Source organism: Pinus tabuliformis, chromosome 7 (genome assembly GCF_031772625.1).
Source record: "Pinus tabuliformis cultivar Carrire ecotype Pingquan chromosome 7, CPIR1, whole genome shotgun sequence".
NCBI lineage: Eukaryota > Viridiplantae > Streptophyta > Pinopsida > Pinales > Pinaceae > Pinus > Pinus tabuliformis.
Window position 1 is genome coordinate 843178952 of NC_142293.1, and position 246891 is coordinate 843425842.

The 246891-nt window shown below is 39.3% G+C and overlaps 2 protein-coding genes across 2 annotated transcripts; one reads left to right on the forward strand and one right to left on the reverse strand.

The window, feature by feature from the left end:
• Nucleotides 1–67157: 67157 nt before the first annotated feature.
• Nucleotides 67158–241362, forward strand: LOC149250251 (uncharacterized). The gene is made up of 7 exons (XM_089453585.1): nucleotides 67158–67605; nucleotides 90389–90507; nucleotides 147982–148027; nucleotides 175754–175826; nucleotides 176028–176082; nucleotides 203981–204076; nucleotides 241239–241362. Exons 1-7 carry the CDS (start codon nucleotides 67507–67509, stop codon nucleotides 241360–241362), a joined length of 612 nt encoding a protein of 203 aa, XP_089309711.1. The 5' UTR covers nucleotides 67158–67506.
• Nucleotides 209395–210824, reverse strand: LOC149250252 (uncharacterized). The gene is made up of 2 exons (XM_089457555.1): nucleotides 209636–210824; nucleotides 209395–209489 (listed from the first exon to the last, which is right to left on the reverse strand). The coding sequence occupies exons 1-2, from the start codon at nucleotides 210339–210341 to the stop codon at nucleotides 209395–209397; spliced, it is 801 nt and encodes a 266-aa protein (XP_089313681.1). The 5' UTR covers nucleotides 210342–210824.
• Nucleotides 241363–246891: the final 5529 nt, after the last annotated feature.

The window sequence follows — 246891 nt, forward strand, 5'->3', positions numbered from 1 at the left end:
TTTGATGAATTCCATGGAGATCACTTCCCACTTCCATTCCAGAATGGGAATGTGCTATAATAAACTTGCTAATGTTTACATTCGGCCTTCACCTTCTTGCATTATAACCACTATATTTTTCAAACTAAGCCAATAATAATAATAATAATAAATGATGGTGGTGAGTCTTTTGGTATCCTAGGTGGACAGGATATGGTTTTCCATGGAATTCTCTCATTATAAGCCTCTTCAAATCATTACTATTTGGTACATAAATTTTGTAATGAAATGTAATTAGACCCTCATTTGTGAGATGATATTCCCCTTCCTCATCATCTTGTTGTAGCTTTTCATTCACTTGTTGATATTTATCTTCATGTTGCCATACATGCTTGATCCATTCTACTAGGTCTATTTCATAACACCCTATGGTTTCCATGTGATTCACTTGAATTCTTTTTTTGAGTGCATCAGCAACTTGTTCTCCTTACCTTTTATGTACTTAATCTTAAAGTCAAATTCGTTAAGTATAGTTAGCCACCTAGCTTATCTTCCATTCAACTTTGGTTGATCAAACAATATTTGAGTCCACCATGATCTGTCATGAGCATGAATTTTCTATTGAGGAGGAAAGGCCTCCACATATTCAATGCATGAAGAATGGCATCTAATTATAGGTCATGAATCACATAGTTTTTCTCATGCTCATTTAATTTTCATGACTCAAGAAAACTACCTATCCTTCCTGCATCAAGACTCCATCAAGCCCTTCTTTTCAATCATATGTAAAAGACATAAAATATTTTCCCAGATCTCCAATCCTCAACACAGGTGCATTGGTGAGCAATTGTTTCAACTCCTCAAAGCTTGCTACACATTCAATTGTCCATTCAAACTTATTTCCTTTCTTCTACAAGGATGTGATAAGATGGCCTATCTTGTAGAATTTTTTTATGAACCTCCTATAGTAGTCTTCCAATCCCATGAATGATCTAATATCATTCACATTTTTGGTGTTTTCCATTCCATGATGGCCTTGACCTTTTCCAAATCAACTAATATCCCCACCGTGGTGAAAATGTACCCCAAATATTATATCTGGGACTAGAATACATCACACTTGTTGAACTTTACATAAAGCTTGCATTCCCTGAGTAGTTGTAAAACTGTAGCTAAATGTTTCTCATGTTCTTCTTCAGTCTTCAAGTACACCAATATGTCATCAACAATATAATCACAAACTTGTCCAAATAAGGATGCAACACATTGTTCATTAAACACATGAAAGTGGCAGGGGAATTAGTAAGCCCAAAGGGTACCACTACAAATTCATAGTGCCCATATCTTGTCTGGAATGTAGTTTTATGGATATCTTCCTCTTTGATGTGCACTTGATGATACCCATACCTCAAATCTATCTTATATAATACTGCCATTTCCCTCAACTAGTCAAATAGATCATCAATTTGTGGCAACAGATACTGATTCTTTATTGTCACTTTGTTTAATTGTTTGTAATAAATACAAAGTCTAAGTGTCCCATCCTTTTTCTTCACAAATAATATTGGAGCTCCCCATGGTGATACACTTGGTTGTATGTAACCTTTATCAAACATATATTTCAATTGTACTTTTAACTCACCAACTCATGCATACGCATCTGGAATGGTGCCTTGGACGTTGGTGTTGCTCCAAGTACTAATTCGATAGAGAAATCAACTTCTCTATTAGGAGCTAGTCCCGAAATATCAGCTGGAAAGACGTCTCTAAATTTTTGCAACACGAGATACTTCTCCAACACTTCTATTTCCTCTTGCCCAATGCTATCATTGGCTTTTCCATCGCTAAAAATTTGCATAGAAAATCATTTGCAGCCTTTTCGACAACTACACTTAGCTTGCATGGTAGTGATCAGCCTCACTAAAGTTGGCTTATGCTTTCCCTGTAAATCTTTTCTTTCTCTAGCATCATTCGGGCATTCAATTACCTTTTCAAAATGGTCAACTTTAGTTTTGTGTATGTACAACCAATCCATTCCCAATAACATGTTGTACGCACCCAATGGCAGCAAATTTAAATGTCTTGTTGTTGGCATGTCATTGAGCTCAAATGTACATGATTTCACCCAATATTTGATTTTTCTTTTTGTTCCTATTTCCAATTGAACTAACCATGGTTTTGCATGCAATTCTTCAGCCAATTTGCATTTTTCCACAAGCTCTAGACTAATGTAATTGTATTTAGAATAGGGATAAATTAAAATAGAAATAATTTGATTACATAGCTTACCTTCCATCTCAATTATGGAAGCCTGGTGGTCTGCTTGGAAATTATTCACAATTGTGTAGATTTTCATCAAACTTTGTGCCACATCCCCCACAGTCTAAGCTTCCTGAGCATTGTAAATTTTTAGATATACAATTTTTTGATGTGGGCAGTTCCTCTTTCGGTGATTGTCCCCATAATTCTGGTATGTCAACAACTCTTTATTGTCAGATATGTGTTGCTCTTCTTCTTAATGATGTGCATGGATTTTAGCAACTGGACTAAATTTTTGCTAATATCGATTTGTATAGGGTGTGTTCATTCCTTCCTTATTTTCCACATTTTTCTTGGGCCAATTTTTCTTATCCTTATCTCTTCTTCTTACTTTCCAATCACTTTTAAATTCAGGTTTACACTTTGCTTTTTCATAAAAGTGTTTGAATTTCTTTATGGCATCCTCCAAAGTTTGAGTTTTGTAAAACTCAATGTGATCTTTAAATGACATGGGCAATCCACTAATAAATCACTGAACTTTTCCCTTCTCCTCCTTGCTAAATGGCACATATCTCAGCAATTCCAAAATTCTGGTAATGTATTCCTCATTTGACATTTGTACCATTTTCAACGCATAAAATTTGTTTGTCTTGCTATCATAATATCTTTAAGATAAATATTTTTCCATGAAGAAGCCCTCAAACTTGATCCATGTCATTTTTTCTTCATTTTTTCCTTTGGAATTCTTCAAATCTTCCCACCATGTTGATTTTCCTTTCAAAATATAGGTGCCCACTTTTGCTTTCATGTTCTTAGAATAATTGTGGATTCTGAAAATTTTCATCATGTCAAGTAACCATGCTTATGCATCTTCATATTTCTTCATGTCTCTATCAAATGTGGGTGGTTTTTCCTTCTTTAATTCCTTATGCATATGGTCCCCTTCTCTTTTTCTCTGATGATGAGAATGGTGATGATACCTCCTGGTACCAAAGCTAAAATGTCTACCAAAGTGATGCCCATGAGTGCTAGTTTTTCTTTCTGGGTTTCTCAATGGTGCATCTCCTCTCATAGTGTCCTGACTTTCCCATCTATGTATCTTCTTGGATCTTCCACCATCGTCCCCATTTGTTTTCTCTTCTAACCCCAAAGAGTTTTGCATGTCTCTATGTCTAGTTCCCAGGTCATGTTTCCCTTGTCTCTGCAATTTTGAGAGGCTTTGCAATATGATTACATTCACCTCAGCTTTCCTCTCATGATCCTTTATCAACCTTTCATTATCTTCTTTGAAGCTTCGGATATTAGCCTTCAGGATTCTCAAGGTATCCATCCAATTAGTGGAGTTTTCCCCTCCCCCTTGGCCAACTAATTTTTCTTCTTCATCTACCCTTACTTCTTCATACCCATGTTGTGACTGATCAAAGTTGTATTGTACCATTACTATACTCATTTCCTTGTATTTCTCTACGATTTGTTGCTTGTTATGTGTTTCCATTCACATGCAATTGTTAGATACATGATAAAGTAAATAAATGATGATAAATAATGCCATGAACTTGCTTTTGCATAGCTATTATAATAAGGCTAAATGTAACAATAATTCATGTGAGCACCATAATATTAATCAACTATCAAATAAATAGCATCAATTTACATGTCTGCATCATCATCGTATTATATCTATCAACACAAATTGTTAGTTCCTCAATAATAGTGAAAGCATGTCAATCATGCATGCATTCAATCATTCACACAATCAATCAAACATGTTGCGCTTTTTTTTTCTAATGGTAGAGCCCATCTAGTCAGACTTATAAACCTAGATGCTCTGATACTACCTATAAACACACCCCTCCTAACCCCAAAACCCAACTAGAGTTAGAAGGAGACAATTACTCTACTAAACCAACTCCTAAAGGATAGTTATGGGAATAGGATTTAAAATTTTTGAGTTATTTTTCAACTTTTCCATCATTTCATGGATAACATCATTACATTCGCCTTGTCAATATGACTCCAATGATATAAATTTCTTCTCAATCTGAATTATGGATCAAAAGTTATGGCCCTCTGAAGATAGACCATCACTAGCCCAACATGTCATCATGACCTCCACATGGCAGCCTCACAGAGGTCCACTTCATAGATGATGAGTCCCCACGTGGCACCTGACACATGACCACTATGGACAAGTCCACATGATATTCTCACATCCCAAGGGAAGTCGAGGTTGATCCTTTCCCCACCTAATCTAGGTGGATATTGAATACTTTTGTAATCTTTCCATAATTTTTTTGATAGGGAAAATATTACTTTTGCACTCCTTAAAACCACCCCCCATGTCAAGGACTAGTGGGAAGCATACTGTGAGCAGAGGGATGCGGAGGAACCCTATCTACTTTTAGTTGCACATTCTTGGAATTATTTATTAGATGTTGTCAAGGAACAATATTACCATTTTGGGAGCTATGAAGATAAATACATAAAATGGACCTCATTATGGCTCGAAAGGGACCAAGACATGTCAAACTTCATGAATATTTTTCATACCCTACTCACGAAGTTAGGTATCAAGGATTCTTAGTTGCATCTGATACTCAAGTGTCTTAGTTGTCTACACAAATACATCCATGTTGAAATGGATTTCCTAGACATCTACTCACTTGGTGTAACGTACTGATATGTTGTCAAGATCAAGCAAAATTTTAAATGGAAGATGCAAGACTTTTGATCTGTAAATACGAAGTAGGGAAAAGGCACCCCTAGACTGTAGAAAAAATGATAGAGCCAAGGTGGAGTGACCCAGAAAAACCAATCAAATTTACAAGCAAATAATAGCACCACAAAGGTGAATAAGGACACAAGGAAATGGTGTGAGTTCTGAAAATCCCCACCTACAACACAAATGAGTGTCACGCCAAGCAGTGACTAGTGCATGAGCTAAAAGCTTCAAATTTATATGCATGTTCCAACTCTAAGCCATAAACCAACAAGGGGAAACATATTATTATTTTAGAACCTAGTGCCACTGTTGCCACCACCAAGGTTTAGAAGATTGAGCCCAAAAATATAGAGAAAGGGGGGGCACCTCTTCCACTCAAAGATGTGGGATAAGGGTTCTCTGTTGCATTTCATTGTCGACATTGGGAACCAAACAAACCTCATCTTAGTAGAGGTTGATAAGTAGTTGGGCCTGCCAACCACACCAGACCTGCAGCCATACACCATCAAGTGGCTCCACCAAGGGTGATATCTTCATGTCAGCCAACAATGTCACCTTCCATACAACATCAAGTGCTTCACGGATGGGGTACTATGTGATGTTGCTCCCCTTGAAGTTTATGATGTTTTATTAGGCCAACCATACTTGTGGAAGCTTCATGTTGTGTATGAGACCAGACCTCGTACCCTTGTTATTACTTTGGGAAAAAAATTATACAAGATGTCGAAGGTAGCCCCGCCTACCGCCATTTCTTTAATCATTTCTATACAATTCAATAAGATATTGTCCCAAAATGAGGAATTTATTTTCTTTACGATTCACTCTCAAAGCAAAGGGAAGATTGTGGCCACATCCATGGCCCTCAGAAAGGGTTCCTTCATGCGGACAAAGAAAATTGATAAGGTCATGGAAGAGTACAAGGACATCTTCTCTACACCCATAGAGGTACCCTCAAACTGTCAGGTCAGTGATTTGATTGATATAACTCTCAGAAAACCTCTACCAAATGGGCCAATATATTGCTACTCTCTTCTGGAAAATGGGGAAATCAAGAAACATATCTAGGAATTGCTAAAAAAAGGTGCATCCAACTAAGTTCCTCACCTTCTGGGAAACCCAATTGTATTCATACAAAAGAAATATGGGGCATGGAGACTCTGCATTGATTATCGGGTGATGAATAAAATCACTGTCAGGAACAGATACCAGATCCCATGGGTTCGTGACCTTCTTGACAGCTCAGAGGGGCCATGTACATTTGCAAGGTTGATTTGAAGTCTGGTTATCTCCAAGTTCCAATAGAACACACATATGTATGGAAGATAGCTTGCAAATCCAAGGAGGGCCTCTTTAAGTGGTTGGTCATACCCTTCAGGTTGAAAAATGCCCCTACAACGTTTATGAGATTGATGGATGACATATTGCATCCTTTCACCAACTTTTTTGTGGTTGTATATCTGGACAACATCCTCATCTTCAACAATAGTTGGGAAGAGCACTTGCAACATATTCAATAGGTCCTTCAAGCCCTGCAGTTGCACAATCTATGTGTCAATGATCTGAATTGGATCATTACATTTTTTTTCATCCATCTCGATGCATTTGGAGTGGAAAAAGTGGACGAATCAACGCAAGGGACCATTTTTACTAGCGGGACCCAGTTTGGTGAAACGACATCTGAAACCTTCCGGGAGCATTTTTAGGCATCAAATGATGTTTCTAGGGGTAAAATTTTGTTTCTAAAGTGTAGCACCTTTTCATTCTATTCTACACACAGAGAGCTTTACAATGACACAAGAATCGCGTCAATTAGAGTCTATATGCAAAAGTTATGCCACTCAGAAGTTGATCGTCCTGTTTTCACACCTATAGTTCGGGAGGATGCCACATTAGACCCCATTATTCATGTAAAAGGGGCTATCCATGTGTTTGTGATGTAAAAGACTCTAGAAGAGTCTATTTTGTAACTCTATTTAAGAGATGATGTAGTCAAACTTAACCACTAGTAGGCTATCAGGCTGTGTTATAACCGGGCCACCCGGAGGAAGAGGCACTCGATAGCCAAGAGAGATAGGAGGTAGAGAACACAGAGAGGATTTGTGCATTGTAGCAGTACATGGGCCATGAGCATTACTTCTTGGTATCTTTAGCCATATTTCCAGATAGAGCAAGAGAGTGAAACGACCTCACCTTCCAGTTGGCTTTTCTCCCGAAAGGGTTTCCCAGAGAGCATATCTTGTGTATTATGTGTGTGTGAGATTATTTTTTCATTCTCTACTTTTCTTCTTGATTTTTTTACATGCATGCACTAATTACAGTTAATTTTAAAGCTATAGAAATTAAATAAAATTGTAATCGTGTAGAATCTCATATTTTTAATATAATATTATCATATCTCGTGTGACGAATTGTCCAGTGGAATATCCACAACATTTTACAAATAATTTGGTAACAGAGCAGGTTTCTTTAGGTATTTTGTGGAGATTTCATAGATCTATATTGGCGAGGCTGAAAATCATAAAACCCTAATCATGGGCAACGAATCTATAAACGAACCTCGTGATCCTGCAGAGGTGAGGTTTTCACAGCTCAAAGAATAAGTCACGAAAAAAAACCGCAATGTAAACCTCCTCATGGCGGATCTAAGAAATAAGTTGGGGACATTTGGAGAAGAAGGGGGATTGAATGCAGAGGAAAAATCAGAAGGGGGATCAAGAGATCAAGAAGATTCAGATAACCAGACGAAGAAAGAACCTCGAAAAGATCAACCTAGTTCGAGTGTCGTGAACCAATCCCTATTTAAAGTGGAATCAAAAGTTGATATAACGCCATACCACGGTGAGATTGATGCTCTGAAGCTGAACCACTGGTTACAACAACTGGAAGTTTATTTTAGTTTCCATCATATCAAGGAAGGGCAAAAGATCTCATTCGCGTGGCTGAAATTAGAGGGCCACGCACTGACTTGGTGGGAGAGCCACATGGAAACGCAGAGCTTGGAGGGAGAACCTCCAATGACTAAGTGGGAGGATTTTAAAAACCCTCATTAAGTCACAGTTTTATCCCATTGGATACGTGGAAGACCAGTGGATCCGGTGGCATTACTTCAGGCAAAAGTCAGGCCAAAGTGTGCAAGAGTACACCAAAGAATATAGAAAGATGGTTATAATGTTGAGTATCTCTCCAAAGAACTTAGATGTACTCCTCAAGTATTTGGGGGGTCTACACCACCATCTGCATGAGGAAGTGATGTAGTTCAAGCCCAAAACAGTGGATAAGGATTGTGTACAGGCACAATACCTGGAGAACATAGGCCTAAAAAGAGCACAATCAAGTGGATCGAAGCAAAAGGAGCAACAAGGTGCTTCTAAGGATGGGAAGAAGAAGCAAAAGGGGGGGAAATAAAAATACAGCAGCCACAGCACACCAGTGCAAAGATCCTAGCAACCACTGCAACATTGATGTCCATACAGAGGATAAGTGTTGGAAGTTGCATCCAGAGCTAAACCCAAAGAACAAGAAGAAAGATAATAAGAAGAAGAATCTCAGGGCCACTGATTCGAGCAACCAAGTTGAACGCAGCTCAGATGTGGATGATAAGATCGTCCATACATCAGTGTAGAAGGAGGTAAATCTGAGTAGTCTTCAGTAACAAGAAGAGAAAGAAATGACCAAACTCTTCCATGTAAAGATACAGGTCAAGAAGATGAAGATTGATGTTATGTTTGACTTGGGATCGCAAGAAAATCTCATTGCAGTAGATCTAGTCAAGAAGTTGGGGCTGGAAGTTTGTGATAATCCAAACCCATGGTCATTGGGGTGGGTACATAAGGATGCAGAGCTGAAGGTAACAATACCGTGTAAAATTAGATTTTCTACCAGTGCTGATTTTATTGATGAAGTAGATCTGAATGTGGTTCCCCTTGATGTATGTGGAGTCGTGTTTGGGAGTCCATACATGTACATGTGTGATGCAATATTCATGAGGAGAGCTAACTAGTACCGGCTCATCAAGGATGGAAAATAATTCATCATCAACGCGCACAAAGGCAAGTCAAAAATTTCACTGGTAAGTGCCAACCAAGCCAAGAAATTGATCAGTTCCAACAAGAAGTATGTTTTATTGTTTTTAAGAGAAAATTAGTATATAAAGGAGTCAATAAGAGGCAAAGCATCCCTAGAGGGGTGTACTAATAAACAAAAACAGCAATTGGAGGAGTTGTTACAAGCATACAAGGATGTGTTCTGAGAGCCTAAAGGGCTACCCCCTAAGAGAGAAGTGGAGCACAAGATCCAATTATTTCCAGACTCCCCATTGCCAAATATTGGGTTGTACATGCAGTTTGTTATAGAAGCAAGTGAGGTGAAGAAACAGTTGCAGCAACTACTGGAACAGGGTGTCATTCAACCGAGTACATCACCATGTGGGTCACCCATCATCATTGTGCCAAAGAAGGATGGGACTTGGCGGATGTGTATATACTACAGGTCATTGAATAAAATCATGCTCAATAACAAATATCCCCTGCCCAGTATAGATGATCTTCTAGATCAGTTTTAACAAGAAAAATATTTCACCAAGATGGACTTGAAGTCTGGATATCGCCAGGTTCGAGTCAAAGATGAATATATATGGAAGACTAGCTTCAAAGCCAAGCAAGGTTTGTATGAGTGGTTAGTTATGTCATTTGGCCTATGTAATGCACCAACTATATTTATGAGATTAATGAATGATGTACTGCGCATTTTTATAGATTCATGTGCTATTGTCTATTTGGATGATATACTAGTATATAGTGCTACCTAGGAGGAGCATGTTTCACATTTGACGTAGGTGCTGGAAACATTGAAGAAGCACCAATTGCTAGAAAATCTCAAAAAGTGTGAGTTTGCGCAACAGTCCTTGGTGTATTTGGGATATGTGATTGGTGGAGGAGAATTGAAGATAGATCCTTCCAAGATGGAGGCCATCATGAAATGGTTGGTGCCTACTAATGTTACTGAAGTTCGGAGTTTCATTGGAGAAGCACAGTACCTGAGGAAATTCATAGCCTCGTTTTTAGTGGTAGTAGTACCGCTCCATGCCATAACAGCAAGTGGCAAGAGTTTCTAGTGGGGAAAAGGGTAGCAGAAGGCTTTCGATGAGTTAAAGAAGAATATCAGTGAAGCACCAGTTCTAGCATTACCAAACTTGCAATGACCCTTTGAAGTGGAGATAGATGTGAGTGGGTATGCTATGGGAGTTGTCTTGATGCAAGGAGGAAGGCTCGTTTGCTACCATTCTAAAGTATTTCATGGGGCAATTCTTAAATACCCTACCTACGATAAGGAGCTCTATGCCATGGTGCAAGCTGTGAAGAAGTGGAAGCACTATCTAATGGGAAAGGAGACAATAATCCACACAAATCATCAACCATTATAGTACTTGCGACCCAAAATAAGCTACAGCAGACCAGGCACTACAAGTGGATGGGGTTTTTATAGCAGTTTCATTTGGTGATCAAGTATAAGAAGGGCAGCACAAACAAGTTGATCGATATGCTTTCAAGGCCACCCACATCAAATATTATAGCTTTGGGGACTCTTATGCACATGGAAACATTCACCCATGATGCATACATAGAATCATATTTAGAAGATGAGGACTTCAAGGAGGTGTATCAGTAGTTCTAGAGTCAGAGTCATGTGCATGATGGTGACAACACTGTTGACTACCATCTCCAGGATGGGTTACTCTACATGTTGGATAAGCTATGTGTTCCTAAAGGTGAGCATTTGCAGTTGATTAGAGAGGCTCACACCTCCAAGGTTACAGGGCACTTTGGTGTAGAAAAGATCGTGGCTAACTTGCAGAGGTATGTGTATTGGCCCAAGATGCAAGAACAGGTAGCTAAGTTCATAAGAGGATGTATGCTTTGTTGTACAAGCAATTCTAGCAATAGGAAACAAGATATGTGTCATCCCTTACCTGCACCTACTCATCCTTGGGAAAGCATTTCCATGGACTTTGTGGGAGGTTCACCGACAACCAGGAAGGGACATGACTACTTGTTCATGGTAGTTGACAGGTTTAGTAAGATGTGTGTCCTAACACCCTGTAAGAAGACTATCAGTGGACAAGAAGCAACAAGCTTGTTCTTTGGACAGGTTTGGGTACACTTTGGGATACCAAGGAGCATCATTTCAGACAGGGATACAATATTTCTCAGTGGATTTTGGACTACATTGTGGGAGAAGATGGACATGAAGTTGAAGATATCTACAACATTCCATGCACAGATAGAAGTAGTCAACAAGACTTTGGTGCAGCTTCTGAGGGGTTACAACCAGAAGCATCTAAAGACCTGGGATGAAAATCTGGTATATATACAACATTCTTATAATAGAGTAATCCACACTTCTACAAGAAATCCCCATTTAAAACTTGTTTTGGATATTTTCCACCTTCACCTTTGGATATTGCATATGGGCAACAAGGAGGAGTGAAGGAAGACATTAAAGGAGATAATTTAAGGTCTGGAAAATTTAAAGAAAATATTAGTCAGACCCATCTACAGGTACAAGAAACACTGTAGAAGTCACAGGTGAAGTATAAGGCCAGGCATGATCAGCACAGAACAAAGAAACCATTCAAGGTGGGAGACAGAGTATGGCTACAATTGAACAAGGAGAGGTTGCAGGGGCCTGGTAAGAAAATCAAGGATCTAAGGTATGGTCCCTTTGAGATACTGTAAAAGGTGGATGATAATGCATATCAACTTAGTTTACCACCATATATGCGCATTTACTCAGTTGTAAATGTATAGAATTTGAAACTCTATGGGCCTTCCATGTTAGATCAGGAAGATGAACAAATCCTACCTTCTATGGAGGATTTGGAACCAGATTCTTAGCCAGGGTTGAAAAAATATACAGGTTTGTAGAAGAGGTCAAAAACTACAAGACGAGGGCAACAAGACCTTTGGTAGATTGGGTTGAAGGGACAACTTCCAGGCAAATCTAAATGGTACACCAGGAGAAGGTGGACGAAAAATTTCCTCACCCAATTCAGTAAAATATTTTTGCGACCAAAACCCTACCAAAATGGGTAGGTTTGATCTGAATTGGATCATTATATTGTTTGTCATCCATCTCAATGAATTTGAAGTGGAAAAAGTGGAGGAATCATCTCACGGGACCGTTTTTACTAGCGGGACCTAGTTTGGCGAAACAGGGTCCAAAACCTTCCGGGAACATTTTGAGCATCAAACAGAATTTTTTTTGGGGGTAAAACTTTATTGCTACAGTGTAGCACCTTTTCATGCTATTCTACACAAAGAGCTTTCCAATAGTGCAAGAATCGTGTCAATCGGAGTCCATATGTAAAAGTTATGCCACACAAAAGTTGACCTTCCTGTTTTCACACCTATAGTTCGGGAGGATGTCGCGTCAGCCCCCATTATTCATGGAAAAGGGGATAGACATGTGTTTGTGATGTAAAATACTCTAGAATAATCTATTTTGTAACTCTAGTTAAGAGTTTATGTAGTCAAACTTAACCACCAGTAGGCTATTGGGTTGTGTTATAATCGGGCCACTAGGAGGAAGAGGCATTCCATTCTTTCGAGAGCATTTTGTTCCATAGCTGAGAAAATATATCTAGGAGAGATAGGAGGTAGAGAACACAAAGAGGATCCATGCACTATAGCAGCCCACGGGCCACGGGCATTACTTCTTTGTATCTCCAGCCATATTTCTAGACAGAGAAATAGAGCGAAGCAGCCTCACCTTCCAGCTGGGTTTTCTCCTGAAAGGGTTTCCCAAATAGAATATCTTGTTTATTATGTGTGTGTGAGCTTATTTTGTTGTTCTCTACTTTTCTGCATGATTTACTTTTACATGCATGCACTAATTACAGTTAATTTTACAGATCTAGAAATTAAATAAAATTGTAATAGTGTAGAATCTCATATTTTTAATATAATATTATCATATATGTTGTGATGAGCTGTCCAATGGAATATCTACGGCAGTTTACGGGTCAGCCAACTTGGAGAAATTATCCTTTGGCATGAGCTAGGTCCAATATATGGGCTACATAGTTGATGAGAAAGGCGTGCATGTGGATCCAGCTAAGATCCAACTCATTCGAGATTGGCCAGCCTCAACAACTCTAATAGAGATTCGGATCTTTTTGGGCCTTGCCAATTTCTATCAAAGGTTCGTGTTGGGGTTCTCTCATGTCACTTGGCTTATGAGTCAAGTTACCAAGCACGGAGCTAAAGAAAAAAATTGGTTCTAGTCACAACAGAATGAATTCATTGGGCTGAAACATCGCCTTTGCTCTGCGCCAATACAAAAATTGCTAGACCTGCAACATCCATTTGAAATTGAGACAGATGCCTCTGACTATGCTATTGGTGCAGTTATCACCTAGCAAGGGAATCTAGTGGCCTATCACAGTGAGATACTCTTTGATACTATTTGAAAATACCCCACCTATGATAAGGAGATGTATTTTATTGTGCAGGCTTGCCACCAATGGAAACATTACATTCTAGGGAAGGAGACGATCACCCACATAGATCATCAACCTCTTTAGTTTATACAGACATAAGGGAAGTTGTAGAAATATCTCCATCAAAAATGGTCCACATATCTACAACAATTCCATTTTAACATTAAATATAAAAATGGAAGCTCAACAATAATGTTGTAGATTGCCTCAGTCGGCCCCCGGGTGTGGCACTGACCACTGCTCTCAATTCTTGTGTGCACAAGACTTTTGGAGGGTTGCAGCTATATAAAAATGATCCAGAATTCACCACCACATACCAGATGTTGGTGGATGGAAAAAAAAGTACCATACTTCCACCTCCAGGATGCTTTTTTCTATTACTTGGGGCACCTGTATGTTCCTTCAAGTGATCATGCCAAGTTAATTTGGGAGACGCATTATAGTTTGGTCACAAGGCAATTTAGTTTGGAGAAAATAGTGTCAATATTGTATAAATTATTTTATTGGCCAAAACTTTGACATGATGTTGGAAAATATATCAGATACTGCACTGTCTGTGTCATCACCAAGCCAACCATTCAGAAGCTATACCTTTACACTCCTTTGCCTACTCCTATCTAGCCTTGGGAATCGATCTCCATGGACTAATTATTTTTCCTTCCTTATACCAAGCATGGTAACGACTGTGTATTTGTGGTCGTTGATAGGTTTTCTAAGATGGAAATATTGGTTGTCTGCAAGAAGGGTATCAGAGCATAAGACACTGGCAAACTCTTCTTCAAATAAGTGTGGGTTCATTTTGGGATCCCACGAGACATTATATCAAATTAGAATAGCAGGTTCCTAAACACATTCTAGTCAAACCTTCGGTCATTGTTTGACACCAAGCTCACCATGTTGACTGCATTCTGATGGCTAGACAGAGGTCGTCAACAGGATGATAGTGCACATACTACACATGTACAACTCCAAGCATCCACAAACATGGGATTAGAGTCTTGCCCATGTGTAACACAATTATAACATAGCTCTCCATAGCTCGACTGGCCACAACCCGTTTCAAGTGGGACTGGGATTTCAACCATTGTGACCCATTGATGTTGCAATGCCTTTTGAAGCTACATAGGCAAAATATGCACATGTTCAGTCCGAATCTGATAAATCCACCAGGTTTATTGAACAAATTTAGCAAATCCACCAGTAGGTTCATGATATCCTGGATAAATCTAATTCCAAGTATAAACATCATCATGATCAACATCAAGTGTCACATAAGTTTCAAGTGAGCGACAAGGCATGGTTGCATTTGTAGAAGGAACGCCTTATTGTAGCCCATCAAAAGCTTCAACCACTTTGATACGAGCCTTACACCATCACCAAGGTTATGGATGATAATTATTTCAAGCTAAGTATCCCCTCATTCCTTGGCATGCACCTAGTATTCAATGTGGAGCACCTTCATCCATACTTTCCACCATTGTTGGGCACATCACACATTTTTTAGTAGCTAACACCAGCAAAGCTCAATCCACATTACATTGAACGGGACACAATTGATTAAATCATGGATACAAAGAATAATAACACTCACCAGTAGAAGATCCATCTATATCACATTGTAAAAGTTGGCTAGCTCCTGCACCAAGGCAAGTGGTTCACTAGAGACCAAGTTAAGCATAAATTTTCCTATCTAGTGGAGGAACTCAACACAATGGCAACCATTGCTTCCTAAGGGGGGAGGACTGTTATAGGTAAATATTGGTGGCCACTTGCCTATTCCACTTGGACCCAAAACATTGTTTCCTTTAAATTTCCTAATTTCCAACACTATTTCCTATTCTAGCAATTTTCTATTTTTGGCATCTTTTCAAGTCATGAACTTCTGGAGTCATTTTAAGGCCCTAAAGGGCATTTTTAACCAGCAAATGTATTCTGGTTTAAATTTAAATTTGTTTTCCTTTGTTAAAACTTCTTAACAGGCTCTAACACGCACCAAATAGAGATCGTATGCCAAAGTTACAACTCTGGGAATTTGATATTCCAACTAACCCCAGCGGGGCCCAGAAGCTTTTGGTACTTCATCTCCTAGGGTTAGTTTTTTGGATGTCTAAGGTTTCCCATTGTTTCTTCTTGATAAAAAGGCTTGGGAGACTCATCGTAACTCATTTCAATGCATGTAACCATCATATCTCTTTTGAGATATAAGATACCATCACCCGAGCTAGTTTGCTTCCTTTTTGCATGTAAACAGTTTTCAACAGTTGTTATTTATTAATTTAATTTTTGTTTAATTGTATCTCTAATTTTTTGTTTAAATCTTTATTTAATTTCGTTCCTTCATAAATATGGATCACCACTAGTGATGCGTTTATAAATTTTAAATGGTCCAGCCTAACCCTTGACCTTTGACCTAGGTCGAGATCAACTTGGCTCTGCTTGGCACCGAAATACCATGGGTCGGGGTCAACCTAACCCCTGAGCTGGATGACCTCCCAACCCCAGACAACCTCCAACCCCGACCGGACTCCAACTTGTGGGTCACAGAGAGCCAAGTCGAGGCAAAGGTCGTCGAAGGTCCAGCCTTTTGATTGACATCCCGACCACTGACCTGGCTAACCTACTAAACAAAAAATAAAATTTAACTTGAATTTTCAGCAATTTATAGTGCTTCAACAGACGTATCTTTTTTCTAGCTTAGTAGGTTTTCAATCATTGCTTCCAACACATAATGGCCATTAAGCTCATAAGAAATTTATGCACAAACTTGAGAAACAATAAATCATAAGCATGATGACAAATTAAAGGCAATTTCAAGTGCATTTCTTCATAAAATTACAGAGTTGTAGCATCTCATGAACGGGGTAGAATTGCCTATTCTCTTCGGCTAAACAACTCTATCAATTGAGCAATTAAGTAAACAAGACTCGGCTTCTCATGCATGTCAAATCATGAATTAAACTACAAGGGATGGCAACAAGGTCTCCTTCCCTTTAATCAAGAATGTACCAATTAGTATGCAACAAGTCTACCACTACTTATACAACAATTTAAACATGCAATTCACACAAGGTTACCAATCTTTCCACAATGTCCATTGACACTATTGAGCAATCATTTCTACTAGTGTAACCCAGCAACATCATAGTGAATTATTCCCTGGATCCAAGTTGTTAGTGTATAACCATGCATCTTATGCAATCCTGATTTTACATCTTTAAGTAGCTTGTGTTAAGAAATTTACACACAATAAACATGGATAGTCCTATAATTAGACAAAGTCATATCACTGCCATAAGAAAATATTTCCTTGTTGGTTATTACATGAACATAATAATCACAACCACATGTTGTTCCAGTACCTTTAAAACAATGACAACAAAACATTGGTTAATCATGTAGACTATGAAATCATAAACCATGCCATCAATAATAGCATTTTCAAAACAACAATGTATATATGTATTCCTTGTTTCTTGAAAACATGAGAGGTACTTATCTCAAAAACTAGTGGGCAACTGATTCTGGGACTATGACTTTCTACCAAACCATAGACAACTGCAGCCAAGGCTTATATATATATATATATATATATATATATATATATATATATATATATTCCTTGTTTCTTGAAAACATGAGAGGTACTTATCTCAAAAACTAATGGGCAACTGAGTCTGGGACTATGACTCTCTACCAAACCATAGACAACTGCAGCCAAGGCTCACTAACAGTTCTTACCCCCAAACCGGATTCCAAAGGCTAAGAGATATTTTGCTTCAAGGATTAAACACATACATCGATTAAACTGGGGACTATAGAGATTCATCCACCTCCACCCACCAACTGAGTAGAGATCAACAAAATTCATAGGGATTCTAGAGACTAGTTGTCTCCACCGTTCAAAACTCAACATTGTGGTTCCATCCAAATCAAGGGTTCTATAACTCATAATAAAATCAAAATACAAGGAAACATCCACAAATCCTCCAATAATTTCCTAGGACTAATTCCTCCACCCCAACCCTTAGGTATTTCCTCAAAAACACCATCTCCAACCACCTAGCCAATGGGGATTCGAGAGACAATTGATTTCTCACCTGGTGATTTCTTCCTACTCCGTTGCCAACTGAAAAACTTCATTCCTTTTTTTGTTCAGTGTTTTCTTGGCAATCAATTTTCTCTCTCCTCTATTGTTTCCTACTCTCTCCTCTTTCTCCTTTAGATCTCTCCTCTTTTCCTTTGCATTTTTCTTCCTCCTACTACCCCCATTTCCCCAGGAATTTGACTTCCTCTTCTTGCTTCTACATTGTCCTCTTGGTTGTTGAAATTTTATGCTTAGCTACCCTTTATCCAGCAATTTGATGTTTGTTTCTCTTTCCTTCTCTTAGCAGTAACTCCTACCAACAACATATTGTCTACAAATGCAGATTTTCCACTTGTCCAATTATTCCCCAGGTTGTTTAAATGCAGTAAGTGGCCAGCATTTCTTTCCAACTAGTAGCTTTACATTCTTCATTTTAAATTTTATGTACCTTAATATTATTTCCAACAAGAAATCACCCCAACCCTATAGAATTTGTGTCCCATTACTCAACCCATTTTCTTTTATTAAAACATTTACATTACATACAGAAATCTAACTAATTGGGGGCTCTCATAATAATTTTGATGACTTCAATTTGAATTCACCATACTCTGTTCATGGTGTTCTTACTTGCATAATAAAACACATAAACGTATTTGAGACTAAAACTTGTGCAATGTAAAATTTGAGCTTGTGATGTCACAGATCTATGTAATATGACCAATTAGTATTATGAACATATATGTTGCTCCTTTTACCCTTTTCTTTACTATCATTGAAACAATATCAATAGCCAAATTACAAATTCTTCATGCCAACTATATCTTGATTATTATTAGTGATTTCAATGTTGACATGCATTCAAATAAGCAAAGAACAAAGCAACTAATTGAATATATGCAATCGATTAAGTTGCATGAATTGACATACAATTATACTCCAAACCCAAAATTTCAAACAGACCATATTTGGAGAAGTCTTGACTCTAGTTGTTTCAATTCAGTTTGTTCAATGCATAATGGAGTGATCATGATGTAATTCATGATAGTTTGTGCCTAAATTGAGCTTTGCAACAAATAGTTGCAATCTTATACCTATTTTTTTTCTTCTTTAAACAAGAAAAAGAAAACTAAAAGTAGCAACAATAAATCACTCCACTTCTTCTAGGTATTGTTTTTTCCCGTTAGTATTTGTTTTCTTGTTTGGGACTTGATAATTTATCGTATGCAACAGTACCAACCTTAACCGTTATAACATAAATTCAAATATTTGTTATAGCAACTTTGTAAGACATATGTTGACTTGAACAATGTTTACACTTTAAAACTTGTATAGTTATAGTTATTGCATCGTACACCTATTGTTGTCAATAATTTGTGATCTTCTTCAACTAGTTCATCTCTATGCCTTAGTCTTCTTTAACAATTGCAACAGTTGAAGCCCTTAATTATTTTATTTCAATTTAGGAAATGTTAAAGAAATAAACTATTTGCATAGAATTTGAACTAATTGTTAATCAAACATTGGGGTTAAGTAATTTGAATTACAAATTTTAGTCTTTCAATGTGTAATTTGAAAGAAAGCATTCACAAAAGTTGTGTTCTAATAATTCCTTTTCTTAATGCAAATGACTAAATTTGAACAAGTATTCCTTTTTTATATGCATATAAATAGAATTACAACATGTTTTTAACACTGCATATGCGTTACTTAGATAGATTGTTGAGATATGTTTAAGTTACATGATAAATGTTTAAAACATCTAGGTTTTTGTATATATTTTGCGATAGTTATTATACAATGTATTTATTTCATGATTCCATTCCTACAGGTGTAACAATGAGAAAAATGTTAGCTCCCAAAGGAGATAGTCGAATAGGTGACAATAAATCCGTTCATATGAACAAATGGTTCGGTCTTCTCGTTTCCACGATCAAGAACAAAACACAATCTTTGCATTTTCACACTAATTAATTTTTTCATTTTTTTGTTATTTTTGTGTTTTTAAAATAGAAAAAAGATACAAAGCACTAAGAGAAATGTCTTTTCTTTTCATAACCAAGGAAAAAAAATATATAGTCCCATCATCTATAATTGACATTTGCATGGGAAGCTCAACAAATATTTTTGAAGGGGATGTGGACGTACATGGACAACTTACAATAACTATCAACATAAGTAATAAGCTAATTTCTCAATACTTGTCATATTTCTCTATTAGGAACAGTGTTTGTAGAACATAGCCAACATCGTAATATATATATATATATATATATATATATATATATATATATATATATATATATATATATATATATATATATATATATATATATAATATAATATATATGAAAGGGGTTATGCTAGTCACTGTGTTTCATTGACTCGAATGGTTGTTGTTGAAACAATAGCAATTCTTTGTTCTAAACGTTGTCTTACTCCATATACTACAATTGTTGCACTTTTAGAAACAAATACAAATTAATCAATTGGAAGCATTACAACACTTATTACAATATGCCAAGAAAATAATCTTTAGTTTGAAATATATGTCAAAGAGAGTGAAAGACTAGTGTTTGTGTCTTATTATTCTTTGTTTATGTTTGTAGTGCTTGTGTCTTATTATTCTTTGTTTATGTTTGTAGTGCTTGTGTCTTATTATTCTTTGTTTTTTTCTTGTATGTTCTTCCCTTCTTCTTTTTATTTCTTGCGCTTGTTGCTAAAATAAACCATATTTTCGTGCTCTTTTTGTTACAACTAATTGAATTTTTAACTTTAACTTTTATCATAAACAAAAATTTATTGAACTAAAGAAATATATAGCAAGCAGAAAGACAATCATACTACTTTTTAAAAACATAGTTCAAAGTGGCCCAAAAGGATCACATAGCATACGTACATGTCCATCGAGCTTCTTTGATCAACTTAATGATGAATCAACAAAATATTATTTATGGACTTTCACAAAAACAAATGTCTAGGCAAGTTCTCAATTTCATCTTAACTTTTTATAAGTTTAAATCTTATTTACAAAGTCTCACAAAAACAAATGTGCAAGCAAGTTTCCAATTGCATCTTAACTTTTTATAAGATTTCTTCTATTCCTTTTTTTGAAATTATTTGATGCTTCCCTTGCTCTTTTTTCTTTTTATTACATTTTATATACCACAAATTTTGAAGGTTTTAACCCTATACATAAATTACCTGCAAACGAATACCTAATATATATATATAGGGCAAGAACAAAAAATATACACAGACATTTTTCTCTTGGAACCCAAAATCAGGAAAACCAAATTGTTTTTTCATTATATTCCTTTCAATGTTACAATACATTATCTACATCTCGAAGCATACATAAAAACCCCGACCCATTAACCCTGGATTAGAACATAATCATAGTTCATGTTGGGCCCTACTATTATTACCCCTTTTCACACCCTATCCTATTATTTTTTCCATAACCTATCCTACTTTACCCTTTTGGACACCATAACATCACTCTACACTAGCTAAACTGTGTTATTTTACAATGGAGGTAAGAATCACTAATAAGGATTGCTTTTATGTATCTTTGCTTATGTTTAAGTAGGTGTTAAATGAATTTATATTTCTTGACTTAATTGATTGATCTATAAATGTGAAATCTTAAATATATGGAAGACACTTAAGTACGTGGACAGATCATCAAAGTTCCAGCACCTAGTTCAACGAATACATCAAGCAACCAATTTGTACTTAGTTTGGTACTCAATTCGGTCCCCTATTTCAGGTACGGTACTAGGCAACCAATCAACTGTCGACATCCCGAAGATAGCTTCTCTTGTTCGTGAGCATGGTGTTAGTTTCCTTAATCCAAAGATAATGTCACAAATGGAATAGTTCAATTATGATACGGGTGAAGTGATCTTAAGGATTTATCTTAGCTTAAATCAATCAAGATCACAAATGTATTTGCTTTCCTCGATCATTTTGTTGTAACCATTTTTTAGGCCTGAATTCTTTAAAAAGGCCCAATGTTTGTATGGAAGGTTACACGCATAGAATGAACCAGTGACGAGGATATTGTGATTAAACATCATTTGACTTTGTTTTGTTTAATATTGAAACTCTTAGACTTATGTTCTATTGAAGGCTTTTAATATAATCGTTTCGGCTTCTATATATATTTGTGGATTTATGTCTTCTTGATCTGTAATTTATTGAGTTAAGTTAGACTTGTTCCAGGTTGTGGAAAGGGCCCACCACACAACTTGACAAAGTTTTGTAACAATTTTCGTTAAGTAGAAGGTGTGTTTTGAATTCATTTAGCAGAACCGTACTTGAATAATCATTTATTTTGTTGGTGATTTCCAAAATATCCGTACTTAGAATCGTACTTAAATTTGATTTGAAAGCTCTCGTAGATCTGAAAGTTGTGATAACTAGTGAAATGTTTATTGATTTTTTGTGAGCTTGAGGATCATTTTCATAGGTATACTCTACATCTATTGACTTCTTTGATTTCTGTCATGATTTTTTAAAGAAGAAGGCTTCACATTGGGACATATTTCTGAGGAACAAGTTCTTGCAATTTTAGGTTGAACCCTCTGTTTGGAATGAAGTGACTCGTTCATATGTGGATCTATATACTTTTGGTAAGAAATTCCTGTAGCTTGTGTTCAGTCTGAATTCTTGTGAAGATTGATTAGGAATAGTGTGACATTCATTTTTGAAACAATGTGTGTTAACATTTGGAGAATAGCGTACCATTTACAGTGTGTTGATTATTTGATTTACAGTGTGATGATTATTTGATTTGCAGTGTATTAGTTATTTGATGAGTGGTATGTCATTCATTTGATTTCGTAGTAATCCTGAGTTAGATCTATCGATTTAGAATTTGTGAGTCTTTTGTTTACTTGCCCAGATAATTAGAAAATCGTGTGTTATTCAATTACTCAGTTAATTTCAAGTTAGAAAGCCATATGTTATTTGTTTAGATGCTTAGTTAATTTTGAATGGATTGTTAAATAGGAAACAATATGAATTATTTTTCAGGACATTGTTGAGTTCACTTTCGATTTTTAGCACCCTAGGGATTAGTTTTGTATAATGGTTTCTGAATAGAATGAATTGTTAGATTGATTTAAGAACATGGTTTGTGATGATTGATGGGAGATTTTTTAGTTAGTTGCACCATAATTGAGGGTAAAATAGTAATTTGGATCGTGTAAGTGTAATAGGTTTCTTAATTAGTAATTTAGATTGTGTAGTGAAATAGGTTTCTTCACTTCAGCAAATTCTGGTGTGATTATTAGGAATAGAGTTTGGTTATTCTGCACTTAAATTTGTACTAAGTCTGCATAGGGTAAGTCTAGATTTGAACCGTAATGCCTTGTAACTCAAATCTTATGAACTTTGGTTGACAATTTTAAATTAGGGAATTCGACGACATATAAAAACCCTAACATTTTTGGCGTCGTTTCCGAGGAGTTACAAATAGTCGAGGTAATATTTTTCTAAAATTTATGTGTGTGGTAAGGATTTTGCAGGGAAATCAAAGGGCAGAGAGTGTATGGTAAGACATGAGTGAAGAACCACACATCCACTATAGTGGGGTTGCTCTAAAGTCTAGTTTTCTTTAGTAAATTTTTGTAGCATTTTATTTTTCTCTCTCTTATGCACAAAAGTAGAGGTAAACCTAGATATAGTAAGGGGATATTTATTCAAAGTACGAAATCACTTTCAGAATTATTTGGTCCTACAAAAACACCCCCAACTAACCATGATAATCGTTACGCAGGTATCAGAGAGGAGGGAGAAAGCTCTACCACAAAGCTAGCCTTAGAAAAAGAAATATTACATCAAGAGGAGGCAACACAGCTTCAAGGTATACCACAGCAAGAACAAACTATCTTAGCAGTTGTTGTAGGTATGGAACGTGTGGTAGTCTCACAAGTAGAGTTAGCAGTAAGAGGACCTCGAAGGGATTTGGTACATGGGTACATTAGGCCCAATCCAGTTGAATCTTCTTCTAGCTGGAATATTATACCTGGGCTTACTTCTGAACCTATAACAAAGATGGCTAACAGAGGAGGAGGTGAGGAGAATAGAAATGGTGACCGAAACAATGACAAAAATAATGGTGGGGCCAACGTTGGTGATAATGATAGAATCAATATTTTACTTAATGGGAATAATAACCGAAGAGATGGGCCAAGAGGGGGGCCTGAGGAAATGAGGAGGATTCAGAGACTACCTTCAGATTTCCAATTTTGGATATCACCAGAAACATTAATATGAAGAATATACCTCTAGCATCTCTTCCCCTTTTCCACCGTACGTCCTCTGAAGACCCTAAGTCTTTTCTATTCGAATTTGATATTCTTTGCAGAAGTTACAATTAATATGACGATGCACATAAACTTAAGTTATTCCCTACTACCTTAAAATATTCAGACCTAAGATGGTTTATGAGCTTGGGATAACAGATTATTTATGCATGGGATGATATGAAGTCTATTTTTCTTAACAAATATCAGGATTATTGTAAAAGAAGAGATGTTAATGATATTTTTATAATGCAACAGATGGAAGCTGAGAGTTTGGAAGAATACCTTGAAAGGTTTCTTTATAACTATCGCAAATTCTGAATAGGTAATCTAGATGAGAGAACCTTTAGGACTTCTAAAAGGGTTAAGGGAAGAATGCATTTAAACACTAAATCTCTTGAGTTCTGGTGATATCTATAAGAAGCCCTTTGCTGAAATAGTCGAACTATACAAAACTTATTCTAGAAGTCAAGCTAAGGTGGGCAAGAGGATTCGAGACAATCCAAGGGATTATGTGTCTAGGAATTCTAAACCAGTGCAGGATGGTGTCACTCGAGTTGAACTAGGGAACCTCTTGGAAAATTTTAAAACAGACATCCTAAATACCATTAGTGATCAGTTAGATACTCTAAAAATTAAGAGAAAACAAGAGGAAGAGAAGGTTGCTTTGGTTATTTTATGTCCTAAATGCAGACGAAACCATGATGAGAGGGAATGCCCCATTGATGTGATAGAAGTTTGCAGAATCTGCACACATGAGCACCCCACTAAACAGTGCCCATCCCTTCCAGGATTACAAGTTATTTATAATGGGGGATGAAATGAGTGAGCCTCCCCAATCATCTAGGAAACCAACATGGAGGGTGCCAAATAATTATACTTATCAAGACCCTAACATGCAGGGTTTTCCTCAATATCAACCATGGAACTCTCAGCCATCTTATTCTTCATGGCCTACACAACCACCCCAAAGGTCACCATGGAACCAAGGATGGAGAGGGAATCCTTATGGAAGTACCTTTCAGCTTCAAAACCAGACACCTTTGTACCCTCAGTATCAATATCCACCCTACATGCCTTATGCATCGAATATGCCTCAATTCTAGCAAGGGTATAACCCACCTTATCCCTAACAACCTTCATTACCATTACCACCTCTTGTACAGTAGCCCTTGCCCCTACCTCAAAACACCAATCCATCTTCACAGCAGATGTAGCAATCATTTTACCCTCCTCGACCAACACATATGCCTGCACAACTGATCTCTAACCTCAATAATATACCTCCTAAACCTGTACAGAACATTCAATTGCAACCTTTTCCCACTTATGGTATCACTTCCTTTCCCTTCAACTAAGGTTTGGGAAAACTATTAACAAAAATTAATCAGTAGTAGTTATCCAAGAGGAGGATCCTCGTGTAGAATATGAAGATAAGCCCATTGAACAAATAGAAAATGAAAAAAATAGTGAAGTAAAAGAACCACAAGAGCTCTTCGAACCCAAGGAGCCTCCTTTTCCAGAAATATTACTTGTAAAGAAAACTAAAATCCCCATAGAATATGACTTGGATTTTGAGTTGGGGAATGTTTGTATAAAGATCCCTTTCTTACAAGTCGTTAAATACATTCCTATTTACACCAAGATTATTAGGGATATTTGCATTAAAAAACCAGGAAGGAAGAGGAATAATAATCATACTATCAAAGTAATCAGCCAAATGTCAGAAATGATATCTAGATTACCACAAAAATATGATGACCCAGGGAACCCAGTGGTAACCATAGAAATCAATGGAACTTTTCTGCCTAATACTCTAATAGATTTAGGGGAAGCTATCAATGCAATGACTGTTGATACAATGACATTATTGCAATTAAAAGAAATAAGACCCACACCCATTCTGTTGGAACTAGCAGATAAGTCCATCATTAAACATGTTGGGGTCCTAAAAGACGTGGTGGTAATAGTAGCTTCCTGGGAGTATCTGATTGATTTTATAGACATTTCTCCAAAAACTGCTAAACCTATACACCCAACAGTTCTAGGACGGCCTTGGCTGGCCACTGCTGATGTTGTTATTGGCTACAAAAATGGGGAAATGACTATCTCTAATGGGTCACAAATTCAAAGACTGATTATTTTTCTACCTGCCCAATTAACTATTGAAGTTCCCCTTTGACTGGAAATTCCTTATGGGGAAGAAGATTGTATTCTTCCTTTGTTGACTTTAGAACAATCAAAAGGGCTTCAAGAACAGTCAGAAGAACATGTTTTGCAACAATTCTTATCCAATATAAATTGTATGGATTATCATGTTTCTTTTAGTTAGTGGCTACCATCATGTTTTCAGCAGTGAATTTCAGGAAACATATTTTTTTTTTTTTAACGAGATCGAGTACTTATGTATTATAAAAGACTGCAGAAAGCAGAAAAAGATACATATATGCTGGAAGAAGAGTGATAGAGAAGAGACTGAGGTGGGACGCAGCCCTGGAAGCTTTATAGATTAGCTTGAAGAAGAGAAACTGAAAAAGATGCCTGCTATACTGTTTTACAAAAATGCCATCTAATAGGCAGACTTTACAGGTCATTAGATTAACACCAGAATTGATTGACGGTTTCCTCCATGTGGTCCTCCTTGTGGTCCTCTTGTTGCTGTTCTTTCTGGCTTTCCTTAGTAGAGGCTTCTGCCTGCATACTTGCTGTGATGGACTGAATGTGCTTGAGTGCCTCCTCTAGGTGCTCACATCTGTCTTGGAGGTTCTCGATTTCCTTCTTGCGCTTCTCTAATTTCTTGCGTTTGGACCGGCTGTCTGCGATGAAGTCTTCACGCAGGTCATTATGGTGCTTCATGAAACGGGAGATCAAAAGACAGTGGTCTTTGCACAGTGCGCATGCATCATTTTCCAAGACTCTTTCGAGAGGGTTCTCGCGGGGGCCGTTCCTTCCCTGGGCTTCCGGTTGCCGTCCCTCTGCCATGTCTGCAAAACAGATTAGAAGCGAGTAACCTTGCAAATGACTTTTGATATACCTGTTATCTTCTTGAAGAGTCGGCTTGCTTGTAGTGTCTTGCTGATCTTTTTGATGGCTGCTTTCTGAGTGAGCTGGAGCGGGGCTCCACTTCTTGCTTCCTCGGAGTCGATTGGCCTCAGAGAAAGCTTCACACCTTAAATGCTTCTCGGAATGTTGGTGGAGAGGAGGAATGGGAGGGGGAATATAAGGGCGAAAGGAAGGGTTAATATAATGATGATGCTTCAGATATTTCCGAAGTTTTGCAGAGGGGAAATCGGGTAGCAGGTTTAGGGATCTCCTATCACCGAGATCGAAATGATGTATGCCCAGGAGAAGCGTGGGAGGGGAGGTTTTGAGGTTGAGAGGGGATGGGAACGCCGGCATAATGGTGTGGATTTGATGGTCACGAGAGTGTGGATCGTGTTTCTGACTTTCCCTGATGGGCTCTGCACTGAGATCAGGCTGGCAGCTGCCGTCCTTAAGGAATGGATCTTTCATATGTTCTAGTATTATCTCTGACCTGTCCCTGCTTGCGATTGACCGCATTGTTTGCGAGTTTATCCGCCTCTGCATTATGTTCCCTCAGCACGTGCTTTAAGGTAGTTTTTCCCAAGTGGCTGAGGGTGTCAATTATCCTTGCTTGGATGCGGTTGAGAGAGGCTTTGCCAAAGTCTTTACCTGTGTTTATAGCTGCTATTATTATAGCGGAATCCCCGATGATTAAGGCGTCCTGTAGACCGAGCCTGTGTAGGATTGACGTGCCTAACAGTAAGCTGTAGGCTTCCGCTTCATTGTTGGTTGCTTGCCCGAGACCCCATTCGTAGCAGCTTACTGTGATTCCCTTCTGATCTTTTATTATTCCTCCAGCGCCTGCTTTCCCGGGATTGCTCTTTGATGCTCCATCGAAGAGGAGGATGGGGCGATTCTGGGCTGTGATCCATTTGTTTACTTCCTCTTTGTCTCCCCTGAGTTTCCAATTTTGCCCCTTCTGCTTGAATTTGATCTGAGGAGGAAGATTTTGGGAGTGGCTAAGGTTGAATCTTTTGTACCAATCCATCTCCTCTTTTGTCCATCCCTGCTGATCAGGGAGAGTTATATGATTCGCACTGATTGCCTCAGAGATCCCAGCTATAGTCCTTGCAATTATCTTGTCAATTTTGATCTTCTCGTTGTTAAAAATATAGTGATTTCTTGCCAACCAGATATTCCAGCAGAGAGTTGCTGGGATACAATTCCAAATTCGGAGAAGATTTCTTTTCCCTTTCCTGCTCAGAGGGTAGTCTTTTTTCCAGTTTCGCTGTAGGTTGCTTACCTGGTCATTCCTGCTTCTGGTTTCTAACGGGCTAAGGATCTGGTTCCAGCAGTTTTGAGCGAAATTGCATTGGAGGAAAGTGTGAGGAATGGATTCTTCCTCAGCTTGGCAAAAGCAGCAAATTGAGGGACCTTGTATTCCTCTTTTTCTCAAGTTTTCTGCAGTAAGAATTTTCCCTTTTAGAAGGGCCCAATTAAAGTGCTTTATCTTGGGTATGCACTCATTGTTCCAGGCTGCCTTGTGAAGGTTCCAGCTTGTACTGTGAGTCTTGTCTTGCAATGATTTGTAGCCCTCACGCACTGAGAAGCTGCCCCCACAGGTATCCCATATGTAACTGTCCTCCATCTCCTTATTCATTGGCGCAGCTCCGGCTAGAGAGATTTTTAATTTATGCCATTGATCTCTGAGGTCCATGGGCAGGTTCAAGACCTTCCAATCTGACCATGTGTTTTGGGACCATATAGAAATGTCGTATAAGGAGGATATGTTGTGGTTCTCCATCCAAATTTGAAGGGGTCTTAATTCTTGCAGAGATTCTCTGGGACTTGATCCCATGATTCTGTCCAGCCATATTTTGACATTCTTTCCGCTGCCCGGTTTCTTAGAGACATGCTCTTTAAAGTGAGGGAGAACTTTTTTGACCAATCTCCACATTGGGGTGCACTGCCTATCCGCGATTGGTTCTTGGAGGATGTTCGAGTTTGGGCCATTAAGGTATTTCCTTTTGATGATTTCGACCCACCAAGATCCTTGTCCTGAGATGATCTTCCAAAGTAATTTGAGCCCCATAGCCTGATTGGATAGACTTGGGAGTTTAACTGACAGACCTCCTTTGTCATACGGAAGGGTGACTTGAGCCCAATTAACAAGACTGAACTTCTTTGAGTCCTGCTTTCCTCCTTGCCAGAGGAAGCTTCTCATGATGATTTCCATATGCTTATGAATGCTTGCAGGTGCCATTATTATTGCATACTGGTAGATAGGAAGGCCGGATAGGACCGCTTTGATAAGAATAGTTCTACCTGCCAGATTTAACCAGGAAACACCCCAGCTCTGCAATAAGCCTCTCATCTTCTCAATATGTTTAGACCAAACCTCTGCTTTAATGTGCTCCTTGGCCAGAGGGAGGCCCAAGTAGGAGAAGGAGCTCCAGCTTCTTTGGAGGGGAATATCTAAGATTTGAGAAATCCTTTGTTGAATCAGAAGAGGGACATTCCATGTATAAATTTTGCATTTTCTGTTGTTTAGCTTTCCTCCCGAGGCTAGAAGGAAGGCATCCAAAACTCCTTTAAATCTTCTGGCCATCAGGCTTGATGCGCCTCCAATCAAGAGAGTGTCATCCGCGAAGAGGGAGTGATTGAGCTCTTTTGTTCCCCTTTCAATGCGGATACCCGTTATTTCTTTTTTACTTCGGAGATTTTCTAGATGAGCACTCAGTGTCTCAGCCATTAGGATGTAAAGAAAGGGGGAGAGGGGGCAGCCTTGCCTTAGCCCCCTTGAACTTCTGAAGTAATTACTTGGCCGTCCATTGATCAAAGGTGAGGTCCAAGGATTGCTAATGCATCCTTTAATGATGTTTACAAAAAGGGGGGAGAAGCCAAATTTAAGAAGGACTGCTGTAAGGAAGGAGTGGTCCACTCGATCAAAAGCGTTAGCCATGTCTAATTTAATGATCATTCCCCTTTCTCCTCTATTGAGACTGCTATGAATGGCTTCCTGGACTAGGATGACGTTATCAATGATCTGTCTATTTGGGACAAACCCACCCTGATTCTCTGACACTATTAAAGGAAGAAATTTCTTTATTCTATTGGCAAGGATTTTAGTGATGAGCTTGTAAGAGACATTGCAAAGCGAGATGGGACGAAATCTATCAAAGGTTTTGGGATTTGCCTCCTTAGGGATTAAAGCTATATGGGTGGACTTTGTATTTTCCCCTACTTTTTGATTTCTGAAGGCGTTCTTTACCATTCTTACCAGGTCCTTTTTTATAGTTTCCCAGTGCCGCCTGTAGAATGCAACTGTAAAGCCGTCCGGCCCCGGGGCTTTGTCTTGTTGCATGCTGAAAATGACATCTCTGATTTCCTCTTCTGAGGGTTCTTGTTCCAGCTCCTTATTGTTCTCCTCTGTGATTTTGCCTTTGAGAATGTTGAGGAAGGTCTCGCTGTCATAATGATGATTGTCTGCTGTTAGGAGATCCTTGAAGTAATTGTATGCTGCCCCTTTTATTTCATTTTGACCTTTCAGCTCAACCCCCGCTACTTCGATTTTGTCTATTTGGTTACAAGCTCTTCTGAGCTTGATATTGTTATGAAAAAAGGAGGTGTTTTTATCTCCAGCCCTCAACCAGAGACAGCGAGATTTTATTCTGAGTTCCTCTTCCTCTGCGCGGTTTTGCCGGTAAAGCTCTTTGTAGAGTGTCTTTTCTTTTTCAATATCCTCTGCCTTGTATTGAATTTGTTCCATTTGAATGTGCCAACGCTCCATTTCGTTTATCAGAGCTGTTTTTTCCCTCTTATCTATTATTGCTTGGTCCCGTGCCCATTGTTTGATCGCTGTCCTAAGCTGCTTCAGCTTTGTTTCCCAAACGTAATATGGCGACCCAATCACTTCTCTTGCCCATTGAGTTCGAATAAGTTGACTGAAATCTTTATTAAGATCCCAATTTTTATTGTACTTAAAGGGAAGAGGGCCGAGGTTTGGGCCTTTGTCCATAGAGAGAACCACCGGTTTATGATCCGATGCTGATCCATGGATTAGTTTACTTCTGATTGAGTAGCTTTCGGCTACCCTTTCTTGGATTAGAAACCTGTCAAGCCGTTCCTTAATGTTGTGAGCGCCTATCCTTTTGTTAGACCAGGTATATTTTCCATTTGAGAGAGGGGTGTCAATCAGATTGAAGAGCTGAATTATATTTTCTAGTTTGTCTCTTGAGGGGTCTGAATGATACTTTCCTCCGTATTTTTCCTGCACATTCCTTATTAGGTTCAGATCTCCTCCAAGAATCAATCTGCTGTCTTGTATAGAGGAGATGTCTTCTTCTAAAGAGTTCCAGCAACATGCTTTGTCCCTGTAGTGGTTGGGGGCGTAGATGTTGTAGATATGATAGACTTCCTGTGAGCTTTTGTTCTTAAGATCCGATCTAATCCACCATGTGCATTGATGAGAGTTGTAGATTTCCCACTTTGTTTTATTCCATAGTGTTCCTATCCCTCCTGATGCTCCATCTGAATCATTGGATAGTCCTGAGAAGTTTTTGAATCGCTGTGTTTGTTGATGAAAGTCCTGCTTAGTGAGTTTGGTCTCCTGAATAAGAAGGATATCTGGCTGCTCCTGATTAAGAAGGTCCTTGATGGCTTTTAATTTTGGAGGGGTGCCCATCCCCCTGCAGTTCCAGGAGACCAAATTCATTATTTACCCGCTGAAGGGTGGGATCCTGCTTTCTCCTTTGTTTTCTCGCCGCTGCCTTTTGGCCGTCCCAAATACGAGTCCAGAGGTTGCTGAGTCCCTGTGGCCATTTCTTTTGCTGCCGTCTCATCCCTGAGCTCCTTGTTCGATTTCCTGCCCACTTTCCTTGGTGGATCTGATTGCTGGTTGGTTTCTTTTGCTTTGTTTCTGGTAAGAATTCTTTCAACTGTGTGAGGGGGGGAGGGGGGGGGGGTTTGTGCAAGGAGAGGCAGGGCGAGGGGATTGAGGAGGCGAAGGGGGAGTTTCGGCAGTTAGAGATTCGAAGGGGTTTCAGGTCGAAGGGAAAGTTGAGATGGGAGGGGGATGAGGCGGGGGGGGAATGCCTGAAGCTGGGTGGACGGAGGTATTGGGGCCCTGGTTTTGAGAGGATTTCTTTCGTTTGACTTGTTCCCATGGTCCCTCTGTGTGTTCCTCATTAATATCTATTTCTTTTGCTTTTAACTTACTGCACCTATTTGCAAAATGGCCATACTCATGACATACCTTGCACTTGAAGGGGAGTTGTTCGTAGTCCAGCTGCTGAATGTGCATCCACTTGTCCACCTTGATTTTGATGGCTTCTGGTAGTCCTTTCCCGAGATCAACTTCAACACAGATTCTCGCGCATGCGTGCATATTTTCTCTTGGTTCCGATCTGTCAATGTATTTCCCGAGTGCATTGCCTATAGCTCTTACCGATTCATCCCCCCAGCAGTGAAGTGGGAGATGGGGGAGACGAACCCAAACAGGAACAGCGTTTGGGATATCCATTTCCGGATCAAATTCTGGGGTCCATTTGTTCAGGTATAAGCCTCTTGTGTCCATGAAATAGGGCCCATTACGGAAGATGAGGTTCTTATCCTCCTTTGATTCGAACAAGAAGGTGAAAAAGCCACGTCCACAAAATCTTATGGCGATCTTGCCCTGTATCATTGGACTCCAGTTACGTTCCACCCATTTCTGAACCGTTCTTGGTGATGGCCAAAGCCCAGTAAACTGGCCAACCAGTCCTCTTTCAGCGAGAGCTATTGCTGATTTCCTTGGCAGAGCAGGGGGCAAATCCACCTCAGGAATCTCATCCAGCTTTTTGATAAACTTGGTTTGAGAAGGCCTTGGTCTCGGATCTGCAGATTCAGAGAGCAGAGAGTCAAAAATTTCTTCGTGGGTCTCAGGGCCGGGAGAAGGGGAGGCGGATCCTGCCATGGCAGGCCCGCTGGGAGAGCGGAGGTTCAGGGCAGCGACGACGGAGGGACCCGAGGGGGTCCAAGCAAGGCTCTGCTAGGGCGAGGGCGAGGGGGCCCGACCAGGCTAAGCCTGGGGGGCAGGGCGGAAGCGCGCAGCTTGAGCAGGCAAGGGTTCTCGGCAGCGGTTCTCGGCAGCGGCTCGTCAAATCTCTGTTATTCCGCCAACCTCAAAAGGTAGTGGGCTTGGCCCGGTTCGGTTACTATTCGCACGACGAGCACCGACCTTGCTCGGGATCGAACACAAGACCGGTCCGTCATGACGAGGTCGACCTTACCACTACGCTGCCTCCACGACCTTAAAAGGTAGTGGGCTTGGCCACGGTTCGGTTACCTTTTCGCACGACGAGCACCAACCTTGCTCGGGATCGAACACAAGACCGGTCCGTCATAACGAGGTCGACCTTACCACTACGCCGCCTCCACGACCTCAGGAAACATATTACCCTCCTATGTTTGCATCATTTAATATTGCAGCCTTGGAAGAAAACAGAGAAGTAAGTGCCCAACCTGTTGAAATGAATGTTGGAAAAACATTGTATGTTGGTACATATTTAAGTACATAATAGAGATAGTAGGTAATAGACATGATTCAAAAATAGTCTGGGGAATTTGCTTGGGATTATCTAGATATGAAGGCAATCCACCCTGATACTTGAAAACATCACGTTTATGCTAATGAAGAAATCAGGCTTGTAAGGCAACCACAGAGATGAATGAATCCATCCCTCAAAGAAATTTTCAAAGATGAATTGAAGAAACTTTTGAGTTCAAATTTCATATATCCCATCTCTAACAGTAAATGGATATTTCCTTTGGTCGTGGTTCCCAATAAAAATGGGAAATAGAGAATTTTCATTGACTATAGGGAGATGAACAAAGCCACCTTGAGGGATTACTTTCCCCTGCCTTTTATTGATCAAGTGCTTGATACTCTATCAGGGAAAAGGTATTTATCCCTCTTGGATAGGTACAATGGCTACAATCAAATCCAAATAGCCCCAGAAGACCAAGAGAATACTACTTTTACTTGCCCATGGGGCACCTATGCTTACAGAGTTCTTCCACTTGGCCTGTGCAACGCTCAAACTACATTTCGGAGGGTTGTCTTAGCTATTTTTGTTGTTCTTATACATGATTGTGTGGAAGTCTATATGAATGACTTCACAATGTATGACAATGCCTTTAGCAGTAGGCTCTGGAGAACTTGCAAAAAGTGTTGATTCGTGGTCAAGAAACTCATTTGGCTCTTAGTAACGAAAAATTCAAAATGAGGGGATTCTTTTGGGTAACCATGTGTCACAAACAAGGATAAAATTTGACCCTACAAAAATTTAGGTAATTTCACACATTTCAGTCCTAACGTTGCAAAAGGAGGTAAGAAGCTTTTTGGGACGTGCAGGGTATTATATGAGATTTATTGAAAAAATTACTGAGATTGTTGCACCTATGTTTAAATTTCTCACTAAAGATGTTGATTTTCTATGGGATACTGATTGTCAAAATGTTTTTCAGGTACTGAAAGACAAATTGTAAACTGCTCTAGTATTGAGAGGACCTAATTGGTCTCTCCCTTTTCACATTTGTACCGATGCATTAGATACAACCCTTGGAGTTGTGTTAGGACAAAGGGAGAATCACATTCCTTATGCTATTTATTTCGTTAGCAAAAATCTTTCATATGAAAAATTAAATTACACTGTTATCAAAAAAGAATTACTAGCAGTAGTCCATGCTATCAACAAATTTAGGCACTATATTACTGGTTATGAAAATTTTGTCCATACTGATCACTCCACTATTAGATTCCTTATGAATAAACCAATTACTAATGGAAGAATTACTAGATGGTTACTCTTACTCCAGGAATTTAATATCACTGTGATTGACAGATTTAGACAAGAGAATTTAGTTGCATATTTCTTGTCCCGAATGAATGTTTCACAAGACATTTCTCCAATTCTAGTTCCATACGACTTTCCTAATGAGAACTTGTTTTTTATTTCAGCACATACTCCTTGGTTTGTTGATCTAGGTAATTATTTGGTATTAGGTAAGTTGCCAAAGAATCTGTCCACAAGGGAGAGATGCAACGAAGCGCCAACTATTCTTGGATAGAGGGAGACATGTTTCACACCGGGCCTCATCTAATCATGAGGAGGTGTGTACGGTAAGATGCAATGTATGATGTCTTAAGAGATTGTCACAATGAAACTTGTCGTGGGCACTTTGCAGAAAAAAGAAGAGCTTATAAGGTCCTACATGTAAGTTATTACTAGCCCACTCTTTTTAAGGATGCCAAAAAGTTTGTCTCTAGTTGTGATGCTTTCCAAAGAATGGGGAGGCATGTTCCAAGTGACGAGATGCCTCTTCAAACTCAGATATCAATAGAGCCTTTTGAAAAGTGGGCGTTAGATTTTGTGGGATCTATCTCTCCTATGTCCAGGAAGAAGAGGTACATATTAGTTTGTACTGATTATGTAACAAAGTGGGTGGAAGCTAAGGCTTTATATTCTGCCACTGAGAATTTTGTTGTAGATTTCCTCTTTGAAGACATCTTCACTCGGTTTGGGGTGCCTAGAGAAATTGTCACCAATCAGGGGACACAATTCACTTCCAAACTAGTAAAGGTTATCACTGAACAATACCAAATTAAGCACCGGAAATCTACCCCATACCACCCTCAGGCAAATGGGCAGGTTGAATCTACTAACAAAGTCTTGGAGTCCATTCTCACTAAAACAGTTCAGCTACACCATGGGGATTGGGCTGATAGGTTGTCATAAGCATTATGGGCTTATCGAATAACATGGAGAAATGTGATGAGATATACTCCCTATGAGTTAGTATATGGGAAGCAGGTGTTGCTCCCCATTGAATTTTAATTAAAAAAAATTCAGAATGCTACTCAACTGGGAATGGATCTAAATGAAGCTCAGAAACAAAGAATACTTCAACTGAATGAACTTGACGAAATCAGACAAGATGCCTTCCAAAGAACTATGTTGGTACATGACCAAAGAGCTTGGTGGCATGATAAGTATATCAAGAAGAAATTCTTCCAACCAAGAGACTGGGCACTACTGTATGATAGCAAATTTAAACATTTCAAAGGGAAATTTTCAACCAGATGGTTGGGACCCTATGAAGTGGAGGAAGTTTTCAATAATGGCTTAGTCAAGATTAAAACCATTGATGATGACTAGACTTCATTTGTGGTAAATGGCCACAGACTGAAAATCTACCATCGCTCGCTCTCCCGACAGGAATTTTTGCAAAATGTGATGCAGGATCCAAAAATGGAGTTGGTTCAAAAGGGGAATACAACTCCTGTTGGTTCTTCAAATTAATTTCTTTATTATTATTATTATTATTATTATTATTATTATGTGTGTGTGTGTGTGTACATAGTATAAATAATAGTGGGATGACTTTTGTTTTCCTCCACAACTCACATAGAATAAAGAGGAAATATGTCAAGGTTAGGTTTATTCCTTTATCCAGACTTGATAGATTATTTACGGAAAAGGATATCTTGGAGTTTACTGTGAACATTTTAGACTCCCTAAAATTGAATGTTCTGAGCATTGACTAACCCAGGCTCATTAATATTGATGGGATAGTAGTAGTTAGGGATCTACCAAGTACATAATTATTCTTTTTCGGGCTTGGCAGAATAATTACGGAAAAGAAATTCTCTGGAGTCTACTTTGGGTTTTTCAAACTCTCTAAAATTGAATACCTCGAGCATTAGCTAACTCAAGCTCATTAAAATTATGAGAAGGCAGTAGATAGGGCTCTGCTGAGTACATAATTATTCTTTCTCAGGCTCAAGAGAATAATTACGCGAAAGAAGCCCCTTGAAGTTTTCTTTCACACTCTCAAAAATTTAAATGCCCCAGACAGTGACCATTTCAGGCCTAGTCAAAATCCATGGATTGGTGGCACCAGTGCTGTTTTACATAAAACAACAATCATATTTCAGTCACAATTCCTAAAGTTGGCTCATATTAAGTTTCAAGCTCATCAGGGAAGCCTTCTATTTACTTTCTCAGTACAATCACAATTGATTCACTGGTTTCCATGACTTGATGAAGTAAATTTAGAGATTTTGTACTTAAATTAGTACTTATCACATACTGGAAATTAAGTACTGAATAATCTCTATAGTATGAATGTCAAGTCAAGAAAAATGATAGATGGTATCAACTTCAGCTCAGTAGCATTGGAATCAATGGAGGTAACAAATTACAAGTTCTTGGTTTATTCATGATTAAAATAGCAGTCTTTGGTAATGAATTCAATGAATGACAAAGACACCATTTAAGGATCAAGTTGTCCTCATCGTTATTATTTTTGAACTCCCGGATATCATCATACAGTCAAATCAAGGTATGAATGAATTTTCATTTACTTAGACTAATTCAGAGAATGTGAATAATAGAACTTAATGGTGATCTACCTCCTTTTGTTTCAATGATATACATGTCTTTTCCATATAATATCGAAATCCAATTAATGCTAGACCATCCTATCCAATTACTCATTCCACTCATTCTTATTCATGTGATACATGTGTCGAGTACCTACTCCATCATTACAAGCAACCAATCCATGACATAATTAGGAAACACATAGTTGCCTTTTCGAATAAACTTAAGTCTATTTGAAACCCTAAAAAACAAGGGTTGCATGTCTCATTTGCTAAGTCCAATAGTTAATCGACCTGTGAATCCCTGCATTTTCCTCCTCACCTTCAACATTGTTTCACCTTCGGCATGGGGGTCGACTGCCATGAACCCACATTCACCCAATTTCGCACTAGCCCAGAATATGCAGTCTGTAAGGGGAAATTTGAGGAGAAAGGATGGATGGGCTTCCTTCAAAAGTTTCAGGGTTATAATGATAGGGTTTCCATGGCATTCGCGCAGAGCTTCGATGGAAAAATTGTAGAGGTCAGGAATTTGAGAATTAAGGTTACAGAAAAGCTGATAAGTAAGGCAACATGGTTGCCATTGACTAGTGAAAGATACTTTAAAGGAGGGCTGCTCAAATGGGACAACTGTGCGAAGTTTCTTAAGCCCACATACAAGGCTATCAACTAGTCGAAAGGAGTTCTATGAAGCTGTATAGAGGAGGAATGATGGCCACCTATCACCGCATTGCAAAGGTTTGTCACCTACGAGGGGAGGTATGCGGTTGTTTTTCTTTATCACATTAGGCTCCTCCTACACTTTAAAGATGGGCGTGAGGTCAATTTTTCATTTTTCATTAGTTTCTATAAATTTGCTTGGGGCATACGTCCACTGCTGAAAATGTTGAAACTAGCCTATGCCACCATAGTCTTATCAAAATGTCAGTCGTTTATGAGTTGGGTTAGCATAAAATTCATGGGAAGCGTTTTTTACTGAAATTTTTCCCGGAGAGGAAAATCAGATCAAGGGCATCCATAGGGTTATTAGCCCCCGTTTAAAGAAAATGGATCAAGGGACCGAGGATCCTACTGAATTTGTTTCCAAAAAAGACCAGGGCCCTAATGGAAACCCTGTATCAGCAAAAGAGAAGAGTAGTTTGGAGAAACCCCTAAAGAATCCCGGACTTGTAAACTCCAGTTCTTCCACAAAGTAATGATCCCTAGTCTCAAAGAGAAAGAAATGCAAAGTAGATAGCAAGCAGAAGAAGAAACCTGTAAACAAGGATGTAGTATTCGAAGGGTCCCAACAGAGTAAATGAAAGAAGCCTCGGGCAGAGGTTACAAAGCCAGTTGCCTCACCGACAGTAGAATAGCCTGAAAAAGCTAACGCGGCTCCTAAAAAAAGAAAGAGGAAACTCTTCTGAGAAGAGGAGAAAGTGGCACCAGTGCTGACTTCACCATTACAGAAAACAAAAGCATCTGAGATTTTGTCCGCGTCACAGGGTTGGCAGCACACCAAGAGCATGTCTAGATAGAAACATCCAACTTTTGGTACTCAAACTCTCGAACATGTTGTTGTTTTGTCTTCTCCATAACATGAATTAAAATCCTCTCTTGGCCATCAAAGAAACAAAGAAAGTGGGAGATATTCAGATTGAGGTAGATGGGTCATTTGATAACTTCTAGGATCTTTTAAGTATTTTTCCACACCATGACCAATCTGAAATGGGACCAATCACAAGGAAATAGGCAGCTAAAACTAAGAAAATCCAAACACACAAAAGGTCGACTCAAAAAGGGAACAGTTCACAGTAGCAAACCATGCCTATTGAGGATGCCTCAGCTCGTGATGAAGAAGATTTGCAACTACAAATAGCCGAGCTGCAAAGAAAAAATGAGAAACTTAGAGATAGGTCTCACAAGTATAAAATTTTCTTTCGTTATGTTCGGTCGGTTAATGAGATGTATCGAAACCAGAATATGGCTTTGGTATCCAAGAACGATGCGCTAGTCTTGAGGAATAAGCAGCTCATTAGTTGGAAGGTGAAGCAACTGAATCCTATCAAGAGACTTAGTGCCCATGAACAAGCCCTAAGTTTTTGGCAGCAACCAATGCAGAAGAGCCATGGATTAGAAGTTATAGTTAGTGTGGCGGGAATCTAAAGGACGGGATAGCCCAAATTTTGATGACTAGTCAATTTTGAAGGGGACAGTTGCATGAGGACATGCATTCCCTCTAGCATGGGGGCGATGTTGGGCCCTACTATTGTTACCCCTTTTCACACCCTATCCTACTATTTTTACCATAACCTATCCTACTTTACCCTTTTTGACACCATAAAATCACTCTACACTGGCTAAATTGTGTTATTTTACAATGGAGGTAAGAATCACTAATAAGGATTGTTTTCATATATCTTTGCTTAAGTTTAAGTAGGTGTTAAATGAATTTATATTTCTTGACTTAATTGACTGATCTATAGATGGGACTCTTAAATATAGGGAAGACACTTGAGTACGTGGATAGGTCATCGGAGGTCCAACACCCATTTCAATGAATACATCAAGCAACCATTTTGTAGCAGCCATTTTGTACTTAGTTTGGTACTCAATTCGGTACTCTATTTCAGGTTTGGTACCAAGCAACCAGTGAACTCCCGAAGATAGATTCTCTTGTTCGTGAGCATGGTGTTAGTTTTCTTAATCCAAAGATAGCATCACAAATGGAATAGTTCAATTATGATATGGGTGAAGTGATCTTGAGGATTTAGCTTAGCTTAAATTAGTCCAGATCACATATGTATTTTCTTTCCTCGTTCATTTTGTTGTAGCCATTTTTTAGGCCTGAATTCTTTAAAAAGACCCAGTGTTTGTATGGAAGGTTACACGCATAGAATGAACCAGTGACAAGGAGATTATGACTAAACATCATTTGACTCTATTTTGTTTAAGATTGAAACTCTTGGACTTATGTTATATTGAAGGTTTTTAATATAATCGTTTCAGCTTCTATATATATTCATGGATTTATGTCTTCTTGATCTGTAAGTTATTGAGTTAAGTTAGACTTGTTCCAGGTTGTGGCAAGGGCCCACCACAAACCTTGACCAAGTTTTGTAATAATTTTCGTTAAGTAGAAGGTGTGTTTTGAATTCATTTAGCAGAACTGTACTTGAATATTCATTTCTTTCGTTGGTGATTTCCATAATTTATGTACTTAGAATCATACTTAAATTTCATTTGAAAGCTCTCGTAGATTTGAAAGTTGTGATAGCTAGTGAAATATTTATTGAGTTTTTGCGATCTTGAGGATCATTGTCATAGGTATACTCTGCATCTATTGACTTCTTTAATTTCTCTCACAATTTTGTAAGTATTAAAGAAGAAGGTTTTAGATTGGGACGGATTTGTGAGGAACAATTTCTTGCAATTTTAGGTTGAACCCTCTGTTGGGAATGAAATGACAATCATATTTGGATATATATACTTTTGGCAAGAAATTGTTGTAGCTTTTGTTCAGTCTGAATTCTTGTAAAGATTGATTAGGAATAAGGTGTCATTCATTTTTGAAACAATGTGTGTTAACATTTGGAGAATAGCTTTCCATTTACATCATGTTGATTATTTGATTTTCAATGTGACAACTATTTGATTTGCATTGTATTGGTTATTTGATGAGTGGCATGTCATTTATTTGATTTCGTAGTAATCATGAGTTAGATCTATTGATTCAAAATCTGTGAGTCTTTTGTTTACTTGCCCAGATAATTAGAAAACTGTGTGTTATTCCATTACTCAATTGATTTCAAGTTAGAAAGCCATATGTTATTTGTTTAGATGACTTAGTTAATTTTGAATGGATTTTTTTTCTCGGGGAGAAAATATCGTAATTTCCATTCATTTATTGAAAATTACATGCTGTGAATGCCATAGGCATATGCAAATACTGTGACCGTAGTCAGCTGTTTGAAGTTATGAACTATAAGTTCTACAAAAAAGACCCTGTTGGGTGTGCTATTGTTTGTTGTACATATATAAATAGTTACATGTTCAAAAATTCACCATTGGTGATCATTGATCTGTTGCCAAAGTATGATAATTATATAATAGAAAAACTGTGAAAAAAGACAAATATAGACTGCTGATATTAGGGCCTGTTTGCCCTCCGAAGTTCCTGGTCCATATATGGTCTGTGGAAGAATTGGTAGGTCCGCTCAGGTGTGTACTCTGTGATCATCCATTCTCCTCGAGGACTATGCCTTGCCTCTTTCGATAGCTTGTCCACACCTTCATTACGCTCCCTGTAAATATGAATGCATGAAATGTGATCAAAATCTGTTTTGAGTAAAACAATATCATCCAAAATAGTTTTAAGAGTATCTACATGGCAAGTTGTTGTGTTGTTGGACCAATTTATGACTATTTTGGAATCTCCAAAAATTTGTATGTGTCTGCATTGTTTGAGGATGGAAAAATATAAAAGATGTCGGAGAGTAATCAGCTCTGCATAATTATTTGTACACTCGCCCAACCCCATGTGAATGTGAAAGTAATGAGTGTCTGATAGATGAAGTATAATGCCTCCTCCACATCCCTGTACTTGTGCAGCCCCATCAAAGTATGCCCAGGGGTGGGCTTTGTCAATCTGTTCCTGTGTGATGTTCCGAGTTCTAAAGACTTGTTCCTCAGCTGGGAGATCCCCATAGCTCGAACAGATTTTTGGAGGAATCAGGGACCATATTATATTTTGGCCCCTAAAAATGATGTTATTGCGGCACATCCACATGTGCCAATTGACCAGAAGCGACAGATTCCTAGATCTCGACTTAGTTGCAGCTTCCCACCATCTATCCCAAGCATTTGGGATATCGACCCCACTCTAGGAATGCTTGATATTTAGTGTGTACAGGACTTGAGACTAGAGTAGTTGGGAGGTGGGGAAAGTGAGGAATAAATGATGATTTGATTCCTCCTCGGCATGGCATAAAACACACCAAGTCAGACCTGGGAAAGCCCGTTTTCTGAGATTTTCTCTTGTAGGTGTTTTATCCATTATGATGTTCCACATCAGTAATTTTGTGCACGGAGGGGCTTTTAACTTCCAAAGATGGCTCCACCAGCTCATCAGTCTGTCCGACTTGTGCTCAACATGTATGATATCATACCCTTGCTTGGAGGAGTAGTGCCCATTCTTAGTAAATCCCCATATCAATTCATCCTCCTCTTCTTTTAGGCGCACATGGGATTCTGATAAAGTCTGCAGAAAAAATCTCCACTGTCTTTTCCATTGATCCAGGATATTCCATGCCTCGCCTATGTGCCAAGCTTGCTGGAATATGGTAGAGTTACGAGGGTCTCCAAGATGTGATATGAACAGGACACCAATGTGGTTTAGAAGTGTGATTAGTTCCTGTGGGAGTTGGTAGGCATTCCCACTGCCAATCCATGGGTCAATCCCGATTCGGACTGACTCCCCATTCCCAATCCTCCAGATAAGGCCCCTTTTAATGATGGGAAGGGTGTTGATTATTACCCTCCATATAACTGAAATACCTTTCCTGTTCCATGTAGGTCACCTTACCCAGTCTAGTACAATACTAGGCCAAATGTATTTGTGGATGACCACCTCCGACCAAAGACTCTTGTGCTTCAGGAGGAGCCAGGATAGTTTAGCAACCAGAGCATGTGCGAAGGCCAGGAGGTGACTTAGACCCCAACCGCCCCATTTTTTGGGGATCGTAATCTGGCTCCATTTGACCCACGCAAAAGGCTTTCCTTCTTTTTGTCCCTTCCACAAGAAATGGTTGCAAACTCGTTGGATCCTATGCAAAATCCGCAAGGGGATCCAGGCCAAGGACATCCAAAACACTGGGGTTGCTTCTATTACTGATGATGATGATGATGATGATGATGGTTAACGTCCACTGAGACCAAATTGGTCTATCGGACCTACAATCTTCTTAATTTTTACTTGTCTGGCTCCTCGTCTTTCTTGGCGAGATTGGTGTTGTAGCTTTCTTTCTTTTCTCTACGGTCTTCCAACTTCCTTTGTCTTGCATCTCCTTCATCTCTTCTGGTTTTTGGGACATTGGTGTCTTAGCTTCGCGATCTATAGTCGAATAAGTTTGGTTTAGGAGATCTGCTTTGTTGTTAAATGAAGATTTATTTTCTGCGGTATTCAAATCCTCATAACTGTTGATTTGTTGGGGTGGGCTTTCTCCTTGCTTGCTTTGAGAGTTGTTTCCTTCTTCCTTGATTTCTTGTGACTCAGAGTTTTCTCTAGAATATTCTTCTTTGATGACAGTGTAGTGTTCTTTTTGTGCTCCTTCCCACCATGTAGATCTGTGGTGGTTTTTTCTAGCAAAATTTTTCTCAGAGGCTTTTGGGCAATTTTTGGCTAGATGCCCCGTCTCAAAGCACGATCGACATCTGAAGAGCACACTTTCATAATCAAGCTTCTGGTTCCACACATAGTCTTTATTTGTTAGGTTTATTTCAGCTGGGAATCCGGCGCTGAAATCCATTTCCACACAGATGCGTGCATAGGTGGTTCTGGCATATTCCTCTGTTTCTGGGCACCTGCAGTAAAATTTCCCAATTGCATTTCCGATGGCTTTTAGCGAGGAGAGATTCCAGAGATGCAAGGGTAGGCTTGGCAATCTCACCCAAACTGGTGCTGAGGTTATCACTGCTGTAGAGGGATCGAATGATGGGTTCCATGGCTTCATGAATAGGCCTGATTTTTCCCAAAACCAAGGGCCGGAATCTAGAATACATTGTCTGCTTTCAGGATTTTCAAAATCTACTATAAAGAAACCTCTAGCACAGGGGTAGATATTAATTTCATCAGAAATGATAGGCTTCCATACCTCCGAGATCCAATTGTGGAGTTCTATAAGCCGCGGCCAAAAACCATTGAACCGGCAAATTAGGGCACTTTCGGAGAACTTCAAAGCTTCATCGAGTGAGTCCTGGACCATTTGGATAGTGGGAGCTGGGGCTTCACTCACGATATGGGCAGGAGATTGCCCTCCAGAGGCGGATGAGCCACCAGTTATTTTTGCGAAGCTCGGAGCCATATTTTACGCAGATCTGCACCAGATCGAAAGCCAAATCGCAGATCTAGTCACTGTCGCAGATCAGTGGAGATCAAAAGTTCTTCCTCGCCACAGATCAAACCACGTAAGAATTTACCCTAGTCGCAGATCCGTAAAGATCTGAATTAGAGATAAGAACCGCACGAAGAAGAAAAACCGCAGTAAATACCAAAGCAACCCTGGTATATTAATATGTAAGACTGTCCAGATCTTTACGCTGCAAATGCGACTTTAACACAAGGATATATGCCATAAGGAAGCCGTCGGGCTGGAAAGATGGCTACCGAATTAAATCGTGGGCAACAGAATAGAGGTGGCGAGATCAAATCCTTAGCTGAAATCTTGAGCAGCGGATGGAAATAGTAAAAAAGGGAGCTTCGCGGAAAATTACAGGTTAGCGGCCAAGCCCTTGCTAGGCGATGAAACCGTATCGCATAACCCTAATAACCGCAGATAAGAACCGCACGAAGAACCGCAGATTACAGGAAGAACCGCAGTGAGAACCGCAGTGAGTACCAATCTTCTAGCTCTAGATAGTAGGTGATGACTCCAGATATTTAATCTTTCTTCCACCTTTGAGATCAACCAGGTCCAATCTAGTATCTTGTGGCTATCTGCTTTAATCCTGAATCCCAAATACTTCAGACCATCCTGTAGAGCCAAAATTTGGTAGGGGAAATTTTGAAGGCCTAATTGAGTTTCTTGTTGAGTACAATCAGAGAAGGATATAGTGGATTTTTCCCTATTTATTTCCATTCCTGTAGCAGCACTGAAAAGTTTTAATATCTCTGTGAGAGTGATGATGTCCTGAATACCCCCATTAAGGAAAATGAGTATATCATCAACAAAAAGTAGATGAGTTAAAAGGCATTGGTCAGTAATCTTGAGGCCCTGGATTCTCCCAGCTCACTTCTCAGTAGCAATCAATCTACTCAGGCCTTCTATAACAAAAAGGAGTAGTAGGGGGGATAAGGGGCATCCCTGCCTGATTCCCCGCTCCGCTTGAAAGGAATGGGAAGCTGACCCATTTATAAGGATTGCAAAAGAAATTGATGTTATCAATCCCATAATCCATCTAATGAACTCCAGAGGGAAGCCTAGGTGAGTGAGTATCATCCTTAGATATAACCAGCTCACCTTGTCAAAGGCCTTTGAGAGGTCGATTTTGAGCGCCACCCCTTTTAGATTTTTCAGTTTTATGGAGTGGAGGGCCTCTTGGGCAGAACCTATGGCTTCATGAATATGTCTATTTTGGAGAAAGGCGAATTGTTCCTGAGTAATGTGTTCAAAAAGGATTGGCTTGATGCGATTTGCTATAATCTTGGAAATAATTTTGTAGAGACAGTTGCAGAGGGATATAGGGCGAAAGTCATTGAAGGAGGTAGGGGAGTCAGTCTTGGGAATGAGGGCAATAAACATGGAATTTATGGGGGCATATATGCATCCTAGAGTCTGACTCTCTTCCACCACTCCAAGCAGGTCTGGTCTAATGATATCAAAGAAAGCAATAAAGAATTCCACAGGCCAACCATCCGGCCCCGGACTTTTGTCCTTCTTGAACCACTTGAGAGTGCTTTCTAATTCCCCCATGGATACCGATTTTATAAGATCCTCCATCCCATCCGGTTCCACAAACCCAGGGAAATGGCCAGCAATGTTAATGATTTCAGCAATAGAGGTGGCAAGGGGGGCTTTGAAGAGCTGCTTGAAGTGAGAGATACCAAGAAGGGCGAGTTGAGAGTGAGTGTTGGCTATCTGGTCCTGATCCGAGGGCATCTGCCAAATAGTATTACTAGCTTTTCTTCCATTGGCAAATTTATGGAAGAATTTTGTGTTACCATCCCCCACTTGGAGCCAGATTGCTCTGCTTCTGAGTCTCCACAATTCTTCGCAGTTAAGGAGGATCTTGGATCTCTGAGTCTCCAAATCAACAAGATGTAGCTTTGCTTCGGTGGATAAGTAGCCAGGCCCATTCAATAGTTAATCTCTTGAGCTGTTTCAAGTTGCTGCAAAAATCTGCAGCCTTCCTATGATCCCTGAAAGGTGGCTGGGCTTGCCAGAAATCCGTAACCAGCTTAATAGAAGCAGGGTCCTTTAACCAAGTAGAGTTAAATTTGAAAGTTGCCCTAGGTTTTCTGGAAGAGCCAACCACTTCCAAGAAGATGGGAGAGTGATCCGAAATACCCCCCCGGGCCAACGCATTGCCTATAGATGGTGAGGGTATGGAGTAGGTCTTCCTGAATGAGATATCTGTCCAGCCTTCTACCAAGGGTAGCTTTGCCAGTACATCTATTATGCCATGTTGGCATCTTCTTATTCATGGGCACAGCTATGAGCCCATATTGTTCCAAGCGGGAGCTCAGTTGATCAGAGAGTGGGTCTAGCTACATGTAATGCCCCCATGATTCCTCATGTCCAATGGAGAAATTCAGGTCTCCCCCTAGAATTGTGGCATTGTTGATCAAGGGATTTTCCAAAAAGGATTGCCAAAAAGCAAGTCTGTTTTGGTTTGGGGCATAAATATTAATGATGCGAAGCTATTTGCCTAACTCATTTGAGAAGATGTCCATGCCCAGGAAGCCATGGCCTCCCTAAGAAGATATCATCCTTATTGTTTGAGGATTTATCCCAATGGCTAAACCCCCAAATCTGCCTACTGCATCCAGGGCTTGGAAGTGCCAGCCGAGTAAGATGGCTTGCAGGATCTTAATAATCTGTTCAGAAGGCCCAAGGGTTTCCTGAAGAAGAATCATGTCGCAGGGAGTACAATGCAAGAGTCGCTTGAGGGCCAATTTTTTTGGGGGGTTGGCCAAGCCCCTACAATTGAAAGAGAGCCAAATCATCAGGGAACGGTGTCAAGGGTTTCAGATGCTCTAAGTGCCCTTTTAATGGTGTTATGGCGTCCATGTGCCACATCTGCCCCCACAGATTTGATGGCTTTGGATATCTTTGAAGGCCTGCCTCTGGAGGGTTTTTGCTCGAAGGGGGGGGGGATGCCGAGACCTAGCTGGTTGGGGTTGATCAATTGTCGGGATCAGAGATTGTAGGAGTGTGAGCCCAAGGTAGAGGGGGAGTGGGAGGGGTGAAGGAGAGGGCTCAGATCTTGTATTGTCGGTGGGGTGGTAGAGAAAATGGGGGAGGGGGGCTTCAGCTCACAATTAATGGTGGTATTCATGCATGAGAGGGATGCAGATTGAATTAAATATGCATTTATTTGATTAAAAAATAGAGCTGAGGAAAAAGAAAGAGGAGCAGTACACGTTGTAGGAGCAGCCTCCACAGCAGACCAGGATCGAGTCAGTGCATTTCAAGATATGGTCAGATTCATTTCTTGATGCTCTATGTAATCTTTCACTTCTTGAACATTTTTCTTCTGGTTATGTCCTTCTATCTTGATAGTTTGAGGAGTGACAATTCTGGCCATTGTATTACAAGATATGGTCAGATTCATTTCTTCTTTCTTGATGTGGTCTTTCACTTCTTGAACCTTTTTCTTCTTGATATGTCCTTCTATCTTAAGAGTTTGAGGAGTAGTAATTATTTCCAATGCTTTACAAGATGTGGTCGGATTCATTTCTTCTTTCTCCGGGGTTGGTTCCTGGTGCATATACTCTTCTTTTGACATTTCTTGATCTTTTCCTTCCTCCTCTTCATAATCTATGTAAAATAATTTCTTCTCAGCACACTTATGACCTTTAGTGCATTTGCTATCACAATTGTAACAAAGCCCTTTTTCTATTTTTTCTTCCAATTGTAGGTTGTGGAAGGCTAGGAGAAACAACACTTCCATGTTTATAGTTGGGAGGGGTAGAATTCTTTATTGCCATAATTTTTCTTTCCACTTTGTAACAAAGCCATTTTGCTCTTTTTTCTTCCAATTGTTGTGGTGTTTCTCTAAAGAAGGTGTTGCTCTTCATATCCTCATAATGTGCTATCATTTCCTCCATGAAAATTGACCACGTAACAAGTTGTTTACAAGAACAACGCCATTTATACCATAAAAATTGATCCGGTTCTAAATATGAAGATGCAATACGTACCTTTTGTAATAGTTGCATCTCATGTAGATCAAAATATTGCTCCATCTGTAGTATCCAATTTACCAGATCCTTGCCATCAAACTTCCTCATATCACCTTTTCTTATTTTAGGAGCTTGATCTTGAAACGATTGTAACTCTGTAATTTTGGATCTTCCAGTTCTGAAATTGTGACCTGCAGTAACCCTCTGTATCCTTTTTTCAATGCCACTAGTCTAATCAAAATTGGATTCTCGAGGAAAGAGTTATGCACAATCTCCCAATATGACCTAATTATATACCTTTTCAAAAGAGCGAAGTTGTATGAAGTGCCACATATTGGTATTTTTACCTTCGGATCTAAAAAATATACACATAATACTACAGTCCGTGCTCTTTCTGTTACTTCTTACGAAATTTCAGTCTGATGCTCAGAGAGACAGTTATGACGATTTTCCCCAAGTCACCTGTTTGGGATGTAATTCGGGGGTTTGCAAAAACCCTAACTTCCTCAAATTATATCTCCGTAAATATAGAGAGACAGGATCTAAAATTCAAACTAGAGGTTCAGCGCGATTTCTTCTCAAATGGGTTTTTCTTTTAGCTTATGAAACATCGCAAAACAAAATTTATAGCGAAAATGCCATGATGACCTATTTGGAGCAGCGAAACCCTAGAATCCAAAGCTCTGATACCAAATGTTATGAAACCAGCTCACAAAAAGATAGAAAACATAGATCAACGCCTTGGGAATAAGCCTCTTCGAGGGGCCAACCTCCTCTACATTACACAAATGAACAATTCTTGGATGATACAAATGAAAAGACCTCCTTTCTATATATAGGAGTCTAAGGGGTCATAATATAATCAGAGCTGACATAACAATAATAATGTAAGGGCACAACAATAACTATAATGGGCTTCTATGGGGCACAATAATAACAATATGGGGACTACATGGGCACAACAATATAATAATGGGGTTGTACTAATAACAATAAGGGGTTACACTAGTAGTATAGGGACCTAACATAATGTCCAATGCTCCTTCCCTAGTTTTGACATACACCTCCTCAATACTTCCATTGAATGGGCAATGTCTGATCTAGCATTACATACATTAAAATTCCAACCACACTGGTATATGGAACATGGGACATGTCCTCCTCCTCTTCCTATTCCTTGGGACATTTCCCTATATATATTTTACACCTACAAGAATAAGGAACTTTAACAGTTTACATTCCTTCATATTAAACCTCTACCAAATTTTCTCGAATATTTCCTCTAATTTAAGTAGATTTTCTTATTTTCCCAATCTATTTTAATTTCCATTCCCAAAATGAGATTTGAAACACTAAGATACTTCATGCAAAATTTAGATGACAACTGAGTTTTCACTTCTGTGATGATTTCCATGCTATTTCTAATCAACAACATAACATCCACATACAACAACAAATAAATAAGATGATCACCAATTAATTTAAAATACACGCAATGATCCACTTTGCTCCTTGTGAAGCCAAGTCTCAATATATAAGTATCAAATTTTTTATACCACATCCTTGGTGATTGTTTTAACCCATACAAGGAATTTTTCAACCTGCATGCTAACTCTTTCTTTCCCTTAATAACAAAACCTTCTAGTTGCTTCATGTAGATTTCCTCCTCTAGATAACAATGTAGAAATGTTATATTCACATCCATATGTTCTACTTCAAAATCAAAGGCAACAACAACAAATAAAATAAATATAATAAAAGTTAACTTGGAAACAAGAAAAGAAAAAAATCTCACCAAAGTCAATTCCCTCTGCTTGTGAATAGCATTTTTCTATGAATAGAGCTTTGTATTTCTCCAATCTACCTTCTACATTCAACCTCTTCTTAGAAACCAATGTGTTTCCAATGGAATTTATTCTAGCCAACAACTTCACTAGACCCCAAGTCTCATTTTGTCTATGGATGCCATTTCTTCATCCATGGTATTTTTTCTAGAATTTTCCATCCTCTGAATCCACTACCTTACTATAAGTTCTAGGATCATCACCAATAATAAACAAAGAAAACATATAATGGTTTGGGTATATCATACATTTATGGTTGTCTTCTTTCTCCAACCAATCTCCTCAATACTAGAGTATGTGGTTCTTCTTCTTTTGATTGTCGTTCTTTTGTAGAGCATGATTCATCTTCCTTTAATTCAAACTCGTCCATTTTCTAGTTCTTTCTCCCTTGGTAGGACTCCTTGTTTGACAACATCTTTGATTTCTCTAAACACTACATCTCTACTATACACAACCTTATTATTTTTTGGGTTCCAAATCTTATAACCTTTAAGACCATCTCTATGTTCAATAAAATACACTTTTCAACTATCATATCAATCTTACTCATATTCTCCTTTGGAACCTGTAAATAAGCATCACAACCAATGTTGCACGAAGCGGGGGCGAAGCGGAAGAGTTTTTTGGAAGCGGGGACGCGGAAGCGGCATTTTCCAAAAATCTAAGAAGTGAAGCGTCTGCTATATATATATATATCTATATATATATATATATCTTGCATTTATACTCAAAACAAACACATCCCAAATAGCAAATTAATTATAGAAGACATGAAAACATGCATATTTTTGCATAAATCAAGATAGATATAACATCCATTGTACATTAATGATTAATTATTCGAGCATCAACCATTTAGATGCATCAACCATCTAGAATCTAGATTCTTCTCCTCTTGTCTAGCCTTTGCCTCTACCTCGATTGTCTAGGGATATTAGTCAACATTGCCCAATTTTGATCAAACTACCTAATTCAAGACTTAAAATATGGTAGAAAAAGCTTAACATGCTTGATCGTTGATTTTGACTTGATTGAAAGGTATTTTTTTGCTAAGGGCGTGCCGCGTGACAAAGGAGTTCAACAATTAACACCACCAACACTAGGGTACATATAGGGCTTGGTGCTCTTGATTAAATGCTAATCACATACCTTCATACTTGATATAATCTAATGAAATGCCACAATCCCATTGATCCTAAATTCCTTAAAACTGTTAAGTCTGCTAAATTTTGAATAGGATATGAAATTCTATTTTCTCCATATGAAGTCCAATGAGGCTGGAACCACTCTCAAACATCCTGAGTCATTTCATGGTAATGTTAAAAATTTAAGTAAAAGGAAGTAAAAGGATGAAAATGAAAAATAAGGGAGAATGTCACTTTTACTTTAAGAATTTAACATTACCATGAGGGAGCATCTGCTATATTTATATTTTCTTTTGCCTTCATTCGTCACCCTAACCCAAGGTGGACCCACCCCGAACAATCAAACTCACCTAAGATTAAAAAAAAAAAAATTAAAAAAAAAAAGATTTTCTAAACGCTTTTCCGGAAGCGTACGCTTCCTCCTCCGAAGTGCCACGCTTTCGATGCCTAAAGCGCCGTACAAAGCACGCTTCGGCTCTTCTGTACCACGCTTCTGAATTTCCAAGAAGCGGCAAAAAATTCGGAAGCGGCGCTTCCGTACGGGACGCACTTCGGGGCTTGGAACCGTGGGGGGGGGGTGCTTCGTGCAACATTGATCACAACCAAATACCCTAAGATATCTAAGAGATGGTTTCTTAGTAGTCCATACCTCATGTGGAGTCTCGTCATCTAAGAGACAGAAGAGGGTTTCACTTCTCACTAAGACTACGACATATGCATCTCTAGAGGATGAGAAGGCCTGACGGGTGCAGGGCACAATTACAGTAGACAAGGCAACATGATTGTTCATTGAGAATGTGCCATGTGTTTGGGAGGAGAGCCAGGGCTACAAGGAGGGTTCAGGGCACACTCACAAGGTATAGAGGAAGGCAAAATTTCCCACTAAAAGAGCGTAATGCGCTCAAATGGGAGACAGAGGCAAGGTTGGTGCAGTGAGGGAAGATAAGGAGGGTCTACTGACTAGGAGTGTGTTATGCACTAGAAAGGGGGAGAGAGAGGGCTTAGGCTAGCATAGGGTGTAGTTTTAGTTGATAAGGAGAGTCTCAAGTAGGCCTTAGATGTAACACCCTCCTCCCATATTTACCCAAGAGAACAAGTCCACTAGGGTAAATATGTGATGAAGAGTTACTATGGTATGATTCAACTCCCTAAGTGTATTTAAGGAAGTGGAACTGATGAACCAACACTTTACAAACCTCCTCGAGTGCTATAGGACCGCCAGGAGTTAATCCACCAGTCCAGGTGCCCAACCCTTGAGTTAACCTAGCCTTTCACTGTACTAAACCCCTAGTTGCTCCCATGACAAGGCCTCCATGTGACTGAAACCCTCCAGTCGCTCCCACAAGTCTACAAGGGAGAGACTGCAACCTTTTTCAGTTAGTTTTGTGCCTGCTACTACTAGATTTGAGCCACTTTTTAAGGGTTATTCTCCAAACCACTACTTAGAACTTGATGAGACTTTCCAAGACAATAAATGAAATTGAGACAAATCCTCTAACACAAAACTTGATCAAGGACTTGACCTAACCAAGCCTAACCATGACAGAAATTTCGTCGAACACATTGTGAACATGTAGTCTATAAGCTATAAATGCATATCTAAACATAAATGTTTGATACTTATCTGAAAATCACCAAGAAGGTCTAGTGCCTTCTCATAATAGCTACAATAACATCTATTAGGCCATGCATTCAATAGTCATTCATTTACCAATTAGAACATGTTAAGAGCCATAACTAAAATCTGTCATGAAACCATGTTTATAACCAACATAGAACCAGAATAATGTCAGTGATAGAACATCCATTAAAGCCACATAATAATAAGCACGTGTACACATAAAATACAAGAGAAAAGAGCTCTTATTAACATATGCAAAATTCAACCAAGTCAGGGACTTCCATGTACCACCCGACCATAGATTGGGTTGAACCAAATCTTTCTTTCAGCCAATCACCCCCATGCCATATTCCAATCATGAATGTGGGACTCACAAAAAACCCAACCAGGGCTTCCTCAAGCTTTATCGTGTATCCCGCCATTACTGGTCAAGGGATTCCTAGGCCCAAAACCCTCATCTATACAACCAGACTTTACCGTGTATCCCACCAAGGGATTCCTAGGCCTAAACAATAAACATACACTACAGGCTTTATCGCAATCTGACATATACCGGTCAAGGGATCATGAGGCCCTAACAAGCATGGATGCCTCTAGATCTCTCCACCTAAACTGTGAGGAATTTGTCTGTCTCCACCTCTAGGCTGTACCATCTATCCCGTCATTACCGGTCAAGGGATTCCTAGGCCTAGTGATTTTTCCTGAGACTACCCCACTCAGTTTTGAAACCATCTGGCAATCCAGCTCAACCAAGTCAAAGAACCCCATCACACCATGGTTATCCATAAGTGGCAAGGCAAGGCTGAAATACACACTAGTAAGTAAATCATACATGCAACTTGATACTTGCAAGTAATCCTGTTGTAGTCGCTTGATCCAATTATTCTTTGCTTGATCTTTGCTTCCCTTTGCTTTCTTGTCCTTCCTTTGCCTTATTTTCCTTAATGCTAGAGTACTCCAAGAATGCTCTAAGTGTGTGAGAGAGAGAATGGAGAGAGAGCTCCACCCAAAAGTTGTCAAAAGTCCATGAACTGATCCTCAGAAGCCTTTTTATCATTGAGGCCTCTATTTCTTCATTTTCCTCTATTTTTCCTTCATTTTCCTCCTCACATGCAACTTGTGACCTTTCACCTTCCTTTTCTCCTATTTTTCCTTCATTTTCCTCCTCACATGCAACTTGTGACCTTTCACCTTCCTTTTCTCCTATTTTCCATTATTTTCATAATTAAATGCCAATAAATGCCTCTTGTCTTTTCCAATGCCTTTGTCATCGCCTTTGCCAATTTCCTCTTAACCATAATAACCAAATAAACACCCACTAGGATATTTTTCCCACCATTCAACTTGGAATACATGTTCCATGACCTTGGTCTTATTTTTCCTTTATTAACTTTATTGCATGGATTTTTAACTCGGGGTTGTTACATTAGAAGTGCGTAGTGCGCTCTTCCTAGCCTAGAGGGAAAGCTTGCAAAATCAAAAAAATGTCTGAGTCTAGAAGGGTGAAACATGGAAAAACACACTAAGTTAGGAGCAAGATCAATCATTGTATATATCAACTCATCACTAAAACTTAGACAAGACCCAAGACCAAGAAATATACATCAAAATCTTAGTTTGCAAACATTCTCCACGTGCAACAAGCAAAGTATATGTAGTTGCGACACATAAGTGTCGTTTTGTGACTAGTAAGTGTACTATGACTCCAAACTGTAGTATTGTTACTCTTGATGATCCGATGAAACCTAGGAAGAAACATGGACACTTGAAACATGTGGAAACATAAAACGACACTTGATGACTTAAAACGACACTTCACATAACAAAAGGTAGGCTCCGAAATTCGAATATAATTTTTTTTTTTTGGAGGGTGTTGTAGTGACGACAACACATTCTTATTGTGTTTACTTATTTCTATAAATACTTCCTGTCCTTATTCCCCATTTTAAGTTGGAGATAATTGGCCTTGCTGAGCCTCACATAAGGTTCTTCTTCTAATCAAATTTTGGAGAGAAGGAGAATAATTTCCTTTCCCTATTTGGACAGGTCTTTTATGTATCCCAATTCCTTGATTTAACCCAACCTATTTCCAAGTGGTTGTTAAACTACTCTCCTCTCAAAAGGGTTGTGCACTTCATTTAATCGAAGAATTGATGTCTCTTTTTTGTCTCTGAATCATGTGTTTCCATAGAAACAAGTCAAACTTATAGGGAGTCTATTAGAGTCCCACCATAACTCCCCTAGTTAAACTGATAGGTTGTTACTTAGTCTGTTGTGGCTATTTCTATTGAATAAGGCCCATTAGGTAGTTCAAGTATGAAATCAATAAATGTAAGGTGGCAACATTAAATAAGGTCCAATAGTCAGTTTTGTAGCCTCATTAAGGAAGGCTATTACGTAGTTATTGTTTTGGCCCATTATAAAATATTTATAGTAGTAGACTCTATGTAATGGGGCACATAAACTATTTTAATATCGTATTGTAGTGTTGTTCTATTACAGGTTACCCCCATAAGGAGGCAAGTGAACATCACTTCTTATTTATAATATCAATAAAATTTTTCTTATTGTCATTGTTTCAACACTTTTGTTTCAAGTTATTTGATTTATGTGTTTATATTTATAGTTGTGTTACTCTAAGTATTCCATTTTAGCCATTAAGGAACCCCATAAATGGTATCCCATCACATTATTACGCTAACACACACTTTTTTTTAAGGCTAGAGACATGTTACAACATCTTAAAACACAAAAAACTATCATTTGGTCAGTAAAGTAGTGACTATGAAGCATACATGTGAGGAATACAACTGGGGCAACTTGGTTGGACAACCTTGTACACCAATGTTGGTACATAGACTTTGTTTAAGGATTGAATAATTTCCATACCCTCATGTATGTTAAAATACCCGAAGGGACACCTAAAACCATCCTTACATAACACATGTTAGTTGTCTCATTAAAATACTACACCAAGAATAACACTCGAGGAGATCACTCTCACGTACTAAAGAAATAAGTAATATGGATAAGTGTATGGGCTATCCTCCTTATTATTGTCAAAGACCCTTTGGTATATCAAATAGGTACTAAGGCTGGTCTACAACAGGATCTGGGCAGCTGGACAGTAGAAGAGATCAGACAGGGGCAATCCTACATCACTCATCAGCCCCCTTATGCTCTACCACAATGATCATAGCACTTATATTATTTTTTGACAGCAGTCTTCTCGGCCATTTTTGTTGGTTTTATGTACATAGTCGCTTTACATCATCTCACGGTCTCTATTTCTTTTCTCATTAGCTATATCAACATCAAACAGACTTTCATATATGCAGTTTTGTGCTTTTTTGTATAACTTAGGCTCTTTATATTTTTGTAAGGGGTTGTTTTCCTTCGTCGAAGGAGACCCTAGAGCTTGAATGTCATTACAAGTGAGTTTTTATATGCCTCCAGCCGGGAGGAAGACTGTATATGTTTTTATATAACAGCAGAAACAGCTCTCAATGAAGAACAAACAACAAACAAACGAGTCATTTGATTGGCTCAAGACCATATCAGAATGTAAACTTTTTATAGTTTCATAATAAAAAGTTTTGATTTTTTCTTCGGAAAAAATATCAAATAGGTATAATATATGACACTTTTTTGCTCTTATGACCTTGCAAACCACGCCTTATGCAGTCCTAACAATGAAAACATACATTCTTATGGAATATAAAAAATGTGGGGATTCTATAACAATAATAATACCAAGGCAAGAATAATATTTCCGTTGGAGTAAAATATTACCTTGGGTTAGCTAATACCATTGTTGAAGACCTATCTCAAAATATGTCTTACATCATATTGATTTGATTTAAATAACTCTCACATAACCCTTTTTTGGGGACCTGATAATGCAATTATTGGTGACCTCTCCCAAAAGACTTCTAGAATGACACGGATCATGTTGATATAGCTCTTTAGTAGCCCTCCAAGTGGTTTGTGCAGTACCATGACCCACACTCAAAGCATGGTAAGCATGGAAAAAATAATGTAAGTCATCGGGTTGCTCACTTAGAAAGTGGATCAACTCTATACCCACGTGATGTTTATCAACGAGAAACTCTCACTTTATTTTGATAAATTAATAAGCTCGAGGGTAACCATGATGATGATGAAATTTTCCTCATTGAAGGATCTAACAAGGGTAAGTAGGTTAATGATGAAGGTTTCATGGTGACAAATACCGCAACAACAACCCCTTTCCTCATTGTTCCCATAGTATGCTACATCACTTAATTGAGGTTAATTTAAATGAGTTTGATGGGTCATAATTGACCAAATGGATTCACTAAATGAAACACTACTTTTCCCTCCATGGTATAGAGGATATCCTATTAAAACTAAGAATAGGAGTTCTATATGTAGATTGAGAAATTATGTTGGTAGTGGTGGCAATCACATAAGAAGGCATCTTGGGGATACATTGTGTGGAAGCAGTTTGTGAAATGGCTTTTCGCTTATTTCCATAGATATTAATTTTGTGGGGCATCTTAACAAATTGCATCAAATGGACATAATGGAAGACAATATTGAATCCTTTAAATGCAAAAAAAAAAGAAAAAAAAAAAGAAAAAAAGAAAAAAGAAAAGTAGCAATGTTTTATTAGTGATCTCAAGGAAGAAACAAAATCCCAATTTGAGATGAATCACCCCATTACCTGGCTAGATGTCACCTAATCCACTTGTCATGCACAAGTTCTATCACATGCCTGCTCCAAATGTTAAAACTTTGTTAGACACCCCCCCTAAAACATTGTTCCTCTTGTACAACCCTTACCAATTCCTACCCCATTTTGGACTAACATTTCCATGGATTTCCTTATGGATTTACCTAAAACAAACATCATATTAGGCATCATGGTAGTTCTTGATCATCTTTTTGAATATGCTGACTTGTGTGCCTTAAAACACCCTTTCATGGCCTATATAATAACACAAGTCTTCATGGACAATGTTCTTAAACTACATGGCATGCCTACTTTAATTGTGATCGATCATGATTGTACATTCACTAGTAATGTCTTATATGAATTGTTTCGACTTCTAGGCACCCAATTAAACATCACTGTGGCATATCATCCCCAAAAAACGGATAAACAAAAGTAGTGAACAATCATATGAAAGCATATTTGCATTATTTGCTTAGGAAAGACAATACCATTGGGTTCAATGGCTACCCCTAACATAATAGTAATATAATGCCACCTATCCTCTTTGAAGAAGGGGATAAGGTGTTCCTTCGTTTCCTACCCTATAATCAAACATTGCTCAAGGAGAAGAGTCAGCAAAAGTTAGCACCGATGTTTTATGGACCTATATCATATTCAAACATATTGGCCATGTTGCTTACAACTCAAAAACCACTCATATTGTCATCTGCTAAAACTTTTAATTTTCTTTTTCACTTTTCTCTTGATTGAAACTCAAGAGAATTAATTTTATAACCCTTTAATTGAACCTTGAAAAAAAACAATATGTTTCATAAATAATATTTAACACTGGAAAAAAAATAATAAGTTTGATAAATAATATTTGACCCTCCAAAAAGAAAAATATATTTGATAAATAATATTTCATCATAAAAAATTTGAAAAATAACAATACTTTTCCATACTCTTTTATTTCATAGACACTTTTAAAGACATTTTAAAATTCCTTTTTAACTTTAACATGTACTTTCAAAAATGTTAAGAAAAACCATGCTTTTACTTTACATGCACTTTTTAATCATTCTTGGAAACCCTATGTTGATGTTTTATGTAGAAATTTTGAATAATTTAACACATATTCAATGGAGATTATCCTGATCATGTACTAATGCGGAAAACATACACAATACATAAGCTCCTCTACGTTGATCAAGAATATAGCAGCATCAATAACAATAAAACATCAAGAGCATTCACACATTAACACAGTATGTATCACGGGGAAAGCATCTCGCTAAAAACCCCACACTATCTGTATATTAATGATTGAGTCATGTAACATTACACAGCATAATACTTCTCACAAGTATCTCCACCTCTGTTACACACAATACAGCTCAGATCTGATCTCCAAATCTCTTCCACTGCTTGCCTGCCTCCACTGCTCAATACCTGCTCTGAAAACTGATGAGAATTGCTTCCCAAACTCGATTTTCACCTGCAAAATAGTCACTCACTCTTTGTGGACGTGAGCAAAGGCTAAAATGCGGGCCAAATACGTGAGCAAACTCATTGGCATACTCAATCCTTTGATTGTGCAAGATCTGGTGCACAACTATAGTCACAACTGATAGCAATCTGATTCTCTACCACCTGTCCCTGTTGAACTGAACATGCACTGACATGCAACTGAGTTAACTGATGTATTCTTTAGTTGTATTATGAGTTAATAATTAGTTTAACAACTCATCATTAGTCTATCTGCAGTTAGACTAACTACAACCAGTTTAACTAAGTTAAACTGAACACAACTCCATCAATTGTACCTCCAGTCCACTAAACTCAACTCACTTGAGTTCTAACTGAAGTCATGCATGCAACAACTCAACTGACTCATAAGAAAAACGAATTTCCTTCTGACAGCTGCATGTGCCACTTCCGTAGCTCAAACTGAAGTGCTCCAAGAGAATAAGATTAAGTTTATAGTCCAAATATTATTGTGAGATAATAATATTTGACTTTTCTATTTTTGACAGCCAGTCTAAAAATAGACTTGATCACTCACACTGTGATCACTCACACTTTCATCAAAAATAGAAGTCTATCTATTTTCCCAACTTGATCAATCATCCATAAACATAGACATGATCCATATGTCTAAAAATAGACATAGTCTAAAAATAGACTTGCGCCAAAAATAGCCTGCGGGCCCACTTAGTGAAGGCGACTCTTTTCACTAAGCTCCATCATCTTGTTGCAATCTCAACATTTTACTTACATACATATATGTTATCCCACCTTGCAAATACCATAGGTTAAAAAACCATGGGCTCATATACTACTAATGTAAAGTTACTCATAAACCATTAATGTGGAGCTACTCTTTCTTTTCTTCATGTGCATTTTTGAAAAATATTTAAAAATTCTTTTTACTTACTTTTCTAAATAACACTTAGAAACCTTTTTATTTTATTTTATATATGTCCATGTTTTTGGCCATGGAACATCCCAAATATAGAAACTTTGCACATTTGAAGTAGACCTTCTTGCCTACTTATGAAAATACCATGAATACACAAAGTAATCCATATTAAATGATACATATTTATTATAAAAATATATATATTCAAATCATGAATCATGGAGTACATAGGGCGTATAAATACACCCAATGGGTATTGACAGATGACAGAACTTATTATTATTATACATTGAAGATTACATAAAAATGATATATGGTTATTATTACAATGATTATACCTATACTTATGATAACCTTAGTTGTAATATATCTTATCTATATTACATAAGTCCTATGCCAGGATAAGCTTCTTTAACTTTTTAGTTTATGAAATTCAATTTTATCTTTATTTTTAGAGGACTTCATAGTTAGCACTAGCTTTTTTATGTTTACTGTGTATCATATAAATATAGAAGATCAATTTTTAATGAGTTTAATGTGATAAAAGTAGTCGATAATTATTAATATTTTATTTATTTAAACATATTTTTAAGTATACTATCAGGAGAGAGATGAAAGACCTCTTCAAATATATAATTATTTTTTAATAGATTATTAAAAGGAAGAAATTTTCAAAATTTATAAAGTAAAGGTTTATATTATTAATATGTTCCAACCATGAAAATGACAAAACTATGAAATATCAATCATTGAGTACCTATCATGACTTTAACAATGAAAAACCATGACTTCAACAATGAAAAAATGCATACACATCAGAGATTTGCATTAATTCCAACAACAATATAACATAAAACATTAAAGTAATAAGGTGCATTTATTTCAAATTATTACAATGAAAATGATTTAGAACAATGAATTACATTACTTTCAACAATGACATAATGCAAAATAGTATGATGCATTGATTTTAGTGATGATATAGTAGTATTACTTTTAACAATAATATAACATAAAACAATAGAGTGCATTGATTTTAATAATAATACAATTAAGAGTATAAAAATGATTTAGTGCATTAATTGAAAAAACAATATCATGAAAATTGATTCATTACATTAATTTCAACACCGAGATATGATTTATAAAGTAAAATGACTTTAAAATAAACACAATGCAAACCATTTATTAGTATTTGTATTTATGCGATTCATTTATTAGTGTTTGTCAATTGAAACCATTATAATATTAAGAAATCCGAATATTAAACTATTATAATACATATACAAGATTAAATATATTAAAATTATTATTATATAATAAAAAGTAAATAGAATTACAAGTTGAAAAAATAAACAATTAACATTAGAAAATGCTTACTGTAATATTATATATATCAAGTTAAAGATTGGAACGATTTTTTAAATCAACCTTCTTTCTCGTATGATTGATAAGAAATGATGAGAAAGCTAACACTTTTGGGTAAAATAAAATATGAAAAAGACATATTGAGATTGTTGTAATTTGAATTTTATTTATTACCTGAAACTATTGCTTTTCTATTATTCACTTTATTCATCATTTTTCATAAAAGAAAAAGCCAACAACTTTATATTAATAAAAAGTTGTTTACATATAACATATTGTCTTTATATTCCCCATATCAAAATAGTTGTCATGACCACAAAAAAAAGTTTTCACATCTAAATCTAGTGCCATGAAATGCACTATATCTATCATAGGTCAATATTCACAAACAAAGATGTAAAACACATACCATCTTCTATCTATGTGTACATGTAAATTATCTAAATATCACTTTCTTCATCATTAGCATTGTTACTTTATTATTGTTCACCTTGATCTTTATGTAACTTTCAAAATGTCAATATTGATAGTACTCTCTAAATTAAAAATTACATTTCAAAGGATTAAAAATGATTTAAAACATATACATATACATATTGACGATGATCTAAAGTTTTGATGTGATCCCCTGCAGTTGGAACCGACATATATCCATCTTAACTTTGAATCTATCATGCATTAAGAGAAATGAAATCCCTAAAAGTGCATACCTTCCCTCGAGTTGTACACTTTAAAGAAGGCTTACACCCAAAAGAATTTGATCCCCTTTACATATAATAAATTCAAAGTTAAGATAGATATAAATTGAAGCTTTAAACCAACTACTAGGCCTTAAGAATGACCACCTAAGTCCCAAGAACTTTATTTCTCCTTACTTTTTCCTCACACTAATCCTTGTGAAATCTCCTCTTCATTTTTTAAAGGATTTAACATCTTCAAGAGACCACTAATCTTAGAAAAATTACAAGTTCAAAGATATATAAACTTGGTGGTTAGTTTAAAAGAGTCATGGTCTTTAAATAAAATTTGTAAAGATATTTAAGAGTAATGAAGGAAAACTAGCCTAGAATTTATTATTCACAAGGTTAATATAGAGCTATTTATTTATTACAGGACATTTGAGTATAAATTGTTTTTCATAACTTTCATTTGTTTATTTTTTTATACTTTAATCATGTTATTTTCATTTTTACTTTAGCTCTATCTCATGGCTTTATTTTCATTTTTACTTTAGCTCTATCTCATGGCTTTGAGTTATTTTTTCACTATTAAGTTTATGTCATTTCTTTAACCATACACAACAAGTCTACTTTAGCTCTATCTCATTGCTTTGAGTTATTTTTTCACTATTAAGTTTAGGTCATTTCTTTAACCATACACAACAAGTCTAGTTCTCATCCAATTCAAACATTAAACCATTTAGACAACAAGTCTAGTTCTCATCCAATTCAAACATTAAATTAGATAAAAGAATTACATTGTTATGTTTTAGAAAGTCTTATCCCAAGATGAATTTGTGCTCATTGAATGAAACCACTATAAAATCTAAAACACCACACCATTCCCCAAATTTTCATAACAAACCACTCCTACCACTATCTTCGTTGTGGAGTTCACCATTTTAAATATACATGATGAACGGAAGTAAGCATGAGCTTTGTTTTGTGAACACAACAATGAGTTGGTTAAAAGTAATAATCTTAATTGATAATAATAAACTTATGTTGTTTTTTAAAGTCTATATATATTCAAATGTAATTAAAATAAATAAATAATTTATAAATATTAAATTTTATAAATTTTTATTTTTTATTTTTTAAATACCAATGAGTAAGTATTGTATTAAATATATGTTTGGTCATAATAAATATTTGGGAAATCATTGCAATTTATCGCTTTCAGAGGATTTTTCAGTGAGGAGTTGTTTATTAAAATTAAAAACTACTAACTAGAAAGATTGTGTGCAAATTTGCAGAAGACTCCCATTATAGAAGAAAGAAGGCATCTTCATCAGTATGTTTGTTCAAGGCGAGTTGCAGATTGCCATAGGTCGAGCTTGGAACAAAGCTCGCATAATCCACATTCCCTGTAGCGTTGTCATTTATTTTAAGATCTTCAAGCTATCTTTGAATGACATCGAGCTCACCATATTGACGAGAGGTTTTGAGTTTAAGGGAATGGAGTTTTTTTGTGGTGAAAATTAGAAGGTTATCTTGCTGATGAATTTTCCATCTTAGGTCCAAATTCTCCACTTGAAGAATCTCCAATTACCTGCTACATGCGTTACATGTAGAATTTATGAGGTTAGAAGACATGGCTGGGAGGTCTAAGAGGCAACGATGACTATACACCAGTGGAAACTACATGCGAAAATGACAAGGATTTGAGGAACAATGATGTGGTTGAGGGAGTCTAAGGATAAGGGAGTAACATTGAGGGAGTCGGTTGAGTGCAACTATGTCCCATATAGAGAGTCAAGGTGAATGCAGGGGGTGCCGAAGGTGTTAGAGGGAAAGGGACGTAGTCCACCTTCAAACATCGAGAGAGAGGAAGTGAAGAGGGTGGCCCAAAATAGATCAAAGAGATGAAAGGGATTCCTAAGTGAAGCAAATTGATAAAGGAAATTCAAGACAGAACAACATAACATAATATGATGAGAGGACCAGAAGAAAACACAACATAGGCACTAAGAACAAACCTTATTACACCCAATTTCGTCAAACCCCCATTTGTTAAAGTTGTTCCATGCACAAACTTTGCTACTAAACATTACAAAAGAGGTTCTCGAAAGAGAATTCCGCTAGATGATCAAGATGTAGGGGTGGGGGAGCCAAGGTCTCTTCCCACCAAATATAAGGGCTTTGACAGTCAAATGTGGCTCATTACAAAGCCTCTTGGAGCTAAAAGAAGTAGATGCCACAACACTCTCAAAGGGAAGGAGCTCAAAATTCTAGTGGACGTGAGAAGGGAGAGCGGTCTTTGGCAGAGAAATTGTCCAAATAGAGATGTGGCAGCCGACGAACCAGACTTGATATTTAACAATGTAGAGTCTTCCTTCCCACGCGATGCCCATCATATCACAATCAACACACAAAGTTCTCAACCACTTTAGGTTCATCAAATTGTAGGGTGGTGGAGTAGAACAAGACACCATCTTTAGTACCTTGTAGGGAGAAGCGTGGGGAGTTATTATAACCTCCCACACATGAAACCAACCCTCCTTGAGCGCCACATCATCGACCTTCATGGCATTTGAAAATTTAATTTTAATGATACTTATGATCCTTGGAATGTTCATATGGGGGTGGAAATTAGGGGGAAAACATAAGGCTTGAAATAAACATGGGAGAACTATGGGATTAAGTGCCACTCCTTAAAGCCATTGAATTCTTTTTAACCTTCTTCCAAGAGGCTAGCTAGGTTGGCTTGATAGTCAGCCTCTTAATTTTGATTTTGGATGATGTGTAAGAGAGAAAAAGGGGATATGAGGCCAAGAGCATGATTTATTCTTTTACGAAGGAGATTAAGGAGATTTTCCTTAGGATATGAACCATTGATCAAGTGTTGTATAATGATTATAGAGTCTCCCATGATTGCTAAGTCTGAAATTTTAATGTCATGAGCCAGAGTTAACCCCAATAATAGACCATACATCTCAGCTTGGTTGTTGGTTTTCCTACCCAATCCCCACCCCTATTTGAGAACAAATTTTACTTCAAGATTAAATAGAATTCCTCCCCCTCTTACCACCCTAATTTTATTAATCTTAATTAAAAAAATAAAATTATGTGTAAATCTCTTGAAATTTCTAAAAAATACTTAAATCAATAAAATCATCTGTTAATGCAAAATTCACAAAATACACAAATTAATTGAATAATGAAAACAATGTTAATGTAGATGACACACATTGAGAAAAAATTTAGATTTTTATGAATAAAATCCATGTTCAAACCAAATAAAAACATTGAATTTGAGAAAACCATAATTCATAACCCATAATATTTAATAATGCTATAATTAAGAAAATTCGATAGTAATCATATAGGAAAAAGTGAACCATCCAGTGTGGTTCATCTTTAAGACAAGATGAACCACACTTGATAGTTCAAAACGCGGAAAAAACTTTTTCCTATATGATTACTACCACTAAAACTATGGGATTGCAAGACCACTCAAACTCTTTTTGGGCTTCTAGTGATTCCGTTGATTCTCTATGGTTGTGAACTGTGGGCTAGCTGTACCTCCGACATGCAGTGGAGACAAATCGAGAAAATTCAGAAGCATTTGATTACAAACAAATTTAAGATTAAAAGTGCAGTTCCTTATGATATCTTGTTAAGTGAAACAGGGATTGCTCCTATTGAAGCAATTGCTATGGTGTGAGTCATAAGGTATTTAAAAAAAATTGAGCAAATGGAAGAGGGTAGATGGCCTAAGGTTGTCTTTAATGATAGATTGTGCAAGAGCAAAAAAACTTGGATGCAACAAAATAACAAATGGTTTAGTAAATGGGGTATTTGCTTGAACGCGTGTCCCATAAACAACAAAGAGATAAAAGATTTTGTTATGGAAAAGTTCCACAAATGTACTTGGGATAAGGAGCTAGGAAGAAAGAAAAATTACTATATTGAAGTGTTTAATCCCACTCATAATCATCAACCAAAAGCATACATACAGGCTAATATTTCTTGGAGAGCCAAAATTCTTATTGCTCAGTTAAGGACTAATTCTCATCAACTCCGTTGTGAAACAGGGCGCTGGAAAAGGCCAAAGGAAGTGTGGGAGGAAAGGGTAGGCATTTTTTGTTCTTCCGGAAAAGTGGAAACAGAAAAGCATTTCATTTTAGAATGTGAGTCCTTCAAAGACAACAGGGAAAGTTATGCAGATATGCTGAAAGCTAGCTCTTGGGATAATCTATTTAGCGAGGGGTTTGTCGAGAAGTTGGGAGCATTTATTATGAAGCTTCACAGGAAAAGGGCCGAATACATCAAGCAAATGAAGAAGCAATCTGTCCCATAAGCTATCCTTAGCCTCGTGGATGTTAAAATAATATTTCTTTCTTTCTTTCTACCAAAAATATTTTCTTAATTATTCCACATAAATCACAAAAACTTTGGTTCAAAAAAATGCCATAATTATCATAAATTAAAAACCATAATTCAAAGATACTAGAAATTTCAATCCAATGCTGAAAAGTTACTTCAATGATATTAGAAGTTTCAATACCATGCATCTTCCGAAATTGAAAATTTAATTCAATGCTAACCTCTTTATATTTTATATTACATTTTGATCATTAAATTATATAACATTTTATTCATATAATATTACATATTAATTTATGCTAATAACATGTATCGTTATTTTGGGGAAAACATATATCTTTGTTGAGATTTCTTTTACGATTTAATGTAATATTATATGTTGTACGGAAATAATTTTATATTTTGGATATTGTTAGAAATTACGTGTATTGTCGTAATAATTCTACATATGGAACAATGGCTCTCACACTGAATTTGTCGGTAGGAGCAGAAATCCTAAAGTTGATTATGGCTTTGTGATGCTCGGTGGGCCATCTCGAGTTCGTGGAATTTTTATTTTTATTATTAAAGAGATTGGTAATTCAAAATATTTCGAATTTCATGTCATTTCTGAGTATCTATCGTTGTGATCACCATTCCGGCTGTCTTCCTTTTTCTTAATCCACTTAGGGAATCGTATAGGCGAATCCAACACAGTAATCCGAACAGAGTGTCTATATATATTTTGTATTGACTTTTGGACAGAAGAAGTATCTGCCTCTGACCGCTTATAATGAACTGAACTGCCTTCAATTTAGGGGTAGTTCCTCCATTGATTGATAAGCTGGGTATTCTCCGATAATCAGCGGAGAGGAATTGGGCGGATCAATTGTTTTTTGGGATCTTACAGAGGCTGCTGATCCACTGTAGGCTACTGAATGGTCGGTTTCGAATGATCAGCTGAAGAGAGAAAGAGAAAAATGCGTTCTGGAAATGATGCACCGAAGCTGATAGTGGAGGCATTGCTTCAGAGGTTTCTTCCTCTTGCTCGGAGACGCATCGACACAGCTCAGGCACAGGTATTGTCTTTCCTTAATTTTCCGATCGGCTTCAAATTCAAAGCAAGCATTAATTTTGGTTTGCAACTGCTGAAACGAACAACCATGGTATAGGGTTTTAGAGCATTGTCTTGTGGTACTGTTAAACCAAATTATACATTTTGTTGTGGAAATCAACAGCCCATAGGACGGGGTTTGGTTTTCGGTCTTCATAATTTTATCACGATGGAAACTTTAATATGTCTCTGCAACACCTTCTTACACCTCTAGGGGCATCCTTTTTCGTCAATTCATGGTTCACACGGCATTTTTTGATGGCGATTTTCATAATTTCATCTGGATACGAGTTCATACCCCTTCGTCTTCTGCATCTCATGTCTCTGCATCTGGGAGCCATGACGCAACAACAAAACCTTCAAGAAAACATGACCCACTTGGCGGGGTTTGGCGTTGGTTAGCTTACTTTCAGCAGGACAGGAGCCTGAATGTGTCTTTGTAAGACCTATTTTTATAGGGGCATTATACATTTGGGTGCTTCGGCAAAACAAAGCAAAAGTCATCGGGAGGGCAAGACCCACATCGCAGACTGTGGCGTTGCTGTATGCAATCTCATCAGTGTAGTATCCCGAACATGTCTCGGCAATTGCATCCATCTGCGGACATTATATTTGGTTCTTGCGCTAAACACAGTAAACGTCCTTTATTTATCACAACCTATCTGGCAAGTTTTCGAATTGGCTCTTATAAATTTATCAGGATATAAGCCTTCGAAACAACCACGCTTACAGGGAAATTATATTTGAGTATTTGAAATTATGACCTGCATGGGAGTCTAAATTTAAGCCACAAAATACAGAATTTTATTAAATCCCATATGACCGGTTTTGTTGTTGGTTTTCATATATCAGTAAGATGGGATCCTGAAAATGTTTCTGCAAAATTATTATAGTCAGGCATTTGGGCCAAACATGGCAAAAGGCTCTGCGACATTAAGACGGCGTGACAGGGTCCTTTCATAACTTCATCAGGACAGGAGCTTGTTTTGATGTCCGTAACAACCACTTTTCTTGGAGATTTTGCTCAGGTATCTCAAGCCAACACCACGGAGGACTTCAAAAAACCAAACCTACAATCAGGTTTTGCCCTTGGTTTTCATAATTCCTTGAGGTTGGGAATCTGTACCTGTGATTGCTGATTGCAAAATCTCCTTTCTTCTTGTGCATCAAATTTCAACTAGTTGCTTGGGATGGGGTTAGATGGTCACGCAGTGAGTGAGTTGTATCCCATCTTTGTTTGACTTTTAAGGATAGAGTGGTCCTTCTGAAAAGGCCAAGCAGCGTGTTTGGGAATAGAAGTTTATAACTTTATAGATTATGGGTTGAGACTTGAGAGATATTCTTGAGAGGATCAAGCTCAACTTGATATAGCCAAAACATAGGATATCTGTGGTAGTCGGTGTAGAATGAAGTTAAGTGTTTGGGTTTGTTGATGAATAAGTGTATGGAAAAATTTCCCTTTTCTGAGTTGGCAAATTTTGGAAACCAAACTTTTGAAGCCCTAAAAGGTTCCTTTATAAATTTTTGGATTAATGACTTGTCGATGTATTTTTCCAAGCCTGCACCTGGTGGAGATAGTAGAACTGTAGATTTGCGTATGTTCCTATTGCTGTTCAGATCTATGTTCTTATGTTTTTATTTATTTTTATAGAATAGATTGTTGATTTTTCAAGAATTCCTTAACTGATAAGTACTTCCAATGATTCTTAAATCATTTCATCTTATATCACATCCATCATTAAGTAATTATACAAGAAAATAATCAACAGTAAAACAATAATGACAGCAGAGAAAACCAAACACAAGAGACACAGAATTTATCCTAAGAAAACCCCAAACCAGGGGAAAAACCCAACAACCTTTTCTTAGAGAAATTTGTCCAATTCGACAAGAGATACATACTAATTATTTCAGTCAAAATAAAGTCAAACTGGCCAGTCACCAAACCCAAGTCAATTCTGGTCAACCAGAGACAAAATTCACCCTCCTGAAATTTCAGCATCCTACCTCAGAGAATTCGTCCTTCTTTTCAAGCCCCATATCATGCCACAGATCCGTCCTTCAAGAGCCTCAGATTTGTCCTTCAATAAGCCCCTAAATTCTGAGTCAGATAAGTCGAATTAGACTCAGATGATGATCCAAATTGGATGCTCAAATGGAGAGGACAAATGCCAATAAATAGTGGCTGAATGTGCTGAATTGGTGTGTCCCTTTGCTGGGGTTGACTTGAAGCCGACCTTACATTTTTGGAGGGAAAATTCATAACTTTAAAATTCAAATTTTATTCTTTTAAAGCCGACTTGAGGTACAATTCATATTTGTCATTTCAGAGGGCTAAAAAAAATTATGAAGACCGACCTTAGCTAGGGAGGTATTCATAATGACTTCCACAAATGTTCTCTTGTTGAAAATTTCTCTATTCCAAGAAAAGGTTGAATGAGCTCAACTATGTTGATGAATCCATTCACCACATGTTCAACACTAGAACCATGTGGAAGGCATCCCTGTGTCAGTATCAAAGGAGGAACTAGTCACGCACTAGTCCTAGGTTACCTGTTCAACAAGTCGTCGCTTGGAGACATGTTAGGAACCCCACCTGACCCATGGCGAAACCTGAGCCAATACCTGCCCGATGCTATGAGGCACAAGCTCAACCCACTAGCCACACCCCATGGTAATATGGTCAAAATCCATGACTAGGGGAGCAATCCAAGGCTTGATGCTTATTGAGCCAATCTCTGAGCCAAAATCCATGGCTTCCAGGTCAAATCCCATGACCAAGGGAGCAATCCAGGCTAGAAACTTATAGCGCCAATCTCCCCAACCATAACCATGGTTTCCTAGTCAAACCCCATGACCTAAGGGAGCAATCTAGGTTAATATCCCCAACCATAAACCGTGGTTTCCCGGTCGAACCCCATGATCTAAGGGAGATTCTCCACACATAGATGTTACAACATTAACACTCCCTTCAACCAAGGGAAGCATTCTCAATCACTTTAAGCTTGTCCTAGAAGTACCTTAACTTCATCCAGGGACAGAGGTTTTGTGAGAATGTCAGCAGCCAACTCGATCATAGAAATACACGGGAGGCTCATTGCTCTACATACTTGATCAAACAATCCTGTAGCTACCTTGCTTCACAACTTGTGAAGCACCAAGTACTAAGGGCCCTTGCGGGCTTGTCTTGGGGTTGTAGAGCAAGCTTCTGTGACCTTGAGACCGACGCATGGGGGCTTGTAATAGCCACATTGTGGCTTCTACAACCACATTATGGCTGTTACAGGCCCCCTATCTAGGTAGAGGGCTTGTTGTAGGTCTTTGTGGCCTTGAGACAAACCCACAGAGAACTGTAATAGCCACAATGTGGCTGTTGCAGCCACACTGTGGCTGTTACAGGCCTTTGTGGGGCCTTTATTTGTTGCATTTCCTGTTGCATGCCTCAACGATTAAAAGAATTTACATTTTTTTAATATAATTTTTTTTTTCAAAATTAGATTGTCATCCTGATCCATAAATTCCATGGCTCCTAGATCCAAGTCTAGAAGGCCTCTCGATGAAGCTTGGGAATATGGCTCTCGTGATTCTCCTGGTTTTTACGCGAGAGTCAAATGCAATTTTTGTCCCACTATGTTGTCCGGGGGCATAAACATATTGAAATATTACCTAGCTAGAATAGTATGTAAAGATGTCGTAAATTGTGATCATTGCCCTCTAGAAGTCGTTGCCAAAATGCAAGCTAATTGGATGCCAGTTATGAAGAAAATGCTAAGAGATCAAGAATGAAGCATGAAATTGAAACAATGGGTGGATCTCAGACACAGACACAGGGTCAACACGTTTCTACAGATACTGGCTCATCAAATGTTGTAGGAATTGCATCTTACATAGCCTCTCCTTCCTTCCTTCCTCACACTGGTTCGGGATCTCAACCAAGTTTGGAATGTTTTAATGAAAAACGAAAGGAAGAAGCAGATATGGCAGTGAGGAGGTTTTGGTATCATGATAGCTTCCCATTTAACTATGCAAAGTCACCTTTCTTTCAACCCATGATAGATGCAATTGCATTTGCTGGCCTCGACTACAAAGCACCTCCTTATAAATCACTTAGGGAGAAAGGCCTTAATGAGTAGTTTGAATATGTCAAGGCACAGTTGGAGAGCATTAAAACTCATGGGAGACCCCACTGGGTGCACAATTGTCAGATGGGTGGACACATCAAAGAGGTAGAACATTCATCAACTTTATTGTTGCTTGCTCAAAAGTAACCATGCTCCTAAAGTCCATTGATGCATCTACACATGTAAAGGATGCATATCTAATTTTTTCAATGTTGCAAGAGGTCGTGGAGGAAGTCGGGGTATAAAATGTTGTCCACGTAATCACGAACAATGCTACAAATTATGTGGTAGCTAGAAGAATGCTAACCAAAAAATATTCTACCATTTTTTGGAGCCCATGTGCTGCCCCTTGCATAGACCTGATTTTGGAGGACATCGGGAAGTTGCTATGGGTACAAGATGTTGTTGCAGAGTGCAAATAAATAACTAAGTACACTTATAACCATGCTTGGGTGCTGAGTCTTATGAGAGAATTCATAGAGGGTGAGCATAGTCGGCTCGTTGTCATATTGTTTGCCACTAATTTCCTCTCCCTCCAATGCCTTTTGAATGAGTACCAAGCTTTGAGATGGATGTGTTGTATCCAACAATGGCTATGCTGGAACTTGGAAAGATAACACAAAACTAGATGCCATGGTTGTGAAGGTGTCTCTCTTCAAAGAGGACTTGTGTTCATTGACATTGTTATCTTAACCGAGCCCCTTGTGAAAGTCTTAAGGATCATGGATGGAGACTAGCCTCCAATGGGCTGCATTTATGAGCACATGGACAGGACCAAAGAGGCCATCAAGGCTTTTTATAGGGGAGATTTGTCTAAATATCATTATTGATTTTGGGTGGGATAGGCAACTACATTCACCGTTGCATGCAATAGGAGCATATATAAATCCAAGCATATTCTATAATGAGGGGTCTAATATTCAAAAAGATCTCGAGGTGATGAGAGGTGTCATAATATGCATTGAGAGGATGTTCTCGAGCCAAGAAATTCAAGACAAAATCAGTTTGCAACGAGACATGTACAAGGAAGCATTTGGCATGTTTGGATTTAGCTCAACCATATGGCTCAGGGACAAGAAAATGCCATGTAAGATTCAATTTTTAAATTCTATAAATTCTTTAAGTTTGGCATTGCAATTTGCAACACTCTAAACTTTTTTGTTGTTTTTTACAGCCAATTGGTGGATAGATTGTGGCACTGAGGCACCAAAATTGCAAGAATTTGCAATCAGAGTTCTAAGCCAGCCTTGCAACACTTCAAGATGTGAGCACAATTGGTCAATGTTTGAGCACATCCATAGCAAAAAGCGTAACAGGTTGGAGCATGAGCGATTGTAGAAGCTGGTCTACATCTATTACAACCTTCGACTGCTCACTAAACAAATGTGTCCAAAGGATTTAGATCCAATTGTATTGGATGACATTGATCTAGAGTCTGAATGGGTTGTGGAGGAGTTGCCCACTGATGATTTGAGTTGGCTTGATGAGGAAACACAAGATCCCTTTGGTAGGCCATTTTCATAAATGGAAACTCCAAACACACTTGCCTCACAGTTGTTGTTTGAACCCACTGATGTTGGCACTAGCTCCTTAAGGGCTTATTCTAGGCGTCCTCGTGTTGATGCATGAGACATGACATTGCACATGGAGACATTGTCTATTTTTGGTTTTCTAATTATGTTATGACTCATGGAGAACTTGCAAGTTGCTACCATATGTGATTTTGTTTATGAAATCATTTTTTAGGTTTCTTTTTAAATTTTGAATACAAATATCAATTGTGTTATGTTATATGATCATATTTTATGAGATGATGTTATGAATTCTTGTGTAAACCATGGTTTTATAACTTGTATGTGTTGGAAATGCCATTAATTTATCTTTTATGCAAAAAAATGAGATATTTTTTAGTGTTTTGCTATTTGCCGAGTCTTTCCCGAGTCTTCCCGAGTTGGTGAGTGATATGCCAACTGAGTATTTGCTGAGTACGAGTTGTGCAACATTGTATTTAATTTTTGAAATAAAATATTTGCAGTGGAAAAATAAAATCAGGGAGATGAGTCACATCACAACAGTAATTATACACCCATAACAATTTTCCTTTATTAAAATCCTCGAGAAAATCTGGGCCTAGGCCCACAGAGAAAAATGCATAGAAAAATGCACTGCTGAAACTTGAAACTCGACCCCCATTGGAAAACTCAACCCAAGGAATTCAACCCACCAAAAAATCAGCCTTTTGGAGAATTCAGCCCTAGAGAAACTCAATCTCCACCACCAACAAATCAGCTCTCTCATTTCCTCCTCGTACGACCGTTGCACACACAACAAAATCTGCCCACTAGATAAATTAACCTCTCCACAACTCAACTTCCTATTTGCTTTAGCTACTCGTCCTCTTGGAAATACTCCTGAAATATCCTTGCACTCATCCTTCCTTTTCTTTAGTCTAGTTGAGCTTCTCGCTTTAGAGAGAATCTCTTCCTCCACTTGTGTGTTGTCATCTCAGCCTGGAAAAACCCCCTACAACTCTTGGGGAAAACTAGTTCGAGAGCTCTTTCTTATTTCTGGAAAATGCTTTTTACAGTGAGAAATATTCAGCAAAACTGAGCAAGTAAAAATTTACAACTTATCTCGTTTTTCGTGCCTCACAGCGAACTGGAAAAACTTGCAAACAGCAAAATCTGAACAACAATAAATGCTGTACGTCCTCCTCGATTTCTGTGCCAATTTTTAGCCTTAAATTCTGCTGTACGGCCTGCCTAGAAAATCGTGCAAGCTGCCAGAAATTCTGCTATACAATTTCCTCGATTTTTGTGTCGAAAACTACTGTACGACCTCCTTGAAAATCGTGCCAGCAAACTCAGATTTCTGCTCCTCGATTTCTGTGCAAACTGCTGTATGACCTCCTTGAAAATCGTGCCCAAAAATCTGCCTTTCACTGTATGCTAACTCAGCTGTACGGACTCGCTGGAACGCTGCCTTGGAATGTGTGCCAAGCTGCTGTCTCCTTCTCCTCCCTGTTCAGAAATCTCCCTTGCTCTCTTGCTCTCCTTCTTCCAATCTGCTCATGAAAGAATGAATGACCTTTTCCTCCTTGTCCTCCTTTAAGCTAACCCTAAATGACTTTTGGGTGATCCCTAAATCCAATGGCTGAAATAGATTGAGATCTAGGGCTGAGATTAAATGCTCATTTAAATCTTACTTTCTATTTTTTAATTCACCCCACTTTAATAAAGACCCACTTAGTCATTTATTTCCAAAGTCACTTTTCCTTTCTAATTTTACATTGACTTTAATAAAGTCACTTTAAAATTAGACTTTAGTAACTTTATCACTTAAAGTCACTTTTAATTTACATTTCACTTTATAAAAATTATAAAGTCACTTTAGGAGAAAAATTAAATTCTTTTTGGACACTTTTCCCTAGGCCAAAGATCAAAGCCTTAGGGAACCACCTGTCCTCCGGTACCAAATTTCAACACTAGGGAATAGAATGACTGATCACTTTGGTGTATTCTCCAAGTGACCCTCAAGCCTCCTCTTATACTTTTCTCGTTGACATATCAACAACCGAGATTAAGTCCCTAATCAACGGTTAAGATTAGATCTGGCTTGATCCATGTCTTTTGGACCATTCTAACACAGTTTCATATTAATCCACATTAATATTTTAATTTCCTTAAGTTTAGACTTAGGGACTCCATTAAAAATATTAATCATTTTAATATCTCCTGAATTGTTTAGAATCTGCCCAAACCCTTTCTGGGTATTGGAGATCTCATGTGCCCCAAACTCTCCACCAAATTTCGTGGCTAGAGCACATCCGATGCTACCCCAAATCAACACTCCCTCTTAGCGAGGATTGTGCTCTAGCAATACTCCTCACTGAGTATTACTTTGATCATCCGACATCGGTGCCTGTGCTAATGCTAGGCCTTCCTGCCCAACATCCTCTGCATTGCTGCTTCTTGTACTGCTGCCCATGGTTCTGGCACTGCCACTGCTGCATCTGTACAACAGTGCCCTCTGCATCCGTGCTGCTGCTGGTCCTTTCTCCCAGCAGTGCATCTGCATTGCACCTCCTCTCATCATGTTGCATCGTGCTGCCCACTGTTGCACTACAACTTAGTTACTGAGAAGTAAGTAACTGATCCTCCATCTGACCTATCTGTTGAGCTAGAGACACCCACTGATGCTGAAACTCCCTCTGCCGCTGACAAGTGCTCCCTCTCTGACCTCTGCACTGCTGTAACAACTCTCTGCATCTCGCACTGTTGCACACCTCTCTGTGCCATCCTGCACTGGTGCAACACTCCTATGCCTCTCACACTGCTGCAGCCTGCTAGCCTTGTGCTGTCTCGGGACTACTGCACTGTAGCTCTCTCTGCTGCTCCATCCGCATCCGTCTCTACCCACCTAGCTAGTCCTGCTACTCCTCGTCGGGGCTCCCATAGCAAGGTCTAATCCAAGAGGCTGGGTACCTCAAGGATCCTGTCCCTCATTGCATGTAGTCCTCTTGACTACAGCTCGATGTCTCCCCACTTCCGCTCAAGTGGTGCATGTACACTCATGGCACAATCATCGTCTGTCAAAACTTCCTTCTCTGCTTGTGCTGGCGCTGCCTTAGTCTCAGAAGACTCTCCCTTACTCTTCTTCCTTAGACACTGGGTCACATAATGACCCAACTCCCCACAGTGGAAGCACTTGATCTTGGAGAGATCTTTCTTCTTCCGCTTCCCCTGCTTTCCCTTGGATGCTAGGGCCACATCCTCCTCTTCTTGCTTGACCTTGATCCTTTTGTTGCTGCTACCTGTCTTCAACTGCCATCTGATGTCTTCTTGGCCAAGAGCTGCCCACATCTCGTCCCAAGGTGGGAGAGTCCCTCTACCTAGGATACTCTGGACAAATACTTTCCAATCTTCTGAGACAACATTCAAGGCTGTCCTCACCATAAGCTCCTAATCAGTGTCGCTCCTATAGCAGTCAATTGGTCTCGGATGTCATTCATTCCTCCGAGAAAGGTGTCATTCGATTGACCCTTGTTCATCTGATACGACCTCATCTGGTTCTTAAGCAGCATTCTTCTCTACACAGAAGTATGCTGGTACAACTTTTTGAGAGCCTCCCACATCTCAAATGCCGTTTCCTTCTCGAAGATATGTGGTACCACATGATCCTTGACCCCGTCAAGGATAATGCACTTGGCCCTCGCCGTCGCCTCTTCGTACCTGTCATTATCATTGGGGTCGACTGGGACAGCTATTACCTTCAAGGTGAAGTTCTTGACACGATTCCTGTCAAGCATTGATAAGATTCTGGCCTTCCAGATTGCGAAGTTCGATGCTCTGTCCAGTCTATCCTGGTCTCTCACCCCGTGCAGTGCAATGATGCTCCTCTACTTCCCTCCTATGAGTCTCTACTTCCTGTCTGGAAGTTCTCTTCTGGACTCCCTCTGGGTCCTGATTTCTTTCCTGAAAATCCTTTTGCCGCTTGTCGATATGCCCCCTACTCTGATCGACTTGTGCAGCTGCACTTCTAATCTAGGTTCCTTGGCTAGAAACCCTCGGTAACAACTCCTCTGGCCCTGCTCTGTCAGATACTATTCTGACTACAGTACCTCACCATCTCCACTTTCCAATATTCCTGCAGCCTTATAGACCCCAGCAGCTGCCTCTCTGTGAACTGCGCCCCTCCCTCTCTGCCTCACGCTGGCTCTGCGTCACCCGGGATGGGTCTGTGTCAGCCCTGGGATGCCTTGTGTCAGCACTTTGGCCCTCTGCGTCAGCAACGCTGGCCTCTCTGAGGCTCTACGTAGTTTTCGGCTTCTTCAACGTGGCTCTGGCTGGCTCTACGTCACACTTCCTTGGCTTCTGCGCTGCTAGAAACAACTTGTGTCACCTTGGGACAACTGTTTTCTGCTGCTATTGCTCTGCTCGGCTGATGTCCTTTAGTCCTCTTGTGATTTGCAATCACGCTCCGATACCATGTTGAAGTTTCTAACTCTACTTAGTTAGAAACCCTCCATGCACTTTATCTGATTTATTCCTACCTACTTGTTATTTTCCTTAACAAGTTATTTACAATGTAAATATTGAAAATAAACACTAGTGCATGCTCAACATATTACAGATCAACAAATAAAAGAAACAGAAACAAACACGCCATATGGCACCATTATTTTTGGACTAATGTCCCTCGAAAAACCCAATGCGGGAAAACTGATGCAGCTATCTGAGGGTTTTCTTATTAAGCAATATTAGAGTACAATCTGGGTGCCGAAACTGGCCTACCCAACAAAGAATTTCCTTGGCAGTAATACCTCTCAGTTGCTGACAATTCTACTGGCTGAAACCCCGGATAATCCTTTTGGCAGTTACTCAGCACCAATTTGCCCCATAAACCCCAGCGTTTACCCAATTTGGATTGCGTCAGCCTCTTCTAACCCAACGATGGCATTGCGTTAGCCTATTTTGGCCTGCGTCAGCCTGAGGAGGCCCTGCGTCAGCTCTCTGAGCCTCTGCATCAGCTACGTTGGCCCCTCTAGTGCTCTGCGCAACACTTAGTTGCCTTTGTGTGGCCCTGCATGAGCACTGGCTGCTCCTGCATCTCTCTCTCTGGCTGCTCTACTGCTATCTTGACACTATCTCTGCCTCTCTGTCTCTCTATACTCATTGACCCTCAGTTGGTCTCCCGATCATTGATTCTATCTCTCTTAGCAAACCCCGCTCTAGAGAATAGAATGACTGATCACTCTAGTGTATTCTCCAAGTGACCCTCAAGCCTCCACTTATACTTTTCTCGTTGACATATCAACGACCGAGATTAAGTCCCTAATCAACGGCTAAGATTAAATCTAGCTTGATCCATGTCTTTTGGACCATTCTAACACAATTTCATATTAATCCACATTAATATTTTAATTTCCCTAAGTTTAGACTTAGGGACTCCATTAAAAATATTAATTATTTTAATATCTCCTAAACTGGTTAGAATCTGCCCAAACCCTTTCTGGGTATTGGAGATCTCATGTGCCCCAACCTCTCCACCAAATTTTTTGGCTAAAGCACATCTGGTGCTACTCCAAATCAGCAGATAGTGCAATTTACAAATCTGATAATTTATAACAGTAGCAAAGGAGCCCTAACCAGAAAAGTCAACGCTGGTCAACATGGCAGATTTGACCCTCAACAAACCAGTCAACTTCAGTGATCTTCGGCCTCCAAACAACAAGATAAAATAGCCCTCAAAACAGTCAAATTTAGCCTAGTCAAAGTCTGGTCAAACAGTCCACCTGCAGTTAGCCCTAGCTGCAGTCAATGCTGGTCAACAGTGAACATTTACCCTTGATTTCTGTGCCCAGAAATGCGGCCTGCCCAAACAGAGATAACCCTTACAAAAACGCAGTCAAAGGAGGTCAACGCATGCTGGTCAACGCTTGGTCAAACTGTCCATAAATTCGGTCTCCTGAAATTTCATATGTGTGGAGAGAGAGACCCAAAAATTTGTATCCAATCAATGAGGAGAGAGAAAGAGAAGTGTGAAGATGAGTGTGTCCAAATGAGGCTAAGTCACCTCCTATTTATATGCAACGTTGAGGATGAATAGACGTGACTGTTGGGATTCTGAGCCTACATAAGTTTGCTAGCCGACCTTGACAATTTGAACATAATCAAAATAAATTCATAACTTCATTTGTACATGTCAGAATCGGATGATCTTTAGATCAATCCTACACCTCTTGGAGAGAGGAATCTAAGAAAAATATCAACTATCATAAATAAGATGACCCATGTGGAGTTTGGCCCATAGTTGCCAATTTTAACACTCCCTCTCAACTAGGGAGAAATCCATCTGCTAATTGATTTGCCAATCTGTACTATCTCTGCCATCAATGCACTGCCCTGCACTGCTCTGTTGAACTATGAAGAAGAAGAAGTGATTGAGAATGTATCATACCATTCTCTACAAACCCGAAATCAGTCCCAATCGAAGGAGAGTGTGTCATACCACTCTTACTGACTCGAGGTCAGTTCCAATCAAAAGAGAGTGTCTCATACCACTCTTACTGACCTAAAGTCAGTTTCAATGGATCCTAGATCAATATCGGTCATCCTAGCATAGGGAGTATGGTAGTACACGATGCGTCCATCGGTAGTACTATGGTCCCTATCCTCATTTCCCTACTCATTGGCCAGATGAGAAGTACTTCCCATGCGTCCCAGACTGCATGGGTAGGATGTCTCAGCAGGAGAAGGATGAACCACTCATCCTGCCTACGTGTCGCCAAGGGGTATGGCAGGAGAAGGTTGGACCACTCATCCTGTACACAACAAACCACTAGGGGAAGGCTGAACCACACACCCTATGGTTGCTCATCGCTCCAAGAAGTACCCCAAGCCCCCCGGAGCTCCTAGAACATCTCATACAGGACCCTCATAAGAAGGTCTCTCCACGACTCCAAGTCGTTCTTGGAAGGCCAAGAACTTGACCTTCCCCAGGGGCTTTGTTAGAATATCGATGACCTGCTCATTAGTCCCAATGTGATGGAGCCTTATTGCTCCTCGTTGTACCATATCCCGGATAAAGTGGTACTTGATATCTATATGCTTAGAGTGATCTTGAAACACGAGATTCTCTGATAATCGGATCCCACTCTGGTTGTCGCAGAGGATCACGGTGGTATCCAGCACATGTCCAAACAGCTCACTGAAGAGCTTCCTCAACCAGAAAATTTCACAAGAGGCCATACTAGCAGCTATGTATTCAGCCTCGATAGTGCTCAAGGCAACCGATTTCTGCTTCCTGCTCTTTCAGGATATCGAAGCAGAACCCAAAGAAAAACAACATCCAGAAGTGCTCTTGTGATCGACCACACTGCGAGCCCAATCAACATCAGAATAACCATGCAGCCTCACATCTACGACAATGTATCTCAGTCCATGAGGGATTGTGCCCCGAAGATATCTAAGAAGATTCTTAGCACCAATCCAATATATATGATGAGGCTCAACCATATATTGGCTCAATGTGTTATTTGCAAAACATATGTCCTGACGAGAGTTCACCAAGAACATCAGTGCTCCTATGAGTTGAGGATACTCAGAAGCATTTCCCAATTCAGGTCCAGCAGCTCTACGACATAACTTCTTAAAGTTAAGTTCCATTGGAGTAGTCACATGCTTGCGGTCCACCATCCCAAATCTTTCCAATATGTTCACAACATATTTTCCTTGAGAGAGGAAAATTTCACCTGGCTTTTGCCAGACCTTCAACCCTAGGAAATAGTGCATTGGTCCTAGGTCCTTCATCTCAAATTTAGAAGCCAACTCCCTCTTACATTTGTGAATGAAAGGGTCTGCACCTGTCAGAAAGAGGTTGTCCACATAAAGTACCGGAATGAGAGGTTTATCATTTTCAACCTTAAAGTAAAGGTTCGGATTGATTTCACTTCTAGTGAATCCTAGCTTCATTAGATAGCTATCGATCCTCTCATACCAAGGCCGAGGTGCTTGCTTCAATCCATAGAGAGCTTTCTTCAACCTGCATACATGAGATTCCTGATCATGAACCTCAAACCCCGCAGTTTGTTCCACATAGACTTCCTTTTTGATTGAACCATGCAAGAAAGCGGTCTTGACATCCATCTGATGTAGCTTCCATCCTTGTGAGGCAACAAGGGCTAATGATCGAGCGGATGGTGGTGTATCGGGCAACAGGTGCAAATATTTCATCGTAATCTACACCTTCCTTTTGAGAGAAGCCTCGAGCAACAAAGTGAGCCTTGAACTTTTAGAGCCACTTAGAGGTGACAACCGATTTGTCCTGGGGTCTAGGGACCACATCCCAAACATCATTCTTCATAATTGACTCGTATTCTTCATTCATAGGATCCTTCCATACTTGATGCTTCACGACTTCTTCAAATGATAAAGGCTCATTTTGAATGATAGTGCTCATGGCGGTCAAATATCCTTGATAACTGTTCGGCTTCTTGCTTTCACGAAAAGTCCCCCTTGGTGCAATGTGTCTCTCGGCATCTTCGAGAGTCTTATTAATCCATGAGGGTCTCCTTTTGGAGGAGGAGGGCTCATGAGGAGGAGGATCAATAGGATCCATAGGTTCATCAACATTAGGCATCGTTTCGTCTTCTTTTGCACCTTGATTTCCGGAGGAGGAGGATCAATAGGATCCATAGGTTCATCAACATCAAGCATCGTTTCGTCTTCTTTTGCACCCTGATTTCTAGTGTCAGCTTGTCAGCTTCTTTGTCCTTCCTTAAGATAGGAGATTGTTGATCTTCCTGAGGGCCTTATCTTCGTTGAAGGTGACATCATGACTTATCTCAACTTTCTTTTGACCAACCACATAAATTCTATATCCCTTAGAATTTTCACTATAGCCCACAGAGATTCTTTTCGTCCCAGATGCACCCAATTTGCTTCTTTACTCTTTCGGCACATGAAAATATACGGGACTTACAAAAATTCTAAAATGAGAGACATTGGGTTTCTTACCAATGAATATTTCTTCGGGAGTCTTGGAGTCCAATGCTTGATGAGGGCATTGGTTTTGAACATACACGATGATATTTGCAGCTTCAGCCCATAGGAACTTCGGAAGGCCTTGATCATGAAGCATGGCACAAACTGCTTCTACAATAGAGCGATTCTTCCTTTTAGCCACACCATTTTGCTCAGGAGTGTGTGGCGTTGTAGTCTCCCTCTTAATGCTAGCTTCTTTGCAATAATCTTGGAATTCATTGGATTCGTACTTGGTCCCATTACCAGTCCTCAATATCTTGATTTTCTTCTCGGATTGGTTTTCGATCAAGGCGTTGAAGTGTCGGAACCAGGTGAACACATCATCCTTCTTCTTCAAGAAGTAGATCTAGGTCTTGCGCGGATAATCATCCGTAAAGGCGAGATAATATAAGTATCATCCCAAGGAGTTTACGGGCATCATACCAGATATGTCGGAGTGGATCAATTGCAATATATATGTGGTCTTGCTGTTACCTTTGGGGAATAGGCCCCTTGTAAGTTTTCCTTCGGCACACTAGACATACACCTTCATGCTCTACTTTGAAGTCGGGCATATATTTCACCATCTGTCTCACATCGGGTAGGGCCTTATAATGAAGATGGGAAAACCTCCGGTGCCATAGTTCAGATTGTAGAGATGTGTCGCAAGACATGGCTTCCAGTGGACTTCCTCCAACTTGATACAAAGTGTCAACCCTGAACCCAAGACTAAAAGCATTTTTAAAATTTCTTTTTCAAACATGTACCTTTCCATGATGAATGCCACCTTGAATCCTTTGTCCTCCATGGCTGAAATGGACACCAGGTTCTTCTTGAGATCAGGTACATATAGTACTTCTTGCAAATGAATAGTGTTGCCTTGATTCAATTGAAGGGTAACATTCCCTACTCCTTTCACGGGATAGGTGGCATCGTCTCCAAGGATGATCTCCAAGTTTGTCTCCTTTTCTATCAGATTAGAGAGGGCTTCCTTGTATCTGGTGAACCACTATCAATCAGCCAATTTCCCAAAGTGTCCAGAGGAGAGGCAGTGGAGAGGGCCGATATAAGATAGTACTCTTTTTGCTTATTGTTAACAACATTTGATTCTTCATACCTGGAGTTCCTTGATTTCTTGGAGGGTCGACCATTTCCTTGATGTCCCGCATTCCTTTTTCCTTTGCCATTGGACCTGCCATTCCTTTGATTGTGTTGTTGAAGTTGCCCCTGGAATGATTTTGATCATCATCATGCGATGTGTCTCTTCTATTTGGACACTCCGTTGCATAGTGGCCAAACTTATTGCAAACAAAGCCCTTGCCCTTCTTTCCTCCCCTAGATCCAGGCTTTCCATGGAAATGACCTTTAGACCCTGCATTATTTCTCCTTTCGGCATGAGCGGAGAATGCATTGGGGTTGCTTCTTTTAGAAGGCATTTTTTGCTCCACCATTCTTGTTTCTTCTTGAATGCATCTCAACATCAATTTTTCAAACCCTGGAATTCGATCATTGTTGAGGACGGTGGTTCTAAATGCATACCACTCAGGTGGGAGTCCTCCAAGGGTGGTGAGAGTAAGTTCCCTGTTAGGAATGACTTCTCCAATCGAGAGTAGATCATTCTTGATCTCAGTAATCCTAAAGAAATAGGATTGAATATCCTCATCCTTGCCCTTCTTAATATCCTTCAATTTATTCTTGAGAAATAGAATTTGATTAGCATTACTAACCTTGAACATGCTGACCAACTTGTCATAGATCTCCTTGGAGGTCTTCAATTCGGAGATGTAGGCTACTAGATGCTTGTTAATGGAATCCATGATAATCTTCTTTGCTTTGACTTCAGCCCTATTGTATTTGGTCTTCATAGCAGTCGGTGCATTTGAAGGAGGTTCAGGAATTTTACCTTGCACATAGTCCATCTGTTAAATTTGGACAACTAGGTCCAAACTCCATGTTCTGATGCTCAGATTAAGAGGCTAATATTTTTGTTGGATTCCTCTTTCTGAGAGGTGTAAAATCCATATAAAAATAGTCTTAATCCGATGAGCAGAACTTATATTTTGAATTTATTATTCTTAATAAATTATATGTGCAAGGTCAGCCAGTGTTGTAATGTAGGCTCACATGCCCAACAGATGTGTCACACACCCCTCATTGATGGATATATATACAGGAAAAGTTGGAGAGAATTTAATCATAACTCAACTCACATCTTCCTCTCTCATCTTAGAGAGTACGCTACCTGGAGGACGAATTTCAGCCACACGTGGGAAGGACGAAGAGGACAGACCGTACGGATTTTCTGCTGCTAGGGTTTCTGCTGCTAGGGTTTCGCAGAAAGTTTGACCAGCGTTGACTTTGGTCAACGCTTGGTCCAATCAAGCTGAAAATTGGTGGAAAGTTCGATTTTTGAAGGCCGTACTATCTGGCACAAAAATCGAGGTCAAAGGGTTGACCGTTTTGCTGCTGCATTGACTTTTAGCTTGCTGCCCCTGCGTTGACTTTTCAGGACAGCGTTGACTTTTTGTAGAATTGACTTGGGTTGACTCATCTACTAGTTGGAGGGATCTTGTGACACATCTGGGCTGGCTGACCAAAAGAGACTTTGCTGGTTGAAGTATCCTGTTGACCGCCGAAACGAACATACACATTTTTCCTGTTTCTGATTTGTCTTTTGTAAGATCTGCTTATATGTTCTATCTGCATTTTGCTTATCTACTTGTATGATTGCTGTGAGAAAAGTGAAATTGCTCTTAGCATAGAACATCTACAAAATTTTACATGGTATCAGAGCTGAGGTGAAGACAAACTCTATCTATAGCAATCATCATCGAAGGAAATGGATTCCTCTAAGCTTGAATTCAGGGAGAATGACAAGCTGACTGGAAGTGATGACTTCCATGCCTGGAAGATGTTATTAGATCTCAAATTAGAAGATCATGATCTCCTAGATCATGTGACAGGGAAGATTCAAGAACCTCCATCAAATGCCTCTGCTGCTAAACACAAGTATAAGAAGAGAATCAAAAAGGTTAAGAACACCTCTACGTTTGAAGTGTGGATCTGAGGCAAGGATGAGGAGAGTGCAGCCAAGTTTAGGAGAGGTTCTTCTCTGCGTTTTGGTGCAGATTTCTCTGTGGAGAAAGCCACAGCTAGAAGGTACCTAAAGAGCAGATGTGTGGACAGTTTGTGGCATGTCTCCCTTGCTAAACAAAACCACAGATCAGCGGTAAGGTTAAAGGGTTTTCTGTGCATAGTTACAGTATTTGGGTATTCTGTTTTGGGCCGCAGGTGATGATGTTACAGCAGCATGCGTGGAGGTTTGTTGAGAGGCCGAGAGACCTAGTAAGGGTCCTCTCGCCTAGCCGCAGCTCCTAAGGAGACACCGCAGCCCAAACTAAAGGTGTAAACCCTTGTCTAAATGTCAAACTCCTTGCTGTAGCAGATCCGAGATCTGTAGGGTGCCTTGAGGTGGTTTCTTTGGGACATACAACAGCAGATTGGAAGCCTAGAAGGATAGCAAAGGGTGACAAGGGAACACAGTGGTTGGAGGACTGTTGTGGTAGATTTTTGGAGGGTTTTTGATGCCCTAACCAGAGATAAGAAGCTACAGCAGTAAAGCACAGAAATCATGACAAGGAGGCAACAGCAAGGTGGTTGTAGATGACTCCTTGGTAATGTTTTGATTGATAGGTCAATCAGCTTGGAGGATAGGAGCTTATAAAAGGGAGGCAGCAATAGAAGAAGGCTTTTCTGGGATAGTTATGGCTGGGAATTCTTCTAAATAGGAGACATACCTATGGTGAGCTTGCTGCAGTCCTGTAGCAGTTGTTTAGAGGTCTAATCAAGCTTAAAAAGGGTGCAGGAATAGTCATCTAGGAGAGCGAGTTCCCAGATATGATAAAGGGAAGGAAGCTGCATCAAATTATGTAGTGGGCTGCTGTAGGTTTCAGTTGAAGCCCTAACCTGTAATCAAAGCTCAGTCCATGAACAACAGTGACAGGATGGAAAAGTATCCCAATTGGAGCATGTCTTTATTCGAGGCAGCAAAGTCAGGTTTATGGTTATACCTGATATGCTTAAGAATGCTCCTATGTTCAGGCGTCTAGATGCAAGGAAGGTGTATGTAAGGGCTGTGCTGAAGGAAAACATACAAGGGGACCTTTCCCCTCAAGTGTCACAAAGACATCTGAGATATTGCAACTGGTCCATTCTGATCTTTCTGGTATGTTGCCTGTAACATCCCTGGGGGGATGTTCTTACTATATGACATTTACTGATGACTTCTCTCGCAAAACCTGGATATACTTCTTGAAAAAGAAGGATGAGGCTTTCATGTGGTTCCGTACCTTCAAAGCCTTGGTGGAAAATATGACCGGAAAGAAGATCAAGATTTTGAGGACTGACAATGGCACTGAATATGAGTCAAATGAGTTCAAAGACTTTTGCAGAGAAGCTGGCATTAAGAGGGAGACTACCATTGCACTAATAGATGGAGTTCTCCCTAGTTGAGAGGGAGTGTTAAATTTGGACAACTAGGTCCAAACTCCATGTTCTGATGCTCAGATTAAGAGGCTAATATTTTTGTTGGATTCCTCTTTCTGAGAGGTGTAAAATCCATATAAAAATAGTCTTAATCCGATGAGCAGAACTTATATTTTGAATTTATTATTCTTAATAAATTATATGTGCAAGGTCAGCCAGTGTTGTAATGTAGGCTCACATGCCCAACAGATGTGTCACACACCCCTCATTGATGGATATATATACAGGAAAAGTTGGAGAGAATTTAATCATAACTCAACTCACATCTTCCTCTCTCATCTTAGAGAGTACGCTACCTGGAGGACGAATTTCAGCCACACGTGGGAAGGACGAAGAGGACAGACCGTACGGATTTTCTGCTGCTAGGGTTTCTGCTGCTAGGGTTTCGCAGAAAGTTTGACCAGCGTTGACTTTGGTCAACGCTTGGTCCAATCAAGCTGAAAATTGGTGGAAAGTTCGATTTTTGAAGGCCGTACTATCTGGCACAAAAATCGAGGTCAAAGGGTTGACCGTTTTGCTGCTGCATTGACTTTTAGCTTGCTGCCCCTGCGTTGACTTTTCAGGACAGCGTTGACTTTTTGTAGAATTGACTTGGGTTGACTCATCTACTAGTTGGAGGGATCTTGTGACACATCTGGGCTGGCTGACCAAAAGAGACTTTGCTGGTTGAAGTATCCTGTTGACCGCCGAAACGAACATACACATTTTTCCTGTTTCTGATTTGTCTTTTGTAAGATCTGCTTATATGTTCTATCTGCATTTTGCTTATCTACTTGTATGATTGCTGTGAGGAAAGTGAAATTGCTCTTAGCATAGAACATCTACAAAATTTTACACCATCACTTCTTTTCCTTCCAAGGTCAAATCAAGAGACATCTTCCATCCATGATAGTCAGATTTATCATGGAGCTTGTCTTCAGCCGGGAAGTAGGATGAGGAACCCATTGGACCTTTTGTCCTTGTCCAACTGTCTTTGGTGATTGCTTTTTCACTCTTGCTTGGGCTTTGTCTTCACCTCAACTCTGATTCCATGTTAATTTTAGGTAACAATGGTATGCAATTTTACTTCAATTTCTTTATTAGCCCAATATCAATATTTAGATTAGCAATCAGAACAACATGATAGTAAAATGCAGATAGAACATAAACATAAACAGTGGAAGATAAGAGGACAGAAGATGTGGCACCAGCTATGGACAAATGCCGATGTGGGGAAACCCTTGATCAAATCTTCTTTTAGTCTTCAATAGTTCAACAGAGAGAGCTAGTACAATTTACAAATCTGATAATTTATAATAGCAGCAAAAGAGCCCTAACCAAAAAAGTGAACGCTGGTCAACATGGCAGATTTGACCCTCAGCAAATCGGTCAACTTCAGTCAACTTCAGTTTCCAAACAGCAAGATAAAACAACTCTCAAAACAATCAAGTTCAACCTAGTCAAATTTTGGACAAACAACGCACTTGCAGTCAGCCCTAGCTGCAGTCAACGCTGGTCAACAATCAACATTTAGCCTCGATTTATGTGCTGAGAAATACGACCAGTCCAAACAGAGATAGCCCTTACAAAAATGCAGTCAAAGGAGGTCAACGCATGCTGGTCAACGCTTGGTCAAACTATCCAAAAATTCGGTCTCCTGAAATTTCGGCGTCTTGAAATTTCGGGCGTGTGGAGAGAGAGAGACCTAGAAATCTGTACCCAATCAATGAGGAGAGAGAGAGAGAAGTGTGACGATGAGTGTGTCCAAATGAGGCTAAGTCACCTTCTATTTATATGCAACATTGAGGATGAATAGATGTGACTGTTGGGCTTCTGAGCCTACATAAGTTTGCTGGCCGACCTTGACAATTTGACCGTAATCAAAATAAATTCATAATTTCATTTGTACATGTCAGAATCAGATGATCTTTAGATCAATCCTACATTCTCTCGGAGAGAGGAATCCAAGAAAAATACTAGCTGTCATAAATAAGATGACCCATGTGGAATTTGGCCCTAGTTGCCAATTTTAACATTTTTCCACTCTTTTTCATATGCCTTTTGCCTTAAATTGATTTTTCTTCATAACCGCTTAGGGCTCTAGGGGATGAGAGCATGATGTGTAGGGTATAACTGTGGATACCCCCTTAAGGTGGGGCAGTTCATTGCCCACCAGGGGTTGGGACAATCATGGGTTCCTTAATGATGTAAAGGGGCTAATATGAGAAGCCCTAGGAACCATGTTGATGACCATAATGATAGGGGTAGAGCTCATGCCTAGCTTTTGCCCACATGCTAAATTTGTGTGTCTCGACCATATTTTGCATTTTATGGTACATTTCCTGTTGAGAGTGGCCAAATTATGCTCTTTACTTTTAGCTGCATTGACCTCTGGGGCATTGTTCCAGGCCTGACCCAAGGTGTGGAGAAGGGCAGGGGTAAGCTAACTCCTTCTGGACCCAGTGGACAAATGTGGACTTGGATGGGAAAAGCGATGAATGGGGTTATAATAAGCGGAAGGGAGGTGATTTCTATGGTATCGGGAAGCAAGACTACGCAACCAAAATCAGAGTTTCCCATGTAGTGCCATCCCTAAAGCTAGTAGCCAGTAAAGGAGATCCCACGGGACTAGGATACAAGGTTAACAATCAAATTAGGCATAATAGACAAGAGTACAGACCTAGCCCACTCTTTCTGCCTAATCCCCCCACTAATCCATGCCAAAAGTGTCCATGATAAGTAAACAAAAATACCCAAGTACACAATGAAAGGCCATACCTTCGGGTTTGGAGGGCCCACCTTCAAACATACGATCATAACAGGTGGGCGAGGGACCACATGGCTGGCTTAGGTGGTGGAGATAATGGCACATCGAGCTATCTGGTGGCCGCAAGGGGCTGCTGGCTGCCGAGTGAAGACCATCTAGGAGAAAAATTTTCTCCTATGGATACTACCCACAGGTGGTGGTTAACAAGAACAATGAAAGCATCCCTCCTATTATATATTCTACATATTTAATCATTGCTTCTATTTTGTAGTAGTTCTTTATGGCTTTACATCATGTATATTTCTTGCAGAACTCTACGATTGCCATCAGAGTGCTACTCTTTCTAATATTTTTTGGCAAAATCTCTATGGAAAGCAACCCTGTGTACTCTATATATCATGGACATTTTAGTATCCATTGGTAGATGCTAATCATTGATGTCTATTATTTTCTCCCTTTTTGCTGCATTTGGTGGTGTTGTCCATGTAAGCAATGTTGCAAAGTGCTGGATGGTGGTGTTATCGATATAAGCAATGTTGCAAAGTGCTGGATGAGATGTTGAAAAATAAATTATATTAATTTCCATGATATACTAAAAGCAAAGTTCAAATGGTGTAGAAGTTGATAATTTGGCAGTTGATACATTGTGAACATGAAATGATATTTTGGCATAAAATTGAAGTTGTTAATTTCATTCATTTTCAAATGATACAATATGTGAGAGAAACTGCTCATTTTTTCATTTTAAAAATAGTCACCTTCCATCATGCTTACTTCCCTAGTTTGTAGTGACAATATTGGTGTTTTAAACAGGATGGGCAATACTTACGAGCATCAGACCCAGCTTATGAACAGGTCCTGGATTCACTGGCCATGGTTGCACGTCACACTCCTGTGCAACTATTGGAAGCACTTAGTAAATGGAGAGAGAGGTAATGTACATTCCTTGTTACGAAGAAATACCTTTCGAGTCTTTCCATTCCTTTTGCACATTTTCAGGTCCATCCTATAATTATATGTATCCAAGCTGTGTAAAATAGGTCTTAGTTTAATTAGTAATACATGTCTTATTAAGGTGGATTAACATTATCCTATATTTTGATTTGTCTGTTAAATTGTTCCCTAGTGCTAGATGTGGTTTCATAACTCCTGTACTTATTCTAGTTGTCAAAGAATATAAAAAACAAGGAAATAACAGGCAAGCTGAAATTCAACAATTGAACATATGTTGAGGCAGAGTGCAGTGTGCATAGTTAATTACACACTCATAACTAAAAATCATATAATAAATCTGAAATAGCTATTCAGTAAACAGGTTGATTCAGCAAATGTATCATGCCAGTCATTCATATTTCGGTTTCCTAATTAAAAAATCTCTCATTTTATCTGGATGGTATTTGAGTAATGAGGGTTAATCATCAGATATTAAATATTTAAATGCGTGAATTTATCTTTCTTGATATCAATATACTATCCTGATAGCATGTATATTTTTCCATGTAACTGGTAGTTAAACAGCGTATTATTATAAGCTTAGGCTGCAAAGGATTTTGGTTCTTTTTTGCAAGAGCATTGATTTCTAAGTTTGTTAGTGCATAGCTTTTCTAGACTTTGATTCTAGACACTGTCCTTGCCATATGGTTTGAGCATTAATTTGAGTTTCTCTTACATTATGATATCCATCAATTGTTGAATTTTTGTCGCTATGGTTGGTCTTCATAAATTGATTTAGCCCTCAAAATATGAAAGAAAAGATAAATATAAATGTACACTTCAAGCTGGCTTCAAAAGAGGAAAATTGAATTTTTGAAATTCAAATTATTCTTGCCTCCAAGATCAAGTCGGCCAGCCCCAAAGGTTCAAGTTGGCCTGACCCTTTGACTCACCTATTCAGGCTTATTGATTTACTATATAAAGGCAACTCGTTTTCCTCATTTGTACACCAATTCGGATCACTCATTTCATATACATATTATTCTGCTCATGCGAAGGAAATAGAGAGATAACAGACTGAGTTTATGGGCAGACTGAAGTTCTCTGAGGCAGACAGTTCTCTGAGGCAGACTGAAATCTCTGAGGCACAGCTCATGGAATTTCTAAGGCTATCTCAGTAGGCCGAATCTATCTCTGTTTGATCAGGTTTGACCTGGGTTTGTCTGTGGTTAGTTTGAACTTGTTCTGATTGGAAAGATCAGATTGTATCTCTTGTTGAATAGAATAATTTCAGGTTGATCCGGGTGACCGGTGTTGAAAATATAGCTATGGTAGTCTTCATGAAATATTTATTTTCATTGTAACTTGAAAAATGAATTATTATTTCCTTCTAGCATGTTCTTCATGGTCAAAATAAATTTTGTAAGCCATATTTTACATGGCATTGAAATAAGGAAAATTATTTTGTGATTTACGAAGGGCTCCGCAAGTGCAAGTCAGTCCTTCTAGACAGTCAAGTCGGCTTGCTCTCGTTGGCACCCCTTTGGATCGCCTTGATGACTATATAAAGAGGCTACTCACTCTCCTTGTCATGCATTCACCTCTCAAGCATACCTATTTGTCCTACTCAAGCGAAGGTGTTTTAAGAAGCAATTTAAAGTCTATTCAAGCAAGAAAGTCTCTCTCTCTCTCTCTCTCTCTCTTGCTAAGGTCTAATTCATTGTTTGACACTTGTAGCAGTGATCCGAGAGTTTGATCTGAAGCCCTGTGGCATAGTTCTGACTTCTGGTGGCTTGATCTAAAAGTTTGTGCCACAGATCTGACTTCTGTTGGCAGATCCAAACTCTGTGATATAGATCCAAGCTCTGTGGTGGCAGATCTGAGCTCTGTGGTGGCAAATCCAAATTCTCTGATATAGATCCGAGCTATGTGGTGGCAGATCCAAGCTCTGTGACACAAATCTGAGCACTGTGACATAGATCTGAGCTCTATGGTGGCATATATGAGCTTTGTGACAAGGATCCGAGTTTTGTAGTGGCTGATTCGATCTCTGCGGTGGTAGATCCAAAATGTTTCTCTGTTATCAGTCCGAGATCTATTATTGGTTTGAAGTCCAATCTCAAGGAAGGGCACATTCCAGTCTTGTGAGAAGATCAACCTTTCCTTTGTGATCTTTGTTGGACATTCAGTTGTGGAAACCTTGCACTTGTGGAAGTCTTCTTGGGTCAGTATAGTCCTTGTCTTGATGTATTTGGAAGGATCTCTCTAAGAAGGATTTGGTTGGGTTTTCCCCTTGTGGGGTTTTGCCCTGGTCTTGGACCTAATTTCTGGTGTCCCTTATTGTGCATTGTGATCTCTGCTTTCTCCGTACTATTGTTGGTTAATTTCTGAAGTATAATTATTTGAAGTTCAGAAAATATTGCTTGTACTACACTGTACTTGGATTTTTAACAACCGGAACAATAAGAAACGAGCTGAGAGCCAGAGTATTTCAGATAACAGAGCAGTGAGACATCGGGTTTCATCTCAACTCCCCACTTGGGAGGCCAACTGGTATCCTCGAAATCGTTACAGATGTGCTGAAGAGCACATCAGTTAACTCACGCCCAAAATGTCAGCGGGACTAGTTCCCGACGGGTTCCTCCCTAGCCCTATCGGAGTAGCTAGACACTTATTCATAGCTTTTTTCCTTTGGCCTCGGATGTTAGGAGTATCCCTCGCTCCTACATCCCCCATCGAATGTAGTGGTACTTGATCTCAATGTGCTTTGACCTATCATCACAATCAGCTCCAACACCTGATCAAACAATCCCGTGAAAAGTTTCTGAAGCCATATTGCTTCTCAACTCGCCAGACTAGTTGCAATATAGTCAACCTTTGTAGTGCTGAGTGCGACATATGTCTGCTTCCTACTCATCTAGCATATCATAGCAGAACCCAAATTGAAGCAACATGTTGATGTGCTTTTCTTGTCTTTGACACTTCCTGCCCAATCGAAGTTTGAGTATCCCTGCAACTATACTTCACCATTTGAGACATATTTCAATCCATAACTGACCGTACCATTCAGATATCTCGGTTCTCAACACATGCTTTGTCACAATCCAATGTACATGCCTAGGTTCAACCATGAACTGGCTCAGAGTGTTCATTACAAGGGAAATATAAGGTCTGGTATTAACCAAATACATGAAGTATCCGATCAATTGCCAATACATAGAGGGATCCACCAAATTTGAGTCAGAGTCACTTGGCTTCTTCAGATTGGTCACCATGGGAGTGGCCACACACTTGCAATCCATCATCCCAAATCTCTGAAGGATCGTAATAATATACTTCCCTTGACCAAGGAAGATCTCACTTGGCTTCTGCCACACTTCTAATCCCAAGAAGTAATGCATCAAACCTAGATCCTTCATCTCGAACTCAGAGGTCAACTCCCTCTTACATTGATCAATGAGATTTTCTACTCTTGTCAAAAAACAAGTCATCAACATATAACAACAAGATCACAGGCTCACCTTTAACAACCTTGTAGTAAAGATTGGGATCAACATCACTCTTGGTGAAACCAAGACTCATCAGGTATCCATCAATTCGAGAATACCAAGCCCAAGGTGCCTGCTTGAGTCCATACAAAGCCTTCTTCAGTTTGCAGACATGAGACTCCTCATGTACTTCAAATCCCTGAGGTTGCTCTATGTACACTTCTTCCTCAATCACTCCATTGAGGAAAGCGGTTTTCACATCCATCTGATGCAATTTCCAACCCATAATAGAAGCAATAGAAATAATAGTTCTAATAGAAGTGTATCTGGCGACTAGAGCAAATGTCTCTTCATAGTCCTCTCCCTCTTTTTGGGAGAATCCTCTTGCCATGGATCTCGCTTTGTACTTCTCTATGTTGCCATCTTTCGCATGTTTGATCTTGTAGATCCACCTGGAAGTCACCATTGACTAACCCTCAGGTCTCAGTACAATTTCCCACACATCATTCTTCATGATGGACTAATATTCCTCCACCATGGCATCCTTCCAAACTTGCTGGCCTGTTGCCTCCTTGAGTTGGATGGCTTAGAATGAATGTTGTAACTCATCAATGCTGCATATTCTGAGTACTTCTTTAGACATTTGCTTTCCCTAAAGGTGCCTCCGGGCATTGCATGCCCCTCTCCATCCTTCAATGTAGTTCAAAGTCATGCAAACCTCTTCTTGGATTTTGGAGCAATGACCCTAAGTGGGTCCACTGGTTCAATGGACCCTTTTGGGTCTTCCTGATGATCTAAAGGATGTTCCATAGGTACAAAAGGACCTGAACCCACATCCTTGGGAGCCTCTTGCTCCTCATCATCAATATCCATTTGAGATCCTTTGGATCTCTAGTAGGTTGCATCCTTCCACTCTACATGACTGTTTGCTCCCTCTGAACTAGAAGCTCTTCCGGTCATTTGGCACAATTCTAGATGTTTGTACAATTTCTCCCTGTTGAACACAAATCACTCTTGCTGAGTTATGCTCAATCCTGGGAGAATCCTCTGAGATGCCCTTTAAATCTCCTAGGTTAATTTTTTATGAACACTAGTGGATCTATTTCGCTATTACCTGATACATATTCTCCAACCATTTACTCATATTGGTGATATGAGGTTGAATCTCTCCTCATATTAAAATTTGTATTTTAATCCATTGGAATTAGGCTACAACCCACCCACATAGTGTTTGGCTTTGTTAAATTGTTCATAATTTATGCTATTCTTTGCATAAATTTAGGTAGAAGTAAAAAGTAAATATGCAGTACATTCTTCATATTTAGGTAATTAAACATATTTATCGGGAATTACTTCCCACCATAATTTATGCTCTAATAACATGTTGATTTTGTAGTGCTAATTAGAGAGGCACAATTTTCTCCAATTGATAGTTAATTCCAAAGATATATGATATTAGATTAACACACTCATCACTCACATTTTTCTCTCTCTTTCACACATAGGAAGTAATCCGAGGAAGAGGCCGTAGTTTCCAAGTAGTCAAATTTCCGAGACAATCAATATTTGAATAGTTGAATTTTCCGAGTGTAATTACGTAATGATGTTATTGAGTGTGTTAAAGTAGTATCATATATCATTGGAAGTAATTATTAGTTGCAGAAAAATTGTGCTTCTCAAATTAGCACTAGAAAATCAACACAAGATCTTCTAGAAGGGAGATTAGGGTTAGGCATTTGGGCTTCATGAAGACTATAAAAGATGCCTACCAAAGAGGTGAATATACAAGAACAAAAGAGAGGCAACTACAACATTTTTGGGAAAGCGATTTTCTCAAGGAGCGAGTGAATTCTTTGGAGTGTGAGGCTCAGTTTCGACTGAGGAGAAGGAAGAAGAATACAGGGATAATTTCGGGGTGTTTCCAGGAGGCCAATTTGCTAGAGTTGAGTTGCGAGTGCACAAAGGCCAAGTGAGAGCTAGGTGCAGAGGTTGATTTTCTGGTGAGAGGTGGGCAATTTTCTCCAGGCCTATTTTTTTTGGAGGTTGATTTCCAATTGGTTGATTTTCCTTGGGATGAATTATTCTAGTGGGGCTGAGTTGTTGCTTCCAATCACTATATTTTTATTTGTAAATTCTCTATGGCTTGAAACCTAGATTTTCCAAATTAGTAAATGACAGAGAAGTGTTGTGGGTGAATTATTTCTATTGAAGTGTGTGATTGATCTCTTCGATTTATTTCCGTTGCATATATTTCTAGATGTTAAAATACTCGTGATTTTATCTTTTGGTAATTCAAGATTTATTTTGTTAATTGAATAAATTGTTGGGAATAAATAATTGTTCTGAGAAAATAAATCTAGGCTGGTATTGGGAGATTTAACATGGTATCAAAGCTTTCTAGATAACTTTGAGAGAGAGATCTGAGATCACTAGGGTTTGCTGCAACCAATTTCTCTTGTTTACGACAACAAAATTATTTTAAAATTTTGTAGCTGGGTTTTGTGGTTGTGGTTGATTTGTAAAGATGGCATCACTAAGTAGTTTGAGATATGAAGACAGGTTAGACGAGGCTACTAATTTCAGTCCCTAGGAGTGAATTACCATGATTTTGAAAATGAATGGTTTGTGGGATTTTGTGAACACAGACATTCAAGTTCCTTTAGATCCAAACCTTATAGTGGAGCATAATCCCAAAGATATGAAAGCAAGGTGTATAATTTTAGATGGTGTGAGGGATCACATATTCCTCACATATCAGGAAAGGACACCAGACGTTAGGGGTGGGTAGCTTTGGCCGGGTAGCCTCCTAGATCAACTTATTTGTCCATCTTGCTCTCCTTCTCCCTGTGCTGGGAGTCATTGGCTGAGTGGGCTCTACTCTCTCCTCCAACTGCGTGTTCCCTTCATCCTTATGCTGCTTGGCCTACCAATCAACATGTACAACTGTAGTATGAGGTGTTGGCTAAGCTTCTTGCTTGGGAGCCTGCTTCTTCTCCTGCTGCACTGTAGCGTGCTCTTGCTCTAAGGACTTACTCAAAGCCCGTTCCTCCTCAAACGTATTATCTCTCTTGATGACTATCTTCTTGATTGTTGGTATATATATCTTGTATGCCTTGGATGTCTCTCTGTATTCCACGAAGATGCCCTTCTCTGTTTTGGGCTTTGACCTCTTCCTTTTCTCTCTTGGTACATGGTAGTACACCAGGCTACCAAATATCCAAAAATGTGACACATCTAGTTTCTTCTCGGTAAAAGCGTCCTTTGGTGTAACTTGCCCAATGCTTTGTGTGGGTTCCAGTGCTGCAAGAAAATTGTTGTGTTGCATGCTTCAACCCAAAGAAACTTGGCCAACCTCTAGTCATGCAACATGGCTTTGTTCTTGCGCTTTGCTACCTGTTCTTCTAAGGATTATATGGTGTAGTCAACTCGCTCTTGATGCCCTCCTTGGCACACAACTCCTGGAATGCGTTTGAAGTGTACTCACCGCCATTGATAGATGTCAGCGCATTGATTTTCTTGCGAGCCTGGTTCTCAACCAAGGCCTTGTACTCCAGAAACTTCGAGAAGACCTCATCCTTATTTTTCATGAAAAATATCCAGGTCTTCCTCGAGTGATCATCTATGAAGGTGACACACTGTACCCACTAAGGGATACTGTAGAGAAAGGACCACAAACATCTAAATGAACAAGGTCCAAGATACCCTTAGCCCTGCTATCTTTGCTAGGAAAGGAGGTTTTGGCATACTTGCCAAGTGTGCAACCCTTCCACACCTCATGTTGATCCACACTACATTGTGGCAGTCCTGTCGCTATCTCCTTAAGAATCTTCAACATGCTATGGTGTAGATGCCTTGTGTGCCAATGCTACAACTCCCCAAGCTCGCTGTTTGAGTCACAACTCCCTTTGCTGGTTAATGATGCAGTTGTCTGAAATTGCAATTTGCATAGGCTCTTTTGCCTAACCCAATCTTCTTAGCCACTTTGGAGTTTGAGGGTTTTATAAAAACCCTACCCTATCTGAAGGTCACCTCGTACCCCTTATCCTCCAATGTTGAAACTAAAATGAGGTTCTTCTTGAGCCCAGGTACGTAAAGGACATCTCTAAGATACAAAGGGTTTCTAGACTCCCTCTCAAATTGAATTATACCAGTACCCTCGACTCGGTACTTCCCATCATCTCCCATCTCAATATCGAATTGCATGTCCCTTTCTAATAGTTTGTTGAAATACTTCTTGTTTCCTGTCATATGACAAGACACACCACTGTCCACATACCATAAATTGGTAGCCACTGAGCTTGCCATGCAAGCAATGAGTGAAAACTCCTCCTCAAAATGAGAAGAAAACTCATCTATCTTTGTAGAGGCTGCTACTTGGTCCTTCTTGGACCCTTTCTTCCTGTTAGGGCATTTAGTAGCATAATGCCCAAATTGGTGGCACGAAAAGCACTTGATCTTGTTGAGATCCTTTTTCTTCTTCTCGCCCTTGGAGCTCGGCTCTCCACCACCACTGCTCTTTTTGCCTTTGGATTTGTGCCCTTTGCTGGCTAGGGCAAAGTTTTGTTCATCTTACTTAGTTTGAACATGAGACCTAACTTGTCTGCAAATCTCCTCTTGGACACAGTTACCCCATAATTGCTCCCAATCTAGAAGCTTTTCTTTGGCACAAATCCCATTTGTGAAGGCTTGCCATGACTTGGTGAAACCCAACAGAGCAAAAATCACCAGAGTGCTATCTAGAACTGTCTCTCCTACACCAACCAACTCTTCCTTTACTTGGGAAAACTTGGTGAGGTAAGACACCACAAAATTTGACTTGGTCATTTTAATATTCCTGAGCTTGTCCTTCAATACCAATTTCTTGGCCTCACTCGAACCTTGATAGAGACCAATGATGGCTATCCACATGGATTTGGCTGTCTTCTTTCTATTTAGGTGATGAATAATGTGGTCTTTGACTCCCTCCAAGATGATTCTTCTTGCGTTGGCATCCTTCTTGTTATGTTGAGCCAACTGCTTAGGGTTAGTGGGTGTAGCTAGGACGTTATTAACAAAATCCCATGCCCCTTGCTCCTTGAGACCATTGCTATCCCTTCATGCCACGAACGGAAGTTGGACACATCGTCCAATTTGTCTTCAAATTTGAGATCTTGATATGCTATATTTCCAATTCACAATGCTCAAAGACAATGCAGACTGCCCAAAAACCCTAGCAGCCAAATCAATCCGATACAACATGCTCCCTCTGAATTGTAGAACCTGCTCCTGAAGATAAAAAATGTGTTTGGTCTTCAATCAGAGGCTATGCTCTGATACCATGTTAGATTCCTTAAAACCTAGTAACTGATTCATAATTTTCTAAGTGTAAAACCAGAAATACAAACAACTGCTATACTGGAAACTTAAATTGCAAATACACTGAGTTTTCTAACTTAGAATGCACAATATAAATAATAAATCAGAAGACAAACACATTGAACACAAGATATACCCAGGAAACCCCAACTCTGGGCAAAACCTGCAACTTTATGTGTCTTTTATTATCTTTAGCAAAAGGGTTTTCTTCTGAAAATTACAGCAAGGGAGAACTTCCCTTTCATCCCAAGAAAACAACTAATCAACCTCCAAGATAACTCTATCTACCTTCTACGCACTTGATTTGCTGAAAGACCACGCAAATCTGCTTATCTGTGGATGTGTGCGAGCACAAACCTCTCCTACTCGTGCACACGTGTGAAATGGAGATTGCATAAATGCTATCTGAGCTAAAGCAATTTGGCCCTCACTCGATCTGTTCTTCCTGGATGCGGAACCACTGTAATCTGCTGAACCCTAGCCTTTTCCTCTCGCTGATCTGATGCAATGCTTGTGATCAACTGACTTGCCACTTACTCTTTGTATCTCTTCAACCTCAACACTAACATCTCTCTCAACGATTGAGATTAAATCATGATGAAGGGCTAAGATTAAATCATAAGTTAACTTAGGAGTTAATAACTTTTCCTACGTCCAAATTTAGGAAATAGTTAAATAAATTAATATTCTGCCAAATTCGCTGTCTTGTGGGTCCCTTTGCTAGCCTTAACACTTAGGCAAGCAGAACCCTTACTTCTCTACTCCAATCAAGAAAGTGGCAAAGGAAATTGAAATAAGGGTGATTTGAGAGATGAAAACATGTGTAACATGGGAATAAGAGGATTTTTTATTCTTATTCAACAACACACCAACAAGATGTATTGACAAAGAAAGAAGATGTTGGAGTGATGCCCACAACTTTGCTTGATAAAGGGAAGGAAGGATGGTTAGTGTTACCCACCCAAAGTGGCTAAACCCATAGGATAACTTTTCTCTACTCTTTTGTCTGCTCACCAGCCAGTAGCCCTATGATGGCTCACAAATAGCTTTGCATCAGAGCTCTCCTTCTATGCTTCGGCCAATGCTCTCTCCCATTTGGCATGTTTCTTGAAGGAAGATGGGTCATCTATCAGAAGGTACACTAACCATTTTTGTAATCATGTGCTTTCATTTAATGTTTTGGGGCATACTAATATGGATCACAGGCCAAGCTAGATGATTGACCGCTCTTGATTGTACCCTTGTTCCCATGCTTCACTTGGGAGGTTATCCTTTGCCCCTAGTCTAGTGTGACCTACCCTTAGGCCCTTCCTTTAGAAGTGGCACTGATAGGAGGCATTGATTGAAGTAGCGTGCCAAAGGTAATCCATACTTACCACATTCATTTTTCTTTTATTATCCACGTCCTTTCTTTGGGTTAATTGTCACGACTTATTTGTCATTGGGACTAACACCTTATATCCTCATCTCTAAATTAGGGTCTGAAAATTTGAGCTAAGTGGTTAATACAATTGAAAGAATGATAAAAGCGTATGAAGCCACAACTAAAGAAACAAAAATTGCAAAAGATGGTTGGAACATGGTAAGCACGTGGGAAAAATCCTAGGATGAGCTTGACCCTGCTCTACCCAACACCCAACTCCGAAGCATTTCATGTTCTATCAAAAAGGAAATCTTGAGTATCCCAACCCCAATGAGTGAGAAATTGCTACATCCTTAAGGGGTATTGGAAAAACATAAAACAAACTTGGTCTCCTAAGTTGTGCAAGAAAGAAACATGAATCATTAAAATAAAAAGCAAACTATACGGGTGGAAAAAGCAGGCCGAGGAAAGGGGTAACTCATGCCTCCACGATTGCTCCCTCTTCTCATTATAACACTCAGAGATGTTGGACATCCTTCATATGGTATTGTGACTATTGCCATCTTCTTTGAAGTCTTTCTCACTCCGTTACTGTCATTATCACGTGCACCTTTGTATTCATGGGTTTACCTGTGAAATGTCCTTCCCCTTGGGGGTTGGAAGCACCTAATAGGGATAAAAACATGACCATCCCTAACATGTGTGGTAACTTGCTCACAAATTATGAGCTAGAAAAACATTGGAAGACATGGCTTCTGTGAACTATTTTTGTGCCCCTAACATTGAGTATGGTCCACTATGACACTTCACTGGTTCTTGTCCCTAATGATGTTGAGCTCACTTGATCTTCAGGGTATGTTTCACGTCATTCATTACTCATGCAACACAAATACTTTAAAGGATGACTTGACACTTGTCCTACAACTTTTAGAGGACGTTTTTCCCATTGTTGAGAGTAGATATTACCTTGCAGTCGTAGTGTTTCCCTCTTGAGATGAATGTTAAGTTTTGAGGAACCTCCACATGGTTGTACCACCCTTGCTACACTTCTAGACGTTGAAACGTTGTACCAAGAAGCCAAGGTGTTCGCTTATTTGATGATGTGCCTAGATGGACCTATGACACCCCTAGGTTGGCCTTGACCCTGTTTGATGGACGTCGCCTTGTTCTAGAGCCCAAATGATGATGGAGATTGCCAAGATGACTTGGGAGGGCTAACACATCATGTTTATATGGCAATGCTTGTTAGTTTGTGATGGATATGGTAGCATCATATAAGTGTTCTAGTCTCTAAGGTGTCAGAGAGGCTAAGGAACATGTGATCTCCAAAATCTTGAAAAGGTTTCAAGAGAAAACACTTAGAAAACTTTAAATTAATGTAACTGATCAATAATTAAAAAGTTCCTAAGTCTAACGTAGGAAAATTGATTAATTAATGGGTATTAATTGAGGAAATCAATTTTGCTCTAGAGACTTCCAGAAAAATAACTTGATAAAGTCTAAGATGATCTGAGCCATCGATCACGATTAGATATTGGCTGTTGATGCTCCAATGAGAGATTATATGAGCAAGTCTATAGGGTTGGTGATGTACACTATTAACAATTTATATTGAGTGAGCAAGGCAGTTCAAATTACGCAATTCGCAGTGTTCAACAGGGTGTAGTTTGAGCCAAGGGAGAGAGAGTAGTAGGGGTTTGCAGTAAGGAGAATTTTTTGAGAAATTCTCAGCAGGTTTTCTCATTTTTTAGAGGAGGAAAGGGAGGTCAAATTATCTAGTAGGGAGGCCATATTTTGTAGTGCGAGTTGCCTAGTTTGCCAGTGCAGGTTGGCGGAAGGAGGTTCATTCAGTTGCTGGAGCCTGGATCTAGTCTCGGGAGGCAGAGCGAATTCTTTCCAGAGGCAGAGAGATGCAAGACAACTCATCTAGAGGTGTTCAAGAGGCAGAATGAATTTTCTCCAGCGCACAATGCACATTTCTAGTCCAACAATTCGAATTAGTTGGCAAGTGCAAGTTTGTTGGAGAGGTTAGATCGAGTAGCTATGAGGAAAAAGTATTTTCCCAATATTTTTCAGTGGAGATAAATTGCCGCAGGATTGCTGTATGGGCATTCGGTTGTAATTCCCTATTTTTGCTACATAATAATAAAACCCTCATCTATAGCATTGGTTTTCCTTTTTGGGTTTTTTCTGGGGACAATTGTCGAAAAACAATGGTGTCAATTTTATCGTGTGTATGCATCTATTTCTCAATTTCGCCATTTTATTTCTACAACGTATTTTTTAGTGGTGAAGAATTGCAATGTGGATTATTCACTATTTGCTGTCATAATAAATACAAACGACAAATAAACTGTTAAAGTTAGGAGAATAATTTCCAGTTGCTGTAGTTTAAGGAATTTTCACATGGTATCAGAGCCAAGTTGATCAGATCAAAGGCTCTAGGTGAAGGAAGCAAGATTGTGCAGTTTTAAAGGGGGATGTGAAGCACCGGTTTCCAAATTTGCACAGGCCATCTAGGCAGTGGAATTGCAGAGAGGCAAGAAAATCAATCTCCAGTTCAGGTGAAGGAAAAGTTTGATTTTGCCTCAGATCTGTTGCAGCAAGTAGTAGGATTGCCGATAAAGGTTTCTAGTGAGCAGACCGGTGGATTCATAGAGCAAATCTAGCTCAACGATTTTGCAACAAGGGTTTTATAGTTGCAGATCAGTGCAGGGAGGAAGAGAAAAGCACACTGAGAGGGAATTTCCAAAAATTTCAGAGTTTCTAGTTTTTCTAGTTGCAGGAAAGGATGTTGTGATTGCTAGCAGTAGAAGGCCGTAGCAGACTTACCAGTCTAGCCAGTCCAAATTTCAAGGTTTGTAGTGCGTGTGCCAGATCCGGAGAAGGACATTCAAAAGGTAGAGCGATTAACCCAAAAGAAATAGTAGGCAATGCGAATACCGAGAAGGACACTGAAGGCAAGTGTAGGAGTAGATCTGTGCATTTCGAGTAGGGAGTGCGAGTGCAAAAGGAAGGCCAAGCTAGGTTGCTGGAAGGAGGAGGAGATTTCTAGCATATAGTTTTCCAGTTTATTTGAGTTACTCAAAGATGGCCACAACAAGACCCAGAGATCAGGACAGACTTAACAGAGCCTCAAATTTTGGCGTCTGAAAAGCCAGAATGCAATTCCTATTGGATGAACATGGCTTGAAGGAGTTTGTGACAAATGTCATGGTTGAGCCAACCTATGCACAACAGTTGGCAACCTTTAAGAAGGAGATGGCCAAAGCTAAGAGGATGGTCTTAGATGGTGTTCGGGACCATATCGTCCCACATATTGTAGACAAGACAACAAAAAAAGACGTGGGATGCCGACGTAAATCTGTACTAGGATCCATCTGAGAATCAGAAATGATTGTCAAGGAGAAGCTGAGGACAACTAAGATGCAAAAGGGTCAGCAAAGGCATAGTCAAATCTTGAAGGACAGTGCAAAGCTAGTTGCAGTTAGATACTTGAGAGGCAGCTGTAGAGCCAGTTGGGTGCAGTCAGGTACTCAATAGACAATGCAAAGCTAGTTGCATTCAGAGACTCAAGGGACAGGCGCAAAGCCAATTGCAATGACATAGTAGATCACCATGAGTTTGAGACTCAGAGGGAGCCTAGCTTAAGAGGGAGCAGCCCTATGGAAGCTTGATCTTCAAGTTCTGAGGTGTTTAGTACACACAGTTGCAGTGGTAGCAACAACACAATGACAATAATAGAAACACAGGGGCACCAACAGTGTGGGATCAGAGAATTGATTTAGTTACAGTTGGTAGCAAGTGAATCAGAGTATGCGTAGTAGCATGATGGATGTTGTTTGCCAGATTGACTTCTTCACAATGATTTCTAGTGACAGGGAGTTAGATCAATTTAGATGTGATGAAAGGAGGTACAATAGATGTTAGACATTAGCAGCGCGTGACAGTCCAGCTACACGTTGTTTAGTAGGAGAGATGACCAGAATGGATAGTGGAGTGTGGAGAACACCTTCCTCGCTAAAAGATAGTGTTAGTTTTTGATGGATATGGTAGCATTAGATAAGTGTTCTAGTCTCTAAGGTGTCAGATAGGTTAAGGAACACAAGATCTCCAAAACCAAAAAATGTTTCAAGAGAAAACACTTAGAAACTTCTCAATTAAATTAATTGACCAGTAATTAAAAAGTTCCTAAATCTAACTTAGGAAAATTGATTTATTAATGGGTATTAATTGAGGAAATCAATTTTGCTCTAGAGACTTATAGAAAAGTAATTTGACTGAGTCTACGATGATTAGAGCCATCGATCATGATTAGATCTTGGTCGTTGATGCTCTAACGAGAGATTATAAGTGCAAGTCGATGGGGTTGGAGATGGACATGGTTTACCATTTGTATCAAGTGAGCAAGGCAATTCGTATTACCTAGTTAGTAGTATTCAACAGGGTGCAGTTCGAGAGAAGGGAGAGAGGGTAGCAGGGGTTTGCAGCGAGGAGAATTTCTAGAGAAATTCTCAGGAGGTTTTCTTGTTGTCCAGAGGAGGAAAAGGAGGCCGAATTATCCAGCAGGGAGGCTGTATTCTGCAGTGCGAGTTGCCCAGTTTGCTAGTACGAGTTGCCGGAAGGAGGTTCGATTCAGTTGCTGGAGCTTGGATCTAGTCCCAGGAGGCAAATCAAATTCTTTCCAGAGGCAGAGATAGGCAGGACGACTCATCTGGAGGTGTTTTGGAGGCATAACAAATTTTCTCCAACAAGTAGTGCACATTTCTAGTCTAGCAATTTGAATTGCCTAGGAAGTGCGAGTTTGCCAGAGAGGCCAGATCGAGTAGGATGTGAGGGAAAAGTATTTTCTTAGTATTTTTCTAGTAGAGATAAATTGCCAGAGGATTGCCAGTTGGGCATCCAATTGTAATTCTCTATTTTTGCTGCATCATAATAAAACCGTCATTTGATGTATTGGTTTCCCCTTTGGGGTTTTTCTGGGGACAATTGTCCAAAAACGATGTCAATTTTATTGTGTACATTGTTGGAATTTCCAAGTTTAACCCGTTAGAAATTCTTCCTGTACTATCTCATTTATTTCTTCCTACTTGTTTAATTACTTAACAAGTTATTTACCATGTAAATACTGAAAATAAACACAAGTACAGTATCAACATCTACAGATCATCAACAAAAAGAAAACAAGCACACAAGTGACACTGTTTTTTTTGGACCAATGTCCCGGAAAAACCCAATGTGGGAAAACTGGTGCGGTTATTCAGAGGGTTTTATTATTATGCAATTTTCAGAATACAACTGAGGTTCCAGAAATGGCTCACCCAACAGAGAATGCCCTCGACAGTAGTACCTCTCCTTGAAGACAGATATTCCAGCTAATTAATCACCCGATGAACAACCCCTCAACAACAATTGCAGCTCCTACTGCTCTGCGTCACTCTTATAGAGACTGCGTCACCCTACTCGTCTCACCAGCACCTAGTCTGTCCCACGAAATCCTTTCAGCATTGCCTCTTGGCCATGCGTCAGCTCTGCTAGCCTCTGCGTCAGCTTCTGGAGCTTCTGCATCAACCCCTAGACCCTCTGCGTCTCACACGCTGGCCTCTCCTGGCTCTGCGCAGCTCTTGGTTGCCTCTATGTAGCACCCAACTGCCTCTGCATCAACCTCTTCGGGCTCTGCACTGTCTCTCTGGTACCAACTCTGCCTCTCTGCTATGTATTTACTGCCCGTTGCTGCTGATCACCCATTCTATCTCTCTTAGCAAACCCGACTCTAGAGAATAGAATGACGATCACTCTGGTGTGTTCTCCAACTGACCCTCAAGCCTCCTCTTATACTTTTCTCGTTGGTCCTTCAACGACCGAGATTAAACTCTAATCAACGACTAAGATTATATTTGGCTTGATCCATGACTTTTGGAACTTTCTAACCCAGTTTTATATATTTTTTTTTCTGAGGAAAAAAACGAACCTTTTTATAAGAAATAAAAAAGTTACAAGCACATGAGTTAACATTCCAGCAGCTTCTGTGATCTTTAGACCACCATCAGTCCTCAAGGAGAGAGACATACTCCCCTTTGAATCATCAAAAGCCAAGCATAAAGATAAACCATAAGCAGTTTTTTCCGCTTACTTTCAGCACTGTACCGTTGCCTACTATGGACAACTCTGTCAAAAGATTTTTACCATGACAAAAAATAACGTGGGCCTCCTTTTACAACAGGAAAACAACCCACGGATCTGTTTTTTATAGGAAAGTTTCTAAAGCAAACCGATGAAACAAGAAAAATAATAGCCAGCAAAATTTCTGTGTCCGGAACAGAAGAGAAGAGCTGTAGAAAGACTGCCTATACATCCTGTAACAGCAAAATTAAGTGTAGGGAGGGAGATCCGACACACGGATCTGTTCGTTCGTCTGTTCAGTTATCCTCCACGAGTCCACAGCGAGCTGCAAACCCTCTTTAGAAAGCCTATCTGCATCTTCGTTCCTGTCCCTGTAGATATGTTCAATGGAGAAAATATTAAAATGTAATTTTAAGCTTTGAATCTCTTCCAAAAGCGGTCTCAACATATAATTTTGACATCTGTACTTTCCAATGACCCAGTTAATTACATTCAGAGAATCACCAAAGATCTGAATAGTGAAGATATTTCTGTTTATGAGCCAGCAAAGAAGTTTAAGAGCAAGGAGTTCAGCAAAATTGTTGGTGCCGAGACCCAAACCCACTGCGGCTTTGAGAGAGTGAGAGGGGTTGATATGAATGGTGATTCCAGCACCTGCAGTATTGTTTTGTGCTGCCCCGTCAAAATAGGCCCACAGAAAACCCAGTTTTATATTAATACCCATTAATATTTTATTTTTCCTAAGTTTAGACTTAGGAACTCCATTAAAAATATTAACTATTTTAATATCTCCCAAACCAGTTAGAATTTGTCCAAACCATTTCTGGGTCTTGGAGATCTCATGTGCTTTAGCCTCTCCACCAATTTTCATGGCTAGAGCACATCTGATGCTACCACAAATCAACACTCCCTGTTATTGAGGACTGTGCTCTAGTAATACTCCACCCTGAATATCACCCTAATTATCCGGCACCGGTCCTTGTATTGATGCTAGGCCTCCCTGCCCAACATCCTCTGCACTGCTGCATCCTGTATTGCTGCCCATGGCCCTGCCATTGCCATTGCTGCATCTGTACTGCAACTCCCTTTGCATCCGTGTTGTTGCTGGTCCATCCTCCTAGCACTGCATCCCCTCTCATCATGCTGCCCATAGCATTGCCACTGCTAATTGCTGCACTGATCCACCCAACTCTGACATCCTTGTCAGGCTAGAGACACTCCCGATGTTGAAGCTCCCTTTGCCGCTAACAAGTGCTCCCTCTACTGACCTCTGCGCTGCTGCAACAACTCCCTGCATCTCGCACCGTTGCACACCTCTCTGTGCCATCTTGCACTGGTGCAACACTCTCATGCCTCTCGCACTATTGCAGCCTGCTAGCCTCGCGTTGTCCCGTGACTCCTGCACTGTAGCACTCTTTGCTGCTCCATCTGCATCCATCTCTATCGACATCTGCCAGTCCTGCTACTCCTCTTCGGGGCTCCCGTAGCAAGGTATAATCCAAGAGGTTGGGTACCTCAAGGATCCTGCCCCTTATTGCTTGTAGTCCGCCTGAGTACAGCTCGATGTCTCCTCACTTCTTCTCAAGTGGAACATGAGCACTCGTGGCACAATCTTCATCCTCCTCGACTTATTTTTCGCCCTCGCTGGCACTGCCTTGGTCTCAGGAGCCTCTCCCTTACTCGTCTTCTTAGGACACTGGTTCACAAAATGACCCAATTCCCCACAATGGAATCATTTGACCTTGGAGAGGTCCTTATTCTTCCTCTTTTCCTGCTTCTTCATAGATGCTAGAGCCACATCCTCTTCTTCCTCCTTCTTGATTCTAACCCCTTTGCCGCTATTCCTTGCCCTGGTCACTGTTCTGATCTCTTCTTGACGAAGAGTTGCCCACAGTTCCTCACAATCCGGAAGGCTCGTCCTGCCCAGTATGCTCTAGACAAATACCTCCCAATCCTCTGAGACTGCGTTCAATGCGGTCCTCACCGTCAATTCCTGATCCGGTGTGGCCCCTATGGAAGTTAGCTGGTATCGATCTCCTTCAATCGTCCGAGGAAGACATCTATCTGCTCTCCCTTTTGCATCTGGTATGACCACCACTGATTTTCAAGTAACATCTTCCTCTTCATGGAAGTATGCTGGTACAATTTCTCCAGGGCCTAGGGCCTCCTACATCTCATTTGCCATATCCTTTTTGGCAATATGCAGCACCACATGATCCTTGACCCCATCAAGGATGATGCACTTCGCATTGGCCATTGCCTCCTCGTACTTCTCATTTTTAGCTCGGTCAACTGCGATCACTATTGTTTTCAAGGCGAAGTCCTTGATGCGATATCTGTCTAGAATTGACAAGATCCTGGCTTTCCAGACCACGATGTTGGATGCTCCGTCCAACCTATCCTGATCTCTCAGTCCATTCACGACCATTATGCTGCTCTTCTTTTGACTCCTCCGAGTCTCTCAACTTCCCGCTTGGAAGTTCTAGGGTCGACTCCCTCTGAGTCTCGATTTCCCTTCTGGAAATCCTTTGCCAACGTCAAGTTGCCCCACTCCGGTCATCTGTGCAACTGCACCACTGATCTGGATTCCTTGACTTGAAATCCGCCTCAGTAGCAACTCCCTCCTCCTTGGTCTTGCCCTGTTAGGTATTGTTCTGACCACAGTACCCCACCAGCTTCGCTCCGCAAACTACCCACAACCTCCTATGCCCCAACAACTGAAGGATTGAGCCACTTGGCTCTACGCAATCCCGACACTGACAAATCAGCTCCCTTAGCCAACTGCGTCAGCCCTCCTGGCCTTTGCGTGGCTTTGCATGAGCCTGATTCTGCCTCCCTTAGCCTCTGCGCTGCCTTTCTCTGGCCCAGAATGATGACGCAATCCCTCTGCGTCACTCCTTCCTTTGTCGCCTTCTGCAAGGATCAACTCTGTCACTCGGGACAATTGAATCTGCTGCAAATGCTCTGCTCGGATGATGCCTTCAGATTTCCTGTGATCTGCAATCATGCTCTGATACCATGTTGGAATTTCTAAGTTTAACCTGTTAGAAATTCTTCCTTTACTATCTGGTTTATTTCTTCCTACTTGTTTAATTACTTAACAAGTTATTTACCATGTAAATATTGAAAATAAACACAAGTACAATATCAACATCTATAGATCATCAACTGAAAGAAAACAAGCACACAAGTGACACCATTATTTTTGGACCAATGTCCCCGGAAAAATCCAATGCGGGAAAACCGATGCAGCTATTCAGAGGGTTATATTATTATCCTCTATTTGTCATAATAATAATTACAAAAGAAAAATTAACTGTTAAAGTTAGGAGAATAATTTTCCACTTGTTGCAGTTCAAGGAATTTTCACAACGCTTGCTTCAAGGCTTGCCACGTCATCCCCACTTACCCTAAAAGGGTGACATGATCCTTCTTGGAGATGATGTCATGGTGGAGGAGGTGTTATTTGGAGATGTACCCATGCACTTTAGTGATTTCCTTGGAGTGAGTAGCACTCATGGACCACTTTATCATTTGTTTGATGGAGATTGTCCATTCTAGGAGGATGATGTCATGATGGAGAGCATTTATTCCCCACATGTGTGGGAGATTTTGATGTATTTTTTATGTTTTAAAGCTATCTTAAGGTAGACTTGTGACCTTTAGGTCTAGTTGAACACTCAAGCAATTTATTTGTAAAATTATGAAAAGTGACTTGGTTTGTCCTCATATAAAATTATAAATAGAGGGAAGTCACATTCATTTGCATTATCACACATTCATCACACTTCTTTCTCTCTTAAGAAGTGCACACTAGCTTTCTTATACTTTTTGCTTGGATTCAATGGATATTTAGTGGAGTGAATTGCCTTGGGAGGGAGATTTTTGCATAGAGAGACTTGTCTAGGATTGATGAAGTGATTCTTGTGGAAATTGTGTCAGTTTATTGTTATTATCTTTCATTTTCCATGCTATATTATTGAAATTAGGGCTTTTATTTGTGCCATATTAAAAGGTACAACATCTTTCTTGAAATCTTGATTTTTAATGGTATGTTAAAGTTGTTTTTTAGGAATCCATCAAGGGAACTTGGTCTATGCATCCCTTGACCTTAAATCTTCCATGTAGAGAATGTTGAAAAATGCAACAAGTGTCAGTCTCCATAATGTAATAAAATGAATTTTTTTATCATTGATATATTTTTTATTGTTATTTTTGGTCAAAGCATGTTCTTCGTGCTTATAGAGTCAAAAGAGTAAGATAATTTATTACAAGTCAAAAGAAATGTATTTGAGTCAAGTCCCATTTGGACTTTTTGTAAAGAAAATAAAATAATTTTATTTTTGAGTCAAGTGCCAACACAAGACTGTCAACACAAGACCAAGTCGGTACTCCTTGGACAAGTCAGCCTTGCGGTAGCTATTCAACCCTCATGGATAACTATATATACAAGTCAACTCAACCTCTTGGAAGCTCATTCACCACCAACACATCATACATCGATTTCTGTGCCTAATCACGAAAGAAGAGAGCCAAAGTCGTAGGAGAGAGAAGGAAGTCAGAGAGAAAATCCGAGTTTTTTGCCCTAATTCTTCTCACACGTGTGAAGTGTTTTGCGATTTTTTGATGCTATTACAAGGCCGAAATTTGGCCTCCACTGCAAATCCGAAATTTCTGTGATTTTGATAAGATTTCAGAGAATTTTACTAGCATTGACTTTTGTTGATCTTGACTCATTGGAGGTGACTTGGAGGAGGGTTGATTTGTGATATTTTTGGTAGTCTTGGTCTTGGTCTTGGGTCTTGGATATCTCATTTTGATATGATTCTATAAGAAAATGGTTGTTTGGGTTTTCCCCCTTGTGGGGTTTTGCCCTGGCTTGTGTTGAATGGTGTTGTCATTGATGTCAACCCTGGAGTTTGACTTTGACTAAATCCTTGTAATTGATGTCAAACTGTTAATGAACGCTCTTAATATTTGTCTGAATTACATCAAGTTGGAAACTCCATTGAATGATGGTTGGAAACCCTAGTTTGAGGGTTTGGGTTCCCTGGACTAAGGACATACCCTGCACTTGTTGAGGGTTTTTGAAGATGTAAATCATTGAGTTTTCCTTGGAGATCCTCATCAACATGTTTCCGGTGGTATGTGGCACGCTACGAGAGGCGTCATGGTTTGTGAGATATCATCATTTAAAGATGAAGCCCCCATCATGTGGACAATAACCCCAAAAGTCAAATGGTCAAGTGTGGCGAAGAGTTTGAAGTGCATTGGTTTATTAAAATAATAAAAAAAGGGAAGGAGGTAAAACTCTTACCTCCAAAAGGTTGGACGACTTACTCTTGGGATTTAACTTAAATAAAATTTAATATCAAAAGATTCCTTCCTAAAGATCCTCCAACAGTCATCTCCTTGGAAGCCCTTTAGTCATGTCAAGAGAAACTATATAAAGACCTTGATTAGTTCTCTTCATGATGTACCTCAACGAACTATCTATTATGATTTTGCTCTGAAATTCAGCCCCTGTACAGAACAATGAGACATCTGAAGAGAGGGTTAGGTTTTTCTTTGGTTATTTGGGACTTGTTTGGGTCATCTATTGCAGGGTTCTGTGCGAGTTTTTCTCAGAGTTTTGGCCCTCATTGTTGCAATCATTTCTGTAATTCGGCCCTCAAACTAGGGCTTTCTTTCAGTGCAAGTCCTTCTGTTGAGTGGGACTCATTGAAGGTTATAATCATTGGAATTGAAGAATTTTGAGGCATCCTCCCAAGAACATTTGCGGCTTGGTTACCAGAGGTTTAGAAGACCTAATCCGAGGTCTGAAGGTGAACAAAGACCTGCGGCTAGGGCACTAATATCTGCTGCCTTAATCTCTGTTGAAATCTCTCAAGTGGAAGTCGTTTGGCCTCAATTCTGTGTACTTAAAATCTGTGGTTCCAGGCATCTGTTTGAGGACCATTGTGACCTATTAGCAGTGTTTTGTATGGACATCAAATTAGGGATGAGCTGATCTCAGAAGCATTGAGGTTTCAGGACTTGTAGTGCATCGGATCTCCCTCAAAAGATTGAGGGTACAGCTTGGATCCTACAGAAAGGGTCTTGTTTGAATCAAGGGGCAAATGAGATTCATTGCTTACCTTTTGCAGACCGAGCTTTAAAGTGATAGATTCAAGAGTGGACGATTGATCAAGACTGTATATATATATATACGTACTCAATACTTCTATCTTGAGCCGACATACAAGGTATATCTGAGACATCCAGTGTACAGGAGTCTTGCCTTGTTTACACAAGCAACCAGTCTTCCAGAATTTCGAATATATATTGACAGGAGTGACACCTTGAGTATTTGCAAGAATTTTAAGATTCTAGCCTTAATCTCAAGCTCTGTTTGTGAAACTCGTACTGCACTTTTCTTCTGAAGTATTGGACCCTTACCTACATCATCAGTCTTTACTCCAGCAGTATCTTCAATAGTAGCAGTTAGAAATTGACAGTAGGCACCTTCTGACAGTATAAGATTCAGTGGCTTATATAGCAGCAGTGTTATATCATTCTAAGGCAGTAAGGTTTCTGTGTTGAAAGTATACAGTGACTCTTTGACTACGCAGTGAACCTTGAAGACAGGGATACAGTGAATTTGTTTTACAAGACGAGTGATCTACTTAATGGTGTAAACAATATACAATAACCTTGATGATAGCTTGTACAGTGAGGACATCCATGTGGCTGTCCTGTTGATTGACCTTAGGTAGCTGTAGCAGTGAGACAGAACTTTCTATAAACAAAGTGCAGTGACTTGGACTTGATATGTGACAATATTGCTATAGTAGTGAAACCTTGATGATAGTAAGCTTTGATGTAACTTCAGTGACCTAATTACACAGTGGTGACCTATGACATATGCAGTGACAGTGATTTTCATGTGAATAGTCTTGACAGTGCTATTGGTACTTAATGTTGTTCCCACATAGTAGTAGTATATGCCACCATTAGATGATTTGATATATTGCATAATCAGGGCTTGACAGTGGCACTTTGAGCAGGGTTGTCAGATGTATGGATAATTGATGAACGTGAGAGTTGACAGTGTTTGTTGATGAACAAGCTGGGCAGAGGCAAAATTATTCATGTGACCGCTAGCGTTTCATATGCAAAGGGTTTGATGTACAAATTGAACAAGAGCCGAGGCAGATTGGTGGTAGGGTACCAGGCATAATTGATTACTCAGCCAGATAGCACCAGTAGTGGTAGTGTCAGTACAATAATGTTGTGCAGTGGTCAATGGATATTGAAGCTAGGGTTTGAGATATGTTTGTACAATGATTAGATTGAGCAGAATTGAGTAGGGAGGCTGCCAGGATTTGACAGTGATATACATTATTACATACCGAGCAGAACAACAAAACCTTCATTACAGTTTCTTTATATTGATTTTGAGTGTAGGGGGATCCAGTCTGAAAATTGTGAAATGTGGTTCGCCGGCCGATCAGGGTGGTATGGTGGTGCGAGGCAAGTGATTGGAATCGCCTTCAGGTTAGAGTTTGAGAACACTTTAGGCTGGCAGGGTGGTGCCAGGGCAGGTTGTAGCCTGTGCAGGGTGTTGGAGCATCCCTCTAGTAGCAGCTAGTAAATAGGGTGTTGGAGCATCGGCCAGGTTGGAGTTTGATTAATAGGGCGTTGGAGCGTCCTTCCAGTTGCAGCTGGTAAACAGGGCGTAGGAGCATCCTATAGGTTGGAGTCTGTGAATCTGGGGGTTGGAGCCTTCTTCAGTTGGAGTTGAAAAATTGATGTAATTATTTTTGAAGACAAATATTAAGAAGCATTCGGTGGTTTTTGACCCGGAGGGGGTTTTCCACCTAAAAATCTGTTTCTACTGTCTTGATTAGCGTGCATTGTTGAATGGTGCTGTTTACTATTTACGTTGATGAAATGTTAAAGGTAATTAATGCTCTGAAAGATTAAAAATACTAATTGATAAGAAACACTGATTCGCCCCCCTCTCAGTGTTTCCAACAGCTTGGAGCCTAATTTCTTGTGTTCTTTGTGATCTTTATGTTTTAAAGTTTTGTATATTACTTGATGGATAAGATAATATAAGTAATAAGAAGCCAACAACATTCTAAAGTAGTTATCAAGTTAAGAGAAATCCATCATTATCTTCTAGCAGTTGATTTCTCAACATGGTATCAGAGCTAAGGTGTGAGGAAGGTAGCTTGAAAAATCACAAATTGTTGGCATATTTGAAGACTCTATTGCAGCAGTTATCTTCCTTCTATCAAAGAAAAGAAAGAAGGCTTGAAGATCATATTGTTGAAGACATCCTCATAACAAATATCTCTCTTGTGGACATTATTGAAGGCTGTTAGAAATATCATCAAGTTGCCATTTACTCATCAACGCTCTTAGCATTCTTGAAGATACTCTTATAACAACTTTTCCTTCTTTGACAAGTAAGTACTCTACTATACTCTATGTCTAATCCTCCCAGCCAAATGACATCTATTTGTAAGGAAGGCAACAAACTTGGTGGAGCTTCTAATTTTAAGGGTTGGAAACAGATAATTGATCTAGTTCTCAAAGAAAATAAAGTCCTACAATTTGCTGAAGGAAATTTTCCAGTACCATACAAGAATAATGCTCAAGAAGTAGCTAAGTACAACAAGGGAGAAATAAGGGCTCAGAGAATTCTCTTTGAGTTTATCAAAGATCATATCATCTCTTTTGTTTCAATTCTGTCTACTTCCAAGGAAGTCTTTGATAAGTTGGTCAAACTATATTCTGTCAATACTACTGGTCGAAGGATATCTCTAAGGAACCAACTTTATGGAACAAGAATATCAAAAGATGAAGATTGTGGCTTCATACTTTATTAAAATATAAAAAATGAAGTATCAACTTCAATGACCCAGAGAAACCATATATGATTATGAATTAATCACTTCCGTACTCAATGCCCTGCCTCCAACTTGGAATGGTTTTGCAAGTGGAATCTATGAAAGAAAAGATACTCCATAATTTGAAAAACTTTGTGCTCAATGTGTTATAGCAGAAACAAAGTTGAAGGCTAAAGATGATACTGAACATAACAATGAAAACTCACAGGCTTTTGCTGCTAAATCAAAGAAGAAGTTTGGAAAATTTGGAAGATTTGGATGTCATCTCAAGTACAACAACAACAACAAGCCTCATGGAAACAGGGATATGCCCAAGATTCAATGTTTTGGTTGCCATGAATATAGACACATAAAAAGAGATTGTCCTAAGAACTCCAAGAATAATAAAGCATTAAAAGGAAGGAAATAAATGAAGCAGATATAGCAGAAGGTGAAGAAGCCGAAAAGAAACCCAAGGTTGAAGACAACAAGGACCTCTACTATTGAAGAATATGTCAAGTACTCGGTTAGCAAGCATGTTTGTTTTTCTTTTCTTATTAGAAGATGGCAGTTAGAGTAGCAGTTACCATTATATTTGAAGGATACGAAGACTTTTGGGATTCGCAAATTGTGAAGTCATGAGGATCTAGTTTAAGAAGAAACATATGGTTTTGAAGAGATTGAATCATCGAAGTTATCTACACAATATTCCATAGTCACAATATTCTATAGTCACCATCACAATTAAGATGTTAATTTCATCATGAAGATTTACAAGTAGTCATCATATCTTTTAGCAGCAAGGACTTCAAGTTGACAATAGAAGCATAACAATGGCAGAGACAAGGTCAGTGTGCAGCATAATTGAAATTTCTTCAGCTTGATATTTGTTTCAAGTACCTGTAAATATAAGTTGACTTCAGACATCATAGAATAAGTCTAGCGACACTACTAAGAACCAAGTATTTCAGAAGATCTTGAAAAATTAGATAAAAGAATTAAAGAGATGAAATGGAATTTGTTCCATAGATAGAGCAGGATGCATTGAAGACAATCAGTTGAGAGGCAGAATGGAAGCAAGTTTCAAAACGAAGTTTCTATCAAAGAAGTTCTCTTACTTTAGATAAAGGAAACTACTCCCATCATGGAAAGGAAGTCTCAAATCAAATTCCAAAAGAAGACTCATGGATTAGAGATATTATCTTCAGAGGTAGTTGGAGACAAAACATGACATATGCTGATAAGATATATTACTTCTAAGTTCTAGATGGCTGGGCAGAAAATCAAAAGATTCTTATTATCAAAATTCCTCTAATAAGGTTGATTGACAGTCTACAGGTATATGGCAACATCACTGAAAAGGTTTGATCCAACAACTGATTGGTTCGAATCTTTGATCACATCTTTGACAGAGCAAATGTTTGACACCACTGATGGTTGTTTCTGCTTGGAATTTAATGGAATCTATTGGAAGAATGTGAAGCTAGTATTGACTTTTGATTGACATGAAGGATCTTACAACTTGGGGTTTGAGGTTACGTCTATTGATTTGGCGAGTGCTGATAATAAGGAGAGTTACTACTAATGATTGAGATATGGCATGATATTCTGGAAGAGTATGTAGTAAAATTCTATAGAGGCAGAAGATGTAGCAGTTGTATGATTTCTTGGAATAACATGAAGCAAAAATATGAAGGCTTGTAAAATTAGTTGTGAAAAAGTTTGGCTCCATAAGGTTTTTGATGAACTACTTGATGACATGTTGAATTCAAAATTGCATGAAGATTGTTAGATAACTAGGAAGGTCAAAATGCTTTATGATTCAAAAGTATGATGCAGATAGGAGCCGCAAAAGCTACAACAGATCTCCATGAAAGAACTAGTAACTGATGCATTGATGAAGTTCCCTTTCAAGAATTAGTATTTTTGAGACAAGCTTAGGCTTGTGGTTATTTCCTCTCTATTTGAGAGGGAGTGAGGGTGGACACAATGTTTTCCATGTGTCATGTACTATGGCCAGTGTGAAAATTCCTAGATCTAACAATCTTAGGAATCCTACTGCAACCAACTGAATCTACTTCTCCTAGATTGTAAATTATGTTACAAGCTTATTTTAGATTTCTTCATGAAACATTGAAGTAAATTACTGAAGCAACCTACACCAATTAAATATGATTATGAAACATAGAAATTGAGCAAGGAAAATAGAAACACATAGGACACAATTATTTTTGGACAATAGTCCCCCGGAAAAACCCAATGTGAGAAAACCGATGCAGCAGCTCTGAGGGTTTATTATTATTAAGCAGTAGCAAAATCTGAATACATCACTGAATACCTCACAGGGTTATTCAGTTACAGAGAGAAATACTGGCAGAAGCTTTGTGAGTTTTACCTCACACAATCACTGAGAAATCTTGGCTGATCCAACCCCAAACTGACTGCCCCCCGACTTTTTTGTCTGCCTCTACACTGTCTCTGTGCAGTGTTTGCGTTAGCCCAACATCAAGCTCTCTGGGTGCTGCATCACTTCTCTGGCTGGTTGATCTGCTACCCAGGAGATTCGATTTCTGCCTCTCGGTCTCACACCCCGGCTCCCGGCTTCTGAAAATCGAATTCCTTTGCAAATTTCAGACTCCTCTCTCTCCCTCTGCACTGCTTTTGCATGGCCCTTCTGGCCCTGCGTCAAGGCTTCTAGATCACCTACTACCTCTCTTTGCGGATGTATCTCCTCCGACTGAGAATCTCTATCTCCGGAAGTTGCTATCCTTGCCCCTCAACTGCAAGAGATCTCCTTAATCGATTTTTCTCTTGAGAACTTCTCACTTTAGAAAATCGATTTTCCCAATCTCTTTGTGTCTCTTCCAAATGACCCTCGAGCCCCTTCTTATATCTTCCTGTCGGACAACCAACAACCAAAGTAAAACATAATCAAAGGCTCAAATCGTTTTGGCTTGTTCCGTGGCTTTTTCTAGAAGTTTCACCCCTGATTAGATTAATACCCATTAATAATTTAATTTTCCTAAGTTTAGACTTAGGAACCCCAATAAAATTATTAATTATTTTAATAAAATCACTTCTGGGTGGAATTTCCCAAAACACTTTCTGGGTTCTTTGGAATACCTGTGCCCAAGCCTCCCTGCATAATTTAAGGCTTAGAGCACATCCTATGCTATCCCAAATCAACATTCCCTCTTAGCGAGGAATGTGCTGTGGCAATACACTGCTACTGCATACTGCTCTGACTTTGAAGCATCGTCCTCTGCGCTGCTGATGTCTGACATGTTGTCCACCAACTATTGCGCTGCTGATGTCTGACATGCTGTCCACCAACTACTGCGTTGCTGCTGCTACCTTACTCTTGCCTTTGACACTGCCACTGCTAATGCTACATCTGTATTGCAACTCCCTCTCAAACGCTGCATCTGCTATGCTGCTAGCACTACCACCGCTAACACTACATCCGTACTGCAACTCAATTGCTGAGAGAAGAAACTGAAAACACACAAAACTGGACAAGTATCTAGTGGATACTCCTCGGTGTTGAAATCCTGGCTGCTACTAGTCCCACACTCTCTTCTAAATCCACTGCGCTGCTGAAGCTCTGCACTGTGCCTCCTTGCACTGCTGCCTCTCTGCTCTGCGCTGCTCACATTCTGACGCTACCAACCACTGCATCTGTCGAATCAACACTCCATAGCACCAACTGAAAACTCCACCATCCCGCTACTACTAATCATGTGCTCTCGTGAGAAGGTGATGATCCAAGAGGTGGGCTCCTCAAGGATCCTGCCCAACTGTAGCTCTATTAAAATACAATTCTATATTAGCCCACCTCCCTCCTGGAGGTATCTTGGCTATTATGGCGAACTCCTCTTATTTGATCCTTGCGGCTGCAACCTTAGGATCATGCTTCTCATCCTTGCCCTTTTCTTCAAAGGACACTGAGATGCATAGTGTCCCATCTCGCCACATCTGAAGCACTTCACCTTGGATACGTCCTTCTTTTGTCTCTGTTGCCCCTGCTGTTCCTTCGATGCAAGGGTTGCGTTATCCTCCTCCTCTACTTTGGCCTTTGACCCACTACTGCTGCTGCTCCCATCAAGTTTGACCTTGAGTAGGTCCCTCCTCCTCTTCTTGTTCTAGAGCTGCCCACATCTCGTCCCAATTTGGCAACGCTGCTCTGCCCAAGATACTATGGACAAAGATTTGCCACTCATTCGAGACGAAATTTTGAGCCAGTCTCACTAACTCCGAATCTTGAGGTGTGTGTCCTCCAGCCAACAACTCATCACGGGTCTCCTTCAATTTCGTGAGGAATGGATCCACACGTTCTCCCTTCTGCATCCTAGTAGATATCAGCTTCTGCTCTAAGTACATCTTCTGCTGCTCGGAAGATCCCTGATACAATGTGGCCAAGGCATCCCACATCTCCTTAGCAGTCCCTTTGCTAGCAACGTGGCACACCATGTGATCCTTGACTCCATCCAGGATCATCCTCTTCGCCTTAGCCATCTCAACTCTGTACTTCTTCAGCAGATCTACATCCGCTGGGACAACTACCACATTATCAACATACGTCTTGAGGGCATGCTCATCTAGAAGGAAAGTCATCCTAGCCTTCTAGATGGCATAGTTGGAAGCCCTGTCCAACTTGTCCTGATCCCTCAAGCCACTGGTTGCCATATCCTCCGAAAAATGTCGAACAACTCCCTCTTTCTCCCTACTGCGTAGCTCCTAGGCTGACTTACGCACTCCCTGATGGAGCTGGTAAGCTTCTGCTCCTCTGCTGCTCAACAAATGAGAAATACTGATTTCCTCGGCAAGAAATCACTAAGGAAGTATTCCCTCACTATGCGATTTGTTTCTTCCTTCTGACGATTTTTATGCCCAGCACGCAGTTTGCGGAAACTGCATCCCTCTAGATCTGCGTGGCTCTGTGTAGCTCCCTCTGCCTTGGCAAGTTTTCGATCTGGCAGTGTTACCTTTTTGTTGGCTCACTCAGAGAGAGACATCCACGAAAATATAACCCTCCTGGCTAGGACTGCATTATCCCTTAGGGGATTCGAACTGTTGCTTGCTGCAACAAGTTGGCCCTTGCTTCAGTGCTAGATCTACTCTTCCTTGTTTTACATCAACAACTTCGATACCATGTGAAAATTCCTAGATCTAACAATCTCAGGAATCCTACTGCAACCAACTGAATCTACTTCTCCTAGATTGTAAATTATGTTACAAGCTTATTTTAGATTCCTTCATGGAACATTGAAGTAAATTACTGAAGCAACCTATCCCAATTAAATATGATTTTGAAACATAGAAACTGAGCAAGGAAAATAGAAACACATAGGACATAGTTATTTTTGGACAATAGTCCCTAGAAAAACCCAATGCGGGAAAACCGGTGCAACATCTATGAGGGTTTATTATCATTAAGCAGTAGCAAAATCCAAATACATCACTGAATACCTCATAGGGTTATTTAGTTACAAAGAGAAATACTGGTAGAAGCTTTGTGAGTTTTACCTCACACAATCACTGAGAAATCCTGGTTGATCCAACCCCAAACTGACTGTGCCCCAACTTTTCTGGCTGCCTCTACGCAGTGTCAGCGTCAACCTAGCGTCAAGCTCTCTGGGTGCTGCGTCACTTCTCTGGCTGGTTGATCTGCTGCCTAGGAGATTCGATTTTTGCCTCCTGGTCTCACACCCAGGCTCCCAGCTTCTGAAAGTCAAATTCCTTTGCAAATTTCAAACTCATCTCTCTCCCTTTGTGCGGCTTCTGCGTGGCCCTTCTGGCCCTGTGTCAGCCTCTGTGTCAAGGCTTTTGGATCACTTACTGCCTCTCTCTGCTGATGTATCTCTGGTTGAGAATCTCTCTCTCCAGAATTTGCTATCCCTGCCCCTCAACTGCAAGAGATCTCCTCAATCGATTTTTCCCCCTGAGAACTTCTCACTTCAGAAATTTGATTTTCCTAATCTCTCTGTTTGTCTTCCAAATGACCGCCAAGCCCCTTCTTATATCTTCCCGTTGGACAACCAACGACCTAGATTAAAACACAATCGAAGGCTCAGATCGTTTTGGCTTGATTCGTCACTTTTTCTAGAAGTTTCACCCTTGATTAGATTAATAACCATTAATATTTTAATTTTCCTAAGTTTAGACTTAGGAACCCCAAAAAAATATTAATTATTTTAATAAAATCACTTCTGAGCCGGATTTCCCAAAACGCTTTTTGGGTTCTTTGGAATATCTGTGCCCAAGCCTCCCTGCAAAATTTGAGTCTTAGAGCACATCCGATGCTACCCCAAATCAACAACCAGAACTAATAACCGTAAGCCTAGTAAAAAACACTAGTATGGATAATGGTGGATTGGATAAGCATTAGGGATGTACATTCTTGAGTCATGTATTCTGAGTGACTAGGATTAAAATCCTAACTTGGATACATGAACTTGGTAAAGAATGGTTCGGAGGATGTACTTTTCCTTGGGATTAGGAAATGGTCTTGTGAGGTCATACCTTCCGAACACTCAGGTAGGGTATGTGCCTTAAGAGGTTGTGGTGTCCAAATTTATGCCTCCCAACATTGTGCTCTAATCTAGTGGAGAGATAGAGCATATTAGTTAAGGCCTTGATATTTTTTGACAATGCTGCCTATGATGATGTAAATCATCATTGATGCTTATCAATCCAGATCCTTTTTTATATGAATATTTCAACTTGAGAGTATCCCGTTTTTTCATTATCAATACCTCCCTAGTTAAGAGGGAGTGTTGAAAAATCTAACTAGTGTTGGTCTTCATAATGTAATAAAATGGAATTTTTATCATTGATATTTATTATTATTATTATTATTATTTTGACAAAGCATGTTCTTCATGATTATAGAGTCAAGAGTTAAACAAAATTTATTATGAGTCAAAAGACATGTATTTGAGTCAAGTCCCATTTAGACTTTTTGTAAAGAATTTTTTTATTATTTGTGAGTCAAAGTGTCAACACGACCAAGTCGGCCTTCCTTGGACAAGTTGGCCTTGTGGTGGCTATTTGACCCTCTTGGACAACTATATATACAAGTCAACTCGACCTCTTGGAAGCTCATTCACCACCAACACATTATATATCGATTTTTGTGCCTAATTAAGAAAGAAGAGAGATGAAGTCAAAGGAGAGAGAAGGAAGTTAGGAGAGAAAATCCGAGTTTTTTTATCTAATTTTGCTCACACGTGTGAAGTTTTCTGCGATTTTTTGAAGTTATTATAGGGCTGAAATTCGACCTCCACTGTAGATCCAAAATTTGTGTGATTAACCAGATTTCAGAGAATTTGACTAGCGTTGAATTTTGTTGACTTTGACTTGTTGGAGGTGACTTGGAGGAGGGTTGACTTGGGATCTTTGTGGCAGTCTTGGTCTTGGTCTTGGGTCTTGGATATCTCATTTTGATCTGATTCTATAAGAGAAGGATTGTTTGGGTTTTCCCCCTTGTGGGGTTTTGCCCTGGCTTGGAGACTACTTTTTTGTGTTCATTGTGATCTTTATGTTTTGAAGTTTTGTATAATTACTTGATAAATAAGATAGCATTAGAGAAATTTTGAGGTCTAAAATGGGCCTCCTAAGGAATATTATAAAATAATAGTGGCAATAATAAAATAATATTAGATTACCCCATAAAGTTTTGGAAGGTAAAAGAAAAAAACTACTTTTTAACTCGTATTTTCAACTAATCTCCCTACGATTTTATTCAAATTTCGAGTGAGAGCACTCGTTGGATGCATAATTTAATTTTGCATCTAAGGAGTACCCATGCTGCATACTTTCGATGGACCCTACTACACGAAAAATATGAAGTATGTGAAAAAACAATCCCATTTTTTGTGTAGTAGGGTCCATTGAAAGTATGCGACATGGGTACTCCTTTGATGCAAAATTAAATTCCACATCCAACAAGTGTTCCCGCTCGAAATTTGAGTACAATCGTACAAAGATAAGTTGAAAATATGAGTTGAAAAAGTAGTTTTTAATTTTTTTTTTATCTTTTTACCTTTTTACTCCACAAATGATGAATAATCCCCCATGGTTGACATCATCATATTGAATCCTATTGGTTCTTATAAAGTTGATTTCTGTTGTACATTTTTGTTTTGAGGCCCATTTTTGACCACAAAATTACTCTAATGCATAAGTAATAAGAAGCCAACAACATTCACAAGTAATTATCAAGTTAAGAGAAATCCATCATTATCTTCTAGCAGTTAATTTCTCAATAGAGAAGTTGCCAGGGTTTCTAAGAGAAGAGAATTAGTCGACCTATTCATAGAGTACTACCACAATTCACTTGCCCAGAACCATGCCCTAAAGTACATGTCCAACAACTCCCAACTCGGCCTATACCAAAACATAGGAACAAGACATAAACTCGTCATTCTTCTCCTCTCTAGCTTGGCTCCTTAGGCTAGTCTTCACTTTGATGAATTTCACTTGTGATGTGTGTCAAATGAGTTTGAGTTCATCTCTTGTTATAGTGTCTTTGGGGAGAACATTAAACCCCAAAGGGCATGACTTGTAGGCCAAGCTGACTTGAGCCTACTCATACAAACCCAACTAACATAAGAAATAAATTCTCTTTCATTTGTTTTTAGCCACACCATTGAAAGCCTAGGTCCCCCTTAGCCCATCAAGGGTGCCCCTCATGCATCTAGTGAATAAAAAATCAATTTTCTCCTTTGGTCTTTTGCCCACGACTTTGGGTACAAAGCCCACGACTTGGGTACACTGCCCAAAAAATTCCATTTTCAGGGGTCAACTGCACCCAAACCCAACACCTCAGGGGTTGTGGGAGTACCTCCCAAGCTACACATTTCAACAGAGCTTGGGGGTATGCAGGTTGGAGTGGTGCAATCATTAAGAATCCTCTGTGCTAGGTCAAAGAACATCAACATCTTGGGTTCTGGAGGTACTCTGAGCTGTGCATGAGTTGCTCAAGTCATCATATTGCCCAACGCTTTGATCTAAGTGGGCAACGCTGCATCCTATGTCACATGGTTCGAGTTCGAATTCGAGTTCGACAACGATTAAGTTCGATTCGAATTCGAATTTTCCGGTCAGGTTCGAATGAGGTTCGGCATTAGGTTCGACTATACATATTTTTCAATATATATATATATATATATATGACCTCGGTCTAATGGAGCAGGAATAACCTTGTATAATGGACGTTGCAAAGATTGAAGGATTAGACATTCTTGGCACATCTGTTTTAGCATACAAATCTACCTATACATATCACAATTGCATAGCTAGTGATCTCGACATACCTGTGAGGATCTCAGCTGAATGGAGTAGCAAAGATCTAGGACAAAGGCACAGTTTCAATGGATCTCGCATAGCAGTCTTGGCATCAAGGCCTCGGTGATACTCCTGTAGAAGTCTAGAATCTAGACAAAGAACAACAGTGATAGAACCTCTCTCTCGGCCTAATAAGGTTGATGTTAGACGTTGTCTCAATCACACACACACACACACACATATATATATATATATACACACTACAATTGTGGCACAATAACAAAGCCGTAGAAATGATCATTCTCGGAGGATACAATCCCTGCATAACAAAGAGCCACAGTAACCATTACAGTCTCGGAATAAATGAGACAGTAAGGACCTCAGTATAGTGAGGAATAGTATCTCATCTCGGTGGATCTATTTCTTAACAATCAATGTATATATATATGTAATGGAAAGATCTTTGGATCCCTCACTATCTTTACATGATCTCATTGTCTCGGTGTAAGAAAGATCACAATGATCCTGCAGTCATGGAATACACTCTCACATGATCATAGTCAACATGATGGTCTAGAGTACAGTGATGAAGGTAGGATAAAACATCTATCATGGCTGTCATAATGAAGTTCTCAGTGCATCATTAAAAAAATTGAACCTTAAAAAATTCATTAAAATTTGCCTTCAGGTTCGTTGAGGTTCGTTCAGGTTCGTTGAGGTTCGTTTAGGTTCGAGTTCGTTCAGGTTCGACTTGAGGTTCGAATTTCAGGTTCGGCGAACCTGAACGAATTTCAAATTTTTTTTTCAGGTTCGCCGAATTTCGAACCTGAACCTTCAGGTTCGCCGAACCCTGTGACATAGGCTGCATCTGCTAAGTCATCAACCTCTCTTAAAGGCTTGAGTACCTATGGAATAAGCACCCTCAAGGCCTGGGCTACTGTGGACCACTTGACAAAAGCAACTTAAACTCTAGTGAAAGCAACAATTCATTAGAGACTAATATCATATAAGCATCCAAGTGGACCAAACTTACATGTTAAGGGCATATTAATACTTCAAACTTGGATCACCTTTTGATATCTAACTAGACCAAGTCTCGTAAAGGTGTTCCCTACCTTGACAGAGGTGGCTAATGATCAACCCTATTAAGTGCTTCGAACCCCTAAGGGGAAGTGGCATTTCCAAGGTAAACCCCTCAATCAATTGGTGTTAGTGCAAATGAGTGGCAATGGAGGGGGAAAGGCTTCATGGCCAAGTGAAATGGTCAAGGGGACTAGTTGATGGGGATCCACATCCTGAGTGTAGAGATGTGATGGGGGGAGCAATCATGGAGAAATGAGTTACCTGACTCGACTTGTTTTTTCCACCCCTCTAGTGGGCCTTTTACTTCTTTTTGATGATGCCTTTTATTTTGGGTGCATAGCTCAAGAGTTAGAGCTTGCTTTTTATGATATAGAATTTAATTTTACCTCTTAAGATGAAGCAATTTATCGCTCATCAGGGTTGGGACATGCAAGTGTTCCTTTTGATGAAATGGAGCCTGAAATGCCCAACTAGGTGATGGCTAATGAGGAGGGTAGAACTCATGCTAGGATTTTGCCCATGTGCTAATTTGTGTCTTGACCACCTTTTGCATTTTGATTTCTGCCTTTCATTCATTGTGGCCATATTATGCTTTTCCATTCTTTTAGCTACATCGACCTCTAGGGCAATGTTACCCTACCCAACTCAAGAATGTGGATAAGAGGGTGCCAGATCCCAAAGAACCAATGACAAGTTAGACTGGAAGAATGGAGGTGGTATATAAGGGGTTTGTAATGTGAGATGGAAAGTGTTAAGTAAGGTGTAGGGGAAAATGAACACACTATTTCAATTTGAGTTTTCCAAGTAGTGCCCATCCTATAACTGTAAGGCCTCAAGGGAGGTCTCACTGGACTAGGCCTAAGGATTGATCCCCTTGGTAAGGTGAGAGAACATATTTACAATCAAGATTGGTCAATCTTCTAGGTCACCCCTTTATCCATATTAAATGCCCAAAAGTTAAAACAAATAAGTATAAGCGCCCAATTGCAAAATGATCAAAGTACCTTTTGAATAACAACTCACCTTCACCCAAGACGAAATGCCAAATGGCGAGAGGAATGTGGTTGATGCATATGGTGGAGGCACATGGTGCATCATGATGGAGAAGTGAATATTAGGGGCTATTGGCTAGTTGGCTGTCAAATGTAGGAGAAAAGTTTTCTCCTAAGGGGTTACCCATTTTGGTGGGTCACTGGCTTTAAAGGCTTTTTGGGACTTGTTGGGTATTAACATACCTTCATTAGGAGATTTTGCTAAGATGAGTTACACTTTGCTCTAGTTAATAATGGAAGGTGCTTCATTCTAATGGGATGATGTCTAGTAGTGCACACTTGAAAAACTTTAGTATTGATTGATGAATGATAAGTGTATGACACTTTGTGAGGGGAAGATATGATATCACACAAAGCAAGGGTCCCCTGCACCTTCCCACATACCATGCTAACATAATTCAATGTTGAAATAGAACCAACCACCTCAATACACAGTTGGTAGCCAAAATAGAACCAATCAACTCACAACACATTTGCTAGTGAAAACAAAACCATGAGTGGTAACAATGATCAAACAAGCCCCTCTTCAAACGATAAGGAGAACTATCTATTTGCCATACTTAGACCACAAGTAGGATCTCATGATTTGCTCTAATCTATGTTCTACCAAGACTCCGGGACAATGGGACGCGGGTGTGGGGAGATGGATAGGAGGGATGTGTGGGAGTACCCTCAAATTTTAGGGAAATTTAGGGGGGATGGGGGACGCTGGGGTGTATAATTTTTTTTAAATGCATACATTGATCCATACATAACTAAACTAAATAATGAAATACATTGATGCATATTCATCATTCATACTGATGCATACATCATTCATCCATATACCACGAGATTCAATAATGAAATAGTTTGATCCATATTCATCGTTCATGATTCATCATTCTAAAATCTACATTGATTTAAAATTTAAATTCATCATTCATCATTCATCATTCTAGATTCTAAATAGATTTAAGATTTTAATTTATCATTATAGAATCTAATTATTACTAAGAAAAATAGACTATAATAGATATTGAAGTTTGAAGACTGGAATAGTAAATTGGTGTAACTCAAACTCAAAAATAGTAAAGAGTGACAAGTCAAAGGATTAGTCTAAAGTCATCAACATCTAGAGTAAAAAATCAAAAGTTAATATGAAAATTAAAAATGGACAAAGAGCATTGAAGGAGCACCACGGGGGACAAGAGGCAACATTGAATTGGTAAGTCAGATAGCGTCATGGGGTAGGCCGAGTAGAGGCAAGCTTTGTAAGTCGAATGTGTGAGTTAGGGATTGCAACTTAATTTAGGCTTTGGTATTTGTTATGCATTTTTCTTTTCAGTTTTAATTTTAATTTTTAATTTTTTTGTTTTTTTATCATTTCTTTTTTAAATTTCGAGGGTTATTAGACAAAATTGAGCGGGACGTGTCCCCCCTTAAAAGGGGTGCTTTTTGCTTGGTGCTCTTGATTAAATGGTCGTTCCAAACACCGATGCACCATAGAATCCAATGGAAACATTGCAATCCCTAAAACCTTGAAATCCTAAAATTTGTTAAGTTTGATGGATTTTGAGTGGGATCTAAAATTCTACTTTCTCCATATGAAATCCAATGAGGTCAGAACCACTCTCAAACATCCCGAGTGAATTAATAGTAATGTTAAAATTTTAAGTAAAATAATGAAAATGAAAGATAAAGGAGAATGTCACTTTTACTTCAAAAATTTAACATTACCATGAATTACATAGCATCAGTAGGGCCCTAGGGTTGAATATTAAGCTTCTCCACTGTTAAATTATTGTTTTCAAGCAAAATTAAGGGGGGACACCTAGCCCTTTCTAAGGGGGGATGCTTAGAAGCACCCCTTTTGGGGAAACACATCCCCCACATTGGGGAAATGTATTCCTCTACGCCTCCCTTCGTCTCCACAAAAGGGGGATGTGGGTAATTGTTCCTCAGGCGTCCCCCCTTCCTGGGTGCGTGCACCCCACCCTAGCGGTCACATCTTGATGGAACATTGGCTCTAATATTCAAAACTGAGATCCACTAGGTAAACATAAGGAAAGAGAGTAGATGTGGGAGGCTTGTCGAATATGTCCTTATGCTGCTATATCTCTTGTAGACTTACATTTATACAGCCAGGTTGTTGAAATTGAGGTCACCACAACTTACACATACTAGGGGGTATAGTTCATGGGGCCTCGTTTTGGTATGTCAGTGATGGATATGGTTTCTGTCCCTCATTGAGAGACAATGTTTCTAGAGTTAGTTTTAGGACTTTTTGTCCAAACTTCACCTTATGGAGGCGATTATTAGACCCATAGATCTCTATGGCTTCGAAGTATGGGGGTTGAGCTTGTTACAAATAGATTGGGCCAACTTGGAGAGAGTGTAGACCCCCCTTCTTAGATGCATCATTTGATGTAAACGAACAATTCCACTACCCATTTTGAGGTAGTGTTTAGTGTCCATCCATTTCGCCTAAAGGTCATTTTCCATTTGGCCTCTTTCCTTCATAGCGTAAGACCTTTCGGAGACTGCCACTGGGAGAGAGAGTTACGCCTATATTTCTCTCTACTCATTAGAGCCTTTTGCCTCAAATCGCCCCCCCCCCCCCCCCCCACCAAAGGGACGTGATCGAGGTTCATTCTTTGAGGCATTTCAGCTTCTCCAGTCACTGACTGTCTCCCCAAAACTCCTTCCTCCATTCCAATTCTCCCTCGATGTGGCAAGCCATCTCTTTTCCACTCAATGGATATTGAATTAGGCCATCAATGAGGATATCTATAGATTGTATATTTAGGTCACTTGGACCTCACCTCTGATGAGTTTGGGATCGAAGATGTCCTTGTACCCAGATTTTTTTTGGAGTTGCAGGATGGCAACATGGTCTACCCCTTTACACACGTACAGATTGGATGCATTCGCTTAGGGTCTTGCTGGGACAGTTCCAAGCTGGTTCTCTTAGACTCTGGATAGACACTGACCACCATATGCCATGTTTGGAAAGGATCTACCAAATGTGCCACCTGCAAGAGCCAAAGACAAAGACACACCTCATTTTTAGGTGTCCCCTATACTATGAGATCAAAAGATGCTATCATTGCCTTTATCGGGATTCTAGAGGCTCCCTCTCTACCTTCTTGAGGTACTAGGACCAACGATGCTTAACCTTATTCATCAGGGAGATTTTTGTTGAAAAATGTGTAACTAGGTTCGGTCTTAATAAGTATGAAATGTATTTTTGATTCTTGTAAATTATGAAATGAAAGAAAATTATTATTATTGTTTTTGGAGCCTCAATTTCATGCTCAAGGTCTTTTATTTTATAGGTCAAGCACCCATTGAGTGCTTCTAGGGTTTGTCCTAGGTTAAGAAGTCAAAAGAGTCATTGTGATAAGTTGAAGACCCCACTGGGCACATTGCAACTTGTAAAGAAAATTATTTTTGTCTTTAAAAGTGTCGGAATACCCTCCAAGACCAAGTTGGCTTGGCCGCTGGCAAGTCGGCCTAAAGGAAGAACCACGTACACCCTTGAAGAAGCCTATATATAGAAGAGGACTCGTCCTCTTTGAAGACACTCACTTATCTCTCATTCTAGCGAAGAAAGAAGAAGAAGGACGAAGAAGTTTTGTTTGGGCTATCTTTCTCTCTCACACGTGTTGGAGAAGAGTAGGGTTTTGTGCTGACCTAGGGCATCCTTTCACAAGTTCAATCTTGGAGGAAAGGAGGCCAAGTGAAGGCTACCAAGGGTCTCTCTCAAGCTCTAGAGGTCAGGGAAAGGAAAACGAAGGTCAAAGGAAGGCTCAATAAGATTGAAGTTCCCACGTGTGGCAACTGTAGTTGCTAGGGGCCAGAATTTCAGATCTGCAGAAGGAGGCTGAAAATCTTGCAGCAAAAGGTTGAGAAGGTGCTACTGGAAGAGATTTGATTGGGTTTGACTAGATCCAAGTTGGCACATCACTCAAAGAGGTTGGTCTTGATCTTGGTCTTGGATTGTAATGGTCTCAGTCTTAAGGTCTTGGAATTCGTCAATTGAAGAATCTATAGGGAAGAGAAGAGATTTAAGTGTTTTCCTATGAAGAGGAGAGGTTTTTCCCTGGCTTGCAACCTATATGCTGTCTCATTGTGCTTTTTGTTTGTGGTAGTTGTTTGATGCTTCACACACATAATAATAAGGAACAAGTTAATAAGTAAAAAGGAACCACAAGCAGTTTTCAAGTAAAGAGAATTAATCATAATCATTGCCCTATTGAATTCTCAACATGGTATTAGAGCTAAGGTTGGCTAAGGGCATCATGAAGATCTCCAATACTTTGGAGAAGTTTATCAAGAAGTGTTCAAAAGTAGCAAGCCATCTCAAGAAAAACATCAAGGAAGCATGGATTCTCCTATTCTCGACAAAGAAGGAAGTGATCGAAGAAAAGGATGAAGGTCTCTTCTTGGCACTCACTGACACATTCCAAGACGAGAGCATTTGGATAATTGATAGTGGTGCATCTAGGCACATGACAGGTCATCAGAAACAATTGAAGACCTTATCTAAAGAAAAGTCCTCTTATTCAGTGGAACTTGGAGATGACAAAAGCTATCCCGTAAGAGGCATTAGATCAACCTCTATAGAGTTGGAGAATGGAGGCAACATCCTATTTGTTCCAGGTTTGCATAAGAACTTACTTTCTATTTCAAGTCTAGAAGACAAGGGTGATAAAGTAGCTTTCATTGAAGGGAAATTTGTTGTATGGAGTAAAAACTCATCCATAGAAAATGCTAGAGTCATTGGTATTCGAGAAGAAAGACTTTACAGGCTAATATCTCCTCTAGCTCAAGCATTGGTTCACATTGGAGTTAGCCCATGTGAACTATGGCATAGAATATTTTGTCATCTTCAACTCTAATTTCCATTGTAGATGAAATACCTGAACTAAAAGAAGACCATGGAGGAGTTTGTAAGGGATGTGCATTGGGTAAGAATACCAAGAGACCATTTGGAAGCACTGCTTCACGGTCAAAAGAAATCTTGGATCTCATTCACTTTGATGTATGTGGGCCTATGACTCCTAAATCTCTTGGAGGTCATCTATATTATGTCACATTTATAGATGATCATTCAAGGAAGACCTGGATTTACTTAATGAGAACCAAGGACGAAGTATTTACAAAATTTCAATAATTCAAAGCTGATGTGGAGAACCTTACAGAAAGAAGAATCAAGATACTAAGATCCGATAATGGAGGAGAGTACACATCTAAGGAGATTACAACATTCTGTAAGGAATCGGGGAATAACAGGGAGCTGATAGTCCCATATAATCTCGAACAAAATGGAGTTGCCGAAAGAAAGAACCGATCCATTGAAGAAAGTGTAAAGGCGATGTTACATGATCAAGATCTACCAAAATTTCTGTTGGGAGAAGCCACGAAGACTGCAGTATATATTCAAAATCGAAGTCCCATAGATCACTGGACAACAGGACTCCTGAAGAAGTATTCACTGGGAAGAAGCCTACTGTAGATCATCTCCGAATCTTTGGGTGTCCTGTATATATTCATATACCAAAGGATAAAAGAAAGAAGCTAGATCCTTCAGGCATGAGAGGAATATTTGTTGGCTACAACAACTCCTCTAAGGCTTATAGAATCTAAATAAAGGAAGGACACCATATCAAAGTAAGTCGAGATGTCATATTTGACGAAAGTTTCGCATTCAAGAAATCCAAGGAACTTCCCATCAACTTTGATGATGAAGAAATTCCAGTATTTGAAGAAGAAGTTAACAGGGAAGAAGAAGAATCTCATCATGAAGATGAAGGTCCCAGTGAACCCATTCAACCTGTGGTCCTCCCCGAATCTAGAAAGAGAACAAATTGGTTGAAGTCTACATTACTTGATGCAGAAGGTCATGGGCCAACGAAAGGTTCATATAGAGAAAGCAAGAAACCCAAAAGATATTCTAGGTATGATGCCTACATAACAAAGCTAATAGAAGCAGAACCATCCACTTTTGAAGAAGATGTTAACAATCAGTAATGGAAGGATGCCATGAATGAAGAGTATCAATCTATAATGAAGAATGGAGTTTGGGAAATTGTACCTAGGCCCGAAAACAAATCTTTGGTAACTTCCAAGTGGATCCTACAAGATCAAACATGCGGCAGATGGATCATGGAAGTATAGATAAGTATAAGGCAAGATTTATGGCTAGGAGTTTCTCCCAACGAGAAGGCATTGACTATGAAGAGACATTTGCTCCGACAACAAGGTATACGACGATTCATTCATTGGTCTCTCTAGCAACATCGATGGGATGGAACCAATGTTTTAAGACTCCGACTCTGACTCCGACTCGGCCGAGGATCGACTCCGAAACGGTAATGACTCGGCCGGCTCGATTTCAATGACTCGGTCGTTGTAAAAAATACATTAAATATTTTTTTTTTTATAAAAAAACATAATTTTAAATATTTTAAACATAATTTTAAAGATTTTCATTCATGTTTCCAAACACACAGCATTATAATATAGATGGAAGACAACATATGATCAAAGTAGGCTGATGAACCAATCCATTATATCAAAATGGTACCCAATGGCAATACATAGTCAACTGTCATACATGATCAAAGACTCAAAACAAAATACAAATAACCAAGGAGGCTAGAAATGGCCTCTACAACAAAAGTAAATTGTGATGGTGACCAGACTCCAATACTAGTACTACTGGCTAGTAGCTACTGCCAGAGGAGCCAAGATCATCTCGACCAATCTCTGGATCATCATCATCAGAGTCAGACAAGGGGCCCCATGGCTCCTCCTCATCATCATCGTCTCCAACTGCAACTGTAGAAGTGGTGCCAGTACCACTAGCAGGCTATGAAGCAGATGCAAGCTGAGATAGAGTAGATATGCGGCTGCGCTTCTGTCGTGGCTGAGCAGAGGAAGCACCTACAACTGGAGTCCTACTCCTTGCTGGCTGTGAGACTGAGGTTGGTGGATTGGGATCTGCATTCAACTGAATAGGCTGAAGTGGATGTTCAACTTCAAGTTTATCAAGATCCTCATCAGGATCAAACTCTGGTGGACGACTCTCCACTACCCAATCTGATGTTGGATCAATGTCTTCCAACACAATGGGATCTGAATCAGGTCTTTTGTTCAGCAATTGGTTTCGTCTGAGCCGAAGGTTGTATTGGACAAAAACTAGATCATTCAACCGTTTTTGATCCAAACGGTTTCTCTTCTTTGTGTGAATCCTCTCAAAGACAGACCAATTGCGCTCACACCCAGATGCACTGCAAGTTTGACTCAAAATACGAATTGCAAACCTTTGCAATTGAGGGCACTGGCCACCAAAGGCCTCCCACCATTGTGCTGCAAAAAACATAGGAGTGTAATGAATTATGAGTTAGATGAAGGCTGAAGCTCAACAAAATTACAAATTATATCTAACTTTCAAATTATAAATGATTTAACAAACTTTAATAAAAAAAGTAAAACTGTAAAACCATTAAGAAATTGAAAATTGAAATTTTTGTTTACCTGGCTCATCTGCTTCTCTTGCAATCTTTGCTAGGTTCTTCCCAAAGGTACCTGTTGCATTGCTGAAGGATGTGACCTGTTGATGTATCTCCAGCTGATCAGTCCGATGGGATCATGCGTTCAATGCAATCAACCAGTCCATCTCTGACCTCCCCCCTCAAAGCTCCTGACTCCTTAGCTTTATAATGATACCGTGGGTTCAAAAAATACCCAACTGCATGTATAGGGCGATGGAGTTGATTGTTCCATCTTTCATCAATGATTGCCCAAATGGGCCCATACTTTGCCACTCTATCCTTGTATGCTGTCTTTATTTGCTCCTTTGCTTGATCCATAGCCTCATAAATGAAGCCCATAGCCAACCTTTCCCCATCCACCAACCGCAACACCTTAACTAGTGGCTCAGCAAGCTTCACAATCTCTGCTGCCTTTCTCCAAAAAGTTTCTTCATGGACTTTCCTTTTCAATTCTTTGCCTTCTGGTTTGTTAGACCAATTGCTTTGATTCCATTCATCACTGGAAAACATCTTTTGCAAGTTTCTATGTTGGGAAAGCATAGATTGCAATGTCAAAAAATGTGTAGCAAATCTAGTGATGGCAGGCCTAATAATATCCTTGCCTCCAGTGTGTTTCCTCATGAGACTCAAACCCAGTGTATGATTGTAGATAAATTTTGTTATGCTTTTGGCATTATCTACAGTGTTTCTGACCCAATCTAATTTTCCAATATCCTCAAGCATGAGGTCTATGCAATGTGCAGCGCATGGGGTCCAAAAGATGGTCTTGTGTTTTTCCTCTAACAGTTTACCAGCAAGAACATAGTTAGAGGCATTGTCTGTGATGATTTGAACAACATTAGCCACCCCCACCTCCTCAATAACCTCATCCAATAGCTGAAACAACAAGTGGCCATCTTTTACCTTATCAGATGCATCAACTGATTTTAAAAACATGGTTCCTTGTGGGCAGAAGACAAGAAAGTTTATGATGGTACGGTTTCTTTGATCAGTCCATCCATCTGACATGATGGTACACCCTGTTCTTGCCCATGAGTCCCTGAACTCTTGCAAATACTCATTAATGGATTGAATTTCTTTCTGCAAACGAAACCCCCTTAGCTCTTGCATAGTAGGGCCTTTGAAGCCTTTTCCAGCAGCATGTATGGCATCAAACATAGGCTCATAATATGGTGAACGAGCAGCATTAAAGGGGATATCAGCATCATACCACCATCTAGCTATGTAGTCACAAGCAGTCTCCCTCACTTCTTTCTTCCAATGGTCATCTAAAGTGGGCTGAATTTGACCTTTACTAACTTCAGGACCATGTGCATCTGATGGAGAGGAGGGAGTGAAATAACTTTTGATAGTCACATCACCCTTTGTCAAATTCATTCTACCCTTTCCCTTATCTTGAACTAAACCAAAAGAGGGAGGAACATAACGGAAAGGGTTGGATGCCTCAGTTTGAGGGATAGAGGAAGAACCCTCAAAATCATAGTGGGGGTTGGTAGCCATCATTTTTTGTATCTCCCTCTTCCTCCCAATTTCAGCCTGTATCTCTTTTTGCCTAGCCTTATCTGCTTTAAATTTTTCAAAGCTGGCCAACAAATTCTTTCTAATCTCCCCAATTTCATCAGAGGTACATGCGGTAATTTGGCCTCTAATCCCTGCCAAGTGTTGTTTCAGCCTATTAATGCCCCCAGGACCTTCCTTAATTTTCCTATGGCAAAATTTGCAATGCATCTGACTATCAACCATTTCAACATATGCCCAAGCAGGATCTTTTGCTCTAGGTGCCATTTTTTGACTAGGAAAACAATCTGAAAATGAAAAAAAAATAAAAAATTGATTCAATGTTCATTTATTTGACAAAAAACACTCTCTAAGCTTTCTTGATATGCACCTAAAATTTACTAAGCAAAAACAGATTTATAGAGGTGGAAAAAAATACCTCCAGGCACAAACTGCCTCCTCAAGCTTGCTCCAAGAATCAACTCCTCAATGCTGCTCCAAATGGCTGCCCAAGAAGCTCCTCACTCCAGCTACAATGCTCCTCCAAGACTCCTCACTGCTGCTCCAAAACAAGCTCAAGAACTGCTCACTAATTCTCAAAGAAGACTCTCACTCAAATGCATAAGACTGCTGTGAGTGAATGAGAGCATTTGGCTGTCTTAAATAGGGTTTGGGAGGGGGAAATGGACCCCAAAAGCATATAACAAATTACTATTACCCTTTAGAATCCATAAACTGCATTTAACTTTGTAAAAAATTACAAAAAAAGTGAAATTTTTTTAACTGTTACGCTGCCCAGCCGTCCCTACATTGACTCGGCCGAGTCATAACGGACCCGGCCGGGTCGACCGAGTCACATATGACTTGGCCGAGTCATTGGATGACTCGGCCGAGTCATATGTGACTCGGTCAACCGAACCGGGTAGCTCACCGTTTCATTGCCCAGGCCATCGACTCGGTTCGACTCGGCCGAGTCGGAGTCGATTCGGCCGTTTTGTAAAACAATGGATGGAACATCCATCAAATGGATGTCAAGACTGCGTTTCTGAATGGCACAATTGATGAGGAAGTCTATATAGAGCAACCCTTGGGATTTGAAGTTAAAGACAAAAAGGCATATGTTTGGAGATTGAAGAAAGCATTATATTGCCTCAAGCAAGCACCAAGGGCATGGTATGCTAGAATGGATGCATATCTTCAAAGAATAGGCTTCACAAAAAGTTCTGTTAATTCGAACCTTTATATCAAGGTTATAGATGGGGAACTTGTAATCATTCTTTTGTATGTAGATGATCTTCTCTTGACAGGTGTAGAAGGTCAAATTGAAGAATGTAGGAGGCAACTAGCAACAGAATTCGACATGAAGAATCTAGGGCTGATGCATTATTATTTGGGACTAGAAGTCTGGCAAGGACCTGATGAGGTCTACTTGGGTCAAGGAAAGTACGTGATCAAGATGTTGAAGAGGTTTGACATGATGGATTGCAAACCTATGACCACTCCAATGATCACAAACTTAAAGAGACTAAGGAGTTCCGAATCGAGCCCTGTGGATGCTTCCAGGTATAGACAACTGATTGACTCACTGATGTACTTGGTGAACACTCAACCTGACATATGTTTTGCAGTAAACATTTTTAGTCAATTCCAAGTGGAGCCAAAGCATGATCATTGGATAGCAACAAAACATATACTGAGATATCTGCGAGGAACTATCCACTACTGCCTAAAATATGATAGGAGGAATGGTGTCCACTTGATTGGATATACAGATTTTGATTAGGGAGACAGTGGGTAGGATGGAAGAAGCACTACAAGAGGATATTTCAGTTTGGGATCCTCTATGATCTCATGGATGAGCGGAAAGGAAGATAAAATTGCTTTGCGTAGTGCTGAGGCTGAGTATGTTGCAGCGTGTGAAGTAAGCAGAGAAGCGGTCTAGTTGAAGAAGTTGCTATCCAACCTATTTGAAGGGTTGATGGACCCTTCAGTGATCCATTGTGATAACACCAATTTTATACGTTTGTCTGAGGACCCAACATTCCATGGAAAGACAAATCATATAAACAACAAGTATCACTATATTCGAGAGCTAGCACAAAATGGTGTGTTGCAGCTACAATATATCTCCACTGATGAACAAGTAGCTGACATATTGACGAAATCTCTTCCTAACAAGAAGCTTGTATACTTGAGAATCAAGCTTGGCTTGGTTGATATATCCTCCCTAGTTGAGAGAGAGAGATAAGCACACCATTCTTGTCTTCACTTGGTAAGACAAAATAGAGGATTGGGTAACCATCTGACATTCGATACTCTTTGAGGATGTGGTAGGGCATCCAAGATAAGAGTATTCGTGGACAAATATTCTTTGAGGACTAGCTATCCAAGATAAGAATAGTCCAAAGAAGGTCATACTCGATGAACACTCGAGTGGAGTATGCACCTTGAGAATAATGATGATGGTGTCTATAAATCATTTGTCTTGCCAACATTGTGCTTTGATCTTGTGGAGAGATAAAGCTGTTAGTCAAGGCCTTGCTATGTGACAGTGCTGGTTGATATGATGCTAGACAAATGGGTTACCAATCCGACTCTTCTTATGAGATCTCTTCAACTTGAGAATGGCCATGTACCTCTTATGAATACCTCCCTAGTTAAGAGGGAGTGTTGAAAAATGTGTAACTAGGTTCGATCTTCATAAGTATGAAATGTATTTTTGATTCTTGTAAATTATGAAATAAAAGAAAATTATTATTATTATTTTTGGAGCATGGGTTTCATGCTCAAGGTCTTTTATTTTATAGGTCAAGCACCCATTGAGTGCTTCTAGGGTTTGTCCTAGGTCAAGAAGTCAAAAGTGTTGAAATTTCTAAATGTTACCCATTAGAAATCCCTACAACATTATCTAGTTTATTTCACCTACTTGTTTATTCCTTAACAAGTTGTTTATTCATATAAATACTGAAAATAAACACAAATGCAGCCTCAACATATACAGATCATCAACTGAAATAATAAATAAACACACAAGGGACACCGTTATTTTTGGACAATCGTTCCCGGAAAAACCCAACTTGGGAAAACCAGTGCAGCAGTTCTGAGGGTTTTATTATTAAGCAACTTTCTTGAGTACAACTAGGGTGCCATATTGGCTCACCCAACAAAGATTTTTACACGACAATAATACCTCTTCTTGGAAGTAGATATTCAGCTTCTTAGCACTAGTTTGCCCCACGAAAATCCTTCTTGCGCTTCTCCAAGGCTCTGCGTCAACCCTGCTAGCCTCTGCGTAGCTTTAGAACCCTCTACGTCAGCCTTCTACCTCTCTGCTTCAGCTCTTTGGCCCTCTGCGTCACCCACGCAGGCCCCTCAGCCTCTGTGCAGTCTCTCGCTGCCTCTGTGTGGCTCTTGTTGCCTCTGCGTAGCCTCCTTAGTCACTGTGCTGACCCACTAGCACTATCTCTGCCTCTTTGCTATGTACTCACAGCCCCTCGCTGCAACTCAGATCACTTGTTCGAATTTTCTCAGCAAACCTTGCTCCAGAAAATCGAACTTGGTGTATCTCCAACTGACCTTCAAGTGTCCTCTTATACTTTTCTTGTTGAGTCTTCAACGACCGAGATTAAATCTTTAATCAACGACTAATATTAGATTTGGCTTGATCCATGTCATTTAGAACATTCTCACCCAGTTTTATATTAATACCCATTAATATTTTTATTTTCCTAAGTTTAGACTTAGGAACTCCATCAAAAATATTAATTATTTTAATATCTTTCTAACTGGGTGGAATTTCCCCAAACCATTTCTGGGTCTTGGAGATCTCATGTGCTTTAGTGCCTCCACCAATTTTCATGGCTAGAGCACATTCATTACTACCACAAATCAACACTCCCTCTTAGCGAGGAATGTGCTCTAGTAATGTTCCACCACTGAACATCACACTGATCCTTCCTCACCGGTACCTATACTGATGCTTGGCCTGCTACCTAACATCCATTGCACTGCTGCCTCCTGTAATGCTGCCCATGGCTCTGCCACTGCCACTGCTACATCTGTATTGTAGTGCCCTCTCAACATGCTGCATCATGCTGCCTATAGCACTACCACAGCGAATTGCTGCACTACAACTCAGTTACCAAGAAGTAAGTCACTGATCTACCCAAACACTGACACTGGAAGTCTCTTGATGTTGAAGCTACCTCTGCTGCTATCTGGTGCTTTCTATACTGCCTCTGCGTTGTTGCAACCGCCTCTATGCCTCTCGCACTGCTGCAAACACCTATGTGCATCTCGCATTGATGCAATCCCCACTGTGCTACTACAGACCCTAGCCCTTTAGCACTGCCTTGTCACTCCATCGCATCTTGCTTCTACCGACATTCATCATCCTGCTACTGTCATTCTGGGCTCCTGTAGCTGGATATGATCCAAGAGTTTGGGCACCTTAAGGATCATGCCGCCCATCTTCTGTAGTCCTCCTGACTACAGCTCGATGTTACCCCACCTCTTCTCTAGATGTGCATGAGCACTCATGGCACAATCGTCATCCGTCTCAACTTCTTTCTCTGCCTTAGCCAGAGCTGCCTTGGAGTCAAAGGTCTCTCCTTTATTCTTCTTCCTGGGACACTGGGCTGCATAATGACCCAACTCCCCACAATGGAAGCACTTTGCTTTGGAGATGTCCTTCTTCTTCCTCTTCCCTTGCTGTCCCGCAGATGCCAAAGCTGCATCCCACTCCTCTTTCTTGATTCAACCTCCTTTGCTGCTACTTCCTGCCTTGTTCAACCGTCTGATCTCTTCTTGGCAAAGAGTTGCCCACATCTCTTCCCATCCTGGAAGATTAGCTCTGCCCAAAATGCTTTGGACAAATGTCTCCTAATCTTCAGAGATTACATTCAGGGCAGTCCTCACCATGAACTCCTGATCCGGTGTGGCCCCTATGGTAGTAAGTTGGTCCCGAATCTCTTGCAACCCGCTGAGGTATAGATCTATCTGCTCCCCCTTCTGTATTTGATACGACTGCAACTGATTCTCCAATAGCATCTTCCGTTGCACGGAAGTGCCTTGATACAATGTCGTCAAGGTATCCCACATCTCCTTTGTTGTGTTCTTCTCGGCAATATGTGGTACTACATGATCCTTGACCCCATCAAGGGTTATGCACTTTGCCTTCGCCATTGCATCCTCATACTTCTCATTATCGACCAGGTCGACTGGGATAACCATGATTCTCAAGGCGAAGCCGTTGATGCGATGTCTATCCAGAATAGACAAGATCCTGGCCTTCCAGATGACAAAGTTAGAGGCCCCGTCCAACCTGTTCTGATCTCTTAGTCCGTTCATTGCCATCTCTGCTTCTCTTTTGGACTCCCTCTGAGTCTCGACTTCCTTCCTGGAAGTTCTCTCCTAGACTCCCTTCGAGTCTCGATTTCCCTGCTGGAAATCTTCCCACCAATTGTCGATCTGCTCCTCTCCGATCCTCCTTTCAACTGCAACTTGGATCTGGATTTCTTGGCTAGAAATCCGTCAAGGTAGCGACTCCCTCTACCTTGGTTCTATCTCGTTAGGCATTGTTTTGCTTCGACAAGAACAACACCCCACCAACTTCCTAATCCACAATATCCCCATAGCTCCCTATGCCCCAGCAGCTGAAGAAACTGAGTCTTCCAACTCTGTGCAATCCCGACAAGGGCTGAATCACTCTTCTGGGCAACTGCGTCAAGCCTACCTGACTAAGTAGGATGATGTGGCTCTTCGTGACCCTCTTCTGCCTCTCTCTGCCTCTGTGCTGACCTTCTCTTTGGCTTGAAATGATGATGCAGGTCCTCTGCGTCACTCCTTATCTGCTGCTTTCTGCTTAGGAGCAACTTTGTCTCTCGGGACAACTGCTACTGCTGCAAATACTTCTAATCATGCTGGTGCCTTCAGTCCTCCTGTGATCTGCAACCCTCTGATACCATGTTGAAATTTCTAAATGTTACCCATTAGAAATCCCTACTGCGTTATTTGGTTTATTTCACCTACTTGTTTATTCCTTAACAAGTTATTTATTCATATAAACTCTGAAAATAAACACGAATGCAACCTCAACATATACAGATCATCAACTGAAATAATAGACAAACACACAAGGGACACCATTATTTTTGGACAATCGTCCCCGAAAAAACCCAACTTGGGAAAACCGGTGCAACAATTATGAGGGTTTTATTATTAAGTAGCTTTCTTGAGTACAACTAGGGTGCCGAACTGGCTCACCCAACAGATATTTTTACACGACAATAATATCTCTTCTCGGAAGCAGATATTCAACTTCTCAGCACTAGTTTGCCCCACAAAAATCCTTCTGGCGCTTCTCCAAGGCTCTGCGTCAGCCCTGCTAGCCTTTGCTTAGCTCTAGAACCCTGTGCCTCAACCTTTTGCCTCTCTGCGTCAGCTCTCTGGCCCTCTGCGTCAAGGACGTAGGGCCCTCAGCCTCTGTGTAGTCTCTAGTTGCCTCTGCGTGGCTCCTGCTGCCTCTGCGTGGCTCCTGCTGCCTCTGCGTAGCCTCCTCGGTCACTGCGTTGACCCTCTGGCACTATCTCTGCGTCCCTTCTATGTACTCACTGCCCTCGTTGCAACTCAAATCACTTGTTCGAATTTTCTCAGCAAACCCCATTCCAGAAAATCAAACTGACTAATCAATCTTGGTGTATCTCCAATTGACCCTCAAGCGTCCTCTTATACTTTTCCTGTTGACCCTTCAACGACTGAGATTAAATTTTTAATCAACAACTAAGATTAGATTTGGCTTGATCCATGTCACTAGAACATTCTCACCCAATTTTATATTAATACCCATTAATATTTTAATTTTCTTACATTTAGACTTAGGAACTCCATTAAAAATATTAATTATTTTAATATCTCTCTAACCGGGTGCAATTTCCCCAAACCATTTCTGGGTCTTGGAGATCTCATGTGATTTAGCCTCTTCACCAATTTTCATGGCTAGAGCACATCCGATGCTACCACAAATCAACAAAAAGTGTCATTGTCATAAGTTGAAGACCCCACTGGGCACATTGTAACTTGTAAAGAAAAATATTTTTGTCTTTAAATGTGTCAGAATACCCTCCAACACCAAGTTGGCCTGGCAGCTACCAAGTCGACCTAAAGGAAGAGCCATGTCCACCCTTGAAGAAGCCTATATATAGAAGAGGACTCGTCCTCCTTGAAGACACTCATCTCTCATTCTAGCAAAGAAAGAAGAGGGAAGATGCAACGAAGAAAAAGAAGGGTGAAGAAGATTTTGTTTGGGCTATCTTTCTCTCTCACATGTGCTAGAGAAGACTAGGGTTTCTGTGCTAACCTAGGGCATCCTTCCACAAGTTCGATCTTGGAGGAAAGGAGGCAAGGAGGTCAAGCGAAGGCTACCAAGGGTCTCTCTCAAGCTCCAGAGGTCAGGGAAAGGAAAGCGAAGGGTTCGAGGAAGAAGGCTCAACAAGAAGATCAAAGTTCCCACGTGTGGCAACAACAGTTCCTTGGGGACGAAATTTCAGATTTGCAGGAGGAGGCTGAAAATCTTGTAGCAAAAGGTTGAGAAGGTGCTACTGGAAGAGATTTGACTGGGTTTGACTAGATCGAAGTTGGCACATCACTCAAAGAGGTTTGTCTTGGTCTTGGAGGGTATTGGTCTCAGTCTTAAGGCCTTGGAATTCGTCAATTGAAGAATCTATAAGGAAGAGAAGATATTTAAGGGTTTTCCTCTCAAGAGGAGAGGTTTTGCCTTGACTTGCAACCTATCTACTATCATTTTGCTTTTTGTTTTTGGTAGCTGTTTGATGCTTCACACACATAATAATAAGGAACAAGTTAATAAGTAAAAGGGAACCACAAGCAGTTATCAAGTAAAGAGAATTAATCATAATCATTTCCTTATTGAATTCTCAACAATTTTCAGCCACAAATCTCAGTTCTTGCACACCATGCTCTGCCTTGGGATGACTAGGATGATCACTTCATACTTTCATGTGGATTTGTCGCATCAAAACCATAAGCAACGGGCATAAGTTTAGGGTGCACTAGATAATAGAAGGGAGAGATCTTGGGTCTCTTCTTAACCTCCCCCTTTAGGGGATCGACGGATATCATTGGGACCAGTGATGCAGTGCTGAACTATACATCAATTCACATGTCCTTAGAGCACCAGAGGGAGGACTTCAGACAATGCCAGAGTAGGGCACCCACAATCCATCCGATTACCCTCCAGTTCCATAGGAGTGACCAAAGACCTATTCAAAGTTTCTTTCTTTCAACCTTGGATGCTAGGAGTATCCCTTGCTCCTACATCCCCCCCCTACACCCCCCCCTACACCCCCCCTCCGAGGATCATACAGTTGGACCCGTTGCCGGTTCTAGGGGACTTTGACAACAAGCTAGTGCCTAGTTCGCCTCCCTCATCATCAGTCATCAAACTCGGGAGCCCTTGACATATTTAGCTCCATTGCCAAATCTTCATATCTCACTCATCCTTACCTAGCAAGCCATTGATTATGTTTTATTGTGCCATGGTCTTTTATATGCAACTCGCAGCAACATCGTTGCTTGTTTCTTTCTATCTTTATGTTATTTTCAGCATTTTTAAGGACCTGTGCTTGCACTCCCACATTGTATTCATATACTGATTGTACTCTTCTTCAGTCCCATTGGCCTACTTTTGTGGTCATTTGTTGGATTTTAATAAAGTTATTGTATCTTATCTTATATAGAGACAAATCCTACACCGAATGGAATGTTTGACTGATTGGGATCCTGCATGTCACCCTATTTGTTGGCGGTCTGAAGGCACTCGTCTCACTGAGTTTCTTGAATTTAGGCTCATTAATTGAGTTGTAAGGGCATCTTCCTTTGAGGGGAATTGTGAGATAGTGCTACCTGGTTTCTGAAACGTTAGCGGTCCTTGGCTCATGAGTATGGCCTTCTTGCCCCTGATTGGCATTTGATTAAGGAGTTGGTAGGGTCCATTCTCTTGCATGCTTGGTTTAAAATGAACACTGAGATACTTGGGTTGTTTTGGAGGGATTGGAGTATGACTCTTGTCAAATTTACTCATCGTTGCACTAGAAACATCATTTAGCTGTGATTCTCAATATGAGATGGGTATCTGTTGATCTGGTTGAAAGATGGGTGTGTTGGCTTCAAGGTGTTTGGTCGATTCAGCTATCTTATAAATTGAGAGTTTTTTCTTGGCTTGTATTTATTAGGGATCCCTTCTAAAGCTTGATTGGTGAATGAAAATAGTCTTTTTGATGGACTTTGCCCTCTCTGTCACTGCTATGAGATGATGAAGCATTCTTTTTGGGAGCGCCAATTTGCTAGGAGTTGTTGGGCTTTCACTCAAGATCATGGCACGGTACTCTTTCATTGGTGTGTGGCTTTGTTTGGTGATTGCAGCTATCTAGTATGCTCTTTCTCCACTGGGATTTGGCAATGCTTGAGATTTTTTGCCTTGTTCACCCTTTGGAAGCTTTGGTGTAAGTTTGTTTTTGGGACTGAGGTTTGCTTTCTGTCTGAATTTTGTTTTTTTGTGGTGCGATGTTGTTCTTAGCAGCTTTTGGCCAGGGGGGCTTTGTTGATTAAAGATGCTGAGGGTTTGAACTCTCTAGTCTACTCCGACTTTATTTTTCAGCTTTAGTGGCTCTTTGGAAGAGGATATAGAGTAACCCCCAATACTATCTTAATCAACAAACTATTGGATTGAAAAGGACATCATTCCTCCAACAGCTCGTTTATTAATAAAACAAGCTCTTGGAATGAAAGGACATCATTCCCTCATTTACACAGACTCACTGGCTAGGATACACAATAGAACTAACTATCACCTTCTTTATGATATGCTGCTGCTTGCTGCCTCACTCCCTTCTTTTACTCTATTGCAAGCTTATTCATTCACTCACTCTCTTATTCATCTTCTGACCACATGACCTACTGTTTTGAACCTGCACTAAGATAGGAATCTAACCAAGTCCATTATATATACACTTCCACCTTGGTTTTGCTGTTTGTAGATAATTTTCTGTAATTGTAAGATGAATTTTACATTTTTGACATCATGGACCTCATGTTCAGCTCTCTCTCACCATGGGCTCTTTACTGGGCCACTGCTACAGTTTTCTACATGTTCATGTGGATGTCCTATTGTTTGCATTTTTCATTACCTCATTTTGCATATATATATATATATATATATCTATCAGATTTAGCTTTTCTAGGAGTGGCATCTGCACCCCCACATTTCACTCTTGCTGGATGTATCCTCTAGTCCCGTTGACCTACTTTTGTGGTCATTCGTTGGACATTGATAAAATTAACTTATCTTATCTTATTAATGTCTACAAATGACCAAAATAATTTAGTGGGACATGAAAGTGCACACAGCCACAATTGTGAGGCAGGAGTGCTGAAGGAATCTTCTAGATATACAAATAAAGTGAGAACAAAAGTAAATTATAAGGGCGAAGGGGTAGACCCCAGACAAAAATGTAATGGCGAATCCTGTGTAAAAAACAAAACATTAATCTGTACCAGAATTGGGAGAGGAGTTAGTGCTGTTGTCAACCACTGTGAAGGTACCAATATAGAGCCTGAGAAGATCTTCAGGCGAATGTTCTGGGCCAGTATAAGAGACACTGATATTTAAAATAAATAATGAACTAGGAAAACTTGTTATAGAGATTGCATTTCCAGGGCTTGGTATACCTTTTCAGCTTGAGTCAACAGTTATTAAGAAAGAAAAGAAACGAAAAGAAAAGAAAATCAATTTTAATTTTATCTACCATACTCGCAGATTGATTTAAGGAAATACCTTTTACTTAAGGATATATATAGTTTAAGGTGGGTTTTCCTCTTAAAGCATGTCAATTTCAGATTTTCCAATATTACAAAGCAGATAGTTAGAAGAATGGATTTCATAGTATTCCTATTCTTGTTATATGGAATTAGTGGATAAAGCCTGGTTTGTACACTAGGTGAAGGCGATAACACTAAATTCTTAGTCAAAAGTCCTGGTTTGTACACTAGGTGAAGGCGATAACACTAAATTCTTAGTCAAAAGTCCTAAGGTACTTATGGTTCTGCTAAGACCATCATTTGAGCAAGAGAGAAAAGAATGTAGCTTGATTAAGATTTGGAAAGTTCCAAATAAATTCATTGACTGTTGTACTTGAACTTCATATTTTAAAAAGAGAAGATAATATGAACTGTCATTTAGGGGCAGAAATTTCTGGTTTGATAGTAATATCACTTTGGACAAGTCTTTTTTGGCCTAAGGTTTTGATAATTATTGGAATTTGTAAATCTGTTACACCTAAATAATTTAGGGGTGGTACTAAGTGGCCATTTCTTGTGATAAGTTTTCCATCCATAATTGTTCTGAGTACATATAGTGCTGTTGTTTCTCGTTTAGGACCTTTTGCATTTTGTGATATTTATTCAATTATAGTCTATAGAAAACAACAAAGGAAGATGAGTATAAAGTAGTTGCCATCTCAATTTAAAAGGATGCCCCCATTGATACTATCATTGTATAATTAAAAAAAAAACTGAAAAACATGACAACTAGCTTAAATGGTAGAACGATCAGAAAAACATAAACTCTAGATAACTATCACCAATGAGTCAAATATTAAACTGCAGGGAATATGAGCACCCCCTTGGAAATGTGTTTTATCTATATGAATTTGTCTTGTTTGTGTTAAATTGATGAATTACAAGTTTAATGATAAATTTATTTATTCTCATGCTATCTTCAATCTTTGCAGTGAATCACCAAAAGGAGCAAATGATGCTTCTACTTTCCAGAGAAAGGTATGCTGTTCCAGTTATTCTTTCGTTCCATGTTAAATTACATCATTGAATTCAAAACAGTCATTGTGGTGGCGAAGATGGATGTAGCTACAGAGGAATTTTTCCATTTTTATAACTAGTTGGTATATGTTGACAAAAACCATAATTACTCACAAATACAAACTAATTAAACAATCCTATCATATTACAAAATACTGTCATGCATTACAAATATATTACTTGTCTTACATTTTTTTCTCAAGAAGTACAAAAGTGGGGATGATTCAATACCCTAGTAATTGCTCCCCCATGGAGAAATGGAGCACTTTGATAAGAGGGTTGCTTATCTTGTACGGCTGAAAAGCTAGACTCACCAATCATTGAATATCTTTGTATACCCCTTTCATAATTCTCATTAATTCCAATAAAAAAATTTAAAATTGGTCCCCAAGTGATTTGCTTTGTATTGACATAGAGACATGCATTTACGGATATTGTTCCTTTTTTCATGATTGTGGGTTGGCGAGACTGGGGGATCAAATGTAACTCCGTGCTTATTAGATGCCCATGTTCTCACTGTGGCTTGGGAGGTCTGCACCAACCATTGTGTGTAACAAAGAACGGTCACGATGATCTGTGGCATGCCCAAAATCCACCTCTTTTATGAGAGTGACCAAAAATAAGTTCTTTAGTTCACTTTTCAATGCCCTTCCGTTGGTGCAGGCCCTACCTGTATTGGAAAAGTTCTGGTAGGTTCTTCAGACTATGACCTTTTATTGTGTTGTTTTATGTGGTTTTCAATAGGTTATTTGAAGTCTGTAACACAACTCTTGTTCAATGGATCAAAAGTATGATGGGGATCAATAATGGAATAGATCATAGACAATTGTAAGTTGTAACTAAAACTCTTATAGCAGCTATTTTCTGTGATTCGGGAAGATTGCATATCTAAGATAATGGTGATAAAGTCTTTGTTGATGGTAGTTGATTGATAAGGTATGTACATGTGTAACACGTTGGTGCAAGTACCATCATCAAGTTTCAGATTTATGTTGCTGCTATTTTGTCCTTCAATGTTTATTGTCATGTTACGTGTTTGGCTTCTAGTTTATTGAGCCTTTAATTCTTGGCGGTGTTTAGTATTTGTTGCCATGTTTGTCTAACTTTTGAAGCATTTGTTCCCTTGGGTATTCAATGCTCCATGTCTTTAAATCTGTGGATATTTGAAACTATATACTCTTTTTTGGAAAGTTCATCTTATATTAACAAAGGAACATTTACAAGAAAGATGAAAATAAAAGTGGAAGGTTTTATACAATGGAGTCTTATACCCTCTTCCTTGGATCTGCCAAAGATGCAATGAATTCAGAGTAAGCTAATGCATCTAACTCTTTGGCCTACTTAATCAGAAGATTGCCTTTGACTGACAATTGCATTCAGTTTCTTGCCAAGTATGAGACAAAGATTAGATTTATCTGACCTTATCAGAAAACACATATTTGCACTGTAACTTCCAGATGGTGTTATGAATATAATATATAAAATATAAATAATATGTTGATTGGAGTAGAGCAGGAAGGATTCTGCACTTGCCTAGGTGTCAAGGCATGTAGAAAATCAGAGATCAGTGACTTAGCCAGAATTATTTCCCAAGTGTTGACTTAGGAAAAATTAAAAAGTACTAAGTCAACAAGAGATTAGATCTTGGCCATTGATCTTGGAAGCTCAAGAGGCAATCTTAGCCCTTGGATGCTTCTAGAAGGCCAAAGTCAAGTTATAAAAAGGAGATAAGGGCAGAAGTGAAGTAGATCGATTTGGCATCAGCAAGTGTTCTAGTGCTCAGATTAGGAATTTTTTATTATTTTTCAACAGGTTCAGCTCAGCCTTCAGCAAAATTTCAGTGTCCAAGTTGAGGAGAGAGGGCCGCATAGCCTGGGGAATCAAATCAGCAGTAGGCCTAATTATTTCTGTCGGGCGCAGCCATACAGACCGCAACCCTTTTAGAGGAAAAATTGGGCTGAGAGAAGGATCCGTTCAGGAGGTAGGGCACAGAAAAAGGGTTTTTCACCCAGCTGTAATATTTATTGAAGAATTTTCTGAGCAATAAAAAACACAGAGTTGCAAGTTTTCCCCGTAGTTGGGGTTTCCTAGGTATATTTGGTGTCCAGTCTTTTTGTGTGTGTTTTGTCCTCAGATTTAATTTCCGCTGTGCATGCTATGGTTAGATACTCAGCTGTGTTTGCATTTTTAAATTTCAGATCTGCATTTTCTGTTTGTATTTCTGAGTGTAAAATTTAGATAAAATGCAAATCAGATTGCCGGGTATATGGAAATCTAGCATGGTATCAGAGTTGTAGCCTTTGATTGATGCCAAAGTACAATTTTTTCTTCTCGAAGAGTAGGTTTAGCATTCAGAGGGAGCAATATTACCAGTGCGACTTGGCAGTTAGGGTTTCCAGACAACCTTGTACTAGGGGCTGCACTTTGAGGACAGATTAGAGGGTGCGTCCAACTACTGTCCGTGAATAGAAAGGATTGGCGTGGACCGTGGTACTTGAGGAGCAAGGCGTGTGGGAATTTGGGCACAATGTCCCGGCTCTGCCCACAGATCCTTGGCAATTGGCTCAGCACAACAAGAAAGATGCCAATGCAAGGAGAATCTTGTTGGAGTGAGTCAAAGACCACATCATTCCCCACTTGGTATGGAAGAAGGCAACCAAGGTAGTAGGCGACCATTGTTGGTCTCAATCAATGTACCAATGAGACCAAAAAAATAATGTTGAAAGATAAACTAAGGATTATCAAAACGACCAAGTCAAACACTGTGGTGTCTTACCTCTCTAAGTTCACCCAAGTAAGAGACAAATTGGTAAAAGTTGGCGAAACAACTGCAAATACAGAGTTGGTGCGTTCTGCCCTAATGGGTTTCACCAAACCCTGGGAGTCTTTTGTGAATGGAGTATGTGCTAGGGAGAACCTTCCAGATTGGGAGCGACTATGGTTCAATTTTCTCTAAGAAGAGTTTCGAAGGAATACATTGCTAGGGTCTCATGCCAACACTGAGTGCAAGGAGAAATTTGCCCTAATTGGAAAAGGGGGCAAGTTAAAGGGAAAGAAGGGTAGTAGGGGAAGTGAGTCGAGCTCCAAGGGTGAGAAGAAGAATAATATTAGCAAGATCAAGTGCTTTTCATGCCATCAGTTTATGCACTATGCTACCAAGTGCCCTAATCAAAAGAAGGGGTCTAAGAAGGACTAGGTAGCAGCCTCTACAGAGATTGATGAGTTTTCATCCAGCTTTGAGAAGTTCTCTCACATTGCTTGCATGGCAAGTTCAGTGGGTACCAGTGTTTGGTACATTGACAACGAAGCTTCCTGTCATATGATGGGAAACAGAGACTATTTTTGCAAGCTGATAGAGAAGGACATGAAGTTTCACATAGAGTTGGGAGACGATGGAAGGTACCGAGCATAAGGACTTGCTATCGTTAGATTCGAGAGGGAGTTGGGAAAACCCTTGTTTCTGAAAGAAGCGCTTTATGTTCCAGGGCTAAAAAAAACTTCATATCAGTTACAACGTTAGAGGATAAGGGGTGCAAGGTGACCTTCAAAGAGGGAAAGGTCTACATGAAGCCCACGAATTCCAAAAATAGCCAAGCAATTCAGGGTCAAACAAAAGAGATTGTTTAGGATACAATTTGACATAGCCGCAACACTTATGAGCAAAGGGGGTCATGACTTAGGCAGGGAGCTAGGCAAGTTATGGCATAGACGCATGGGTCATCTGCATTATGGCGTGCTGAAGATTCTAAGAGAGAGAAATTGCGCTGCCATGGTGCAATGTTGACTAACATGATGTCTGTAGGGGTTGCATACTTGGCAAGTATGCGAAGACCTCATTTCCTAGCCTTGATAACAGGGCCACTACATCTTTGACCTTGTTCATTTAGATGTTTGCATGCCCATATCTTCGGTATCCCTCAATGGGTACAACTATTATGTTACCTTCATTGACAACTATTCAAGAAAGACCTGGATCTTCTTCATGAAGAAAAAGGTTGAAGTCTTCTCGAAATTTTAGGAATTCGAGGCCTTGGTTGCGAACCAAACTGACAAGAAAATCAAGTCCCCGAGGTCAGATAATGGAGGGGAGTACACCTTAAATGCCTTAAAAGACATTTGTGCGAAGGGGGGCATTAGGAGGGAGTTGAACACGCCATACAATCCTCAGCGAAATGTGGTGGCAGAGGGCAAGAATCAAGCCATTATTGGGGTGGCCAAAGCTATGTTGCATCACTAGGAGCTGCCCATGTTTCTTTGGGAAGAAGTATGCATTACTGATGTTTATTTGTAGAGTAGGCTCCTACATCAAGTGTTGGGGAAAGTTACATCGGAGGAGGCTTCACAAGCAAGAAGCTAGATGTATCACACTTCAAGATATTCAACAATCAGGTATACTTTCACGTACCAAGAGAGAAGAGGTCCAAACTGGAGCCCACCACAGAGAAGGGCATCTTTGTGGGTTACAATGAGACTTATAAGGCTTATAGGATCTATTAAATTTCCATAGAACTTTGCAACTACTTAGTGAATAATTGAAAACAAGGCAATAAATTCTGAAACCAAATTTACTTTCGCTAAGATACAAAGTTCTTTAACTATAAGCAGCAAAAGATAAACACAGAGATAACATAGTCACACGAGACACAATAATTTTCCCTGGGAAACACAATTGGGAAAAACCACTCCTTTGTTGTAGAATTTATTGATAGAGTTTGAGCAGTTAGATCTCTTACAAAGCAATCTCTTTCACTTGAAAACCCACTCATTTTCATTGCGTACTCTAGCTTGAAACACCCTGCAAAAACCTTGAACCAACTCCTATTTCCTTGCGACTTTCCTGGTCCTATTTCTTTGCGCAGGCGATATCTAATTTCCTAGCATAGTCTTGGCATCTATTATTTAGGAAAAACCTTCTAAATCCTAGTACAATGTGGCAGCAAGAAAGTCTCTTTATCACAATGTATTGGCTCCTCCAAAGTACGCATTCTCACCAAGAAGCTCTCTCACACAAATTCGTGCAATAGAAATGAATTAAAACTTGTGCCTTCGTCATCCTTTTATCAATTCAATCCATGCTATATTTGGCGAGTACAAATTTAGAGCACGAGTTGAGATTGACTTGTTTTCTAAGTCGAACTGCTAGTTAAATTTGTCCTTGCTTCTATCAAGACTGAAGCTCCCAATTTCATTCTTTCCAAACTCGAATTGGCACTTAGAGATCCACTTAACTGACCCTCCAACTCTGCGCATGAATTTACTATCTCTATGACCTTGTCCATGGTAAAAGGAAGACTGATCGTGGTCTGTCTCTGGCTAAGGCACAAGCCAGAGAAGACCTTCACTCCCTACAATTTTCAACACTCCCTCTTACCGAGGAAGGGATTTTGTACCACTCGTAACTTGTCATAGACAAAACTGCTTCTTGCCAATCCCTTGGTTAAATTATATGCTGTCTGCTCTTCTATTGGATTGTACGGTAGCTTCACTACCCCTTTCTGCACACAATCTCTGAGATGATGATGCATGATCTCGATATGCTTAGAGTGATCATGAAACACTGGATTCTTAGAGAGCTAAATTCAACTCTGATTATCACAGTGTATCACTATAGGCTCCATCCCTTATCTGGAAAGTCCCACAAGCAACTTCCTCATCCAAATAGCCTCACATGCTGCCAAAGTGGTAGCCATGTACTCCACCTTTGCTGAACTGAGTGCAATTGATCTTTGCTTCCTACTGTACCAAGAAACAACTGTTGGCCCAATGCTGAAGACGCCACCTAAAGTACTCTTTCAATCTGCGGAGCTCCCTGCCCAATCTGCATTTGTGAAGCCCTCAAGCCTCACATCAGCAACCTGTTTGTACCATAATCCATAAGCTATTTTTCCTCTGAGATACCTCAAAACATGCTTTGCAAAAACCCAGTGAACTTTGGTCGGTTCCATCATGAATTGCCTCAGTTGGTTCATTGCAAAACCAATATTAGGTCATGTGTTGACCAAATACATCAACGACCTGATGAGTTGCCTATATATTGTAGCATCTAGATTTGCTTTAGTAGCATCCACCTTCCTCCAGTTTGTGACTAGAGGTGTGGCCATGGGCCTGCAATCCTGCATATGAAATCTCTAAAGAATCTCTGTAGTGTGCTTCCCCTGTCCCACAAAGATCTCACCATCAATCTTCCAAACCTTCAATCCAAGGAAATAGTGCATAAGCCTCATATCCTTCATCTCAAATTCCCTTGCAAGGTCCTCCTTGCAATCCTAGATCAAGTTGTCTGCTCCAGTCAATATAAGGTCATCAACATAGAGTATTGGAATGAGCGGAAGCCCTCCAACCAAGATGTAGTATAGGTTGGAATTTGCTTCACTCTTAGTGAAGCCCAATCCTCGAAGGTAGCTATCAATACGATTGTACCATGTTCTCAGAGCCTCCTTGAGCCCATAAAGATCTCTCTTCAGCCTACACACATGCGTGTCTTTGTTGAATTGCTCAAACCCCTCTGGCTCATCACTTGATGAAGACTTAAGATGATGAACAATAGAAAGGGGCAAAGGGGAAGGTGAAGTCTCAACGAGATCCTTTTCCTAAAAATCCAACTGTAGAGGCTCAATTGATTTGAATATACTCTTGGAATCATAAGGATGGTAGGCACGAGCAAGGGCCTTATCAATGCTATCATTGTTGGTATCGAAGATAGGGTCTTCCTAGGAAGGAGAATCAATCATCTCCAATTGCTCTCTTTTATGCGAGTGAAAATGGTAATTCTCCTTCCCAAGGGTATCGATGGATATGTCATCATAAACAATGCTCGCGAGAAAGGGAGGACCACTCTCAACCTCATCCTCCTTGTTAGTGTCATAAATGGGAGTACAGTCAAATTGAGGACCACTCTCAACCTCATCCTCCTTGTCTGTTTCTTAAATGGGAGCACAATCAAATTGTGGACCAACAATTTCCCATTTCTCCTTTTCAATATGGAAATAATTTCCAATGTCATTTTTCAAGGGGCCAGTGGGATCACCTTCCTCAAGGTTCTCAAAAGGAGAATCATTAGGAGTACTATCCTTGAGAAAGGTAAGGTTAGTCTCAACTTCACTTTCCATAGACTCATTCTTTCCTACACACATGTTGTTAGAATCATCTTTTTCATTGTGCGGACCCAACGATGACTCGTCTTCCTGCTCGTTACTTAGATTCTCAATGTCTTGATGATGCTCGATGAAGGCTTCCTCTTGGATGCTTAATGCAGGGTATACTTGAAAATGTCTAAGAAATCCATCAATGAACTCCTCAATAGATGAGATGCTCTTAGGTTCATGATCATGCAACCATGAGTTATGACCACTGAGAGATCCCATGAACAACAACATAAGGACATCCTGGTGAACCACTTTCTCTTTTGAAGCATGTGCATTAAATCTTTCTACATGGTCAATTGCGGAGAGTGGATCACCATCAAACATGGGCACCCCATGTACCATCCTTCCTGTGACATGATTAGGGTGGCCAGGGACGCTAGCGATGTCCAAAGTGGGAAAATCATCAAAGAAAGACAACCTATTTGAGGTATACATGTAAATTATGTAGGAGTTGCTAGGGTGAATTTAAAGATGCGTAAAAAAAATGCTTGCTTCACCCTACAAGCATCGACCTTATAGTTCAATGAAGAAGGGGCTTCGTTCTTCCAATAGAGTCACCAATAATGATATGTCAATATGTTGTATGGGGAATAAAATACACTTCTCGCCTCCTCGACAACGATGCTAAAATGTTACCGCTCAAACTAGTAGGGGTCCTAGAAGGGGATCCTAGAGGGGCAACTGCTAGGTCAAGGGAAACAATGGAGCAATAGCCCACTGCCACCTCAACTAAAGTTCCCTACTCTTTATGGACTTTCACTGATGGAAGGAGACTCGGTATGAAGGGAATCACCTAGATAAATAGGTCAATAACGAGAAAAGGGTGATTTCTAAAGAGGCCTATTCACAAGAGAGGCTCAATATATGGCTGGCTTGCCCAAGAGGCAAGATGAAAGGCTCTCTAAGAAGGGCCAAGAGGGTCTTAGGGGCTAGGTTTTACTAACACTATCTGTGTACCACAATCTTCGTGATTTTTCGTTTCACTCAATGTTCCACGACTTGTACTTGTATAAGAATTGTCTGGCTATTGACTCGACGGCCCATATAAGACTTGGGAACAACTCGTATAAGGCTTGTATAAGACTCGACAAAATACAAGAAAAAACTTAAAAAGAAATATGATCTCCAAAAAAATATTAAAAAAATATGAATTTTGAGTGGGTGCACGGGTGTTATGAGGGTCACATGTGGGTCTTCACGGGTTCAATAGAGTAGATGGGTTCAATGCGGGTTTGGATGAGTACGGGTAGAGATCGTGGGTCCTATGCGAGTGACTCGTCTCGCTATAGAACCCATCAAGACCCATGGGTGCTCGCGGTTCTTATAAGAGTCCTGCTACACTGGTTTCACTTTGTCTTTCTTTTATAACATTGAGTTGTTAACGAAGTCACCATAACACGAATCTTTTAATGAGATTGATGGTTGAGACTAAATTGGAATTGATAGTGGAGATTACATTGAATAATGTAAGTACTTTAGATTTTATTAACTCACTAATAAAAGACTATTTCAAATTAATAGTTAACTTTAATTAAAGTGAATTACGAAATAAAAAGTACCTTTTTGGATGACTTTCAAACATCTGACACTAGATTTGTTTGGAAGTTCATGTCCATTAGAATTAGTAACTAGAGCCAAACTCCACATGGGTCATCTTATTTATGACAACTGATATTTTTGTTGGATTCCTCTCTCCGAGAGGTGTAGGATTGATTTAAAGATCATCTGATTCCAACATGTAAAAATGAAGATATGAATTTATTTATATTATGGACAAATTGTCAAGGTCAGCCAACAAGCAAAACAGGCATTCAAACCCCCAGCTCATCCTCAACGTTGCATATAAAAGGAGGAGACCTCAAGTCATTTTATCATCATCTCATCTTCACTCATCTCTCTCTCCTCACTTGATTGGGTATGCAAATCTGGTAGCTGTCTCTCACACGTGCGAAGGAAGGAGGATTTGTTTGATTGCGTTGACCAGTTTGATCGAATTCTAGAGGCTATTTCTTGGGCTGCGTTGACTAGCGTTGACCTCCTCTTGAATGCGGATTTGGGCGAGGAACTTCTCCTTGGTGGGCCGTAGATATGGGCACTGAAATCGAGGTGATTTGACCTCCCATTTGACTAGTGTTGACTGCCCTAGGGTTGGTTGCAGTTTGACTTTCGTTGACCAGCTTTTGACTGGACTTTTTCGGATTGTTTTAGACTGTTTGGGCTTGGTGTTGGAGACCGAAGTTGACTAGGTTTGACCTAGCTGCTTAGAGGAAGAATTCTGCCTAGTTTGACCAACGTTGACTTTTCTGGTTAGGGCTTTTCTATTGCTGTCATAAATTATCAAATTTGTAAATTTGTACATCTCTCTTTGCTGAACTGTTGAAGAATATAAGAAGAATTGATCAAGCGTTTCCCCACTTTGGGGTTTGTCCCTGGCTGGTGCCACATTTTGTGTCCTCTTGTCTTGGCTTGTCTTCTACTGTTTATATTTATGTTCTATCTGCATTTTACTATCATGTTGATGTGATCGCTAAACTGGATATTGATATTGGGCTAATGAGGAAATTGAAGTAAATTGCTCTTAAGCATAGAACATACCATTGTTACCCAAAATTAACATGGTATCAGAGGTGAGGTGAAGACAAAGCCAAAGTAAGAGTGATAGAGCAATCACCAAAGACAGTTGGACAAGGACAAAAGGCTCAATGGGTTCCTTATCTCACCTCTCGGCTGAAGACAAGCTCCGTGAAAAGTTTGACTATCATGGATGGAAGATGTCTCTTGATTTGACCTTGGAAGAACAATAAGTGTTGGATTATGTGGTGTTGAAGTTTCTAAGTTTACTTAATTTAGAAACCCTTCATGCACTTTTTCTTATTTATTCCTACCTTTCTTTAACAAGTTATTTACAAAGTAAATACTGAAAATAAACACCAATGCATGTTCAACATATTATAGATCAACAACTAAAAGAAACAAGAACAAACACATCACATGACACCATTATTTTTGGACCAATGTCCCCGGAAAAACCCAGTGCGGGAAAACCAGCGCAACTATCTGAGGGTTTTCTTATTTAGCAATATCAGAGTACAATCTGGGTGCCGAAACTGGCCTACCCAATACAGAATTTCCTTAGCAGCTATACCTCACAGTTTGAGAGAAATCTCTTGGCTGAAACCTCGGAAAATCCTTCTAGCAGCTCCTCAGCCCAAAACTGCTCTGCAACCCCAGCTTCTGCCCAATCTGGACTGCGTCAACCTCTCTTTGTCTCACGCTGGACATGCGTTAGCCTTTCTTGGCCAGCGTCAGCCCCAGGGGGCCATGCGTCAGCTCTGGGAGCCTTTGCGTCAACTGCGCTGGCCCCTCTGGTGCTCTGGGCAACACTTGGCTGCCTCTGCGTGGCCCTGCGTGAGCCCTTGTTAGCCCTGCGTCACCCTCCTTGGCTACTGCGCTGCTCTCCCGACACAATCTTTGCCTTCTCTATTTCTCTGTACTCAATGCCCCTCAGCTGCTCTGCTGATAACTATTCTATCTCTCTTAGCAAACCCCACTCTAGAGAATAGAATGACTGATCATCTAGTGTACTCTCCAAGTGACCCTCAAGCCTCCTCTTATACTTTTCCTGTTGGCGATTCAACGACCAAGATTAAGTCCCTAATCAATGACTAAGATTAGATCTAGCTTGGATCCATGTCTTTTGGACCACTCTAACACAGATTCATATTAATACACATTAATATTTTATTTTCCCTAAGTTTAAACTTAGGGACTCCATTAAAAATACTAATTATTTTAATATCTCCTGATCTGTTTAGAATTTGCCCAAACCCTTTCTAGGTATTGGAGATCTCATGTGCCCCAACCTCTCCACCAAATTTCGTGGCTAGAGCACATCCGATGCTACCCCAAATCAACACTCCCTTTTAGCGAGGACTGTGCTCTAGCAATACTCCTCACTGAGTATTACTCTGATCATCCGGCGTCGGTACCTTATGCTAATGCTAGGCCTTCTTGCCCAACATCCTTTGCACTGCTGCCTCCTGTACTACTGCCCATGGTTCTGCCATTGCCACTGCTGCATCTGTACGACAACTCCCTCTTTATCCGTGTTGCTGCTGGTCATTTCTCCCAACACTACATCCGCACCGCACCTCCTCTCATCATGCTGCATCGTGTTGCCCACTGTTGTGCTGCAACTCAGTTACTGAGAAGTAAGTAATTGATCTCCCAACTGACCTCCCTATTGGGCTAGAAACACCCACTGATGCTGAAGCTCCCTTTGCCACTGACAAGTGCTCCCTCTCTCTGACCTCTGCACTGCTGCAACAACTCCTTGCATCTCGCACCGTTGCACACCTCTCTGTGCCATCTTGCACTGGTGCAACACCCCTGTGCCTCTCGCACTGTTGTAGCCTGCTAGCCACGCGCTGTCTCGGGACTCCTGCACTGTAGCTCTCTCTACCACTCCATCCGCATCCATCTCTACCCACCCAGCCAGTCTTGCTACTCCTCGTCAGGGCTCCCGTAGCAAGGTCTAATCCAAGAGGCTGGGTATCTCAAGGATCTTGCCCCTCATCTCTTGTAGTCCGCCTGACTACAGCTCGATGTCTCCCCACTTACGCTCAAGTGGTGCGTGTGCACTCATGGCACAATCATCGTCTGTCAAAACTTCCTTCTCTGCCCTGGCTAGCGCTGCCTTTGTCTCGGAAGACTCTCCGTTACTCTGCTTCCTTGGACACTGGGTCGCATAGTGACCTAGCTCCCCACAGTGGAAGCACTTGATCTTGGAGATATCCTTCTTCTTCTGCATCTCCTGCTTTCCCTCAGATGCTAGGGCCACATCTTCCTCCTCCTGCTTGACCTTGATCCCTTTGTTGCTGCTACCTGTCTTTGACTGCCATCTGATCTCTTCCTAGCAAAGAGCTGCCCACACCTCGTCCCAAAGTAGGAGAGTCCCTCTGCCCAGGATACTCTGGACAAACACTTCCCACTCTTCTGATACAACATTCAAGGATGTCCTCACCATAAGCTCCTGATCCGGTGTTGCTTCTATAGCAGTCCATTGATCTCAGATCTCATTTAGTTCTCGGAGGAAGGAGTCAATCGATTGACCCTTTTTCATCTGATACGACCTCATTTGGTTCTCGAGCAACATTCTTCTCTGCACAGAAGTATGCTGGTACAGGTTCTTGAGAGCCTACCACATCTCAACTGCCGTTTCCTTCTCGGCTATACGTGGTACCACATGATCCTTGACCTCGTCAAGGATAATGCACTTGGCCCTACCATTGCCTCCTCGTACTTGTCATTATCATTGGGGTTGACTGGGATAGCTATAACCTTTAAGGCGAAGTTATTGACACGATTCCTGTCAAGCACTGATAAGATTCTGGCCTTCCAGACTACGAAGTTCGATGCTCCGTCTAGTCTAGCTTGGTCTCTTACCCGGGTAGTGGCATGATGCTCCTTTACTTCCCTTCTTGAATTTCTCTGTTCGACTCCTCTGAGTCTCTACTTCCGTATGGAAGTTCTCTTCTGGACTCCCTCTGAGTCTTGATTTCCCTCCTAGAAATCCTTTTGTCGCTTGTCGAGATGCCCCCTACTCTGATCGTCTTGTGCAACTACATTGCTGATCCAAGTTCCTCGACTAGAAACCCTTGGTAACAACTTTTCTGGCCCTACTCCGTCAGGTACTGTTCTGACTACAGTACCTAACCAGCTCCAATCTGCAATATTTCTGTAGCCTTCTAGACACCAGCAACTACCTCTTTGTGAATTGTGTCAGCCCCTCTTTGCCTCACGCTGGCTCTGCGGCACCCCAGATGGGTCTGTGTCAGCCTCGGGATGCCCTTTGTCAGCAACGCTGGCCTCTCTGAGGCTCTGCGCAGCTCCCGCTTCTTCTGCGTGGCTCTGCGTCGCACTTCTTGGCTTCTGCGCTCCTAGAAACAACTTCTGTCACCTCGGGACAACTGTTTTCTGCTGCTATTGCTCCGCTCGACTGATGTCTTTTAGTCTTCGCGTGATCTGCAATCACGCTTTGAATCCATGTTGAAGTTTCTAAGTTTACTTAATTTAGAAACCCTTCATGCACTTTTTCTGATTTATTCCTACCTACTTGTTAACCTTTCTTTAACAAGTTATTTACAAAGTAAATACCGAAAATAAACACCAGTGCATGTTCAACATATTACAGATCAACAACTAAAAGAAACAAGAACAAACACACCACATGACACCATTATTTTTGGACCAATGTCCTCGGAAAAACCCAATGCGGGAAAACCGGTGCAACTATCTGAGGGTTTTCTTATTAAGCAATATCAGAGTACAATCTGGGTGCCGAAACTGGCCTACCCAACAGAGAATTTCCTTAGCAGCTATACCTCACAGTTTGAGAGAAATCTCCTGGCTAAAACCCTGAAAAATCCTTATGGCAGCTCCTCATCCCAAAACTGCTCTGCAACCCCAGCATTTGCCCAATCTGGACTGCGTCAGCCCCTCTCTGTCTCACGCTGGCCCTACGTCAGCCTTTCTTGGCCTGCATCAACCCCAGGAGGCCTTGCGTCAGCTCTGGGAGACTGCGTCAGCTGCGCTGGCCCTTTGGTGCTTTGCGCATCACTTGGCTGCCTCTGCGTGTACCTGCATGAGCCCTTGCTGGCTCTGCGTCACCCTCCTTGGCTATTGCGCTGCTCTCCTGACACAATCTCTGCCTTCTCTGTTTCTCTGTTCTCAATGCCCCTCAGTTGCTCTCTCGACCACTGATTCTATCTCTTTTAGCAATCCCCGCTATAGAGAATAGAATCACTGACCATCTAGTGTACTCTCCAAGTGACCCTCAAGCCTCCTCTTATACTTTTCTTGTTGACAATTCAACGACCGAGATTAAGTCCCCAATTAATGGCTAAGATTAGATCTGGCTTGATCCATGTCTTTTGGACCACTCTAACACAGATTCATATTAATACACATTAATATTTTATTTTCCCTAAGTTTAAACTTAGGGACTCCATTAAAAAATTTATTATTTTAATATCTCCTGATTTGTTTAGAATTTGCCCAAACCCTTTCCGGGTATTGGAGATCTCATGTGCCCCAACCTCTCCACCAAATTTCGTGGCTAGAGCACATTCGATGCTACCCCAAATCAACATGTGAAGGGTAAAATCCTTGAGCCTCTTTCAAATGCACGGGCTGCTACGAAGACCAAGTACAATAAGGTTGAAGTCGAAGCGAAGAAGATTATCAGAGATTCCATTGGCAAGCATCTGGTGGCCCACATCTCCGATTTGAACACCTCCAAGGAGATCTACGACAGGTTGGTCAACATGTTCAAGCTTAGTGATGCAAATCAAATTTTATTTCTCAAAAATAGGTTGGACGATATTAAGAAGGACAAGGATGAGGATATTCAATCCTACTTCTTAAGCATCACTGAGATTAAGAATGATCTACTTTCGATTGGAGAGGTCATTCCTGACAGGGAACTTACAATAACTGCCCTTGGAGGACTCCCACCCAAGTAGTATATATTTAGAACAACTATTCTCAATAGTGATCGAATTCCAGGGTTTGAAGGATTGATGTTGAGATGCATTCTAGAAGAAACAAGAATGCTGGAGCAAGAAATGTCTTGTAATAGAAGCAACCCCATTGCTTTCTCTGCGCATGCCATAAAGAGAAATAATGCAGGGTCTAGTGGTCATTTCAATGGAAAGCCTGGATCTAAAGGCGGAAGGAAGGGCAGGTGCTTTGTTTGCAATAAGTTTGGTCACTATGCAAGGGAGTGTCCAAATAGAAGGGACACATCACATGATGATGATCACAATCATTCTAGGCGTAATTTCAACAAGAATTATCAAAGGAATGACAGGTTCAATGGCAAAGGAAAAAGGAATGCGGGACATCAAGGAATTGGTCAACCTTCCAAGAAAGCAAGGAACTCCAGGTATGAAGAATCAAATGTTGTTAACAATAAGCAAAAGGAGTACTATCTTATATCGGCCCTCTGCACTACCTCTCCTCCGAAGACTTTGGGGAATTAGCAAATTGATAGTGGTGCCTCACTGGATACAAGGAAGCTCTCTCTAATCTGATAGAAAAGGAGACAAACTTGGAGATTATCCTTGGAGATGATGCCACCTATCCCATGAAGGGAGTAGGGAATGTCGCCCTTCAATTGAATCAAGGTTACACGATTCATTTATAAGTAGTTCTATATATACCTGATCTCAAGAAGAACCTGGTGTCCATTTTGGTAATGGAAGACAAAGGATACAAGGTGGCATTCATCGATGGTAAGGTACGTGTTTGGAAAAGGAATTTTAAAGATGCTTTTACTCATGGGTTTAGGGATGACACTTTATATCAAGTTGGAGGAAGTCCATTGCGAGCCATGTCTTGCGACACATCTCTACAATCTGAACTATGGCACCGGAGGTTTGCCCATCTTCATTATAAGGCTCTTTCCGATGTGAGACAAATGGTGACAGGTATGCCCGAGTTCAAAGTAGAGCATGAAGGTGTATGTTTGGGATGTGCCGAAGGAAAACTTACAAGGGGACCATACCTCTCAAGTAATAGCAAGACCACATATATATTGCAGTTGATCCACTCCGACATATCTGGTATGGTGCCCGTAAACTCTTTGGGAGGATACTATATTATCGCACCTTTATGGATGATTATTCTCGCAAGACTTGGATCTACTTCTTGAAAATGAACGATGAAGAGTTCACCTGGTTCTGTGACTTCAAAGCCATGATCGAAAACCAATCCGAGAAGAGAATCAAGATATTGAGGACTGATAATGGGACTGAGTACGAATCAAATGAATTCCATGATGATTGCAAAGAAGCTGGCATTAAGAGGGAGACCACAACACCATACACTCTCGAGTAGAATGGTGTCGTTGAAAGGAAGAATCATACTATTGTAGACGCTGTTCGTGCCATGCTTCATTATCAAGGGCTTCCGAAGTTCCTATGGGCTGAAGCTTCAAATACCATTGTGTATGTTCAAAACCGATGCCCTCATCAATCATTGGACTCTAAGACTCCCGAAGAAATGTTCATTGGTAAGAAACTCGATGTCTCTCATTTTAGAATTTTTGGAAGTCTCGTATATTTTCATGTGTTGAAGGAGAAAAGAAGCAAATTGGGTGCATCTGGAAAGAAAGGAATCTTTGTGGGTTATAGTTCATAGCCCTTGCTGCCTCGCAAGGATAGAACCTGTTGTCGCACAGATTGTCATGACAACGCTCAGACTGGGGGCTGTCACTTTGATCCCCGATCTCTCCGTTTAATGTGTCTCCCGAGGCTAAGGGGGGTAGACCCTATGGGATGAATGAAGACCAACTGTGGACCAGTTGGGTTGGGAGACACAACAAGGTGATTTAGCACTTGATTGATTTAGAAATTAATGGACCAGTGCCTTATGGAGTTAATGATTAAATGATTATTTATTAGATGTTGCAGAAAATATGAACTTTGTAATTCCACCATTAACAATCATTTATCATCAAATAACCCAAGCGATTTAAGATGTTCAATAAACTCACAATGCTTTTAATAATGATCCAACAATTAAATTTTAAAAGATTAAATGCTTTAAGCAACCATAAAATTTAAATGCTAACCAGATTCAAATAGTTAATCTCCAGATATAAACATTTAAGCACATTTAACTATACCACAATAGAAAAAAGACTTTAAAAGGAATTTCCAATTTTAAATTAGTCTTTTTTCATAATTTTTTATTTTTATTTTTTTTTTTTTTTTTTTTTTTATATAATTTTTTATAAAATTCGAAGCTTAAAATAAAACAAAACTTATCTAAACTAAGGGAAATTTAAAATTATAAAAAAAAATAAAAATAAATCCTAAAATCAAACAAATCTAAAAATCAAAGCAAAAAATGAAAATCTAAATTTTTTTATGATTTTTAAATGAAAACAATTTTTTTTTTTTTTTCAATGAAACCTAAATTAGATGAAAAAAAAAGAAAATAAACAAAAATATAACTAAACCTAAACTAAATAAAAACTAAAGTTTATAAAACTTTAATCTACACATGAATATATATATGAAATTCAAATGCATGAGAAACTTAACCTATCCTAAGACTACATCACCATATGCATATGTCAAAAATACCTACGCTAAATCTTTACAAAATATAAAAATGCGTTCATAAATCGAAATTAAATGAAATCAAAAAGTATGCTATCCCTAACACACACTATGGAATAAAAATCGAATGCTTTGTTTATGTTGTGCAGGTCGGATGGCGGAAGCAAGGCGTGAGGAGTTGCATAGTGAGGGGAGACTACACGCCGGGAGCTGGGACTTCACGCAGGCAGCAGCGTGAAAAGAAGAGCTCGAGCGAGAGAGCTGAAGGAATGTGTGGAGCAGGGGTTTGTTGAAAGGACAACGTTCAGATGATAAATGCGTATGACGGAGAGGGTGCAACGCAGGTTGTGAGGAAGCAAACTTCGAAAGGAGAACAGATCTACGTGGAGGGGAGAGGTGTAGGTTTGAGGAGCAATTGAGGCACAACAAAGGAGGAGTAATGGAGGAATAAGGGTTTCGATGGCAACATTTTGCAGGCAGTAAGGAGCTCGATAATGGAGGAAACGCAGAGGGAGAAAAGGTTGCAAGAGTGGATAAGCCTGATGAAGACTGCATGCAGATTTGGCAGCAAATGGAGGGATTTAAATTTTGTTTTTGCAAGCTCTGGAGCAGCGTGGGAAGGACACAGATCTGGACAGCGAGGAAGGGAGCCCAACGAAGGTAGTGTGGAGGGAAAGTTGGATGGAGGATGAAACTGCGTTTGGAGGTAGCGTACAACAAGGATATGCGCAGAGGAGGGATGAAGGACCACACAGAGAAAAGAGGGAAGCACACAGGTTTGATGGCAACTGCATGTGAGGGGTGGGGTGAGATGAGCAACATATGCAGAAATAATGGATACCGGGATAGTTTGCAGTGTTTTGCAGCCTGCTTAAAAAAAAATTTCGAAATTTTTTTCCTGCAATAAAAATGAAGCCCCGAGTAGCAGAGAAACTGAAATTGGCGGCCTAGAAACCCTAGGATGCCACAACATAATTTTTTTTTTTCGAAAATTTCTGTCAAAATGAAGTCCTAGGCAGCAAACAGATAGCCTGAAAAAACCCTCGAATTTCTTTAGAAAAAACCTGCAAATTCTCCAGTAAATTTTAAATTGCCATTGCAGGTTGCAGGGGAATTGATTATTCTCGACATTTCAACGACATTCATTATTCATCTTTCATCTTTCTCATCTCTCATTTGAGTTGGCAGAGTCAACATTTTTTTTTGGCATCATTTGGATCTTTTCATCGCCTTATCTTTCGTCATATCGGCAACTACTCTTCGGTTCTTTTTTTGTTTGGGTGTTGACTCCATTTCTTTTATTTTTCCCAGGCAAGAAGCCTCCCTCATATCTGCTTGTTTGTTGCTTTTTGGATCCTAGAATTAGATTCATTGTTCAAGTGGCGACTCCACTTCTTTCATCTCTTGATTTTCTTGAGCAGAGATCTCTTTCTATCATCCATTTGGTCATTCGTTATTTATCATGGATTATTCGTTTAAACCATGTCATTTTACTGATGACCTCCATGATGTTCCGGAAGTGGCCATTTCTAAATTACCTTTGTTCTCAGGTGGTGATTCAGTCACTGTTAGAAAGCATCTAGGCAGGTTTACTCGTATAATGATCACATATTGTAGACCCCCTCAGTTTAATCATGAAGATGTCAAAATGCGTCTTTTTGTCTTTTCTTTAGAGGGTGATGCTTTAAATTGGTTTAACAATTGTCCTAAGGATTCTTTCACTTCTTTAAAAGACATTGTCAATGCTTTTAAAGATAGATATGGTGATCCAGATAGCTCGCCTTGTGCCCCTAAAATTGTGCAACAAAATGAAAGTAATCTTATAAAAGGTCCAGCTGTCGATGAAAGATTTCAAGACAATTCTTCATATCAGAATGTGCCATCCACCTATACCATTGCAGATCAAATCCATGATAGTGGAAAAGCAGGGACAAATTATAAAATCCAATGATGTGAGAACTTTATGCACCCACCTGGAAAAACGTAATAAGGAGATGGAGATCATGCAAAATCAACATGCTAAGGAAATTGAGGCCATGAAGACTAATCATGACACAAAAATTAGTTTTATGCAAAGCAAGTTATCAGGCTTAGAGGAAAATATGACGACCAGGAAAGCTAATCAGGATAGGGAAATTAACTCTATGCAAAATAAGTTATTGACCATGGAAGAAGACCATGCTAGGGAAATCAGTGCTATGAAAGATGAACACTCTAGTCAGATGGATGCCATTACAATATAGGTTCAGAAATTTCAGCAGCTGTCAGAGGATGAAAGAAACCAGGGAACACCAATAGATCAGGAGCCTCCTTATCTGTTACAGCAAGCTCCATCTTATTATGAGGTCCTTTGTTCCATTGAAAAGTGGATCATTGAAGGTGACCTGGATAAAAGGGAAATTAATAATCAGGTTGATGCTCACACGGTTAATCCACTAGTCATAAAAGATCAAGTTATAACTCATGGCACCTGTGAGATTGATCCATCATCCTTGACAGGGCAGATGCAGAATGAAGAAAGACATGTCATGCATATCTTACATACTTCATCTGAGAGCTTTGAAGTAGAAAGTCCCACGTCATCAGTGATACAATCTGCCACGAAGAAAAAGCACTAGAAAAAGAAAATGAGAAAAAGATTTGATGCATTAGATGGCCGCGAGCAGCTTGATTTTCGGATAGGGAAAAGTCCTACCGTATGCAGAATTGGACATGGCACATCCGACAAGCAGCCGACAGATTTGCCTGAAAGCAGGCAAATGCTCAGTATATACTATATTGAACACATCTGATGCCATGGGGCATCCTCTGTATTTCTAACCTTACTCCTTGTTTTTTCATCGTTTTCATTTCCGTTTTAGGATTAGATTTACTTTTCCAGATAGTTAATAAATGAAGAGCTTATATCTTTCATGTGCTTAATGTTATATGATGATTTTTGAATGGACGCTACTTATGTTTTGTTGTGTGTTGCGTGGATGCAGATTCTGGATTCTCACATTCCTACACTGCAACGTGTCCGCAAGTAGAGCTAGATGTTGACCGCTACGTGTCAACTACCCATAGCAGTACACCCCCTTTTTTCGCAAAAGGGATAGCGCTGGATCGACATGTATGTGCCATTCGATTGTCATCATCAGCCTGATCATGTTATGTTGTAAACCCAGTCTGCATGTGTAAATTGTAAATAATCTTAGCAGATCTGAGTCATGTATGTAAATTGCCTAGGCAAAACTAATTTTCTAGTGATAATCTACGTTCTGAAAGGTTTTTTGTCTCACCGATCCATGATTCGCAGAGTTTTCCTTCAGCGTAACCCCAAAGCCAAAATGAATTTTGTCATTAGAATCTTAGGGGAATCCTAGTGTGCTTTGAGTCTATGTAAAAGTAATTTGGAAATAACTCTAACTATTTGGTTAGGTTATTACAAATTGCTTGATCTGCTAGATTATATGTGTCACAGAACTGGGTGGTCCATGAGGGTCTATGTCAAATGGGTTTTCCCCCTTGAGATGTAAGATTGTAAAAGTCATGATGTAAGGTGTAGGACTTAGGACTTTCGAGGATCCAAAAATAAAAAATAAAAAAACAATTAAAAATAAAAGATATAAATAATAAAATATAAAAATAAATAAATTAAAAAATAAATAAAAATTGAAAAAAATAAAAAAAATAATAAGTCAATGTTTTGAGAAAATAAATGCAAGTTTTAATTTTTTAATATATTAAAATGCATTTAAAATTTCGACGGATGAGATTGAAAGGGATTTTGATCCTCATCGACGGTCGAGATTAGTTTGACATGGATCATTCGAATTAGCCATTGGGAATTTTTCCTTTAAATAGGGTGTCAGGGGTCAATTGAGATCAGGTTCGATCTGAGAGTCTGGTGCTAAAGAAAGCTCTCTTGTAGTCACTTTTTGTGCAATAAAGAAAAGACTTTGGGGTTGAAAATCTCGCTGGTGTTACTCTTCTGGAAATACTGTAAGTTGTTTTATTTTTTTGCATAATTTTGTCTTCAGCCATTGATGATAGCTTGATGAAGATTGATTTAGGCACAGGTATCTTGTCTGATCTCTAGGGTTTGAATGATAGTTTAGATTCTGAAATATAATGGCAGATATTTCCATTTGATCTGGATTTCACTATTGTTTTCTCCCTCTATGTTAATGGTTGATTTTAAGCTGTGCAGGAAATCATTTTTTTAGATTACTAGGCGTTCGGGGAAGTTCTCGGTTGAACCAACCAACTCTCGGATTGCGTTTTCTGAAAGAGCCCAGCCAGTCTTGATCCCGAGCTTTTCATTTGAATTTTTTTTATGAATGCATGAAGGGTTTTCTGAAGTATCTCACATTAAGTTTAAATTCTGAAAATATTACTGTGGATTATTGACAAATTTGGCTGCTTAAGAGTCGAAAATCTGTAAATATTGTAAATTTTTAGCTGGTTTTAGGGTTTTCAGTTTTGTTTCTTGCACATTTTACTTCTCGGTGTTCTGTTTTTGCCATTGCAGGTTGCAGGTATAGATTTTAAAAGTTTTTCAGGGTTTCCATCAGGCAATCTGAAGCGGATTGATTTAAATTTTTTACAATTTCTGAAGAAATTCAAGGGTTTTCTGCTGCTGCCTGGAGGGTTTCTTTTTCGCAGAAGGATTTTGAAATTTTGTTTCAGGTGTGCACTGTTCAAACCTCCAGATCTGCATTCTTCAAGCTGCAGCATTGGCCATTCACCCTTCAGTTCTCCTACGCTGGCCATCCTTCCACGCTGCTGTGTTTTCGCTGCAAAACTCTCCAGAATCACATTTTCTTCTTGTTCATTTCCATGCAAACATTGCGTCCTTCTCCTTGCTGCCGCTACCCTGCACACATCAAGCAGTAAAAAAACAAAAAAATCGATTTTTGCCACCACTCCCCACGCAGTTCCAGCTTCCTCACGTAATTTTCGATGCGCAGTCCCTCCAAATCCGTAGCCATTTCATCAACTTTCTCTGTGATTTCAAACCTGTAATCACACATTGATTTCCCTATCTGTCGAGCAGCATTCATCTTCTCGCGGCCAACTCTCTCAGCCTATCACGTGCTCCCTTTACCTGCGCGACTCCTTCCTCAATCATACGCTGCCTTTTCCTCATACACAACGCAATTCCAACGTTGCTAAGTCCACCTGCGTGAAATCTCCAGCGTTTTCTCTTATGCCGTCCAACCTTCAGTTGCCGTCCAAGCTTGCACGCAGTCCAGTAGTTGCTGCTCCACGCTGCCAGAGCTTCATTTTTCTGCTGTCGAAGACCTGCATATAAAAAAAAATTATACGCTCATTTTTTCCTTTAGATTTTGACATTTACGATTTTTTATATATATATTTAGTTAAGTTTTAAAGTTTAGCGTAGGTAGTTTATTTTTATTCCTGTGATATATGCGTATGTTGTTTTAGTTTTAGGTTAGGTCAGACTTTAATTTAATTTTACATTTTTGTTTTAGTTTAGCGATTTTCATTTTTATTTGCTTTTTAGGTTTTAGATTTGAATTTTTTTAGATTTTAGATTTTAAATTAAAGTTTAGTTTTAGATTTAGATTTATTAGATTTTAGTTTTATCTTTAACATAAATAAAAAAAAAGAAGCAAAATTCGTTTTCTTCATTGTTATTTATGTAACATGGTTAGGTTTTAGCTTTAGGTATGTTAAGTTTTAGTTTAGTTTAATTTTTATTTTACTTCAATTTTTATTTTTATTTTAAGTTTTGGTTTTGTTTCTGTTTCAAAATTATAAAAAAAAAATAAAATCATAAATGGCTTAAAAAAATAAAAAGGTTCCTTTTCATTTTTTTTTTTGGGGATCTTAGTTTAGATTAGAGTTTAGTTTTATTTTTGGTCTAGCCATTAGTTCATTTTAGTTTTAGACTTATTAAATTTTTGTTTTTAGATTTAAGTTTCTTTAAATTTAGATTTAACTTTGTTTTTTAAAAATAATATCAAAAAAATGTTATCTATATATATATAAGGCATCTAAAAGTTCTTTTTAGATTTTAGATTAGACTTTAGTTTAGATTAGATTTATTTTTATTTAGGATTTTAGTTTTGTTTTATTTTGACTTAGAATTTTTGTTAATATATAAAAAATATGTAAAAATTAAAAAATATTTTGAAAAAGCTTAACAAAAATTGAAAAATCATTTTGGTGTCTTTTTGTGGTATCTATGTGCCAATTTTCCATAGTTAAATGCACTTAAATGTTTATTTGAAGTTAGCTATGTGAAAGTGGTAACTGGTCAGCATTTAAATTTTATGATAATTTAAAGCATTTAATTTTTCTTGAAGTTTAATTGCTGGATCATTGTTAAAGCATTGTGAATTTACTAAATATCTTGCATTGCTTGGGTTATTTGATGATAAATGATTGTTAATGGTGGAATTAAAAAGTTCATATTTCTGCAGCATTTGATAAACAATTATTTAATCATTAACTCCATAAGGCACTGGTACATTAATTTCCAAAAAATCAATCAAGTACTTGTATTGCCTTGCTGTGTCTCCCAACCCAAGTGGTCCACAGTTGGTCTTCTTTTGTCCCATAGGGTCTACCCCCCTTAGCCTCGGGAGACGGCTTAAACGGAGAGATTGGGGATCAGGGTGACAACTCCCAGTCTGAGCGTTGTCGTAACAATCTGTGCGACAACAGAACCTACATCAGATGGATGACAAGACCGCTTTCTTTCATGGTTCGATCGAAGAGGAAGTCTATGTGGAACAACCCGAGGGGTTTGAGGTTCATGACCAGGAATCTCATGTATGCAGGTTGAAGAAAGCTCTCTATGGCTTGAAGCAAGCACCCCCGAGCTTGGTATGAAAGGATTGATAACTATCTGATGAAGTTGTGATTCACTAGAAGTGAAGCCGATCCAAACCTTTACTTTAAGGTTGAAGATGATAAACCTCTCAAACTGGTACTTTATGTGGATGACCTGTTTCTGACAAGTGCAGACCCTCTAATTCGCAAATGTAAGAGGGAGTTGGCTTCTGAATTTGAGATGAAGGACCTAGGACTGATGCACTACTTCCTAGGGTTGGAGGTCTAGCAAAAGCTAGGAGAAATTTTCTTATCTCAAGGAAAATATGTTGTGAAGATATTGGAAAGATTTGGGATGGTAGATTGCAAGCCTGTGACTACCTCGATGGAACTTAACTTTAAGAAGTTATGTGGTAGTGCTGTTGGACCTGAATTCGGAAATTCTTCTGAGTATCGTCAACTAATAGGAGCACTGATGTTCTTGGTGAACTCCCATCCGGACATATGTTTTGCAGTTAACACGTTGAGCCAATATATGGTTGAGCCTCACCATATACATTGTATTGGTTCCAAGAATCTTCTGAGATATCTTCGAGGCACAATCACTCATGGACTGAGATACACAATCGGAGATGCGAGGCTGCATGGTTATTTTGATGCTGATTGGGCCGACAGTGTGGTGGATCGCAAGAGCATTTTTGGGTGTTGTTTTTCTTTGGGTTCTACTTCGATATCTTGGATGAGCAGGAAGTAGAAGTTGGTTGCCTTGAGCACCACTGAGGCTAAATACATAGCTGCTAGTATGGCCTCCTATGAAGCTGTCTGGTTGAGGAAGCTCTTCAGTGAGCTGTTTGGACATGTGCTGGATACCGCCGTGATCCTCTGTGACAACCAGAGTGGGATCCGATTATCAGAGAATCCTGTATTTCATAATCGCTCCAAGCACATAGATATCAGGTACAACTTTATCCGGGATATGGTACAACGAGGAGCAATAAGGCTCCATCACTTTGGGACTGATGAATAGGTTACCGATATTCTGACAAAGCCCCTGGGGAAGGTCAAGTTCTTAGCCTTCCGAGAACGACTTGGAGTCGTGGAGAGACCCTCTTATGGGGGTCCTGTATGATATGGACATTGAGCTCTGGGAGCCGAGGGGCTTGGGGTACTTCTTAGAGAAATGAGCAACCATAGGGTGAGTGGTTCAGCCTTCCCCTGTGATACTTCGGGGCGACATGTAGGCAGGATGAGTGGTTCATCTTTCTCCTGCTGAGACGTCCTACTCATGTAGGCTGGGACTCATGGGAAGTACCTCTCATCCGGCTAATGAGTAGGGAAATGAGGATAGAGACGATAGTACTACCAATGGACGCATCGTGTACTACTGTACTCCCTATGCTAGGATGACTGATATTGATCTAGGATCAATTGGAACTGACTTCGGGTTAGTAAGAGTGGTATGACACACACTCTTTTGATTGGAATTGACTTCGGGTCAGTAAGAGTGATATGAGACACTCTCTTTTATCTAGGATTGACTTCGGGTCAATAGAGAATGGTATGATACATTCTCGATCACTTTTTCTTCTTTATAGTTCTGCAGAGCACTGCATTGATGGCAGAGATAGTACCGACAGACAGATGGATTAGCAGAGGGAGTGTTCTCCCTAGTTGAGAGGGAGTGTTAAAATTGGCAACTATGGCCAAACTCCACATGGGTCATCTTATTTATGACAACTGATATTTTTCTTGGGTTCCTCTCTCCGAGAGGTGTAGGATTGATTTAAAGATCATCCGATTCTGACATGTAAAAATGAAGATATGAATTTATTTATATTATGGACAAATTGTCAAGGTCGGCCAGCAAGCAAAACAGGGATTCAAACCCCAGCTCATCCTCAACATTGCATATAAAAGGAGACCTCAAGTCATTTTATCATCATCTCATCTTCACTCATCTCTCTCTCCTCACTTGATTGGGTACGCAAATCTGGTAGCTGTCTCTCACACGTGCGAAGGAAGGAGGATCTGTTTGACTGCATTGACCAGTTTGACCAAATTGCAGAGGCTGTTTCTTGGGCTGTGTTGACCAGTGTTGACCTCCTCTTGACTGCGGATTTGGGTGAGGAACTTCTCCTTGGCAGGCCGCAGATCTGGGCACTGAAATCGAGGTGATTTGACCTCCCATTTGACCAGCATTGACTGCCCTAGGGCTAGCTGCAGTTTGACTTTTGTTGACCAGATTTTGACTGGACTTTTTCAGACTGTTTGGGCTTGCTGTTGGAGGCCGAAATTGAGTGGGTTTGACTGAGCTGCTTAGAGGAAGAATTCTGGCCTGTTTGACCAGCATTGACTTTTTTGGTTAGGGCTTTTCTGCTGCTGTCATAAATGATCAGATTTGTAAATTTGTACTTTTCTCTCTCTCTGCTGAACTATTGAAGAATATAAGAAGAATTGATCATTGGTTTCCCCACGTTGGGGTTTGTCCCTGGCTGGTTCCACATCTTGTGTCCTTTTGTCTTGGCTTGTCTTCTACTGTTTATATTTATGTTCTATCTGCATTTTACTATCATGCTGATGTGATTGCTAAACTGGATATTGATATTGGGCTAATAAAGAATTTGAAGTAAATTGCTCTTAAGCATAGAACATACCATTGTTACCTAAAATTAAATACTGTCGCATGCTACAAACATCGACAATAAATTGCTTAATTTTTGTGCTGTTCCAGCCATTGGATCCTTCAGCTGCCAGTGTAATTGAAGATTTTGTTTTTACAGGGACCTCCTTTCTCTTATGTTTCCAGAAATGCTGGAATAAAGATCAGCTCCTCCTTACCTTCTTTCCTAGCAGCAGCATCAATTTTTTATTTCACTCCCTTCTTTTCCATGGTGTTTCAGTTTCTCTATTGTTGTCTGAGACTGTTTTTGTCCAAATGTCTTTGAGTTTACAGTTCACTTTTAAACCATTTATTGAAGCGTGTAACCCCTCTTGTTATCGGCTCAATTCACTTCCTTTGCCCCTACCTTACTGCTCTTTCCCTCCATGTCAGCCCTCAACAGATTTGGCTCTGCCTTAATCTTTCACCTTCTTCTCTTATTGTAACCGTAGTTTGTTTGGTAACCATTTCTGCTGTCATGCTCTCATTAAGCCTGCGAAATCATTGCAGATCCAAATTATTTCCTTAGTGGTGAGTTCCTACTGCCTGTCTTCTCTCTGACTGATTCTCCTTTACGGGGAAAAAATACTCAGTGACCCTTTCGTGTTTACAGAGTAAATGTCCCTGTCATCCTGCACCATTATGGCACAGTTGCATTGTTGTCATACAGTATCATTATTACTTTTTGCATCCAATCATTTGCTTTTATGCCCCTTTGCTCTATTCTGATCACCTTGGGCATGAGCACCCTTGTTTTGTTTGCAATGTCATTCAGCTATACTTATATGCATTCTTTTGATTTTTAGCTATATGGGTGGGTGGCAATCTTGTTTTAGAACCTTTAGTTTGCTAATTTCATTGTACTCATATGTCTGGGTTACATGCTTTAGATGTAGAATTTGAGTTTATTTAAAAGATTAGTTTTGATGATTTCCATGAAAGTGGTAAATTTGACATTTATTTTGAAACCCAGCTAGCTGTGGAGTGCATCTTTTGTTCTGCATGCATTCGCATTGTGGAGTGTTGTCCACAAGAAGGTCTGACAGGTTTGTTGTTTCTCTGAGCATTGATTGTGAGGATCTATATTGCGTAATTTAGAACTTAAAATCTACAGGAAGGAACATATAACCTTGCAATATCTTCACTTAAAAGTCAAAACAATTTTCTGTATGAGCTGAGAAAATTTTCTCATAAGTTTTATATCTAGCTTACACCATGTATGCTTTGTGTTTCTCCTTTATTTGCAGAAAAGCGGGCTGGACTGGAGAACTTCGTTTTTGATTGGCTAATCAATGCAGACAGGTAATATCCTGTTGCTGTGAGGGAAAAGTAAAAGGAAAACATTTTTCTTTAAATCAATTTGAATGGCTCTGGATACAGAGAAAGCATTGCATCTTTGAGGAAACACAAAAGAATTGTGATTGGAATAGTGAAAAAATAGTTTGGCTTCTATGTCCTCAAATTGGCAGCTTTCCCAATCATGCGATTGCACTAATCTATTTCTTAAGTCACTTCATTTTCTCAAACATAGGGTGGGATGCTTTGGTAATTCGGTTTATCTGGCCATGAAATTCCTGCCCTTTAAGGCGCAAGCTCACATATTTGATTATGTGATGATAGTTTAATCCATTAAAATAATTGTGAAATGACCTTGGGTATTTATTTGGAAGGCTTTGGCATTAAGTAGTTTCAAATGATAATCCTACCGTCAATACCATGTAAAACTGGGCATTGAGTTCTTATAGCCCGTTCTCTCCGCTTCCACAGAATTGGCAACATTGTCATTCCTATAGTTTTTGCCAGTATTCTATGTTCATTCTGGTCTATCCTTTTTAATTTGGAATTAGTGTGTAAAGCACTGTACTTGATTGAAACATAAAACTCCTGAATGAATAGTAAAATGGTAGATTACTATAAATGATAAAATTACTTGATTTTCCAACAGAGCTACCTTACAAGGCCCTATATTGCATCTAGAATTCAGGTTACCTATTCCAGAGATAATGAGGCCGAAATATTGTACCTGCAGTCATTAGGCAACTTCCCTTACTGAGTTTTACTGGTGTTTTGGTGTCAAATGAATTTCTCCTCTTAATTCTTAACAAGATAACCATTTCTCTCTCTTTAATAGGATTTCCTCATTTCTTGTACCCTAGTGGTTTTTGAATTCCTTCTTTCAAATATTTTCTGGCTACTCTTCTGATGATCTGTTTTGGGAATTATTGCTGCAGATCTTATTGCCTTGGCCCTTCATAGTGTCTCCTCTAACTGTGAAGTTCAAAAATAGGTTGTTTTCTATGTTTCTTGTGGCTAAATGTGGTTCACTATAGTACTTCTGTTGTCTTTTCTTATTGTTTATATTTTGCTTTTGCACTAGATTCAGTCACTGATATGTTAACTGTCTATATTGCAGATAAAGATTCTCCCTTTCGTTTTGTGTTCATCCTGCCAGTAGGTCATTTTCATTGTTTGCTTTGTTGTTGGCTGGAAGACAAATGGTGTCATTTGTCAGCTATTTTTTTATATTTCTTTTCTGTACAATGGTATGGGAAAAATGTATTTTTAAATAAAATGAGAATTTGGCAATAGCATTTCTGAGCCATCACGTGAAATAGAGTCTTTGATCAATGCATGGTGTAAACACCATCGAAGAGAGTTATACCATATTTCAGGGATGCATGGATTGGGGACATGTGGAGAGATCCCTCAAATTTCAGGGCATGTCACAATGTGATATCCCCAATTTTGTGAGCATGGGAATTTTGCCCAATTTTGGTAAATATTAAATAAAACTGGCAGCTAGTATTTTGGAGAAAGGTGGCAAGTATTATTTTATTGTAGATTGACAGTAAATTATTATTTTATTAAAATGGTGGAAAAAGTAACTAAGTGGAAAATGGTCCCCACCAATAAAATAATATCAAAAGGAGTCTAGAAGGATGGAGAAAATAGAAAAGGAGGAGGGACTCATTTTGTGGATCACCTTTTGACTATTACACTTGACACTTTATTTTCTCTTGGAGCTGTTTAGCGCAAGGGTAGAGTGCTGTTTAGCACAAGAGGACTTTGAGTGCCTCCCTAGTTGGGAATTCAGAGAGTCTATTGCTGGGCTCTCATAGAGTTTCATTGACAACAATATTCCTAGCTCGGCATATTTCCTGAGCGTAGAGGCAATTCAAGTTATTCATTGTGGTCCAGCATACAGCAAGTTGGAGTCTGGGTTATTTGTAGGAGGATTTTCCTAGTTGGAGCTGGGAATTTTGTGGCGATTTTGCAGGGTTAATAAGCAACAAATCTGTGGGAGGAAATTCTCTTCATTTGGAAGTGTGTAGGGGTTTCTAGCTTACTTACCTTGCGCAAGGGAAGAAGAATTGCGGAGAGATAAGGGTTGGAGATTGGAAGTAAACCTCAAGGGAGAATTTAGCCAGTGATAGATTTGGGCATTATTCCGTAATATCAAACTGTGGGGCATTTTCTGGCCAGATTGGATGATTTGCACTTGTTGGGAGTCATTGGGGGTCGGTGGATTCAACCTAAACTTTTTCCTAGTTTTTGTGGCTTTGGCGAGAGGAGTCCGAGGTTAAATTTGCAGAATTTTCTGGGCAATATTTCTGGCCGAATTAGTGTTCCAGTCAGCAGACAGTAGCAAAAAATTAAAATCACTAGAGGAGGGCACAGTTCACTTCGGGACTAATTCCACCACTTGGGTCCGTGAAATTTTTATGGGTTATTCTAGGTTCTTTGTGAGGGGGCTCCAATTAATTTCTTAGAATTTTCTGATCAATTTAGAGGCCAAAAACACCAATTCCTTTCTAGCGAGCAGTAGCAAAATTTAATGGGCTAACGTAGAGACTTGGGGATGGGAGTTTCCAGCACTTGGGCAGCTCCATTTTCAACTGGGACTTGACTAGCTTATTGTAGCAGGCCCAAGTTTCTCTTCTTCATTTATATGTACCTTGTTTTCTTGGTTAATAAAATGGTTCAACTCTTCCTACAATTTCTAGTGCAATTTGTCTTTATGCTGTTGTGTTAGTTTTATGGTGACATGTTGTGTTAGTTGGAAGTAAATTGGAGGGCATACCAATCATTGGGACACGACATTTAGGCGTCCCTCTCCTTTCAAGAGTTTTGTGAGCTAAGAGACATGCACAAATCAGTGGGAATTTAGTGGAATTATGCAGGGATGATGAGAAAGATCAAGGCAAAAGATGAAAAAGTAGTTGAAGGGGCCATGGTTGGCAAGGAGACAATTGAGCATACACCCATTGATGAGATGCCAACAATTGATGAGGTACCTGGTGTTGTGACCAAGTTTTTAGGTGATAGCAGCGCACCACAGGTTGACGAGGTGCCGAGAGACATCTCCGTCGTTGATGAGGAGCCGATAGGTACAGATGCATCCATATCTATGACAGAGTTGCTGGACGACAGTCACCTACAACTGACCAGTGAGGATGTTTTATATGATGGGTTGTTGGTGGGGGAGTAGTTGGAGACTCAAGTTGAAGCCATGATGGAGGATGCGCAGCCGTCCTTGGGGCTAGACATTGACAAGGGGCAATGTGGAGAGCACACGTTGGGATTTCAGCACAGTTCTCTTTAGAGGCATGCTGATGGGGTCCACAACGTTATTTTCTCACCCTTATGCATTGGATGGAGAGGTGGAGTTGTCTAGACAAATCATAGGGGACGACCATGTCAGCAGGGGCCAACGACTTGAGTTGAGTATGGCACAATGTCAGCATAGAGGGCATGTTCCATACACATGAGATTGTACATTCAATCCTCCTTTGGGATTGGATGGTGAGAGGTACTGAGCTGGTACTCGATGCAACAAGTTAGGTGATTGGGTACATCCATGGCCATATTTTAGCAGAGGAAGTGGATTACTAGGGGAGTAAGAGGCCCAAATTGCTGTTGGGATCCAGGTGGGATTCCCCGTCGCAACATGGGCTTGGTTAGTGATGGTACTAGCACTGCAATGGATCTGGTGACCGAGCACCCACACTTTCAACTCTCCATCAACACTATTTTCAGGTTGGATTGACAGGGGGGCAGGCAAACTCTGTAGGTTGTCCGGGGATGTTCGACATACATTGGATTGTAGGATGCTCAACATACTCTGGCAGGGGCTGGTCAGAGGAGGTGGCATCAACAGGCTATCAGATAGGGCATTGTATGGAGACAATGCTCTCTTATTGGCATATTGGATGCAGTGGCTACTGAGGCTAGGCATAGTAGTACCATTCCTGTTAGCATGTGAGAAACTAGGTTGCTCAGGTCTATTAGGGAAGATGAAGAGGTGTAACCCACATCATACTTTAAGCAGTGATGTATAGTGCCATGAAGATACCTCAATATATATTTGGCAGCGATCCAGTGATCATGACGAGACTCCAACTAAAACTGACTAAGAATGTTTACTGCAAAACATATATCAGGCCTAGTATTTACTAGATACATTAGGGAACCCACCAAATGTCAATAGGAGGTAGGATCCACAAGACTAGAGTTAGATCCCTCGACTTCTCGAGATTGGTGATCATAGGAGTAGTCATCGGCTTGGAATCCGTCATCCCAATTTTTTTGCAATAAATTGATGATGTACTTTCCTTGCCCCAAATATATCTCCCTAGGTGTTTGTCATACTTCTAGACCAAGGTAATAATGCATCAGTCCTAGATCCCTCATTTCAAATTCAACTGCCAAAATCTTCTTGCATTCTTAAATTCTTCGCTCTACACCTGTGATGAATAGATCATCCACATTTAGTAGAATAATGACGGGCTCATTATTCACGACCTTGATGTAGAGATTCGGATCAACAAAACTCTTCACGAACCCAATTCTAATTAGATATGGATCGATCCTTGCATACCATGCCCTAGGTGCTTACTTCAAACCATATAGGGCCTTCTTAGGTCTGCAAACATGAGAGTCCCTGCTATTAACTTCAAAGCCTTCAGGTTGTTCGATATACACTTCCTCATCAATGGTCCCATTCAGAAATGCGGTCTTCACATCCATTTGATGGATATTCCAACCCATTGTATTAGCCAATGAAACCAGAGATATAATGGTAGTGTACCTTACTATGGGTGCAAAGATTTCTTCATAATCATTGCCTTCCTTTTGAGAGAAACCCTTTGCAACGAATCTTGCTTTGTACTTATCTATACTTCTATCAACAACATGTTTGATCTTATAGATCCACTTGGATGTGACAAACGATTTGTCATTAGGTCTAGGAACAATTTCCCAAACCCCCATTCTTCATGATGGATTGATATTCTTCCTTCATTGCTTTCTTCCAATCCTCTTAATGTGCAACTTCCTTGAATGCAAATGGTTCAGCTTCAATTAACTTCATCATATATGTAGCATAACCCGAATATCTCTTCAGTCTCTTACTTTCCCTGAAGGTTCCTTTTGCAGATTCATGTCCTTCAACATCTTCTAATGTGGCTTTTAACCAATTTGGCCTTTTCCTTGTGGTTGGAATGACCGCCGATTGAATAGGCTCAGTTGGTCCTTCTTCTTCTCTTGATTTGTAGTAGGGTTTTCATGATGAACTTCTTCTTTTTCAAATATGGGAACTTCTTCGTCATCTGAATCAATAGGAATATCCTTTGATTTCTTGTAGATTGGGACATGAATCATTGAGTAACTGAATGGAGGTAAGGGAGAAGAGGGCACGATTCGAATTCAGGTCATCTGGGCGATTTGATTTGATTGTGGGATCTGAATCTTGGAATTGAAAGGCAAGGAATTTCTTACTTGTCCCGCATCGGGCAAGGAATCGAACCTTGAGGGCCCATAAAACAGCCTCTCGAAGGGGGGACGCTTTCGCTCATCGGATGAGCTCCAGCGCTCCGGGACAGGATTTCGAGAAAGATATGATCGACCTGGATCTAACTTTGATTGATCGAAATCCTTGCCCCTCCGTCCTGATGTATACAGCACCGGCTCGATGGATTCCCTCGTTAGCTGGCACTTTCCCTCATAGCCGAGCCTCATGCTGGGGTGAAGCGATGGGCTCGACCGACTCTTTGGTCCGTTAGGCCCCTCCCATAGTGATTCTACAAGAATTCCTATGACTCATGTCCCAATCAATAGGAATATCCTGAATCAATGGGAACTACGTCCTCCTCTTAGTGTTGCGCAATCCTCCAAAACGCTGATGAAACTACTACTGAAATGCTGATGAAACTATTGCCGGAATGCCAATGGAAATACCTTGCCCGAGCAGGCACTTGAAGTCCCCCGGGGCTAAGGGTGAGATCTCCGAATGGAGACACTCAATGCACTAAACAGTGCTGCAGACTAGCTGAACAACCAACGTGCTCTAAGTCGAAATGACTATCACAAATGCTCATAACAGAATGCTCAAAATGAGGGAGCTCCTCTCTCCTTTATAGCCTCTGCCTCTCTCAATCCTAAGGCTCACCTCCTTCTGCGTGATTCCTCTCTTGCCACGTGTTTCTTCCTCCTGCGCAGTCCCTACATGTGTCTGCGTGGGCTCCATTTCTGCGTCCCCCTTTGGCCCCCTTGGCTCCCCTTTAAGTCACAACGTTGTGCTACTAGGAAGTGACGTTTATTCCCAAAGTGAGTTATGTTCCCCTTCCTCACTTTTTATTTACAAATAACCATAGAAGGCAAAAATTGAACAAAATCGAATATTCCAACTAGCCATGGCTAATTAGGAATATTACATAATGCCTGGCCGGGTCGGTTCGGTGGCTGAAACGGAACGGTTGGCTAGGTTGTTATAGAGCTAGTCATTGACTCGGTCGACTCGGTAACAACTCGACTGACTCGGTAATGACTCGGCCGGCTCAGTAACAACTCGGTCGGCTCGGCTCTTTGACAAAAATATTGAAGCACATTTGTCAAAAGTTGTTCTGCCTCCTACATATCAATGGTTGGGTTGTTGTTTATTGTATATTTATAGCCCTAAAGTATGGTTGTCCTAGTGGCATGAATTAGAAAACTGAAACAATGCATTGAGCCATATAATGTTTTTAAAAAGGCAAACGTTCTGGCAATGGACTAATAAATACATATTTAACTCTGATTGTTCTGGAGCTTGACTAGAATTAAATCAAGGGTTTTGAGACTTCATTAGGGGCAGAGAATTGGTATTATTATTGTTGTAATCTAGTGATTGTCCTTAGGCTGAGGCAAAAAAGAATCCTGGTATTGGTGGCTAAGTATGAACTTTGTATTGGATAGTGCACTAGGTGCCATTTTGATATAATGGATATATTCGTGAGTCTAATTTGATCATATAATGAAAATCTTTGAAATTATGTTTTTTTGTAAAAAAATAAATATTTAATGTATTTTTTACAACGACCGAGTCATTGAAATGAAACCAGCCGAGTCGATAATGAGTTGGAGTTGGAGTCGGAGCCGACCCTCGGCCGTTTCTGAACCGGAGTCAGAGTTTTAAAACATTGACTGCAACTGCTGGACAAACACCTACCGATGGAACTTCCATCAAGAAGACCACGTCAATGTGTTTCTACCGCACTAGGGTTGCTGCTCCTACTCCTACTTATTGCCGCTTTCCATTGCAAACAACCGTTGCCGCCAACACAACTTCGACCACTCCTCAATCAACCATGACCGCTTTCGGCTTTATCACCAACTGCACACTTGTTCAGCCGCCTACCACCAGCATTAGCCAACACGTTTCGTCCTTGCACCTGTCCAACCACCGTATGATTACAAAAAAAAAGGAAACAAAAAAATTGTGGTTCATCGTTGCCCGACAGAGCTCTCCGCAATTCCCTCATTCCCTCCCTGCCATCGCCCCTACTGCTGGATTCCAATGAAACTGTCGCTGCATGCTTGTTGAGGGTATAATTTTTTTTTTTTGTTCTGCTCACTGTACAGGTCATCCTGTCATTGTCATCGCCACTATGCAACTACCTTATTTTTATTCAATTACCCATACCGGTGAACGAACTTCTGTGCAATACACATTGGTTGTTCAGATTTTTTTTTTGAACAAAAACGAATCTCTTTACAAACAAGTCACTAACTCACTACAAAAATTATTAGATGTAATGGAGCTTGAAGGGTTGAGGGGTTCATTCGTGTCTTTTTCAACACATTAACTTCTGCTCCATGTGACTGACTATTGGGTCACGTCTCATTACAAATTTCTTAATTTGTTAGCAAGCCTAAATTAAAAGAATTTAGCGCCATTCAATTGAAAAAATCAAAAGATAAGTGGAAAGGGGATATTTAAAAAAGCTGTTGAGGAGACCTTTATATATATATATATATATATATTTATCCACTAAAAAATTAGGAAAAATTAAAGGAGATCTTAAGGATAAAATGAATAAGTGGAAAGAGAAAGAAAGGAGATTAATAAAATACCAAGTGATTATATCTATATATATATATATATATATATGTTTTAAATCATTAACATTAGTGAGCTTAAGAAGGGTAATTTTACTATTGAGTGGAATATCTTTCGAAGATATAAGGACGCATTTATAAAGAAAAGAAAAGAAAAGAAAAATAAAAAAATAAAAAATAAAAAAGGGTGTTTATTTGAAAAAAATGAAAGAAAGGAAGAAGGTAGTATTATGGAGGAAAAAAGAAGGTGATTTTTAAGTGTGAAGTTATAAGGTAGAAAGATTTTATTTCTTAAAAGAAAACATTAGTAAACGATTTTATACTAAGGTTTGAAGTTTGAAGGAATAATATAGTTCGAAAGTGTATAAAAGGAATAATAAAATTATTTAAAAATAAGACTATCAAACTTGGGAAGTAAAGGGATCATTTAATAAAAGATACAAGGCAACTTAAGTCATCTTAACAAAAAGAGAAAAATAACACTACAAGATGTTACATTAAAGCCAGATTCAATGACGTCGGAAGACATACAAGATATTTTAAAAGTAATTTTTTCAAGAAGGTAAAAATGTGCTACAAAATATGCAAAGAGAAGTTGATAAGATCACCATTGACTAAAATGAAGAAGTTTCTCGGCTTAAAGACCACAGCGAAAAATTATTGACACAAATCAAGAAGCTTAAGAAGGACAAGAAGTCAATTAAAAGACAAGTTAGAACATTTTACTCAAGAAGTATTGAAGTCTCGAGTCATAACAGTCCAGGTTGAAGATAAGGGAACAAATACCGATCTAGTGAATGTCACAACTCAAGAAGAAGACAAGCAAAATGAAGAAAATACACACTTATATGATGCAGTTTAGATGATGAACATCCCAAGTGAAGGTTCTATAACCAACTCAACAACGTCCTTACCAGAAGAAAATAAAAAAATTGCCACTCCTAATAGGGAAAGTCAAACCAAAAGAGTTCCCTATCGACATCAGAATCATGAGAGTAGACAACTCAATCAAGCTATGTATCTGTACCATTCTGTGAAACCGGATTCGCTCAAAACAGGCAACGAATCCCGAATCGGACGAATCGGACACGATTCTGTGCCGATTCGTGTCAGGTTTGGAGGGCACGCCGTGTCCCGTAACGTGCCGCGATTTTCGAATTCGTGTCTCGATCCTGGAAACGAGTCCTGGTTTTTCGACGCGTTTGGAGGGTTTTGTGATTCGTTTTGAGGTTCTGCAGTGTTAAAAAGGGGCGTCGGGCTGCTGCTATGATCATTCTTTGTTGCTGTCGAACGACCACAGTCCAGTTGCTGCGTGCGAGGAGACCACAGTCCAGTTGCTGCGTCACTACAGTCTAGACTCTACAGGTAAGGGAACGGGTTTACAATTTCAGTTTTAAGTTGCTGTGTTGTATAGCCTGCGTATATATAGTTTGCGTAATACGTATATATAGTAAACCCCGAACCCGTATATATAGTCTGCGTAATACAGTGTATATATAGTCTGCGTAACAAGTCTATATAGTGTTGTATGATTGCGTGTATCTCCTGGCTGCCGCTGGGTATTGCGCTTGTCATATATGCATGGGAGACTGTATTGGGAAGAAGTAAGAACATATCTGCCCGACTGAGAGTGTGACCAAGTTCGAAACCCAAATCGATTGCTTCAGAATCATAGGTAAAAGAATTGCAAGACATACAAAAGTAAAGCCTAGCCATGTGTATCTCAAGTATAGGGCAATAAATGAAAATATTAATAATTATTAATGCAAGAAAGAGCAACGCCCATAGGCCAGCTTTGGCAGCATCGCTCCTGCATCCATATGCAACAAATATATATTTAAGATTCGAGGTTCAGTTCCAACATAGTTTCTATTATCAGATCTGAACAGTGTGCCTCTACACCTTGAGTTGGAACCTTATAGTTATTATCCTCCAGGTGGCCATTCATACAGTTTGGCAGGTCATTCAACTACATTTAGTGTTTGACCTCAATGTTCATCACATTATTTATATTTCCAAGCAAATGAGAAAATTACATCGAATGACTCTGACTGTCTTTGTGGAAGTTTAGAGTTTAAAAAAAGAAGAAGGAATTTATACAGTCATTGATCTCGTCTGAAAAATAATCAGTTTAATAAATTCTGAAACCCTGTCTTGTCTCAGAACTTAGAAGCATAAAACGACTGACAGAGAGCTGTTACAAAATTCTGCCGCCTGTAAGAGAAAAGTCTCTGTGGCCAGAACAAGAGAATAAACAAGACAAACTTTGCTGCCTTTTCATTGTATATGTATATAAATTTAAATTTTAGGTAAATAGTTTCGTAATACAGCAGTTTGTTCATTTTTACAGCGGTTTGTTCATTTAAATTTTTACAGCAGTTTGTTCATTTTTTTTACAGGTTGAGGTAACATGGCTCAATCAAAGGCAGGGGCAGCAAGGAAGGGCAAGAATGTCATGGGTAGAGATGCTCTTCCTCCCCCAATATCATCAGAGTCTGCTGCAAGTAATGTTGAGGGAAGAGGACTTAAAGACAATGAAAAATATCCATTGTGGAAATATGTCGCAAGAGAGGATGCGCCAAACAGCAAGGGAAAGGGAGGAGGCAATGTGCAATGGAAATGCAGCTTTTGTAACATTTCTTTCACAAGCACATATCACCGTGTGAGAGCACATTTGTTGGCTATACCTGGTAAGGGGATTGGAGCTTGTAAAGATATTCCTTCACAAAAGAGAAAAGAATTGGAAAAGGAGGCCCATGTTGGTATGGAACATGTGGCACTGGCTTCAAAATCAAAAGCACCCAAGGGCAAGAATGAAGACCCCTTCCATTTTTGAGGAAAGCCACCACCAAATTTCCATTTGAGAGTTCTACTTCTACTGGGGGATAAGCATTAAAAAGAAGATCACTTGGTCCAATGGACAGGATTTTCCAAAAAGAGAGACGGGAAGAGCTTGATCTCACCATTGCCTTCTTCTTCTATCAAAACTTCATATCATTTAATGTTGCACGTTCACCTTTATTTGTTGAGATGTGCCGAGCTCTAACTCAAGGGGCTCCAGCAGGGTATGTGCCTCCTGGGTCAGAGAAGCTGAGAACCACATTGTTGACGAAGGCAAAAAAAGAGGTGCAAAAAATGCTCGAGCCTATTAGGGCATCATGGCCAACATCTGGGGTTAGCATTGTTTCTGATGGATGGACAGATCCAGCACGACACCCAATCATCAACTTCATGGTGTCTTCCTTGAATGGTCCAGTTTTCCTGAAAGCAGTGGATACACTTGGCGAATACAAGGATGCACAATTTATGGGTGAGTTATTTATTAGAGTTGTTGAAGAGGTAGGTGTTGATTCTTGTGTGCAAATCATTACAGATAATGCACTTGTTTGCAAGGCGGCTGGCATGATTGTGGAAGCTAAATATCCACAAGTGTTTTGGACACCTTGCATTGTCCATTCATTGAACTTAGCACTGAAATCCATTGCTTCTGATGTGCTTTGGATTGGAAGCATTATTGAGGATGCAAGACATATACGTAACTTTGTGCAAAATCATACAAATGCCCTCACTATCTACAAGGAGTACAACAATCTATCATTGTTGAAGATTGCTGATACATGGTTTGCATCTTCATTCATGATGTTGAAGAGGTTGAGGGAGGTCAAGACTGCTCTTGGGTCCATGGTTATTTCTGAGTTTTGGTCTTTTTGGAGAAAGACAGATCAGGCAGCCTCTAAAAGAGTGAAGGACACGGTACTAGATGATGCTTGGTGGGAGAGGGTAGATCTAATTATTCGGATCATGGACCCTATCATCTCTTTGCTTCGAGTTGCAGATACAGACAAACCCATCCTAGGAGAGGTTTATGAGGGATGGGATTCCATGATTGAGTCTGTGAGGAGCATTATTCTACAGAGTGAGTGCCCCCCGTATGAGACATCACCAGAGGCCTTCTGCGATACCATACATGATATTCTTGTCCGCAGATGGGACAAGAATTGTACACCTTTACATTGTTTGGCTCACTCATTGAACCCCAAATACTACAGCCATGAGTGGTTGAATGGTGGACCTTCCCGCAGATTCCCTCCTCACATGGATGGTGAAATCTCACAGGGGAGGAAAGAGGCATTGAAGCGGATTTATCACGATAGTGCATTGCTTGCTGAGGTGGAGGATGCCTTTGCAGAGTTTTCCACTGGCACTGGTCGATTTGGAGGTTATGATGTGATTAGAGACAGGGGGCTTAAGAAGCCCTACTCTTGGTGGGCAAATCATGGGGCAACAAACCCTCCTCTTTAGCAGTTAGCCATGAGGCTCCTCTCTCAGGTGACTTCATCCTCTTGTTGCGAGAGGAATTGGAGCACATATGGGAATTTGCATACTGTGAAGAAGAACAGGCTTGAGCAGTCCAGGGCAGAGACAATGGTGTATGTGCACACCAACCTTCGTCTTATTTACAGGCAGAGGGAAGAGTGGTTGAGGGGAAAGACAAAGATGTGGGATGTCTTTCCTGAAGATATGGGTCTGGACGCCACTGTTGAGTTGGCATTGGCCAACATGGATCTCGGTGATCCAGTGCTAAACCCTATTAGTTTTGATGACTTAGAGGGGTCAACCTCCATACCAGCAGATGCAGAGGCGACTATGGATACAGGGGAGGAGGAGGATGCAGAGGAGAGCAGTGGGTACCATGATGATGGGGACAGTGATGCTGATTCTGATGCTGATTGATGCCTTGAGGCTTGTATACCTATAGTTGTTTTATATTTTCTATTTCTATTTGCCATTGGCATTGCACCAACACTACCTATGTAACAGATTTTGATTTGATGACTTAATGAGAAAACTACAGTTGTCAGTGTGTTTATCTTACTATCTAGTATCTTGTAGTTGTAAGTTGTCTTTCAGTTATGAATTATGAATCATGATTTAAATTTTTAATAGATTTATGATTTATCATTTATGTGACCAGTACCACTGACATTTATTTGACTTTTGTATGACTATGTACTATGCATGCTAATAGCTATAGATGGATGAAGATCTATGTTTGAAATCAATAAATTTGTATCATTAATTAAAATTTGTGTAAGAAATATGCTAATAACTAATTTTTAATATATATATATATATTTTTTAATAAAATAATATATAACGTGTCCTAATGTGTCATGTTCCGGGGGTCAGCGTGTCCCGAATCCGACACCACGAATCCCGAATCCTACGTGTCCCGAATCCCCGTGTCAGGTGACTTAGGTACCATTTAGAACAGAAACAACAAACTGATGTTCTGAAGAATACTAATGTCAGTGTAATCCAATGTGATAACAATTCATCACTCGTTTTCAGTCACCGCAAGATTCCACAAAAGATTGAAGTAAAAAACTTCTGATACGCAGAAAATATGTAAAATATTTTATTAAAAGATGAATTGACAAATGATGATTGATTACAATGGGGTTCTTGGCTTATATACCGCCATGGGCACCCTTTGGGAAAGGGCATGATCTTATGATCGTGCCCTTTCATCTAATTAAACGGAAAATTAAATAATAAACCTAAAATTAACTAATTTTTACATAACATTGCCTTCCTCTCGAAAGAATGCTTTGTCTTCAAAGCATACGTAGCGACGGATGTTGTTGACAAAATGCTTCATCCTCTCAAGAAGCGTCTTCTTTGGGTAAGTCCTTCCACTTGATCAGATATTCCTTGATAGTACGATATCGAAGCTTCCTTTCTCTAGTAGACAAAGTAATTTTTGGTTCTAGAATGACTCTTCCCTCATCATCTAGGGATGGAAGTGTTGTTTGCGTCGTTTGATTGTTACCTAGTGCCCTTTTAAGGCAAGATACGTGGAAGACGTTGTGAACACGACTTGTCTCTGGAAGGCTTAAACCATACGCGACTTGGCTAATCTTTTTGTTGATCTGATAAGTTCTATAAAATTTTGGTGCCAATTTGTTTTTTCCTTTCTGTTTTAAGGATAATTGTTTGTATGGTTGGAGCTTAACAAATACCCATTCTCCAACTTCAAACTCTCTTTCGGTTCTGTTATGGTCTGCTTGTTGCTTCATACGATTCCTTGCATTATTCAAATTTTCTTTTAATATTTGGACAATTTTTTGGGTTTCTTCTAGTTGGTCTTTAACAACAGGTAGATTTGTCTAGACAATAGCTAGATCCTTCCATTTTCGAGGTTCATACCCATATAAAGCTTGAAATGGCGTCATTTTTGCTGATGTATGATAAGTGGAATTATACCACCACTCAGCAAGATGTAACCATTGAGCCCACTTATTTTGCTTTTCTGTAGCGTAGCAACGTAGGTAGGCCTCCAAACATTTATTGACAATCTCTGTTTGGCCATCTGTTTGAGGGTGATAAGTGGAACTCATATTTAGGTAGGTTCCTATATGGCTGAACAGTTCCTTCCAGAAATTACCTTTGAACTTGGCATCTCTATCACTCACAATGACTTTCGGAAAACCGTGTTAACTTATATATATTTTTGCAAAATATTTCAGCAATTTCTTTCGCTGAGTATGATTTCTTTATTGCCATAAAGTGAGCATATTTGGTGAGTTTGTCGACTACTATGAAAATCTTGTCCTTGCCTTTCGATACTGGTAATCCTTCGATAAAGTCCATCAAGATTTCTTCCCATTTCTGATTTGGAATGTTTAAAGGGTGAAGTAATCTTGGAGTCGGAATATTTTCACTTTTATTCCTTTGACATGTGTCACATTCTGCTACGTACTTCTGAATATCACAATTCATTCCCTTCCAAAAGAAGGATTGACGTGCATTGTAGTAAGTCTTAAAGAATCCTACATGTCTAGCTGATGGTGAGTCATGTGATTCCTTGAGTATCTTAAACTTAAACTTGGAATTTGTATTTAGATAGATTCTTCCCTTGTACCATAGGATACCATTCTTCCACTCAAATTTTGAGTTGTTGGGAAGGTTATTGATTATTGCCGTTATTTCTGGATCCTTGGCATACTCACTTTGAATTTCGTTAAGCCACTCGGGGACAGCAACCGAAATTGCAAGTAGTGTTGGTTCTTCATCTTTCCTGGATAGGGCATCTACGACCACATTGTCTTTACCTCTTTTATGTAGTATTTCCAAGTCAAAAGCGACAACTTTTTCAATCCATTTTTGTTTTTGTTTGGAAAGTGTTTTTTGTTGAAGGAGATGTTGAACACTGTTGTGGTTTGTTCGAATGGAAAACTTACTTCCCAAAAGATATTGCCTCCACTTAGCTAGTGCGTGCATGATAGTGATCATTTCTTTGTTGTATGTGGATTTGAGATGTTCTCTTTTGTTGAGCTTCCTACTTTCAAAAGCTATTGGATGTCCTTGTTGCATTAATACTGCACCTATACCGAATCTGGAAGCATCACACTCAATGACAAATGGTTTAGAAGTATCTGGTGTTGCTAATACGGGAGCATTAGACATAATTTCCTTTAATTTTTCAAAACACCTTCCTGCTTCCTCATCCCATAGAAACGAATTCTTCTTTAAAAGATTTGTTAGAGGTGCAGTTATATGTGCATAGTTTTTAATAAATCTTCGGTAATATCCATTGAAACCTAAGAACCCTCTTAGCTTGGATATATTAGCAGGTTTGGTCCATTATTTTAGAGCTTTGATTTTATTGGGGTCCACCTTTACGCCTTCATGGGATATAATGTGTCCAAGGTATGCTACTTCTTCCTTTCCGAAGGTGCATTTGGATTTTTTTTGTGTAAAATTGGTATTCTTTAAGTAGTGTAAGAACTTTGTCCAAATGTTGCAAGTGCTCCTCCCAAGTTTTACTGTAAATTAGAATATTGTCAAAGAATACTAATACAATCTTCCTAAGATGTGGACGAAATAATTCGTTCATGGTTGCTTGAAACGTTGCTGGTGCATTGGTTAATCCAAACGACATTACTTTAAATTCATAGTGACCTTCGTGTGTTCGGAATGCCGTTTTTGGTATGTCCTCTAATCTGATTCTAATTTGATAGTAGCCTAATCTTAAGTCCAATTTTGAGAAATACTTTGCACCATGTAGCTCATCCAACATTTCGTCGATAAAGGGGATTGGGAACTTGTTTTTGATTGTTATTTTGTTTAATCCCCTATAATCAATGCATAGCCTGAATGAACCATCTTTCTTCCTTACCAACACTACTGGAGCAGCATAAGGACTTTTACTTTTCGAGATGATCCCACACTTTAAGAGGTCTTGGATTAATCTCTCGATTTCTGTTTTTTGGTGATGTGGATATCGGTATGGCTTGATGTTGACAGGGTCTGAACCTGCCTTGACTTCTATTGTATGCTCAATTTCCCTATTAGGCGGCATCTTCATAGGTAGGTCTTGAAATACTTTTTTATGTTTCCGGATTAGATCTTGTATCTCTGGTGACTCTTCACTGGTCATATTTGCAGATAACATTTCTCATTGATGACATTGTACTACATAAGCGGGTGCTCCCTTTCAAATCATCTTCATCATCTGAGATGATGATACAATTTGATTTTCTGGTGCTTGAAATCCGTGTAATTTGTACTTTTGACCTCCCCATTTGAATTTTATAAACTGTACTTGGTGGTTGGCGGCATAAGTACCTAAAGTTCGTAACCACTGGATACCTAAGACTACATCTACTCCTCCTAACGGTACTGTGAAAAACGGAGACTCTAAACTGAAGTCTTGAATTTGCAATCTAACCTTATGGCATTTCCCCACCTTTTTAATCTTCTTGCTGTCAGCTACCATCACCTTCATGTTTGGTAAGGGAAATGAAAAAATATCGAGTCTCTTTGCCACGGTTGCATCTAAAAAATTGTGTGTGCTACGAGAGTCGATGAGAACCACCACATTGTTCTTCTTTATGTGTCCTTTTAACTTTAAAGTCTGAGGTTGTGATATACCTGTCATAGCTGATAATGACAGTTGTGGAATACTTTCGTCATCTAATTCTGGTGAGAATTCTGGGGCATCTTCTATTTCTTCAATGTCAGAATCTCCACTGCTTGAATCATTGGTTGCTTCACAATTATATAGGTTCTTTGGTTCTTTTCCTTTAGCACATCTATGTTTGGGGTCCCACTTCTCACCACAACGCTTGCATTTACCCTCTTTTGTCCTTTGCGTTTCCACATTAGATTTTTCATCTTCACAACGACGTGGTGGAACATATCTTGTATATTTTGCATCCGCATACTGAGGTGTTCTTCGTCTTGAATATGTTTTTTCTGATTTTGACCAAAATATTTGTTCGAATTTCTTTTCGGCTGTTTTTGCTTTTCGTCTTGCTACTTCTATTGATGAAATGTCATGCATCTCAAGTTCTACTTGTAAATGGGTTTTGAGTCCCGAGACGTATGATTGAATTAGACGAGATTCTGATAACCCACGTACTCGTGTTACTAAGGTCTCCCATTCTTGAGTGTATTCGTCCATACTTCCTTTTTGTCGTAACTTCATGAGTTTTGAAAAGAACTCTTCTTTTCTTACACCCTGGAATCTTTTAAAGAATGCATGTTTAAATTTCCTCCAGCTAATTACGTGTGTTGTCTTTTTCCACCACATATACCAATTATATGCTTCGCCTTCCATTTTCATGGATGTGTGCCTGAGCTTTTCGTCATCATCATTGATGTCATATATCTCAAAGTATTCTTCTGCTTTATTTATCCATGCAACATTTTCTTTTTCGTTTTCGTTGAATTTAGGCATCTCGACTTTTGCCCTTCGCTGGTATGTTGCTAATGGTTGAGCGAAAAAGGGGTGTTGATTGGTAAGGGTATCCCAGAATTGCTTGTTTGTAAGGGTTGCGTTACTCACTTCTTGGTGGGGTGTTGCTGATTTTTTTGGGGATTCAATTTTTTCATGAGAGTCTTTAGACTTTGTTGAATCTGATGAGATGTGTTCTTGATTCTCTTCATTTTCTTTTAGTAGTTGTTCGGGTGTACAATTCGCCTTTTTACACAGAAGTTTCAGCATTGTTAAGGCCTCACTGATTTCTACTTCTATTGGGACATGTTGACTTTCCATCTTTACTTCTATTCGATTTGTCGTATCTTGAAGATTTTTGATTTTGTCAGCCTGATTCTTGATATCGCCAGCCTGCCTCTCAAGCTTGATATGGAATTCATCTAATCTTCTACCGACCTCATCGTGGTTGTTATTTATCTTATGCTTCGAGTCCAACAATTTCTTTTGGAAATTTGCCATTGTCATTGGCGACATTGAGCGGGTTTGCAGGGGCGTGTATTTATCTGCCAGTTTAAAATTTATATATATATATTTAATTAATTAAAATAATGTTATATATAACTTTATAACTTATAATTAAATTACAGTTATGTATTATATATAACTTACATATATAATTATATTATATTATATATATAAATAAACGTTATAATTATATACAATGTTACTTGGGAGCGGGAGCGGGAGCGACCATTTTCAGAAGCTCCCGGTTTGGGAGCGAATCCCGGAGCGATTTTTAAAAATATATATATTTTTTATATTTTTTAATTTTTGATACATATATGTCAACAAAAACATGTAGAATGATGAATTAGATATAAAAAACATAAAAAAGCATAGATTGAACCATATAACAACAATCATCTAGAAGTTATAATCTTCATCAACCACGTCCGCAAGTTAGTAACATAGTAACATACAACATATTGAGTCTCATGATTCATCAATCTTAAAGTTTCAAGCTTTCAAAATTCAATATATAACATTTATCATCATTGATCACCAAAGTTGTACTTGTAAGCTAAGTGTAACCATTACAACAAATAATATCTAACATGAAATGAAATGTTATAAAATGAAATGAAATGAAACAACTTTCAACTTTCATGAAGCATCATATTCATAATTCATTACTAATGAGTTATAATTGCCAACTTCAAACTTAAATTGTCATATATTGTTTAAAAAAATATCATAATAAATATGAAAGAGTCAATAGTTATAAAAGCTACTAGAAACTAGAAAAGAGAAGTAAATCTATTATCTATTTCTTATGCTTGGGCCTCTTGCCACCACGAGAAATGTCTAATTTTTTAGTCTTGTAGCAAAATCAGGATCTTTGTCATTAATATCACCCTCCAAGCATTAATATCCAGAGGTATCTTTGTCATTACCTTTGTATCTGTATAGGGATCTTTGTCATTAATATCACCCTCTAAGCATTAACATAAGATAGAAAAAGCATAGCATGTCAAGTCAAGATTTTGTTTGAGTGATGCGTACATTTTTAGAAGGGTCATGATAGAGGAGTTCGACAACCAATGTCACTAACATCAAGGTACATAGAGGGATTGGTACTCTTGATTAAATATGAGTTCCATACCCTAATACATGACAAAATTCAATGGAAACATTGCAATCCCCCAATCCTGAAATCCTGAAAAAACTGATAAGTCTGCTGGATTTTGAATGAAATCTAAAATTCTACTTTCTCCATATGAAATCCAATGAGGACGAAACCACTCTCAAACATCCTGAGTCATTTCATGGTAATGTTAAAAATTTAAGTAAAAGGATGAAAATGAAAATTAAAGAAAATGTCACTTTTACTTTAAGAATTTAACATTACCATGAATAACATATCAATGCTAGGGCCTAGACTTGATCATTAAGTTGCCCCACTCAAAAACTATTTGTTTCTTTCAAAAAAAATTGTATTTCGAACATTACTACAAAAAAAATGCAAAAAAGGCAAAACGCTCCCGAAAAGGCAGGGAGCGAAATTTTTTTTAGGGAGCGCGCTCCCGAAATCGCTCCCGAGTCGCTCCCGCCCGGAGCGCGGATCGGGAGCGGGAGCGAGGGGGGGGGGGGCGCTCCCCCGCAACACTGATTATATATGTAATGTTTAGGCGTATGTTATATAATTTTAAAGCGAACAGTCGCGTCCCTGTAAATGGTCACGACTAGTTAATATACACGTCCACCGGGAATATTTCGCAGTCCACCTCAAAAGAAAGAGCCCGCTGATCCGTTCGCTGCTCGATGTTAAGAAAAGAGACCATGGCTCACACCAAGTTACCGCAGCTACCACGATGGAATTGACCGCGGTTTCAGTGTGACACAACAGAGGTCGATCCGGCAGTTTAACCTGATGAATCGATTGGCAAGAACCGGTGGCACAACCGCTGTTTGGGAAAAGGTGCATCGGCCAACAGATAGCAGAACGGAATAAGGGAGATGTGCGTACACAGCGGAATCGCTGACGTTGATGGCATCGAAGGGTGAGCAAGGATTCAGTGGTGGAATGTAGTGACAGTGGATTGAGCAGCGAATGCAGTTGAGATAGTAAGCGCAGCAGTGGCTCCGATACCAGATGAAGTAAAAAACTTCTGATACGCAAAAAATATGTATAAATATTTTATTAAAAGATGAATTGACAGATGATGATTGATTACAATGGGGTTCCTAGCTTATATACTGCCATGGGCACCCTTTGGGAAAGGGCATGATCTTATGATCGTGCCTTTTTGTCTAATTAAATGGAAAATTAAATAATAAACCTAAAACTATCTAATTTTTACATAACATTAATTTAGTATGGTCTGATCCCTTCTTAGTGCGACATTTTTGTTTATCACTTAGAGGATCATATCAACTTGTATCAACGAAAATGACAGTTCCGAGATGAGAAGACATTCAAAACAGAAAAAGAGATCAAGCTTTTTCATCAGTGAGCTTTGAGGACAAAGCTTTTTGAAGAGGAAGACAATGTTATGAAGAAAATATATATAAATAATATAAATATAAATAATGATGATAATTATAATAATGATTAGTTAATTAGTAATTAGTACTGAAGAGGCATGTCTAAATGGGACATGACCTTCCATGAAGAGGCACCTGCCTAGGGTATATAAGCAGGCCCTCATTCTCATTTGTAATCATCATTCTCATTCATACATTTTAATATATATTCTTGTATCGTAAATGGAGATCTACATATTCCAAGTCTTTTGGAGTATTTAACTTGAAGAGCAAACTTTGTTCATTCCACACTCATCAACCAAACCCCTGGCTCCAAAGTCTGTGGCCCCTTAGATGCGAGGGATGCATTCTCATCCTCCTCCTTGGGCTTCAACCCACTGCTGCTGCTTCCGTCAAGTTTACACTTGACCAAGATTCTCCTCTTGCTTAAGAGTTGCCCACATTCCTTCCCAATCCGGCAAGTTCTCCCTGCCCAGGATGCTCTGGACAAATACTTGCCACTCCTTTGAAACTGAGTTGAGGGCTAGTCTTACCATCTCGGAAGACTGAGGTGTAGACCCCACAACTGCTAGCTCATCTCGGGTCTCCTGAAGCTTTGCAAGGAACGGATCAATGCGTTCCCCCTTCTGCATCTGCGTGGACCTCATCTTCTGCTCTAAGTACATCTTCCGCTACTCGGAAGATCCCTGATATAGCGTCGACAATGCATCCCACATCTCCTTGGCAGCCCCTCTGCCAGCGATGTGACAGACTACATGATCCTTCACCCAGTCGAGGATCATTCTCTTTGTCTTTGCCATCTTTCCCTTGTACCTTTTGAACTGATCAAGATTTGCGGGCACAACTACCACACTGTCAATGTAGGTCTTGAGAAAATGTTCATCCAGAAGGCATGCCATCCTTTCCTTCCAGATCACATAGTTGGATGCACAATCCGACCGATCCTGATCTCTCAACCCACTGGTTGCCATTTTTGCCACTCGGAAAAGTCGAATGACCTCCTCTCTCTTGCTGCTGCTTAGCAAATGAGAATTCCAATTCCCTGGCTAGGAATTCTCCGAGGAAGAAATTCTCTCAAGTGTCTCTCTTCTTCCTTCTAACGTCTTTCTGCCTAGCAATTGCCTGCAGAAAATTGCATTACACTAGGAACCTCTCTTCGTTGAAGCTTTTGCTGCGCTTCTCCCTCTGCCGCTGACAAATATCGATATGGAAATCCTACCTTTATGTCGACTTAGCGAGAGAGAGATTTGCCACGAAAATCTAGCCCTCCTGGTCTGAACTGTGCAATCCCTCTGGGGATTGAAATTACTGCCTCTGCAAGAATTTCAGACTCCCTTCCTCCTTCAACGCTGGGCTCTTCCGACACTGTTCTCTTGTTTCACATGCAACTCTGATACCATCTGAAAATTTGGAAGCCCAAATTTCTACTACAACAACTGATTATGTTTCTTCTATTTGTTAATTACTGAATAAAATTATTTACTGTTTCCTACAGTAAACACCGAAACTAATACACTGCAACCTGCACTATTTAAATAAAATGCGGAAACAAGAACTGGACAAGAAAGAAGTACACAACACATCTACACAATTATTTTTGGACAAATGACCCTGGAAAAATCCAATGCGGGAAAACCGGTGCAATAGCTGAGGGTTTTATTATTATGCAGTAGTAATTTCTAAAAACAATCTCTGGATGCCCTGCTGGCTATTCAATACAAAGAATATCACTAACAGAGAGATAAGTGAGATTACCTCATCCTATCACTGGGAATCCTGGTTGATCCAGCCACTGGATGACTAGCCCCTCGCTGCCTCTGCGCAGTCACTGCATCAGCGCGACGTGACACTGTCTGGGGTTTGCGTCACTCTGCCCGGCTGATCGATTTGCCTCTGAGATTCTAACTTTTGCTCTCCCAGTCTCACACCTTGGCTTCTAGCTACAAAAATGGATCCCTCCAGCAAATTTAAGGATCCCCTCTGGGCTTCTATGCTGCCTCTGCGTCAGCCTACACTGCCTCTGCGTGGCCCTGCGTCAACCTCTTCTGGCTCTGTGCTACCTTTGCTGGATCTTTCTTTGCTTTCTCTGCTGAGTATTCCTGGATCAGGAGAAATCTCCAACCAGAACTATCCCTGCCCCTCATTGGAAAAACTCACTTCGAATTTCTCACCGATAGCTACTCTGCTTCAGAAATTCGATCTTCTGAACTCTACTCGATATATTCTCAAAGTGCCCATCGATGTCCTTCTTATAATCCTCTAGTTGAGAGCCAACGACACAGATTAGATTCTAATCAATAGCTCAGATCATTTGGACTCTATCTTTGTCTCCTAGAAGTTTCACACACGGTGAGATTAATACCTTTTAATTATTTTAATTTCCTAAGTTTAGACTTTAGGTATCCATTAAAAATAATTAATTATTTTAATAAAACTGCCTCCAGGTGGAATTTCCCAAAACGGTTTCTGGGTGTTGGAGAATGCATGTGTCTAAGCCTCCCTGCAAATTTTGAGACTTAGAGCACATCCAATGCTACCAGAAATCAACACTTTCTCTAAGTTGGTATCCAAAAAAGTGTTAGCTCCAAAATGGAAAAACTGGTAGATCTCTTCCAGAAAAAATTTATTGAGAAGGGACATTACACATTCCGAGAAGTATTCAGTAGTGTGGAAAAAGTCTGCAAAAAATCCCGATTTAATCCTAAAAACGTGATTTTTTGAACTAAACGATTTAATCCCCCGACTTTTTGGCGACTTTTTCACAAAGGAAAAAATCGCGATTTTTTCCTTACACTCCCGATTTAAACGGGAGTCAACCCAAAAAGTGTGCCTCCCTTCCTAGGGCGCGGATAAAGAGGCCACAAAGGTGAAAAAAACTATAAATTGAAGCTTCCATCCATGCATTTTCAAGTTATTGCATTGTATTGTTTGTCATACTTCTTGCAAGCCTAAGTCACAGGACACGTCCTCGAAGGTCCTGTGTCCCGTATTTTACGTGTCGGACATGAAAACGGCCCTAAAATGTGTCGAAAACGTTTTTCATCGTGTCCTATAAAATGTAAAACGTATTCGCCGGTTTTCGTCGTGTCCTGCATCTGGAAAACGCGTATTCCGTTGATAGAAAACGTTGCTTGCATAAGCTGCAATTTTTTTTGAAAGAAACAAATAATTTTTGAGTGGGGCAGCTTAATGATCAAGTCTAGGCCCTAGTATTGATATGCTATTCATGGAAATGTTAAATTCTTAAAGTAAAAGTGACATTCTCCTTAATCATCATTTTCATCCTTTTACTTAAATTTTTAACATTACCATGAAATAACTGAGGATGTTTGAGAGTGGTTTCGGCCTCATTGGATTTCATATGGAGAAAGTAGAATTTTAGATTTCATTCAAAATGCAGCAGACTTATCAGTTTTTCAGGATTTCAGGATTGGGAGATTGTAATGTTTCCAGGTGATACCACCTGCCTGGGCTACCCCTGCCACCAGTAGAGGACGTGGTCTACCTCCTATAGCTCCTACTTCTAGTTCTTCAGCTTCTAGAGCATGGCAAACTCCACTGCCAACTCCACCAGCACCAGCATCTACATCTAGAGGGAAAGGGAAAGCTATGGCATTTTCTCGCAAGAGGGGCAGAGGAAATCAATAGGATTAGACTTAGTTATTTTCTTATGTGCTTGTAAGTTGTACATGAACAATGAACATTGAATATTCAAGAATCAAGACCAAGCATATCACATTCTAATTTCTAAATAGTAAATTTTGATTCTATTTTTTTTTTAAGTGAACTATGAACTTTGAGAAGTAATTATATTTTAATTTGATTAGATAAGCTGCAACCTGCAATTTAATATGGATAAAAAACTATATTTCGGTATATATATATATATATATAACGTGTCCCCCGTGTCCTGTTTCTAGGTTGCTATGTTTCATATTGAATACTCGTATTTACGTGTCCTCCGTGTCTCGTGTCCTCGTGTCATGTGACTTAGTTGCAAGCATAGTAGTCTCATTTGTAATCTGTTAGTTTTGTGGTTAAGATATGTTTTTGTTTTCCAAGGAAAAACAAATCTTTGTACTTCATATTTCTAGTTAGAAAGCAAAGTATACATTGGCTAAGCCTCCAGGGTTACAGTGATCCAGATTCTAACAACCACTACCCCTTCAAAAGATTACAAAAGTACCAAAAGGACAGGCATACAACAGTCTTCCGTAGAAAGAACCCCACACCATCAAAAACATTGTTACAGTTGTTGAATGATTCCAGAAGAAACAACAAAGAGGTCATGAAGATCAAATAACAACAACCTATCCAAAAAAAACAAAATCAGTGCCTCAAAAAAGAACCCATTTTTCAGATAGGAACAAAGTACTTGTGAAATCTTGTGATAACAAAGATCCTTCCTGCAATGAGAGCACGTTTTGAAAGGGAATCTTCTTTAGTGGTGAACTCCTTGTAAATGTGGGGAAAGGTTATGTATCAGAGGTGGATTTTACCAAGCGTTAATTTTCACATCTACTGTGATACTCACTGTTAATTTTCATTGGACCTACCACCTGACACCTTATTACCCAAGCAGATTACAATCTACTGAATAAATGCATGACTTATTTCTTAATACAATTAGGAAAGAAAAATTAAAAGGGGAAGAGGATCTCAGTGACTAATTACTTGATGACTTTTAGATGACTCATGATATACATTTATTATATTTTTTGTTGATATTTTGACTCTTGAGAGTTGAGACTCAGACAGGACTCAAAATTCAGGAGTTGATTCACTATTTTGATATGTGATGTAGCACTAGACTTCATATACATATTATATATTAGCTTATTTTACATGTTTATGTGGAAATGCATTTATTTGATGTTGTGGATACTCTAGATGTTAAAAAAAATTAAAAAAATGAATAATTTTGTGTTTTTTTAATTTTGCCGACTTTTTACCCACTTTTTCAAAAAGCTCCCGACTTTGACGAGTTTTTCAACTTTTGGACCCTTGCCGAATTAATCCCGACTTCGACTTTTTCTACATTGGTATTCAGAGCGGAACTTCCAGTTCCAGTTGGTAGCCGATACCAGATTTTCTGGGCAGTGCACATTGTGCAGTTTGGGCCATTTCCTCATTTGGGTCTGAGATATCTCTTCTGTGTTTTGCTCAGCTTGCTTAGTGAGCCCAGGTTCTATCATTTTGGCTCATTCTTTGTACCCAATTCATGTCTATTAATAAAATGGCTCAGAATATTTTGCTGGCATCTCTTGTGTTTTGATTTGTGATTGTGTTCTTCATTTATTTTGCTGTTCCTTGTAAATTGCTTGGGTATTTGCTGTTATTTCCAATTAGGAATATTACATTCGCATGTGTGAACTTCCTTTTGATATTTCAGATCAGATGTGTTGATGTGACGAGATGCCAAATGAGCTTCAACGAGCTTCTATTTATATGTGTCATGAGAGGTGGCTTTTCCACATGTGGGGCTGACTTGTCCTTTTGAGGTTAACTTGGTCAAGAGTCAAAATTTGGGCTTTTCTTCATGATTTTCCAATGAAAATGCCAACCATAGCTACCTATTTTAACACATACCGCCTTAGGACATAAGGTTACCCACCAAGGCAAGGAGTTACCGACTACTAGTGGTTGTCAGCAGTGCCATAAATCCAAGCACTATGGATATGAAGCTAAGAAGACTGACCATGACCATCCACACTTTGGGTATCTAGGACACACTCTTACATAATCATCATCCCACAAGGCTTTACAAGGTTTCAGACTTGCATTTCTTGGGCTTACAATGGTGCTGTCCAAAATTGAATCTGTGCATATATGTACCCCTGCTGAAAGAGGGGTAAGAAGGCCAGTGCCCCAGCTTCAAGACCATATCTGTGGGTTTTGAACAAGGCTTTTTAAAATAAATGTTGGTTTTAATTGGCCCTTCTGGTGCATGTTTTGATCCCTTGACAAGGGGGAAGAGGGAACAACTTTCAACTGATTTCTGAGGGCACATGCAGAAGCCTCTGCATTGAAGGTGGCAGTGTCTAGAACATTAGTCACAGATGATGTCTTCCTATGCAAGATTGCTGCTGTTGGAGTATCTATCTTTGATCTGAGCAGAGCCCTGGCTGTGGGCAGGAGAGAAGAAAGCTCAGCCTGCCTTATTATCTCTTTTAGAAAGAATATGTTGAAACTTGACATTGCCAAATATGTCTTTTTGTGCTTTCTGGTAAGTGTTTATAGTATAGAGAATTATCTTGTACTATAGTCTGCGTGTCAGAACATGAATACAAACAAATGTAGTATATATGTATATGTTTATGTGCAATACATGTAAATATCTATGCCTACACGTATAAATACATGCTTTTGTTGCGAGTGGAATACAGACCCCCTTCTAGACTTGGGACTAGGGATTCCTGTTCCATAATCCTTATTTCTTTTCTTTCTTGTTTTTCTGTTACTTTTTGATGCATGATTGGTTGGTTGCAAGATATTTCCTTGCACATACATGCTAATCTTTCAGTTCAATGTTTATTTTATTTTCCTTGTTCTTTTAAGTTTTAACAATGGGCAATGTCAAGCATGTTAAATTTCTTTTATTTCAGTAACTACAATTTTACATAGACTAGTCTTAAGCTGTAGTTTTCTTTTGAGATATAATTGCGAAGGTTTAAATATATTGTGTTTCTGTGGTAGCAAAGAGCTGCTTGGTTCATATGTTAGCAAGTCTGAATGTAACTTCTGGTTTTTCTAATAGAAGCCTTTTTTGGAATGTCCTGATCCTAATGTGATTTTTTAAACGGAAGAAGTTATTTGATATGAAGAATTTTAGAAGAAAAGGTTCTAAATAGATCATAAATGCTGCCCAATTATCTTTTAGAACAGAACTTGGTAATTTTGTCTAGTATGAGGTGATAGTGAGGTTTGCAATCGCATTAAAAGGTTGAAAGTAGATGTGATAGTACATTTGAAACTTGATGCTTTCCAGTACTCGTTTTGAAACTTGATGCTTTCCAGTACTCGTTGTTGTCATCTGACTATTGTAATTTATTGCAGACTTGTGAGTCAAACTGAATATCCTTCATTGGTTGACCTGCGTGGACTCCTTTTGGACCTAGTTGCACAGCTTTTAGGTGCTTTATCACGGATCAGGTAATTTATTTTTCTCATACTTTTCTAGATAAGGAATTTAATATTCCTTCCACACAATTGTCGTTCTTAAATGAAAATTACATCCTTGCTGTCTTGGTGGTGATATTTTTCATTTATGGTCTATCAGCAGTTTGATTTTTTACTTCGGAAATGACGCTACCAGATTTGGAGACATGCAAGAGGAATATATATCTTTGAAATTAAATATCAAGTATAACTAGGAATTCTAGGTAACAAAACAAAAAATTGTCAATGTTCCAGTTAGACAGTTATAAAGAATATTTGAAATATCAAGTATAACTAGAAATCCTAGGAAATAAAACACAAAACTTCCAGCGCAATCTGCATCAGTAAATCCACTCAATCTGACATCCTTACTCTTGGTGTACAAGAGTTCATAATCGACTATTCCCTTGTAATGACTGTCCTAAGTTAAAGAAGTTAAAGAGTCCTTACCGAAACTGTAAAGATTATTGAAACTGTGAAACTGTATTTAATTGATTTATGGAGTACTTACCTGATCTGCTACGGCTGTTGCGATGAGGATGCTGCAGAACTTCTCTCGTTACCGAATGACCAAACCACCCAGCCGAACCGAGTATACCTGGATATTCAATCCAGTATGCCTCTCAACCAAAGCATACCGTTCCCCCTTGCCCAGAGACTTCAAAACAAGTAAGGCTCTAGTTCCGAATTATAAACAGTATGGATAAATTCCTCTCCTTCTTCCTTCAACAACACTCTCCTTCTCCATTCAACAGCCCCCGGTTCAGTTTTTCCCCTCACAGTCCATACCACCTCCTCCTTCAAACATTAAGCACCCCCCCGTTTTTATAGCAGAGGTTCCTCCCTCTCTACGCACCAGCTCACCGCCTTTATGAAAGGATAAGATTTTGTTAGGCGGTGACCGCTTTGTCAAGATATTTGCCTTCAATAGAATCAGATCTTCACACATCGGATGGTGTCACTTTAATTTAAGGCAGATGGTACTTTAATTTAAATAGTATAAAACCATGATGATTTAAATATTCATATTATTTTATGTATTATAAAATATCAAGTCTAATCATAAGGTTTTATGGGTTTAGTTTTATTAGTACACCGTTTGGGTTATATATATGTAACCATATGAATAAACTCAACTATATTTCTTAGTGAGTGGATATATTTCTTCTGTTTACGAGAATTAGGTATTTAGTTACACCTTTGATAATTAATTCATTTATCTTATTTTTTTGACAATCTCCATGAATAGTCGATATCGTCGATGTATATATATATATATATATATATATATACTAGTGCAACGTATATGATGCATGCATATGTAGCTATCATATGCATGCCTCACATGCATGCTAATATTGCTATGTTGTTCGGGATTTGAGATGGGTTGTTACATACACCCCTCCTTCAAAAGAACTTCGTCCCGAAGTTAAGGGTTTATAAAGTATATTGATAATTCCTTTAAGGTATGTAAGGATTGTATTATGTGATTGAATTTTCATTTATGATCGTGAGGACACTTTAAACTTTGTGATTTTGAACGCTGATAGATTTCCAATTTTAATAGTCATGCCTTGCCCAAACCAGGTTCCCAAGCTATTCTAAAATCATCCTATCCTTCCTAATCTCTTCCGCTCCCATCCTATCCGTCCTCTACTGGAGTATGCCATGGCGTCAGCTATACTGACCTAACCATGCATAAACTCTAAGGATGGCAGCGTCGACTATATCGACCTGATTTCCCAGTAGGCATCCGGCAATCATCATCACACGTCTAGGGGAGCGTGACTCGCACAATCCTCCCATGATCCCAGGTTTTCAGAGGATAAACGGTGGGCAACACCTCCACCCCTCCCAGTAGAATCAGGGTTAATACCCTATCATGGAATCTCTTTGAGCCTTAATTGTTCTGAAGTTTCTGTCATCACGTGGTCATTTGGTAACGGATTTTATCTGCAATCATAAACACTTGTCCATGCATTTATAACATGTGCATTAATATTTTCAAAAAAAACACATAGCTTATGTATATTTCATATATGTCATTTAAAGTATAACATACCTTGCCATAATTTATTCATGTCATTAGCTTTCATATTTACAATATAATCATTCTTTCGTGTATTGTTTGTGCATAAAACTCATGACTTTAAATTGCTAACTGACACTTGATATTGATCTTACGAGCACATATCGTTATGTTCCAAACTTTCATTGATCTGTATGTGTTTGCTCAGTAACAACTAACAGGATTATTGTCTTACTTGGTAACAAAATGCATCATATGGACAGTCATTAGCATGGACAATTCTCAATTCCTTCTTTTTAACAATACTGTTAATTGCTGGGTTCTTCTATATATTTGATTGAAATACCTAGCTCAAAAGTATGGTATGCAACATATCTGGGGAACATATTTTGAACTCAACATTTCCTTTAACAATAATACACCGAACATTGCTCTATGTTTAAATGGTAGTACTCTTTCAATACCTTGGCCCTTTAGGTTGAATTTATGCTCGTGGAACCTTTGCTCAGGTTGTATTCATCACTTATCTTATTGCTAAATTAGGTCGGAATGTTGCGTAGTATCCGATCCTATTGACTGTTTCACTACCAAGGACTTGATATTCATGCCAAGTGAACTACTGTTTCCAGATCTTTTGCCAGCGCACATTCCAGGGTCCGAACTTAAGTTCTATGCATTATACCAGTTATTTTTATGCCTCTATATAAATGAGTTAATGACTGATGCAATTCTTAGTTAGTTCCTCATCACACGGTGTTTAATAGCAGTGTATTCCTTGTTGAATAATTGTGAATGGTATATATATATTTTCTGAAGTAAAACTATTAAGAAAACAGCTTACAGAAGTTTTCATACGAACTTGAAGAAAGGTCTCATAGAGGAACTTTATACAAACTCAATTATCAAGGAGGAATATCTACGTGGTTGTAGTAGAGTAGAATTATCATCACATCTCAGCAAAATATCTTAGAGATTGAAATGTCCCGAACATTAACTACAGGAGCCAATAACAAAAGACTGTATTAACTGTAATCAAATGCTCCAGCAGTAGAATGTGTGAGGTTTAAGGTTTATGTGATGGTTCTGCTCATGCATGAGGTAGGCATGTAACAACAGAACTAGCCTTCAAACAATTTGTTAAAGATGTTCCTAAATTGCATCAATCCAATAGTGAAGAATATATCATTACAGAGCACCATTGTTTATAAAAGGCAAGAGCAGATTCTAACCATTCAACAACTTGTGGTTTCTATGCAAGATAGAAGAAGACAGTCTGAGGAGTGAGTCCCCTAGTAATTATAAAGGAGGATGACTAAACAAAATGAATATCTAGAAGTTTGTAAGAATATAAACATCATTACCACTTGTGTGTTGCTGGAGCATAAATAATAATAAAACGAACTCATCCAAGCAAAATTTACAATTACAAGAGACTAATAATAATTAAAAGCATGATATCAAGATATTCAAGAAAGTACTTATCTCTAGAGAATACGTCAACTCCTTTTCGTTCAACTCTTCAAGGAGTTAATCTCGTCCATACTATCCTCATCAGGAAGTCCATATCATCATCGGCAGGAAAGGCCAGTTTGTATCATCAGGTGGAATATCCTTCAACCACTCTAGGCCAATGCTGCCAATGTCTGTGTGAAGCATCTCAAGAAACCGTTTTATTCTCCCTGCAAGAACATTGTTCATCCCTCGGTCCTTGATGGCATCTGCAGTATCTTCAAGATCAGCATATCTGACTGCATCCCAATTCACAACATCCTCGGTATTTGAGTCCCTTTCTCTTTTAATCTACAATCTTCTACATTTGTATTCTTCGTTATAGTTTCCCAATCAAATTTGTTCTTTCTACAGTTCCCGTCAATGTGATAATGGTTTATGTGATTGCTATTGCAAAATGAAATGGAACTGTTAATTGGGATAATACGGAATATTGAAGTAATTGTCCTAACAAAGAACATAACTAAAATTAACAGAATGCCTATCATAGAGATATGTTATAACTTGGATCATCACTAATATAGTTGAAATTGAGGTATATAAGAAGGAAAGGTCGAACTCGTCATATAAACTTCAGAATGATAGAAGTTTCATGGTAGCATGATCTTGATTGCAAACCTACAGAGATGCCCTTGCCAACCAATAGATCTTTCAAGAAAAATGCCTCAGATTTAAAATGCCACAAAGATTATGATTTGGCTACAGAGGTAGATACGAGCTCATCAGAGAGACTTTGGTTATTGGATCCAAGGGACTTGATTTTGATTGCAGAGATTCAAGAGAACCAATACCACGACTTCTTGATATCGATTCTTCTTACTCATATATATTTGGACTATACCCTAGAGAGGTTAAATCACTGAAGTAAAAACCAATTCGGATTTCCATAAGATGCCAAGAAGTACAATAACAAGGATGATATATGATGTTAATACTTTGTTCAATTTGATCTCTGGTTTTTAAAGGATCAATAATATCAGTACAACTTCAGGAGCCACAGATACATTACTTAGAGATCACTGAGTATAGAAAGGTTAGAACAGATAGGTGATCATACCTTTAACCATTCTTTCACTGGTACCTTCCAAGATTGAAACTTCTGAGAAATACCACTGATGATTCCAAGTGCAAGGATTGATACTCCAACTTCCACTTTAGGAACCAAGTAATCTTCGACTTTCTTCCTTAACCTAGCTCGGGTTCCTTGTTAGAAAACCAAATATAGTGTAGTACAAGCAATATTTTCTGAACTTCAGATATTATTTGTGAGGTTAACAGTACTTCTTTTAGATTTATTCTTCTATCAACAAATAATTATACCTCAGAACTTAACCACAGTAGTAAGGAGAAAGCAGAGATCACAATACACAATAAGAGATACCAGAAATTAGGTCCAAGACCAGGGCAAAACCCAACCAAATCCTGCTTAGAGAGATCCTTCAAAATACATAAAGACAAGGACTATACTGACCCAAGAAGACTTCCACAAGTGCAAGGTTTCCACAATTGAATGTCCTATAAAGATCACAAAGGCAAGGTTGATTCTCTCACAAGACTGGAATGTACCCTTCCTAAACAACATTTAGATCCAGATCTTCAGGCTCTAAAGCTCGAAGAAACTGATGGAGTGATGAATTTCCAAGCAAATCAGAAAACCCCTGGGCAAAGCATTTAATTTGCTCTGCAACAGGTGCCACAAAATGACATTGAATCAGCAGCAACCAATTCCATTGATATGCACATACGGTTTTTATGAAGAAAATCATTGAACTCTTTATGTGTTGTTGTTTTTTTTTTTTTTTTGCTGCTTGAGCACCCCATGTCTCTTGCAACATCCGGCCAAGAACAAAGACACCAACAGCTGTATAGCTGCACTTACAGATATTATGATCCTCACAACAAACAGATAATATTGTCAAATCTCAAAGCATTGTGGAAAAAAAAATTAAACAGTTCATCACTAGAATTTATGTGATTTTGTGAATGCTCCAAGAACCATATCAAATCTATCTTACATATTTCCGTAGCTATTTTGGCATATGCTCCACCTTCATGACCAGCATACATAAAAAGAGATCCCGAATGCTTCAATGAAACCTCTAAGGTACCCTTGCCATTTGACACCATTTCAATCATCTTTGTCCTGATCTCTTGGTCAGATTTCTCATTTTCAAACTTGGGATAGAAAGTAGCACGAATTTGAGAACAAGCAAAAGCCCCCTTGTCTACCACGAAATCTCCCACAACAGGGCCCTTCAGTGACTGCCCTTCTTCAACCGTTGGATTGCTGTTCAATACAGTGTCCACACTCTGCCCAAAAGCCGTTGATAATGGCTTCGCCCCAAACTGTGCAGTACCACTGCTACTAGAACTTGAGCTTTCACCCATCACTATCATTGATGACTTTCCTTGATCCCCATTATTACCACCGCCATAGGTTGCAGGTCCCTTTGCAACCCACAGTGTTTTCTGTCCAGCTTGACCTTTTGCAACAGCAAGTTTCTTTGATGAATCAGGTCCAATAGACGGTTTGTCACCAACACTAGTTTTTAAACCAGACAACTTTGAATCAGTGGAACTTCCAATCCCCCCAACAAACGACTCAACTGGTATAAATTTCTGCTTGGGCTGAGCTCTCCCAGCAACAAGGTTTACTGATACATCAGAAGCACTATTAACTGAGGAAGCTTCTAGAGCAATTTTTTCCACCCCTGAAATCATCAGCAGATCCACTAGAACCTCTGCTTCCAGAATTAGTAGTCACACTTGCAGATGTCTGGACATCAGCTTTTGGCTTCTCTTTCCACATTGGATTTTCCATGCTCCGTCCCGTATCGGCTTCGTCGCACGAAAGCATCTTGTTAATACGGTGAACACGGAATGGATACACACAAACACGTAGACGGAACGCGTCCTTCCCGTCGAACTTGGCCATTTACTCGTTACAAGCAATACGGACCGCTTCCAGCGCCTTGCTCGTTACAGTTTCGTTCTCTCAACTCACCAATTGAACGCAGAAGGGAAACTCGTCCGCTGCTCATTTGTTGGCACCAACATCGTATATACAGATTTTGGGAGCTGGAACACCCCGACAGTATCGAGCTTTTGCGTAGGGTTTGTTCTTAATCTAGCAATAAAACTTGCTGGACAACAGCACGCCTGTGATTCACTGAAATATCGATTAATAGTTTGAATCATATGCCTCCCCTTTAACGCATCGGCTTCTGCATAGGCAAGTGGCTCAAATGAATCCACAAGAAGCTGAGATCTATGGACTTCAATTTCATGCCGATTATCAAGATCTTCTTGAGGTTCTAACAGCATAGTCAATACTAGATACCTCTTAGACTCGAAATCAAGAAGGTGTTTCCGTGAGGACTCCGCCACTATCGGAAATCTCTGGCTTCCGCTGCGTGTAAATCCCCTGCGGCTTTTATCCGCGTAGAGGATGAAATGCATTATCGTTCATTTAAATTGGTCTATCCCTGTTTTAAAATTTGGATTTTCATTGTCTTTCGATAACCAAGTGCAAAATTCACCAAAATTCTCTACGCCTCATCGCGGAGACTGTATTTATGTAAGGTAACTGTTGAATAAGATTTATTTAAAGCTAAACGGCGGGCACTTAGCATCGATAGAAAATCTCCCATGCTTTTCCAAAAACTTTTATGTCGGCGTATAATGACTCATAAGCCCACGGGGCACGTAATTCTTTACGCGTCCAATAACTACCAAACTCACGCTTTAATTTAACACGCAATCGTTTAGCTGGCATCGGACAAGTCCGCAATCCATCCATTGACATGAGCTTTGCACGCCAGTTTCATCACCTGGGAGGACCTTCGACGCCCCCTATCACTGGCAGAGACGGTTATAAATTACTATCTGGCAGTTCTTCAGTTTTCCCTGGAGTATGGGGGGCAACTTTGCATGCTGCAGATGCTAGCATTCGAACATTCTTCCGTTCATGTCTAAGCCGACAATTTACAGATTCTTTAGTAGCTGCAACAACTCATAATTTCCTCAACCGGAATAAAACAAAGTTGTTCAATGCGTATCCATCTCTTCTTCCTGAGTATTTTCCTCTGTTTCTAAAGCTGATTGCATGGAATGGAGGGACGCGGTGAACAGATATATGTAAAGTACAGTGAGAAAATAAACATACTACTACCATAAAAATCCAATAGTTTCTATTATCAGACAGCATCTAACAGAAAGAAGCCCTCTTTGAACATTAAGGAGAGAGGAGCATTGAAGAGAGGAATAAATACACAGCAGGGTATATGGGCAGTCCAGTTCAATTTTTAAACCTTAATAAAAGTATAAGGTTGATATAACTTCTCTGGATTTAGAATATAACAGTTTGGGGATAATTTATAATCCGAACTTAGACAATTATCAGTGAAATACCTAAAAGCCAAGCTATTTTAAGCATCTTAACACTATGAGTAAATAGGTCATATGCTACTAAAGGCTATATAATATATGATAGTTTTTGGCTACATGGAAATCGTTATCAATGACAAAGATGCAGGATGAGAATAAGTATACCAAGATTTAGAAAGTTTTGAATGATATCAACAAGAAAACACTGCTGCCCAGTAACAGATGCCTTTTCACGATTAAAAGCACAGTTTTGCAAGCTTCTCTTAACATCCCTTACTGTGATGTGAGTGGAATATACCACTCCAACAAGCTGCATTTTACATTTAGCTTTTCATGCACACTGATTATGCATGCATATTTATTATGCTTGTTCAAGAGTTATATATTGGCAGCTTCATTTAATTAGTTTGAAGTTTTGAACCAGGAGTGAGACCATCTGAAAACTATATCTATATCTAATCTATCATTTACATATACTTGCTTCAGCTAGAAACACAACCAGTTGTCAATGCTAACAAAATTCTTAAAAGAAAAAGTCATTTCACAACATGGTCACGGTGATCATGAGGTAGCAATTTTCCACGAACACAATATATTATAGAAGGTTTCTACATTCCTTTGAAAAGTTGTGATCCTACTGTAACACCCACAAGTAACGGACAAGGATTTTAGTGTCCTGTCATAAATTATGAATCTTGTTTATGATACTTTGAGTTCAATCTAAGTATAATTCCAAGGGCACACAGAATGTCTCACCTGCTGAAATAAAACAAGGCCTCCGGCTAACAGAAGAATAACAAGCTAGGAAGCAACATTCACCTATTGGAACAAGAATTGGGTACAATAATTTCAAACCAATCGAGTTCTTCTATTTAACTCCTTCCAATACCAGAACTGTCATAAAACAATTCCAGAATTCTGAAAACTTCACTTGCATAAGCAGTCAGTGCCTTATTTTAGGAGATATAAGCTTTGGGACTGTCCTGGCACTAATTTGCATCATATTAAATTGTCTGAAACATAACTGCTGCAGCATTGTCAAGGAGATGAATTTTGCACCACCTTATTTTGATAAATTTAAATCTTTTAACAAACTTAACAGGTCCGAAAGTTGAACCAGCTCCGATACCATATGTAATGACTGTCCTAAGTTAAAGAAGTTAAAGAGTCCTTACCGAAACTGTAAAGATTATTGAAACTGTGAAACTGTATTTAATTGATTTGATGGAGTACTTACCTGATCTGCTACGGCTGTTGCGATGAGGATGCTGCAGAACTTCTCTCGTTACCGAATGACCAAACCACCCAGCCGAACCGAGTATACCTGGATACTCAATCCAGTATGCCTCTCAACCGAAGCATACCGTTCCCCCGTGCCCAGAGACTTCAAAACAAGTAAGGCTCTAGTTCCGAATTATAAACAGTATGGATAAATTCCTCTCCTTCTTCCTTCAACAGCACTCTCCTTCTCCATTCAACAGCCCCCGGTTCAGTTTTTCCCCTCACAGTCCATACCACCTCCTCCTTCAAACATTAAGCACCCCCTCGTTTTTATAGCAGAGGTTCCTCCCTCTCTACGCACCAGCTCACCGCCTTTATGAAAGGATAAGATTTTGTTAGGCGGTGACCGCTTTGTCAAGATATTTGCCTTCAATAGAATCAGATCTTCACACATCGGATGGTGTCACTTTAATTTAAGGCAGATGGTACTTTAATTTAAATAGTATAAAACCATGATGATTTAAATATTCATATTATTTTATGTATTATAAAATATCAAGTCTAATCATAAGGTTTTTTGGTTTTAGTTTTATTAGTACACCGTTTGGGTTATATATATGTAACCATATGAATAAACTCAACTATATTTCTTAGTGAGTGGATATATTTCTTCTGTTTACGAGAATTAGGTATTTAGTTACACCTTTGATAATTAATTCATTTATCTTATTTTTTTGACAATCTCCATGAATAGTCGATATATCGTCGATGTATATATATATATATTTATACTAGTGCAACGTATATGATGCATGCATATGTAGCTATCATATGCATGCCTCACATGCATGCTAATATTGCTATGTTGTTCGGGATTTGAGATGGGTTGTTACATCCCTGTATATATCTGAGAACATGTTTGGCTGCTGCCCAATGCGCCCTCTTCGGCTCCACCATGAATTCAATGAGGGTGTTGATAGCGTAGCAAATGTCTGGCCTGGTATTGACAATATACATTAGGGACCCTATGAACTGCCTGTATAAGGTGGGATCAACATCCTTGTCTTCTGATACATCAATTTTCTTCCTGTTGGTGATCATTGGGGTAGCCATGGGTCTACAATCCTCCATCCTGAATCTCTTCAGAATTTCTGTAGCATATCTCCCTTGTCCAAGGAAGATCTCCCCCTTTTGTTGCCAAACTTCCAACCCCAGGAAATAATGCATCTGTCCCAAATCCTTCATGTCAATTTCTGTGCCTAGATTCTTCTTGCAGTCCTCGATGAGCTTGAATGATCCTGTCAGGAAGAGATCATCCACATATAATACTAGGATTAGAAGCTCATTCTCTAGAACTAGATAGTAGAGATTTGGATCTGCGTCACTCTTAACAACTCCCATCTTCTGCAAGTAACCATCAATTCGACCATACCATGCTCTAGGTGCCTGTTTCAGCGCATACAAGGCTTTCTTAAATCTACATACATGAGACTTCTTCTCATGTGTCTCAAAGCCTTCTGGCTGTTCAATGTGTACCTCTTCTTCTATCTCCCCGTTCAGAAATGCCGTTTTGACATCCATTTGATGAATCTCCCATGCCGTCTGTGCTACAAGAGATATCACGGTTCTAATAGATGTATACCTGGCTACTGGGGCGAAGGTCTCTTCATAGTCAATTCCTTCCTTCTCAACATACCCTTTAGCCACAAACCTGACTTTGTATTTTTCCACACTGTCGTCTGCAGCATATTTAATCTTGTAGATCCATCTCAAACCTACCACGGATCTAACTTGAGGCCTTGGCACTACCTCCTAGACATCGTTCACCATTATGGAGTTATACTCCTCCACCATCGCATCTAACCAAACCTGATGTTGAGCAGCTTCCTGGAAACTGGTAGGCTCCCCATCCTGAGCTACTAATGCCTGATATTTATCTGGCTGTTTTCGCTCGCTCTTATCCTTGATGCACCAATGAAATCCTCTGCATCTCGCAGAATCTGACGAAGTTCCTTGCTCGTTCTTCCTCTGCCAGTAGGTGCTTCTATTAGTTCCTCCTCCTTTTGTGTCCCTAAATGACTTTTAGGCAACCCTAAGATCTAATGGCTCAGATTCATTTAGATCAAGGGATGAAAATAAATGTGCATCTAATTCTCACTTTCTATTTTTTAACTCACCTATTAAATAAAGTACCCACATTGTACTTTATGTGTAAAGTGACTTTTCACTTTATAATTTAACATCGACTTTACCAATCATAAATTCACTTTCACTTTATAAAGTCACACTTAGGAAAAGTATTATTTTGGACACTTTTCCCTAGGTAGAGGCTAACCCATGGGAAACCACTTGTCCAAGGTACATTAAAAATCAACAAAGGGATGCGAGAAGGAGGAAGAACGCAGGGCAGAGGGAAAGAAAGAGGAAGGGACACTGGGAAAGAGGGGCTTAAATGAACGCAGGTCAAGGGAGGGCCGCGGGTAAGAGGGAGTTGCGATTTGAGGGAAAAAATAATGCAGAGAGGGAGAGAGGAAAAAACGAAGGGATGGAAAGAGGGAGAAGAATCAAAGAAAAACGCAGAGGAAAGAAACTGCGATTTAGGGAGAAAATCATGTAGCAAATGAAGAGCCTCAAGGCAGCAGACATAAGAAAAAAATGGTAAGCCAAGGCCCCCAAATTTTTTCCCAGAAAATTATATTTCAGACTGATGTATTTTTGCTTTGAATTTTTCTCAGAAATTTACTTATGAAATCTTCAGATCTAAATCTGAAACCCTTGGACTGAAAATTAATTTGTCCTTGCAAAATGATATTGAGGCCAGATCTTTCCCTCCAGGGTCTAGATCTGGCTCCAAATTAATTTTTTCCTTCAGATCCATACCTGCAAAATGGAAAAGAAAAATATCCAAATCCCGATATATACAAAAAATAAATAAAACCTGAACACCCAAATAGAAAACAAATTTCAGATCTATATAAGATAATTACAGATCTATACAAATGAGTTATAGATCTATCAAATCTGAGGAGTATGAGTCTAATTCCGCTCCCAGATCTGTAGATCGAAGGCTCTTCCTAGCCAAATCTATCAATTTTGCACAAGTTATAAAATATATTTAAAATTTTTAATGAGGTACTAGCCTAGAAACACCCTGCAGAAAAATAGATTATTAGATAAATCCTGAGGCTTAGATCAAGTAGGCTCTTAAAAAATTATGCTTTGAGAGTCGGCTGGTCCAACCAAGGACTATCTCCAAATGCTCAATTAAAATTCGAATGTTCTTTTGCAAACACTAGATCCAACTATTAGAGCAAGTAGAGATAGAATAACAATATAATTTTCAAGAACTAGAGATACCTGCTAATTCAATCAAATTAAAATTGTTACCCTAGATCCAATAAATTGAACAAGATACCTGTGCACAGATTATTCCACGAGAGCTAATGATTGACAATTTTGAAATAATATTTAGCAGAAAACTTTAAAACAATATCACCATAAATTTGAGAAGAAGAACACCATCATCAATCGAAAACCCCAAGACTTTTGCATTATATTCCAGAAATAGTACAAGAGAGTGTCGAGAGCTTAGTACACGATTCAAAGATTAGATAGAATAGACAGACACCAACCTCTAATTTATAGATAAATCCTCCAACGACTAGTTCGCTTGATCCCCGTCAAAATAATCTTGACAGTTGAAAAAGATTTAATTATCTTTTGATCTTCTCCGTCGAAATTATTTTATTTAATTCCTTTTTAAATAACACAAAAAATAAATATTTTGAGTTAATTACCCCAAAACACTGATTTTGACTTAACTACCAATGCCCAAGGGTCCAAAATCTCTTGAAATTTTCAATATTCCCTTGGCCGAGGACCTCCAAAAATTAATTTGTTTAAAATCCACGAATTTTACCTTTGGAGAATTTAATTTTACGTAGGACACAATTAATTAAATCTCTGGCTTAAGAGTTTAATTTAATTTTGCCAGAAAATTTAATTAATTGACGTATGAGGGGATCAATAATTTTTCCAACCCTCTAATATTTAGCCATGGTGTCTAATTATGGGCGACCATGCACTAAATATTTTTAACATCAAGATTTTACCTTTTAATACACGAAGGGGGAAAACCCATTCGTTATAGACCCTCGACATTTGCCCATTTCTGTGACACAAAAATATAATCTAGTAGACCAAGTGACTTGTAATAAAATAATTTAGCCAATTAGCTAAAATTATTTCCATGTCACTTTTACAAAAACTCGTTCTACAACACTAGGACTCGCCTAAGATCTTGACGACAAAATCCACCCTAGCTTTGGGGTGAGAGTGGAGGGGAAAACTTTGCCGATCATTTGTGTTTAGACACAGATGAATCAATAAGACAAAAAACCTCTTAGAATGGGAATCGTTACCAAAACAAATGGTTTACCTAGGCTGTTACATACATATGTGGTCATACTAGGATTATTTACATTATACATATGCAGAATGGGTTTACAAAATTGCCGATTGCTGATGAAATCTGAAAAGCGGAAACACTTGAACACGATAAATCCCTTTTGCGAAAAAAAGGGGTGTACTGCTATGGGGTTGTTGACATAGAATGGTCAACATCTGGCTCTACTTGGGGACATATTGCTTCATTAGAGGAATGTGAGATCCAAAATCTGCATCCAAGCAACACACATGATTACATAAGTAACATCCATCAGAAAATCATCATATAACATTAAGTACATGAAAATAGAAGCTCTTTTACCATTAACTATTCTGCTATCATGAAATGTAAATCTAATATAACTAGAAAATGAAATGCTGAAATAACAGGGTGTGGGGTTAGAGATACAATACAAAGGATGCCCCGTGGCATCAAATGTGTTCAATATAGTGCATACTGAGCATTTCCCTGCGCTTTGAAAGATTCATAGGTTGTTTGTTAGATGTGCCATGTGCAATCTTAATCATTTTAGGACTCTGACTTATCCTCATGTTATGATGTATAACGACATCATCTTTATCAAGCATCTTTCTTTTTTTCTTCTGCTTCATACTTTTCTTTGTGGTGCGCTGTGCTGCTGATGATGTGGAATATTCTGCTTGATCTTGAAAATTTTGAAGTATCCAAGATATTCATGACATGCCTCTCTTCATTCTGCATCTGTTCTGTCAAGGGTGCCTGATTTCTTTCAATTTCTCTTTTATCCGGATCGCCTTCAACTAACCACTTTTCAATGGAACAAATGACCTCTTCATAATAGGATGGAGCTTGTTTCAATGAAGATGGAGGCTTATAAATAAGATTGCAAAAATAAGTCCAAAAATAAGTGTCTTTTGTGTGGTTGTCTCATTTATTTTTTAGTACTTGATCTGTATATTGGTGTAGGCTGCAGTGTATTTGCATTAATATTTTCTGAATAATTTTGAAAATAACTTGTTAAAATGAAGAACACAAGTAGGTAATGCAAGTCAGTTTTCTGCAGTAGGATTTTTGACTTGTTAGATTCAAAATTTTTCACATGGTATCAGAGCAATTGCAGATCAAGGAGGACTAAAGCCATCAATGAAAGGACAGAGGAAAAATCTGTGCATGAAGACAGCTGTCCCGAGAGACAAACTCAATTTCAGGCCAAGAGAGAAAAGGAGGAGTGACAATCACCAAGGGAGGCTCACGCAGACTTGTGTCAACCTGATTGGGTGACGCTGTCGCTGCACAGGGTAGTGCAGTGGTTACTGGGCCAGTGCAGACACTGTTGAGCCTCGTTTTTCCGGTTGTCGTGGCCAGAGGTGCAACACAGATTTCATTTAGAGTTGCTGGTGGGGTGCTGATGGTGCTGATTTTGTTGGTGCATAACAATATCTAGTGAGGCAGAAGCAAAGTAGAGGGAATCAGTTCCTCAGAAGATTTCTTGCCAAGAAACTTAGATCCAGTGCTGAGCAGCAGCAAATAGGGATCAGAGAGGGGTGGTTCAACAGTGGTTGGCAGAAGGATTTCCATGAAGGAAATCGAAATTCAGAGGGAGTTTGTTCCTAAGAGGATTTCTAGTGCCAAAGAAATCCAGATCCGAGTTTTGCTGGGGTTGCAGTGAAAGAGGGAGAAGAGAACTAGTTCGAAATTTTTTGGCAGAGATGGCAACCACATCTCCAGGAGGGAGGTGGGGTGATCTAGAGATGTAGTTTGAAAGGACTATAGAAGGGCAGGATCCTTGAGGTGTCCAAACTCTTGGATCACATACGCTACAGGAGCCCTTAATAACAGTAGTAGAATGACGAGAGTCAGTTGCCGTGAGGGATGATGGAGCAACAGTGGCCTAGAGTGCTAAAGTCTGAAGTAGCACAGTGAAGTGTTGCAGCAGTGCGGAAGGCATAGAGCAGATACAACAACATCGCATTAGCATCAAAGTGTCAGCACAGATTAGTAGCAGAGGTAGCTTCAGCGTCTAGGGGCATCTAGACTGACCAACATGTCAGCTTTTGGGTGACTTTTCAATTGCTTACTTTTCAACAACTGAGTTGCAGTGCAACAGTTAGCAATGGCAATGCTATGGGCAGCATGATGCAACATATTGAGAGGGAGACGCAGTACGGATGCAACAGTGACAGTGGCAGTGTCATGGGAAACAATACAGATTGCAATAGCGCAGTGGATGAAGGGCAGCAGGCCGAACATTAGCAGCGCAAAAGACCAATGCTATGGATCAGTGTGATACTTATGCTGGGAAGTATTGCTAGAGCACATTCCTCGCTAAGAGGGAGTGTTGATTTTTGGGGTAACATCAGATGTGCTCTAGCTCCGAAATTTTGTATAGGGGCTAGAACACATGAGATCTCCAAGACCCAAAAATCATTTGGTGAAATTCCACCGGGATTGTATTTTATTAAAATAATTAATATTTTTAATGGGGTTCCTAAGTCTAAACTTAGGAAAATTAAAATATTAATGGGTATTAATAAAAATATGGGAGAAAAGCTGATAAGAGATGAGGATCAAGTCTAATTTAATCTTAGTCGTTGATTAGAGATTAGATCACGAGCGTTGATTTCTCAACAGGAAAATTATAAAGGAAGGCTTGGGGTTAGTTGGAGAACACACACAGAGAGATTGAGGAAATCGATTTTCTGAGGTGAGAAGTTCTCGAGAGGAAAATCGATTGGGGAGATCTTGCAACTGAGGGGCAGGTATAGTTCGGGAATTCTGACAGAGAGGCAGAGAGAAGCTTGTAGAGGCAACGCAGTAGCCAGGAGGACCGACGTTGGCCCAGTCTAGGCCCACACAGCCTAGACGCAGAGCTAGAAGGGCTAGCGCATAGGAGAAAGCTGCCTTCGACGCAAAAAGCTGGAACAACCGGCAAAGCTGAGGCAGTGGACAAAAGAGCTGACACAGAGTTGACACTGAGCTTGTGGGGCTGACGCAGGGCCTACGTAGGGCCAGTTCAGAAGGAGCTGGCGCTAGCTAGTTTTGTTGTTGGATCAGCTGAAATCTGCCAGGTGAAGTGAGGTAAAACTCACTCAGGTTTTCCACCATTGTATTTCTCTGTCTTTGAGGTGAGAAGTTCTCGAGAGGAAAATCGATTGGGGAGATCTTGTAATTGAGGGGCAGGTATAGTTCAGCAATTCTGACAGAGAGGCAAAGAGAAGCTTGTAGAGGCAGCGCAGTAGCCAGGAGGACTGATGTTGGGCCAGTCTAGGCCCACGCAGCCTAGACGCAGAGCCAGAAGGGCTAATGCAAAGGGGAAAGCTGCCTTCGACGCAAAAAGCCGAAACAACCGGCAAAGCTGAGGTAGTGGATAGAAGAGTTGACACAGAGCTGACACTAAGCCTGTGGGGTTGACGCAGGGCCTACACAGGGCCAGCACAGAAGTAGCTGGGGCTAGCCAGTTTTGTTGTTGGATCAGCCGAAATCTGCTAGGTGAAGTGAGGTAAAACCCACTTAGGTTTTCCGCCATTGTATTTCTCTGTCACTGGTTTGCCCGGAGGGAAACCAACATTTGTATTCAAAACTTCTGCTTAATAATAGAAAATCCTCAGAACTATTGCACCAGTTTTCCCGCATTGGGTTTTTTTGGGGATGTTTAGTCCAAAAATAAGTGTGTCCTTTGTGTGGTTGTCTCATTTATTTTTTAGTACTTGATCTGTATATTGGTGTAGGTTGCAGTGTATTTGCATTAATATTTTCTAAATAATTATGAAAATAACTTGTTAAAATGAAGGACACAAGTGGGTGATGCAAATCAGTTTACTCAATGTTTTTAAAACCGGAACCGGTGACCGGACCGGTCCACCTAATGAACCGGTTTACCAACCGGAACCGGTCTAACCGGGACTGGTTTGGTCTAAACGAACTGGTTTTAGAAAAATACATTAAATAATTATTTTTTAATGAAAAAAACTATTTTTAAGATTTAAAACCATGATTCCAAGCCAATAGAGACAAAATATGCAAAGATTGCTCATTTATATACCATGTAAAGGTGAATATATCAAAATGGCACCGAGTGCAATACATATCATCGACAAAATACATAAGCAATGAGGCTCTAAATGGCCTCTAGAGTGCAAAAACAAAGCCTACAAACTATGGGGCCAGTGGCCTACTACAAGACTTCAGTCTAGACTCTACATATATGATAATAGTAAATACTATAATAGTGATCAACATTATCACTTGAAGTTGAAACTTCTCATGAGTCTCAGTCATCATGATCAAACTCAGTTGGTTGAGTCTCAACTCCCAAACTTTGCAGTCACAAACTTCTCTATTGGTTCAGTGACTTGAGTCTCAAACTTCTGAAGGTATTCTGCCCTAATATGCCCTATTATTTCATTTGGTGCTCCACATGGCTTTACATGGCCTCCTATCCCAGCCAGGTGTTGCTTGAACCTGTTAATACCCCCTCCTTGAATGGATTTTTGGCAATATTTGCAGATCATTTTTCCATCAATCATATCACAATGAGCCCATGCAGTATCTCTGGCTTTTGGAGGCATGATGACTCCCTGGATGGTAGATCATAGAAGTGAGAAGTTTGTAACACATAAAAAAAATTAATTCATGGACAACAGTCAAATAAGGAATTTTCAAGTGCAAATCCTTACCTGGAAATGCAAACTAGCTTCCTTAGCCTCCTCTTGAAGATGGCAACTCCACTGACAGCTACACACTATCTCCAAAATAGCTCCAACTCCAACTCCAAGATGACTATTTCAACAAAAACTCGACACTCTCCAAGCTCACAAGCAAACTCACAAACACTCACAAACACTCCAAATCAGTTGTGTGAGACAAATGAGAGTGAGAGGGGCCTCTTATAGCTTGGAGAGGGTGTTTTTGGAGGGAAAACACCCTTAGTTCCCCCCCAAAACCCCAAAACCACAGTTAGAAATCCGCTTTTTGCAAGTTATGGTGGGCATGCCTAAAACAGGCCGGTTTGATACAAACCGGCCGGTTTCGTCCTAAACCAGCCGATTTTCACCGGTTAGGGCCAAAAATTGGAGAAACTGCCTTTCAAACCGGGTTTTTTGGCCGGTTTAGACCGGCGGCCTTGCTAACCGGCCGGTTAGACCGGTAACCGGTTTTTAAAAACGGTTTTAAAAACACTGAGTTTACTACAGTAGGATTTCTGACTTGTTAGATTTAGAAATTTTCACAACTCTTTGGAGAGCTGTTTGAGCAGGTTCTGGATACGACAGTCATATATTGTGACAACAAAAGTGGGATATGATTGGCAGAGAATCCCATACTTCATGACAAGTCCAAGCACATTGAGATCATGTATTACTACATTCGAGACATGGTGTAGAGAGGAGCCATAAGACTCCATCACATTTTGACCGATGAGCAGATATCGGATATACTTACCTAGGCTTTGCAGAAAGGGAAGTTCTTGATCTTCAGAGAGAAGCTTGGAATGATGGAGATGACACTCCCGGGTAAGGTTCCCGATTGATCGAGGACACTAAGCTATTCTCTTCCCCCTTGTCTAAGGTCCCAGGGTGGGGAATTGAGCCTTAGAGGTCCTAGGGTTGAGGGAAATTTGGATTTGACAGAGTATACCCATTTGGCATCTATTTTTTCCCACCCATGTGGCCAATGGGTGCTGGTTGCTTGAGTTAGGCGCGATCCTTACCTCATAAGGTAAGTGGAACCCCTCCTATTGTCTATGGATTCCGGGTGGTAGCAGTGGCTTCCTGATGATGATGATCTTGGTGGTAGCAGTGACTCCCTATTGGCGATTCTTCTGGGTGGTAGCAGTGGCTCCCTTATGATGATGATCTTGGGTGGTAGCATTGAGTCCCCGTTAGTGATTCCTCTGGGTGGTAGCAGAGGCTCCCCAATGATGATGATTCTGGGTGGTAGTAGTGGCTCCCTGATGAATGAGGGTGGTAGCTTGAGCTCCCTTGTGATGTCAAAGTCTTCTTCTTTTAGATTTGAGAGTGTTCCGCAGAGATGAGTAGAGACGGATAGAGATGAGTGATGACGACATTTGATTGATGATGACGAGATATATGAGACATGACACATATTGTGGTCGGTAATTTCTCCCTCTCTGAGAGGGAGTGTTAATTGGGTAGCTCAAGGACAAATTCCCTCCTTTGGACAACCTTCCTCATCAAGAAAGACCCCTCCTAGCCCTTGGAAGAATTTAATTTGGTTAAGGAAAAAATGTATTTTTAAGGAGAAAACCCACATGTGAACAAAATTATAGGTCGAATTTAAAGAGAAATTGGAAACCCTTTGAAGCATATAAATACAAGTCAAGTTAACCTCATTTGGAAATCATCAACAATCATCTTCTTCTTCTCTCTTCTTTGGATTGGTTCATACAGGTCTAAGATTGGTTCATGAAATTGGTTCGTACAAGTTTGAAATTGCGGGGTCTAAGCTCGCACGTGTGAAGAGAAGTTTTTCTCTGGAGCTGCAGGCTTGGTTCGTGAAATCTCGGCTGTAGCCACTTGCCTTATAGGGTGCTCCTTGTGGCTGGAGAGCTTTAATCGCACTCATTGTCACTGGATCCGTGCGACTGTGATCTTGACCTAAATTTAGTTGACCGTTGACTACAGACTTTAGAGATTTTTATTTTGATCTGATCTATTTACTAGGCTTGTTGTCGCCTAAGATGTACACCTAAGTGCGGGGAAAGTTTCTAACCCTGCAAGGTATACTCTTTAAGGCACAACCCTCAGAGTAGGGGCTGTCACCTATTCCCTACTCACTCCGTTTAAGCTCTCTCCTAGATAAGCTAAGGGGGGTAGTCCCAAAGGATAGTTAGAAAGGCAAAACTTGTTGCAACACCAAGTCTAGGAGACTAGGGGCAAGGCAATTCTTTATCTAAGCAACTTGATTAAAATTATTTAGCAAGTTTGATTACTAAAAGATAAATGTAAATATTTAAAAGGACAATCCCAATAAGATAAATAAGACAATGACTAGAAATAAGACAATGACTAGATTAACAATGATAAACCAGTGCCTTATAACAATGCTTAGAAGAGATTCAACACTTATAAGATATTTCAAGTCACAAGATAAATAATGCTGCAAGACAAGTATTAGTATAGGAAATGGCACAATATTAAAAGATGAGCAGAAAATCTACCTTGCAAGAATAAAAGAAACCTGTACTTTGTTTTTTAAAGAGATGCTCCAATAAATGTAACAATATCAATGGACAATGAGCAAGGAAATTAAATGACAATACAAGAGCAGTAATATAGAATTGCAAGTAAAGATAGAGTGCTCACAAAATAACAATATGCCAAATTAGACAAAACCAAATAGGTAGATGCAAACTAAGCTAGGTGAAATGCAAAATCTAACTCTAGAATGCAAATATTGATGCAAGATTTTCAATGGACTATAATGATAACAATGCTGCTTCAAGGGAAGTAGATATCAATCCAAAGATTACGATAAACACTTAGAACACAAGATTAGCTTATACAATAACCAATGAAGTAACCATAGTTACTCAAAAGCCAAAACTGATGATTAAAGTTAAAAGAGTTAGAGCAAAAATTCCACAATGCCTTTATACAATAGAGAATTTAAGGTCTTCTTTGCTTGTTTAGATGGTTGAACAAGTAAATATTATAATCAATTCTCAATCGTGGAAAAGGTAGATGAAATTGCTAACAGTTATTAGAAAAATTACTTTAGATCATAAACAACAATTGAAGCAAGGCTGGAAATACTTCAATGAAATCAGATCAGAAGCAACTAGGAAAGTGCAAGATAGAGAATGCAATTAGAAGATGCAATGCAGTGCAAGTTTTAGTAGCTAGATTAGAGTTAGCAACGAAACTAAATGCAAGAAGAGCAATTAGCAAATTAGATCTAAATTTTAAGAAAACAAGAAAGCAAGAAGGCCTCCTTCTAGACAAGGAGGCAGGATACCATGGGATTTAGGTCCCAAGCTCCCTAAAAAGAAACCTGAAATTTTATTAATGAAGTTACAAAGAAGCCCCCTTTAAAAGAGAGAAAAGCCCTTTAAGCCTTCAGGAGAGTTACAAATGGCAGTGCTTTTACAATGACCAATCACTCAAACCTTAATATACCCAAGAGAAAGCTACAAGTCAATATGTGATAGATTTTAGTAAGGAATGACTTGCTCCCAAACTCTTTGTAACCCACAGTCTCAAATAACACAATCCTCAAAAGGCCTACAAAAAATGAAAAAATCTTATGATGAATTTCTCAAGTGCTTCAAGCCTTTAGCCTTCTCAAAAGAAAATTTCAATGTTCCCAAAGTTTGAAACTTATATGTAGTCTCCTTGCACCAGTGCTGAAAATGCTTTCAGCCCAAAATAGAGAACAACAAGGCTCATATGCTCACAGCCTGTCAAGAAAATTGCTCAGAACTTAATTAAGCTTCAGCATTGAAATTATTAAAGTTTGAAGGTGAATTTATTGACTTGGTTTGAGAACTCCTTCAAAACAATCACTGTAATTCCTCCTTTTGTCAGACTTTTGCAGTGCTGGGAGGAAAACTTTTCCAAAATAGGTGGACTACAACGCCAACTTCCTTCAAATGAAATAGGTGACAAGTACACCAGGGCTTTGCTATAAGAGAAGATAAAAAAAACAGTGGTAGAAGGTCCTGCACACAAGTATTAGTAGTTAACCTTGCAAGATAATGAAATTACAAATATGTTCAAATAATTTTTCTCACAGGGATAAGCTTACAGTCAACTTGGCCCAAGACTCAGAAAACTATAATTAATCTGTGCTAGAAGATGGCTCGAGATCTTTGCAGAACAATAAAGTTGAATCATTTAAAATAGCATGAAAATCCCTCAAATAAAAATGATGATAAATCTATGCGAAAAAAAATAAGTGAGGGCCAGTTTATCTCTCCAAACCAAATCAGACTAGTAATCAAGAATGATACAAATGCTACCAAGAACTGATTTAAAGTTTAAACACTCAGAGCTGTCAGCATTAAAAAAATTTGATCCACTAGTTACCCAATAATGCTCACAGCCAGTCTGAAGAAAAGGGCAGAAAATGTTCACAACCTTGCAAAGAAATAAGCCCAAGAGAAACATTTAATAAAATTCTGTAATTAATCTGTAAAATCCTTAGGCCCTAAACTCCTTTCTTCTTTAAAAACAAAAAAAACAAACTAATTAGATTTATAAATTTGTTGATATATAGGGACAAAGAGAAAGTCTACAACAACTCGTGGCCTAGGAGAAAATAAGGCTCCAAGGCTTACAACCTAGCTCAGAGAATTAATTAGAGTTTAATCTTAAATTTGATTTCAATTTCTGGGTGAATTTCTTGAAGCTTTAGATCTGAAAATTTGTTGAAAAACCCTCCTTCAATCTGACTCTTCGCACTTGTGGACAAAGGCTCCTCTAGAGCTCACAGCTAAAGGGAAATATGCCACAAATGAAAGAAATTATTTTCACAAAAAAGGAAAAACAGAAAAAGAATTATGAGATGGCAACAGAGCCTGCAAAAACCGAAAATAAATCTCTAAATCATATCTAACGAGAAAGAGATTTTAATAATTTAACAGTCGAGGGGATTAAGCCTCAAAAAGGGGCCTGCGGCTAAGCAAAAATTGACAATGAGGCCAGTGAAACTGTGAATCCATTTAAAAAATTCGCTGGTCAAATGAGGCCCTCAAATCGTTGAGAAACCCTTCAAAAAATTTAATTTGCTTCTGCCAACACAAATTAGGATTAGAAATAAAATTATAAGTTTCTATAACCCTGCAGCTAGCCTAAATCTGAGCCACAAAACTTATCTATGAGACTGCAAATCAAACCCAAATCGAAACATGAATTGGAGAACCAAACAAAAATTAAAGAAACCATGCAAATTTTCTGAAGCGAAAAGAGGTTCTTAGTCCTTTACCGCCTAGCTTTGGGATAAAAAAAAATAAAAATTCAAATAGAGGCCTCAAACCCTAACCGTTTAGGCTGGGTGAGAGATGGGCCCACAAATACACCTATAAAAAAAAGAAAAGCCAAAACCTACGATGTTCCTATGGAGACCACAAATATATATAAAAGAAAGTCATAAGCATAAATGTCAAATAATTTTTATTTTTTATTTTTGTTACTTTATTTTTAAATTTTTTTTCTTATGAAGTTAGAAATATTTACAAATAGTAAAGTAAAATATCTACAAATATTATATTTACAAAAAATTAAAATTAAAATAATTAAAATATCATTTACAAATATTTATAATGTAACTAGCTCTTTAAATAGCAGATTTATTCTATTGAGCACAATAATTTTAAAAGAGATAAATGAGATAAATAAAGTTTTCCTCTAAGCTAAGGTCTAGAAACCTTACAACAAATTCGTCAGATAAATCTTTCAAGTGAAATAAAATGGACTCTCCTATTGAATCACTCAAGAGTTTGTTAACTTAAGCAAAAGCATCCCCTTACGCTTGAGATTTATTTCAACTGAATATTCTATAAACACCTCAGAGATATTTTGTTAGCTTCAGATGAGACACGAAAAATATAATGGAAAAAATTCTAGCAACTTAAACAAAAGCACACTAGCCACTTCCAATCCTAAAATATTTTCCAGATCTAATTACCAGTGTAAGATAGCTATAAACTAGTAGTTCTATGTAAGAAAATGAAGTAACAAATAAAAATACGAGTAGGAAATTAAGCTCAAGAATTTACTACCATATCCATAAGAGGAAAGCACAATTTTTTCACCGCAAAGACTTGTGTATTATTATTGCAAAATAGAGAAAGCTTTAAGACCAAAAGCCAGAGCACACCATCGAGAGATGATACAATGAGGAGCATATGATTTCTTACATAGAAAAAATGAGAGCTCTAGAGGCTCTTCCAAGTGAATAACAGCTAGTTCCATGAAGGTGCACAATTAAATGCTTGATCCATGTCAAAATGATCTCCACTATTGATTTCTTGAGAAAAAATTCGAATTCCTTGATGCTGCCTTTTTCCTTGGTCCCAAAAATATTTTTTTTGACATTTTCTCCTCGAAAACCCCACATTCTCTTAACCAACTGGGACCATAAATTCGATTTTCATTAAAAAATCGATTTTTCTAGAAACTAATTCCTTTTTTCTAGGCCAAAAATATTTTCCTGAATTTTTTCTTGCTTGATTTGTGGAGATTCCCTTCTTAGAAAGTGCACATTCACTTTTTTAATATTTTTCACTTGGAGAGATTTTATTTTTATTTTTTATTTTTTATTTTTTTTCTCTCAGTTTTATTTTACGACCAAATTCCGACTAATTATTTAACCATTTTTTCGCCGGAAAACCCAAAATAAAAATTAATTTTAAGATTTTAATTTATTTTGGTTAGAAAAATTAATTAATTGATACTAAAGGGTATTAATAATTTTTTCCACCCTTAAATATTTAGGCCATGGTGTCTAAATATGAGGGACCATGCACCAAAATATTTGTTACATCAAGATATTATAATTAACTCAATCCTTGAAAGGGGAAAACACCTTTAGACATAGACCAATATGATCTAGTAGACCAAGTAACTTGTAACAAAATAATTTAGCCAATTAGCTAAAATTATTGCCAAATCACTTTTACAAAAGACTCGACTAGAACACTAGAACTCACTTAAGACCTTGATGATAAATTCCACCCTAGCTTTGGGGTGAGGCTAGAGGGAAAAACATTGCCGATCATTGGTTTTTAGAAATACGAATGAATCAGTGAGACGAAAAAACCTCCTAGGATGAAAATCATTGCCAAAATAATAGGCTTACCTAGGTTGTTACATACGTATATGGTCTTACTAGACCCATTTACATTACAAACATTGCAGATTGGGTTTATACCTCTGATAGACTAATGACTGATGAATCCTGGATATTTGACTGCTCAAACATGAAGGAATTCCTTTGCAAAAATGTGCACTACTATAGGGTAGTTGACACAGAGTGGTCAACAGGGCTCATCTCTTGGATATTGTTGGATTGGTTTTGTTGGATAGTCTTTTGATTGGTGAATTGGAACATTGTACTCTCTCTTTGCTGACCATCTTATGATAATCTAATAAGAAAAAGAATTTGAAAGGGTTTTCTCGTTGTGGGTTTTTCCCTAGTCTTTGACCAATCCTGGTGTCTCTCATTGTCTCTTATTGTTTATTGCATTTACTGCTATATCTACAATTGCTATTGATCATTGGAAGATTAAATTGTTTTGAAAGATTGCTAATTGAAGATAGGAATTGGGCTAAAGTAGTTGTAACAACATAGGATAGTGGAAAATTAACATAGCCATCTTGCAAATATCCTTTTCAAGCACTGTTTTTAAACCTGCATCACTTATCTTTCTTACAAAAATCAAGTTTTTGGCAAATCTTTGGATGTGTAGAACAACGGGGAATGTTCTAATCCTTTCACCCATAATCTTCAACTTGACTTTTCCTCATCCTATGATTTTGGTTGTCGAGTCATCTCCTGGGAAAACATCACCACCATCATATCTTTCAAACTCACAAAACCACTCCCTATGAGGACTTATATGAAAGGATGCCCTTGAGTTGACTAGTCATGCTTCATGATCTACATGTGTACTTGAAGAAGCCAAGTACACATCCCCTCTTTCATTTGATGAGGTTTTTGCTTCTATCGAAGGAGCATCATTTGATGCCTTCTCTTTTTTTATAGTTTTGTATCTACAATATTTCTTACAAAGCCCTTCTTTTCCACATCTCTAACACATCTTTATGAATTTTCCTGACGATGAACCACACTGGTTGGTTTGAAACGCGTCGACAAAGGTCTTTCTACATGTGATTTACGCCGAAGTTTTTCTTATAAATATTATGGATCACAGAAGTCTCAATTCAACGATTTAGATCTTCCTCTACATTTAGATCTCCCACCTTAGGACTTATTTTTATTTCTATTTTGGGAGTGTCCTCTTATAGACAAGGCATTTGTATTATGACTTTCCATGTTTTTCTGTATCATATCCTTCAATAGCAAGGATGAGATGATATCATTGAAACTTAAAGTAGTTGCATTACTACCTATGGAAACAACTAGACTATTCCACTAGTCTGGTAAGGAACACAACAAATTGATGCACTTAACTTCATCTGAAATATTAATATCAACAGATAATAGCCGATTTACCACAACATTGAAGGTGTTTAGATGCTTTGTCACCGAGTCTCCATCCTTCATCCTTAAGTTATTCATGTTTTTCTATAGGAACAATTTGTTCACTAGGGACTTAGACTGATACAAAGTCCCTAACTTATTCAACAATGCATTCGTTGTAGCTTCTTTTGAAACATTTAGTAACATTGAATTTGAGAGCCACAATTGTATTGTTCCTTTTGCCTTTCGATCCAACTTGTTCCAATTTTTTGTCGACATCCCCATTGGTGTATTATCTAGATTGTGAAAATTCCACAACAGGAATCCCTACTGCAGCAAACTGATGTTACTTCTCCTACTTGTTAATCCATACAAGTTATTTACAGTGTGCTATGACAAATATCAAAGTAAATACCAATGTTGCATGACTCGTACTCGTATAAGACTCGGCAAGGCATCGACTCGTCTACTCGTATAAGACTCGGGAACGACCCTTATAAGACTCGTATAAGACTTGTCAAAATACAAAAAAACTTAAAATGTGGTAAATTTTAAGCACAAAAAAGAAACTAATGACAATTCCAATCCTTATAAGTTATAAAAACCACAATATATGCAATAATTCATAACATCATCTCATATCTATAATGAGGAGTCAAATTCATGGCCAAGGAAGATGGACTTGAGCAAGATCAAATGCATCATTTATCATAAGCATGGGCATTGTGCATCATAGTGTCCAAATGAGAAGAAGAGTAAAGGGCAGTAGTAGCAAAAGCAAATGGCAACCTCTGCAGAAACTCAAAGGAATGAGTTTTCTACCAAATTCCAGAAGGATTTCTCGATGGCATCTTGCCTTTCTACCAACACATTTCCAAGGGATACTTGGTATGTGGACAATGGGGTATATCGGCATATGACATGAGCTCAATAGATTTTTCCAATCTGAAAGGGCACAACTCAAGGCTTCAAGTAGAACTTGGTGATGATGTCAAGTACTCAAGGCTTCAAGTAGAACTTGGTGCATTTGGATGTCTATAGACTAATTTTATTAGCATGAATATTAGGAAGCATGTAATATGTTTCATTTATCGATGAATTCTCTCAAAAGATTTGGATCTACTTCTCAAAGACCAAGGATGAGGTCATTAGCAAGTTTTAGGAGTTCAAAGCTCTAGTTGACACCAAACAAGGAAGAGGATCGAAGTCTTGAAATTAGACAATGGGATTGATTATACCCCCAAGGAGTACGAGGGCTTATACAAGGAGGCAAAAATCAAGTGGAGACTAATTGTTCCAAAAAAACCAAAGCAAAATGGGGTTGCAAATTGAAAAACCATAACGGTACATTTATCATTGAGGGACTACTGAATGACCGTAACAACAATCATGACCAAGATGTGTAAATTGAAGAGTTTGGGTAAGAAAGTTGACAGAATTACAGTTTGAAGCGAGTCCGAATCCGATCTTTATCAAAGAACTAATTCATTAGTTCATATTGTGAAAAGTGATAATGATGATAGGTGATTGAAAAGACTAGTGCCAAATATCCCAAAGGGCATATGGAGCTATGAAGCAATAAAGAGAACTTGTTATGGATGATAAATATTGGGAGAAATAATTGTTGTTATAACATGCAGAAAATTAGTAATGGTTGCAGATTTAATATGGTTGGAAATAAAAGAGTAAAAGGCCCTTCCAAAGATGTGCTTGAATGAACTTGAAATAACATTAAGACGAGCTCCTACTTTAGGCTGATAATCAATAACATATCTTGCAATGAAATGACATGTAATAGATAAGGTCTGTCAACCACTAAGTAAAAGCAACAAAAGCCTTAGATACAATGCACCTCATCCAAAGCCTTTTTCCAAGTGACAAAAACCACACTTAGCTTCAAATTCTTATTGCAGTAGCATTAAACATGAATCCTGGGAATATAAATCAATAAGAGACGGAAGATGGAATGCCAGACATAAGATGAAACTTTGCTAATCATATTGTCGTTCAAAGATCTTCAATACAAGCCAAAACCAAGAGAATATCGTTTCCTCAAACCATCAATGGTTAATACCAATGTTGCATGACTCCCTCCAATTTCCCTTTTCCTCCACCTCATTTCCAAAAAAGAAAAAATAAATTAAAAAAACGATTTTTTGGACAGTTTGGGGGTTTTGCTGCCCAAAGGGTCTTATAGGGGTTTGATGGGAGTCTTATAGGCTACTCGCGAGTGTTATAAGGGTAAACGGGTTTTGTACAAAACTTGTCGGGTAAGGGTAAAGAACGAAGGTTTAATGAGGGTTACCAGTCCTCCCTTCTAACCCGTTCTTACCCTCAGGTTTAATAGGGGTGTTGCTTCACTGGTAAATACTACTGCAACCTTCACTTAATTAAATTATAAGCAAAAACAAGAGATTGAGCGAGAGAGAAAATAGTAAAATACAACACAATTGACACTGTTATTTTTGGACAAATGTCCCCGGAAAAACCCAATGCGGGAAGACCAGCGCAATAGTTCTGAGGGTTTATTATTATTAAGCAGTAGCAAATTCTGAATACATATCTGAATACCTCTCAGGTTATTCAGTTACAAAGAGAGAAATACTGGCAGAAAGATTTGTGAGATTACGTCACAATATCACTGAGAAAATCCTGACTGATCCAACCCTTGAATGATTACCCCCCGGCTTTTTTGGCTGCCTCTGCGTCAACCCAATGTCAAAATCTCTGGGGATAGCGTCAATCGGTTGGTCGATTTGCTTCCCAGGAGATTCGATTTCTACCTCCTGTCTCACACTCCGGTTCCCGGCTTCTGAAACTCAAATTCCCTCTGCAAATTTCGAACTCCCTCTTGGCTTCTACGCTGCCTATGCATGGCTCTGCGTCAACCCCTCTGGCTCAACACTGCCACTGCTGGATTACAATTTGCCTCTCTCTACTGATGATCTTTCAGCTCAGAAAATCTCTCTCTCTTCGGATGATATCCTTGCCCCTTAACTGCAAGAAATCTCCTCAATCGAGTTTCCTCTTGAGAACTTCTCACTTCAGAAATTCGATCTCTTGATCTCTCGGTGTGTTTTCCAAATGACCCTCAAGTACCTTCTTATATCTTCCTGTTGGACAACCAACGACCTAGATTAATTCCTAATCAAGGGCTCAGATTGATTTGACTTGATCACTATCTTTTTCTAGAAGTTACATCCACAATTAGATTAATACCCATTAATATTTGAATTTTCCTAAGTTTATATGTAGGAACTCCATTAAAAATATTAGTTATTTTAATATAATCGTCTCTAGGTGGAATTTCCCAAAATGCTTTTTGGATTCTCTGGAATACATGTGCCTAAGCCTCCCTGCAAAATTTGAGGCCTAGAGCACATCCAATGCTACCCCAAATCAATATGGATCCACAATGATTCATTGATCTTTTTCCACCAACAAATCTTCCATTTTGAGTTTTCGTTTATCAAAACTCTACCCATTAATTTTCTTGATCTCTATCTTTGAACTACTTGCCATTTCCTTTCACCACAATTGTCCATTCCACAAATCTTCCACTTTAACATTGTTTAACATAGGCCCGAGCAAAACCCCTTAGCCACAAAAGCATCCCTTTGAAGCCAAAATTGCTTCGATACCAAATGTAGGTTTCAACCCTCTAGAGTTAATTGCTGCAAATATATTCTTAATAAAACAAAAATGATGCAATGGCAAAGACATACATTAACATACAAATTTTAGCTTGGACATCCGTAATTTGCCAATTGATGTACCTTGAATTAGAATACAACCATAGTTCCTTAACCAAAACTACAAAACCATGGGCTAAACCACCATGTGTCGCAAAACTGCTAAAAGCAAAAACTGTGTTGAAAACCACCAAAAACGGATACATTTGACATGTAACGTGATAATATGTTTCCTATTAATTGATTGATGAACAGATGATTACAAGGCTTGAGGCGGTGCTCCATAAATAGGAGTTGATTGGCCATGCCTAGTTAGAGAGACGTGTCCGTTGGGACTTCTGTCTCATTTTTTAAGAGATTTAATGATTAAAAAATAATAATTATTCACTTACTATGTCATTAATTAAAAATAATATTTAAATTTCTAATTTTATGAATTTTAAATTCATAACATTGACTTCCCTTAAAAATGCTTTGTCCTTAACAGTGAAGCACCACCCTTATTAAACCCGTGGGTAAGAACGGGTCAGAAGGGAGGACGGGTGACCCTCATTAAACCCGCGTTCTTTACCCTTACTCGATGGGTTTTGTACAAGACCCATTTACCCTTATAAGACCCGCGGGTAGCCTATAAGACTCCCATCAGACCCCTATAAGACCCTTTGGGCAGCAAAACCCCCAAACTGTCCAAAAAATCGTTTTTATTTTTTTATTTTTCTGTTTTGGAAATGAGGTGGAGGAAAAGGGAAATTGGAGGGAGTCATGCAACATTGGTATTAACCATTGATGGTTTGAGGAAACGATATTCTCTTGGTTTTGGCTTATATTGAACTTTGATAACTTGGTGTAAAACTGATTCTTCTCTAAGACATATAATACTTCTTCCAAATGCTTGAGATGTTCCTTCCATGTCTTACTGTAAACAAGAATATCATTGGAGAAAACTAATACAAACTTTCGCAAATATGGATGAAAAAGTTCATTCATGGTTGCTTGGAAGGTGGCTGGCACATTTGTTAAGCCAAATGGCATAACCTTAAACTCATAATGCCCTTTGTGAGTTTTGAATGCTATCTTTTCGACGTCTTCTAGTCTTACCCATATTTGGTAGTACCCTGATCTTAGATCTAACTTTGAGAAGTATTTTGCACCGTGTAGTTCATCTAGCATTTCATCAATGAACATAATCATAAACTTATGTTTGATAGTGATTTTGTTTAACCCTTTGTAGTCTATACATAATCGTAAGGACCCATCCTTCTTTCTGACCAATACTACCGGTGTAGCGTATGGACTTCTACTTTTCATAATAATTCCATGCTTCAGCAAGTCTTGTATTAATCGTTCTATTTAGGTCTTGTGGTGATGGGGATAATGATATGGTTTAACGTTTGCTGGTGTCGAGTCTGGTTTGACTTCGATGATGTGTTCAATTTGCCTTTCAGGGGGTAATTTCATTGGTAGGCCTTGAAAAACCTTCGTATTTCTGGATCAAGGAAGAGATTTCTGAAGGCTGGTGATTCCCTTCTATCGATAATAACTCCAACTGTTGACATTATGTGACAAATGCTGGGGCTCCTTTGCGAATAAGTTTCTTCATGTGCTAAGCGGAGATGACTTGAGTCGGTGGAGCTTGAAACCCAAACAACTTATACTTCCTTCCATCCCACTTGAACTTAATGAACTGCTTCTGGTGATTAGCTGAGTACGTGCCTAGTGTTTGTAACCATTGTATCCCTAGAATGACGTCTACTCCTCCTAGGGGGACTGTATAAAAACTAGACTCCATTTCGTATTCTCTTAGCTGCAATTTAACTTTATGGCACTTACCTATTCCATCTATATGTTTTCCATCTGCTACCATAACTTTTAAATATGCTACGGGGTAAGCAAAAATGTTTAATCTTTTTGCAACATTGACATCCACGAAGTTGTGCGCACTCCTTGAGTCTATTAGAACTATAATGTTTTGCTTCTTGATGTGACCTTTAAGTTTTAGTGTTTGTGGCTGAGCTATCCTTGTGATGACATCCAATGACAGGGAATGAGGCTAGGCAAAATCGATTGTTTGCTGGAGGAACCCACGAGGAGGGTTGATGCAACAACGAGGATGGTTGAGCAACAAATAGTGGAACACCAGAATAACCTAGTTTCCTCAATGTACGGTGGGGGCTCTGATACCACTGAAACGCGAAAACTGTATGCTGGCACTTTGAATTGTCAGATACATTTGACATGTAACATGATAATATATTTCTTATTAATTGATTGATGAATGGATGATTAGAAGGCTTGTGGCGACGCTCCATAAATAGGAGTTGACTGACCATGCCTATTCAGAGAGACATGTCCGTTGGGACTGCTGTCTCTTTGTTTAGGAGATTTAATGATTTAAAAATAATAATTATTCACTCACTATTTCATTAATTAAAAATAATATTTAAATATATAATTTTTATGAATTTTAAATTCAAAGGCTTAGATCGATTTGACTTGATCTCCATCTTTTTCTAGAAGTTACACCCACAATTAGACTAATACCCATTAATATTTTAATTTTCCTAAGTTTAGACTTAGGAACTCCATAAAAAAACATTATTTTAATATAATCGTCTTTGGGTGGAATTTGCCAAAACGCTTTCTGGGTTCTTTGCAAAGCATGTTCCCAAGCCTCCCTACAAAATTTGAGGCCTAGAACACATCTGATGCTACACCAAATCAACACGGATCCACAATGATTCTTTGATCTTTGTCCACCAACAAATCTTCCATTTTGAGTTTTCGTTTATCAAAACTCTACCCATTGAGTTTCTCGATCTCCATCTTTGAACTACTTGCCATTTCTTTTCACCACAATTGTCCATTCCACAAATCTTTCACTTTAACGTTGTCTAACATAGGCCCGAGCAAAACCCCTTAGCCACAAAAGCATCCCTTTGAAGCCAAAATTGCTTTGATACCAAATGTAGGTTTTAACCCTCTAGAGTTAATTGCTGCAAATATATTCTTAATAAAACAAAAATGATGCAATGACAAAGACATACATTAACATACAAATTTTAGCTTGGACAACCGTAATTTTCCAATTGATGTACCTTGAATTAGAATACAACCATAGTTCCTTAACCAAAACTACAAAACCATGGGCTAAACCACCATGTGTCGCGAAACTGCTAAAAGCAAAAACTGTGTGCTGAAAACCACCAAAAACGGATGCAAAAAGCTGCATTACCCCCGTTGCAACCTCCCCGAATAGGGGAGCTGTCGCGCCCCTTGTGACCCCCTTGTTGCATTTGATGCAAGGTACAATGTGTGGGGTTTGTCATGCAAAGAATATAACTCATTCCCAACAATGGGGAGGACTGAGGCATGGTCCTCCTCGAAATTATCAGTAATAGAGAGATCGCCAATGCACATTCAGATGATGTCCTCTAGCATATGGTCATGACTCAGGGCTAATGGGGATTGGGCTAAGGCTAACCACTTCTAGTCCATTTACATGCACTATTTTTGTCTTTCCTCATACTCGAGTCCACATACTGGCTTCCTCTCTTGCGATTCAAAAAAGGAAAAAAGAAAGAAAAGAAGATGACAACATCAGTGAATGAATCGGAGAATATTCATAAACTAATAAAAGATTTCTAAAACTGCCATTAGAAAAAGTATACCTGTCCAATCACCTGTGGCAAGGATAACATTCCAAGGAAACCACAAAGGATTGGATCTGAAAATTCCATCCAAACAATAAATTTCCAAGGCTGAAAGATGAGTGCAAGCAGCACTAAACAAATTCACGGGACAGTTCATACATTCCCGTGTTTATTAAAGCACCTCAAACACCATATCAGATAGATATGTCTTCCCACTTATGCTGTTGTGGTTACAAATACATTGAATCCATTCATCAAATTATTCTCTGACAACCTTAGCAAGTTGTCACTGCATGCACCACCCTGTTTTGAACAGATGCTGAAGTCAGAGAGAATCAAGGGGTCAAGAAAAATAATATTCTGTATGGCATTCCTGTAAACAATTTTGCAGAATTCGTTGTTGAGGCATTCAGTCTGGTGCATATTAAAGAGAAATGAATTGAATCCTCACTGGAGTCACCACATCTATCAGCAGGAACTGCAGGAAGAAATGAAAAATGAGCATGAACATGCTCGTGGGCTGCTGGAAACATACTGGATGTAAGAAAAGTAGGCATTAATTGCAGAGGGGCATCTACAAAATCATGCCTGCATAGAATGTTGGTTTGTATCATGGTGACCTTGGGCTCCTGATTGAAAAATTATTAAAATTATTAAGATACCCTAAATCACAATGCCTTGTATTCTATTATGACGGTGAAGTCTTTTTTTTAATGCATGAGTATCTTAAGCCTTAGATCAAAAGCTTAATAATATATATATGCTAAGAAAAGGATAGAGTACCTTCCCATTTTATATCTGAAGGCAAGAGAAAGGGTTCAAATAGAATTATAAGTTGAAGTTGAACTGTTGAAGTGTCTATTTTAACTCCAGTTCTACCTATAAAAGAAACTGTGATTAAAAGGCACTATATTTTGGTCTCAGAAGGGATTTTGAAAATGAAAATTATTATTTAATCCCATTTACCATCTCCCACAGGCAAATGCATCGTATTGGTGAGAAAATAAGAAGATTTCCTGACACATGGAAAAAATTATTTTGATCTTATTAAAAATAAAGGGGACAATTGAAGGGAAAAATATGGTATTGCTATTGCTCCTTGTGAAACTAATAATTATACTAGCATTGAATTGGCTAACCAATTATTGATCCTAAGCCAAGTATAATTGACTATTGAATAGATAAACTTTTAGGATGATAAATAATATGAAATAAAGGATAAACAACTGTTGATTAAGGTTTCATATCTCAATCTAATGTTAGTTGTATGTATGAAAATTATTACAACATAATTCTAGGATCGACCTAAATGGAAACATTGGGTAACTTTACCCTAAACTTGAAGATGTACTTGTTATTTTTTCTTCATCAAGAGAAGATAATGTTAGTTGACCTAATGATGAAGTTTTGCACATCCCTGGGGTGTAGATCAGTCGGTCATAGAGTGTACTTTTAAGGAACTCCTTGTGATGTTGTTGGTTCAAACCCCGATTAGCCTTGTGTGTCATGCGAGGATCTGTGTTGGTATGGCTGGAGGTTATAGTGGTAATGGTTGGGATTGACTTCGTGTCACACGTGTACAAACCTGACCTTAGTTGCTGATTCTGTTAGTTTACAATAGAAAACATGATGAAGTTTTGCACCAAATTCTCTTCCTTAAGAGATGTAGCGCTGTTTCACTAGGACACATCCACCAAGGTGGGGGACATGCCCCCCATGTTTTCAACACTTCGGGGATAGAGGGACACCTGGGGAAATGCTTCCTCATGCCCCCTTCGGGAGAATCTCAGGAAACACATGGGGAAACATTTCTTCCATGTAGGGGATGCATTTCCACAAAATGGGGACATTTGAGCGCCCCCCTGCCCCCAAAATGGGGATGCTTGGGCGCTCCATTCTATCCCTTTACTTAAATTTTTAACATTACCATTAATTGTTTCAGGATGTTTGAGAGTGGTTCCAACCTCATTAGACTTCATATGGAGAAAGTAGAATTTCATATCCCATTCAGAATTCAGCAGACTTAACAGTTTTCAGAATTTCAGGATTGGCAGGATTATAGCATTTCCACTGGATTGCACAATGATGAATTTGCATGGGATGAATTGTTATTGTTGGGATTTTATCATTATTATTTTTATATTTTATAATTTTAGAGACAGGGACCCCTATGCTAGGGACCCTGATGTCCCCCCATCCCCTCTAAATTTCCTTATAATTTTGGGTGGTCCCGCACAATCCCCTTGTGCATCTCCCTGCTTCTGTGCTCTCCGTCTCAGAAACTTGGTGGGACATAGAGATGTGGTTGATGTATCAGATGTGGTTGGTCAACACAATCAGCAATCTCAACAGAAGAAAAAAGGTAGAGAAAAAATTGCAATTTAACGATGTTTTGACAGAAAAAGTAAATTAATTTATTGTCAAAAAATTTAAAATGACACCTTATTAAAAGAAGTTAAAAAATTTAAATGATAGAAATAATTGAAAATAGAAGTACACGTTGTTGACAAAGAAACATCTATTACATCAATTGACCCAATTGAATTAGAGGGATATATTCTTGGTTTTTATTTATGGCCTTTTCTTCCTACTGCTTCTGGTTCCTGTTCAAGCATAACACACAAGTATATGTACCTCGCCTTCATTCTTCTATTCCTGAAGTTGAGAATGAACTTGGCATCATATTTAGTCCTGCACGTCCCACCAAGTGCCCTGATTTCGTCATTGAATGCCATCTTTGTTGCAGTCCTTGAAAATTGTACAGTCAAAAGTCCTTGATAACCATTAGTGTAGAACTAATAGCGTTTTGGAGTAGCTGTATCTAGCTTTTTGAAATTCAGAACTTTAGGATTGTGTGTAATTTTAATCTTTTACCATAACTCTAAGGGAATTTTTTGGTATAACTTTGTGGTAATTTCTCTGTTATCTGAAACTGGAAGGTACATCAAACTTTTATGGCCGTATTGGGATGATTGCAAAACTTAACATACAGTGTGTCAGTCTTTGTGAACAAAAAAATACTTCCAGAAAAAGTGGATTTTCCTTGTGCAATTGGCCTTACTATTACATAATTTTTGTACAGGTTTAGTTCTGTGACAGAACGCTTCTTCACAGAACTCAATGCCAGACGAATTGATACAAGTGCTACCAGAAGTGAGACACTCAGCATTATCAATGGGATGAGATATCTCAAACTTGGGGTATAAGGCATATTTTATTTATGTGATTTGAAAATTAGAACTTGGAGAACCATATAGTGGAGTTTTACTTGAATACTTTAGTAAGGAGCTAAAAAAGTCATATATGTTCAGGATTGCACCAATGCTATACACAAGAAGACTTCTGTTAATATATCGGATCTATTCAATTTTAGTTTTGTTTTCATTCTAGAATGGACATAGCTTTTGAATGTTCTGGTAATTAATTGTGTTTTACCCACTTTAATAAGGATACTGTTTAATTGAGAGGGTTTGCAATTTTACCCTTGTAACTTATTGTAGCTCATATCTTAGAGGGTAGTGCAGTTCCATTTCTTCAGTATTAAAGTACCCTTGTGTTTAGTTGTCCTATTTCTGTATTAGCTGATGCAGCCAAAACCATTCTTTCCAAGGAGAGAGCAGTTGTAACTTTTCATTGAGATACAAAATGTGTGCTTTCCGTATATTCTTGATTCAACATTTCAAAAAGCCTAAAAATCCCAAAAAGAACAAAAGAAAACCATCCTTTCTACAATAGCTTGCTTAAGGTTGATCACTATGCTTTTCATATAATCTATCTGTTTTCATCCAACTTTACATATCAACCTATAGTTCTGAACATATTTATGGATATTATCACATGTTTTTGTTAAATTGTAGCAAGAAAATGCTTCATTTAACTTGTGCTTTAGTCAAATGGAGAAATTCAAATTTCCACATCAGCAGGATGGCTTGAGTTGCAGTTAGTAGGAGTGAGATGGCCAAGTCACTTAGTTAAGTCAGTCAATTTGAGTTTGTGGGCAAGAAATAGAGTTGTGCATGGGTTGATTGCTAAGATCTAGCAATCTGGTGGAGTTATAGTTAGTGAAGCTTTCTAGAATAGAGTCAATATGAGTTTAGTTGAGTAGTTGTGACTTGTAATTGTTGTTAACTCACTGATCTCTCAGTTAACTAGTCAATTTACTAAAAATAGCCTTAGTCATGCATGCAATTCGAATTGCCTAGTCGAGTGGAGGGAAAAGACATAATTGTATTTTTATTATTGTATATTAGTGAGTGTACAAAGTTTGCATTGAGTAGGTGAGCTATTTCTCTTGGGATTTGTGCAAGGAAATATGAGGAAGCAGGAGGACTATATTGCCTAAGTATTGGATAGAACAGACTCAGGAGGAGGATGTGAAAATTTCACTACTGAAATCCTATTGCAACAATTGAAAATTATTCTTCTAATTGTTAAGTTATTTAACAATTTATTTGCTACGACAGATACTGAATAAATCACACTGCAACCTTCACAAATAAAACCCTGAAAAAATAATAGTGCTGTAAACTTGAGCAATATACGAGCACACACACATAAAAATTAACACAGTTATTTTTGGACAAATGTTCCTGGAAAAACCTAACTTGGGAAAAATGATGTAGCAATTGAGGGTTTTTATTATTATGCAACAGTGAGGAATTCTACATACAATCTAGATGTTGAAAACTGGCAATCCTGTAGAGAAATTACTGGCAAAAATATTTTGAGGAATCCTCACCCGCACTAGCAATTCGAGCTCTGATTGCAGCTCCAAGTGAGCCATCCAAACAACCTTTGCGCAACCCTATGCCATCCTTGCGCAGTCCCTTCCACGCTTTGCCTGAATCAATTGCTACTGTAGCCGTCCTGTCTACCACTATCTGGGAAACTGTCTCTCTGTCCTTCTGGAACACTTTCCCGACCTCTAGAACTGGGAAACTGTCATCCTTGCGCAGTCCCTTCCACGCTTTGCCTGAATCAATTGCTATTGTAGCCGTCCTGTCTACCACTATCTGGGAAACTGTCTCTTCGTCCTTCTGGAACAATTTCCTGACCTCTAGAACTAGAAACCAACTTCTCTCCAACAAAATCAAATTGCCTTTAGAGGCTTCTGCACAACCCCTGCATTAGCCTTGTTACCGCTCAAACTAGCAGGGGTCCTAGGAGGGGATCCTAAAGGGAAACTACTTGGTCAAGGGCAACAATGGAGCGATAACCCACTGTCACCTTAACTAAGGCTCCTTGCTCTTTACGAACTTTCACCAATGGGAGGAGACCCAGTATAAAGAGGAATCACTAGATGAATAGGTTAATAAGAGGATGAGGAGTGATTCCCAAGGCCTATTCACAAGAGAGACTCAATTGTATGGCTTTCTTGCTTAGGAAGCAAGGTGATAGGCTCTCTAGGAAGGGCTAGAAGGATTCTTAAGGCTAGGGTTTGGGAATGTATCTTGAAAAGATGATTCCTAAGCCTAGAAACCCTTATGGAGACTTGGTCTTTGTGTGATCTTTGTGGAGTTGGAGTTATAAAGTTGCGGGACCACACGGGACCAAGTGGACCCAAAATTAGGTCAAGGAGGTGGAATTGATCACTCAAGGAGGGGCTTGACCTAATTGTGGAAGAGAAGAGGATCAAAGGACAAATCTTCTTAGAATATAATGTAATGATCCAAATGAGGTCACTAGCCAAGGGAAGCCTAGGGAAAGAGACAATTCTTGGGCTAGGGCTTGCAATATCTCGAGATCCCACCGTCGAAATTTCGTGAAATTTGGAGAACCTCTAGAGAAAATGCTAGCGCAGTAGAGGAAAAGAGATCGAAGCATTTTGATGGCTAGAACATGAGATAATTGATGCCCTAGGTGACCTATGGAGGCTAGGCCTAGAAAGAAAAGGAGAGGTGAGAGAAATAAGCTTTGAAAGTGACCACCTATGGAGGATTAGTGCCTTTTCCTTTGGGAGAGATGGTGTCAAGGAGATTTTAATGTTTGGAAACAATTCACCTGTTCAAGGAGGCCTTCGAGTAATTTCACATGGCATTAGTGCATGAGAGCAACTACTTCAAGGACTTTATACTTTGATTTGCAATTATTGATGACTTATCGAGATGTATTTAACACAAATTATCTCTAGGAACATTCACCCATTCATGCATGGCCCGTGACATGATGCAGCGCTATAAAAAATCAAAATTTCCACCAATTTGTATAAGAAAGCAGTAAATTTCAAACTTGTACAACGAAAGTCCTAGCAACATTTATGTGACAATGTAAATAACAAGAATAAGCATGAAAAGAGAACTTGCATGTACAAACGAGTATATACAATCATCAAAGTATGCCAATAACGAAGGTCCATGAAGAGAGAGAGATCCAAACATCAAAATTCATCCATATCATCCAAACTCGTCCTCGAAAAGGGATAACAAAAGTCTCACAAGAGCTAATAACACAATCCAAGTGATGATGTGAGAATGGATCACCTCTATCTATTTATACAATCACTAATGAATTAAAATGGGTTAATTTGGATTAATAATGCCCCTAAAATAAAATAATGTGCATAATAACAATACTTTTGGTGACAAGCCCACCAAATAGCTCAATAACATAAAGATAAGCCTCTCAAGAGGGAAAAATGATCAACATAATGAGTCGTTGGGCCTTTGAAGAGGCCTAATGAAGTCCAAGGGGTGCCATGATGTGAAAATGGACTCCCAACATAGTGGGCAAGGGGTTGGCCCTTTATTTTCCAAGAAAAAACCTGTGGTGCTCCCAAGTGGGGGTGGGGGCACAAGGACATCCTCATGGGTCTCCAAGTGGATCGAAAATGCCTATAGACCATCTGTAAGGGCTAGGATGACAACATAAGCCCTCCCTTTGCAACAGGAGACATCCTTTAGACTCTGGAACGTCTTCCAAGTGTATGGTGCAAGTGTGAAGCTTGTTGGGCATAGTGAACTAGGTGCATCATCCTCATCCAACAAGGTGGAACACGAGCAATCAATGATTGGTGCTAGGGATCCATGAAGTAATCTCTGGCATGGTGGAGGCCCATGGCTCTCAACGTTCATCCTACAAGTGCCAATGTGGTCCTCTGGAGGGCTAGGACCCCGTAAAGGGAGACAAAGCCCCAAATGGAGATCCACCAGCAATCTTGCATAAGATTCAATGGATCCCCTCGTCATCCAATACAACAAATCATTAGAATAATCAACTAAAAGAGCTTACAAGCCAGGGAATCAATGGGGCACTTCATTGTGGCATGCCCTTCCATAGTTGGCTTTGGCATGTACAAATGTCTCCAAGCTTAACAAGAGGGTTGACCAAGGATACTATTAGGTAGTTTCATCCTTTAAAGGGGGTGACATGTCGATGGTACATCCCTCAAGTGGTAGGTGGCAAAAGAATGATTAGGAAACTCATGGAACCAATCCATAACATTGTCTTCCAGAGAAAGGACAAAGAGCCTCATCTTTACATTTTCATGATTATAGTTAGTGGTTCTACACCATTTATCCACACAAAGTTTAAATTTCTTGAGGTGATCTTTATCATTAATCACATTATTTCCTTCTAAAGAAGGCAACTTCTTGATAGCCTTTTCTGGAATATCATGCGAATAACCTTGAATGTTAGCAAATTATAGGGGGCATGCAAGTCATTCATGATGTCTTGTGGAGCTTCACCCTGAAAAAGAAAATGGATATGAGAGATAGCTTCCTGCCTGAGATCAACAAGAAGTCTACAAGAAGAGAGTCTGTTTGATCGAACTCTAAAAACCTTTTCAGGATCCAGAGTAGGATTAACCAAGCTACTTGGATGCCTTCTAGTTTACACTCTTGTATAATGTGAAACAAGTGGAGTCGCTACTCGAACAAAAATCTAAATCTAAAGACCCAATATGCTAAGAACTACAAATTAGTGAAAAACCGAGAACAAGAAAATTATCCCCGACAACGGCGCCAAAAAAATGTTGTCGATGCCAGGTCAAAAATATCGAATACTGAGAACAAGGAAAACTTATTCCCCACAACGACACTAGAAAAGTGTTGTCACCTAAGATTTACACCTAAGTGTGGGAAAAGTTTCCAACCCCACAAGTTATAATCCTTAAGGCACAACCCTCAGAGAAGGGGCTATCACCTATTCCCTACTCAGTCCGTTTAAGCTCTCTCCTAGCCTCTAGGTAAGCTAAGGGGGGTAGTCCCTAAGGATGAAACTAAGTGGAAAACTTGTTGGAAACAATAAGTCTAGGAGATCTAAGGAAAGACAATTACCTCTCTAGATAACTTGATTTAAGATTAATTAGCAAGTAAGATTATTATTGAGCAATGTAGATTTTAGAGATAGATCAAATTAAATCAATATGACACTTGATGAGATAAAAAAGTGAGAGACCAGTGCCTTAATAACAATGCTCAAATATAAATTTAAATACTTGCACAACAACAAAGGATATATCAAGTTACATGATAAGCAATGTTGCAAGACAAGGTTAGTACAATAGATCAAACAATTAGAATTATAAGCGATAAGACTTGAGATAAAAACTGCAAGTAAAGATGCTTCAAATATGATATTCAAGAGACAAAGTACAGCTGGCAAGTAATTAATGGCCCCATAATTGCCAATTACAATAATCAATTGAAAGATAATGCAAGATGAATGCAAAATGTATCTATGTGATATGCAAGATCTTGGTTAATTTTAATTATATGCCCAACTAAGGTGAATGC

Excerpts from the sequence above, each read along its gene's own strand:
- LOC149250252 (XM_089457555.1), bottom strand. The coding sequence starts at position 210,341 with ATGATTTCAGGGGTGGAAAAAATTGCTCTAGAAGCTTCCTCAGTTAAT. Across the intron at positions 209,490-209,635 it reads CAAAATAGCTACGGAAATAT|CTATACAGCTGTTGGTGTCT; the intron begins GTAAGATAGATT and ends CTGTAAGTGCAG.
- LOC149250251 (XM_089453585.1), top strand. The coding sequence starts at position 67,507 with ATGCGTTCTGGAAATGATGCACCGAAGCTGATAGTGGAGGCATTGCTT. Across the intron at positions 67,606-90,388 it reads TCGACACAGCTCAGGCACAG|GATGGGCAATACTTACGAGC; the intron begins GTATTGTCTTTC and ends TGTTTTAAACAG. Across the intron at positions 176,083-203,980 it reads TGGCTAATCAATGCAGACAG|ACTTGTGAGTCAAACTGAAT; the intron begins GTAATATCCTGT and ends AATTTATTGCAG.